Genomic DNA, 243,793 nt, shown 5'->3' with positions numbered 1-243,793 from the left:
ACTATTCCTTTCTTGATTTAATTAACTTTACATTGTTTCTCCCACTAAATATGCAAGTAAGAAGGGAATACATTTTGAAGTGAATTTTTCAAGCAGCACAAAAGTATGCAGTGCTTTTAAATTTAAAGTGCTGTGCTTTAAAGTTAATATCAAAAAAGAATTTCGAAATGTTTTACTCTTTTAAAATGTCGGAAAAGCAATTATTTTACTTAGGGGTAAATAATACAAAAATAACTATGTGGCTGCTTCTGCTTCATTATGAACAGTAATTCATACACCCTTTTAGGTATTTTAAAATAAATAATTGCAGGGCTAATTCTTGTGAAATAGGAAGAAAATAACAACAATATAATTAAATAAAACATTCTTTAAAAAAATGAACAAATAAAAAATGAAACAAACATATACTAAAATTAACCGAAAATGTTTTTAAATTTAATTAACTAAAGATATAAATACATTTTTTATTTTTCTTCCAGTTAAAGTATTACAATTTAGCAAATATGTTGCTATACCAATTTTAGTTAGAAAAAATATTAAGCTTAAGTACAGGGAAACTCGTGTGCAATCAGAGCAAAAGCGAGAAGCTGCCGGTGCACCGCCTCGCAGATACAAAAACAGCAAACACGGCGTCCCCCCGGAATTACGTACGCTCGCGCTCCACCCCCCAGTCGCCCCATTCCCCACAGGCGGCACTCCTCGGCGGCGGCGGAGGCGTCAGATCCCACGGTCATTACCATCCGTACCAGAATCGGCCACACCATTCACCATCCCAGTCGCCATCATCGCCATCGCCATCGTGCCCCACGCTGCAGCTGCAGCCACGTTTGCACCACTCGGAGCAGCAGCTGTGCCCGCGACGCCGCATCTATGCGTCCACGGGGAGTGCCGCCAACATCATGATGGATCGCGAATCCCTTAGCGAATGGGCTAAGGACAAGCCCCTCAGCATCCTGCAGCTGGATCCGGCGGATCGTGCGGTGCTGCGCATAGCAGGTGAGTGCTTCTATCATCTTCAAATATATAGTTTCAAATATTTTGCTACAGTGCTACTTGGAACTTGTTGGTTGAAGATTTTTTAACTTATGGATTTTTAAAGCTTTCTCTACAAATCTTTATGGGGTAATAGAATAAAAATTACATTTTTGACTTAATGTTTTCCCAAATAATTATGTTTGGAACTATTGGTCTTAATTTTTACCAGCTAAATAGAAATAGGTCAATTCTAAAAAATCATCGAGTAATAAAAGATCAGAAAGAACTAATTTTAGATCTCCATAATTATAATGCTTATAAATGCTACCAGTAATTGAGCAACCATAGTAATCAATGAAGTATAAACATGCAAGGCGTTTGTGTTAGACGAATAATTTTCAAAAATGAAAAGTACCTGAAAGGTAAGGTAAGGTATATACAAGATGATCACCTAAAAATAATTAAGATAATCCTCCGGCTAATACCTCTTTTCAAATGGAAACATTTGGACAACCCACTGCGCCCTACTCAGCCACCCAGCCACCCAAATATCCACTCTCGGCGGTTCATTGCACTTGCCATTTAGCAGTTTCCGCCAAACTGTGCTCGCATTTCTACTCGCTCTGCTGCTTTGCAGCGTTATTATGCGCTAATTCCACGCTAACGGTTGCAGCCTCCGCCCAGCCTATCCCCCCGACTATATACCCCGCCATATCCCCTGTAGGCCCCCGCCCTGTATAACCTGTCCCTGTGCCAGCATTCCTGTTTTGTCTGTCAGTCACTTGTAATTCTATTTCTGCTCCGCCAACGGAGTTTTTGCGGCCCACAGAACTATGTATGTACTAGATATTCCACATCCCTCCTTTGCCGTTTTTGCAATGGCAACTGAAAAATCGAAATTTATGTCGCCGTCGCAGCCAGAAGGCATTGTGAGTGCCGCACAATAAAAAGGCTAACCCACAAAATGGAAGCTGAATGCGAAGTCTATTGAATACTTTTCGCATTGTGCCCAGGCTATGTCTATTATAAAGTTCTGACGGTGAGGCGTTTAAGGGATTGTCGAAGAGTGGAAGAATGTCGGATCAGAGCACACGGAAATAAATTACATTTTAGATCAGAATTAGCATATGAAAAGAAGATTAAAGTTATCAAGTTCACTAAAAATAGAAGTTAATTTTGTCCTTGATATAGGGCAATTATTAGTTGGGTAAAGATAAATAGATTTTTTACATTAGTAGAATAATTTTACTTAAAACAGTAATTGTTTTGTACACAATTTTGGAAAGCATTGATAATAAACGTTCCTACAATTCTTAGTAATTTAATCTTCTTCACAATAAAAATATTAGTTTCCATTTTATTTAAAAGCTTGAGTAAACAAAGACATTTTTATCCTCACCCATATCCAAAATGCTTAAAATGTCGGGTTGTTTATTGGTTTAAAATTTAGAATCTTGAATCTTGTTTCAGAAATGATACTTTCATCATGCGTCAGTGTTCCGTTGTAATTAGTTTCGATTGCAATTTATTCAATAAGTGAGAAACGCCCAAGATGGTGAATGAAAATGAAAACAAAACTGGTTTTACCTTAACGAGCTTAAATATGTGTTTATATAGTGGAGATATTAATACATTCAGATTGATGTCTGTGATAAAGGCCCCCAGAGGGAAACCTCTACAAATGTTCTTCTATGTTGCCATGCCCACAACCAAATCCGAAGCCGAATTCGATTTCACATGCGAAATGAAAAGTTTTTGTGTAGTTCCCCGTATACTTCTTTGTTTGAATCTGAGTTTTAATTAGCCTTGAGCCAATAAGCCCACACACAATTTCGCCAAAGCTTGTAACGGAAAACTTTTCCACAAACAATTACAAGCTCTATAAAAAAGGAGAAAAAAAAAAAGTAAAATAGGTAATGAAAGGTAGGGCACACCCTAAAAACGCATTTCTTTGGATCATCTAGATGTGTCATATTTGCATTAAGTCTTCTGTTTACAATTGATTGCCAAATATTTTTAAATTTTTACTCACCTTTGGGCTACGCCTGCGCAGAGTGAACCAATTTGGACGTTTGCATGTGGGTATGAGATATTTATTTTTTTTTGGCCAGACAATAATACTTCGAGCCGAGTCTATTCGATTTTGGATAACTTTGACAGCATACGACAGCATTTATTTTTAGATGGGTGATAACACTCAGGCCTGTTCCATTACCGTTAATCGACAGCGTCTTAGTATAATATCGATATCGAACTTTTTGAAGCTTGTCAAAAGGCTTGGTCAAAATCGCATCGAAAAATGTAGTTGGGACGCCAATCCCCCGACTGCATCGCACAGATTTCATTAATAAATCTAGCGAGTTTTTAGGTTGTGGGTGTATTTGACGGAACAGCATTAGATATGCCAAGCACATTTAAGTACACGATCGGTTTTAATGGGCAAATAAGCCCGGCAACAGACGTCGGTTGCCACCGGAAGTACAGTGGCCTCAATAAAGTTGCAGAGTTGTATTTTAATACTATATTTTTTTACCAAAATTTTCTTTTCATGTTATAATAACTTTAATCTTTCTGTCAATTGTATTGGACTGAAGAGTTTATAAAAATTCAAGACTAAATATTTAAAAACATTCATTAGAACTTGAAATTTTGTTTTAAAAATTGGAATCTATAATGATGAACGATTTTTCAATAGTACTCCCACTATTTCTAAATAAAAACTCAATACGTTCATCATCGGTTGCAATTTTATCGCGTAAACTGTTTTTTTTCGGCATATTGTGCTTTATTTGGAAAATACTGATACGCCTACAAACAGAACACGATATTGTTAATTGAAAACTGATAACTGTTTCTCTGTTCTAGGCTGTTTTATTCTTTAATTGTTACCTGCTTCTGCTTCTGTTTACTTTTCACATTGGAAGTTATTTCGTATTCGCATTCCCTGTTTTCGGCGATTCTCCTTTGGCTTTTCGATTTTTAATTGTCTTTATGTGTTCCTCGTTCTGCTGCTATGTTTCAGTATCTCGATGGGGACTGCTTGTTTTTGTATTGATATCTCTAAATTGTTTTCTATTCAATTTGCATTTCTTAGTTCGCTATTTTTTACTATTCTTCATACCGTTGTATTCATATTGACAGTCACTGCTTTGGGTAATTATTCTTCTTAGGCTATGCATGAATGTTTTAAGTGGCCTGGAATCTATTCACTAACGTCCATTAGGTCGATGTTACCGTTTTCTAATCTTTCGTATGTTTCTGAAAGTTTTTTTTTAGTTTTTGAGTTTTTTATGAATTGTATTAGATTTAAAATGATAATTTATAGACTATTGAGATCGGTTTTTCTTTGTGACACATGACTTGTCAGGAGTTGAAAGCATCATGAGTCGAGTAGTGAGTAAAAAGTGTAATAATAAAAAAAGTTTGAAAAAAACACTACTGTAGACGGCAAACCTCGTAGTGACGAATCGCACCTAAGGCGTGTGGAGGGAGAATACTTTATACATTCGAAGAATGTCATTGGAGCTAAATATGTTTCGGTTCATTCATATTAACTGGTGCAATCCATTGCACGTACATTTTTCACCCATTCCGAAAAATGTAGAATAATTATAGTTTCATTTCTCGTTACACCTTTTAAGACAACTTTTATACCTATAAATACCGTTTAGTTTATTTAATGAAATCAGACTTAGTTCAAGCATTTATCTTTACAGCCATTAGAGGCTATCGCCGTGTCTTCATATATAATAATGTCCGCACTCCAGTTTAAGTACTAAAAGCAAATCGCACAAAAAGGTGTTCTGAGACCCGACGATTTTTTGCGGCCTTTATATGATCAACCATATGAAATCGAGCAATCAATGCTAATCGTTGCAAATAAAGGATAAACAGAAAAATCACCGAGCGAGTTAATCTTGCCATGTTTACCTAACTTAAATTTACCCAAAGGCCTATTTTCTATTACACATATCTTAAAGTTTTTTTTTTTTATAGATTGTAACAATTTTGACTAAGCTGCAAGGGTATTTACACGTTTCCTTTTCTTTCTTTTTTCAAATCTTTGAATTCGTGTACTTGGGACTGCTTAGCCCTTGGAATTTCTTAACTTGTATATCCATATAACACTTTTCCACTAAAATGTTTCCTTTTTCGTCACAAAATGTTTTTTCAGGGAAATTTGTTTATTTAAGGTGCTATCGTCACTAAGTTCTTACGTCGTTAAGAAGTCTTTTTGCTTGATAAATAATTATCAAAAAATTTTTATGACAGAATAAAACTGTAGCAAACATCTTGATTTCCTGGCTGACAGGTGATATTCGTGAAACATATTCACACGCACATGCAGTAAATATCTCGGTATCTTACTCCCCCAAGGCTACGCTCCGCCATATGGCACCTTTCCCAAACAATTGTCTCCCACTTTCGGTCCCTCATCCTCCCTACATCCACGAACATCGAAGAAACTCTGACTCATTAAGATAAGCAATTTTGTGTGTCAATTGTCAACTCCAAACGAGAAACGAAAACTTTGGATCAAAGCGAATGACCGCCAAGCACTTGAATATAAATAAAATCTATATAAAATGTACGCAGGCACACTCGTACAAATTATTTGTACACAAATATTTAATTACGCTACTAATTGCCAGTGACGATTAACAGCCATGAAATGAGACACTCGGGCTATTCGAGTTTAAGATACTTTGTAGACGGGGAAGCTACGGTATACTCCCCCTACAGCAGATGTTGTGCAATGTTATTTTATTTCGCTAGATCAAGTGGCATTATTTTGCTCTGTGGGAGTTTTATTCAAGGCGTTCCCGCTTTTGTGGCTTTCACAGAAATTGCAATGATCTCAGCTCCAGTCAAAATCACTTTATGGATATTTATGACCTGTTTTATATATCACAGCGATGTTTTTGCTGATGTCTGTGTGGGTGGAGTGACCATGACGTCACTGCTGCGAAACAAGTTGGCCTTTGTCAGCAATCGAGCAATCATTTAAATGACATTACGCAAATAAAAGTAAACAACAAGCCAGATACACTTGTAGAAATATTTTAAAATGTGTTTTATATATATTTTTAAAAATCTTTATTTAGAACATTTATACTAATTTAAAGATTAAAATATAATTTTAAATCTAAAATATTTTAAGCATTCATTTTAAAATATAAGTTTAAAAATAGTTATCAGTAAAATACAATGTAAAAAATTTAGTTATGAGTGTATGAGACGCCCACTACTTGGATTGCAAACACTTGTTTTTTTTTGTCTGACTGTCTGGCTTCAGTGGGTCACCCTTTCTCATTTTATAAAGGGAAGGGATAACGGGGATGTTCACCCTTGAAGTGAAGTAAACTTACAAGAATATTCCATTGTTTTTCTCGTTTTACCACCTTTGATTAAAAAGCCAGCAAAATGGGAATCAGTCAGTCAAATAAAACTAAAAATGAATACAGGAAAAGATTGACTTTTCAACGGTTTAGAGTTTGAGGAAGTGGGGGTATACACTAAGCCGACATTCCATCCCGCCGTGTTTACACAGTGACTGTTGACAATAAGCCTAAATGCCACATTGACACATATCTTTCTGCTTATTTCTACACACAACAAAATTTGTTACGTCAAATCGATCAATGTAACTCAAAAAATAGTTTTGTAATCATCAAAAATAGTCCATTGAGAGAATTAATCAAAAAAAAAAACGACAATCAAAAATTCTCATAATACCCTTGCAGAGGGTATTATAATTTCAGTCAAAAGTTTGCAACGCAGTGAAGGAGACATTTCCGACCCTATAAAATATATATATTCTTGATCAGCATTCCTAGGAGAGTCGATCTAGCCATGTCCGTCCGTCTGTCCGTCCGTCCGTTTCTACGCAAACTAGTCCCTCAGTTTTAAAGCTTGAAACTTTCCCAAAAGTTGTCTTTCTATTGCAGGTAGTATATAAGTCGGAACGAGCCGGATCGGGCGACCATATCATATGGCTCCCATAGGAATAATCGGAAATAAATAAATTCAAAAAAATTATAACTTTGTTGTTTTAAATTTTTTTGTTGTTCTTAGGGATTTTGTAATATTTAAATATTATGGAATTACGGTTTTAATTAAATTAAATTCATACAACAATATCATATAGCTGCCATAGAAACGATGGCCAAATGCAGCGCAAAAGGGACATAGCTTTATTGTTTTTAGTAATATAGGAATATAAATCGAAATGTAGTCGTTTTGTAATAACTGCAAGGGTATATAAACTTCAGCTTGCCGAAGTTTGCTTCCTTTCTTGTTTTTTGTTTAATTTGCTCAGCTTGAGAATAAATTTTAAAGAACGGAAGCTCTTAAATTGCGTATAGAAGTAATACTTTTATAACATTTGAGAAAAAAAACGATCTTAATTCAGGAGCAAATAATATTAATTTAAAAAAAACACATTAACTTTATATTCTTACTTTCGAACTTAAATATTAAAATTAATTAAAGCGACTGCTTCGGTTTTGTTTAAGTCGATTTTAAATTCAGTAATATCTAGAAAATCAAAATAAATAATCATTAATCTTAATTCTTCTGGCAATGTATGTTAAGAACATGACGTTGTGCGAATAAATTGTCGTTTTTCTTCGATTGCAGTTTCAATAGCCGGCATACTGCGGACAAACGGGAAATTGTCTGCTGCGACGTCTGAGTATTTAGTTGAGTTTTTTCGTAAAGTTGTCTGGCTTTTGCTGGTTGCCTTGGGACGGATGTTGGTTGTGACAGGCGGAATTCCGAAGAGTTTGGGCGTAAGCGTGGGCAGAGGTTTAGTAATAGCAGTAGTTATGGGCGGCAGCTGGCAAGCAACTCGTTTATTAAGTGGGTGACTCTATTCAATAAATACTAAATCAAAATCCGATTCCCCTATATAAAAATCCTTGCTTAATTGGCACGCAAATTGACAGCTCCTCCCTCCCACTTTGTTAGTCCATTTGTATGTTTTAAACTCATTGGCGTGCCAGAAGGCAATTCAAAATGCCATAACAATCAGTTGGCAATTAAACGGCGCCTTTCCCAAAACCTCCACCTCCTTGCTCCCCAAGTGCCAATGGGCGTGGTAATTCAAAATCTGCTCAATGATGTGGACGATCGGCAATTACTAATCAAAACCACCACAGCAAGTGCATGAAAAAACAGTTGCGTTTAATACGGTGGATATACCATATACATATCAATTGTCTGGGGGTGTCCACTTGAGAAAGCTAGGTTTCAAAGAGGAAAACTAGATGACTGCCCAGTGTTGGAGTGGATGAATTGGATAATCTAGAGGCAGGGAATCACTCAACTCAGACTGAGACTCAGGCGGAAACCAGACTGAGACTCCGGCTGAGAGTCATGAATGAACGAAGGTGGGCTAACAGACAATATCTGCACTAGCCGAAAGAAAGGCAGATTTGAAAAATTAAATCAAAAATGAAACCAAAAATTAACTAAAAAGTAAAAAACCATAAAAAAATATATATATTTTCAATGAACAACAACATATAATATAATAACATTTACATATGCTGACCAACATGTTCAGCATATGTTAATGTTATTATATTATATGTTGTTGTTCATCATGAATTATAGTTAATTTTTTAAAAGTGGAGAATTAAAAAATGACTTAATTATAAAAAATTTATAATTATAAAGAAAATTTATTTTGTAATGTTTATCCGGAAAAAAATATCTTCCTTACAGAAAGTATTAAATGACAAATTTAAGCTATTCCCTTTAAGATCACCATTGTCTATTTGATACCATTATTGAACGCAATTAACTTTTGTTTTTTGTTGATACAAATTGTTAATGCCAAACCAACTTTTTATTTTTTAGTCTGAACTTATTTTTCTTGGTGTGTTACCTTTTTGGTGTCTGTGTGATATTTTTTTTTAAGAAGCGAAAAAAGGCCAACTTGGTCGCATTAAGCCTACGCCAAAAATCCGATACTTATTTATGGACAGAGGCTTAGTCACATTTTCGACCTGACTCACTGTGATGATCGAATACTAGTGATTACTACTCACACCTGCATAGCTTTTCCGCTGAAAGCGAAACAGCTGTTTTCGATAGCTGCTTTTCAGATCCGATCGGCTTACTTATATTTTGTAGCAGTACAAAACTCCACTTTCCATTTTTATAACGCGTTTATCTAAAAGCTATGGTAATTTCAAGTAATGCATCTCAGCTGTTCGGGGAACTCTCTTAGCATTCACTCTTGAGTGGATAAATCGAAATACATTCGACTCTCTCTCCTCTAATATATTGCATCTTACATTTTTATGGATTCTTCTACTATTTTTACACATAATATTTTATTTTTGTCCGCTGTTTGGTTTGTTTATGGCAAGTTGAAAAGTTCTTTCAACTGCAGTTTCCAAATTTGTTTACAAGTGCGTGTCGATCTAAGGTCTCCCTCTAGTTCCACGACTTTTTCTTTGCGGCTTGGTTTATAAACCACAAAAAAGACGAGAGCCAAATTAGGGCTTTTTGTTTATTAACGGCTATGACCATTAGCGGCTTATATTATTTTCTTTTTATTCTCTCTTCTCGGCGAGCCCACATGTTTAAGCGGCTTCCTCTGGCCCGCATAAAAAATAGCCAACGCACTGACCAAATATGAGGAATTTCTTTATATTTCGCATACACTGAAAGAAATTAAAAAAATATATATCCTTTACAAAAAGTAACACAAAACAAACAGACTTTTACTTGATGCATTTAATTTATGTAGTGCCTTTTAATTATAGTACTTTCCAATATCCAATTTTGCCATTTGGAAAATAAAATTAAAGTTATTGAAAATTTGTTGAAATCAAAAATTAAATAAAAAAAATCAACCAACAATAATGTAGTTTAATGATGTAAATTGACTGGAAAATAACGTAATAATCATAATTATTTTTTTTCTCAGTGCACTTACTCATACTCAAAGGCAATTTTGGGCATTAATGTGGTGGCTTAAGCTGCGAAGAGCGCTTAAAGAGCGGCATTCGCTCTGCTCTCCTGGTTTACAGGTAGATTCTACCAAGGTGATCACAAATTATGGTCAGATGTTCTCTTGCTCAGTTGTTCTGCGCTAACTGACTTGGTTAGTTTTTTCTAGATCAAAGATCAATAGTTTCCTAACTCTTTTGCTGAATAAGTAATTTGATGCCTTTCTCTGTTATTTTAATTTTTGTATCTTTGGGTGTTCTTTTGCTCTTTTTTCTGGCAACTTGTCTTGGTTTCAATCAACTGGGAAAAGGGATGAACTAAGCGGAAAAGAAATGAACTGGTGAACAACTGAACAAGCGAAAGAGCAAAGCTGAAGAAGTTTAATCACTCAATTCAAACTAAGCAACTGATCTCCAGAATTGAGCACTGTTTACTCTGCACAACCACGCAGTCAGTTGGGCGAATACACCTGCTCCGCTCACTTACACTCTGTCGCCCCCGCTCACTCTCTGAGCTCTCTTCGCTCTTGTATCTTCTCTCTCGGCTCTTGTATCTCAACTTTTGTTTCTCAGCACCCAAGTGAGTTCGCTTAACTCAACGGCGCTCAGTCAAATTTGGACCGCGATTCCGAGCGGTTGGGCGTTTCTCTGCTAGAACTTCGTACTCTTACCAGTGACTGTGTGTGTGCGTGCGTTGCGGGCATATATATGTGTGTGGTGTGGAAACAACAATTTGTTAACGCATACACTCACTAAAAAAGTGAGAAAAACCTAAAACAAAGTGCAAAAATTAATATTAATTCCCTAAAATTCAACATTCAAATCTTACATAAAAATTCCGCGTTTATCTTTAGTGCAAAATTGTTGTTGAAGCCACAACGACGCCAAAACAGTATAATAATAAATAAATGATTAAATTGAGTGACTGAACGAATGACCGACGTTGCTATCGTCCTAAATAAACTAAACCGATAAATGATCATACTTGAAAACCAAAAACTCAGATCTTTAATATTCCCGAAAAACCAGCAGCTGTGTTGCATTTTTTAAATATTTGCCTGTCGCAAACAAGAAATTTTCAATATCTCCCAACTTCGTTTTAGTTGTGCGTTGTTGTTTTTGCCATTTTTTTTTATTGTTCATGTTGTTGTCTGTCGTCTGCTAGCTTTTCATTCAATAACCAGTTTTTGTCAGATTTTTTCTTTAGATTTTGGTGAGCTTGAATTGCTCTTTAGGGGCGATCTGGTCTCGGATTTGTGATCGTTGCACACGCACTAAAATCCACAAAGTCGCACTGTAGTCTGTATTTCATTTGGGTTTTTCTTTATAAAGACAAATTAGTCATGCCAAACGCAGGCACAGCTCACTACACCCAGAAAAAAACCAGGTGAAAGGTGAAATTATAAATTTTTCTTAGTGATAAAATAGTAGTGATTAGTTTAATCATAAATTTGCTATTTTTGTTACGCAGGTAGTTTTAAGTTATGATAAAATCAAAATTTCTATTAACAAAGAAAATTGGTAAAGTTTCAAAATTGTGATAAGAGAAAAGTGAATTATTTTTATATAGAACCAAAAAGTGGTGCAATACATTCAGTAAAATTTTAAATAAATGTATCATATTATTCATTTTTAAACAATTTCTTTTTGTTTAGGAATTAAAAATTAAATTTTTAAATTTAAGTCAAATCTTTTAAAACACAAATACGTTAAAACCAGTTAAACTTAAAATTTTAAAATTAATTAATAATGTTTCTGTATGTGTACACTCCATTCTCCCTCCGTCTCTTTTATGCGATCTCTCTTTTATTTTACCTGAAGTTCTGAACATACAGTTTTCTTGACATGCCAGGAATACTTAATTCCGGCTCTCCTGATTACATTTGGCTTAGAAAAGTAAGAGAAAATGCAGAAATCGCATAACTGTGCCACAAAGTGTCAGGTGAGGCGAAGAAGGAGGAAAAAGGGGGAAGAAAGAGAGAGGCTAAAATCCAAGTTCAGACAGTCGCAGTGGGGAAATACTTTCCGTGTACTTATTTGTGTGAGATTTTACATGTGAATGGAAAAAATGCATAAAAAACAAGAAGCCAGCAAATAACAACAATAAAACCGTAACGATAAGAAACAAACAAAATATGAGTGAAAATTGTTAAAAGGCACTTGCAGCAAAACGAAAGATGCAAATAGCAAAAAATACACAAAATAGTGATGACGATGAGAAATAAATAAAATCGTTAAAAAACCAATGGACCAAAACTGAAACCTAAACCAAAATTAAAGCAAAAGTTCACAAAAAACCAAGAAAAATGTTTGTTTGTCATTTAGCTTCTTTACGCTCAGCGTTGGCATACAAAAATGAATACTTAAAGCATACAATGCAAACAAATTGAAAAAAGAGAGGGTTAGCTGAAGTTTAAATACCCTAGCACGTTTTGCGAAGATCGATTCTTTATAGCTTACCAATCCAGGATATTGGTATACCGATTTTAATAATTCCTTAAATAACAATGTTTTCATTTTTTAATTCTTTATTATAAAAAACGACGAAAGTTTAAAAGTTTATTACGATCGTTTCTAGAATTTTATCGTTAGGATCAAATTTAAAAAAATTAGGCATAATAAAACATTTAGAAAGCTTTAATGCAGGGCAAAAATTGAAATAGCCTTTTGTAACTACACCTACTTTAAATAAAAAATGAGTTGAGAGAGCAAAAAAGAAATTTGTCCGTCCATATCTACATACGCCTATGGGTATATATAATTGTATTCGTATCTAATCAGAGCGACAACTCGTCTCCTGGGCGCGTCGCTGGTTGCGTTACTAGTCGTTTATTTATTGTGCTTACGGGTCCGATCCAGAAATACAGCTCCAACTTGACCTCGTAAATTGAATGAAATCACCCACAAAAAAAGTAACTCCAAAATCGGGCAGATTTTTTTGTTTAGTTTTGCAAATGAAAGTACACGAAAAAATTGGATCGCATTTTTGTCATTGTCAAGATTGCAAAAATGGAGGAAGAAATGTGGACAAGAAATGAAATGATTTAAGTGTACGGTTTTATTTGAGCATTGTGTGTGCAGCTGCGTCTGATTTCAGTTTCAATTTATCTTTATAAATTTCAATTTGGCTGCTGGGTAAAAGTGAAACGATCGGGATCGCGCCCTTTCCCCATTGTATCTCAGTATCCGTATCTGTAGCCGTATCTGATGGATACATGGCGTCGCCAGTTCGTTCGCCCCTGGCGACAAATGCATCATGTACACTAGTGTAACTGCTAGATACATTTCGCGCAGCACGTTTTTCATTTGGACCAGGGCCAATTGGCACAAAATGCCGGCAAAGCGCAAAAACAAAAAGTAAGATTCTCAGATACAGAGAAACGCAACACAGAAAAAAATGCTTGGAAAATTATTATTGGGTCTACCATATATATGAGTGATCCCAAAAACAATTAGGATCAAAGAAATTAAACTCTCATAAAGTATGAAAAAAAACTTTCAAGAACAAGTTTTTTTTGGAAAAAAAATATTAGTTTAAAATATAAATTTTTTTATGTGTGATGGCTAACTTCCCCACCGAGAACTTTTACTTAAATGTAGTTTAGTGCTTAGTACTTTTCTTTTTGGTATCTCACTAATTGCAACTCATTTGCAATTGCTGATTCTGATGATTTCACGTTCAAGTACGCGAATCGCGGCGCCTCAGTCTGAATCATCGCAGCTTAAGTTATTCAAATATATTTAAATTTGCCAGCACCAACTTCAGGTTCAGCCAACGGAGAGCAAAAACAAAATAAAAATCGCAAAGTGCCATCGCAAAACAAACATAAACTCCAAAACGTGCTAAGAATCGAAAAAAAATTAACGAGTTTTCGGCGAAAGTTGAGTGTGTCCGAAGAGTTTTAAGTGTATCTGAGTCTTTTAATGTGCCACCCGCAAGATGACATCGCATTCCTACTATAAAGACCGTTTGGGCTTTGATCCCAATGAGCAGCAGCCCGGAAGCAGCAGCTCGATGAAGCGAAGCAGCTCGCGACAGACGACGCACCACCACCAGAGCTACCACCATGCCACCACCAGTAGCGGTCAGTCGCCGGCAAGAGTTTCCGTTTCTCCGGGTGGTGCTGGAGTGGGACCATCTGGCAAAAATGGATCTCTGGAGTACCAGCAGGTTCAGCGGGAGCAGCGAGATCGGGACGTGTACAGCAATAATACCAGTCATCAACACCATCAACAGCACCACCATCGCCACTCGGCGGGCAGTGGATCCTCGCCGCTCTATGAGACCAGCAGTCCAGCTGCACCCAAAAAGGCCAAGCAGTCATCCACCCAGGCACAGCCTCAAGGTGGCTACGAGGATGCCCTTACCCAGTTCAAAGGTACCATGTCCATTTGGGATCATTTTATAGAAGATTGGGATATAATGCGTAAGTGGGAAATAGGATTTCAATTCCTTCGTGGCATGTGTTGTTCCAGTTCTATGATGTTTCCTCTTTTTAAAACCAACCAAGATTTATTAATTGCCCCAGCGGAAATCATTTGCATTTCAAGTTTGCTTCGTTTATAGCTTGTTTGTATGAATTTTAATTATGAATCCGTCGCGGGTTCATATATATTTCTAAGCTTAACTAATCTGAAAACATGTTTTCCAACGTCCACATATGACGGAAGCCAAGCTTGTGAGCAAATTATATGGGGTCAAGGTAAAAACCCTCCTTAAGTGATATCTCAGGGCTCACAGAAGTTTTAAGCAAATATTCAGTGTTCCTGACTGGTTCAAAGATTTTGGTCGGAATTTACAAAAAAAACCGGAGGAATGTGGAATACAATTGCGGTCAAAATAATAGTAGTGGCACAAGGAAAATATCAATAACGATTCTTTAATGATAAAAGAGGTGAAGAATAAATAAGTTTATATTATGCAGAGCTAAGACAATAAAATGACTTAATTTTATGGCAGTGAATTTCATATCTTTGATGGTTTTTTAAGTGTTATAAATATTTTACCAATTCCGACAATCACCAAATATAAAGTGGTGACACTTCTTGGTCAAATACAAACAAATTCTCAGACCGTTGGTCGCACCTTTCTTGGCACATCAAATGCTGATCAAATAAAAGGGTGCCAAATTGACCTTGAGTTAAATAGGGGTTTAAAATAGGGATCGGATAAGTATTGGTCATTCCTACACCCCAAAACCTCAGAATTCCAAGTATTTCCTAGTGAAGTCATTTGTATACGTTTTAGAAAGCCTGACACATATTTTCAGGCGCTAGCTAGTGATTTTGGTTAACTGACAGATTAGAAAAATAAATATTTTGAATTCCATTTGAAGTGCATTTTTATACACATGCTTATAATATAGTGTGAGCTCATAATTTATATCGGGCAAAGGCGTAAATTTCTTATCGTTGATTGCAAATGGTCAAAACACAAAGCAAACGACCTTCATAAAAAATAACAACAAATAGAAAGTGGCATTTCATTAACCCGCAATGTACTTTATTAAAAATAAAAATTATTTAATTAACTTAAAATAATAATAAATAAATAAATAGAAATACATAGATATTTTTTTTTGTACAAAAATTGGAATACTTCTACGTAATTTTTTTTAGTTTACCGAAATCTAAATGTGTTATTAAACGTCTCTCTAAGGTTAAGTGTGCTAATCAATGACAATGACTAAATACTAAAATAAACATTAACAAATAACAAATAAGCTCCTCCAAACTCTTCTACAACAACTTAACGAACGTTTAATCGTTGAAAACAAATTCAACTTAGAACGTGACATCATCACGCGCTCTTCAAAATACCGCATACAGACACATTTTCAGATAGTGCTACCCTGTATCTGTATTTGTGCCGGCGGAACCCGTACACATTTGCACAATCATTATTTGTTTGAATATTTATGAACTCTTTGTGTGTTGTTCTTGGCTTAGAGGAAGATAAAAATAAGCCCGATTACGAATCGGCTTGTGATGCATGCAATCGTGCAGAAAGATTTGTGCAAAAATTCGGGTCCCTTAATGAATGAGAGAGTTCTTGAGAGTTGGATCCTAAGCTTGAATGAAAAATTGCTAGCGGATGAGTCAGCAGCCATTGGAACAAGTTCACGGTCTTTTCGTTTCTCCATTTCCTACTCTCTCTGTGTTAACTTTTCTGTAGAGAGAGGTGAGGTATTGACGGTTTATAAGTTCTATTAAATCAGGGATGTGTGCTCAGACAATTCCGACTTTGGATCGGTTCAGGGCTCGAACCTTAATTACGATAGAATTACGGGTTACAAACCGGGTTTTTAACATGATAGTTCTGCGTTCGTGTTTATATAGTTTTTGATTTTAATTATTAAGTTCAGTTAACTTAGTAACTGTTTAATGGTTGTACATTTAATGTTACATGTTTTATAAAATTCATTTATATTTTTTTATATTTTTAAAGACATAAACTGCTCCGGAGTTATTGTCAGCCAAGTTCTATGAAATACTAATCAAAGATAACTGACAGTAAGAACACGGTCCGATGTAATAAATCCTTTATGTTATATCTTTGCGCCCAAGATTTCTATTCGCCTAACAAATATGTGAGCTCCAGGTGTAGTTTACTGTATTTGGACTTTAAACTCACCAGATCAAATTTATCATTTATCGTTGAGGAGAATAAATGATTCATTATGTATTTGACAAAAAGTTTTGGCCTGACTCTTCTACAAATTGTTTATCAATAAACATGGGTCTTATGTTGATTATTCAACTAGGTTAATAGTTGATTTTCGGCTCGTTAGACAAATTGTCGCCTGAACAGATTCAGTATATATTTATTATCAGTGGCGTAGGCAGCCGTAAATAAGCTTTCAGTAATACATATCCAAGGGCTTCGTTACTAAAATGTTACTGAGTTAAAGAGAATATGTAATGTTTCTATCTACATGACTTATTCTCTTTATTTAAAATGGTTGGGATCGCTTCACTTTAACTATTCTCGTTCTCTTCGAAACTTTATACTTTATCTTTTAGCGCTTTTGTTTTGCTTTGTAGCTTCTGCTTTGTTGTTCGTTATATGACTTGGTTATTTTCTGTTCTACTACTTTTATTGCTCAATGCACTTGAATTTATCGGGCTTATCAGTCGATTTAATTCTTTTACAATTGACTCGACACGTTGCTTCGTTGACGTTAAATTTTCTATAGGGTTTGATTTTGTAATGTATCTGGCAGAACGTTTTTTTGTTTTTTGCTGATTAGATGTGATAAAAAAGAGTGGTTAACTTCAATTAGTGCCTAGTCTTGACCCTGCATGGAGTTATCAGTCAAAAACCCAAGTTTACTAATTGCCTCAATAACGTTTAACAACTTGCAAATGCTTAATTTTTGTGCCGAAAGTTTAGCCAACATGACCATTAGCCTTTCTGTAAACGAGTTATTCCCGCAAAGAAACACACACACGTCATTCGTCAGACCAACAAATCAAAGCTGAAGTTAGCTAGCTTCAGCCCTCGCACTTCTTATCGGTTTTTTTTTTTATCAGGCCAAACATTGACTAAAGTTTACCGAGGCCCTGAACCGCAATACATATAGGGTAAATAAAAGGGGTAAATGGGGAAATCACACACCCACAGTTCAAACTCTAATAAAACCTTAATTAGCAACAGTTGGAATATTTTCCCTAAAAAGTGAATTAAAGCTCTACGAAAATTATTCTATTTCCCTACTTAAGTTATCGTTAAGATAAGTTCCCCTACTTAAAATATCGAAAATAAATCAAAATAAATATTGTTCTATGCCATAAATTAATAACTTTAAATGTGGGCGTTAAAAATTTGAGCACTTTACATAAGTAAAAAATTCCCTAGTCAGCAATGACTCCATTTAAGATGGGTCTTCTTTCGGCACAAACTTTTTAAGCATTGCACGATTTTCAACTACTAATCAAATTCAGGTTTATCAAGAAAAACTAATATGCGATTTTTTTTTAATAACTCCTCTGTTTAGACGAACGCGATGCCATTCAAAAGAAGACTTTCACAAAATGGGTTAACAAACATCTAAAAAAGGTGAGTAGATGAGCGCTAAAGCTTATAAGGAGTGCCCTCAAACACAAAACACTTTTAAATTGTTCCTATTTTTTCCTCACGCAGCATTGGAAGTATGCTAAGGTATTCCCCAGTAATCATTAAAAATATGTAACTTTTTATGAACTTCAAAACTGATTTTCCTACGATTTTCAGACCTATACTATGCTTCATGTTTGTGTAACCACAAATGGCATACCCTGTTGTTCTCAGTCTGTAAGTCGAGTATTAAAGGCTTACCCAAATTTAAAGCTTAATATTTCTATTTAAAAAGGAGACTGTTGTAATTTTATTTAGTTTGTATAACTCTGCAAATAAAATTTAATTTTGGACAATCAATTTTTATTAATTTTGCTTTCTTTAGTTTTTATTGCGCTGCTTATCCAACATGTTCAGTTTACCTTGCAGTTTGTTTTGCTGTTCAGTCCCAGCAATTTCGAGTGGTTTTGTTTGCATGTATTTTTCTTTGGGCCACTCTCTAATTTATTTAAATTCACCTTTTCTTGTATTTTCCAACCGCCTCCCTCACCTGCAGGCGAATCGTCGTGTGGTGGACTTGTTCGAAGATCTGCGCGATGGTCACAATTTACTTTCACTCCTGGAGGTGCTATCTGGCGAACACCTGGTATGTTTTGTTCAATTGATTTCTTAGCAGTTTTGTCACGCTCTCGCCAACGTTTTTCACTCGTGTTCTTTTTTTTAGCCACGCGAGAAGGGTAAAATGCGTTTCCATATGCTGCAGAATGCACAAATGGCTCTCGACTTTCTGCGTTACAAGAAAATCAAATTGGTCAACATACGCGCGGAAGATATTGTGGATGGCAATCCCAAGCTGACCCTGGGCCTGATCTGGACCATTATATTGCACTTCCAGGTGAGTTGTTGGACAAATATATATATTTTCATTGATTGAGCAATTGGAGCAAAACTGTGGGCGCTGCTTTGGTGGGCAGTGATTCAAAGTCAGCGAGACAGCTCCGCCCACGTACCACTCTTGCGACTGAAGGTGACCCCCGGTCTAGAGTTTGTTTTCATCTGGGCGTTTGAATCGATTCATTGAGCCGAATTGGCAGCGAGCAGCCTACACAACAACCCAGCCACAGTCTTGACACGCTACAAGCAACGCGCGATCTACCTAAAACTATTTTTGGCGAACGCGGCCCTCCCTTTTAAGGCAACCCGATTGCCTTCTCTTTGCCATCGCTGCTGACTGACACACATAACAATGCTGCTGCTGCTACAGTTTCTCGTCAACAGCAAGGCCGTGAGTAGGCTTTAAAGCCGGGGGTAGGGGGAGTGGTTTCGGCCACCTACACAACAACTGGCGGCGACAAGGCAAGCCAGAGAAACGCAGCGTTGTGATGCAGTTTAAAACAAAGCAATATAATACAGAAAAATAAGTTACAACACTCATTCAATAACTGCATAAAAAATCTCTAAAAAATAAATTCATTGTTTATTGCTTTCGATAAAGACGGATAAAGTTTATCTTTATTAAAGTAGAGATGTTTGGTAAAATATATTTTCAAATTCATATATGAGGCACATCAGAATGAATAAATTCAAAATAATTTTTAGAATTTTTTTTGAGTTTGTTTTGAAATATTACGAATTCTTATTACAGATTTATACATAAATATAAACAATATATTACTTATCCTATTAATGTAAAGTAGTCATATTTTGTTTATATTAATGTATGACTTTTTAAATAATCTTTAATAGGAATTCGTAATATTTAAAAAAACCAAAGTTTTTATTTTTTTACACTGACACATCGTCGCAATGCATTTCCGCAGTATGTGTGTCAACTGGCTGCAGTACAAATCTTGTATATTTCGTAACTTGCTACGAACGCAGATGCATTTTCAAGTCGTCGCTGGATGTCGATGAGGCTGCGGATTGACTTTGACTTGATCGATGGCGCGCATAAATGCTCCATGATGCTGTCAGTTCAGCGACTATGAGGCAACAGCAACTAGCAACGGCAGCAGCCGCAGCCGCAGCAGAAACATTAACGACAGCAGCAACACGCAACTGAGCCTGCCAAATGGCGCTTATTCAATTGAGGCGAACGAATTGCAAATCACTTGACAATGTGAAACTTAACCGCTTAACCGTCATTTACTGTTTTCTGTCTTATTCATTATTTTTTGCCTGCCTGCCGCCAAGGATTTATGTATATTGCCACTGCCGTTGCGGGTGTCTGATGTCATCCAATCTTGCTTTGAAAAAATATGCAAATTCACACTGATCGACTTAAAAGGATATTTCTTGTTTTGCATACCAAATTATTTGCCTTACAGCGTTCTCAGTCTAATTTAATTTGTAGTTATCCAAATCTTAAGTCAAATCGCAATCGACATCTTGCAATTATGACATAATTTCTATTTCCATTTGGCTAACAAAGCGAAGCTGTTTTTTGTGTATAATTTATAATCGGCGTTTTATGGGTCAACGCTGAGAAAATATATTGTTAAAGGTGAACAAAATAATAATAAGCAGCGGAGCAATTTTCTAAACAGCAGCCGCTGGCAGTTTGTAACGCTGCTCAGCTTGTAATTAAGTTATTAATTGTGCAAGCGAATCGTTTTGATCTATGCACCACCCACAAAAACAGCAAAAATAAAGCAATCAATCGGAGACTTTACATGTACTTGAGACATAAAACCTGTTGAGCTTTATAGCATTTTCTAGTACTTTACACGTGGTTTCAATGATCCTCGTATATTTTAGTACTTATTTATGACAGCTTTTAGCTTAATTTGTACAGGTTTAGCACGCTCTAGTTAGTTAAAAGTTAAAATCATCTTCAATGATGATCTGCTAACAACGAAAATTAAATTTTAGAACTTCATCAACGGGTATCTAGATAAAAAAATTTGTTTTTCATAAAAAATACCAGTCCTGAATTTCGTTGATTCTGGGACTCCCAAACTATCTTGGGTTAATTCATTTGTATTCATATACCTAATACTTTATGTTATCCAGTTAACGTAAAACGTATTTACTGTTTCAGTATCGTTTAGTGAACCTCAAGCGTCAAATTGAAACCAATAACTTTTCGGCTGCCAGGTAATCGTCCTAAGGCGCTCACTTAAGTTAAGTTATAAATTGCTCCGAGCCTCAAGGCGACGGTGTGTGCCAAATCGCCGAGATCTGTGTCGAATTGTTCTGACAAACGTTTTCATTATGAGCATCTGATAATTTTCTTAGCAATTTGCCATTTTTCATTGCTCGTTAGTTGGGGAGGAGTGCGGATATGAATGCCAGGCGTTTGTTTTATAAAACTCCCAAGACCAATGCAAATGTTCAGAATAAAAAAATAACGTCTCGAAAGAAAGCTAAAAAACAAATGCCAGATATTAAAAAAAAAACCCAGACATTCTCACGTCATCTTTCGAACTTGAAAAGATTAATTTTTTTGGATATCTCTTTGTGACATTTGATTTATTATAATACGCCACGGTATGTGTTACAATAAAGTCAATGCCAGTTGGGGTACAGCAACAGTCAATAACGAGAATTACTAGGGAATAAATAAGGTGGAGTAAAGGTGTTTTTTTACAGCCCTGCCCATGACATCAGCAATCCTCGGTTCTTGACAATCGAAAGACTTAAACGCTGACAGCAAAAGCGAACTTTAGGACTAACTGGCTGAGAAGCATATCGAATGTCCAAAGTGGAGTGCTTACAAAACAACAACAACATATGCACTTATTCGTCTTAATTTATGATATTAATGACTGAAATTTTGAATAGCTTTGGTGTGTGGGTTCGATCTCAAAATCTATCTATAGTCATCGAAGATAAAAACAAAGAAATTTTTATTAACAAATCGATAGCTGGCTTATGGTCAAATAAGGCAACAATCTGTCTCTCCGCCTCTCTCTCTCTCTCTGATTATGTTTCGCCATCTCTTTCTGTTTGATATGCAAATTTCAAGAGCTGCCTAGAATAATTGTTGGCACTCAAGCCGCCTTTACCAGTGTAAGCGTGTTTCTAATGACTTGTTATTAATATGAATACTCAACGCTGGATATATTTCAAGTGTGTAGATGGAATTACAAGCGACTTGGGTAAATCACTTGAGCTAGCTGCCGATGTTGATGAGCCCACACGATAATAATCCTAGGAATGTTCGACGTATTTGGTGAAACACCTACACCTCACCACTTACCCACAAGATGCGTTCCGGGCTTAGGTTAATACCATAAAACAAAAATGTTTATACCGATACAACATAATTATAATATTAAATAACGTTCCATATCGATGCTGTATTAATAGGTTTTAGCTCAGTTTTTTTTTGCCATGATAGGATATTTATGGTTTATTATGTTTATGTGTAAAACTAACTTTGATCTATTGTAAAGATTGCATTTATATATTTTACATCTTGCCAATAAAAAGTATATATGGGCAAAATAATACGAATAACCAGTGAAATAATATTTAAAACTGATAAAATATTGTTTTATGATCATTATTAAAGTTTTTTCTATGTGTGAAAATTCCTGAGGGGGGTAAAAATTAGAAGAGGGGTCAAACAATATTAGCAGCTACTGATTCCGCTTTGTTTTTTCACCACAAACAACACATTTCAAGTGCAAAACACTGCTCAAATTACGAATAGTGGCAAAATAATGCCGCATTTACTTATTGGGTTGCATCATATCAGTATTAATAAGCACATTCCCAATACGTGTACTTAGCCGTAATACCACCCCACATCCAGCACCGGCTAATTAGATTTGAAATTCAGTTGCACAGTTTCAGAGACTCGCGATCCCTAGCTGTGGGGTCTACGTCTACCTGTGTTGACCATAGCTATTCGAGAATGTGTGTGAATCCAAAAACAACTGACAGCAGTTAAGAGTATTTATTACCCACACATAAATATGGCAAGCAAATATGCCGGTCCAACCAACAGCTGTAGTCGCAGTCACTGCCTTTTACTCCATATAGGGCATCGCCATCGGGGTTTAAGGCATGTAACATGATAATTAACCAATGTTGGCGGTGCCGGAGCGAGTGCTTGTATCGTGAACGCACACGAATGAAAGCTACTTCCGCACATATATTTATAAACCCACTTAAATCCGATGGACTTCCTAATTGCAAGATAATTGCAATACTTCTGAGTTATCATATTGGGCCGCTAATTTAAATTATTTGTTATTATTTAAAAAAATGTACGATTTTCTAGGTCTTCAAAAAATGTATACTTTGAATAGCACATACTCTTCCGCAAAAAGTTATAACTGTTATGTTATACTTTTATTTTATTATACTATACTATTAACTTTATACATTTTTGCAGGTATTAAGGGCTGTCAAAATGTTAGTATTTATTTTATTTCCTTTTACATTCTTACAACACAAATATATGAATACATTACGTTGTATTTCGGATATTAATCAAGGTTTAACGTATATATATCTTAAAAACTATATAACTACGTTTTTGCATTTTCGCATTTTCTTCAAGTGCTTTTTCCCCTGCCTTTTTTTTTTTTTTTTGTTTTTGCCATTTTTCCACTCTTTCCGGTTACCCTTTATCATCTGCTCTGAGGTAAACCTGTTAACATAATTGATCATTTATGTTTTTGCCGTGTTTTTAGGTCACTCTGCAATGAGTTGATCGTGATATGTTATGAGATTTAAATTCAAATTGCGAAGACCCAAAAATACCGTGGGGTCATAGCAAATCGCTGTTTTCGTCGTTCTTTTTACTATTTTCGGTTTGTTAAGTTTTTAATCAAATCTCATTGTCCACATTCCACTACCATTTTTGTTTCCTTTGTTCTTTTCCATCATCAACTTCCCCGTCTTGTTTGCATTATTACTCTTTGCCTTGGTATTCTTGTAGTTTTGAGTATCTGGGATGACGTATTCAGTACCCACCTTGGTTGGAGCTAAAGAACCACAGAACGAGTGGCGGCTACCACAACAAAATTACAAATGAGCGAGGGAACTTCTTAACTGGTAATTGTTCACCCCTGTGGGTATATAAAGTCTAAAATGAATGTATATGTGAAGTATAAAATAAACTTATCAACAGATTTGTATAAGTTTTAACAAAAGTGACACAATTAAGCTGCTGAAAACAATTTACTAGAGATATTTAAAGAAATTTGTTAAAGCTTACATTTATCGAACAATAGGTTATCTCACTTCATCCAATAATTTTTTGGAATTGAGAATTAAGCTTAACTCCTCTACTTCCCACAAAAAGTTTTCTATAAATCAATATAGATGGGAATTAAACCCCTGTAGGTTGTTTTAAAACATTAATTAATCAAGTAAGATTCCGAATTGGATATTTATTTTATAAAGAGACTATCATAAGGGCTAGTAAAAGGGTATTCCCAAAATAATATGGCTAGCTACTATCGGAATAATGGTCTTGTGAGAGTATTTTAAGCACAGCAGAATTAAAAATCTTTATTAAAAACTAACTTAAAAAACTATGGTAAATTAATTTATGTAACTTTAACTATTCGGATTAGACTGACAAGCTAAAAAGTTGGATTGTGCGATGGAATTTAAGGCTTTGTGAGGGTATTCCAGGCATCGTTGCCCTTGTTATTGTTGTTATTATTGCTGCTGCTGACTTCTAAATGCGTTGGCGTGTGCGTCGCTGCTAGCTTTGGCGTTAACGTTGTCATGGCAGCGGCAAAAACACAAGTGTTGGTTGCAAATACGTCATCAAAGGGGTCCAGATCGGCGGCAGAATCAGGTGGAACGGCGGCAGAGGCAGCAAAACCAGCAAGCCATAACGGGGATGGCAGAGACAGGGGCAGAGGCAGGGGCAGAAGCAGAGGGAGAGCCACCAACACAACCATACACGCACAGCTGTCAGCACGATCGCGACTCCATATACTCTATATTAAAAAGCCCGACTTCTGACGTCCAAGTTGACGGCAACGCCAACGCCAACGCAGGCAGCGCTCACCATGTACAAATTCCACTGTTTCAGTGCTTCTATTCTCGCCTGTAAATAAAAATACAAGGCAGCGCAGCGACGTTGACGCCGGCAGAGGCGTCAACACCTGGTCAGAGCCACACTTGAAGCGTTTTAACTTGGCCCGTTCGCTTTTAGTTGTTTTTGAGACGCCGCCGCACACATTTCACGATCCCTCTTTTTTAATATTCGCTAAAAATCGCATGCGTTCTAAACCAAAGGGAACGCGACATAAAAACTCTGGAAAATCTTTTTAAAAATAAGTGTGTACTTTTGAAAAGCCCCAAAACAGTGCCAAAGTCTTAGCTACCCAAAGTGATCAAATCAATTAATTTTACTTCGTATGATGTCAGAATCTAAATTCATGACCGCTCTGGTTTCTGATTTATTAAATGCCGCCAATTTCAATTGATTTCAATCTCTCGCAATTGAGTTCCATTTCAATTATTTTTTATGACGAGTTTATTACCAAAGAGCGGTTTGTTACAATTCATTCGTTTGTTTGCAAACAAAATGCCCCCCTAATGGAGTCAAGTAGCTGTAAAATGATGACGTACACCCCTTGCTGATCTCGCGGCCCCCCGGTTCCATCTCGTTTCAGTCTCGGTTTATTCGCCGCTGTTCCAGTTCGTAGTTTTGAAAAACACTGTTTTCTGAGTGTGTGTGCCTTGTATTTTATTTTGCAATTTTTAACGCTCTCTTCAAATGGTTTATTGTTTTTCTCGTTGTTTGGGGATGTCTTATTAATTGTTATAAAAAATCCCCGAAATTGTGATTCAGACTATTTATCGTAATTTGGTGTTTTAAAGATGGTTTTATTTTTGTTTTGTTTTCCTTTTGTTTTTCTTATCTTATTTGTTGATACTTCATTACTTACATTAATATTCAACACTTAATCTGAACAATAAAAGACTTTACCAAGAGATTTAGTATTATTATACCCTTGCAGAGGGTATTATAATTTTGTCTGTCTGTTTCAACGCGAACTACTCTCTCAGTTTTAAAGAAATCGAATTGAAACACACCCTTCGTTCCTTTGCACGCAGAATATAAGTCGGAACGGCCGGGATCGGTCGACTATATCCAATAGCTGACATATCGTTCAGTTGATCGGAAATGCCATAACTTTGGTGTTTTTAAAGTTAGGAAGTTGAAATTTTTTATGGGTTTTATTTTTGGCCAACCGATCCGATTTTGGATAATATAATTTACAGAATATTCTGCAAGGGTGTAGCCGAAGTTGATAGCTCCGCCCGAAGTTAGCTTTCCTTTCTTGTTTTTAGCTGTGTTTTTAGTTATACATATTTGTTCCCAAGTTCCCAAAACCAAATAAGAGAAGTCCTATAAATATCAAGAAAATTTTTTGATTATAATTTTTTGTCCACATATAATTATACAGAGGGATAAATAAAAGGAAGAAGGGATCGACCAAAAGAAAAGAAGGATACGAGTGATATAGCCAGCCGCGCCGGTCCGCGTCCGTCGTCGTCCGTCGCGTCTACGGAAAGTCTCTAGTTTTAAAGAACGAATTGAAACTCACACACCTTACGCAGTATATAAGTCGGAACGGCCGGGATGGACATACCAAGCGCCATATAAATTGATCGGAAATGCCATAACTCGCGTTGTTAGGTTAGGAAGTTGGGACTTCAGGGTTTATATTGGCCAATCAATCCGACGTACCAAATTCAAAGGATCGGCCGACATATCTTATAGCCCATATAACGATTGATCGGAAATGCCAAACTTGTGTTTGTAAAGTTAGGAAGTTGGGATTTTCTATGGGTTTATATTTGGCCAATCAATCCGACGTACCAAATTTATAAGGATCGGCCGACTATATCTTATAGCTGCCATATAACTGATTGATCGAAATGCCAAACTTGGTGTTTGTAAAGTTAGGAAGTTGGGATTTTCTATGGGTTTTATATTTGGCCAATCAATCAGACGTACCAAATTTCATAAGGATCGGCCGACTATATCTTATAGCTGCCATATAACTGATTGATCGGAAATGCCATAACTTTGGTGTTTGTTAAGTTAGGAAGTTGGGATTTTCTATGGGTTTTATTTTTGCCTAATCAATCCGACATATCAAATTTCATAAGGATCGGCCGACTATATTCTATAACTGCCATATAACTGAACGATTGAAATGCCATAACTTTGGTGTTTTTAAAGTTAGGAAGTTGGGATTTTTATGAGTATTAAGAATGCATTATGAATATTTTGAAATAATTTGCAGAATATTCTGCAGTATTTCAACTTCGGCTCCGCCCGAAGTTAGCTTTCCTTTCTTTTTTAAATTTGTAATTATTATTTTTGTCTTATGACTTTGAGATCCGAAAATTATTTTAATTCATGCTCCTTGTCGTTGAGCAATGCAAGTTGGCAAGCAACTTTGAAAATCATCCATTTTCAAAACATAAAACGGTAGCCAGCCAAAAAGCCCAAATAGGCAAAGACCAGTAGAGCTTTGCCACCTTTCAAAATACTCATTGAGAATGTCAAGCCATTGACGCCTCTGTGAGACGCCTCCACAGACACTTTTTTGAGCTGTTCGGGCCCCAGGTATTTTCTTATTTCTCTGTTTTTTGGCCTAATCACATAAAAACAACGCAGATCGTTTATAGTGTGCTTAAAACGCTGCAATTAGCATTTTGTGGGGATGTGAATGGTGATATGTGTATTTGTTGGTCACGGTGCTGCGCAGGCGTAAAACGCAGCAACAACCTCCAGTTAAAGTCAGAGCTCCATTACCAATGAAATATAAACATTTGTGTCGTGCTTTTTGGTGGGTGGGCGATCTTTTTGGACTGAACAGCTTTTTATTGATCTTCAGCCATTTATATTAATCTAGAGATTTCTTTTTCGCTTTTATTTCAATAAATAAAGTAATAATATTTGTATTATATAAATATTACCGGTTTACCCTCGCTCTGCACAATAGCAACCCTTAAGAGGTTAAGTTTTTTTTGAGGGTTTTCGTCATTTTTGCATATGTGGAAAACAAGCCGCTCTTTAGCTGTCATTTTAAGCCATCATCAATTAGATATCCGCGGAACACTGCAGAGAGGTGCAATTATAGTGGGCGTGACGACCTATTATTGGTACAAATACACATATTTAAGTCCCGAGATCTCGACGTTGCTACAGACAGACAGAAGGACAGAAATGGCTAGATCGACTAGATGATCCTGATGAAGAATAATCTATCAGTAAGGGGAAATAAAAAAATATTCTTTTATTTTGTCTTATTTTATTCCTAGTTATCTTTTCACACTGTTCCTCCGTCAATTTGTAACACTTGCGAATACTTTGCCCCTTACAAAATTAGAAAAGTTTATTTTGATTACATAAACCTTAAATATTTGCTCAAATTTGGTTTGTTTGTTTAAAATGTGAGTTGCGAAAGTTATATTGCCGTATAAATAAAATAATTTAATTTTTAATTTTAGCAATACTATTATATAATTGATCGTAAGGATATATCTTATTTATTATATTACTGTTCTTTAATTATTATTGCTTTTTAACCCTAAATATACCCTAAATACACCCCAAAATATTTTTGAGCTTTCGTAATGCAAAATAAATTCATATACATTATGTATTTTTTTTTACGAGTCATTATTCTAACTATATTAAACATTTTTGTCCGCCTGCGATAACATAATTGGTCAACTATAAGTTCTACAAATTAGTCAATTTTAAGCAATTTAAGATAACAAAACTTTAAACACGAAGCCCCAAAACTTCTTGCAATCTTTATTACGTAGTGGCCCTCTAAACAATCTGTCATCAATTTGAATGATGTATGTATATGGATAAATTACCCATAGACGTAGTTTTTCGGTTTACTTTCTATAGTAAAAATGTAAGCCCTAAAACAATAGATAAATATACTTGTACTCCCTGTTTCATTACCATACCGTTCCTCTCTCAATTTTTCTATGCAAAATAGCTTTGCGTGTTCCGAAACTAATGAATCTCTGCCTATGAATCAGCGGTAAGCATTAACTTTTTGCTGTGAATATGTTTTAAAAAAAACACGGGTGCAAAAGAAGCAACGAATAGCTCCAAGAGCAAGACAGACAGGCAGCTGAGATAATTATGTGTACCTACAACACAATAATAAATTTGCAACAACAATGGTGCTCCTCCACGTACCCCATACACCCTTACTTGTAAAACTTGACTCCAGCTCGGCTCTGTTCAGTTAATTTAACTCTGCTTCAGTTCACGGTGGGGTTTCTGAAAAAAGTCTAGGGCAATGCTACGGTAGAACCAGACATCCGGTGCCGGTTTGGGATTTGACTTTGGCTTTAGTTTTTTCTTAATTAAACTCAAATTGTGCGGATCGGCAAATAATTCTGCTTATTTTGAAAGTCACTCAGAATTACGAAAATCGGTGCAAAAGCAACGCGACAAAACGATTTTCTAACGAACCCAACAACGAAACGAAACGAAATAAAGTGAAACAAACGAAACCGTCGATAGCGCGGCGATAACTGCGATAGCAGTGCGTGTACTGCTATAACAGTCCGATTACTGCAACAACATGCACTCCAGCTCGCAATCGACGATGAAACGCACACAGCAACTGGTGCGGCAGACGAATGGCGACGCAGGCGATGTCCTGAGCAGCGGATCTGAGGTGGTCCACTTGTCGCGGGGTCCAGCGATAACCACCAATATCGATGACTCTAGCCTGCAGTATCGACATGAGACGAAGAGGGAGCGAACTGTGGAAGCGGTGATCACGGACTATCCTGGTATATCTCCCCTGGGAAGCGTTCCACACGATCGAACCAACTTCGAGCGAACTGTGACCTTCCAAGATCCCGCAGGCAACTCCCGTCGCATTTCGGAAAGTCGAGCCTTGGTCCCGAAAAGTGGAAGTGATTCATCCTCCGCCCATTATCAACAGGTGACGAGGAATAAACGCATCTCCACAGAGGTTCTGGGCTCCAGCGTGGAGAGCACTAAAACCTCGCAACGGGCACCGAATGGCCATCGACGTGTGACCACGCATATTGTCCGGAAAGTGACTACTTTAAGTCGGGCGGAGGAGAACGCTCAACCCGCCGAGGATCTGCTGCCCCCAGCTAAAATGATTCGGAGTTCGGAGCTGGAGTACCGCCGTGCTCTGCCACCGGCCATTGAGTCGTCCACTCAGCGCAGAGAGGTAAAAAGCGGACTTCGCAATGGGTACTACAGACCGCAGTCTTGCCTAATTTTTAGCTTTGGAAAACTGAAGTTTTGCTCCATTTCAAGATCTATCCAATTAATGACTTATTTTCTTAATATAACATAACCCTTACATACTTACTAATAATTCTTACGCCGCTCTCCCAAAGATCTCCGATATTGTTGTGGGCAAGGAGGACAACGTATCCGCTCGGGAGGCACTGCTGCGCTGGGCGCGTCGTTCGACTGCGCGGTATCCGGGCGTGCGTGTCAACGACTTCACGTCCTCGTGGCGGGATGGATTGGCCTTTTCGGCGTTGGTGCACCGCAACCGACCGGACTTGCTTGACTGGCGAAAGGCAAGGAACGATCGGCCGCGCGAGCGCCTTGAGACGGCCTTCCACATTGTGGAGAAGGAGTACGGAGTGACGCGACTGCTGGATCCCGAGGGTAAGTTAACCCCTTAATCCATACTCTGTGATGTTTCTAATGATCAATACTCGCTCCTAGATGTCGACACCAACGAGCCGGATGAAAAGTCCCTAATCACGTACATCTCATCGCTGTACGATGTTTTCCCGGAGCCACCCTCTATTCATCCACTATTCGACATGGAGTCACAACGTCGCGTCCATGAATACCGCGACCTGGCACAGCAGTTCATCTACTGGTGCCGCGAGAAGACTGCCTATCTGCAGGAGCGCTCCTTCCCGCCCACCCTCATAGAGATGAAGCGTCTACTAAGCGATTTGCAACGGTTTCGCACCGAGGAGGTGAGCGCCCGCAAGCGCGAGAAATCCAAACTTATCCAGATCTACAAGGAGCTTGAGCGCTATTTCGAAACGGTGGGTGAAGTGGATGTGGAGGCCGAACTGCGGCCGGATGCCATTGAAAAGGCCTGGTATCGCATGAACACGGCGCTCCAGGATCGAGAGGTCATTCTGCAGCAGGAGATCGAACGGTTGGAACGGCTACAGCGACTGGCCGACAAGGTGCAGCGCGAGATCAAGCATGTGGATCAGAAGCTGACCGATCTAGAGACGCGCATAAGCGAAGAGGGGCGGCGTATCGATCGACTGCATCCTGTGGACGCCAAGAGCATCGTCGAGGCACTCGAAACCGAGATCCGGCACCTGGAGGAGCCCATCCAAGACATGAACCAGGACTGCCACGTTCTCAACGAGGGACGATATCCCCATGTTAGCGAGCTGCACAAGAAGGTCAACAAACTGCACCAGCGCTGGGCTCAACTGCGCACCAATTTCCACACAAACCTGGTACAGAAGCTGTCCGGTTTGAAGTATCCCGTCCACGAGACCACGGTGACGCGTCAAACGCGCATGGTGGTCGAGTCCCGTCAGATCGACACGAATCCCCATTTCCGTGATCTGCAAGAGCACATTGAATGGTGCCAGAACAAGTTGGTAAGTACCGCGAGCTGAGATCCAATGTTGGGTTTCATTTAATTGTCTATTTTCTTTTTAGAAACAATTGCTTGCCGCTGACTATGGCAGTGACCTGCCATCAGTCAAGGAAGAACTGGATCGTCAACAGCACGAGCACAAAATTATCGACCAGTTCCACACAAAAATACTCAATGATGAACGCCAGCAGACCAAGTTCTCCGGCGACGAGCTGGCCCTCTACCAACAGCGTCTCAACCAGCTGCAAAAGGTTTACGCTGAGCTACTCAGCACCTCAACGAAACGTCTCTCCGATCTGGATTCACTGCAGCACTTCCTGGGACAGGCGTCGGCGGAACTGCAGTGGCTAAATGAGAAGGAACAGGTGGAAATCACACGTGACTGGGCGGACAAACAACTCGATCTTCCCTCCGTGCACAGATACTACGAGGTAAGTTATGACGGTCGCGGTTGAGATACTCTTAGAGCTAGTTTTATATATGTGTTGTGCTTCTATTTTACAAGCGTGCATTTGGTAATGGCGACGAGGTAAGATTCCGATTGGTTGATAAATACCAAAAGAAATTGTATATTACAAAAAAGAGCAACCAACCAAGTGCACTACTCGAATTCTTTTGATACAACTGTCTGATTAATTTTCTGTTGATTCCCCCAGAACCTTATGTCCGAACTGGAGAAGCGTGAGATGCACTTTGCCACCATACTGGATCGCGGAGAGGCCTTGTTAAACCAACAGCATCCGGCCTCCAAGTGCATCGAAGCCCATCTGACCGCTCTGCAACAACAGTGGGCTTGGCTGCTGCAGCTTACTCTCTGCCTAGAGGTTCACTTAAAACACGCAACCGAGTACCATCAGTTCTTTGGCGAGATCAAGGATGCAGAGCAGTGGTTGGCTAAGCGCGACGAAATACTCAATAGCAAGTTTTCGCAATCAGACTTTGGCTTGGATCAGGGTGAAACTCTGTTGAGGGGAATGCAGGATTTGCGCGAGGAGCTAAATGCCTTCGGCGAAACAGTGGCCACACTGCAGAGAAGGGCTCAGACGGTGGTGCCTCTAAACAAGCGCCGCCAGCCGGTAAATCGTCAGGGACCCGTTCAGGCCATCTGTGCCTACAAACAGCAGGGTCAGCTGCAGATCGAAAAGGGTGAGACGGTTACCCTGCTGGACAACTCGGGACGTGTCAAATGGCGCGTGCGCACGGCCAAGGGCCAGGAGGGTCCAATCCCCGGTGCCTGCCTGCTGCTGCCGCCTCCAGACCAGGAGGCCATTGATGCCGCCGAACGTCTGAAGCGACTTTTCGATCGGTCCGTGGCTCTCTGGCAGAAAAAACATCTTCGCCTGCGCCAAAACATGATCTTCGCCACCATTCGCGTGGTTAAGGGCTGGGACTTTGACCAGTTCCTGGCCATGGGACCCGAGCAGCGTACGGCCATTCGACGTGCCCTCAACGACGATGCCGACAAATTACTAAGCGAGGGCGATCCCAACGATCCGCAGCTGCGACGCCTGCGCCGCGAAATGGACGAGGTCAATCGCTTGTTTGATGAGTTCGAGAAGCGAGCTCGCGCTGAAGGTGAGTGTGGGAGTATTCGTATTTCCATGGGATCTTGAAGGGTAGGATATAGTTTTCGCCTCGCTTTCAATTAACGGCGCTCGCCAGCTGTCCAAAACAGTTAATTGATGGAGGCTAATTGGATTTAATGCTGGGGCAAGTTTGCTTTGGTGCAAGTGGCAAGCCAGGAAGCGACTTAGTCTTGTCAAACCTAGGCAACTATGAAGAAGCTCTTTGCGAGTGTCAAAACAAGGGGTAATCTTGGCAGTTTTAAGGATATCTAACCTTAACGAGCTCTTTACTTTTTATTTATATTAATCGTCCCTTTAACATTCACAGAGGAAAGCAAGCAGGCAAGTCGCATTTTCACCGAGGAATGCATTGCCATTAAGGGCAAACTAGAAGACATGGCCCGTGAGCTGGATCAGATTATACTGGCTCCGTTACCACGGGATCTGGACTCTCTGGAGCATGTGCTCGAGATTCATGCGGATTACGAGCGCAGGCTGCAACTTTTGGAGCCGGAATTGAAGCATCTGCAAGAGACCTTCCGCACGATTGCCCTGAAGACACCTGTGCTAAAAAAGAGTCTGGACAACCTGTTGGAGCTGTGGAAAGAGCTTAACACCCAGAGCGGCCTGCACAAGGATCGCCTGAAGCTGCTCGAAGCCTCGCTGGCTGGCCTGGAGGACAATGAGCATGTGATTTCCGAGCTGGAGAACGAGCTGGCCAGGCACCAGGATCTGCCATCGACTGCTGATGGCCTGCAGCAGGTGTTCAAGAAGCTGAACCACATGCAGGATATCATCACACAGCAGCAGCCGCAGATGGACAAAATGAACGATGCTGCTGATCAGCTGGGACGCATGGGTGTGCCCACCAAGGTGTTGGGTGACCTCAAGCGCCTGCACTCGAACGTGGAGCGCCTGAATACGCGCTGGAGTGCGGTGTGCAACCAACTGGGCGAAAGGTTAGTACACTGGCGCCACCTGCTTTCCATTTGTGTGTCGCCTCATTGGCGGACACAAATGGATGTAAACCTGTCTCGCTAACACCGTGTCACTCTACTTTTTAAGAATGCGCTCATGTGAAACGGCTATCGGACTACTAAAGAATCTCCAGTCGAGCGTGCAAGTGGAGGAGTCATGGGTGGATGGCACCACGGAACGACTGTCTGCTATGCCCACCGCCACTTCGGCGTACGAACTAGACGTGAGTACAGAGACGCTGCCCCTGTAATAACTTAATTGCCTTTCCGATCAGCGATAGTTTCTAGCCCTAGATCCTTGTACAGTTTTGCACAGATTAAGCAGTCTTAGCGACCTCGCTCCGTGAGCGAGTATATATACATAGTTAATAATTGGAAACTGAAGTAGTTATTGATTTACGTCCAAAGTAGTTTGCTCCCACAGTCGTTCTTCCTACAGTTGTTCCTCCTACTTTTTGTTGCGAAAAAACCCGCCGGTGTTGGACATGTCTTAGTATTTCTATATATATATTTTTTATGTGTATTTCTGTTTTGTTTTTCGTCTTTATTCACTTTTCATTCGTTAACTGTCCCCAAAAGCTAAGAAAAAAATGTCCAGTCTGTTGAGCTTATTTTTGCAGTAGTTCTTGTCTAATCCAACAGCAATATTTGACATGTAGTTCTGGCCACCACCCACACAAGCATACCATATGTACATATATATACACAGCCCACAGACCTCCAAAAGTGGCCAAGTCGACCACCTACACAAAAATACCCATATACGTAGTCCGTAGCGATATCGCCCTGTCCCACCACACTGTTAATTAATATCAAATTTGTGTAGTAGTCTTGAAACATAACTTTTGCTATGTTTGTAGCATTGTTAGATTTGTAAGCTTCACCTATACATAGGCCGATATCAACTGATATGGGCCACCATATTTATATTTATTCACCCAGTATTCGTATTTGTAGTTGAAAACTAATTGTATATGTATTTTTGTCTAATTTTTTGTATTTTTACCGAAAAAAACTAAACTTTTTCACACAACAATCACACTATAAACCAAAAAATTATATAAAAAAAAACAATTATGTTCTAAAAATATCAAAAACCAAACAACACCGCTCGAAACCTATAGAAACTGCTCGGAGCTGCAATCGAACGAAAACCAAAAATCGAAAATGTCAACGTAACTGGAGGACGACTAATACGCGAAGCCAAGGTAAAAATTTGTATGCCTGTAGTTGTGTGATTGATCTTATGAGGGCTGGCCCATCGTAACCGTTGGCTTCATTTAAAGGGACTCCGATCGTTTATCGTACGATTCGAAGCCTAGGGCTACCCAATGTTCGGTTACGATAGGTCAGTTGGTGACTGAGTGCATCTACTGTGTCGGCCGATTGTGAATATTTCGACAACACAGCGAATTCCAACTATTTCGAAAAGAAAACACTATTTAGCATAATATACATCTTAGCTTTTTCTCTATCGACTCTTGAATATATATTTAATGCTTTTTAAACCATTTACTGGACTCAGAGCTCCAAATCTAAGTTATCTTCCGGGTAAAGGTGCGTCAATAACATTCCGGTTAAACAGAAACAGCCTGACAAACAAACTCAAACACAATCAACAAACCAATAAAACTAAACTTACAAAATAAATCAATTAAAACCATTTTTTTTCTTAAAAGTTATTTGGTATTTATTAATCAATAAAATAAAAAGCACTAAATATATCAACAAACCTTCCCTTACCTCCTGAAAAACAAACCGAATTTGTTTAACTCACAATCTTACTAACATTTAACCGAAATTAACCAACAAAACATCAATGTCAACGTGGGACCATTAAATTCGGGAGTAGATCTACGATAGTAAATGTCTACGCTTCGTGGACTGGGTGCTCGAAGCCCGTCCGTCGTTTTCGCCGCCTCGCCGGGATCTCCGGCCGCCGGACAGCGATCCGGGTACAACACAGGTTTACAGCCAACGACTGGACAACCTTAATACGAAATACGACAGATTGCTGGAACAACTGTCACAGAGGCTAAAAACTGCAATCGAAGTCAATGGCAGCGATGGTCTGGTGAGTAATCCAGGTGACCCCAAAACCCTTTGAAAGGATCTTTGCGAGGTGACGTCAGCGCCTAATTTGTATTTCCCTCGTTGGCTGGGGTTAGGCTCAGAGTATTCAATTGTGTCGTAATCTTTAAGCGGGGTTCAAGTTCAGCAAACGAGTTTTATGCGTTTCGTTATCTACAGACAAGTCAAGTCAAGCTTTTAAATGCAAATACTATGCGATCATCAAGACCGCCGTTTGTTTGCTCTGTCAATTGATGCAGTAACTTGATAGATGCTTCAAATATATTTATTTATATAAATATTGCATTATTTCAGGAGTTTGAACGATGAACAATTTTATAAGCCTGACCAATTAGGCAAATTGAATACAGAGACTCGAAATTAAAAATGACGAATTCTATGAATGTTAATAAGGTCGGATTTGTTCCTATATACTTGAATTCATTGCCAGGGGACATCATTAAAGTCTTTGTCGCCACTCTGTTTATTTTTGTTTTTCGTCTCCTCTTTGTTAAGCAATTTTTGTTTAACTGGTTTAAGATTTATTTATTTTCCATTTGGAAGAAATTCAATTAAACATTTTATAACCGACCAAATTTTTGAAAGCTGTTTAAATACGTTCTTTTAAATATTTAGCTGATTAGTGATTGCCTATATTTCACATAAATAAACGTTCGCTTCCTTGATATCTACTAGATTTGTTTGTATTTGATGAGATCTAATATTTTAAGTAATATCTCCATTACTACTAAACTGAGAAAATATAATTCAAATAAACAAATTAGTTTTTCAAAATATTAAAAACAACATATTTTTTTCCAAAAGTTAAAAAAAAGTACCGTATTTGCCAATAGGAGGTGTATTAAAATCAAAAAAACACGTCATGTAATTTTGTAGTAAAATGTCTCTTCTGTAAAATTTTCTTTAATTTAGCTTAAAGTATATATTTTTTGTGTAGTTATTTAATTCAAAGCCGAAATTGTTGCTTAGATAGATCCCAATCGAGGCTTTTCGAAGGTGTTGCCTTCGCCTCGAGTGTTGAAGTGACATCATAACTGCTCCATTACCACTTCGCCTTCAACCTAACTTGATATGCATAGCAGGGGCGGACGTACGATCTCTGCTGGCTTAACTAGACTGAAAAGCGAAAAAAATTTTTTTACTTAGAAGATTAGATGGCGGCACAAACTGGTTTTCTCTTTTCTTCTAATACTTGGTTCACTACTTCCATGTATTGTTTTCAACATTAATTGGAGCCAACTCCGCTATTCCCTTCCCATGCCCATATTTTTATTTTTCAGGTTATTGTAAATAGATTGTTTTTTTGGCGCAACAGCTGGGGCATGCTCTTTAAAAACTATTCGGCATTTGGAAGCTCTCTCCCTGGCACTTGTTTCTCTGCATCTTTAAAAGCTCGCTCTTTACTTGCTAAACTGATTTACTCGGTGGCACTGTCTCATTCAGTTCCGAAAGCGACTTGATTGTGTAACGTCGCATAGCGCTTTGTGTGCCGTCTTGCTGCCGGTGAACGAAATTCAACAAAGGCCAAAACCTTTGAAACTTCTGGTTTTGTTGGCAACCAAAGTCTATGGAATTTGAATTCGAATCGAGCGTGTAATTATGAGTGAATAGATGTGATAAATAAATAGGCAAACAACTTCTCAAAGACAGAATGTTGCTAATATGCCGCATGGGCAGACATGATGTCACTTATACGGTCAAATAGAAAGTGTTTCCGTCGCAGTCCCGATGCCTTAAATTTCAATTAAATGCGAACCGCGTCGCATTGGTCAACTTTTTTTGTTGATAGGAATTTAAATTCGCCGCCGCCTCACCACGTTCCAATTAGTGCCGCAGAAAGTTATATTTATTATAGCCCGAAATGAAGTCACGCGAGTGCTTTGCAACCAATAAAATATAACATCATCGCAAACAAAAGAGTATAAAAACAAAAATACAAAACATACATTATTGCAAGAATCGGAATGTTGATATTTTCGGCAGTCTGTTTTGTGTCATTGAAAGGGCCCACACAAAAAGCAAGAAAACAATCTAAGACTTAAATTTGGAAGTGAGTCAGCGAGCTTGGAACATTACGAATTGCAAAAATGCATTAAAAACTACAACTGAAAAAATGTGGAAACTCTGTTGCTTCATTATTTCAGTGACTAGCTAGAATTTTGAAGTCCTATTAATAACCGTGATCGCGGAAGTGTCAGAGCTGACGCTAATCTTATCTATGAGGTGCAATCCATTAGATTCGATTTGATGCGACTTGATTCTCAGGAAACACAACAGTGATTTATCGATTAAACTAGCTCCTGTCTGCCTGCTTTAAATTTTTATATATATATTTTTAGCAGCATTTTAATGAAAGCGAACGTTTCGGGGTCTTTGCCTCCACTAAAGCAAAATAAAGGTGCCTATTTTTGTGATGCCGCATAGGCGAGGTCCAATTGCAGGCTGCATGCAGTTCGCTCTCTTTAAAGCTCTTTCTCTCTACTTTGTGCTTTCTTACCCCTATTTAAAGCCGGCATAACGTAGCGTATTACTCTTGTTATCAGTGTCAAGTGCATCACAGTCGATTAAGGCCAATAATCGGTTTAATCTTATAAAAACTTGAACAAGAAATCATTGAGAAATATATTTTGTTTTAGCTTAGCTTTAATTTTTGTTGTACGGGCTCTCGACAAACTTGTTCCATTTATAATCAAATATTCGCCCCTCTGATGACATCATTGTTCTCGTACTCGTATATAATGTCTAAATGTGTGTCTGTGTATGTTTTTTTGTTTCGTTATTTATAATTTTTTTTTTTTGCTTTTACCAACTCTAGGGCAACCTTGAAAAGCCGCAGCAGCAAAAAGAGATTAGTTGTTTATTTTAAAAATTCAAATCAAAAAACTTGATTACTTTTGTGGAGTCGCTATTTAATGACTTCATCTGCAGCCCTCTTATAATTGTTTAGATGACGTCAATGCAATTTAAAGTTAAGTCTACGACCTGCAGCAATATATCAGACATTTGCAATTACTGCCTCTACCAGATGCCCGATAAAATTCACTCCGGATACCAATGCAACCAAAGAACTCTTTCCGGGAAATTATCCGTTTTATATATGATTATTGTTGCCTCTTGAAAGAGTTTGAACTACATATTTGCAGAGCGATTGAGGCCTTCTCCCTGTATAGCGTCATTTCTATTTTTATAAAGGCTTTGGATTTGCTTTTTGTGTTTTTGTTTTTTTCCGTTTGCCTTTACTATATGTGTTTATTGTGCTTCGGTTCGGGGCTGATAATAATGAATCCCTGTGTGTGGGGCGGAGGACCTGTGAACCGATTAAGTGAAAAAAAAAGAAAAGTATAGAAAAGACCGGTTGACAACTTAAGTCCAATGACGACTATCGTGAACCGTTGTTTCATAGCTTCAGATACTCTTCAACTTTTTTTAGTGGCGTTATTACCGTCTTTTATCTCGCGGCCATATTAAATTACTCCCACACCTGACATAAACATTCCCGGGCAATATCAAAGAGACGCGTCTATCTAAAAACCGTAGCTCGTAAATCTCTTTTTAATTTAATTTATAAATCACAATTAAATTTCGCGCAGTGCATTCAAGAAGCCCCTAGTCCAACGAAACAAATCCCAATTGCTGACTATGACTTTGTTGAACTGAACCAAACGAAAGCCTTAGACATGCCTCAGCATAGATCAGGTCTCAAGGCGACCAAATCCAAAGCCCAAACCACGACTGTCCAAGTGGCAGAGGAAAGTGACTACGACTTTGCATTCGAGTTTCAGGTAATACTCCATCTATCCTCCCTCCTTCCTGCTGCCCGCCTCGCAAAGTCTCCAACGGCTCAAATATACCATCACATTTGTAGACTTTTACTAACCGAAATCGCTTTCGTTTGCCATTTAGCAATACGCTGAGAGTCTACAGAAACCGCTCAAGACCTTTAGGGTTGACTTCAGTGCGGGCAGTGTGCCAACTGGCGATGGCTACACTGCGCGCCAAGAGGATCTCTACACCACTACCTACAGCACCACACAGTGAGTAAATCTAAAATCAAACTTCACTTATGAAAAATGCATCAAAACCATAAATATTTTCCAAATGCAGATGAAGATGATTTTTTATTTGGAAAAGTTTTTTAAAAGTTTGAAATTCACATATTTCTTTAAGTTATTTGTTTATTAAACTTACTGTTATGAAGAGTTAAATTATTTTTTAAAACTTAACACTTCATGTGTTATTTCGAGTGTAGATTAAAATATTTCATATCGAAACTAAAATAAATTCTAAGGAATTCATGACTAGAGTGATGTTTGACTACCATTAATTTAAAAAATTTTATGAATTCCCGAATGACTAATTGGCTACAAATGGTTTTTGCAGATTCAGCTCAACGAAGACAACGAAAAGCTCTACAAAGAGCGTCTACAATAGCGATGACTTGGATACCGCTAGTCTGGAGGGTAGCACCATTAAAGTGCCCCAGTCGCAGATCCAATTCAACGAAATCCGCACGCTCAAGCGATCCCAACAGCTGGGCGGCCAATCTGTGCTGGATATAGCCGGAATTCGTGACCCACGTACGGGTCGCGTTTTGACCATCGGCGAGGCCATTCAGTTACGCATCCTGGACGTGCGTACTGGCGAGATGTTAGTGGGTGACCGTCGCATCACACTGGATCAGGCGGCCGACCAAAGTCTGATTGATGCTCAGCTGACCAGGCAACTGCTTCAGCCCGGTGCCGGGCGAGATGAGAGCGGGCGGGAGCTGTCGCTGCTGGAGGTTATTCAGCGTGTGATTAGCGAAGCGGAATCCGGTTACGAGACGGCCGAAAAGCGGATCAAGGTAAACAATACGATATCCGTAGAACAAAGTTCTGGAGAACTCAGTTCTCCCGAGAACCCGCGAAACATTGCCGACGCCATTACTGCGGGGAGTGTGGACACCAAGACTGGCCTATATCGTGTCAAATCGGGCCAGACGATCAGCCTGGCGGAGGCCTACGAGCGGGGCTACCTTATTCGGCACGAGTCGGTGACAATCAAATCGAATGCGCTGTGCCTTAGCGATGCGATTGCGCATGGCCTGGTCGATAGTGCCGGCTGGATAGCGGATCGTAACTCCGGCGACAAGTTCCGGCTGGACTCCGCCATTGCCAATCAGCTAATTGACGCGAATGTGCGTGAAGTGGTGGACGCGAAACGCGATACGAAGATCACACTGCAGGAGGCACTGCAGTCGGGCGTCCTAAATGCCAAAACGGGTCGGTACCTGAACGAGGTGACCAAGGAAAAGCTCACTTTCGCGGAGGCGCGCAACCGTCAGTTAATCGTTAAACCGTACACGCTGAAGGATATCTGCGACCTGAACCTGCTCGACAAGCAGGCACAGATCACGAGTCCAATGCGACGCGAGAAACTTACCATCATGCAGGCCATGGAAGCCGGTGTGCTGGACGGGAATCTGCTCAAGTGCATCACCAAGCGAAAGGGTGAATTGGTCACTCTTCAAGAGGCCATTGCCGACGGTATCGTACTGCCGGCGGAGTGCAAGTACCGCGATTTTATGACCGGCGAACTAATTAACATTCCGGAGGCGGTAGAACGCGGTCTGATCAGCTCGGTCACTCAGCGTTCTATCTTCGACATTGACGGGTTCAAGGATCTGAGAAGCAATGACTATGTAAGCTTTAATGTGGCCCTTTCACGTGACCTTTTGCGTCGCAAAAGCACGGGCTTTGCCTTAGAGACAGGTAGGGATAGTCTGGTGCCACTGGAGGTGGCCGTAAGTGAGGGTTTGGTGCGCCAAGAGGTGTACGAGATGTTCAGCCGTGGTATCGGGGTTCACAATGCCAGTGGCAATGAACTTAGTGTCTTTGATTTGGTCTATCACAATCTGATTGACCCTAAGACGGGATACCTCTTGGATCCCAAGACTCAAGAGACAGTACCCCTGGATACCGCCATCGAGCGAAAGTTTATTACTCCGGAGGGTGCTCTTCTCCTGAGTAGTTTGCTTAACATTACTTTAACCACAGAGACGGTGACGAGGACGATCAATCGATATGTGACAATCAGGGCCGGTTCCCAGGAGCCAGGCAACAGTGTGCTGCTCACCTTTACGGAGGCAGTGCGTCAAGGTTTCATCGACGAGGAAAGGCAGCTTTTCAAGGATCCAAAAACAGGCAATATTTACTCAGTACAGCAGGCTCTTAACTACGGTTTGTTAGTTCCCGACAGCAACCAAACTGTGCCGGAGCCAACGAATAGGAAGAAGACAAAGTCCACGATCACCATTGTGACGAAGCAGATCATACCAGAAGCAGAGCCCATTAAGCTTAATACTCAGCACACTAAGTACGTAGAGAAATCGGTGGAGATTCCCATTTCCCAAGAACTAGTTAAACCCCAGCGTGTGGTCTCCGACTTTATAAACATGGAAAAGAGCAGGTATATCGAACAGAATGTGACGGAGCGTCAAATCATGGAACTACCTCCAGGAGGTTGGCGATTAAAGGACGCCATCGAGCAGCGGCTGTTTAACCCGGATACGGGAGTGTTCCATGTGCAAGGCTCGGATCGTTTAGTCAACTTTGAGGAATGCATCAACAAACAGATCATCAACAACCTTTCGGTTTCAGTAATTGATCCCAGCTCCGGAGATAAGATCTCAGTGCAGTCAGCCTTCGAACGTAATATTATAGACAGTTATGGAAACTATACCAATAGCAGAAAACAAGTGCAGGGCATGCGCAATGCTATTGACGAGAGCAAGATTATCCTGGAGACGGTGCCGGCTACGAGAGGTTCCAGTCAAAAGACAATTCTTCGCATCACTAGGGTAAACAACATGCCGGATGTGTTGGAGGTTTCTACACCTCTAAAGGATGCCCCACCCAAGTTTCTAGAGGTACTTACCTGCCAGCGAGAGCTCGCCTCTCCAGAGCCACTGCAAATTGCCCCCGGCGCCATTTACGATCCGTCCACAGCTCTGGTTATCTTCACACAAACCGGAGAGACTGAGAACATTTTTGATGCCGCTCGCCAGGGTCTGATAGACGAACAGTTAATCAAGATCGTGGATCCCACAACTAAGAAATCCATTTCCATAACTGAGGCGATAGCGCGTTCTATTTACGATCCCAAAACCGCTACAATTCTCGATTCCGAGGGTCAGCCTGTTGACCTAATCACAGCCACCAAACTGGGTCTACTTAGTGTAGTGGGTGCCCCATTGGTTGCCGCCGAAGGAGCCCTGAGAACAGTGCGCTTCGTGACCGATCCACGGACCGGTGAACAAATCCCAGTGGAAGTGGCCTACGAGCGAGGAATTGTATCACGCGATCAGCTGCAACGCGGACACTCCTTTGACAGTGAACCAATAACGGTCGAGGAAAAGGTGGTGGTGCTGCAGAGGATGCGCAAGATCATTCTCAAGCCGAAGGATGCCGTGCGCAAAAGAATCATTGATGAAGATACCTGTGAGATTCTCGAAAACACTGAAAATTTTACCAATAACGGCGAGGTGGTCAATATCAGCGAGGCCCTAAACATAGGTCTTATTGATGGACGTCGTGGTCATATCATTGACCCCCAAAGCAATCAAGTGCTGAATTTCGAGCAAGCTGTCAAACAGAATATTCTCGATCCTGAACAGACCAACCATATTCTCATGCCACTGGCCAAGAGCTTATCTGTGCCACGGCTGGCAGCTCAAGGATTAATTGATCCGCAAGGCCAGACTATTATTCATCCAGAGAGTGGATATCCTTTGAGCATCCATGAGGCAATCGTATGCGAGGTTTTAGATCCGCATTCGAAACTGCATAGGCCAGAGAAGTGTACGCTAGAAGAGGCGATCACAAAGGGTATCGTCAACGCTGATGATTCCACATTTAGCTACAAGAATAAGATCATTAACATCACCGAAGCCATAGAGGCAAATCTATTCGATCCAACTTACGATCAGAAAAAGTCTAAGGTAGAAATTCCGCCGGTGGGCATGATATTTCCAGTAGCTGTCGAGAAGAGCCTTGTGGAGCCGTCAAAGCGTGTAATCCTGCATCCAAGTTCGCAAAAAGCACTGCCCATTAAGCAAGCTATCGATGAGAACTTTATCATGTCCATTCCCTATTCACCCAAGCCAGATGCTATAGACGTAGTAACTGCAATGGAGCGAGATCTCATCGATGTGGCTGCCCAAACTATAACGGTCCCAAACACAGGGGAACGTGTGCCCCTGCGGCAAGCCATGGAGATGGGTGTTCTGGTGGTTAAGAATCTCGCCGAATTTGTTGTGACCCAGCGACCTACCCCCAACACAGAGATCATGGAGACACTCCGTGCCGTTCACACGGTGACCACCAAGACTATTGAACTTATGCAAGGCTATGTTCTAATCTCTAATAACGAGGTTCAGAACGTTAGCACCGGCGAAGTATGCAGCTTGGAAGAGGCTAAAGAACTGGGAATCCTTCGAGAAGAATCCACAACTCGAGAGACCAAGGCGGCGGCGGGAGATAGTCCAGAATCGATTGCCACTCTGGCTAGTGATCAAACTTTGGTAGTGGAGGAGCGCACACAGACTGTGGTGGTCAGTTCGGACACCCGCAAGCAAGAGATGCAAGTAGTCAGTACCACACAATCTACGAAGGAAATACCCATTGCAAATTTAAATGAAGCCGAAATAAAGGGCAGCAAAGAGCCTTCAAAGGCGTTGCAGAATGTAAAAGATGCCGCTAAATTGGGGGCACTAGGAGTAATAGGAGCTCCTGTACTGGCCGGAAGTGCTATTGTGAGTGGCGTCAAAAGTCTCATTAAGTCTGTAAAAAGCTCCTCGGAAGATGCCAAGATCACTGTACAACCAGGACAACCTCAAATAAGCTCCATTAACCAGGAGAGTCCAAATGTGCCACAGCCGAAACAAGTGCCAAGAGATGTTGATAATCTCTTTAACAAAACGGAAAACTTTATAAGCTCAACAACTGCCAACTTTATAGCCAACGAAAATCAGCAGCAGGAGCCCAAACAGCTGTCACGAGAGGAAGTGCAAGCTTCTGTAGATGAATCAACAAGGCCTTTGCACACTTCAACAGTCACAACAATAACTACCTCAAAGACGGTAACAGAGTCTGGTAATATAGAGCCAGTTGTGATGGAGGTCATCACGACCAGCACCACTGATGAGAAAAATCCAGTTTTTGAACAAGTCACTGAGAAGTCCAATAACGTGTCAGAAGATAAAACAGAAGATTTCAAAGAAACAGAGACTATTAACACAGATTCATCTAAGGAGATTGATTCTATGCTTGAAAGGAAGGAACTAACTTCTGAAGAGCCAGCTAAGAACGAGTCGTCGTCACAAGACAGTAACATTGAGACCATCCCCATACCCGCTGAAAAAGAAGCAACTTTCAAGCCAGTTGAAAAGGACTCGACGGCGGCTAAGGAAGAGAAAAATTCGGAGCCATCACAGAGCGCACAACCAACCACTCAAAAGGAAGCCACCACACATTTTGAACCCACTACAAAACCAGAACCGACACCAAGAGCCGGTAAGGAAAAACATATTCTAGAAATCGAACCTCCCTTTACAGCACCATTGGCTCCTTTTGTGAATCCAGTATCCGAGACCACGAGCACAAACATTATAACTGAAATTGAGAAACCTATTTCAAATTCGCAATCTATTACAACCATTACAACTTTAAAAACAATAGAAGAACCACCATCGATCGAGGAAGTGACTGTGATTAGCAAATCTGAGCCTGAGAAGATTATTAATGCGCAAGTTACGGAATCTAACGTTCAAGAACCTACTGAAGTGAATAAACCAAGTGAGAACACTGATGATTCTCGTAAGCAAAGCAGTACAATATCACTGAATGAAATGGTTGATACTGCCGAAGAGCCCACTATAACTGTATCTACAGTCACAACAACTACTATCACCACAACAACAACAACCAGTGAGGAATGCCAGCCACAGAAGATTATAGTCACAGAACAGGAAACGCTGGCGGAGGAGCCTACTGAACCTACTGAGTCAATACATACAACCGACGTTGAGAAAATCTTGCCTAAAGAGATTATTGACACTGTGAAGGAAATTCTTGTGGAGGAGCAAGTGCATCCTATTCCAACTCATTCTGAAAAACAAAAAGAAGTGACCACTAACACATCTACCATCAGTGAAAAGATACCCCCAAAACCGGATGATCTCGAGCAAATTGTTCAACCACAACCTGCTTCGGACAAACATCAATCACTTGTTGATTTTATTAAGCTGGAAAAACAGCCTCAGTCAGCGGGCGGAAGTGGTAGTAAAATCTTGCAGAATGTTAAGGATGCGGCCAAGTTAGGCGCACTAGCCATAGTAGGAGCACCAGTCCTTGCTGGCAAAGCTTTGGTTGATTCCCTGACCCAAGAGAATACACTCAAACCAGAACAATACCTAACTAAAGTAAGGAGCAATACAGTGGAAGAACTGCCGACAGAGGATATCTCTACTAGCACCACCACATTAATCACTAAAACCAGCACCATAACGACATTAATTGTTGAGGGCACTCCCGAAGATGAGGACCGCGACATAATGGAAATGCCCGCTCAATCGGTAGAAACAATTATCAAACGAGAAGTGCCTAGGACCCTGCCAATTGGTGATGCCATTTCCCAGAAACTAATTAGCCCTGATGAGTGCCAGGTAATTGTGGATGGAGAACAACAACCGCATACTGTTTCTATGTTGCTCAAAGAGGAGCAATTAAGTCCATTAGACGAAGTGCAAATCATTGACGAAAAGCTGATTGTACTACAACAGGTCTCCTACTTGGTGGACGTGGACACTGAACTAACACCTGAGAATCTGAGTCAGCTTAACATTTACGATTCTGAGAATCAGTACTTTATTGACCCAAGCACTGGTCAAAAGGTCTCCTTTCATACGCTGGTATTTGACATGAACATTTTCAACCCGGAAACCATTTTAGTGAAGAATTTTAGTAACGGCAATTACGAGACTCTTACAACAGCTCTGGAGCGTCCACTGTTGGACAGGCACACAGGTCACATGGTCGATCCCAAAACTGGAAAGAAAATTTCATTCTTTGAGTGCATTGCACGCCAGTGGATTATCCGGGCCAATCCCGTGGAGCAACATCCATCGGGCATTGAGAACGTGACAATAGACACACAGACCGGACAGGTGGTGCTTGACGATGGTCGGGTTTGTTCCATTGTTGAGGCCATTAACAGTGGCAAGCTGGACATCCAGTCGATTTCGGTGCGCGACCCGGTTAGCGGTGAGGTGATTCCACTGCGTATGGCAATTGAGTTGGGAGTGGTCGATATGCAGGCGGGAACGGTAATAGACATCCAGACGCTCAAGGAGATCCCAATGGAGTTAGCCTTCCAGCTGGGCTTCCTAGTCGCCGGTGCACGAAAACCCATCTCTCTGGAGGCCGCCGTACGCAAGGGTCTTTACGATCCTGAGACGGGCAAACTCTTTGACTCCGAGAGTCAGAATCAGGTCGATGTGCAAAAGTCCATTGAGATTGGGTTAGTGGACCCCAAGATTTCCTTAATTGTAGATATGGTTACCAACAAGGAAGTCAAGCTGGATTGCGCCATCGAAGATGATTTGGTGTTGCCCGCCACGGGTCAAATTAAGGACAACAAGAACAACACTCTGGTGCCCTTCGACGTGGGTGTACAGCAACGTCTGTTGAAGACTGACAGCGTAACTTGGAGCCTGCCGGAGTTGCTGCAGCGTGAATATTACACGCCCAGCACTGGCAAGGTGCTTAATCCCGTCACCGGTGAGGAGATCCTCCTTCAGCAAGCCATCGAAATGGGTTTTGTGGAACTTGACACGACCCTGGTCAAGGACGCCGATCATGACAAAATTTTGCCGGGGAAAGAGGCGGCCAAGGTAGGTCTGCTGGACACCGTACGAGGCACGCTAAGCTCACCCAACATCAGTCTCGACGAGGCCTTCGTCAAGGGCTATCTGATTAGCACCAAGAAGCCGTTGTCCCTGGTCGATTGTCTGCTGCGTGGTCTCTACGATCCTTTGACAGCCAAGTTCACCATCGACGACAAGCAGTTGGACCTGAAGTCTGCCCTTTCCCAAAAGCTCCTAAACCCCGAAGAGCTGGTGTTGCTCGATCCGAAGACAGAGTCAATAATTTCCATTACCGAAGCGATAACCAAGGGCTATCTCGATCCGACGGCCGGATATGTCATTAATCCGTATACTTCCACTAAGTTGTCCCTCCACGAAGCTCTGGAGAATCGCATTTTCATTCCGCCAAAGCGCAAGCGTAGTCTGCCGGATGCTGTGTACCGCGGTCTTTACGATCCAAAAACGGGTCAGTTCAGCAACACAATGACCCGCGAGAAGCTCACAACTGAACGTGCCATTCGTAGGGGCATACTCGATCCCGATTCGACGGTCGTCAATGTGGGTTCTAACATCATCATTCCATTTGGGGTGGCCACCGAGACGGGAATCGTGGACAGTAGACAGGGTACGGTGAGGGATACCGACGACAATTCCATTGACTTCAAGGATGCTTTCGATCGGGGTGTTTTAATCGAAGTCAAGAAACCTCTGCGCCTTATTGAAGCTGTTGTGAAGAATGTTTACGACGAGGTGGATGGACACTTTGTAGATCCCAAGTCGGGTGAGAAACTAAACTTTACTGAGGCCTTGAACACAAACTTACTAGACGAACACAGTGTACAGATAAGGGACTTTAAGACGGGTCTATACAAGCAACTCAATTTAACACACGCCAAAGATACCGGAATCATTGATGGCCAGAACTCCAAGCTGCTATATAACAATCAGACAATGACTCTCAAGCATGCCTTTGATATTGGAATATTAATGGATGTCAATGCGCCTATCAGCATTCAGCGAGCTATACATCAGGGACTTTTTGACGACAAGACCGGCAAGCTGAGCGATCCCAGAACTGGTCGCCAGATCACCCTTCTTGAGGGCATGCGCAGTTTTGTTATCAACCCTCACCTGCCGTGCTACTTTGATGAGCAGACGGAGCAGATGTATACGTTAAGCGAGACCTGTCGCAATGGAATTATCAACAGGAGAGAGGGTGTCTTCCGGGAGCCGGGCAGCAACAGTTTTGTTCCGCTGGGTGAGGCCTTAAGTCTAGGTCTAATTGTGGATATTGAGAATGCCAGCTTTGGTCTGTATGAACTTTTATCAATGAACTTCTATGACATTCTCACACGCAAGGTTTTGCACCCGGTAACAAATCGCAAGCTTAATTTGAACGAAGCGTGCGTGGAGGATGTGGTTAGCTTATCTTCTAGTTTGGTTAAACACCACGACACTGGCAAGTATATGCGTTTGGCCAATGCTATTAAGGAGCAGGTCATCAATGACTCTCGGGGCTGTTATAATCTGGGGAGCGAACAGATAGATCTGCAGTCAGCTAGGGCCAGGGGCTTAATTGTCTCCAATCGTCGCCTTCTCAGCCTTGAACTTGTCTTGCGTCAGCAGCTTTATCGACCCGAAACGGGTAAGTTTTGTGATCCAACCACCGGAGAATATCTCGACCTGATTGAAGCTATTCACTCGGGCTTCATAGATCCCGCGACGACCGCATTTAAGAACCAGCTTACCGGTAAAGAGCTGCCGCTAGCTGAAGCTATTGAGAACGGGGATATAGATGTGAGCAAGGGTAGGGTATTCGATCCGAAGTCTAAGTCAGCTTACAACTACGACGTGGCACTCTCGCGGGGTCTTCTGGTAACTATTATTCGGCCACTGAGCGATCGCAACGATGTAGTGCGTCGGCAGGATAGCGTTGAATTATTGGGACAAACACCTGTCAGCGTTGTGATCAGCAAGCCGCGAGAAATGTCTCTCGAGGAGGCCATTCGTTACAATATAATTGATTCCAAGAGCGCGGTCGTTCGTGATTTCGATAACTTTAAGTTCCTCCCTTACTCGGTAGCCGTGGAACGCGGTCTCGTGGACACCACCAAGCGTACACTCGTGGATCCGAAAGCCCTATACTTTGCCTTCGATCCTACTTTAATCGTTTACGTTCACGAACCGGTCACCTTTGATCAGGCAGCCGAGTCCAAGTGTCTGGACTTGCAGACTGGAATGCTGACCTTTGTGCCAGCGTGTGGACCTGAATCCGCACCAGCTAGCGACGACAGCGCAACCGATTCGCTGACTGTCACCGAAACGGCCAAGGTATACACGCTTAAGGAGGCCGCCGGTGCGGGCGTTGTGGATCCCGACTCTGCGCTAGTCAAAGATCTGGCCAAAGCCAAGCTGGTACATTTGCCGGAAGCATTCCGTAAGGGATTAATGGATGCCAATAAGGCGAACGTACTGAATACCCAGACCTCAAAGCTCTGCACCCTTCAAGAGGCCTACGAGAGCGGCCTTATATGCACTCCCAAGCGCTCATTTGGCTTGCTAGAAGCCATCACTTTCAACCTTTACAACCCGACCAATGGCTGCTTAGTTGACCCCTTCCAAATGCATCCCGACATCATTCGGCGCCGAAAATTTACGCTGGCCGAGGCCATTGGCTCGGGTCTGGTGGATCCGTCATCGACGGTAGTGCGTGACCCTAGCAGTGGGGTTATTATCCCACTGACGGCTGCCATCAGCAGCGGGCTTATCGATGCCATAGAGGGCCGCCTGATCGACGCCAACGAGCCCAAGAACAACATCGACCTGGTGAAAGCGGCCGATAAGGGTCTGCTCCTGCCGGCAGAACAGAGGGTAAGTCTCAGTCCACATCAGGTGCACTTTTTTAATTTCAATCAACACCGATATCAAATCCGAAATCGCGAATGCAAGAAATTACAGAATTACTGCAAGAAATTACAGCTAAATTACTATAATTATAAATTTAAAGCTTTGTTCGTGGCATGTTTGGTATATACTCTACTATCGATATTGATTATATGATTTCGATTTTGTTAAGACGTTTTGATCAGTGCGCTCTTGTTCTATCTCTTCTCTTTATTTTTGTCTCTACTTAAATCTCAAACTCTATCTCATCAGACTAACCCAGATGTGAGCTTTCCACAAAGAAAAAAAAACTCAGCAATTTCACGTTGCAAATCATATTTATTTTTATTTTGCAAATCTCTTATATTGCAGCGCATGGCATACAGTTTTATGTTCTATATAAAGATTTTTCGCTGTGATCGCTTAAAGTTCTCAAGCGAAAGCAGCCACAATATTACAATCAAAGTCAGCGAGTGCATCACAGATCACATCCAACAAACATGCATCCATAAATATCGTACTCCATCGATCGTGCTTTGTCAGGCCGAAGAGCAATGCGTTATGTCTCATACTCCTCCGCATAAATGACGTCGGCAATAGGACACCATATTCAATACTCTATATATACTCTCGATTTGTCTATAACACTAGTATACGAAACTTTTTCTATTCGAACTCGCACACATACTCCCTCTTCTTTCTATTTCCCTATACCCTTTACTAGGCAGTATTTGAAGTAGGATCAGACCAAACTTTAACTGTCTTTTTAACGCGGTTACAGAATGGTCTGACTGGATGTGTTGGTTATTCCCAAAATAACCCACACATCACTAGTTATACCCGTTACTCGTAGAGTAAAAGGGTATATTGTATTCGTGCAAAAGTATGTAACAGCTAGAAGGAAGCGTTTCCGACCCTATAAAGTATATATATTCTTGATCAGGGTCACTAGCCGAGTCGATATAGCCATGTCCGTCTGTCCGTCTGTCCGTCTGTCCGTCTGTCCGTCTGTCTGTCCGTCTGTCTGTCTGTCTGTCTGTCTGTCCGTATGAACGCTGAGATCTCGGAAACTATAAAAGGTAGAGGATTGGCATTTTGCAAGCAGATTCTAGGAGTTCCTACGCAGCGCAAGTTTGTTTCAAAAAGGTGCCACGCCCCCTTTAACGCCCACTATCGCTTATATTCGATTTTAAAAATTTAAATATTTCGGAAAAGTAAAAATGCAGTTTTATTGTGTTTATCAATACCTATCGAAATGTAGAAGAAATTTTTCAAATCGGACCATTCGTTAAAAAGTTATGCGTGATCAAAATTTCTATCTCCATCTCCCTCGCACTCCCTTTACCTGAGTAACGGGTATCTGATAGTCGGGGCACCCGACTATAGCGTTCTCTCTTGTTTCTATTCTTTTCTCTTAGTTTTGGACTAAGGTAACATTCCCTTTTCTAGCATCAATGCAACAGCCCAGGCTTTAGTTATTATTTTTTACATCTTGTTTAAATACAAATTTTCTACCTATTTTCAGCATTTATATATAAATATTTTTTATATATTATTTCGTTTGCAGTTTTAATTTAAAAAGTAAACCCAAAAACCAAATTTAACACTAACCAAAATAAAACAACCCCACAAAACCAAACCCAAACAAAAAACCATTAAACCGTAGTTAGTGTATACTAAACGTAAAACAACTCGTAGTTGCTAGTCCCCAATAGTGTTCGTTTCCCAAAGTAGTAAACCTTGGTGTTTGTATGTCTTTTTTATTATTATTTTGGTTTATGTTAACTGCTTTTATATTTGATGCTTGCTATAAAAACACTTAGCCCTAAGTCTATGCCTCGCAATCGCTTCAACAAAAAATGTTTTCTTTTCAGCTATTTTTTATTTTATATATTATATATATTTTGTGTTCATTTATCTATCGACATTTGAACGATATTTATGGCAATATTTTTTACGACCCATATCGAGCTAGGAATGTCTCTACGTGTTTTCTAATCATTTTATTTTATTTTACCCTCCCTATCATAACTTTACTATATAGCAAGCAGTATTCGAGAAGTTCAATATGTGCGAAGAGAACGTCAATGATCTGCTAAAATGGGTCACCACTGTAGAACAAAAAATCTCGAGTGTCGGTGGACCTCGTGAAAAGATCGATGAGTTGCGCAACCAGATTAATGCCCTGAAGGTAGGTACTATGGGTTACTTAACTTTTCGTAACTTCAAATTCTTGTTTTTACAGCAAATCAAGGACGAGATCGAGTCTCAGCAGCGCCCAGTGGCCACTTGCTTGGAGCAAATCCGTCAGATCGTTCTTACTGGTGGCGATGTTTTGTCTGCCCCTGAAGTGACCACCCTAGAGAACTCTGGCCGAGAGCTGCGTTCCCGTGTGGATCGTGTCAACGATCGCACTGTCCGTCTGCTCCGACGGCTGGAAGCCGGTCGAGATGAGCTGACCAAACTGCGCAGCGAGTTGGATGTCTTTTCCGATTGGCTACAAGTTGCCCGACGGGCTCTGGAGGACAAGGAGCGTTCTCTGACAGACCTGACTCGTCTGCCCTCGCAGGCGGATGCGGTTCGGGAGTTTGTGAGCGACGTAATCGGTCACCAGGCCGATCTGCGCTTTATCACAATGGCCGCCCAGAAGTTTGTGGATGAGGGCAAGGAATTTCTGGCTATTCTCAATGACTTCCGCACTTCGCTGCCTGAACGCTTGCCTCATGTAGAGCCGCTGTCCAGTGCCGAAAGCCCAATCCGCCAGGAGGTGTCGCTGGTCTCTGCGCAGTACAAGGATCTGCTAAACCGTGTCAACGCTCTGCAGGATCGCGTGTCCGGTTTGGGTGGACGCCAGCGTGAGTACCAGGATGCCCTGGACAAGGCCAACGAATGGCTGAGAATTGTTCATCCGCGAGTGTCACGCATTATCTCCGAACCGATTGCCGGCGAACCGAAGGGAGTTCAGGATCAAATGAACGAGGCCAAGGCGCTGCACAACGAGCTGCTCTCGAATGGGCGTTTGGTGGACAATGCCCAGCAGGCCCTCGACAATCTACTCCGCAGCCTTGGTGGCCAACTGAGTCCAATGGAGGTCAATCAGTTGGAGCTGCCTATTGCCGATCTAAAGAACAACTATCAGCAGCTGTTGGACAATCTGGGTGAGCACTGCAAAACTCTGGACAAGACTTTGGTGCAATCCCAGGGCGTGCAGGATGCCTTGGACAGTCTTGTGGGCTGGGTCAACCAGGCTGAAGACAAGTACAAGTTGAACCTGCGTCCCGCCTCGCTGATTAAGGAGCGTCTGCAGGAGCAGATTCGCGAACACAAAGTCCTGCTGGCCGACCTTCAATCCCACCAAGCCAGCATTGATAGCGTTCAAATCTCGGCCAAGCATTTGCTGGGCAGCGCCTCGAATGCCCGCATTGCCAAGAAGGTGGAATCGAATCTAAACGATGTAACCGTCAAGTTTGAGAAACTCTACGAGAAGGCCAACAAGCGTGGCGAGTTCCTGGATGACGTGTACAACCGGCTGAGCAAGTATCTGGATGAAATCAGCAATGTAGAACAGCGCATGGCCAGTCTGCAGGGGGCTCTCGATAGCCGTGAAACCAGTCTGCTGTCCACCGAGGAGTTGGCTCGCCGCATGAACGATCTGTCCCGCGACAAAGATCAACTGGCACCGCAGTTTGAGGATTGTGTTCGCAATGGCAAGGATCTGATTAGTCTGCGCGATGTTACCGATACCGGAATCCTTCGCGATCGCGTCAAGGCTTTGGAATCTCAATGGAGAAACATTAACATAAGCATCGATGAACGCGCCAAGCTGTCCAAGCAGAAGGCCGAGCAGCAGCTGGCGTATGAGAGCCTGAAGGATCAGGTTCTCTCCTGGCTGGCCAGCACGGAAGCACGTGTAAATGGCCTTCCACCGGTGGCCATTGATCTGGACAGGATTAAACAACAGCATGACGAACTTAAGCCCATTTGCAAGGATTACCGCGATTATGCCCCAACTATTGACAAGATTAACGATATAGGATCACAGTACGATGCGCTAATTCGTCCGGAGAGTCCTGCCCGCAAACGCTCCACGTATAGCCCGATTAAAAGGGCCAGTCCGCTACGCCGCATGTCGGGAGACGCGAGAAGCCCTAGTCCCAACAAGGGAGGCATCCTGTCGCCACTATCGACTGGTTCCAGTGGATTCGGTAGCCGCAGATCCTCCCAGGACGGTTTCCAGTTGTCTGAGCTGACTCCGGTGCAACAGCAACTGAGCGAGATTAACAATCGCTATGGACTGATTGGTGTGCGCCTGAACGATCGCCAACATGAGCTGGACAACCTGAATGATGAGTTGCGCAAGCAGTACGAGAACCTCAAGGGACTCGCCCAGTTCCTGGAGCGCATCCAGCGCCAACTTCCCAAAGAATCTGTTTCCAACAAGGATGAAGCCGAGCGGTGCATTAAGCAGGCTCGCAAGATCCTGGAGGATATGTACGAGAAACAGAGTCTCCTGGACACCACCAAGGCCCAGGTAAAGGACATCCTGCGACGCAAATCGGATGTACCCGGTGCCGAACAGTTGCGGCAGGAGAATGATAGCATTCAGGAGAAGTGGAAGAATCTCAACGACATCTGCAAGAACCGCATTGCTTTCTCCGAAAAACTGCGTGACTTCCTGGACACCCACGGTAATTTGAAGAGCTGGCTGGACAGCAAGGAACGTATGCTGACCGTCCTGGGGCCCATTTCATCTGATCCCCGTATGGTCCAAAGTCAGGTGCAGCAGGTCCAAGTGCTTCGAGAGGAGTTCCGCACTCAACAACCCCAACTTAAGCACTTCCAAGAGCTGGGTCACGATGTGGTGGACCATCTGGCTGGCACACCCGATGCCCAGGCCGTCGAACTGAAACTGAAGGACATTCTGACCAAGTGGGAGGATCTGGTTGGAAAGCTGGACGACCGCGCAAACAGTTTGGGTGGTGCCGCTGACAGTTCCAAGGAATTTGATGCAGCTGTCAATCGTCTGCGTGAGGCTCTACAGAACATCAGTGACAATCTGGACGCTTTGCCCACAGATGGCGATCACCAAGAAAATTTACGCAAGATCGAAAACTTAGAGCGCCAGCTTGAAGGTCAACGTCCGCTGCTGGCCGATGTGGAGCAGTCCGCTGCCACCCTGTGCAACATTCTGGGTGATCCCGCCTCGCGTGCCGATGTTAATTCCCGGGTCGCTGCCTTGGAGAAGCAATATTTGACGCTGCAGAAGAAATTAGACACCAAAAAGGCCGAAACAGAGGCTTCTTTACGCGATGGTCGCCACTTTGCTGAGAACTGTTCCAAGACTCTTGGTTGGTTGGGAGGAGAGCTTTCCAACCTGACCGACAGGCTACTGGTGTCTGCCCACAAACCCACATTGCAGCACCAGATCGACACCCATGAACCGATTTACCGTGAGGTGATGGCCCGCGAGCATGAGGTAATCATGCTGATCAACAAGGGCAAGGATCTGTCCGACAAGCAGCAAGACCGTGGCGTGAAACGCGATCTCGACCGCATCCAGCAGCAGTGGGAAAAACTACGCCGTGAGGCCGTCGATCGCCACACCCGTTTGCAGACGTGCATGGAGCACTGCAAGAAGTACTCACAAACTTCGGAGACATTCCTCGCCTGGTTGCGTACGGCGGAAGATAAGTTGACCGATCTTACACCCGGCGTGCTTTCTAAGGCGAAGCTGGAGACTCGTCTACGAGATCTGCAGACCTTCCGCAGCGAGGTTTGGAAGCATTCCGGTGAGTTTGAAAACACAAAGGGATTGGGCGAGACATTCCTCACAAGCTGCGACATCGACAAGGAACCGATTAAGGCAGAGCTTCAGGACATTCGTGATCGCTGGGAGAGACTGAACAATGATTTGATTGCCCGTGCTCATGATATTGAGAATTGCTCTCGTCGTTTGGGAGACTTTAATGATGAGTTGCGAAACCTAGATCACTCGTTGGGTCGCTGCGAAGATCGTCTTGCTGCCCACGATGCCCTAGGTGGAGCAGCTAAAGATCCCAAGCTCCTGGAGCGCGTCAAGGCGATTCGTGAGGAGCTCACTAATTTGAGCAAGCCGCTACAGTCGCTTAAGGCTTTGGCCAAGGATATCAGTGCTGAGGCTAGGGCTGCTGGTGGAGATGCTGATCATTTGACCAGTGAAGTCGACGGCCTGGCCGATCGCATATCGGAACTTCAAGGACGCCTGGATGATCGCTGTGGCGAACTACAATCTGCAGCTACTGCTGTGTCCCAGTTCAATGAACAAATGAAGAGTTTGAGCATCGATCTAAACGATCTGGAGACGGAGATTGAAAAACTTTCCCCGCCAGCTCGTGAAATCAAGATTGTCAACGCTCAAATCGACGATGTTGGCAAGATTCAAAGCAAGTTAGATCATCTGCTGGGTCGTTTGGAGGATGCCGAACGTGCCGCCAACGTTTTGGTGGATGCCGGATTCGCTGCGGACACGACACAGACCCGTGAGCAAATTTCCACTTTGCGAAAGACTTTGGGTCGCTTGGAAAACCGAGTGCGGGATCATGAGGACAATCTACAAGCCACGTTAAAGGCCCTGCGGGAATTCTATGACATTCAATCTCAAACTCTGGATGACATTAAGGACGTGAGCGATGAGTTCAAGCGCATGAAGCCAGTGGGTTCAGAGTTGGATCAGATTCGTCGCCAGCAAGAGGATTTCCGGAACTTTAGGGAGCGCAAGGTGGAACCGCTAGCCATCAATGTCGACAAGGTCAATGTCACTGGAAGAGATCTGGTGCGCTCGGCTGGCAGTGGGGTTTCCACCACAACTGTGGAAAAGGATCTGGAGAAGCTTAATGACCGATGGAACGACCTGAAGGAACGCATGAACGAGCGCGATCGTCGTTTGGATGTGGCTTTGTTGCAATCTGGAAAATTCCAGGAAGCTTTGGCTGGTCTATCCAAGTGGCTTAGTGATACCGAAGAGATGGTGGCCAACCAGAAGCCGCCCAGCTCTGATTACAAAGTAGTAAAGGCCCAGTTGCAGGAGCAAAAGTTCCTGAAGAAAATGCTTTTGGATCGCCAGAACTCGATGGGTTCGCTGGCCAATCTCGGCAAGGAGGTTGGCAATCATTGTGAGCCCGCCGAGCGTGCCTCCATTGAGAAGCAGCTAAACGATCTGATGAAGAGATTTGATGCCTTGACCGATGGAGCAGAACAGCGTGAGCTGGATCTGGAGGAAGCCATGGAGGTCGCTAAGCGATTCCACGATAAGATCAGTCCTCTGGAACTCTGGCTGGACAGCACGGAGCGTTCCGTTAAAGCTTTAGAGCTAATACCCACCGATGAGGAAAAGATCCAGCAGCGCATCCGCGAACACGATCGCCTGCACAACGAGATTTTGGGCAAGAAGCCTGACTTTACGGATCTCGCAGATGTGGCCGCACAGCTGATGCACTTGGTCAGCGACGAGGAAGCCGTGAATTTGGGTGAGAAGGTGCGCGGTGTGACTGAGAGGTATACTGGATTGGTAGATGCCAGCGACAACATTGGAGCTTTGCTCGCCGAATCCCGTCAGGGATTGCGTCACTTGGTCTTGAGCTATCAGGATCTGGTGGCTTGGATGGAGAGCATGGAGGCGGAGTTGAAGCGTTTCAAGTCCGTTCCTGTGTACGCTGAAAAGTTGCTGGAGCAGATGGATCATCTTTTGGAGCTAAACGAGAATATTGCCGGTCACGCTTCAAATGTGGAATCCACTGTGGAATCCGGAGCTGAGCTGATGAGGCACATTTCCAACGATGAGGCCATTCAACTGAAGGATAAGTTGGACTCGCTGCAGCGTCGTTACGGGGACTTGACCAATCGTGGTGGAGATCTGCTGAAGAGTGCACAAAATGCTCTACCGTTGGTGCAACAATTCCATGAAGCCCACAACCGTTTGGTGGAATGGATGCAAAGTGCTGAGGCTGCTCTAGCACCCAGTGAACCCCGTCAGGCGGATGTGCTCCGGCTAGAGGGTGAATTAGCCGAAATGCGTCCCATTCTGGACAGCATCAATCAAGTTGGACCCCAACTGTGTCAACTTTCTCCCGGCGAGGGCGCCGCTACTATCGAGGGTATTGTAACCCGTGACAACCGCCGTTTTGATTCCATTGTGGAGCAAATTCAACGAAAGGCAGAGCGTCTGCATCTAAGCAATCAGCGTGCCAAGGAAGTGACCGGGGACATCGATGAGTTGCTCGAGTGGTTCCGCGAAATGGACACCACCCTTCGCGAAGCCGATCTGCCAGCCATGGAGCCCAAATTGGTGCGAGCCCAGTTGCAGGAGCATCGTTCTATCAACGACGACATTTCCAGCCAGAAGGGACGTGTACGTGATGTTACGGCGGCCTCCAAGAAGGTGCTACGTGAATCTCCGCAAAGCGAGAATACTGCAACTCTCCGTGAAAAGCTGGATGATCTCAAGGAGATCGTCGACACGGTGGCTCAATTGTGCAGCGAGCGTCTGGGCATCCTGGAACAAGCCTTGCCCCTGTCCGAGCATTTCGCCGACTCCCACCAGGGTCTCACCGCCTGGCTGGATGACATGGAGCAGCAGATCTCGCGGCTGAGCATGCCGGCTTTGCGGCCCGATCAAATCACCCTGCAGCAAGATAAGAACGAGCGCCTTCTGCAATCCATTGCTGAGCATAAGCCACTCTTGGACAAGTTGAACAAGACGGGCGAGGCTTTGGGTGCATTGGTGGCCGATGATGATAGTGCCAAGATCAACGAGATTTTGGACACGGACAATGCCCGTTATGCCGCACTACGTTTGGAACTGCGCGAACGCCAGCAGGCGCTGGAAAGTGCCCTGCAGGAATCCAGTCAGTTCTCCGACAAACTGGAGGGCATGCTACGTGCTTTAGCTAACACGGTGGATCAGGTCAACCAACTAGATCCTCTTTCCGCCCTTCCGCAAAAGATTCGTGAGCAGATCGAAGATAATGACGCTTTGATGGACGATCTGGACAAGCGGCAGGATGCCTTCAGTGCTGTGCAGCGGGCGGCAAACGATGTGATCGCAAAGGCGGGCAACAAGTCCGATCCCGCGGTGCGTGACATCAAGGCCAAACTAGAGAAGCTAAACAACCTGTGGAACGATGTGCAGAATGCCACTAAGAAGCGTGGCAGCTCGCTGGACGATATCTTGAGCGTCGCCGAGCCTTTCTGGAAGCAACTAAACAGCGTGATGAAGACCCTCAAGGATCTGGAGGAGACTCTCTCCTGCCAGGAACCACCAGCCGCCCAACCACAGGACATCAAGAAGCAACAGGTGGCGCTGCAGGAAATCCGTCATGAGATCGACCAGACCAAACCCGAGGTGGAGCAAGTGCGTCGCCACGGCAGCAACTTGATGAACATGTGCGGTGAACCCGACAAGCCAGAAGTCAAGAAGCACATCGAGGATTTGGACAATGCCTGGGACAACATTACGGCGTTATATGCCAAACGCGAGGAGAACCTTATCGACGCCATGGAGAAGGCCATGGAGTTCCACGAAACGCTGCAAAATCTCCTTAAGTTCCTGACCAAGGCCGAGGACAAGTTTGCTCATTTGGGAGCCGTGGGTTCGGACATTGATGCCGTTAAGCGACAGATTGAACAGCTCAAGTCGTTCAAGGATGAAGTCGATCCGCATATGGTTGAAGTAGAAGCATTAAACAGGTAAGGTCTTCATATTTTGTACAGATTTAATCGACTCTTTTTAAAATTATAAATCTAATATTTCAATGCTGTGGTGTCTATCTCATCTTGTGAATTGGCAGAGGTCTTAAAAGGCAAGATAGTTTCAAAAAAGTTTCGTTTGTTCTTTAGTTGTTGTTGTGAATATGGATAATTATTAAGTGCCTGCAGAGATCCGGAATCATCGGGGTTTTTAACCTGAGCTGAACTACGCATGTTTTTAGATCTCAACATTTCAACTTGTTGCATGTAATGCCAAAACAAAAAAACACTTGCCTTGTTCTCTTATTTTTGCGCTTGCTGTGGCACACAGAAGGTTGGATCACTACCATAACTAATCCCTTATTGAATCTTACAGACAAGCTGTGGAACTGACGGAACGCACTTCACCAGAGCAGGCGGCATCGATCCGCGAACCTCTTTCGGTGGTCAATCGCCGTTGGGAGGGCCTACTCCGTGGCATGGTTGAGCGCCAGAAGCAACTTGAGCACGCCCTTCTGCACTTGGGTCAATTCCAGCATGCGCTTAATGAGCTACTTGTCTGGATCAACAAGACCGATAGTACCCTGGACCAGCTGAAACCGGTAAACTAGAAAGTTAAAAAATCTGCAAATCCAAATTGTTTACTCATTGCTAAAATTTTTTTAGATCCCTGGAGACCCGCAACTGCTCGAGGTTGAACTGGCCAAGCTAAAGGTGCTTGCCAACGACATTCAGGCCCACCAGAACTCAGTGGACACATTGAACGATGCGGGCAGACAGTTGATCGAAACCGAGAAGGGATCTGTGGAGGCCTCCACTACCCAGGAGAAACTACGCAAACTTAACAACGAGTGGAAGCAGCTGCTGCAAAAGGCTAGCGACCGACAGCATGAACTGGAGGAGGCTCTGCGCGAGGCTCACGGCTACATCGCCGAGGTGCAGGATATCCTGGGCTGGCTTGGCGATGTCGACGCTGTAATTGGAGCCAGCAAGCCGGTGGGTGGACTTCCTGAAACTGCCACCGAGCAGCTTGAACGCTTCATGGAGGTGTACAACGAGTTGGACGAGAACAGGCCCAAGGTAGAGACAATTCAAGCCCAGGGTCAGGAGTACATTAAGCGCCAGAACCATATGAAAGTCTCGTCCAGCAACCTGCAGCATACACTTCGAACGCTAAAGCAACGCTGGGATGCTGTGATATCCCGTGCATCTGACAAGAAGATCAAACTAGAAATTGCTCTTAAGGAAGCAACTGAGTTCCATGACACTCTTCAAGCGTTCGTAGAATGGCTGACACAGGCCGAGAAGCTGCTGTCTAACGCCGAGCCAGTCTCTCGCGTTCTGGAAACAATTCAGGTTCAAATGGAGGAGCACAAGGTACTGCAGAAGGATGTGAGCACCCATCGCGAAGCCATGCTGCTGTTGGACAAGAAGGGAACGCACCTCAAGTACTTCAGCCAGAAGCAGGACGTCATCTTGATCAAGAACCTTCTTGTGTCCGTGCAGCATCGTTGGGAGCGGGTGGTAAGCAAGGCCGCGGAACGCACTCGTGCTCTGGATCATGGCTACAAAGAGGCCCGCGAATTCAACGACGCCTGGAGCGGAATGATGCAGTATCTTCAGGAAACCGAACAGGTGCTGGATCAGATCATCGAGGAGGCTACGGCTTCCAAGGAGCCGCAGAAGATCAAGAAGTACATTGGCAAGCTGAAGGAGACTCATCGCCAGCTGGGCGCCAAGCAGTCTGTCTATGACAGCACGATGCGCACCGGAAAGAATCTATTGGAGCGGGCTCCCAAGGGAGATCGCCCAGTGCTAGATAAGATGCTGCTGGAGCTTAAGGAACAATGGACCCGTGTTTGGTCCAAGAGCATAGATCGCCAGCGTAAGCTGGAGGAGGCTTTGCTCCTTTCCGGACAGTTCAGCGATGCTCTGGGTGAGCTGCTCGAATGGCTAAAGAAGGCCAAGAGTCGCCTGAACGAGAACGGCCCTGTCCACGGAGACTTGGAAACGGTTCAAGGGCTCTGCGAACACCACAAGCACATTGAGCAGGACCTGCAAAAGCGGGCCGCTCAAATGCAAGGCGTTCTAAAGACGGGACGCGACCTAGAACGATCTGGCAACAATCCCGAAGTTGGACGGCAGCTCGACGAGATGCAGTCCATTTGGGAAGAGGTAAAGAGTGCCGTTGCAAAGCGCGGTGAACGTCTCCAGGTGGCCCTTGTTGATGCTGAAAAGCTTAATGCCCGTGTCCAAACACTCTTCGATTGGCTGGATCATGCGGAGCACAAGCTACGATATGCCAAGAATGCGCCTGATGACGAGAAGGTGTCGCGTGACATGATGGACATTCACATGGAGTTCATGAAAGATCTGCGACTACGGGAACGCGAGAAGACTGAGACTTTCGAGTACGCGGAGGACATTATCAACAAGGCCTATCCTGATGCCATCCCGATCATCAAGAACTGGCTGTCGATCATTCAACAGCGTTGGGAGGAGGTCCGCCAGTGGGCTCTCAACCGTGAGTCGAAGCTGGAGCAGCATTTACAGTCGCTCAAGGACTTGGACGACACCATTGAGGAGTTGCTGGCCTGGCTCAGCGGACTTGAGGGCACACTGTTGAGTAAGAAATAAAATAAAAAATAACTCTCCCAAATAGATACCAATTTAAATCGTCTGCAGACCTGAAGCACGAACAACTGCCTGACGAGATTCCACCGGTAGAAAAGCTGATTGAGGACCACAAGGAATTCATGGAAAATACGGCCCGCCGCCAGAACGAGGTGGACCGCGCCTGCAAGCCAAGACAGCTGCCTCCGGGAGCCCGAAAGCCATCCCGTAGCGGAAAGACGCCGGTGTGAGTAGACTAATTCTTTGGCAAAATGCTGAAAAAGCTGTAGCTATGCTGTATTTATTCTTTGTATATATTTATTTTGTGTATTTATTTTTTCGCCTATTTCTTTTTATATACTTTCTTTGTATCCACCTTATTGCTACAAAATTCCAAACCAAACAAAAATACCCCCGCAACGTTTTGCACACCTATTTCTCTGCCTATCAAAAAACCACACCAACCACTACCGGCCAACAGTCGTGGCTCCAGTCACGATCTGCGTGAACAATCGCCCGATGGCACACTGAGGCGTCAAAGGTTTGGCCGCAAGTTTATACTCTAATGCCCGCTACTCTTTTCATCCACGTTTCCAGTGGCGAATGTGCTTACTCACCATCCACACATGAAAGGACTTAGTGATTGCCTAACATTTAAAATCCCTTCCCCATTATATACAGTATACTGATACTCCTTAAATGACCCAAAGTAGCGCTAAAATCTATAGCAGCTAACGCATTTATCATACCAATTCAGCACTCCCCAAAAAATTCACCCTGCTTAATCACTGCTTTTAATACTGTTGCTTGTTTGATTTAATCTTTAACTTTATCTTATGATTATTAATTTTGTTCACAGCTTCAAGGGATCTCGTGACCAGGGACTCAACGCTCGCAAGGGAAGGTGAGTTGTCATTGGGGTTGCACCCTCCAGAATTCAAGAATAGATAGATTCCGCATGTACTTTAAAATTCTAAAATCGAAATTTTTTTTGTTTTCAACTTTTTTTTTTACTACTTTCGGAATTGCTGCGTCTACAACTATTCGATATATTTATAAATATATCAATTTAATTTGTTATTATCCATGTATTATCTGTGTTTCTTGCCATTATTACTGTGTTTTGCTTATTTTATTTGTTACTTGACCGTTTTGTTTTGTCTCTTTTTAATTCTACTTTCATCTTGTCTACACACTACGCTACGTAAACGTTGCTCATACCGCTCGAAAATATCAATTCAATCTATGCATCTTGCCACTTTATTTGCCTATGTCTATGCTAAAAACCAAATCTCTGAGCAGTCGTATCACGCCCACACGTGACACGCCCGACAGGGATCGCCTGCCGCATTACGGCCCACGATTTTCGCCAAGGTAAGTCCTCGAAAACCAACAATATCATCCATATATCATCTCAGGTTGTGCATGTCTAGTGCTCTTGTACATATGTTTGCAAGTAAATTGGTTTATCATATTGTTATTCAAAGAGAAATTCCTATTTAAAATCTTAAATTTTTAAATTTAGCAGCTCGGGACCGGAACTGGAATTCCGTTCGCCCCGCGCCAAGCTTCTATGGACCAAGTGGCGCGATGTTTGGATGCTCTCATGGGAGCGCCAGCGACTGCTCAACGATCATCTTTTGTATTTGAAGGATGTGGAGCGTGCCCGCAACTTCAGCTGGGACGATTGGCGCAAGCGCGTGAGTATAAATATATTTAAAGATCCTAATAAACTGAATTTTTCAATTTGTTTGGTCATCTACTTAAAGTTCCTCAAGTACATGAACCACAAGAAGTCGCGCTTGACGGATCTGTTCCGCAAAATGGACAAGGACAACAACGGCATGATTCCACGCGATGTTTTTATCGATGGCATAATAAACACGAGTAAGTTTTCGAGACTTTTTTTTATCCGTTCAAACTGTTAGACTTAAAACATGGACTTCTTTAGAATTCGACACCTCAGGCTTGGAAATGAAGGCTGTGGCCGATCTTTTTGATCGCAACGGTGAAGGTCTCATCGACTGGCAGGAGTTCATTGCTGCACTGCGTCCCGATTGGCAAGAACGTAAGCCGGCTAATGATTCGGACAAAATACACGACGAGGTCAAACGTCTGGTCATGCTGTGTACCTGCCGGCAGAAATTCCGAGTGTTCCAAGTTGGCGAGGGAAAATACAGAGTAAGTACAATGAAAGAAATAATTGACTGTGTGAAACCAATATACCCATATCTACCAGTTTGGAGACTCCCAGAAGCTGCGTTTGGTTCGCATTCTTCGCAGCACTGTAATGGTACGCGTAGGCGGAGGCTGGGTAGCCCTAGACGAATTTTTGCAGAAGAACGATCCTTGTCGCGGTAAGTGGACCATATATCTGAAGCTTTATTCAAGACACCCTATTTAGTTGTGTTGCGTACACACACATTTTCAAAATTTGTTGGACTTTATCCTTTCTACATCAGTACCACACATACCATATATTACAAATACCATACATTCCATATCTACAATATAATCCTAGTGTAATCCTGTAGTCCACATTTTTAATATTTCACCCTTATCATGCATTTTGTCGATAACCAGATGCTGTGCATCGTTTGATCATTTCATTTAAACGCATTCATATCACATCTAGGTACAGTTGTGGTTAACAACTAATTATATTTTAATGCCCAATAATAATAATACCAAACGGATATGGTCATTTAACCAATCAACAACAAGCCAACAAACAATAATCTATTGCTCCTAAAATAATTCCGGTAACTAAAACAAAATAAAGCCGGAACATAGAAAAATAAACCTTTGTTTAAACCTTATCATTATTTATGATGAAATCTAAAACAAATTTAACAGTGTCGATTTTGTTTGCCAACCAGCCAGCGCCAAAAGCCACCTCATAAACACAATAACAAAGCCAAACAAAAATCAACAATCGAACCTAATGAAACCCAAAGTCCATTGTGGCGGAGGGTTTTGCCATTTACTATACTCATGCTCATTTTTGTCGCTTCGTTTATCTAACTGCGTAACAATTAGCTGCTAAAAGTCAATAAAACACACATCAACGCTCACCAAATAAATCCTGCCTACCTATTGTACCTATTTCCTATTAGTTAGCTATATTAACCAGGATTCTTCACGTATTTTTTTTGCGTTATATGTACTTGAAAAATCAGTATTCCAGAACGCTTTTTTAACGCTTATTATATTCTGCTTTACAACTAACATTTTGCTTTACTTGTGTAACAGTCTAGCATCCTCAGTTTTAACCTTAAACCGAGGGTGTTGAGACTTAATATTCCTATGGTCACGCATTTTATGTTTGAAGTTTCACCAATTTCGTTGTGCGTCCTCAAGTAAATTTAAATTTTGTGTATTAATTTGTGTTACTTGTTTTTCGTTTTTTACTAATCAAATTTTATGTTTTACGCCTTTTTCTTTTTTTCAAAATGGTTTCCTTTATTATACCGAAAATCGATTGAAACGTGATAAATCGAATCCGATAACTATACATATATGTATACTCTTCGCTTGCGCTGCCCCTTCGCCACGCCCACGTCCACGCCCGATATGCACTCGCCTGTGCCCACACCGAAATACTAAACAACAAACAATTCTAAAACAAAAAACACACAAACTGAAAAACAAACTATGACAAATATTTTGCGGTAACGAACTTTCGTTGTTATTGTTGTTGTTTATATGTTCGCCCTACAACAAAACATTGCCTATCTCTGTATATGTAATATATGTGGGTGATATGCCATTACAATGCATATAAATGCATAAATGCATCTGTCACTGCAACTGCAATCGCTACCAAAACCAATGCCACTGTTACCCGGGAGCAGCCAAGGGACGCACTAACATAGAGCTACGTGAGCAATTCATATTGGCCGATGGCGTCTCGCAGAGCATGGCCGCATTCACACCCAGACGTTCCACGCCCAATGCGGCCGCCACTGCCTCCTCCTCACCCAATGCCCAAAATGGCGGCAGCTCCAACTTGCCGCCATATATGAGTGGACAGGGTCCAATCATCAAGGTAAATCAAACAAATGAATCTGAAGCAGAAAGCAAAGGAGAACCATTTTTCTACCCATTTCATTCTCATAATATTTGTTTTTAATCGGAATTGATCCTGTTTGATCCTCTTCAGAGGAGCTAGTTTTATTTATAACTACTAAAATGTTTTTGGCCGAAAAGTCTATCTTCAAAAAAAACTGATTAGTTTTTGGCCGATTCTCAAAAGATCTATAATGTATACCTTTCCTAACTTGCTTAACTTTCTAACTTATTTAGAACTCCATCGAATAAAATCCCCTTTTTCCTATGTAATTTAATATACCATGTCTGAAATTTTATAGTATTATAAACTATAAACTAAATCCTTTCAAAAAGATAAGAAACAATTTTAAAATGTACTACCGTCATAGCTTCAAAGACTACCCATTCAAACATCTCCTCATCATGTAAGGGCACAAGGTAAGTGCTCCTTTCGTCATTTATTGGTTCGTTGTGTGTGTGTGTTGTTGACAAAGAAAAGCTCTCGCTGCTGCGCCGCCGACTCTTTATATATAATTTACAAAACTGCATGAGAACCGAATACTTTCGCAAAAATATATATGTTTGTTTTGTCGCGTTTTTTAAGTATTCAAATATATTTTTTACGTTCTTGTGACATTTTTAAGTTGATGCTACACAATTCATGATGAGGTAATTAGGTTATTAAAAAAGGTTAGGTTGTTGTCCACGGCTTAAATGATCATATACCGTTTGTCAGCTGAAATAAGTCTGTCATTGTTGGCTAAACATATCGAAATTGATTCTCTAGCCGACGAGCACTTGGCCGAGCTAATGCCAATCTTTGAAAAAATCCGCGCTCAAGACCAGGTTCCTTGTGCCTTTCCCATTCACATGGGTGCCGGCGGTACGGTATTTGTCCGTTGCAATACCAGCCGTTCGGTGCCGCTGAGTCCACATGTACTACATTGTCATCCAACAACACACTGGGTAAGTTTGCATACAGCAGGAGGAGAAAAACCAGATCCATTAAGAGTGTTCAATATCGGTTCCATACGGGTCACGGGGGTCCTGAATTTTATATAAATCTTGGTTATAATGTATGTTTATTTCCGTACAGGTACGAGAGCGTTCCGTTCGCTCCATACCCATGTCGCGACCATCGCGCTCCTCTCTCTCGGCCAGCACTCCCGACTCCTTGAGCGATAACGAGGGTAGCCACGGTGGTCCTTCGGGCCGATACACGCCCCGCAAGGTCACGTACACGAGCACGCGCACGGGTCTCACGCCAGGAGGTTCTCGTGCCGGCTCCAAGCCCAACTCGCGCCCGCTTAGCAGACAAGGATCGAAGCCACCGTCGAGACATGGCTCCACGCTGTCACTAGATAGCACGGGTTAGTAGTTATTGGATTAGTGGCGTTTTGGTCAGAGATGTTTTACTCAATATTTTAAATTTTCCGTTTTTATACCCTTGCAGATGGTATATAATTATAATTTCAGTCAAAAGTTTGCAACGCAGTGAAGGAGACATTTCCGACCCTATAAAGTATAAATATTCTTGATCAGCATCACCAGGAGAGTCGATCTTGCCTTGTCCGTCTGTCCATCTGCCCGTCCGTCCGTTTCTACGCAAACTAGTCCCTTAGTTTTAAAGCTATCTGCTTGAAACTTTCCCAAAAGTTGTCGCTTTATTGTCTTTTCTAGTATAAAATATAGCTCCCATAGGAACAATCGGAAAAAACAATTCAAAAAAATTATAACTTTGTTGTTTAATTTTTTAAATTTATTTAATCGGTCTTTTTTTCTTTAGCCGAATAGAATTTTAAATTTAAGAAAATGCTTTGGTCCTTTATTATACCCCTTTTATACCTCTTTTAAAAAACTTCAAATTTTAAAATCCTGTTTATTTTAGACGATCATACGCCCTCACGCATTCCGCAACGAAAACCCTCGACAGCCAGTACCGCCAGCGGCACCACACCGCGTCCGGCGCGACTTTCGGTAACCACTCCCACAACTCAGGGTAGCCGGCTCAACGGCACCAGCACCATCACGCGCAAGACCGCCTCCGGATCAGCCAGTCCGGCCCCCACAAGGTAGGATTCTAGGATTTAAACTGTACATTAAAGCGAGAAGAATGTCCCCGACATTGGGCAAGACCCAACACTCTTAATTATCCAAACTCTTATTAATTTATTATTTTTATTTTTACACTGTTTTCGGTTTACCGCATTAACTTTTGACCAACACCACTCACACAAACGATCAACATCATAAAACGCTAACTTACAACTCCGATTGGCATTTAACCATTTGAAATTTGCTTGAACGCAACTAAAAACCGTGCCTGAAACCCCTCCCAAAAAAACGAAAATCAAATATAAATATTAAAAACTGAAACAGCAACGGAGGCATGAGTAGATCATCCAGTATACCAGCACTAACAGGCTTCGGCTTCAAACCAATTAGGTAATTCAGCGCCGACCGGCATACACCACATAACATATTTACTTAGTCATAAGTCTAGTCCCCATGTTTAATTAGTCATAAGTCTACATGTAAGATCGCGATCATTTATCGTCGGCAGCGGTTATGGTTTACCTTTGCTAACTAATGTTGTACTTACTACCCCCAAAAACATCAAAAGCCGGCCATCGCGGATACCGATTAAGATACCCTCATTCGATTCCAAGTCAACATCGCCCAGCTCGATTACGAATCCAACCAGCTTTGGGTAAAGTTGATAAGCCTACAACAAAGACATTTAACTAGTCAATTCAGTATATAGCAAGTAATTATGATTTATACTCGTTTAATGTTATTGTTAAGTTTTCTTTTCGTTCAACCTTTTCCGAGCATGTCAATGTGCATGTCTATGCCATGAAACTACATTAAGAAGAACCTAAAATGGCCTCGAATAATGCTTAATTGCGTTTACCATATTATAATACATTTTTTTGTTATTTTTATGTGTTATAGTGTGTAAAAATAGTTGAAAAACAGAAACTAATATATATGTTTTTTATCCCAGACGGAACATCAGCGGTAGCTCAACGCCCTCCGGCATGCAGACGCCGCGAAAAAGTTCGGCGGAGCCCACTTTTAGCTCGACAATGAGACGAACTTCGCGCGGTACGACACCAACGGAGAAGCGGGAACCGTTCCGTCTATAAGAACTCAACCTTATTAATAAGGATGACAATAGACAAGCAAAGGAATGCCAATATTTACCACATACACACAACTTTACTTACTAACTACGCACTGAAGTTCTAAACTAAACCCAAACACTCCCCAAAATTTAAAGAGACTACATGAGCTATGATGTAGTAGCGACAGCACACAGTTCTAAAGAGACTTACTATGAAGTGCCCTAGCGGAGTAAAAAAGTGGAATAATTTATAGATGTTTATGCTATAAATATTTTGTAAAAGACACACAGTTAAGATGAGAAGGAATGCAGACATAAAGCTAGCACACAAAGTTGATCAGACAAGCAACCTTCTAACGAGTACTACTAACACGAATACTACCTTTTGCTACTACTAAAATATAACGCCCACTACCTTTATTTTCTAGTTATACCGTTTCTAAAATTATGATTTGTATATACTTATAAAGCAAGAGTAAATTAATGAAAAATACACTCCAAGTGCTCCAAGACAAAAAAATACAAAGAATAAAAAAATATATATCGAAAAGATATCTAGAAAAAGAGAAACCTTTCCAATGAAACGCCGGTCCCTGCTGAAAACCGTCTTTGATCTACGGGCTCCACTAGAATCGCCAGTCTGGTGGATACCTAGCTCCAAGAATGGGATGTGGTAGGGACGGAACGGTCAAAAAAATAACTAAACCCGTTAAAGAGATAAAATTTGATTTTGTTTTGTTATTAAACTAATAGGAAAGTGAAAATTGTAAGTCGCATAAAGAAAATATTTAATTATGTACTAAAAGTCATTACTATAAGTTTAATTAATATTTAACTGTTAAGCGACAAAAACACACAGATTTTGTATTGCATAATTTTGTTTTTTATATGCAATATCAGCGAATAAAACGCGATGCAGAAGGGCGAAATGAAAAAGAGCCCGCTTATATAAATATTGTAAAATACTAATACTAAATTATTTTGTTGTACGAAACGAAAGAAATACATTAAAACACGATTTTTGTAATTCTATTAAATTAAAACAATTTAAATGCGAAATAAACATTTACAAAAAATAACATCATAAACCGGTCTTTCGATTTTTGGATGATCCTTCCCACCGCAGTGAAACGCAAAGCACAGTTGATTTCCGAATTTGATTTATTCATTAAAGTTCTCAATCGTAGTATTTATTTGACACATTGAAATTGAATTTTCGATATAATACCATGGACGATCCATGTGGATCACTACAAACACTCAATTAATTGTGATATTTAAATATGTGTGCATGCATGCTAATGCAGATGCCCTGTATCGGGTTCCTTCCTCCTCCCCTCCCGCCTCCTTAACTCCACTCACTGACTAGAAATGCCGCTCCAACTTGAATCGTTAAGTTCAAGTTCGATTTTTGTGCTATAGGCCGCCAGATGGAGAATTATTTATTCTAATTTTTAAAGTGCGGTTGCAGATTATACGTAAGTGAATATCAATACCGTCGTCTCTTCGAGCTTTGCAAAGTTATGGTGTAATCTCGTCAACGCCAGCGCTGCCAGTTGATGCTGCTCAATACATGTGTTCTACGCGTTACCTATTAAAGGCCCTACTAATATCGGCTCGGCATGGTGCCGCAAGTCTTTTGTAAATCATTGCAAATATCATTATAATTAAAGTACAACTAAATATCATCGTCAATAAAATCGAAATTAGCTAACCCGGCTCGCTAAAGCTAACTAAACATAAATATATACGAACATACGAACATAAAAATTCACAGAAACGTGTGCGCCTCACAAAACTAAAGCTGGGTCGTTTGGGATGGTACTTCATTGTGTATTAGCAGCATGGCAACGCTATGGGTATCCGGATTCCCATCTCATCCGGGAGCCATCGTCACCTGGCAAGCCCGGAGCTGGCCGACTGAGCCTTTGCCTGTTTCCCGTTGCCTGTATTCGATGTTGAGCTACCGGCAGTGGCTGCAGCAGCGTTCTGCTCGCGATCCCTTTCGGCTCGATGATGGTGACCGTGCTGGTGATGATGGTGCCGTCTGCCGCCGCGATAGTGCCGCCGATTGTGGTAATAGTTATTGTTGGTCGGCTCTGGCATGATGCGCTGGGTCTCCTGCACCACTGGCACAAATGTGGTACTAGTGGTGGGCTTGAGTGCCTCCTCCTTGGCCGGTCCTTCTAGCTTCTTGGCTGCTTCTGCCTCCTCGCGACCCCGCCGACGTCTGATATCCTCCTCGGTCTCGATTGAAATCACGGCCGATCCCTCGCTCTTCACATCGATGATAGCGCCGCGGCTTTTCTGCTGCAAATACAACTCCGACATGCGCTGCTGCATCTGACGGAGCTCCTCGGTCACCTTGAAGTCTGGTGCATTGAGAAGTTCCGACGGCGGCATTGCGCACTTGAGGCTGTCTGTCTCGTCGCCGATGTGCTCTCGGCAGACGGGGCACAGGGCCTGGAAGGGATCGGCCGTCTTTTGCAACCAGGCGGGCAGTTTGTCGAACTCCTCCTGGTAGTTGCGGCGCAGGGCGTTAAGATGGCGGGCCAGGCAGTAACTGTGCAGGTAGTGAAAGCACTCGGTACGGGTGAACTCGTCGCCGTCCGCAAATCCATAAAGACAGACCACGCACTGTCCACTGGGCAGATTGCTACCAGTCAGGTGCTCCCGCACTACCTCTATTAGGTCGAAGACCACTGGGAAACCCAGCGACTCCTTGATTTTGGCATTGCAGGCGCTGCGGATGGCCTCCAAACGTGCATCGTCTAATCCACGCGGACGCAGCAGCTTGAATATGGGACTTTCCTCCGGATATCCTGGCGTCGGCTGCACCTGCAAAGTGACGCACACGTACTGCTGCTCCTCCTCATCGCCGGTCAAAGGCAGCACTGTGGTCTCAATCTGCTCCACCTCGCCGCTTTTTGGGGATTCGAGTCTTAGCATTAGTATCTTTAAAATATAGCTAGCTCACTTACCTGGGCGTGCGTTTAATATGAACATCGTCCATTAGAATGGCTTCCAGCGACTCCACCTCGTCTTGTAAACTGCAAAAATTCTTCATTCGATGAAAACAAAGCAGCTTTTATTAAGTAATTTATTAAGCTTACGCGTCCATTTTGCCAGCAGTTATTTTGGTTTTTGAGTATTTCTTGAGGTTTTGTTTAAAAAATCGATTTGAGGCACCTGAAATTTAGCGAAAACACGGCGGCCGTTTGTTGCTTTTTCTGAAAATACCAAGACCCGATATCACCTAAATATAACTGGCTAGCTGCAACGGTCACACTCGCCTGCATAACCATTTACAATTCATTATTAGTATAATCCAAAACTCCTGTTTTTAATGTTGCGCCATAGAGTTTTGTCAGGAATCCGCCCCGGCATATGGAACCGCCACTTGTCGGTGCTGGCTAAGTCCCTGAAGTACACTCAACATGGCGAACCACAGGATGTTTTGCAACTGGTGGAGGACAAACTTTCCGATCCCAAGGACAACCAGGTGCTGGTAAAGATCTTGGCGGCTCCCATTAACCCAGCGGACATAAACACAATCCAGGGTAAGCTGGGCTTATACATACATATATAAACGCACCAGTAAATACATACATATGTACATAACTGCGGCCAAAAAGCATAGTCTGTTTATTTATTCTGCAGCTCAAAAAAAATAAAATGAATTTTGAACTACAGAACCGAAAAATGGAAATACTTAAACATTTTTTTTTCGTAGGTATGTACAAAATACATATGTACATATCTAGCTTTTATTGTTCTCAACCCTAAACAATTTTTGTATTTTCTTAATTTTACAGGGAATTATAATTCAGAAGTTTATAACGTAATAAAATGTTCACAAAATTTTATTTCACTTATTAATTATTATTTCAATTAATATAGAATTATCATAATGACATTTAAAACCATTGTTTATACCGACTATCCTATAATTGCATGAAAAATATTTCCCGTCAGAAACTACCGCACTTTTGTATAAGCGTTTTAAAATGCTCCAGAATAAGACTCCTTAAAATCCTACACAGGTAAATACCCAGTGAAGCCAAAGTTTCCAGCCGTTGGAGGCAACGAGTGTGTGGCCGAGGTTATATGCGTAGGCGACAATGTGAAGGGCTTGGAGGCGGGACAGCATGTCATTCCCCTGGCCTCTGGCCTCGGCACCTGGACAACCCATGCCATCTACAAGGAGGACCAGCTACTGGCCGTGTCAAAAAAAGTGGGTTTGGCGGAGGCAGCCACATCGACGGTAAATCCCACCACCGCCTACCGCATGCTGAGGGACTTTGTCCAGCTTTCATCGGGAGACACGGTCATCCAGAATGGAGCTAACAGCGCAGTTGGCCAGGCAGTGCATCAATTGTGCCGTGCCTGGGGCCTAAATAGCGTAGGCATTGTCCGCGATCGACCGGATATTGCAGAGCTTAAGCAGATGCTGCAGTGCATGGGAGCCACCGAGATCCTGACCGAGGCCGAGATTCGCACCAGTGATATCTTTAAGTCGGGCAAGCTGAAAAAGCCCCGACTGGCCTTCAATTGTGTGGGCGGCAAGAGCGCTACTGAGGTTTCGCGTCATTTGGACAATGGCGGCGTGATGGTCACATATGGCGGCATGTCCCGCGAGCCTGTTACCGTGGCCACCGGACCCCTCATTTTCAAGGATATTGCATTTAGGGGCTTCTGGATGACACGGTGGTCCAAGGAGAACTACAGTTCCGCCGAACGATCGAAAATGTTCAAGAATATTTTTGATCTGATGGAACAGGGGAAGTTTGTGGCTCCCAACCATGAGATGGTGCCTTTGGATAAGTTTCAAGATGCGGCGGCTGCTGCCCTGAACTTCAAAGGATTCACCGGCAAGAAGTACATCTTCGACATGAGCATTTAGTTGCGGAACTTAATAATTTACATGTATTATGTATTAAAATTGAAGTCTAATGTGATACAATTCAGACCATCTCCACCTCGTTTGACTGATACTTCAGCATAAGAGTCATGGCGGAGGGCGAGGTGACATCAGTGACAGTCAGCTGCTGCCCATCCTGCAGTCCCAGTTCGCCCAGCGACAGCGTCAGGTTCTTCCGGGTGGCCTCCTCTATGCTCTTCACTGTCGACATGTACAGAGTCTTCTGTTTGCTGTCCTTCATCACAGTGGTCAGAGCCGGGTTTTTGAGCTGAAAACGCGGAGAGTCGCACAACATCTTGATGACATCCTCTAGCGTCGTGGTGTTGGGATCCTCGATGGGCAGAGACTGCGGCGTGTTGCTGCAGGCCAAGCAGTTTTCCGACTTTTCCGCTTCGTAGGTGTAGGTATAGATCCCGTCCAGATCGTTGAAGTTCAGGTAGTTTGCCATGCTATCATAGCAGCTGGTGGCCAACTTAAAAACCTCCAGGGCGCAGGCAGCGGCTATGGCTGCATTGGTACTGGCAACGGCGGGAATTATGTGCTTGACAACTCCCTGGACCAAGCGATAAGTGACACCGGTGATGTTGAACTCGTTGGCCCGCTCCAGAGCCCTTTCGTAGACCCAGCCAATATGTTGGGGATCGTCACCATCAAGTGGCACTCCAAACGGACTGTGTTTCTCCCACTGTATGATCTTCACGTATTCAATGCAGTGCTCCGGCAGCCGGGGAGTATTCGCTATGGTGCACAGGGGATAGTTGACTTGCGGCGGAAACAGGTCCAAAGTACACTCAATGCAGGCCGTAAATCCAGGCAGGATGACGCGGGCGTTACCCTTAAAGCCTTCGGTGCCGCCATCAATCATGGGCACAATTGAGCTGACATCTATTGTCCCGTCTTCCTCGTAGCGCAGCATGGAAAGCAGCATTCCATTGATCCAGCGACGGGCCACGATCGAGTCCAGGCCACAAACGACCATGTGGAACTGCTGGTAGAAGCTCTCGTCGAAGTCCTGGATTTTCTTAAAGTGCGGCGTAACCCGGCAATAGGGAACTCGTCCGTTAATAAAGCGCGCTGCGCACTCGGCCTTTGATGCTCCGATGTCCGTGCGGCGGAACAGGAACTGGCGGTTAAGGTTGGACAGCTCGATAGTGTCCATGTCGATAACGTGCAAGTTTCCAAAGCCTATTAGAGCCAGGTCCTTCAGCAGTTCGCAGCCCAGACCGCCGGCCCCGATGATCAGAACCTGGCACTTGGTCTGCAGGAACTCCAGATTGTCTGGAGAAGCCGAGAAGTCGTCCTTACAAAAGGGGCCCTCGCGCTCCAGGATGTTGCGCAGTCCATTGAATCGCTTGCTCTGCAAGATCAGGGCGGGATTGGGCGAGTGGACAGACATTTTTTCAAATCGAATTAAATGCAATTTGTAGCTCCGGCCACAGTGTTAAAAGCTCCGGTTTGTTTTTCAGCACTGGTTGACGCCGTGTATTAAAGTATCAGAGACAACAGTTTGTAATACCGTCTTCACACTGCCGCTTAAGCTATTATGACACTATATTGTAGGGCTCTTTGATTAAAGCTTTTGTTTTCTCAAAGTATAGTTTGATCTTAAAACCTAGTACTCAGATCGACGAAATCCGTTTTTCAGCTATGAGAGAAAGCGAGAGGTAAACAGCTGGCGAACTTTCCAAAATCGTCAAAAGAGCATCTCTCAAACTTTAACGTTTGTTTTGCTCGCCCCTTTTTTTATTTTTATTGCTCATCATTAAATTAAGTAACAAACTGTTGTGTTGCAAGTCCCGCAAAGTCAGACGAGAGCTGCATAACAAATAAACTAAAATTTCTTTAATTAAGTGAGAGAATATCTCAGGAACAGCGGACAGGATTTGAATAAAACGTACACTAAAATGATTAGCAGGGGAAGGGTGGTAGTGGGATAAGAACTTTATATTGTATATTAGAAAAAGCAAGAAAGGAAGCAAACTTCGGCAAGCCGAAGTTTATATACCCTTGCAGTTATTACAAATCGACTATATTTCATTTTCTATGCTTATGTCACTAAAAACAATGAAGCTGGGACGACTCTGTGCTGCATTTTGCCATCGTTTCTATGGCAGCTATATGAAATTGTTGTCCGATTTTAATTTAATTAAAACCGTAACTCCATAATATTTAAATATTACCAAATCCCAAAGACCAAAAAAAACAAAAACTAAGTAAGCATTTTTTTGAATTTTTTTTCCGATTGTTTCTATGGGAGCTATTTGATATAGTCGCCCGATCCGGCTTGGCCCGACTTATATACTACCTGCAATAGAAAGACAACTTTTGGGAACGTTTCAAGAAGATAGCTCGTAGAAACGGACGGACGGATATGGCTATATCGACTCCCCTATTGATCCTGATCCAGAATATACATATATACTTTATAGGGTCGGGAGATATCACCTTCACTGCGTTGCAAACTTTTGAGTGAAATTATAATACCCTCTGCAATTGCTTAAATATCAAATAACAATCGGTGATTCACTATGGCAAGTGTCTTACGGCAGCAAAACCATTCACTAAACAATTTTAGTTCCAAGGAAACTGAGAATAGAAATTGATGGAAACTTTTCTTTAAGTTGGTACGATAAATACGAATTTTTTAAAATATCTTTTGACACTGCACACGCTCTGTAAAGGACGTAGGAGTTTCCCAAAAGCTAGCGTCAAATTAATATTTCAAATGGCAGACAATTATTTGGTTTATGCCATGGCTAACGAACTGGTTCGAGAATTGAAGTGGGCGCCATTCCTTTAAACAGCGATTTTCTCAAAAACTGTGAATACCATTTTTAGATTTCGAGCAATATTACTTCAATTTCCGCAAATGCGCCTATAAACATACATGCCATTTTGGCACACGCCCTGTGAAGGACGTTATTTCTAATTTTTTTTTAGTCCTTTATGTTTGTATAGGCTGATTCAGACGATGGCCGAATGATGAGCGATTTTTTTTTCAAAAGCTGTGGGTATGAAATTCTTTATATAGCGTCTTTTAAGCTGATTTGCCGTCCATATTGAAACACGCTTTGTAAGTGGAGTTATATGGAAAGTCGATTTTGTTGCAAATCTCCAAAATGCTCAATTTGATTTTATACCCAAATAGCGCGAAAATAAAACCTGTTCTTCTGTTCCAAGCTCAACCGTTCCACAATTGCCGCAAATTCGACGCACATAATATTTGTATATATTTTTCTAGTATTTTTCAACCGATATTTCTGTGGAAAAAATGGCGCTGGGACGTTCCCTTCTCGGCACTATTTTCTTCCTCGAATGATAAGCAAGAGAAGGAATATCGATTAAAAGGGTAACAAGCTTGACTCTGACAATTGCAGTTAACATCTACAAAAAATCGGACATGGATATAAAATCATTTCTGTACGAATTTTGCGCCAAGTCGCGTATTGAACCGAAGTTTGACATTCGCCAAACGGGTGAGTGATTTCAAAAAACGTATTTTGCAAAAGGTTAATGCAACATACTAAATTTACAGGCCCAAAAAACCGTCAGCGCTTCCTATGCGAGGTTCGCGTGGACCAGGACAGCTACATTGGTGTGGGAAACTCCACCAACAAGAAGGACGCTGAGAAAAACGCGTGTCGTGACTTTGTCAACTATCTGGTGCGTGTGGGCAAACTGAATGCCCAGGATGTTCCGGCGGATGCTGGTGCTTCGGCGGGGGCGGGACCCAGGGTTGGTCAGCAGGTCGAGGGCGTAACAGCGGATGGCGGACATCAAAAGCGCGTGTTTGGTGGTCAGTCGGGTCCACAGGATCTGGGCGAGGCGTATCGACCACTAAACCTCGGGAGCGGACCCGATGGCGGCCGCTTCAGCATCATCGACCATGTGCAGGAGCAGAAGGACATGAACGAGGCTGAGTCCATCGATGTTAACGCCGCTATCCACGGGAACTGGACCATAGAGAACGCGAAGGATCGACTGAATATGTATAAGCAAGCCAACAATATCCGCGACGATTACAAGTATACTCCAGTGGGCCCGGACCACGCTAGGTAGGTCCTTAATTTTTTTTTGAGCTTGCATTCCGGATTTGGCCAAATTTGTTCTACGGCCAAGTCTGGAATGCAACCCGCAATCCTTGGGGGACTGTGCGCAATGCGTTGATAGTTAAGCCTGCAGAGCGACGTGGTACGATACACCTAAATACTAAAAACCACGTCCCGCTGCCTTGCATGGGGCCTGTGAGCAAAACGGACTCTAATGAAAGGCGGCGTAGGTGGCAGAAATTTAAGCGCTGGCTTGTCGGCTGCGTCCTCACATAAGCACCACATCGCTCTGTCAGCTAGCTTTTCTGTCGCTGTGCACGGTCACCCACTATAGTGGCCCTCCATAAAGCCCAAGGGTAAGTTCCGCGCCTTGGCGCACCAGCTGGTTTGAAACTACCTCTTAAAGCCTTGTCAATCTAGGAGCTTTATGGCCGAGCTGTCCATTTACGTGTCGGCTCTCAAACGCAAGGTGACGGCCCGCGAGACGGGCTCCAACAAAAAGTCGGCCAGCAAATCTTGTGCATTGTCCTTGGTGCGCCAGCTCTTCCATTTAAAGGTCATCGAGCCTTTCAGCGGAACGCTTAAAAAGAAAAAAGACGAGGAGCTAAAACCCTACCCGGTGAAGCTGCCTCCCGAGCTGATTAACAACATTGACGAAGTAATCCAAGTGCTGGATCTTCCTGTCGTAAATCCGCGCAATATCAAAATTGAAACGGACGGCGCTCCCATTCCACTAATTGTAAGTGATTCGAAACTTTTTAAGTACTATAAACAGTCTTTTGACAACTATAATTTAATTGTTTAGAGAGATAGGCTTAATTAGATCGATATAATTAGGTATTATTGTTCAGAATCAGAATGCTTATAAAGCAGCTGTATTAAGATTTAAATTAAAATTAAATTTATCAGAAGGGACCAATTAACAATTTTAATGACCGAATGACTATTCCAAATAGCTCTATGGGGCAATCGGAAAAATACATTTTCAAAAATTATAATATCATTATACCCTTGCAGAGGGTATTATAATTTTGGTCAAAAGTGTGCAACGCAGTGAAGGAGACATCTCCGACCCTATAAAGTATATATATTCTGGATCAGGATCACCTCCTGAGTTGATATAGCCATGTCCGTCTGTCCGTCTGTCTGTTTCTACGCAAACTAGTCTCTCAGTTTTAAAGCTATCGAGTTGAAACTTTGCACACACCCTTCTTTCCTTTGCACGCAGTATATATGTCGGAACGGCCGGGATCGGCCGACTATATCCTATAGCTGCCATATAGCTGATTGATCGGAAATGCCATAACTTTGGTGTTTGTAAAGTTTGGAAGTTGGAATTTTCTATGGGTTTTATATTTGGCCAATCAATCCGACCTACCAAATTTTATAAGGATCGGCCGACTATATCTTATAGCTGCCATATAACTGATTGATCGGAAATGCCATAACTTTGGTGTTTTTAAAGTTAGGAAGTTGGGACTTTTTATGAGTATTAAGAATGCATCATATGAATAATTTTGGAGAATATAATTTACAGAGTATTCTCCAAGGGTATATCAACTTCGGCTCCGCCCGAAGTTAGCTTTCCGTTCTTGTTTTACGATGTTTTTATACCCTTGCAGAGGGTATTATAATTTTGGTCAAAAGTGTGCAACGCAGTGAAGGAGGCATCTCCGACCCTATAAGGTATATATATTCTTGATCAGGATCACCTCCTGAGTTGATATAGCCATGTCCGTCTGTCTGTTTCTACGCGAACTAGTCTCTCAGTTTTAAAGATATCGAATTGAAACTTTGCATACACCCTTCTTTCCTTTGCACGCAGTATATAAGTCGGAACGGCCGGGATCGGCCGACTATATCCTATAGCTGCCATATAACTGATTGATCGGAAATGCCATAACTTTGGTGTTTTTAATGTTAGGAAGTTGGGATTTTTTATGAATATTAAGAATGCATCATATGAATAAATTTGAAGAATATAATTTACAGAGTATTCTGCAAGGGTATATCAACTTCGGCTCCGCCCGAAGTTAGCTTTCCTTTCTTGTTTTTAAATATTTGCTCCGAATCATAGATGTTTTACAAATTTAAGAATTATTTTTTTTTTTTTATAAAATAAGACCAATATAACATAAAGCTACCAATGGGGCGATCAAAACATTTATACTCCAACAAATCGAAACAAAGTCGTTATATATAAAACATTTTATTTTTGTAAAAGTGGAAAGGGTATTTATACTTAGTTCAAAGACGTTCTTGTTTTTCATTTAATTATATAGAATTCCTAAGCTTTAAACCCGTTACCACCTATTTAAAAAAAATAATACTTTTTTTAACTTGGAGGTACATTTTCTCAAAATGCACGCGTTTTATCAATTAATTTTCTGCAAACACCAGAGGTTTTATGAAAATCTAATAAGAACTCCGTCTAACACTTCTTAAATGATCTCATACTACCTTAATAATTAACTAAGTATTGTATATAATACAACATTATTACTATTTATTATTAATAATGACAATTACTTCTTATTAAAAAGTAAGTAAATTTAGTGAATTTATTCCGAATCTTGGACAGATTCTAGATAAAAATTTTAAAAAATAAATCAATATCAAATTACTTAGGTACTATTATACTGTTCCCAATTAAGACTGGCATTTTCCCCAGGTTAACGTCAACCGGATTGACTCTATACCACAAGAGGGAGAAAAGCGTCAGGAAAGCTCGGTGATTCCCTGGGCACCTCCTCAGCCAAACTGGAACACCTGGCACGCCTGCAACATCGACGAAGGAGAACTGGCAACCGCCTCTATTGATGATCTTTCGTTGGAATTCGAACGCTCGCTCCGAGAGCGTCGCCAGAATGACGCTGAGTACCGACAATTTCTCGAGTTCCGCGATAAGCTGCCTATTGCTGCCATGCGATCCGAGATCCTAACTGCCGTCAATGAGAACCCAGTTGTGATCATTCGCGGTAACACAGGCTGCGGCAAGACCACTCAGATAGCCCAGTACATTCTCGACGACTACATCTCCTCCGGCCAAGGTGGCTACGCCAACATTTACGTGACCCAGCCCCGTCGCATCTCAGCCATTTCTGTGGCAGAGCGCGTCGCCCGCGAGCGTTGCGAGCAGTTGGGGGACACCATCGGTTACTCTGTGCGATTTGAATCGGTTTTCCCTCGGCCCTATGGCGGCATTCTCTTCTGCACCGTGGGCGTGTTGCTGCGCAAATTGGAAGCGGGCTTGCGGGGAGTCTCGCACATCATTGTCGACGAAATCCACGAGAGAGATGTGAACAGCGATTTTCTGCTGGTCATTCTTCGTGACATGGTGGACACTTACCCGGATCTGCACGGTGAGCTGACATTTGTATTTTATATTATATTTTTGAGTCTAAAAACCGTACGTATTTTAAGAAGCATAATTTACAATGTAGTTCTTGGCCAGCTAAAACTATGGGCGCTGCATTTTCCATTAGAAACCAGACATGGTCAATCGAGCATATAATAGATTTTTGCAATTAATGTGTGGTTGTATCTTCATTAAGGTGGCATTCCTGCCCACAATGGTTTTAATATTTCGTGCAGCTTTTTTTTTTTACAACAAATTTTTTCTGGAATGCCTTAAATGCTCACGTGTGCAGTCATAGATCAAAATCCAATCAAGAAAGGAAGTAAACTTCGGCAAGCCGAAGTTTATATACACTTTATTACAAAACGACTACATTTCGATTTCTTTGCCTATATTACTAAAAACAATGAAGCTACATATGTCGATTTTGCGCTGCATTTTGCCATCGTTTCTATGGCAGTTATATGATAGTGTTGTCCGATTTTAACAAAACTAAAAGCGTAATTTTGATATTGTCAATAATTACTATATCTCAAAGGAATATTTCAATAAAAAAAAAAAAAACAAAATAAACTTTTTTTTACATTTTTATTTTTTTTAATTTTTTTATGGCAACTATATGATATAGATGTCCGATTTTATTTTAATTAAAACCGTATTTTCATATTAAAATATTACCAACACCCAAAGAACAAACCCTTTCAGAGGGTATTATAATTTTGGTCGTCTGTCTGTTTCTCAGTTTTAAAGATATCGAATTTTAACTTTGCACACAACCTTCGTTCCTTTTCATGCAGTATATAAGACGGAACGGCCGGGATCGGCCGACTATATCCTATAGCCGCCATATAACTGATTGATCGGAAATGCCATAACTTAACGAGTATTAAGAAAATATAATTTACAGAATATTCTGCAAGGGTATATCAACTTCGGCTCCCCCGAAGTTAGCTTTCCTTTCTTGTTATACATACATTCCTCCTGAACTAGATCAGTCAACTTACTGGAAATTTGATTTTCTTTCCCAGTTATTCTTATGTCGGCCACCATTGACACTACACTCTTTTCCAAGTACTTTGGAGGCTGTCCCGTACTGGAGGTTCCAGGCAGGGCCTTCCCCGTGCAACAGTTCTTCTTGGAGGACATTCTCCAGATGACAGAATTTGTACCCTCGGTGGAGTCGCGTCGGAAGCGCAAGGAGGCAGAGGACGAGGAGCAGCTACAGCTCTCGGAGAACAAGGAAGAGGCGGAGACCAACTGTAATAAGGTGTGCGAGGACAAGTACTCACAGAAGACGCGCAACGCTATGGCCATGCTCTCCGAATCGGACGTCAGCTTCGAGCTGCTGGAGTCGTTGCTGGTGCACATTAAGTCAAAAAACATTCCCGGCGCCATATTGGTATTTCTGCCCGGCTGGAACCTGATATTTGCACTCATGAAGTATCTGCAAAGTACAAATACTTTTGGCAATTCTGCCCAGTATCGAATTCTGCCGTGCCACTCGCAGATTCCGCGAGACGACCAACGCAAGGTGTTCGAGCCAGTGCCGGAAGGCGTCACCAAGATCATTCTCTCCACTAATATCGCAGAGACTTCAATAACCATTGACGATATTGTCTTTGTGGTGGACGTCTGCAAGGCGCGCATGAAGCTCTTTACTTCTCACAACAACCTAACAAGCTACGCCACCGTGTGGGCCAGCAAGACCAACCTGGAGCAGCGCAAGGGCCGCGCCGGAAGAGTCCGTCCCGGCTTCTGCTTTACGCTGTGTTCGCGTGCCCGCTTCGAATTGCTTGAGGATAACCTCACGCCCGAGATGTTCCGCACGCCTTTGCACGAGATGGCTCTCACCATTAAATTGCTCCGGCTCGGCGCCATTCACCACTTCCTATCGAAGGCACTGGAACCGCCGCCAGTAGACGCTGTTATCGAGGCGGAGGTGCTGTTGCGCGAGATGCGCTGCCTTGACGTCAACGATGAACTAACGCCACTGGGTCGCCTGCTGGCACGCCTCCCAATCGAGCCGAGACTGGGGAAAATGATGGTGCTAGGGGCGGTGTTTGGCTGTGCCGACCTTGTCGCCAGCATGGCCTCTTACTCTAGCACGTTCTCCGAGGTTTTTCAGTTAGATATAGGGCAACGTAGACTGGCTAATCATCAGAAGGCATTAAGCGGCAGCAAATGTTCTGACCATGTAGCCATGATTGTGGCCTCGCAACTATGGCAACGCGCCAAACAACGTGGTGAGCAGCAGGAGGCTAGCTTCTGCGAATGGAAGGGTCTGCAAATGTCGACTATGAACGTAATGTGGGATGCGAAGCAGCAGTTGTTGGATCTGCTTCTGCAGGCTGGGTTCCCTGAGGAGTGCATGATACCGCACGAGGTGGACGCAGAGACTAATCGCGACGACCCAGTGTTGGACGTGTCGCTAGCTCTTTTGTGCCTGGGCCTGTACCCCAACATTTGCGTGCACAAGGAGAAGCGCAAGGTGCTGACTACCGAGTCCAAGGCGGCCCTGCTGCACAAGACTTCTGTGAACTGTAGTAACTTGGCCGTCACCTTTCCGTATCCGTTTTTCGTCTTCGGCGAGAAGATTCGCACGCGTGCTGTTTCATGCAAGCAACTATCGATGGTAGCGCCTCTACAAGTGATGCTGTTCGGATCGCGAAAGATCGACTTGACCGCCAACAACATGGTGCGCGTGGACAACTGGGTTAACTTTGAAATGGAACCAGAACATGCGGCGAAAGTCGGGGCCCTGAAACCGGCGCTGGAAGATCTCATCACGGTTGCTTGCGACAACCCGGCCGACGTGCTTCAGCTGGAGGAGCCCTACGCCAAGCTGGTCAGGGTAGTTAAGGACCTTTGTGTCAAGAGCTCCGGGGATTTCGAACTGCAACGGGACGTGGGAATTTTGCCGCATCAATCACGACAGGTTAGTTCCGGCGGTGGTCCAGCAAAACGTGGTCGCTTTGATAGCGGTGGAGGAGGGCGCTTTGGAAACAGAGGTTATAGCCACCGGGGAATGACCAGCTTCGGCAATGGAGGAAGTCGAGGCTTTGGAGGGGGATATGGAAGAAACGGAGGCTATGGGAACGGCCGAGGTTATGGAAATTATGGAGGAAGTTACGGAAATAATGTAGGAGGTTACGGAAACAATCGAGGCTTTGAAAATATCAGTGGATTTGGGCCTTCAGAAGGCGGCGTCGGCGGCGGTTTTGGAAGCAATAGAGGTTCGGGGGGTGGCTTCGAAAACACTGGCGGAAAGGGTAACGGAGGCGCTAACCAAACTGGCAACTGGGGACGCTTTTAAGGAATAAACACATTTTCAATTAATTTGTATGTTTTAAGCCCTAACGGAGAACGCGTGACTTTATTTTCTAATCACATTTAGAATTTGGTATATTAATAAAAGACTTTAAGCCATCCGGAAGCGTTTTACGGGTCTATGTGCGCCAACTGGCAGTCCATACCGCAGAAGTACGTGGCGGTCAGTCCGTCTAAATCCCATATTAGCGCAGGCTTCAGACAAACGCAGCACCATCGCTTTCGTTTAATCTCCGCCAGCAGTGCGTCCTTCGTTCCAGTCTTTTTTCCCCGAACAGCGGCGACGATTTGGTCGTGCTGGGAGCGTAAGGACAGGATGCCGGAATCCCAGCGCTTGTAGATATCGCTCATGTTGCTCATGCTTGTCTGGGCCGATGCGTTGACGAAAGTTAGGAGCTGAGTGTTCGTCTTTATCAAGCGGTGCAACTTTTCTGACGCCTTTCTGAGGGTCAAAAAATTGCTCATGAATTTTGTCTTCACTCTGCTGAGTTGTCGTCGGTCATAGAGCGAAGGCTCGATTTTGGCAGCTGAATCTGTATAGCTTGGAAGCGTTTCGTCGTGCTCAACGCTTGGTTTGATCCTTTGTTCCTTGGCATCAAATACGACAGTGCGGTCAGAGTCTGTATCGGAGTCGATGTAGATAAATTGAGAGTCATCCATGTCTTTTTATTCAGCTATTTAACTAAACAAGAAACTTTCGGTTGCCCGCGCCATTCGCCGTTACGTTTTTAATTAGGAATGTGAATTTCGTAAGATATCGATTAGCGATAACCCATCACATAAGAATCCGGTAAGCTTGCCTTCGATAAAAACACATAATATATAGCCTAGTATCCAGATCGACAAACGATTACGCTAGCGTAAAAACTTTAATCTTTCCAGTGTGACCAAAATTTCGAGAGTATTAATGTTTTTTTGTCCTCACATGTAAACTCCTGCAATCGACTTTTGCAGGTTTTTTGATTTTTTCCCTGCAAGTTCCCAAAAGTTTTCGTCGATCTGAGTACTAGGCTTTAAAATAAAAAAAAACCAAACATATGTTATCCATTAATAAGTCAAATTTTACAATGAAGCTATAAAACGCAAAAAATAGGTAAGAATTGTTGGAGACTCAGTTGGCAACCTTTTTGATCTCAGCAAGGACAAATAATAATAGAAATAAAATTTATTATTCGGTACATTGCTTATTTTATGTTTCCTGTGTTTGTTGCGGCGTAAGTGTAAACAAGTTTAGTATCGGTATATCGATACTTTGTACGGCGTGTCGATCTCTGCCATCATCTTTAGCATTTCCTTCGGCGCGAACCGTCGAACAGTTATTTAGTTTAATTGTTTAAGCAAAAAAATATAAGTTTTTAAGATATTTGTGCGGGAACGGGCACCGAGATGGACTTTGACAACGCGAAGGAAAACATCCAGCCGCTGGCCAGCGGTCGCAACGTGAGCCTGCTGCAGGCGTCACTCAGTCAGGACTCCGCCCACGGCCAGGAGCTCCTGGCGCATCGCAAGCAAATGGAGGAGGAGGTTCGCACATATGTAGGTGAGGACCCGCTGGAACCATGGTACAAGTACATCTGCTGGATCGAGCAGAGCTATCCGGCAGGGGGCAGTGGCTCCGGTCTCCACGCGGCGTTGCACCAGTGCCTGACGAAATTCGAAGAGGACGAGCGCTACCGGCAGGACAAACGCCTTATCAGGCTCTTTATTAAATTCGTAAGTGCTAAGAAATATTTTTAGGGGGAGTCCACTTACCCTCCTTACCTAATTGCTTGGTAGATGGAAAAGCAGAAGGATCAGATCGAGTTCTACCAGCAGATGTACAACAACGGGATCGGAACCATGCTGGCCGACTTTTACATTGCCTGGGCTTACAGCTACGACCTGAGCGGCAACATGCGCAAGGCCGACGAGATCTTCCGCCTGGGCCTCGACTGCCGCGCAGAGCCGCTAGAGGAGCTAAGGGAGGCGCACCAGCACTTCGGTTACACGGTAGGCCAGCGCTTGCTCTACACTACCGGCGAGGAGGCCAACGCGGTTAACCAAGAGCTAAACGAGAGGCGACTGGCGCTGCAGTCGCTGCATGGTCGCCGTCAGCGGAGCACCAACGTCATTACCGTGGGAAGTGTACGCACCGGAGCCGCGGTCAAAAGCGGCTTGCCAGGCGTGGTCCAGGTGCGTTTTGATCCTTCGATCCGTCTCGTAATCGTATTTTCTTCACTTGAGCGTTTTAGGTACCTAATTATACAGATATACAGAAATCATTTGTCTTTGGAGAAATAGTGAGAGTAAACATATAGACTTTGTATATATAAGCCTAAGGATGCTTATTTATTTATCACGCCCCACAAGGTTATACCTTAAAAATTTCGAAAATGGAAGTTGTGTTTGGTGGCTCAAAATGTTCCAGTTAGGCCTTCTTTCAATCTTGTTGAAAATGCGCATCGAATGACACCCCACTTGGTATAAATCCGATGCTTTGTTCTATAAGTATTAAGACAAAATACATTTTTGGGCCCTTTCAAAATTTAAACATTTGGTTGCACCTTTAGGTTCCTGTTCTATGTTTTCTTAAAAAACCTGCTAGTTTAGCGGGAAGTGCATTTGATCACAATAAAAAAGTTTTTTTTATCCAATGCCTGTGCGATGTAAGGTGGCGTTGAGCTAAGTTCAGTCATAAGAACTGTGGGAACGCCTTGCGCTTATGGTATTGGGATAATTTAACATTTCTGATATTACATTTTGTGAGAAAAGCACTCGATCAAATAAATGCACTTTTTAAATATTATTTTTCGACACCATGCAATACAAAATGCCTGTGCAGACAAAAAGCTTAAATTCTATGTTTATTTTATTAAGTCTGACTGAATATTTTTTTTCTTTTTAACCAATAATTTGCTTATAGGGTTCATAATCAATTTAACACAATTTAAATTTTTTTTGTATATTTACTGATTTTACCGATTTTCTGATTTTACGGCTTACGAATTCTTATTTTTGATTCTAAAACAACTTTTCATCTATGCATTAGACAGATGCTTCAAGCACCAGTGGTGTGCGCAATGCCGGTCGTAATGTGCAGGTGTTTAACGACGAAAACGCTGAAGCGAATATACCACTGCCTGTATCCGAGACGGAGGGGAAGTCGAGCCTGCGTTCAATCATAGATGCAGCTCGCGGGCAGGAGAATGTTAAGGAACCGGTGGCCTGGAACACGGCGCATGCCAAGCGCCACAAGCACGGAAAGATCTTTGGTAATAACACCACTGCGGACCTGGGTTTTGACATACACGTAGATGATCATGCGCATCCACCCATCACTAACTATGAGCGCCGCCTAGATCAGCCCTTTAGATTTCCGCCTAACTTTGTTGTTAAGAACAAGCCTCAGCAGGCATGGGTGACGCCAGTTACCATTGAGGACGAGCCGAACGCAAATGGACTGCCTTGCTACAATAAGTGCCTGCTTTATCCGCGTCCAAACCTCGAATTCTCGCCTGAGGAATACCGTGCCTTTGTCCATCTGAAACGCCACGACCCACATCGTCCATTTGTACAGCGCAACGACGAGTGGTGGGGAACTGGTGGAGTGGTAAGAGGAGTGCGCTGCTATCCGAACTTCGCCAAATCTTCCAAGCCGCAGCCGAGAGACGAACTTGACAAGTTTTGGAAGCCCCCGCTCGTGCAAGGTCTTCAGGTCGTTTTCGACAAGATCTACAACGACGAGGAGCAGCAGGAGTACCAATCAGAGGAGCTGCTGGCAGCCAAGTGGCTGGAGAAGCGGAATGTCACTGTTCATGGCGACTTCGATATGGAAGAAACGGTCTGCTTGCCTGGTAACAAGATGCCACGCCGTAAAAGTTTTTTCCCCTCTTCCTCCAGAAAATCCATGATGCAGCGCAGGGTTTCCTCGGTGCAGGAGGAGTATGAAAAGGAGGAGGAAGAAGCTGCTGTGGTCGAAGAGGAAGCAGCTTCGCAACCACTTGCGAAACCACAGACATCAGTTTCAGCCCAGTTGCCGGTTGTATCCGAGCAAAAAGTGATGCAGCAAATTGAAATATTTAAGGATTCTGTCGCATCTTCAGATGACCACTTTGCGGTCCCGGCTCCCCCTGTCCGCAAGATAGAGATCTTTGAAGATTCAGAAGACTCGCAGCCAACGCCCAAAACGAAACCCTCATCCGCCGGACCTTTTTTCGATGGGGATGAGACATGCTCAACGCAAATGTTCAACATGTTCATAAAATCGCAGGCCGTTAGCACGCCGAAGGGCACACAGAAGCAAGCACCTTCACGTCAATTCGGAACCGTGCTCAGAGAACTGCCACCAGCGGAGGAACCAGCTCCTGTTCCTGCCGTCGAGTCCACCCCATGTTCTCCCATGTTGCGAAAGCAGCTTTCCACCATACTGGAGACCTCTGAGCATGGCACTCAAAGCTTGGCGACCAGCTGCGCCACCACCAAGTCTACCATTACCTCTTCGTCTTCGCCCGGATCCCACACTGTTTTCAAAGTAATAAGCAAGAATGAAGAGAGCACTCCTGGCCAAATGCGCCTGCAGCGCATGGTTGGTTTATCCGCAGTCGTCGCGGAGACGGAGAATCATGGTGGTGACAACTTTTCCCGCCGCGAGTTATGGGAACCCAATGCCCCTAGCCTGCCGATGCTTAAGTCCCTGCGCTTCCAGGAGGATAAGACAGAAACGATTCCCAGGCCTCTAGCCTGCTTCCAGGAAGACAAAACTGAAACGATGCCACGTATGCCCACCCTTCTGTTGGAGGATTCTTTGTCTCACGGCTCGGTGGTTAATGACAAACCTTCACCCCTTCCAAAGCTTTCTATTTCGGAAGACGAAAACGATTTGTGTGGATTGTTTGGGAAGACACCGCCGAAGATAACGATATTTGGCTCTCCAAAGCGCATATGCGAACGGACCACCCCCGATCTTTTTACGTCGATGAAATGCACCCAGGACGCAATGAACTCTTTTGCGTTGGACACAAGGAAACCGGGAACTGCACTCAGCACCAGCAAGCTTGAGGATTCCATCATGACCGACCTTTCCTTTGTGCCAGAAACTCAGCTTGGTACAGTGCCCAAGCCAAAACCGGAAGTTATGCAAAAGAAATTCGAAATCTTTCTCGACGACTCACAGCCAGAGGTAGCCGCTTCTAAAACAGTAGCTTCGGTGGCCTCAAGCTTTGCCTTGGACTACACGCTCCCAGAAACGCAGCCGCCAGTACAGTCAGCGGGCAAGCAAGAAACTGATGGGCAATCCCATATGATTGCCTCGTTCATGAAGGATTGCATTGAAATAAGCAGATGCCCTTCACAAACACCACCGCCTATTGTCGCAACTAATCTTACAAGCACTGCCACGGTGCCCAAGTTCTCTAGAGATTCCATGTCAGGAAATCCCGCTAATGACAAATCAAGTTGTGGTAAGCAAGCCGACCAATTTTTTGAGCTAAACGCTGTCACTGAGATGTTTGCCACCAATATTAGTATGATCAAAAATTCTACGCTGCTACAACCGCCTGCAGAGTTAATTCTTCCTTTAGAAGAAGCTGAGTCCGCGGAGCTAAGCATATACTACAAGACAACACCAGTGACACCAAAGCAGTCGCACCATTCCTGGTCGCAGTCTGATTTTAAAACTCCTTCGCGGGAGCAGTTTGTCCACCCCAAAAACAGCGTGGATCAGTCGGTGTTGAACGAAACGCTGGCCGACCCCAACAAAAACCCTTTCAACGTAGATCTCATTAGGTCGCTACTGGAATCCATCGACTTTTCCCTGTACATCGAAAAGCTGCCCCACTGTCACCTGGTGGGTCACGTTAAACGTCTGCATCCTAATTCCCAGCTGGAGGTGCACAACGAGAAGTTCGAGGTGGGCAAGATGATAGGCAAAGGAGCCTACGGATCGGTTTACGTAGGACAGCATATCAAATCCGGCAAGAAGGTGGCCCTGAAGCAGGAACGGCCAACCAACTACTGGGAGTTTTATATATGTCTGGAGGTTCACAGCCGTTTAACCAGTGAGCAAATGGTGAGCTTAAAAATAATATTTAAATATAAGTAGTTTCTCTAGGATTTGGCCGAGAATTTGTTCCTAAAAACAAGGAAAACCAATTTTTTAGAAATTATTGGCGTTCGTCCAAAACTATCGTTTTTACAACGCTGACACCTGCATTTCTTAGCTGACTCTAGTGCACTCCTCGAACCACCGGCTTGCTTGCAACAGTTTATACTTAAGGGATAGCATGGGTTTTACGGTCCAAAAAAAATCATTTTTTCAATTCTTCTACATTGAAATTTATATTTTAATCAATTGATATATATACATATTTATGAATTTCATGAGTTCTTAAATGACTAACAATAAACCAGTGCAACGAGATGAAGAAAGTGCAATTATTTCATTAAAATCGGCAAATGTGCAGGAATAACGAACGACTTTAATTTTTGATGTTGTTGAGTGAAGGGGCATAATCTGTGGTGGGTTTATTAAAGACAAATTTTAGTTCGGGGCTGCTACACCATTGCATGAAACGATTATGGACATAGTCAACTTTCGTGGGTAAGCGGTTACAAGAAATGGTGGTCTGTCACCCTTTTTTTTAAATGATTGAATGAAAAGGCTAACACAGTTGCTTAGTATTTTAAATAAATTTGTTTGAAAAGTTTTGTTTTTCTGCGTAATCAAATGCCATCTTAAATTTTTGTAAAAAAAAATCCCATGAAATGTTTTAAAATCCAAATTTAAATTTTAGTTGAAATTATTTTTCCAAAGTAAGATTAAAAAAAGATCGTAAGCATTGATAGACATTTAATTAATAACCAGGTAAACATAAATTCAAAACATAATTTTTTTCACAGATTCCAGCCTACCAACATATTGATTATGCGCTGGTAGGGAACAATTCCAGCGTATACATCTCCGAGTTTTCAGACTACGGTTCACTGATCGGTGTTTGCAACAAGATAAAGAGTGTCACCAACAGGAATCTGGACGAGTATGTGGTAATGCATCTGAGCTGCCAGATGCTCGATATTGTGGATCATTTACACGCTATGGGAATTATTCATGCCGACATCAAGCCGGATAATTTCCTGCTTATGAGACCGTAAGCACATTATGCAAAGTAATCCACTATTGTACGGCGAAATTGAATTATTCTTTTATTTCAGGTTATGTGCGGATCCAAACGAATTAAGCCTGCAGCTGATTGACTTTGGTGTGTCTATTGACACCAAGCTCTTTCCAAACAATCAGACATTCAATTATGTTCACCACGATGATCTGTTTAAGTGTATTGAGATGCGAACACAGCGCCCGTGGACTTATCAGCTTGATTTATATGGCTTGGTTAGCGTTATGCATGTGCTGCTTTTCGGTCGTTACATGGAGGTTGCGCCAAGAACTGGGAGCACCGTTTGGATGCCGAAAACAACCGTGCCACGTTACTTTCAGCGACAAATGTGGGAGAACATCTTCCGAACACTGCTTAATGTTCGAGACTGTCGCACAATGCCCAATCTACAACAATTGCGTACGCAGCTTAAATATGAACTTGCGGAGAAGGAAAAATATGTTGGCGAGGCCATAAGCAAGTTCAATACGATACTACAGCCGTAGCCTTCGATTTTTTTATATTTTTATTTAAAACGCCACACAAGGATGGACCTGGTTTTCGATTCTGTATTTTGTCTGCAATCGTCCCTTCTATTTTTAATTATTAACTTTAGCAATATATAATAAAAATAACCATAAATAATAGCTATTTATATTATCTTGTTTCCCCATAAACTACTATGAACAGATAATTAGTTTAACTAACAAAGGAGTGGTGGGTGGAAGATTATTTCATGTTCCCGACTGAAATTAAACGCCTTTCTTCATTCGTAACACTTTTACTGTATTGAGCTAGCGGGTTGGAAGAAACTGGCAACCACTAAGACTAAAAGACCAAGCGGGAATAAATAGCACCGCACATTCAGCATGTAACTGCGCCGTAGTCTTCCTTCCCCACATAATACCTTTCGCCTATCCCCCCATCTCAGTCTGGAGGGGGACCCAAAACTAACCAAGAGTCCGACACTATTAAAGAGAAGATTACCAATACCTTAGGTACACCACAGCGCCCAGTAGACCCAGAAGGGGGACATCGATTAGGCAATGACATCCACCAGTGCTGGGACGGCTAACCAAACAACCCCGAATGGTGGTCACCCAAATGACAACCTCGTGGACCATTGGGGCTCACCAACCCCATTGAGACAGACCACACTACAAACGAGGATTTTGGGCACACCCGACTTCGATATCGCTAGCATATCATGAGATATCAACTAGCGTGAAAGTCTATAGAAGCTAATCCTGCCAACAAAAAGCAAGACAATCAACCGAGGCACCCGGTCAGGTTCCAAAGGTCGAAGGATCGTTGGCGTCAACGACAATAGTGAGAAAGGCATAAGTGCCACGAAAAAACGGGCTTTCGCACAAGTTGCAGTAAATAAACGTCTTTTATTTTACCAACCAACGGATTACAGAAATGCAGGAAGCATTAAGTTGCTTGCCTGGGAGGCTAAGCGATCTACAGCATTATACGACGAGGGTAAAAAAGCTTAGGTCGACGAAGTCTGTTCTAAAGCCATCTTATACGTTCGGGAAGCTGCAGAAACAGGCACAAAAGACGTCATCCTCGTGTATAAAAAAATCTGTGGCCTACAACCCCAAACAATATTCTTAGGGTTTTGGAGGGTAACTTTTTTTTGATTTCAGTTTTAATGGTTTGGTTATATAACTTAAGATTTGTAATGATTTGAAGAAATATTTCTTCAATATTCTTAAAGGAATAGACATAGGGAAATAATATGTAAAGCCAACTTTTCTAAAAAATAGTGTATTTGCGTATTCCAGGGATTCCGACTCGATATCCTTACAACTTTATATATCCTTGCAGCTTTTACAAAAATTGAATATTCAATATTTGGATTTTTGTGTAAATGCTTTCAAACAATAAAGCTATTTTGGGTTTCCAACAAATCGATCGTTTCTATGGCACCTATATAATAAAAATAAACAAGAAAGGAAGCAAACTTCGGCAAGCCGATGTTTATATACCCTTGCAGTTATTACAAAACGACAACATTTCGATTTGTATGCCTATATTACTAAAAACAATTACGTCGATTTTGCGCTGAATTTTGCCACCGTGTCTATGGCAGCTATATGATATTGTTGTCTGATTTTGACAAAACTAAACTAACTATAACAGAAATGTAAAACTTTTATAACAGAGACGGTACTACACTATTGTCTGAAGACGCGGGTTTGATGACGTCCTCGGGCCCAAAGATCGCCAGGGTGCCGACGCTTCACTCTTCTTCTGGTATTTGGATTTGCCAAGGATTCTGCTAGTTGGCTAGTAGACGGCCATTGTAGCGGCATGCATGTTGATCTGCTCTCTCACCGTGGGGATGTGGAGATCGCTAGCTAGGACCTCGTTTCTTACATAGCTGATAAATAGAAACTCAGTTAAATAATTTTTTTTTTGTATTTTCTTATGGGAATTTAATTAGAATCGTAATTCCAAAGTATTTAAATATTACCAAATCCCAAAGAACAACAAAAATCAAAAAACAACAAAGTTATACTTTTTAAATTTTTTTCCGATTGTTTCAATGGGAGCTATATGATATAGTCGCCCGATCCGGCTCGTTCCGACTTATAAACTACCTGCAATAAAAAGACAACTTTTGGGAAAGTTTCAAGCAGATAGCTTTAGAACTGACGGACTAATTTGCGTAGAAACGGATGGACGGACGGACGGACAGACGGACGAATAGACGAACGGACGGACAGACGGACGAACGGACAGACCATGTCCGACTCTCCTGGTGATGCTGATCAAGAATATATATACTTTATAGGATCGGAAATCTCTCCTTCACTGCGTTGCAAAGTTTTGACTGAAATTATTATACCCTCTGCAAGGGTATAAAAACAACGAAGTTACTTTTCATACCCTTGTAGAGGGTATTATAATTTTGGTCTGAAATTATAATACGCTCTGCAAGGGTAAAACAACAACGAAGTTACTTTTTATACCCTTGCAGAGGGTATTATAATGTTGGTCAAAAGTGTGCAACGCAGTGAAGGAGACATCTCCGACCCTATAAAGTATATATATTCTGGATCAGGATCACCTCCTGAGTTGATATAGCCATGTCCGTCTGTCCGTCTGTCTGTTTCTACGCAAACTAGTCTCTCAGTTTTAAAGCTATCGAATTGAAACTTTGCACACACCCTTCTTTCCTTTGCACGCAATATATATGTCGGAACGGCCGGGATCGACCGACTATATCCTATAGCTGCCATATAACTGATTGATCGGAAATGCCATAACTTTGATGTATGTAAAGTAAGGAAGCTGGGATTTTCTATGGGTTTTATATTTGGTTAATCAATCCGACCTACCAAATTTCATAGGGATCGGCCAACTATATCCTATAGTTGCCATAAAACTGATTGATCGGAAATGCAATAACTTTGGTCTTTGTAGAGTTAGGAAGTTGGGATTATCTATTTAACTCAATATTGAAATGGGGCTACTTTCCTGACCAATGGAAAAAGTCTGTCATTACAATGATCCCGAAGCCAGGAAAAGACAAATCCCAGCCTTCCTCGTACCGGCCCATCAGTCTGCTCCCATGTCTATCAAAGCTATTTGAAAAACTGCTTCTTGTTCATCTAGTAACACATCTTCAAAACAACAGAACGATCCCTCTGCACCAATTCGGATTTAGGGAAAAGCATGGAACTATCGAACAGGTAAACCGCTTAACATCTGAAATTCGCACGGCTTTCGAACACAAGCAATATTGCAGTGCCTTATTTCTGGACGTATCACAGGCATTTGATCGCGTCTGGATCGACGGTCTGGTATACAAAATCAAAACCCTCCTACCGGAAAACACTCACAAGTTGCTTGAGTCATACCTCAGAAACAGAGTTTTCACCGTGAGATGTAAAACCTTTACTTCAACCATCCGTAACATCGAAGCTGGAGTACCCCAAGGAAGTGTGCTTGGACCAATCTTGGACATCCTTTACACGGCAGACATTCCAACAAGCCGCCAGACCCTCATCTCAACCTTTGCTGACGACACTGCCATTGTCAGCCGCTCGAAATGCACTAAAACAGCTACAGCCCATTTAAAAGAACACCTGGTAGCTGTAGAAAAATGGCTCGCAGACTGGCGTATCAAAGTCAATGAGCAAAAGTGTAAGCACATTACATTTACACTAAACTTGTCGAAATGCCCACCACTGACGCTAAACAACAAGCCGGTTCCACAAGCAGACGAAGTCACCTATCTCGGCATACACCTAGACAGGAGGCTTACCTGGAGAAAGCATATAGAAGCAAAGAAGGCCCATTTAAAACTAAAGGCCAGCAGCCTTCACTGGCTCATGAACTACCGCTCCCCCTTCCACTCGAATATAAAGTACTACTGTATAACTCGTGCTTAAAGCCGATCTGGACCTACGGTTCCGAGCTCTGGGGAAACGCAAGCAGCAGCAATATAGAAATTATTCAAAGAGTACAATCAAAGACCCTACGAACAATAACTGGAGCCCCCTGGTACATCCGCAATGCAAACATCCAGAGAGACCTGGATATAAATCCCGTAAAAGAAGAAATTGTTTCCAGAAAAATTAAATATGAAGCCAGATTATCAAATCACCCAAACCTGCTTGCCAGACAACTCAACCGGCTAAGCTATCATTCCCGTCTACAGCGGAATGATTTCCCATCCCTTTTTTAATAACATAAGTTAACGTAACATCATTAAGATTTGAAAACTTATTGTTAGTCTCTTAAGTAATAGAGAAGATCCAATAAATAAGAATAAAGTATAAAAAAAAAAAAAAAAAATCTATGGGTTTTATATTTGGCCAATCAATCCAACCTATCAAATTTCATAAGGATCGGCCGACTATATCCTATAGCTGCCATATAACTGATTGATCGGAAATGCAATAACTTTGGTGTTTGTAAAGTTAGGAAGTTGGGATTTTCTATGGGTTTTATATTTGGCCAATCAATCCGACCTATCAAATTTCATAAGGATCGGCCGACTATATCCTATAGCTGCCATATAACTGATTGATCGGAAATGCAATAACTTTGGTGTTTGTAAAGTTAGGAAGTTGATATTTTCTATGGGTTTTATATTTGGCCAATCAATCCGACTTATCAAATTTCATAAGGATCGGCCGACTATATCCTATAGCTGCCATATAACTGAACGATTGGAAATGCCATAAAGTGAGGAAGTTGGGACTTTGTATGAGTATTAAGAATGCATCATATGAATAATTTTGGAGAATATAATGTACATTATATTCTGCAAGGGTATATTTCCTTTCTTGTTAAATTAACAATTTGAATAGTCCAGAGAGCCCTGCTTGAAAAGAAAGTAGCTTTTGTGTCGTTGCCTCAGTTTCCTCAAAACCGGTGTTTATACCCTTGCAGAGGGTAGTGAAGGAGACATTTCCGACCCTATGAAGTTTATATATTCTTGATCATCACCAGGAGAGTCGAACTAGCCATGTCCGTCTGTCAGCCCGTTTCTACGCAAACTAGTCCCACTGTTTTAAAACTTTTCCAAAAGTTTTCTATATAAGTATATCATAAAGCTTCCATAGGAACAATAGGAAAAAAACAATTAAAACAAGAAAGAAAGCAAGCCGAAGCTTGTTTACTGGTGATTTTGCTTCTGGTTCATCTAAACAATGCATATAAAGTTGGAAAACTTAAATATAGCTTTCTTTTTCGTTTTTTAAATAAAGCTGAAATAGTTTCGGTATTTAATGAGTGGTTTATTAATTGATAGACTTGAGATTTACGTTACATCCGCTTAGCCTGTGTTTTTTCCTTCCCTTACCAACATGGTCTCGCATGATTTATGCAAGTTGAAAATGACCTTAGATACCGCCACAAGGACGAACCCGCACCACCCCATTTACCACGTTATTCGTGTGGGTAAATTTTTGGCCTCTTGTTGACTTGATTGTGGCAGCAGCTCGACGCTTAGCTGCTGGTACTCCTTTATACATTCCACTTCCTCCTGCTCAGCACTTACCACCCATTTTCCACATGTTTACCCTCATCCTCATCTATGTAGTTGCACTCTTTGTAGTTGGGGCTGCTTTTGTTGTTGGCGCCATACATATATTTTGCATCATAAAGTATTTTAGCGCCATTATTTTACGAAATGCACATTTATTTTGCAGCTGCTCGTAGCAAAAAGCAGTTTGCCCTTGGCTCCCCGTCTCTTCACATTTCCTTACCAGCTTGTCCTAAGCATTATATACATTTTCCTATTCCATACATTTTTATACCCTTGCAGAGGGTATTATAATTTCAGTCAAAAGTTTTCAACGCAGTGAAGGAGACATTTCCGACCCTATAAAGTATATACAATCTTGATCAGCATCACCAGGAGATTCGATCTAGCCAAGTCCGTTTCTACGCAAACCAGTCCCTCAGTTCTAAAGCTATCTGCTTGAAACTTTCCCAAAAGTTGTCTTTCTATTGCAGGTAGTATCGGAAACGAGCCGGATCGGGCCACTATATCATATAGCTGCAAAGGAACAATCGGAAAAAAATTTTTTTTTGTCATTTGGATTTGGTCATAATTAAATACTATAGAATTATGGTTTAAGTTAAAGTCGTTTTGTAATAACTGCAAGGGTATATAAACTTCGGCTTGCCGAAGTTTGCTTCCTTTCTTGTTTCTATTGTAATTTATGTAGTTGTGTGTGTTCCCACACACATCTCTCTCTTATCGTTAGCGTGCCAATGTGAAAAAAAACCATCATGATCATCAAGCTACGAGCCACTTTGCCCTAGGAAATTGTTCAAAAAATTATATTTTGGTTTAACTGAAATAAAGTTGAAAGTAGCATTTAAACAAACTTGTTATGAATAATACATTCATACGTTTATAGAACTTCTCGGCTAAGATGAATAGATCACAACTCTTTTCTTGTACAAAGAAATTAGTTTTTGGAAAGTTCAATTTCGGTGTGCCTTTCCGTTTGAGCACTGAGATACATTTATATTATAAATTTGTATGTACATTATATGTACATTTCAATCGAACTTTAACTGAAGAGATTTTTGTGTCACCCCCAAATAAATAACTAGCAATAGGTTTTTGTTGACTACTTTTGGGCTTATGTAATGTTTAGTTTATCTGTAAACCGATTTTGGTCATTGAATGACTATTTTATTAGAAATAAAAATTTATAAAAGCTTTGATTTTAAAATAAAAGATACAGTTTCTGAAGTGCAATATTCAACCATGCACATTTTACGAACAGAGGAGAAATAATTTTATTTGTTTTGGTGCCTGATTTCAGTTTTCAAATCGACAGACTTACAAGACATTTATTTAAATAAAATATAAATTTTACTTTAAGGTGTAACAAACAATTTTTGTTGTACATTTTATGGTTTGAAAAAACCCGCCTCGAGGATACCGTTTGAAAATAACGCTTGATTGGTATTCAGATCAGGGTTCAAAACTGACACATCCGGTTTTTTCAATAAATTAAAATTATCAAAGTAATGATATCTAAATCTTGACATAAAAGATGTAGGAATCAGGAATAAACCAGAAGAGAAAGTAGGAAGAGAGAGACGGAGCGGTTGTCGCTTCTAATAAAGTATACCGAAAACGGGAGAGAATTGATAGAGTAGAAATCAAGAAGAGTCAGTCGGTGCCAAGACGTCAAGCGTTACGCATGCACAGAACTTTAAATTTGTTTGTTAACTCATTAAAGTTAAAACCTAAATAATTTGTTAATCGGATACCAAATAATAATAATCAATAAACATTATAATAAAACATCACTTCGTCGTCTTAAGAGTTGTTTGCATCACTGTGGAATTCCTGGGGCCACATAGATGTACAAAATTTGAAGTCAGTATTACGAAAAAATGTTTGGAAATGTACAATTTCAAAACAATATCACATAGAAGAATCATTTCAAAAAGTAATCAAAAAGTTTTTTAAATAAAACTATTTATTTCATTTTTTAACAAGAAAGGAAGCAAACTGTCGCAAGCCGAAGTTTATATACCCTTGCAGTTATTACAAATGGACTACATTTCGATTTCTATGCCTATATTACTAAAAACAATGTAGATTTTGCGCTGCATTTTGCAATCGTTTCTATGAAAGCTATATGATATTGTTGTTCGATTTTAATTTAATTCAAACCGTAATTCCATAATATTTAAATATCCAAATCCGAAAAACAAAAAAAAAAATTAAAAACGACAAAGTTATAAATTTTTTGAATTTTTATTCCGATTGTTTCTATGGGACATAGAGTTATAATCGCCCGATCTAGCTGGTTCCGATAGAAAGACAACTTTTGGGAAAGCTTTAGAAACGGACGGACGAACGGACGGCATCAAGAGGGAAACCAGATTCGATCATTCATAAAGTTTATTTTTTAATTGCATAAATTTTGAGTCTAACTATTCTAGAATGTGTCGTTCTAATTAGTTCCGATGCTATGAGCATGTCACGGTTGTTTTCCAATTCGTTTTTCTCGAAACTACCTTTTTCAACTTGCGGGCTTCCTAGCTAGAATAGTTGTTGACAAATCAAGCTGAAAATTCCTGCGAGTATTCTTTAATTAGTTATGAAGAATATTATTCGAAGTTATATTAATAAGTAAAAAACGTGGACAGAAGCTAACTTCGGCAAGCCGCAGTTTTAATACCCTTGCAGACTTAGCCGAAATTGCTAAAATTAAAAAATAGCAAAGGAGGTATACATAAATAAACTAGATTTTTATACTTTCATGTCAATAGCTTTAATACTGCAAAAATGTCATATAAAAATATAAAAAAGGGATATTTTCTCCGCCTTAACATTTTTTCCTACGGAAGCTTGAAGATATAGACGTTTGATCGGCAAGCGCTTTTACCCTGATCAAGATATGCTTAAATAAATAAGACTTGGAAAAATTTATGTCAATAGCTGAAAAACATTAAATTTGGACCGATTTCACCTTATTTTTCCTATTGGAGCTAGAGGATATAGACGTCCGATCGCCACGCGCTTTTACCCTGATCAAGGTATGCATAAAAAAATAAGATTTGGAAAGACTTTTGTCAATAGCTTTTACACTGCGCGAAATATCTTTCATTCTTGCAAGTTATATCCGATTGTTTCTATAGGAGCTATAGGATATAGACATCCGATCAAACTTGATCTGCGTACAAATGTTTTAGGATGATTGTGAAAGTTCCAGATCGCTAGCTATTAAACTGAGCTCGCAAACGGTATTGAAACAGACGGACAGACGGACGGACGGACGGACGGACGGACGGACAGACGGACAGACCAAAGACCAATATAATCTCTAAGATGCGTAACGCCCACACATTGGATTTGCCAAAGACCAATTATATTGGTTGGCCAAAAATAAAACCCTTAAAAAATCCCAACTTCCTAACTTTAAAAACACCAAAGTTATGGCATTTCCAATCGTTCAGTTATATGGCAGCCAACTTCGGCAAGCCGTAGTTTATATACCCTTGCAGTTATTACAAACCGACTACATTTTCCGTCTGTCCTTCTGTCTGTTAATACGCGAACTAGTCTCACAGTTTTAAAGATATCGAATTGAAAGGAAGATGGGATTTTTTACGACTATTAAGAATGCATCATGTGAATAATTTTGAATAATATAATTTACAGAATATTCTGCAAGGGTATATCAACTTCGGCTCCGCCCGAAGTTAGCTTTCCTTTCTTGTTAAATTGAAGTTTAGTTCAGATATCAGGAGGAAACTATGACTTTCATCGAGGAAGACATCGACAACAGGCACAAAAATGGTAGAAATATAAGCGGAATAGTGTTGCATTGCAAGCTCGGCCCAATTATTTGAGGTCCCGTTTTAAAATTTAGTGCCTAAAAACTTGTTTGATAAATGTCTTTTTTTGGGATATAATAACAAAAAATACAAGAGTAACTGTTCTTTTTCCAAAAAACGTTGACCTAGTTTGTAATCAGGTCCCTGAAATACCTGAATTCTAAAAATTAAAACTATGTTATCGGAGGTCTATGCTTTTTGTAAGCTTTTTCAAATTATAATAATTCTCTTTCAGTTAAACACACTCGAATTTCGGCCTCTTTAACTGGTTTCCCCTCTGCATTTAAAACATTTTGATAACCTGTTCGGTAATGTTTTTATAGGCTGTTGAATAGTAAGTGGCTGAAAAAATCTGACTGTTCATGAATATTGTGAGAGAGCGGCGAACAGCTACAGAGTTGGAACGTAACGCCGATATTAGGCACTTCAAATGGGTATACACATAAACAGAAAATATGATACATTGTGAGCGTAATAAAATTTAAGTTCAACAACGATGTTCAACTAATTAGAACAAATTTCATCTTCTCTTCATCTAAGAGGTACAGTAATACCGTTTGCCGATCCAATTGATATACATATGTTTTTGAATTTAGTCCAGTTTTACGTGGAGTATCTTAAAAATTGGATAACATTTTTAACATTTGTTGGTGAGCAAGTGCGTTATACACAAATTGACATAATTTGATCTTAAATCAATCTTACAGGTACATCAAATCATTGAAACTAATAATTAAATCATAAAGAGATTGAAAACGATTTTGAATGTTTAAAATTACAATGAAAAGGAAAACGGAAGCACTTTTAGAGAGTTTGGATCCAGAGAAGAGTTTAATATTGGCATTTTCCAAAGACGTATCTGAATACCAGTCTTTAACAAGAAAGGAAGCAAATAAAAGTTTTAAACACAAGCTAATCTATCACTTGATCGTAACACCAATACTCGATGAATAATTAGTCTGATACACTTTGTCAAAATGATAATGCCTTCTCTACCATCAACAATAAAGTTGTAATTAGAACCATTAACAGCAACAGTTACACATAGTTAAGAGATCTCAAAAGCTTATTTCTCAGATCATAAATTCGAATTCCCAGTCAAGGGGGATGTTACTTTTTCTGTTTAGTTCTCAACTTTTCCGTTTAATGAATCCGAACTTTTTGATAGTCTAGAAAATCTTCAAGTTGTAATATTCTAAATTTGCTTGAAATACATAGGTTGGCAAAAGTATTACCAATTCCAATTTTTAAATGGACAGTAAAACTCATAAGTATGCAAGAAAAAGTTCTTCCTTAGCAAAAAGAATCATGTTGGTCGGCTGAGCCTCGCTAAGAAACACATTTCCAAGCCCTCTGACTTCTGAAACTAGATTCTTTTCACAAAGGAGTCGACACTTAAAATATTTGGATCTGTACTTATATTAAATTGAAAAATGGTATTTTTATACCCTTGCAGAGGGTATTATAATTTTGGTCAAAAGTGTGCAACGCAGTGAAGGAGACATCTCCGACCCTATAAAGTATATATATTCTTGATCAGGATCACCTCCTGAGTTGATATAGCCATGTCCGTCTGTCCGTCTGTCCGTCTGTCTGTTTCTACGCAAACTAGTCTCTCAGTTTTAAAGCTATCGAGTTCAAACTTTGCACACACCCTTCTTTTCTTTGCACGCAGTATATATGTCGGGGCGGGGGGGTCGGCCGACTATATTCTATAGCTGCCATATAACTGATTGATCGGAAATGCCATAACTTTGGTGTTTGTAAAGTTAGGAAGTTGGAATTTTCTATGGGTTTTACATTTGGCCAATAAATCCGACCTACCAAATTTCATAAGGATCGGCCGACTATATCCTATAGCTGCCATATAACTGATTGATCGGAAATGCCATAACTTTGGTGTTTGTTAAGTTAGGAAGTTGGGATTTTCTATGGGTTTTATATTTGGCCAATAAATCCGACCTACCAAATTTCATAAGGATCAGCCGACTATATCCTATAGCCGCCATATAACTGATTGATCGGAATAACTTTGGTGTTTGTTAAGTTAGGAAGTTGGGATTTTTTATGAGTATTAAGAATGCATCATATGAATAATTTTGGAGAATATAATTTACAGAGTATTCTGCAAGGGTATATCAACTTCGGCTCCGCCCGAAGTTAGCTTTCCTTTCTTGTTTTTGTAGCTTTTAAAATTTCTTATGATGGAAACCGGAAATTATAGTTTCGTTTCCAAGAATTTTTTTTATCCTATAATCAGACGGCGAAATCTCTCGGCAGAATTGTTAGCAAGATAAATCCCATTCGATTTATTTTAAAAAACAATATAAATAAAAAACTTAAATGTGACTACTTGTCCTAAAGCTGCGAGGGTATAACCAGTTCGTCGTGCTGCAGTTTTCTTCTTTTCTCGTTAATTACAAAATCGTTGTAACTTATAGAGTACATTTTAGTTATACGAGGCATGATGGAAAAAGTGTAAGGTGGTCTCGTCAGCTGCCGACTCGTTCGTTTTAAGTCCGTTAACGCTCAGTTTGTGCTTACTACGTTTTGCTGACGACACCTTATAATTATATCATCATGATTCGGGGTGTGATCCGCTATTTCTTCCCACAAGTGCGGCTAAATCGCTTATATGACTGGCACAAAATTAATGGTGTCACTGTTGGTGTCTGGGTTATATTACCGATGTTTGTTTATAGTGGCAGCTAGTCGAGAATGTCAAGTTTGAAAACGGCAGGTAGCATCCAGCTATCGCTTTGAGTAATCGGTACTTTGATAAAACTTATTAAAGAACGCAGCCCCAATCTTGATGTACTATATAATGGCAGTCATATACGGTTTATGATGGGCAGAGCTTTAAGTGACGCTCTCAGACGTATTTTAGCTATTGGCGCGGGTGGAAGTTTCTGCCGGGCTTAACCGATTATTGAAATTTGACGAGGCGCGGTTTTTCTTCTTCCAGGTGGAAAAGAAATTGTTTTACATATCAAGTACGCGAACACGACAAGATGAGCGCCGAGCAAAAAGGTGAATGAATTAACAATCCCAAAACCGTGACTAATCCAATAAAAATATTAATATACATAAACAAAATATTTTAATAAGAGAACAGAAAATATGGCACAAAAGAAACAACAACGCAACAAACCTAATTGTTATCAAAGAAATAATAAAGTCAGTGTTTTATAATTTTTGAAAAAATTGGAATTAAAGTATTTAAAATTATTAGAGTGGAATTTTATTTTATTTCATCTAGTTTATAAAAAATAAATAAATGTACAAGAAGGTGTTCAGTTAAAACAAGAGAGAACGCTATAGTCTTATACCCTTGCAGAGGGTATTATAATTTTGGTCAAAAGTGTGGAACGTAGTGAAGGAGAAATCTCCGACCCTATAAAGTATATATATTCTTGATCAGGATCACCTCCTGAGTTGATATAGCCATGTCCGTCTGTCCGTCTGTCCGTCTGTCTGTCCGTCTGTCTGTCCGTCTGTCTGTTTCTACGCGAACTAGTCTCTCAGTTTTAAAGATATCGAATTGAAACTTTGCATACACCCTTCTTTCCTTTGCACGCAGTATATAAGTCGGAACGGCCGGGATCGGCCGACTATATTCTATAGCTGCCATATAACTGATTGATCGGAAATGCAATATCTTTGGTGTTTGTAAAGTTAGGAAGTTGGGATTTTCTATGGGTTTTATATTTGGCCAAACAATCTGACCTACCAAATTTCATAAGGATCGGCCGACTATATCCTATAGCTGCCATATAACTGATTGATCGGAAATGCCATAACTTTGGTGTTTGTAAAGTTAGAAAGTTGGGATTTTCTATGGGCTTTATTTTTGGCCAATCAATCCGACCTACCAAATTTCATAAGGATCGGCCGACTATATCTTATAGCTGCCATATAACTGAACGATTGGAAATGCTATAACTTTGGTGTTTTTAAAGTTAGGAAGTTGGGACTTTTTATGAGTATTAAGAATGCATCATATGAATAATTTTGGAGAATATAATTTACAGAATATTCTGCAAGGGTATATCAACTTCGGCTCCGCCCGAAGTTAGCTTTCCTTTCTTGTTTAATAATAAACTAGAAAGGAAGCAAACTTTGGCTTGCCGAAGTTTATAACCTTGAAGTTATTACAAAATTACAAGACTAAGACTACATTTCGATTTCTTTGCCTATATTACTAAAAACAATGAAGCTACATACATATGTCGACTTCGAGTTGCGTTTTGCCATCGTTTCTATGGCAGCTATAAGATATTGTTGTCCGATTTTGACAAAACTAAAAGCGTAATTCTGATATAGTAAGTAATTAATATATCTCATATTAATATTTATTTATTTAAATAAAAAAAAATAAAAATGCAACCAACCCAGTAGAAGGTACTAAAGCATAGTACTCAGATCGAAAAACAAAGTAACTATTGGAAAAAATCGAAAAACAAAGTAACTATTGGAAAAAATATAAATTGTGTTGTTTTATTTGTTTGTACACCGGCAGAATAGTCAAGGTACTTGAGAATATACTTTTAGGGTCCTTCTGCAAATAAGTTTTTTGAGTTTCAACAGTTTGTCAAAAATTTAAGGGGTAAAATTTTTTCGCTGGGGAACTTGTTTTTCGATCTGAGTACTAGGTTTTAGCTTCGAGAAAGTCTCTCAGTAGAGCTTTGGCAGAGGCATGGGCAGAACAAATGAAACCTCGGTATAGATTCTTACTTTATAAATACATGCATATGCTACCGTCCTTGAGAGTTCTTTGGATTTGTCAAATAAACTGGTCAATGTTGTCGCTGAAGGTATATTAGTAGTATGAACAACATTCGAAGCCGTCAATTATAATCATATATAAATGCACAAATAGGAAATTCGAAAATACATAATACATACACATTTGCTATTTCAATGTTGGTATTGTAGGTTTGGATGCCGAAAATCGGCATATCGCTATCTCTCGTGGCATATTTTCAGATGCATTTTTTGAACTTTACTTAATTCCAATACCCAACGTTGCAATAGGTCTTAAAAGTGTTGCAAAATGGCAAATATGAAACAATTGAACTGTTCACGACTAAATCATCAAGGGTTTGACGCCGATACAGTGGATTACCATTGTTGCCAGGTGTCCGCCGTTATTTTCTGTGAATATAGTTTGAATAGAATGCCGTCGACAATACAAGGTGATAGGGGATTTATGACTCCACACAGTCCATGAATCGTATTTGTAAATGCAACATTTTATAGGTCTAGCTCGGTAATCGAGAAGCAGCAATTAAACAATTTCTATCCATTTTGAAGTACAGGTAAAAATAAAAAAGATAACATATGTCACTACTTTTGCGCAAATGCATATGACGCGGATTACCTTTGTATGTAGGTAACCGGCAGAATAGTTAATCGATCAATATTAGCTGCATTTTCTTCACTACTTATATCCAATTATAAGCAGTTTGGCTTGGTCCAACCAAACGTAGCTTTAGTTCTCTATTTTAATACTTAAACTATAATACCCTCTGCAAGGGTATAATAAGAAGCTTTTTTATTTGGGCAATTAAGCCAAAATTAGCCGCACAATCTTAGTGAACTATATAAATTAGCTGACATTGTGCGAGCATTTAGGGATTTTTCAGGAAACAACAGGGAATGTTCATCTTGCTAGAAAAGCAGATAGAAATGACAATTTCTAAACGAATTTAGCAAAGTAAAAACGGGGAACGAAAAGTTATACCATTTTTTATTGGCACATTCTCGAATTCGAATCAGATTCAAACACATTAAGGGTACAATAATATAACAGATCAAAATAATGCACCAATGAAATTGGTCTTACACACACTCAAAATTGTTCGCGCCTAAAAGCAACAATACAATAAAAAATATTAGGAGCAATTATAGATGTCAAAAATAATACATTAGTTCCAATTGGCCACATAAATGCAAATGGACCAGTAACATGACCGAATCAAAAAAAAATGATTATAAAAACCTTGTCCACTAATTGGCACACACAACGAAAGTAGTATTATCCAATATTATTCCAGTTTACGAAAAACACTACCCATGCCCAGCTACACTGGGCATGAGGTAGAAAAAGCAACAAACTAAATGTTAGAAGATGGTTCACATATAATGCGGCAGTCTGGGAAGTACCGAAACAGACCGGTCAGTCCGAAGAAAAAAATTATTCATTATATAACTTAACGTCGCCACTATTTTCGGTTAATTATTGCACATCTAGGAAAAACCAAGTATTATATTATAGTTTTTTAAAAAGCGAAGTAGACCACGGTCAAGACCAAGAGAATGTTTTTCCAAACCTACAAAATGAAAAATTACACTTTTTCCAAAAACGAAGTAAATATTCGGTGGAGTCAAGTAAAACAGCAACAAAATAAAGGCAAGATTGACCATAAAATTAGACAAAGAAGCATCAAATGCGATCAATGTTTTCTATAGATGCGGTTTTGGAACGAAACCATTTTTATGGTGTATACTGTCAAAAACAGAGGTCTATAACGCCACAAATGAGAGAAATGCTAGTCATTGTATCTTTATCTTTCAAGAGTAGTTATATACACAGATCATCAGACCCTGAGTTTTTAAATAATGTCAATAATTATACCGCAAAACTAAAATGTTGGAGAGACTTAATTGGCGAATTAATCACGAAATTAATCCCCAAATAGCTACCGTGAAAGTACTCACTCAGTTCCACAGCGACTATTTATATCGACGAAAGCTCATCGCACAACCTCTTATATTTCGTAGAAGCTCCAATTAATGTTTAATGTAATGGGAAATATACAAAATATTTATCCCACTTATCCCTCCAAATCCAAATTGACGACGTATCTTCGGAATTGCTACAGAACAAAAAAATCACCCTTGACAAAGCGCATAGACATGCAAAAAAATGTAAAATACGAATTACAAAAAAAATGTATTTTTTTTTCACATGCCCAAAAAATTCAACTAACTTTTATCCCTAAACATCCACGTGAAATAATTTATATCGACATCTATATCTCTGAAAAACGCAGGGCTAGACAAGCTTTTAAAATACCCCCAAGTTGAAAATGTAGAGGGAAAACTGAATGCGCCCTACTGCACTGTATGCACAATTCATAACATGCCAGAAAACATAAAAAATAAACGAGAGGAAATCAAACAAAAATCAAACAAATAAAAAACTAGCTGACCTAGAATACAATAGCCAGGACGGAAAGCAACCGAAACATTTCGAACTTGTAAAGTTTAAGAATATTTTTAAGAAAGACGAAGTAGCAGAAAGAAAATACTACTATTAAAACACAAACCGGAAAAGTAAAATGCATAAAAATAATATAAGATTTTTGTATACTATTTCTACCAACCTGGGGATAACCACGGTCCTTGACCGTTCACAACTCATTTCACTTTTAGATACCTAAAAAAAATCATTTAAATTGTTCCATCTAACCCCCTACACCTCTTGTACAATGTAAAACCATTTGAAGCCGAACACAAAAAGGACCAAAAAGAGAAAAGTTTAGAAACTAAGAATAATGAGCAACTAGAGAATAACAACAGAAAAGTGGTAAAATAAATTAATTTAGTAATGTTACAATATTAAACGGTAACGAAAGCTCAGAAAAAAAAGAAAACATAAAGGCAATATTTTATGAAATACAAAATAAAACCATTGAACTAGACAACCTCCGAATATTTTATACTCAACTGCCAGCATAAAAAACGAATATGTACTAGACCTCTTACCTTTACAGACGCGTTTAAGGCAGAAAAAGCGCATATGTACGATCTTACCTTAACAGTCGCAAAAAGGAAAGCTATTACATAAAATACAATTCGGGCGGAGCCGAAGTTGATATACCCTTGCTTTTCCGATCGTTCAGTTATATGGCAGCCATAGGATATAGTAGCCCGATCCTTATTTGATAGGTCGGATTTATTGGCTAAAAATAAAACCCATAGAAAATTCCAACTTCCTAACTAAGTTAGGATGGCATTTCCAATCGTTATATGGCAGCTATAGGATATAGTCGGCCGATCCCGGCCGTTCCGACTTCCATATATACTGCGTGCAAAGGAACGAAGGGTGTGGGCAAAGTTTCAATTCGATATTTTAAAACTGAGAGACTAGTTTGCGTAGAAACAGACAGACGGACATGCTTATATCAACTCAGGACGCGATCCTGATCAAGAATATATATTTACTTTATAGAGATGTCTCCTTCACTGCGTTGCACACTTTTGATCAAAATTATAATACCCTCTGCTAGGGTATAAAGATAGAGTATCGCCACACGCGCAGAAATCTTTACAACAATATATCAGCACCGTGATTGCACAACCAAACGAAGTAACTGACCCTAAGCAAAAAGTCAGAGCCATGAGCTTAACAAACGCGGGAAAAAGCTATACTCAATTATTATGTGGCAAAATAAAATATTCTTACATCAAACTCAACAAGAAAGGAAGCAAACTTCGGCAAGCCGGAGTTTATATACCCTTGCAGTTGTTACAAATTGACTACATTTCGATTTCTATGCCTATATTACTAAAAACAATGAAGCTATCTCGATTTTCCGCTTTTCCGCATTTTGCCATCATTTCCATGGCAGCTATATGATATTGTTGTCCGATTGTAATTTAATTAAAACCGTAATTCCATAATATTTAAATATTACCAAATCCCAAAGAACAAAAAAATAATTAAAAGCAACAAAGTTATATTTTTTTGAATTCTTCTTTTCCGATTGTTCCTATGGGATCTATATGATATATTCGCCCGATCCGTCTCGTTCCGACTTATATATTGTACTACCTGCAATAGAAAGTCAACTTTTGGAAAAGGTTCAAGCAGGTAGCTTCAAAACTGAGGGACTAGTTTGCGTAGAAACGGACGGACGGACAGATGGACGGACATACGGACGGACAGATGGACGGACGGACAGACGGAGGGACGGAAAGACGGTCATTGCTAGATCGACTCTCCTGGTGATGCTGATCAAGAATATATATACTTTATAGGGTCGGAAATTCAATGCCTCCTTCGCTGCATTCTTGACTATAAGTATATATTATATAATCTTGACTAACATCACCTACAGAGTCTATAAACTATAATACCTTCTGCAAGGTTATACAAATTATAGCTTCGTTGTTTTTTTAACTTATACGGACATAGTCAGTTAAATTGTTTAATTTAAAGAAATAGTAAATATATGGCATCTGAATGGAAAAATGGCGTGAGCAGAATTCTAATTCTAATCAGATTACTAATCCGAAACCAAAAACTTTCCACTAGTTAGAGAAAATCGTGCTAAAGGTCTGAAATATTTTGCTTTTATATCCTTCTAAGGCTTAATAACAACGAAGCAAATCATACATTCAACAATTGACTTTTGTAATGAACAAATAATCCTTGACCGGACTTCCTTGTTCAACATTAAATTCAAAGTATCATTTAAGCTGACTAAAGTAGGATAACGTAGGGATTCGTTGTTAGAACCCTAAAATTGAAACGTGATACTGTTACTCTTTCTACTCTTAGGACCTGTAATCGGCATCCGCCACCTGCAGGCCCTACTGCTGTTCCTGGCCATCGTCGTGAACTACACAGCCCGGCTCAGCGTGAGTGTGGCCGTGGTGGCCATGACGGATGCAGAAACTACCAATCCGGACTTTCCGGTGAGTGCGATTCGCTAGGCGCCTGCCACGCTCAGAACTCACCGAAATCCCGCCTGCAGGAGTACGAGTGGACCAATGGGCAGAAGTCGTACGTCCTCTCCAGCTTCTACTGGGGCTACATCGTCACCCAGTTCCCGGCCGGCTTTCTAGTTCGTCTCTTCGGAGTCAAGGCCATGTTGCTGATCCCGACGCTAGCCACGGCCATCCTCAGCGGTCTCACGCCCTACTGTGTGTCCTGGGGCGGCTGGCAGGCCTTCTGCACCATCCGCATCGTGGAGGGCCTCTTCCAGGGCCTGATATTTCCGAGCATACACGAGCACCTGGCAAAGTGGTCTCCGCCTGAGGATCGCAACCGGCTGGGCGCCTTCGCGTACTCGGGAGCCGACTGCGGGTCGGTGCTGGCCATGGCCAGTAGCGGTCTGATTGCGAACGGGTCCATGGGCTGGCCGGGAATCTTCTATGTGTCGGCGGGCACCTGCGGGCTGTGGTGCCTTCTCTGGGTGGCACTTGGCGCGAACAATGCGCCCAGCTCGCGGCTGATCGGGACTCGGGAAAGGGAGCACATCGAGCGCTCGATGAAGCGGGCCGATGGCTTCCACGCCCAAAACATACCCGTCCCGTGGCGGGCCATCTGGACATCGGTGCCCTTCTACGCACTGCTGATCGTGCGAAGCGCCCAGGGATGGGCCAACTCCACAATGCAGCTGCAGACACCCTCCTACATGCACGGCGTTCTGGAGATGGACATCAAAAGTAACGCGCTCTACTCGGCCCTGCCCTTCCTAGCCATGTGGGGCATGACCTATGTGTACCTGGTCTTCGCGGATGTGGCCATGTCGCGGCATTGGATGTCCCTGACCACGCTGCGCAAGTCAATTAACACCGTTTCCTACTGGGGACCGGCGGCAGCGCTGATCGGGATAGGGTTCCTGGATAAGAGCCAGGCCAGTCTGGCCATCGCCCTGATGACAATCAACGCTGGATTAAACGCCGGCTCCGGCATCGGCAGCATCCTGACCATTATAGACATGTCGCCCAACCACTCAGGCATGCTGATGGCCATTGCGAACGGCATTGGCAATATCTTTCCGCTTCTAACGCCGCTGTTAGTGGGCGTTATTGTCACCGACCAAGTAAGTACCAAGTATAAACGACTTCATTTTGATTTATATGCATCTGCCCGGGAATAAAAACGAAAAAATAAAGAACAAGAAAGGAAGCAAACTTCGGCAAGCCGAAGCTTATACACCCTTTCAGTTATCACAAAACGACAAAACAATGAAGCTATGTCGATTTTGCGCTACAATTTGCCAATGTTTATATGACAGCTATATGATATTGTTGTCCGATTTTGACTATAAAAAAACTATTTTGAAAAAAGCGATAGTTTTAATTCCATAGTTTAAATAATAATATATATAATTTAATATATATAATATATATATAATAATATAATAATAATTACTATATATCGCAAAGGAATATTTTGATAAATAGAAAAACTGCAAAATACATTTTTTTTTAATTTTTTGATTTTCTTATGGGAGCTTTATAATATAGATGTCCGATTTTAATTTAATTAAACCCGTAATTCCATAATATTTAAATATCCCCAAATCCCAATTTAAAACAAAATACCTTGACGAAAGCAAAAAGTTACCAAAACATATTAAAAAGCTTAGTTATTGAGTGCAAAATAGTGTCTAAGCGTTTAATGTTAATGACGGTGTCCGAGACCTATAAGTATTCAAAAAATATTTTCCAAGCAAAGAGGTAGGCTTATTAGGCTTTTGTCCAGTTGGCCAATAAAATGCTGCAAAATATGTGTGTTTGCATGTTGCATGCAATGTTGGCTCGAAAATGATTCCATCTTTTCCAGAGAATACATTCTGAAAGAAGTTTGCTGCGATTATCGGAATTAATATTGCATGACATGCAATTGTAAGAAGTGTTAAACATATTTAAAAGATGAATTAGTTTTCTCAAATACAACTTTAGCTGTATCTGATTTAATAATTGATATGGAAGCTAAGCTATAATAGTTTAGGGGACCCACGTTTGTGTAAAAAGTGCCCAGCAAAAATGTTTTGGGGAAACAAAATTTTAATTAGAGCCATTTGAGAATATTCGGTTTGCAATTATAGTAAACATAAAGTCTGCTGAGCTCTATTGAAATTAAAAAAAAATTTATTGTAATAAATATAAATATGTATATATAAATATAAACAAGAAAAAGGCGAAGTAACCCAAAGAAATTATATTCCCAAAATATTAGTGAATACTTAAAAAACCCAACTCCAGCTTAAAACCACAAAGTAGGCATTTCCAATCGTCAGTTAAGGCAGCATAGGAATAGTCGGCCTTAAAATTTTGTAGGTGGGATTGATTCGCCAAATAAAAACCCATAGAAAACCCAACTTCCTAGTTGGTATGGCATTCCGATCCCGTCCGTTCCGACTTAAGAGAAGGTTCAATTGATATCTTAAAAACTGAGAACTAGTTCGCGTATAAAAAACAAAAAACATGGCTATATCAACTCAGGAGGTGATCCTGATCAAGAATATATATACTTTATAGGTCGGAGATGTCTCCTTCACTGCGTTGCACACATTTGACCAAAATTATAATACCCTCTGCAAGGGTATACAAAAAATATTTCTTTGTTCGGATGGCAGCACAATTGAAAAATAAATATATATTCACAAATATTTTGAAACCAATTGAATGTGTAAATGCTGAATGGATGGTTTTGCCTGTTGTCTCACGGAAAGGGCACTGTTGACCGAGTTGGAGCCGTAATTAAAACAAATGTGTGACAAATAACAACATCAAAAAACCTTGTGTTACCAGATGCACTTTCTTTTTTATCAATGTTCAGAAATCCTAAATGGAGTTACAATTTATTTAAGTCACCTGCACTAATTGAAAGTTTGTCATTATAAGTTAGATGCGAAATAGGAGGATGGGAAAAGCTACCTGTATGTGCCAGATTGGATTGGTTACAATGGCTAACAAACGGACTCGGCTAGGATTAGTATATAGTCTGAGACCAGCGAGGGAACCCCTGTCGCGGACGGTGAAAGACCAATGGACCAGGCAAACCCCTTCGCAAAAAGCACAGCGATGGCCAGATCGCCAACGGTGCAGGCGCAGCATAAGGTTGAACAGCAGCCAAAACAAGCGGAGGCAATCACGTCCCTGGAGGACATTATTGCGAAAATAGGCCTCGCCGTGAATGGCCTCTCCCTTCTGTTTAAGGACCACAGGGTCGTCAAACAGCCGATGCGCGATCTCCTAACAGAGCTGGTAGAGCTGCATAAAACGGCAGTGGCCTCCATCAAGCAGGAGGAAGCCACAGGATAGGAGTGCAGGGAAAGTGCCACGCAAACCACACCGAGAGCCGAACAGCGAGACAAGCTGTGTGGAAAAGAAAGGATAGTAGCGACACCAAAAAGGGCAAGAGAGCCAGCAGCAGGCCAAAAAAGTACGCCACCAATGAAGAGGGTACATCGGGAACGGATACATGAGAAGCGACACGAAGATTTCCAGCAAGTAGCCGACAGAAACCCTAAGGGAAATTCCAAAAGGCAGCTCAGGGCCAGACCAGACGCCATCGTGGTTGCAAGAGTCGGGGAGATTACCTACGCGGAACTTCTCAAGGCCATTAAAGGAGACTCCAGGTTAAAACACGTCAGTGGGGACGTACAGACCATCCGTAAGACGGCCAAGGGAGATCTTTTGCTGCAGCTGAAGAAGTCTCCAGACCACAGCGCGGAGGAGGTTAAAAAGGCAGTCGGAAACGCTCTCGGGGTTAAAGCAGTTGTAAGGGCCCTGACCGAGCAAACCAGACTTGAGGTCATGGACTTAGACGAAGTCACAACCAAGGAGGAGATAGTGGAGGCTCTAAACAGTAAGCTAGGCGATACCCCTCTTTCGGAGGAGGCCGTAAAGTCGCTGAGAGCCACCAGAAACGGCCTGCAGATAGCCACACTAATGTTGCCAACACCCACAGCGAACAAGCTGGTAAACTTGGGGAAAATAAGGATTGGATGGGTGATCTGCCGGATTAAACCCATTTTTTCGCCAAAACGCTGCTATAAGTGTCTCGCGTTCGGCCATATCTCGTCGAACTGCACGGAAAAAACGGATTTGCGCGGAGCATGTTTCAAGTGTGGTGGAAAAGACCACGAGGCCAGAAGCTGCAATAGGGACCCACATTGCCTACTCTGCGCGCAGAAAAGAGATCTTCCAACAAACCACGCGTCTGGGAGCTTTAAATGCCCAGCGTATGTCGAGGCGGTAAAATCTCAACAAAGATGCTAAGGGTCATGCAGCTAAACCTCAACCACTGCAGGGTGGCCCAGGACCTTCTCACCCAAACAATTTCCGAGCTCAAAATAGACCTGGCAATTCTGAGCGAACCCTTTAAAGCAATTAGATCCAACACGTGGGTCACGGATCAATTGGGAAAAGCAGCAATCTGGACATGTGGGCAACCGGCCCAACATCTAGCATGCGTGAAAGCATCAAAAGGCTACGTAAGGGCGAAGCTAAAAGACCTTTGGATTTTTAGCTGCTACTTTCCACCCAGCTGGACACTAGAGGAGTTTAGCGAGACGATAGACAGCCTGGCAATCGACATAAGAGCACACTCGCCTGCGATTGTTGCCGGGGACTTCAATGCGTGGTCAACGGAGTGGGAGTCAGCCTCAACAAACGCCAGAGGAAGAGTGGTCACTGAGACGTTCGCATCGCTGGACGTTCTCCTACAAAACAGGGGTTCTACCCCTACATTTAGGAGAGCGGGAGCGCAGTCCATAATCGACCTCACCTACTTAAGCGCAAGCTTGGCGGCGACGGCGACCTGGGAAATTAGCGAGACCTACACGGCGAGCGACCATAGTGCAATTATAAGCACCATCCGCATGAGAAGAACCGCCACACCGACAATTACTCGAGGACACTACAAAGAAAATACGCTCGACATACCAGCATTTAGAGCAGCCCTGGAAGGGATGGAATTAGCGGAAAACGAACGGGCATTGATGGCAAAGGTCAAGGAAGCCTGCGACGCCAGCATGCAGCGCAGTAAAAGCTTCAAGGGGCGCAAGCCAGTCTACTGGTGGAACCAAGCGATCGAGGAGGCACGCCGCGAATGCATAAGCGCTAGGAGAGCCTACCATAGGGCCCGCGGAACCGAAGCCTTCCATATACTCAGGGAAGTTTTCACCCAAAAGAGGAAGATCCTAAAGCGGAAAATAAAAAGCAGCAAAAGGCGGTGCTTCCTGCAATGAAGCAGAAAACGACTTGTGGGGAAAGGCCTACAAGGTGGTAATGAAAAAAACCAACGCCGTTAAAAACGTGACCCCAACAGGCTCCGAGAAACTGGGAGAGATTATAAGGCACCTTTTCCCAGCGCAGGAAACGAGGCAAGCGGAAGCGTTTGGTGTCCCGGACCACCAGATACCGCCGGTTACCCTACAGGAGCTGGTCAACATAGCCCAGAAGGTACCAAACAACAAGGCACCCGGGCCAGATGGGATCCCAAATCGGGCACTCAAACTTGCCATCAGCATGTACCCGAGCACCTTTGCCAGTGCATACACTAAGTGCCTGGCCCAAGCCTGCTTCCCAGAACGGTGGAAACAGCAAAAGCTGGTGCTTATTCCAAAGCCAGGAAAAGACAAGGATGAACCGTCGGCTTATAGGCCCATTTGCCTTCTAGACACGGCCGGCAAAAGGTGGCTGGGAGGAAACAAACAATACTGTTTGGTGGCAACTCTGGACATCAAAAACGGCTTCAACTCGGCATCCTGGAGCAGAATAATGGCCTCACTCGGGATGCTGAACATCCCAAAGTACTTGCAGGCGATCGTTAGCGACTACCTGAGCGACAGGTGGCTCCACTATGACACGGACGAAGGACCTCAGCGCTACAAAATCACAGGAGGAGTGCCAAAAGGGTCCGTCTTAGGCCCATTATTGTGGAACACCATGTACGATGGTATCCTGCGACTAAACTTCCAGCAGGGCGTAAACGTTGTTGGCTTCGCGGACGACGTCGCGGTCATAGTGGTCAAAAAGTCCATAGCTGAGGTAGAAAGCTCTACAAACGCAGCAATCAGTATGATAAGTGAGTGGCTACAAATCGTAGGACTTGAACTGGCTGAGCAGAAAACCGAGGCGGTACTCATCAGCAGCAGGAAAAAAGTGAAAACGGCACGAATCACTGTGGGCGGAGCCCAAGTGGAGACGAAAAGGGCTATAAAATACCTAGGTGTCATGCTGGACACCAGGCTGTCCTACAGGGAGCACCTGCAGGCGACTCATAAGAGGGCTCACGGAGTCACGATGGCAGTGTCCCGAATGATGCTTAACCATAGAGGCCCAAAATCCACGAGCAGGAAGCTACTATTTAACGTAGCAAAGTCGTCCATCATGTATGCAGCACCAATATGGGCCGAGGCGACAACAAAAAAGAGCTACATAAAGGGTATAGAGTCGGACTACAGAATAGGAGCTCTTAGGGTAGCCTCCGCCTTCCGCACGGTCGCTACAGAGGCCATTCTGGTCATCAGTGGTATAACACCAGTCGAGCTCGCAGTTGTTGAGGCCAAGGAGAACTTTGAAGCGAGAAAATTAGCTGACACACAGGCGGACCACCGCTTGGCAAAACTAAGGTCAAGAACAAAGTCCCTTGAAAACTGGCAGCAAAGATGGGATAGGGCAGAAACCGGCCGGTGGACGCACCGACTCATCCCCAATATAGCGGCTTGGGTAAACAGACCACACGGCGAACTAACGTTCCATCTGACACAGGTGCTGAGCGGACATGGATGCTTTAAGGAGTATTTACATCGCTTCGGACACGAGACAAGCCAAATCTGCGATACCTGCGGAACAGTGGAAAATGCCGAACACGCACTAACCACATGTGTCAGGTTCGGAGAAGAGCGCCGAAGAGCTGAACAAATCCTGGGGACCCCGATCACGGTGGAGGGACTTGTTCCTAGTATGCTGGAGAGTCAGGATAACTGGACAGCTGTATGCAGTCTCGCTGCGGAAGTCACGACGGAACTGAGGCGGCTGGAACGCATAAGGAACGAGAGGTCCTAAACAGGCCAGCCAGCCTTGCGAAGCAATGCTTCACGGCAGTCCCGCAAGTCTGGATATCATATGTATATTTATTTATTTTGTCTATATATGTAATTTATGAATAAAAAAAAAAAAATAGTATATTAATTTAAACAAATGGATTTTTGAACATTAATGATTTCATTAAGTTTATCACATAAAATTAATATATTTGTTGTTTATTATTGAAGATATTTTGTCTGAAAGTCTAAAATTATTGTTAAATATAAAAAATGTATCGCATATATAACAAAAAATTTAGTACATCTACATATAACTTCGAAAGTACTTTTGGTGTTTTGATAGATATTGACATATTTTCTGACATTTTGTGATTTGTGGACGTTAGAGTGGGCCAGCCAAAATTTTGAAATAAACTTGCGCTGCGTAAGAAAATTATTATTTATTTCCAATCGTAGCTGTTCGAGTGTAACCCCTTATTTGGCCTTCCGAGTCGAAAAATGTACACTCCATTTTTATTTAGAACCTTCTTGCTGAATCCCTGATCCTGATCCAGAAAATATATATACTTAAATTCAAACAGTTTGGAAAAAGGCTAATATGACTCTTCAAAAAGAGAATCTTTCTTTGTCCGTGCATATGTCAGCGAGCTGGAATTCATTAAAGGAATCATGAACAAGAAATATTATTTAGACATTATTCAAAGAAACCCAAAACAATTCCCGAAAACATGATTGACATAAATGAATACGACAATGACCCCAAACAAACGGCTCATTATGTGCGTATGTGGATCGTATATTACGTAAAACACACTTTGCGCATCCGCCCCAATCTCCAGATTAAAATTCTCATCAGACATTTATGGAATTTATAGAATTGGACAGGAGTCTTATAAAGCGCACTGTAAAAACAAAAGTTGAGTTGGAGGTGACACTAAAATATATTATTTAAAAGGCATTTTTATTATAGTTTTTTATTATTCAGGCTTCTTACCTTATATTTTAATATCAACCCACAAATGTTGCTGTTGCTGCTCATGGCCAAATATATTATATATAGTATATAATAGTACATAGAATTTCACTTCCCCTTACACACCTAAATTAAACAATTTAAATCAAAAATATTTTACACAACATTTACAAAATTTGTCACATTTTTTCGGGCTACGCTTCTTTTAGTAGTGAAGGTCGAAAAGTTGGCTAGTGTGCGCAAATCAAAAATGGGTAATCTAAACAATACAAATATTTTGTTAGGTTTTTTGTTGAAAATATTAGTATATGCACCCCTGTATATTTTATTCTTCTTTGGTTTTTTGCACGAAAGTAACTGTGCGTTCTTTTATTACTCTTCTTTAAGTAATTGTTCTGCCTGCGTGCAGCATTTTTTCGTTTAAGCCTAGTATCCTGATCGACAAACGATTACGCTAGCGTAAAAACTTTAATCTTTCCAGTGTGACCAAAAATTTGAGAGTTCATCAGATTTAAGCGTGCTACGGTCGTACTGTCAATCAGCTGGGTTTGTTGACAAGCAGTTAAAATTCAAATATCGTATTTGCGGGAAAGAGCCTTTAAAAGATATTATCAAATACCTTGGCAAGACAAGTCTGCAGGTGTACAAAGAAATTAAAAAACAATACAATTTAAATTTAACAGTTGTTTTTTTTAATTTACTGATAATTATTTGCTAATTTAAAGTTCATAGCTGCACTTTTATTGTGTTTTTTTCGTACATTCTTGACCTAAAAAACACTTTGCTCTGACAACAGGCACCTCAGATAGTATTAATGTTATTTTTCCTCACATGTAAACACCTGCAATCGACTTTTGTGAGTTTTTTGAGTTTTTCCCTCCATTTCTTATAATGTTCAGTGAGAAGCGCACGCCAAAAGATTAAATTTTTTAATCTTTTCGCTAGGGTTCACCCAAAACTCATTTCCGCAGACTGGCAACGCTATGGAATTTTCTGGTATTTTTTTCGTCGATCAGGAGACCGACGTGAAAAAAAGGCCCGACGAAAAGTGAACGCCAGCTGTTTGCCTCTCGCTCTCTCTCATGACTGGCGTACGGTTTTCGTCGATCAGGATACTAGGCTTTAGTCTCTAATAAATCGTCAAACCGAATATTTTTATACCCTTGCAGAGGGTATTATAATTTTGGTCAAAAGTGTGCAACGCAGTGAAGGAGACATCTCCGACCCTATAAAGTATATATATTCTTGATCAGGATCACCTTCTGAGTTGATATAGCCATGTCCGTCTGTCCGTCTGTCCGTCTGTCCGTCTGTCCGTCTGTCCGTCTGTCTGTCCGTCTGTCTGTTTCTACGCGAACTAGTCTCTCAGTTTTAAAGATATCGAATTCAAACTTTGCACACACCCTTCTTTCCTTTGCACGCAGTATATAAGTCGGAACGGCCGGGATCGGCCGGCTATATCCTATAGCTGCCATATAACTGATTGATCGGAAATGCCATAACTTTGGTGTTTGTCAAGTTAGGAAGTTGGGATTTTCTATGGGTTTTATATTTGGCCAATCAATCCGACATACCAAATTTCATAAGGATCGGCCGACTATATCCTATAGCTGCCATATAACTGATTGATCGGAAATGCCATAACTTTGGTGTTTGTAAAGTTAGGAAGTTGGGATTTTCTATGGGTGTTATATTTGGCCAGCCAATCCGACCTACCAAATTTCATAAGGATCGGCCGACTATATCCTATAGCTGCCATATAACTGAACGATTGGAAATGCCATAACTTTGGTGTTTTTAAAGTTAGGAAGTTGGGATTTTTTATGAGTATTAAGAATGCATAATATGAATAATTTTGGAGAATATAATTTACAGAGTATTCTGCAAGGGTATATCAACTTCGGCTCCGCCCGAAGTTAGCTTTCCTTTCTTGTTTTTTTTTTTTTTTTTTTTACATAATGTGAATTATAGTGACCACAGGAAAAAAGGACCAAAAGTTCAAATTATCAATTTGAATTCGGCGATCTCTTAGTGCTGGCAGCTTTACAGCACGAGCATCAGCACCAGCGCTGCTTTAGCGCAGGCAGCTTTTGTCCTGCACCAGCAGCTGTGTTTATGTTTATGTTTTTGAGTGCAATAAATTGACTAGAAATATTAAACATACATACTTATATTGGCTAAACACATACATTCTTAAATAGTATTATGTATTTTAAAGTCTAGATGTTTGCACAACACGAGTAACGGGTATAGCGAATAGCTTTCTTTGAAAGGTGTTATCTTTGCCGGGCAATTGCAACTGTGTACAATGTAAATACATACATATGTATATGCTTACATACATACACACATACGCCATTGCTTGACTCAGACCTCCAATTTGGCTAACTAGATTTGATTTGCATAGTTCTTGGGATATAGTTCGGTATTGACAAATGAAAGCCATCGCAATTTCCTTTAATAGAAATCCTTATCGAGAATTAACGTCGACTCTGTTGAGAACCTTGGCCAGCTGTTCCAAAGTCATCCGTTAAATGGCGCCATGAAAGGCGGAAATGTAGGCGCTAGCCAGGCTTAAGCGTTTAATGTGTTTTTGGGCGTTAGAGTGGGCATGGCAAACTTTTTATTAGGCCAATCGATATTTATTGACGAAACAAATACATATCAATTTAAATTTTCACAATATCATAAAAACTGTGGCCACAGCATGTGGCTTGTGGGCGTCAGAGGGGGCGTGGCACCATTTTGAAACAAACTTGCGCTGCGTAGGAACTCCTTAAATCTACATGCAAAATGCCAATCTTCTAGCTTTTATAGTTTCCGAGATCTCAGCGTTCATACGGACAGACAGACGGACAGACGGACATGGCTAGATCGACTCGGCTAGTGATCCTGAACAAGAATATATATAGTTATAGGGTCGGAAACGCTTCCTTCTACCTGTTACATACTTTCGCACGAATACAATATTCCCTTTTACTCTACGAGTAACAGGTATAATAAAATTAAAAAACTTTTGTTTTAAAATTTTTTCCAATTATTCATCTCGAGCCGGAAAAACTTCAAAATAAAATAATCATCAAACAAACAAAATTTAATAAAAAAAAATATATTTACAGCACAACCCATGTACATTTTTAATGCAAAGTAGTCCAGGAGATATTTCTAGATCACGTCCGTCTGTCCGTCGGTCCATCCGTCGTCCGTCCATCTATTTGTTAACTAACTAGTCTCTGAGTTTAAAAGCGTATAGATGAAACGAATTGGAAAAATAAATCATACCAAATAACGTATATTGATATACTCCAAGATATAGTCTTAAAACTTCTTTGTTTTTAGCGGATACATCAGAACTTAATCGTTTTTATACCCTCGCAGAGGGTATTATAATTTTGCTCAAACGTGTGCAACGCAGTGAAGGAGACATCTCCGACCCTATAAAGTATATATATTCTTGATCAGGATCGCCTCCTGAGTTGATATAAGCATGTCCACCTGTCCGTCCGTCCCTCCATCCGTCTGTCTGTTTCTACGCGAACTAGTCTCTCTCTTGAGATTTTCCAATCAATTTCATAAGATTCGGCCGACTATATCCTACAGCTGTCATATAATAGAACGATTGGAAATGCCAAAACTTTGGTGTTTTTAAAGATTTTTATGAGTATTAAGAATGCATCATATGAATAGTTTTGGAGAAAAGCTGCAGAAGTATATAAAGTTTTTTGATTATTTTCTAGTTTTTATTACATTGAAAAGGAATAAAATATTAATTCATTCTAATCTAAAATAAAGTTAATACAGTTTTAAATATGTCAGACTAAGAAGAATATGTATATGTTTTTAAAAATAAATAATAAGTTTAATAAAAATTAATATTTGCATTACTTAAGGGGTTATCCGGGTCTTGAAGCACGAAAAAAAGCCTATTTTGGTGAATTTTTTTAAAAGGTTTTTTTAAAGGTTTAAGGTTTTTAAGGTTTGACCAACATTGTGTAAAAATTTGAACCAAAAATTTAAAAAATTGAGCCGTTGAGGCAGACCACATAAAAAATTGTGTCCTTGCGGTAGGCAAAATATCTCTGTCAATTTTTATCTGGAATCAAAAAACCAAAGTTATTCTGATAGTGTATGTGTCTGGCTTGTCCTCTACGAGCCATTTTTTTTAAATTAAAAATTTAATTTTTTGTAGCGCTTTTCATAAAAAGTGTAATTTTTACGTAAATTACGTTTAAAGTGCCGCATCTGCTCGACGCCAGAGCCCGAATTGCCAGTTGTGACTCATTCGTACGCTGGGCTTTAAATTTCTCCCATTCCTACAGTTTTGCTTCGATCGACTTGAAATTTTCGGATAACATTCCTGACACTTTGTACTATTATATAAAAAAAGTTTGAAAAACATGAATTTTTTGAAGTGTCAAGACCCGGATAACCCCTTAAACTATTGAAATCTCTAGCTGTTCTCGCTAGGAAAACAACTGCAGCTCGCGTATGTATTACTTATATAATTGCAATATAATTGTTTTACTTAGTGCTTATAAGTGAATTATAGAGAATTATGATCATACATATATTTGTGCACTATTTCTCTATAATTCACTTATAAGCACTAAGTAAAACAATTATATTACATTACTACAAAATACATTGTGTCACAGTATTAAAATCGTTATAATTTTTATTGCGGGTAAATTAAAATATTGTATTAGCAGTGCAGCGAGAGGAGCACTTCAGGAGCAAATAGAAGCACCCCCAGACCGAACTTTGTAGTTCTGAAAAGTCGGCAACCTTTAGCTGTGCGCCCCGTTTTTATACCCTTGCAGAGGGTATTATAATTTTGGTCAAAAGTATGCAACGCAGTGAAGGAGACATCTCCGACCCTATAAAGTACATATATTCTTGATCAGGATCACGTCCTAAGTTGATATAGCCGTCAGTCCGTCTGTGCGTCTGTCTGTTTCTACGCAAACTAGTCTCTCAGTTTTAAAGCTATCGAATTGAAACTTTGCACACACCCTTCTTTCCTTTGCAAGCAGTATATGTGTCGGAACGGTCGGGATCGGCCGACTATATCCCATAGCTGACATATAACTGATTGATCGGAAATGCAATAACTTTGGTGTTTGTAAAGTTGGGAAGTTGGGATTTTCTATGGGTTTTATATTTGGCCAATCAATCCGACCAACCAAATTTCATTAGGATCGGCCGACTATATCCTATAGCTGCAATATAACTGATTGATCGGAAATGCTATAACTTTAGTGTTTGTAAAGTTAGGAAGTTGGGATTTTCTATGGGTTTTATATTTGGCCAATCAATCCGACCAACCAAATTTCATTAGGATCGGCCGACTATATCCTATAGCTGCCATATAACTGAACGATTGGAAATGCCATAACTTTGGTGTTTGTTAAGTTAGGAAGTTGGGATTTTCTATGGGTTTTTTTTGGCCAATCAATCTGACCTACCAAACTTCATAAGGATCGGCCGACTATATCCTATAGCTGCCATATAACTGAACGATTGGAAAGGCCATAACTTTGGTGTTTTTAAAGTTAGGAAGTTGGGATTTTTATGAGTATTAAGAATGCATCATATGAATAATTTTGGAGAATATAATTTACAGAGTATTCTGCAGGGTATATGAACTTCGTCGGCGCCGCCCGAAGTTAGCTTTCCTTTCTTGTTTAATATCACATTTAATATTATTTATTTCATCCTCGAAAGAGTCAAATATTCGGCGCTTCGAGTTGGAAAATATAAACTGCATTTTCATTTATATAAGAATAATAACAATAATTTTAAAAATATATGCTTCTTCTTAGATTTAATTCACTCAAACACAACTAATTTGAGAAATAAAGGAAATAATTAGGGAGTGTCACCAAAATTTAAATTCGCTTAAAAATTGTAATAACATTATCGGGATATAAATACAAATTTTAACCGATGAAATTTCCCAATCTTCATTTGTCATTGGCTAATTTATAGCTAAATAACCGACTTTCAAATTACACATACGATATTGCTACATACCTATCGAATCTTTTTTAACTATATCCCCAATAATTAAATAACCACAATTATCTTTAATTACGCAGGGTTCGCGTAGCCAGTGGCAGATTGTGTTTGGCATGACAGCCGTGGTTTTCTTCTTCGGGAACCTGGTTTACCTCATTTGGGGCACTTCTGAACAGCAGGTCTGGGATGCCGAGGACTTTCTATCGCCCCGGGACTCGGAGTGCATACCAAATGGCCCCCAAATGGATCTCAAGCCCATGGCGGGTACACAGGCCAAAGCAGATATAAAAACAACATGATTAGCGTCAGGAAACTCGGAGATTGCTGGCAACGAGTCGTATGCGAAATAAGTGCGGAATGAAAAGTTGATTTGGCCAGCGCTGATTAAACTCGTATTGGGCCAGCGTTTGCCATTTTAATTAAAAATTCTTAAAATGTCCGCAGCGCCCTTGTATTTTAATTTCTTGTTTGTACGCATTTCTTTTGCTGGCCGCGGAAATTTAATAGAAAATTCTTGCTATTTCTTTGAATGAATTCATTTTCTATTTCTGCCCGCATTTGCATGCGACCAGCACAGCAGAGTAGATGGAAGCAGTGGAGGGCAAGCCTACACTCATCGCCCACAGAACCGCCTTGGAATTTGGAAAACGCAGTGAAAAACCAACAAAAGTGTATGCTATAATTTTTTTAAATATATTTTGACACGTGAGAAATATGTTTTATAGCTAAAAATATATTATTAATTTATTGACAACTTTTTCTGTTGCAGTTAAATGATAACGATTAAACTATTCTGAACATTTTCCATTAATTAAAAAGTATAGTTGAAATTGTAAGTTTAAGCAAAATATAACGAAATATAAAATAAGAAAACTATAGGGCGTGCTCCGATTTTTATTTTCACAATTTCTTAATTTATCTGTTTTACTTTTTAAAACAAAAAAAGGGTGCCTTTTCTACATTAAATCGGATCCTTTAAGGGTCATCCCTTAATAGATGTCCCCGTGATTTATTTACTTTTATTAGACACCTCCACATGAGCGACCTTCTTTTGTAAGACAACTTTCATTAGACAACACCTCCAAGTTAGCAAATATTTGACATCCACCAAAACCAACTTGCGTTTTAGTTCAAACAGCTCTCGCTATGCCATTAGGTTTCGATAGGTCAAAATATATGCTAATTATTGTTAGCACACTGGCAACTTGCATAATTAGCGTATACTAGGGGACTCAAAAACAAGAACCCAGAGTTTTCCTAAAGACTCAAAAGTGAAGTGAGAACCGGAGCTTTTACCTTAGGAAAAGAAAACCCTCAAAAAAATATATATTTTGTAAAATACAAATCGGGCTGCCCTTGGTCCAAATTAGCGCCAATTCTCAAAATTGTTTCGCAATTCTCGTTCTCAGTGCAGTCAAGGCAACACGACTCGAGCTCCGGCTTACCAATCGTCCGAACATCCGCCCGGAGCTCCAACACCATTCCCATCTGCATGCTTATCCTTGTTCTCGTCCTGGGCAGTCAGTCAACGCTGAGCGGCGGCAGGCAAACAACAAGGAAAAAAACTTTGCACACAAATCAGAAAAATGGACACTTGGTAGAATTTATGCACGAACGCGTGCGCACAGTACGTCGCATGGCCATATTCGCATGGTCTTGCGGTGGAATTGTTTGCCACCAGGCGGCAGAAGGCAACTGGCCGAAGGGGGGTGAGGGGCGGACTCCCAGCCGAAAGAGGCTTATGGCCAGCAAGTGGCAGCGGCGCGTTTTTCAGGACCAGACAAAAACCAAAACCGAAACCAAAACGAAAATGTTTTTCAATTAAAAACGTTGCGGAGCGAGCGCAAAAATTCATTTGAATTGCCCCATCGCTGTCGTGTCCCCGCGTCCTCGACCCCCTCCATCCCCCCACCCCTCGCTGAAAACTCCCCCAAGCGCCACTGTCCCAATGAAAAGTCATAAATGGCCCTCGCACGCACATCCGGTAGCAGATATGCGTATGTGCAGTCTCACTGACAGGCACGCTAACCAAGGAGCAGATGAAGCACCTGAATCGGACTGTGGAAAGCCACTGCATCCATGCAGTGAGTGCAAATGGAGAAACAACTCTTTAAAATCATGGAAACCAATCCAATTATCAACTAAGCGGGTAAAGTGGCGATAGTTCAGTGGCAAGGCTACGTAAGCTGGTGTTTTATACCCTTGCAGAGGGTATTCTAATTTCAGTCAAACGTTTGTAACGCAGTGAAGATCGCCATTCCGACCCTATAAAGTATATTTATCTTTGACATATATACTCGTCACCAGACGAGTCGAACTAGTCTTGTCCGTCCGTTTGTCTGTCCGTTCATACGCAATCTAGATCCTCAGTTCTATAGTTATTGGAATGAAACTTCGCAAAAAGTATATATAGTCGCTCAAAGCTTATTTCGTACAAGAATAAACTGAAATTTAAAATCGAAACTGCAAGGATAGCAAGGATATTCAACGCAGTATTTTAGAGATACACTTAAATTATTAAAGGAACAAAAACCCATACTCTTAAACATTGAAGCCAACCATAATTATAAACAAAAATTGGGCTAATTTGTACCCCAAGGCCTATTTCGTACAAGGGACTTAAAATGTAATAACAATTTAATTTCTTAAATTTAATATTTTGCTGCGCCTCCCTTCTGCTTATTGACGGCTTTTAATCTGTTTCCCAGGGATTCGAACAACTTTTTGGTTGTTTCTGCGGTTTCGATTTCATTATTACTAAGATAACGACCCCAACGACTCTAATATGGAACTGCCCCCACGTAATCAATACGCCAGCACAATCACCGGATCTTAATCTTATCGAAAATGGGAAATTTTGGACCAGGTGATTGGAAAGAGAACGATTTCCAATAAAAATGAATGGAACCAAAATCCTGCAGAAAGTTCCAGGGGAACCAGATTAAAAGCCGTCAGAAGGGAGGCGCAACAAAATATTAAATTTAAGAAATTAAATTGTTATTACATTTTTATTCCCTCGTACGAAATAAGCTTTGGGGTACGAATTAGCCCATTTTTTGTTTTTATTGGAATTATTGGTTAGCTTTAATATTTAAGAATATGGTTTTTCGTTCCTTTAATAAATTAAGTGTTTCTCTAAAATACTGCGCTTAAATTTTTGGAATATCCTAGCTAGTTAAGGAGCAGTGTCGATGTTAAATGTTCTAGTACGAAATAAGCTTTGAGCGACTGAACCATGGGGTGTTGTATGATGTCGATGTTGCTGATGTTCGTGTTCCCCCTCAGCTGAAAGCCGAAGGTCCAAATTGGCTTGACAGTGAAATTGGAGGCATAGGGGTGATCAAGCGTTAATAATCCAATAAAGATGCATGGCATTAAATGAGTTAGACGCCTGTTGAGGTGGACGCCGTGAGGTAAGTGGAGGACACGATTGTCTGTGAGAGTAATGGTTTGTGATTACACTTTTGTTCGTTTATTTTTAAACGCCAGTCTACCATTAGATGATCACCTAGTTGGGCTTTTGCTCGACTTGATCATCTCGAGCGACTGTGAGTACATTTTCCAGAGCATTATCAGAGCAACCGATATAGGCCTCGATGTTGAAATGCTTAAGCCTCAATTAAGTCTCGGCTTTGAAGAAGAGTAATTCACACCGGCAAATGTGAAAGCCTTCCGAGATCTGCTGGCCAATATGTATGGCTTCCAGGGGAAACAGTATTTGTTACTCAAATAGAGTTATATAGTTGCCTTTTCTTGCTATAAAACGATCCCCGAGTCGTAGAAGTTCGTTCCTTCAGATACTAAAAAGTTGAGCGGATAGAAGAAAGTGGGCTTTATTAATTTTGAATGTTTTTGTGAATGTAGTGGTCCCTAAATTCAGATTCTGGCTCCTCCGGATTATCTGTGCAGTAGAGAGTGTAACCCTTCATTTAAAAGTTGTATTTGCTTTTCAGATGTGTTTCTGTCGGCAGCATAACATCTATGTGATTTTCATTGAAAAATTTAGTTATTTTGAGCTTATACACTAAAACGCCGTAGGCATTCCACATGGATAGTCGTAGACAAGATATGTTTTATTTTGACTGCTGAGATGCAAGCATCTGTATCAATATATTTTGATTTTGTATAAAGTTTTGCATGTTTGTTTTCATGAATGACATGAAAAGCCCATTTCATTGGCTCGGGCTAGTCAAGTATTGTTTTTAGAAATGCTGTTTGGTATTAAAAAACTACACATATTTGCGCCTTGGACATTCTTTTTCAAAAATATAATTCAAAAGTGGACCATAATCTTCTAAAGAAATTGCCTTATTTTTTTTGAAACAGATAATTTTTTGCAGCAGTGGTGCCAAGGATTCCTGAAGTTTTGTGACCTTGTGTTGGGCCACCAACCACTAAGAAAAACAAGAAAGAAATAAACATCGGCAAGCCGAAGTTTATATACCCTTGCAGTTATTACAAAACGACTACATTTCCATTTCTACACCTACATATGTATATTACTAAAAACATTACTATGTCGATTTTGGGCTGCATTTTGCCATCGTTTCTATGGCAGCTATATGATATTGTTGTCCGATTTTGATAACACTAAAAGCCTAATTCTGATATAGTATATAATTACTATATCTCAAAGGAATATTTTGGTAAATAGAAAAACAGCAAAATAAATTTGTTTTTAATTGTGAATTTTTATAATTTTTGGATTTTTCTATGGGAGTTACATGATATAGATGTCCGATTTTAATTTTATTAAAACCGGAATTCTATGGTATTTAAATATTACCAAATCCCAAAGAACAAAAAAAATTAAGTTATTAAAAAGTTATACTTTTTACATTTTTTTTCCGATTGTTCCTATGGGAGCCTGATCCGGCTCGATCCGACATATAAACTACCTGCAATAGAAAGACAATTTTTGTGAAAGTTTCAAGCAGATAGCTTTAAAACTAAACGACTAGTTTGCGTAGAAACGGACGGACAGACGGTCATGGCAAGATCGACTCTCTTAGTGATGATGATCAAGAATATATATACTTTATAGGGTCGGAAATGTCTCCTTCACTGCGTTTGACTGAAATTAAAATACCCTCTTCAAGGGTATAAAATCGTACTTTTACCTTTAATCAATTAATTTATTCTGACTGATATTACGTGTAGTACGAGTAATTTTAACGGAAACTTGGAGCCAGTAAAATTGTTTGGTTTTCGAATTATTGCACAGCAAAATCTATTGGAGATGATCTATTAAAAGATGAACGCAAGTTTTGTTTTTTAGACAAATTATTTGAATTCAACAATGTTGTTCTAAATGCTATATACGGCGTTTTGACTTCGCTTTGAGTCGATTCTTTGATACCGGCTTATTCATCAACCGTTAAGGATTGACTTTTACTAGGAAATAAATACATATATACTTCCCTTCAAATATATCATTAAGCTACTATGCACATTGAAGAAGGTGGCGCAATAATAAAACCGTCATTCGCATAAGCGTATTCCGAAAAAAGATAAATGGAGGCAGGGGATAGCCTATCCATCGACCACAATGGATCTTGAATGATGAATCAGAAATAAAATATAAAACAACAAGAAAGGAAGCAAACACCGGCAAGCCGAAGTTTATATACCCTTGCAGTTAATAATAATCGACTACATTTCGCTTTATATGCCTATATTACTAAAATCAAAGAAGCTATGTCGATTTTTATGGAAGCTATATAAGATTGTTGTCCGATTTTAATTTAATTAAAACCGTAATTCAATAATATTTAAATAATTCCAAGTCCCAAAGAGCAAAAAAAAAATTAAAAACAACAACATTATTATTTTTTGGAGTTTTTTTTCCGATTGTTTCTATGGGATCTATATGATATAGTCGCCCAATCAGGACCGTTCCGACTTATATACTACCTGCAATAGAAAGACAACTTTTGGGAAATTTTCAAGCAGATAGCTTTAAAATTTTTAACACTACAGAGGAACGACTCCGGTGATGCTGATCAAGAATTATATATTGTACACTATAGGTTGGAGACTCCTTCCTGCGTGCACATTTTACCAAATTAAAATACCCTCTGCAAGAAGATTCACTACAATCCCAATATGGCAAAATCACCCCAGGCGCTGTACTTTAGGCATCATGGGTCTGTTCCTGGACAAGCGGCTCACCTGGAAAGGGCACATTTACCGATAAAAAATTGCAGCTACATGTCCTTTTGAATCAAGTTCACTTTACGAGGAATCGGTAACAACGATCGTCCTCGCTGCCCATTACACCACTCAAAACCACACCAGCCACCTAGCAGCTTCCCTGGCCAACCCGACGTGTAGGCGAAGAACTGAAGCGAAGGCCGATCTCTGGACAAGAGGATGACATGTTCCTCAAGTCCTTAAGCATTAACCATATTCTGTTAATTTGTTTTAAAATTGGTTAATCTCTTCTCTGTTATGTTTTCACGTTATTTGTTCCTTATTACTCTCAACGTATTATAATCATTTAGTTGGTTGATCGACGATAAATTAAATCCATATGTTAAACTAAAAAAAAACAAGAAAGGAAAGCTAAAGCCGAAGTTGATACACCCTTGCAGAATACTCTGTAAATTATATTCTCCAAAATTATTCATATGATGCATTCTTAATACTCATAAAAAATCCCAACTTCCTACCTTTAAAAACACCAAAGTTATGGCATTTCCAATCGTTCAGTTATATGGCATCTTTAGGATATAGTCGGCCGATCCTTATATTAATAGGTCGGATTGATTGGCCAAAAATAAAGCCCATAGAAAATCCCAACTTCCTAACTTAACAAACACCAAAGTAATTACATTTCCGATCAATCAGTTATATGGCAGCTATAGGATATAGTCGGCCGATCCTAATGAGATTTGGTAGGTCGGATTGATTGACCAAAAATAAAGCCCATAGGAAATCCCAGCTTCCTAACTTTACAAACACCAAAGTTATGGCATTTTCCGATCAATCAGTTATATGGCAGCTATAGGAAATAGTCGGCCGATCCCGGCCGTTCCGACATATATACTGCGTGCAAAGAAAAAGAAGGGTGTGTGCAAAGTTTCAATTCGATATCTTTAAAACTGAGAGACTAGTTTGCGTAGAAACGGACGGACGGACAGTCGGACAGACAGACGGACATGGCTAGATCGACTTTCCTGGTGATGTTGGTCAAGAATATATGTATATACTTTAAGGGTCGGAAATGTCTCCCTTACTGAGTTGCAAACTTTTGACTGAAATTATAATACCCTCTGCAAGGGTATAAAAATTATAATATATTTACTTAATTAATTTTTAATCACAACATCTAAATCAAAAGATGACTTGGATACATTTTAATGTAACGATGCCTATTCCCATCGTTACATTCAAATGTATCCAAGTCATCTTCATCATCATTATATCTTTAATATAGTCTGATGGCTGAAATTTCGCTTGAAAACGTAATGCAAGAAAACTTTCTTTCTGCACCTTATACCTTGGAACTATCCGAGAGCATTTTTTTATTCCAGCATCCACATAAGCAACAAAGTTCTTAATCCTCTTTTTCAAAGGATCCTCTATGTTTTTCTTTAAGTTTCCATTTCGATGCTGCAACACAAAGTTGTAGAGGCTTTCGGTTTCGCGTCCATGTGCCAGCCAATACTCTAGCATTTCTCCATAACATAGGTCTATGTTGTCTAGCAAAAATTTTTTTTTTTTAAATGGACCAAAAACGAGCAAAAAAGGATTATGTCATCGTATTGTAAATAAATGCAAGAACAAAACTGCGTTAATAGTTTTTATTATCCGGCACAATCCCACCTACTTTTGTTCCACGAAACACGAAAAATGCTGGGTTAAAATTGTTAAACATACAACTCTACAAAAGCACATATACACAAAGACAAATCACATTAAACAAATATTTCATTAAACACTTACATTTTACTAATATTTTTCATTTTATCATGTGATCGTCGTTTTAATGCTCATTCCATTAAGCACTTGATCAATAAAATTTCCTACATTTGCATGGAATTCCATTACTACCCGGTTTTTTAAAAAAAATTGACTAAAATTATTTCTCAATCACAGTAGAGGAAGAAATTCCCTCAAGGTCATATTTATACCCTTGCAGAGGGTATTATAATTTTGGTCAAAAGTGTGCAGTGAAGGAGACACGCAGTGAAGGAGACATCTCCGACCCTATAAAGTATATATATTCTTGATCAGGATCACCTCCTGAGTTGATATAGCCATGTCCGTCTGTCCGTCTGTCCGTCTGTCCGTCTGTCCGTCTGTCCGTCTGTCCGTCTGTCTGTCCGTCTGTCTGTTTCTACGCGAACTAGTCTCTCAGTTTTAAAGATATCGAACTGAAACTTTGCACACACCCTTCTTTCCTTTGCACGCAGTATATAAGTCGGAACGGCCGGGATCGGCCGACTATATCCTATAGCTGCCATATAACTGAACGATCGGAAATGCCATAACTTTGGTGTTTGTAAAGTAAGGAAGTTGGGATTTTCTATGGGTTTTGTATTTGGCTAATCAATCCGACATGCCGAATTTCACTAAGGATCGGCCGACTATATCCTATAGCTGCCATATAACTGAACGATCGGAAATGCCATAACTTTGGTGTTTGTAAAGTTAGGAAGTTGGGATTTTCTATGGGTTTTGTATTTGGCTAATCAATCCGACATGCCGAATTTCATAAGGATCGGCCGACTATATCCTATAGCTTCCATATAACTGATTGATCGGAAATGCCATAACTTTGGTGTTTGTAAAGTTAGAATGTTGGGATTTTCTATGGGTTTTATATTTGGCTAATCAATCCGACATGCCGAATTTCATAAGGATCGGCCGACTATATCCTATAGCTGCCATATAACTGATTGATCGGAAATGCAATAACTTTGGTGTTTTTAAAGTTAGGAAGTTGGGATTTTTTTATGAGTATTAAGAATGCATCATATGAATAATTTTGGAGAATATAATTTACAGAGTATTCTGCAAGGAGATATCAACTTCGGCTCCGCCCGAAGTTAGCTTTCCTTTCTTGTTTTTAATGAATTCCACTGTCAAGCTTTTCGTGTAATTTGAATCCAATTGGTTCTCTATATATGCAGTGGAAAATATTTCCCCAAGTGAATCAAATGGACATGTATTTATACCCTTTACTCGTAGAGTAAAAGGGTATATTGTATTCGTGCAAAAGTATGTAACAGGTAGAAGGAAGCGTTTCCGACCCTATAAAGTATATATATTCTTGATCAGGGTCACTAGCCGAGTCGATATAGCCATGTCCGTCTGTCTGTCTGTCTGTCCGTCTGTCCGTCCGTATGAACGCTGAGATCTCGGAAACTATAAAAGCTAGAAGATTGGCATTTTGCATGTAGATTTTAGGAGTTCCTACGCAGCGCAAGTTTGTTTCAAAATGGTGCCACGCCCCCTCTGACGCCCACAAACACAAGCTGTGGCCACAGTTTTGATGCTATTATGAAAATTTTAATTAATATGTATTTATTTAGTCAATACCTATCGATTGGCCTAATAAAGTTTGCCACGCCCACTCTAACGCCCAAAACCCCATTAAACGCTTAGGCCTGGCTAGCGCCTCACATTTCCGCCTTTCATGGCCCGTAGCGCCATCTAACGGATGACTTTGGAACAGCTGGCCAAGGTGCTAATTCGAGCGGCGAAAAACATACAAGAAGGCATATTTATATTAAGTTGTTTAGCTGAGTAACGGGTATCTAATAGTCGAGGCACTCGACTATAGCGTTCTCTCTTGTTATACCCTTGCAGAGGGTATTATAATTTTGGTCAAAAGTGTGCAACGCAGTGAAGGAGACATCTCCGACCCTATAAAGTATATATATTCTTGATCAGGATCACCTCCTGAGTTGATATAGTCATGTCCGTCTGTCCGTCTGTCCGTCTGTCCGTCTGTCCGTCTGTCCGTCTGTCCGTCTGTCTGTCCGTCCGTCTGTCTGTTTCTACGCGAACTAGTCTCTCAGTTTTAAAGATATCGAATTGAAACTTTGCACACACCCTTCTTTCCTTTGCACGCAGTATATAAGTCGGAACGGCCGGGATCGGCCGACTATATCCTATAGCTGCCATATAACTGAACGATCGGAAATGCCATAACTTTGGTGTTTGTAAAGTTAGGAAGTTGGGATTTTCTATGGGTTTTGTATTTGGCTAATCAATCCGACATGCCGAATTTCATAAGGATCGGCCGACTATATCCTATAGCTGCCATATAACTGATTGATCGGAAATGCCATAACTTTGGTGTTTGTAAAGTTAGGAAGTCAGCATTTTCTATGGGTGTTATATTTGGCTAGCCAATCCGACCTACCAAATTTCATAAGGATCGGCCGATTATATCCTATAGCTGACATATAACTGAACGATTGGAAATGTCATAACTTTGGTGTTTTTAAAGTTAGGAAGTTGGGATTTTTATGAGTATTAAGAATGCATCATATGAATAATTTTGGAGAATATAATTTACAGAGTATTCTGCAAGGGTATATCAACTTCGGCTCCGCCCGAAGTTAGCTTTCCTTTCTTGTTTTAAATTGAATTTATTCCGTTCCAATCCATACAGATCTCATTACTCCACCATTATACAATATTTCGTCTTTTCTCCTTCGATGTGGTCGATTGTACATCAAATCTATGTTCGGACATTTCTTGTGATACGTTCCACTTGGCTTTCTGATGGATCTGCCTTCTAGCTCGATTTCTGCACTTTCGTTATTTAAGAGCTCTGGTAGAGGGAATATTTTCATTCACATAGTCTTCCTTGACATATTGGATAGGCCGTATTGTATTATTTTTAATTTCCAGTTTTCTTCTTCTAAAAAGTATTCCACATCTTGTTCACATTAGTTTTCCTCCTGAGCGTTATCCGTTATTTTTATTTCTTTAACGAAAACAGGTACCTTAAAGCATTTGCGCTTCATCGCAGCACGTTCCAGCTTGCAGACTGCATCGATACACCGAATATGCTGAACCACGAAATTATCGGCTCGCCCTGGTCGATGGAATATACTCATGTCAGAATTTTTAAATCTTTGAAATATGCTTCCACCAATCCCGAAGAACCCACATCATATTTAGAGGAGAATTTTGACTTCATTACATTTGTATCGTCCCAATTTTAAAAGAGGTTGCACCAACTAAAGCAAGAAGTATGGGTTTGGTCGATAGCTTAATGATTGTGATAAATTTGGATGTATCCCTTCATTATACCCTTGCAGAGGGTATTATAATTTTGGTCAAAAGTGTGCAACGCAGTGAAGGAGACATCTCCGACCCTATAAAGTATATATATTCTTGATCAGGATCACCTCCTGAGTTGATATAGCCATGTCCGTCTGTCCGTCTGTCCGTCTGTCTGTCCGTCTGTCTGTCCGTCTGTCTGTTTCTACGCGAACTAGTCTCTCAGTTTTAAAGATATCGAATTGAAACTTTGCACACACCCTTCTTTCCTTTGCACGCAGTATATAAGTCGGAACGGCTCGGCCGACTATATCCTATAGCTGCCATATAACTGATTGATCGGAAATGCCATAACTTTGGTGTTTGTAAAGTTAGGAAGTTGGGACGCCTCTATGAGTATTATATTTTGCCAATCAATCCGACGTACCAAATTTTATAAGGATCGGCCGACTATATCCTATAGCTGCTATATAACTGATTGATCGGAAATGCCATAACTTTGGTGTTTGTTAAGTTAGGAAGTTGGGATTTTTTATGGGTTATATATTTGGCCAATTAATCCGACCTACCAAATTTCATAAGGATCGGACGACTATATCTTATAGCTGCCATATAACTGATTGATCGGAAATGCCATAACTTTAGTGTTTGTTAAGTTAGGAAGTTGGGATTTTCTATGGGTTTTATTTTTGCCCAACCAATCCGACATATCAAATTTCATAAGGATCGGCCGACTATATTCTATAGCTGCCATATACATAACTGAACGATTGGAAATGCCATAACTTTTGGTGTTTTTAAAGTTAGGAAGTTGGGATTTTTATGAGTATTAAGAATGCATCATATGAATAATTTTGGAGAATATAATTTGCAGAATATTCTGCAGGGGTATTTCAACTTCGGCTCCGCCCGAAGTTAGCTTTCCTCTTCTTGTTTTCTTTCTGTTCTTCTGGTATGCAGTCATTTCTTCGAGTTTCAATTCAAACTTTGCCGGGATCGGCCGACTATATCCTATAGCTGCCATATAACTGATTGATCGGAAATGCCATAATTTTTGTGTTTGTAAAGTTAGGAAGCTGGGATTTTCTATGGCTTTTATATTTGACCAATCAGTCCGACCTACCAAATTTCATAAGGATCGGCCGACTATATCCTATAGCTGCCATATAACTGATTAATCGGATATGCCATAACTTTGGTGTTTGTTAAGTTAGGAAGTTGGGATTTTCTATGGGTTTTATTTTTGGCCAATCAATCCGACCTACCAAAGTTCATAAGGATCGGCCGACTATATCCTATAGCTGCCATATAACTGATTGATTGGAAATGCCATAACTTTGGTGTTTGTTAAGTTAGGAAGTTGGGATTTTCTATGGCTTTTATTGTTGGCCAATCAATCCGACCTACCAAATTTCATGAGGATCGGCCGACTATATCCTATAGCTGCCATATAACTGAACGATCGGAAATGCCATAACTTTGGTGTTCTTAAAGTTAGGAAGTTGGGATATTTTATAAGTATTAAGAATGCATCATATGAATAATTTTGGAGAATATAATATACTGAGTATTCTGCAAGGGTATATCAACTTCGGCTCCGCCCGAAGTTAGCTTTCCTTTCTTGTTATTTTTTTGGATTGACATATACTTTTTCTCAAAATTTTTCCCGGAGGATTCGCTTAACGCAAAGATCGGCATTGCCTTCATCATCCGAGCAAAACTTTGCTTGGTTTTTGCCAGTAGTTGCAACACCGATGCATCTTATGTACAAATTTGGCAGTTTTCCGTTAAGGTCGTTCTTTCGGCACAATATTTTTATAAGTTTAGCGATGTCAAGGCGGATGAAGCATCGAGGCAGTTCCACTGCTTCTTCATTACAGAGATATTTATAACACTTTGATAAATACACATTTAAGCGGTAGTCATTAAAGCTCAAGCTAATTCCATTTAAAAGAGCAAAGGAGAAGTCTCACACCACCTCCGGGGGAAAATATCCAGTTTGGAAATTAATCTGGTCTGCCAGAATTGAATGCTAGCAGTATCGTGCTTGGCCGAAAGCATTTGAAACACTGGAAATATGCTGTCGTTACCTCACGTCACAATTTGGTATAAAAACACATAACTTGTATCGCCGTTCGGTTTTAAGATTGGTAACACAACACTTCAAGTGGCGTCGACAGCAATTTTTTGAATACTTTTTGTCCGTGATATATATTTTAAGCTATAGGGATGAAATTAGATCCCCATCTTAAGTGATTCAAAGGTGCCTGTTAATAGCCTCTTCACGAAGTTTTCGAAGAGTGGGAATAAAATTGGTTTCTGGGTCGTCATCACTCATATTCCTGGTGGTGTCCTTTCTCCATAATGAAACTTCTTTCAAAAGCAGCATTCCCCTATTTCGAGTCGTCTGGATCTTGTACACCGGCGTTTTTTATTATGTGGAATGCCTTCTATATCTGGTACCGTAAAATCCATTAAGATGCCACAATACTGCTCGGGCTTATAAAGGCAATGTGCCTTTAAAATGGAACCACACTCAATCTGTAGCCACATACTATCCTCTTTGTCCGATATTTTTGCCAAGCAATAGTATAGCCAATTGTATCCGTCCAGTTAGGTTACAAATAGTTCTTTGATCGCAATTCCATTTTATTATTAATTGATCTTCTGGGGCAATTGATCTTCTTCATCGAACTGCAGGTTACGATAAAGAATAGGCTGAGGTCCATTTTTGATTGGTTCGATGATCTGGAACTGTGGGTCGTTTTCAGCTGCTGTGCAATTCAATGTGGTATTATTTAAAGTGTTATCCGGCTGGTTTATACCACATCGTTCTTGTACCTTAGTCATTACATCATTTCGGTTGATTCGGCCATACAAATTTAGAGTCTTTGCACTAATCGTTGCAAAAGGTTACTGGCTTCCATCCAAACATTATGGGTTCTTGGCTTGAGACCACCAGTTTCCGTAAAAATTTTAACGCTGCAAAGTGTATCCACTAAGGTGGGGACATTAACATAAGGCTTGGCCGGCATTGTGCCAGTTAATCCTTAATGCTTAAGCTCAGGCGCAACTTTTTATCAATTTAGGACGTTGCTAACTTCGACAAGCCGAAGTTTTAATACCCATGCAGGTATATAAAAATTAAAAAAAGGATATTTTCACAGCCTTTAACAATTATTCCTATGGAGGCTATAAGATACAGATGTCCGATCGGCAAGCGCTTTTAACCTGATCAAGGTATGCGTAAATAAATAAGACTTGGAAAAAATTGATGTCAATAGCTTATACACTGCGCGATATCCTGAAAAACATCAAATTTGGACCGATTTCACCCTATTGTTCCCATGGGAGCTATAGGATATAGACGTCGCTTTTCAAACTTTATCTGCGTACACATGTCTTAGGACGACTGTGAAAGTTTTAGATCGCTAGCTTTTAAACTGAGCCCGCAAACGGTATTGTAACACACGGACATGGCTATATCGACTCCCCTATTGATCCTGATCAAGAATATATATACTTTATGGGGTCGGAATCGTATCCTTCACTGCGTTACAAACTTCTGACCAAAATTATAACACCCTCTGCAAGGGTATAAAAACAAACACCAAAAAGATTCCTGAAGTTATTTTAACAACACAGTCAGCACTGTGCACCAAAAAATGTTTAAGGCTTTACAATTAGTTAGTTTATTTTATAAATAATATATTATTTATTTATTTAAATAATATTCTTATTTAGGAACAATATCATGACCATGATCGTTGTATTAAGCGAGAAGAGGTTCTTATTGACAAGAAGTCCTGCCTTGCTAAACATGCGCTCGGTCTCTGCCGATGTAGCAGCTTAAAAATTAATAACTAAAATAAACACCGGTATTACCTTTCAGTACTCTAATGGTACTTTCAGTACTACTCAAAGTTCTCCGATTCAAGGAACTGAATATGGCTTATCCTTAGGCAAGATTACATCAATATTCCCTAATATATCCTCTTGAAATACAATTAATTAAGCTGCTTAGTACCATATTTTGTAAATATTTAATTGTAGTCCAAATTCATAGCTAAGTAGCTTTTTCCTCGTATGTTTGTTAGTGATAGAAAAATATGAAAAACATCGAATATTGTAAAAAATCGATGTTTTTTAAATTAAAACAACATTATTATATCTCTACTGTGTATAGATTTTTACGCTACGCGTCTGTATTCTTGTTCTTTGTCTACGTAGTTGTTGAAAAAGTGATGTTTGGGCTTAGGCTTATTTTAAAAATTTTTTGTATATTGTTCTTTATGAAACGAAATTCCTTCCTTACAAAACTTTATAATTATTATGGAAATATTCGCTTAATTTAATCAAATTCTATAATTTCACCAATCTCCTAGCATCAATGGGAAATATGTTGCAAGAGAAAGAAGTTCTTTTGCAGTTGTTTTAATGTTACATATTTTAATGATTAATTTGCAAAGGTGGGAAGACATTTCGATTTCCGAAAATGAGTCTTTCGAATATTAACAACACGAAGTTGAAGTTTTTTTCTCTCAAATAATTGAGGATAATTTAACATATGTAAGTCATATGACGAAAACGTCACTTAGTAAGTCTACGAAATGTTTACCAGATTGAATATGAGCACTGAATTTATTCCACTCGATATCGGACCTAACAATACCAACTCACTTTTATAGTTACAGTGGCGGACTAAAGTCTACATACGTCCAACTTTTTTGGAATCTAACCAGCTCTATAGCGTTTGCAGTAAGAGTAATGATGGAGTCTTGTTTTAAATTTAATTGTAAAACGAAAACCGAAATATTGTCTTTATTCAACTATAACTTTCGAGGTTATTAAAAAGAAACTGGATAAGGCACTGACAAAAGTAAACATACGTTTCGTTAGAAAGCTCTTTCTGGTATTCCTTTTAGCTTACACCTAACGGTAAAGTACCGTTCTTTTTTCGATTATGTTTTACTCAGTATTTGGCTTTGATTTAATTGAATTTCATCATTTGGAAAACGCTACACTCGTGAATATGTCTCCTCGAAAGGAAATTCCTGTATCTGTGATAAAGTTGGTGATAAAGCACCGAAAAGAAAAGAAAACTTTCAGCGAAATTGATAAATTGTTAAATTTAAGCAAAGCGACGATGCAAACCGTATATAAAAACTTTGCAGTGGCCGTGCAAAGAAGCTTTCCCGAAGGGACATCTTCTTTATCCGGAATAAAGTTAGCCAAAACACTAAGGTACACATGCTGCAAATTTGGGCCAGGTACAATAACAAGGGCTCTAAGCAATGAAGGATTCCACAGCAGAACTCCTCACAAGAAACCACTCATTAGCGAGAAAAACCGTAAACTTTGTTTGGAGTTCGCAAAAGAGCATCTAAACAAGGAAGTCCTGGAAAAAGGTGTTATTTACGGATGAGATGTTATCTTTGAATATGATGGTAGAGCCAAGGCTTGGAGGAAACCCAACACTGCAATGGAACCCAAGCACCTTATTCCAACGGAAAAGTACGGCGGTGGCAGCGCTATGGTTTGGGGAGCAGTTGCAGCATCGGGAGTAGGAAACTTGGTCTTGATTGAGGGAAACATGGATTGCTTTCAGTTGTTCCCCAAGTGGACGACGGGCAATTGCTGATGTGGGTTAAAGGCTTCGAAGACGAATGGAACTTTCCAAATTGTATTGGAACAGTCGACGGAAAGCATGTGGCGATAAAAGCTTTCATTCGGTTGTGCTTATGGCAATCTGCGACGCTCACTATCGCTTCACCTACATTGATGTGGGGGCTTTTGGTAGCGAGGGAGACATAAATGCCTTCTCCCACAGCGATCTTGGCGAACAGTTGCTCTTAGACCAGCTGCCCTTTCCGGAGGATAATGTTATAAACGGGTATAACATCATGAAGCCGTATAGTGGCAAGGTTCTGCATAGGGAGGAGCGGATTCTTAACTACAAGCTAAGTCGTGCTCGTCGTTGCATTGAGAACGCATTTGGAATTCTCAGCGCTAGGTGGATGGGTGTACAACGAACTTTGTTAAGCAATCCATGTAGGAGAGTCCAGCAACTTACGCGACTCAGAAGATACCAAGCACTGTCCTGACCGACTTGCGACTTTAAACGGCAGTGCTGGATATTCTCAAGTACCTTGGCAAGACGAGTCTGCCGGTGTACACAGAAATTAAAAAACAATAAAAGTTATACTGCCATGATTAAATTTTGTTCTTTTATTAACCGATTATTTGCTGGCGTCTTTCTCATCCAACAGAAGCTTGGTCATCTTCTGCTCGACTTCAGCAGTACGTTCCGGAAAAAAAGTATTTAGTGGGAAGATGAGCGTTTTGTTGATGCTCCAGGAAATTGCCCAGCATGCCACTTATTTTTGTTGCTGGTGATTCCTCCACCTTTCGCTTCTTCGCGGTCCTTCTTTCTCCACCCTTTGAAAATATAGATATATTTTATAAAAAATTATATTAGTTAATAGAAATTGGGCAACTTACATAGGAATACAATACTTTGGGCAGCTCAGACAGCCCGACCTCCAGCTCCGCTTCCAAAATGCCAGCTTCAGTCGGCTCTAGCGATTCGTCCATAGAGTACTCCATTGCTTGCGCTCCTTCGCTTTCAGAAAAGCATGATTTGGTTGATCTGTTTAAAATATATTATATTAGTATAATGTTACTAAATTCTTGGCCAGAACCTACTGCCTCTACGTGGATAAGTCCGGCAGGAAGTCCATGCGAAATCTCACTCTGCAGCACCTGTTGGCTTCTCCAGTCGGTCTCCTCCAGCACTTCCACTGTTCGGTTGCTTGCACTTGTGGTATTTATAGCTGTCCCGCAGCGACTTCCACGCCATCTTGCAACTATTATCTAAACATAAATATTGTGTCCACGTTAATAATATTTAATAATGTACAATTAAGACTTAGTCTCTTTATCCATTTCCCAGGCTATCCTCCCACGCTCTTTTTATAAAGGTTGCACTTAAATGTTTTTTATTTGATAAAGCTTACAATTCTGGGCGCGAATGTAATGTAATCCTGCAAACGACTTTTGCGGATTTTTTAAAATTTTTTCCCTCCATTTTTTGCAATATTCAGCCAAAGCTCATTTCCTCAGACTGGCAACGCTATGCAATTTTCTGGTATTTTTCGTCGATCTGAGGACCGAGGTGAAAAAAAAGCTTGACGAAAAGTGTACGCCAGCTGTTTGCCTTATACCCTTTTATATGCCTCAAGTGTATTAAAACTTCGGCTTGTCGAAGTTAGCTTCCGTCCTTATTTAAATTGCTAAAGAGTTGTGCCTCAGCTTAAGCATTAAGGATTAACTGACACGATGTTTGGATGGAAGCCAGAAACCTTTTGCAACGATTAGTGCAAAGACACTAAATTTGAATGCCCGAATCAACCGAAATGATGTAATGACTAAGGTACAAGAACGATGTGGTATAAACCAGCCGGATAACACTTTAAATAATACCACATTGAATTGCACAGCAGCTGAAAATGGACCTCTGCCTATTCTTTATTATAACCTGCAGTTGGATGAAGAAGATCAATTGCCCCAGAGGCTAATAATAAAATGCAATTGCGATCAAAGAACTATTTGTAACCTAACTGGACGGATACAATTGGCTATACTATTGCTTGGCAAAAATATCGGGCAAAGAGGATAGAAGGTTACTACAGTGAGTGTGGTTTCATTTTAAAAGCACATTGCCTTGATAAGCCCGAGCAGTATTGTGGCATCTTAATGGATTTTACGGTACCAGATACAGAAGGCATTCCACATAATAAAAAACGCCGGTGTACAAGATCCAGACGACTCGAAATAGGGGAAAGGCTGCTTTAGAAAGAAGTTTCATTATGGAGAAAGGAAACCACCAAGAATATGAGTGATGACGACCCAGAAACCAATTTTATTCCCACTCTTCGAAAACTTCGTGAAGAGGCTATTAACAGGCACCTTTGAATCACTTAAGATGGGGATCTAATTTCATCCCTATAGCTCAAAATATATATCACGGACAAAAAGTATTCAAAAAATTGCTGTCGACGCCACTTGAAGTGTTGTGTTACCAATCTTAAAACCGAACGGCGATACAAGTTTTGTGTTTTTATACCAAATTGTGACGGTTGGTGACGACAGCATATTTCCAGTGTTTCAAATGCTTTCGGCCAAGCACGATACTGCTAGCATTCAATTCTGGCAGAGCAGATGAATTTCCAAAATGGATATTGCGTTAAGCGAATCCTCCGGGGAAAATTTTGAGAAAAAGTATATGTCAATCCAAAAAAATGAAAAGTATCTCCTTAAACGAATAGCCACTTTTACTGCTCTGGAATTAAAACTCGAACAAATGACTGCATACCAGAAGAACAGAAAGAAAATGAAGGGGATACATCCAACTTTATCACAATCATTAAGCTATCGACCAAACCCATACTTCTTGACTTAGTTGGTGCAACCTCTTTTAAAATTGGGACGATACAAATGTAATGAAGTCAAAATTCTCCTCTAAATATGATGTGGGTTCTTCGGGATTGGTGGAAGCATATTTCAAAGATTTAAAAATTCTGACACGAGTATATTCCATCGACCAGGGCGAGCCGATAATTTCGTGGTTCAGCATATTCGGTGTATCGATGCAGTCTGCAAGCTGGAACGTGCTGCGATGAAGCGCAAATGCTTTAAGGTACCTGTTTTCTTTAAAGAAATAAAAATAACGGATAACGCTCAGGAGGAAAACTAATGTGAACAAGATGTGGAATACTTTTTAGAAGAAGAAAACTGGAAATTAAAAATAATACAATACGGCCTAAAAGACGAAATATTGTATAATGGTGGAGTAATGAGATCTGTATGGATTGGAACGGAATCAATTCAATTTAAAAATACATGTCCATTGGATTCACTTGGGGAAATATTTTCCACTGCATATATAGAGAACCAATTGGATTCAAATTACACGACAAGCTTGACAGTGGAATTCGTTAAAAAATATGACCTTGAAGGAATTTCTCCCTCTACTGTGATTGAGAAATAATTTTAATCAATTTTTTTTTAAGAAACCGGGTAGTAAAATTCCATGCAAATGTAGGAACTTTTATTGATCAAGTGCTTAATGGAATGAGCATCAAAACGACGATCACATGATAAAATAAAAAATATTAGTAAAATATAAGTGTTCAATGAAATATTTGTTTAATGTGATTTGTCTTTGTGTATATGTGCTTTTGTAGAGTTGTATGTTTAACAATTTTAACCCAGCATTTTTCGTGTTTCGTGGAACAAAAGTAGTTGGGATTGTGCCGGATAATAAAAACTATTAACGCAGTTTTGTTCTTGCATTTATTTACAATACGAGAACATAAACCTTTTTTGCTCGTTTTTGCTCCATTTAAAAAAAAACAAGAAAGGAAAGCTAACTTCGGGCGGAGCCGAAGTTGATATACCCTTGCAGAATACTCTGTAAATTATATTCTCCAAAATTATTCATATGATGCATTCTTAATACTCATAAAAAATCCCAATTTCCTAACTTTAAAAACACCAAAGTTATGGCATTTCCAATCGTTCAGTTATATGGCAGCTATAGTATATAGTCGGCCGATCCTTATGAAATTGGTAGGTCGGATTGATTGGCCAAAAATAAGACCCATAGAAAATCCCAACTTCCTAACTTTACAAAGACGAAAGTTATGGCATTTCCGATCAATCAGTTATATGGCAGCTATAGGATATAGTCGGCCGATCCCGGCCGCTCCGACTTATATACTGCGTGCAAAGGAAAGAAGGGTGTGTGCAAAGTTTCAATGCGATAGCTTTAAAACTGAGAGACTAGTTTACGTAGAAACAGACAGACGGCTAGACGGACATGGCTATATCAACTCAGGAGGTGATCCTGATCAAGAATATATATACTTTATAGGGTCGGAGATGTCTCCTTCACTGCGTTGCACACTTTTGACCAAAATTATAATAAAAATGCTCTCGGATAGTTCCAAGGTATAAGGCGCAGAAAGAAAGTTTTCTTGCATTACGTTTTCAAGCGAAATTTCAGCCATCAGACTATATTAAAGATATAATGATGATGAAGATGACTTGGATACATTTAAATGTAACTATGGGAATAGGCATTTGAATGTAACGATGGGAATAGGCATCGTTACATTCAAATGTATCCAAGTCATCTTTTGATTTAGATGTTGTGATTAAAAATTAATTAAGTAAATATATTAAAATTTGTATACCCTTGCAGAGGGTATTATAATTTCAGTCAAAAGTTTGCAACGCAGTGAAGGAGACATTTCCGACCCTATAAAGTATATATATTCTTGATCAGCATCACCAGGAGAGTCGATCAAGCCATGTCCGCCTGTCCGTCTGTCCGTCCGTCTGTCCGTCCGTCCGTTTCTACGCAAACTAGTCCCTCAGTTTTAAAGCTATCTGCTTGAAACTTTCCCAAAAGTTGTATTTCTTTTGCAGGCAGTATATAAGTCGGAACGAGCCGGATCGGGCGACTATATCATATAGCTGCCATACAACTGAACGATTGGAAAAGCCATAACTTTTGTGTTTTTAAAGTTAGGAAGTTGGGATACTAAATTTTATAAGGATCGGCCGACTATATCCTATAGCCGCTACATAACTGATTGATCGGAAATGCCATAACTTTGGTGTTTTTATACCCGTTACTCGTAGAGTAAAAGGGTATATTGTATTCGTGCAAAAGTATGTAACAGGTAGAAGGAAGCGTTTCCGACCCTATAAAGTATATATATTCTTGTTCAGGATCACTAGCCGAGTCGAACTAGCCATGTCCGTCTGTCCGTCTGTCTGTCCGTCTGTCTGTCCGTATGAACGCTGCGATCTCGGAAACTATATAAGCTAGAAGATTGGCATTTTGCATGTAGATTGAAGGAGACATTTCCGACCCTATAAAGTATATATATTCTTGATCAGCATCACCAGGAGAGTGGATCAAGCCATGTCCGCCTGTCCGTCTGTCCGTCCGTCTGTCCGTCCGTCTGTCCGTCCGTCTGTCCGTCCGTCCGTCCGTCCGTCTGTCCGTCAACTAGTCCGTCCGTTTTAAAGCTCTGTCCTTGAAACTTTCCAAAAGTTTTTCTTTTGCCGTTTATAAGTCGGAACTAGTCCCGTCAGTTTTAAAGCTATCATGCAACTGAACGACTTTAAAAGCCAAAACTTTTGTGTTTCTTTTAGGAGGCCGTGATACTAAGTTTAAGGATCGGCCGACTATATAGCCGATAAGCGCATGATTGATCGGAAATGCCATAATTTGCTTTGGTGTTTTATACCCGTTACTCGTAGAGTAAAGGGTATATTGTATTCGTGCAAAAGTATGTAACAGGTAGAAGGAAGCGTTTCCGACCCTATAAAGGTATTGTTAGCGAACTAGCCATAACCGTTTGTCCGTCTGTCTGTCCGTATCCGTCTTCTTGAACGCTGCGATCTCGGAAACTATAAAAGCTAGGAAGATTGGCATTTTGCATGTAGATTTGAGGAGTTCCTACGCAGCGCAAGTTTGTTTCAAAATGGTGCCACGCCCCTCTGACGCCCATAAGCCACAAGCTGTGGCCACAGTTTTGATGATATTATGAAAATTTTAATTGATATGTATTTGTTTCGTCAATAAATATCGATTGGCCTAATAAAAGTTTGCCACGCCCACTCTAACGCCCAAAAACCCATTAAACGCTTTAGCCTGGCTAGCGCCGACATTTCCTCCTTTTATGGCGCTATCTAACGGATGACTTTGGAACAGCTGACCAAGGTGCTCAACAGAGTCATCGCTAATTTCATTTGTTTTCATTTGTCAATACCGAACTATATCCCAAGAACTATGCAAATCAAATCAAGTTAGCCAAATTGGAGGTCTGAGTCAAACAATGGCGTATGTGTGTATGCTGGTGCAGGACAAAAGCTGCCTGCGCTAAAGCAGCGCTGGTGCTGATGCTCGTGCTGTAAAGCTGCCAGCGCTAAGAGATCGCCTAATTCAAATTGATAATTTGAACTTTTTGTCCTTTTTCCTGTGGTCACTCTAATTCACATTATGTTAATGCAAAATCTAAAGTTGTTTAGCTGAGTAACGGGTATCTAATAGTCGAGGCACTCGACTATAGCGTTCTCTCTTGTTTTTCTTCGTACAGCGGCAGACTCGTCTTGCCAAAGTACTTGAGAATATCTCTTAAGGGCCCTTTTCTGCAGATAAGTTTTTAACTTTTGCCGCTTGTCAACAAACCCAGCTGATAGACAGTAAGACCGTAGCACACTCAGTTCTGATGCACTCTCAAAAATTATGATTAAAGATTCCGCTTTTCGCTCGTTTATCGATCTGAGTACTAGGCTTTAATATTTTCCCTTAAACCTGACGAACGTTCATTCAGAGTTCATTTCAGGAGGCTGGCAACTCTACGTAAATTTAACAAAAGCTAATATTTTTAAAACGAGGAAGTTTTGAAATGCAATCATTCTATTGGCAGCTAGAAAATATGCTAGTAGTTTTCAATTAAACTCTTCCTAAACATAATTTGTAAAAAAAATATTTTCATTTAAATTAACAACAAAAGTTTACGAATACTTATGTTTTATTTATTCAACTAAATTAACATTGACGTATGCTAATAGATACAGTCGTTATACCCGTTACTCGTAGAGTAAAAGGGTATATTGTATTCGTGCAAAAGTATGTAACAGCTAGAAGGAAGCGTTTCCGACCCTATAAAGTATATATATTCTTGATCAGGGTCACTAGCCGAGTCGATATAGCCATGTCCGTCTGTCCGTCTGTCTGTCCGTCCGTATGAACGCTGAGATCTCGGAAACTATAAAAGCTAGAAGATTGGCATTTTGCATGTAGATTTTAGGAGTTCCTACGCAGCGCAAGTTTGTTTCAAACTGGTGCCACGCCCCCTTTAACGCCCACAATCGCTTATATACGATTTTAAAAATTTAAATATTTCGGAAAAGTAAAAATGCAGTTTTATTGTGTTTATCAATACCTATCGAAATGTAGAAGAAATTTTTCAAATCGGACCATTCGTTAAAAAGTTATGCGTGATCAAAGTTTCTATCTCCATCTCCCTCGCACTCCCTTTACCTGAGTAACGGGTATGTGATAGTCGGGGCACCCGACTATAGCGTTCTCTCTTGTTTTATTTTGAAATCATCCGAAATATTATAATTCTGTTCTGAATGTTATTATATTCGCTTTAATTATATCAACAGAATAAAGTAGTCCCATGTTTGTAGCTTAATAATATTCGACTATTCGTTTCAATTTCAGCTACATCAAGAAATATAGTCATAGAATCGAAACGATTGTTAAATGAATTCTAAACTAAAGAGTATTTAAAATGTGTATTAAATAAATTTAATAGTTTTAATATAAAACACCTTCGATGCTATACATTTTATACTCCCGAGTATAATATAACTCACTCCGTCTACTCATTCCGATACTCCTAGATTAATTTATAAAAAGATACAATGTTAGCGTCACCCTACTCTGAGGAAATGCAGTAATTGTGGGGGAAATCATACTGCCAACTACCGGGGCTGTCCCGTCTACAAAGAACTCAAGAGCCGCCTAAATCAGAGACGCAGTAACCCACTCGCGGCTCAACACTCTGCTCAACCAAACATCTTCACCCCATCAACAACCACTCCTGGTGTCTCCTTTGCCAACGCACTCCGCTACCCTGGAATCTCACAAACATCTACCGCCCAACCTGCAGCATTGCGTCCACAGCCACCCATATCAAACCTAAATGATTTCCCGCTCTTAAGCCAAAATGGCCAAACAACAAGTCAACCTTCTACGCAGCAAAACCAAACTCTTCCCCACAAACACTTAGCGGTCTAGAATCTACACTAGCTACTCTTGCAAACGTCATGATGACGATTCAAAGTTCCCTTCAAGAACTACTGCGAAACCAGAGCCTTCTAATGGAACTGCTGATCAAACAAAAGTCTGTATAAATGGACTCCTTAAGAATATGCTTCTGGAACGCAAACGGCGTTTCCCGGCACAAAAACGAACTCCTACAGTTCCTAAACAGCCACAATATCGATATCATGCTACTTTCTGAAACCCATCTAACTAATAAAAACTACTTCCATATCATCGGATATATATTCCACGCGACCAACCACCCGGACGGTAAAGCACACGGAGGTACCGGTATACTCATAAAACAACGCATAAAACATCATCCCTTGGAGACATTCGCTACTAACTACCTGCAGGCCACATCCCTACGTATAAACCTAATTGGCGGCCCACTTACCCTATCCGCCATATATTGCCCTCCACGTTTCAGTATTGCAGAAAATGAGTTTATGAATTTCTACAACTCACTAGGACGCTGCTTTATAGCTGCCGGTGATTATAACGCAAAGCATCCCCACTGGGGATCTCGTCTTATCAACCCCAAAGGCCGCCAATTATACAACGCTATTATCACTCCTGGTAATGCGCTTGACTTTGTCTCACCAGCTAGGCCTACATACTGGCCCACAGATCCAAATAAACAACCTGACATTATCGATTTCGCTGTTATTAGAAGAGTCTCGCACAGGCTGATAAACATAAAAACCTTAGAAGAGCTTACATCGGACCATTCGCCAGTTCTCCTCTGTCTATCTGAACAGCCGCAGCTTCTGGAACGCCCCCAACATCTAACATCAAACAAAACAAACTGGCTGAAGTACAAAAAAATATGTAAGTGCACACATCGAACTTGATCCTGAAATTTCCTCTGAATCTGACATTGACAAGTCGCTTAAACACCTCACGGACGTAATGTCCTCTGCCGCCAAACATTCTACGCCAGAACCCTCATCCACAAACCCGCTAAGAACTGGACGCTCAAGTATCCAGATCGAGTCTCTCCTACTTGAAAAACGTAGACTTCGCAGAGACTGGCAGACTCATCGGTCCCCAGCTACTAAGAAAAGACTTAATGAAGCATCTCGAAAATTGTCGAAGGCCCTCTCTACCGAAAAGAACCAGGCCCAACGGGCCTACATTGCGAAACTATCCCCGACGGGTAATAAATTCCCACTATGGAGAGCGCACCCAAACATGCAGCCACCAATAGATCCCGATTGGCCAATTCGATCACAAACAGGTGCCTGGGCGCGCAGTGACGAAGAAAGGGCTAACACCTTTGCCCATCACTTGGAAAACGTCTTCAAGCCCCACCCGCCATCCAACCAATTCACTCTACCGAATGTCTCGCTAGCGTCGCCGTCCTCCCCAGTTACCCTTGAAACCAGCACAATACTTAAAGCTATTAAAGAACACATAAACCCAAAAAGGCTCCTGGTCACGATTTTATTTCTCCAAAAATGATAATTGAATTACCTGCATGCGCAGTCAGATGCATCGCATTTATATTTAACTCAATATTGAAATGGGGCTACTTTCCTGACCAATGGAAAAAGTCTGTCATTACAATGATCCCGAAGCCAGGAAAAGACAAATCCCAGCCTTCCTCGTACCGGCCCATCAGTCTGCTCCCATGTCTATCAAAGCTATTTGAAAAACTGCTTCTTGTTCATCTAGTAACACATCTTCAAAACAACAGAACGATCCCTCTGCACCAATTCGGATTTAGGGAAAAGCATGGAACTATCGAACAGGTAAACCGCTTAACATCTGAAATTCGCACGGCTTTCGAACACAAGCAATATTGCAGTGCCTTATTTCTGGACGTATCACAGGCATTTGATCGCGTCTGGATCGACGGTCTGGTATACAAAATCAAAACCCTCCTACCGGAAAACACTCACAAGTTGCTTGAGTCATACCTCAGAAACAGAGTTTTCACCGTGAGATGTAAAACCTTTACTTCAACCATCCGTAACATCGAAGCTGGAGTACCCCAAGGAAGTGTGCTTGGACCAATCTTGTACATCCTTTACACGGCAGACATTCCAACAAGCCGCCAGACCCTCATCTCAACCTTTGCTGACGACACTGCCATTGTCAGCCGCTCGAAATGCCCAAAAACAGCTACAGCCCATTTAAAAGAACACCTGGTAGCTGTAGAAAAATGGCTCGCAGACTGGCGTATCAAAGTCAATGAGCAAAAGTGTAAGCACATTACATTTACACTAAACTTGTCGATATGCCCACCACTGACGCTAAACAACAAGCCGGTTCCACAAGCAGACGAAGTCACCTATCTCGGCATACACCTAGACAGGAGGCTTACCTGGAGAAAGCATATAGAAGCAAAGAAGACCCATTTAAAACTAAAGGCCAGCAGCCTTCACTGGCTCATGAACTACCGCTCCCCCTTCCACTCGAATATAAAGTACTACTGTATAACTCGTGCTTAAAGCCGATCTGGACCTACGGTTCCGAGCTCTGGGGAAACGCAAGCAGCAGCAATATAGAAATTATTCAAAGAGTACAATCAAAGACCCTACGAACAATAACTGGAGCCCCCTGGTACATCCGCAATGCAAACATCCAGAGAGACCTGGATATAAATCCCGTAAAAGAAGAAATTGTTTCCAGAAAAATTAAATATGAAGCCAGATTATCAAATCACCCAAACCTGCTTGCCAGACAACTCAACCGGCTAAGCTATCATTCCCGTCTACAGCGGAATGATTTCCCATCCCTTTTTCAATAACATAAGTTAACGTAACATAGATTAAGATTTGAAAACTTATTGTTAGTCTCTTAAGTAATAGAGAAGATCCAATAAATAAGAATAAAGTATAAAAAAAAAAAAAAAAAAAAAAAAAGCGTCATGTAAAACCATGTTATTGGAATGTTAGTATACATTTCATACTATTTCGAAATACACTTTTAACATTTTCCGAGAGATGTGGTATAATTATGAAACTATTATAGCTTCGAAACTTATAGACTATAGTCCCAAAGAACAAAAAAAAAAAAATTAACAAGAAAGGAAAGCTAACTTCGGGCGGAGCCGAAGTTGAAATACCCTTGCAGAATATTCTGTAAATTATATTCTCCAAAATTATTCCTATGATGCATTCTTAATACTCATAAAAAATCCAAACTTCCTAACTTTAAAAACACCAAAGTTATGGCATTTCCAATCGTTCAGTTATATGGCAGCTATAGGATATAGTCGGCCGATCCTTATGAAATTTGGTAGGTCGGATTGATTGGCCAAATATAAAACCCATAGAAAATCCCAACTTTCTAACTTTACAAACACCAAAGTTATGGCATTTCCGATCAATCAGTTATATGGCAGCTATAGGATATAGTCGGCCGATCCTTATGAAATTTGGTAGGTCGGATTGATTGGCCAAATATAAAACCCATAGATAATCCCAACTTCCTAACTTTACAAAAACGAAAGTTATGGCATTTCCGATCAATCAGTTATATGGCAGCTATAGGATATAGTTGGCCGATCCCGGCCGTTCCGACTTATATACTGCGTGCAAAGGAAAGAAGGGTGTGTGCAAAGTTTCAATTCGATAGCTTTAAAACTGAGAGACTAGTTTGCGTAGAAACAGACAGACGGACAGACGGACATGGCTATATCAACTCAGGAGGTGATCCTGATCAAGAATATATATACTTTATAGGGTCGGAGATGCCTCCTTCACTCTGCAAGGGTATAAAAAGGTATGAGCTTCCCTTAATTAATTTGTTTTTGAAAGTTATTCATCAGAGTACCACATAAATGATTATTTATTTATATTAAAACAGAAACTTATTAAATTTCCTACAGTCAATTGCCTAAAATTACTTTTAATACGTAACTATTAATATAATAATATGGATTACAAATCGATAGATTTTAATCATCGCTGATTAAATTTCCACTTTATCGTTAACCGCAGATGATTGTAAAAAGTGTGAAAAGTTTGCCGCTGAAAATGCATCTAAATTTGATTAAACATTTCTCTATTTTCATCCCTAATTTTTCTATTACACCTGTGCAAAACGCCCGTTGAATTTAAAAAAAAACAAGAAAGGAAAGCTAACTTCGGGCGGAGCCGAAGTTGAAATACCCTTGCAGAATATTCTGCAAATTATATTCTCCAAAATTATTCATATGATGCGTTCTTAATACTCATTAAAATTCCAACTTCCTAACTTTAAAAACACCAAAGTTATGGCATTTCCAATCGTTCAGTTATGTATATGGCAGCTATAGAATATAGTCGGCCGATCCTTATGAAATTTGATATGTCGGATTGATTGGCCAAAAATAAAACCCATAGAAAATCCCAGCTTCCTAACTTAACAAACACCAAAGTTATGGCATTTCCGCTCAATCAGTTATATGGCAGCTATAAGATATAGTCGTCCGATCCTTATGAAATTTGGTAGGTCGGATTAATTGGCCAAATATAAAACCCATAGAAAATCCCAACTTCCTAACTTTACAAACACCAAAGTTATGGCATTTCCGATCAATCAGTTATATGACAGCTATAGGATATAGTCGGCCGATCCTTATGAAATTTGGTACGTCGGATTGATTGGCCAAATATAATACCCATAGAGAGTCCCAACTTCCTAACTTAACAAACAGCAGAGTTATGGCATTTCCGATCAATCAGTTATATGGCAGCTATAGGATATAGTCGGCCGATCCCGGCCGTTCCGACTTATATACTGCGTGCAAAGGAAAGAAGGGTGTGTGCAAAGTTTCAATTCGATATCTTTAAAACTGAGAGACTAGTTCGCGTAGAAACAGACAGACGGACAGACAGACGGACAGACGGACAGACGGACATGGCTATATCAACTCAGGAGGTGATCCTGATCAAGAATATATATACTTTATAGGGTCGGAGATGTCTCCTTCACTGCGTTGCACACTTTTGACCAAAATTATAAAACCCTCTGCAAGGGTATAAAAACAACAAAGTTATAATTTAAAAAAAAATGTTTCTTCCGATTGTTCCGATTGTTCCTATTGGAGCTATATGATATAGTCGCCCGATCCGGCTCGTTCCGACTTATACTACCTGCAATAGAAAGACAACTTTTGGAAAAGTTTCAAGCAGATAGCTTTATAACTGAGGGACTAGTTTGCGTAGAGACGGACGGACGGACAGACGGACGGACTTGGCTAGATCGACTCTCCTGGTGATGCTGATCAAGTCTTGAATTATAAAATAAATAATAATAATGTGCCCCAGCTGCTAGAAAAAAATATGTTGGTTTCCACTCGGAGTTGTTCGAAAGCATAGGAAAACGGAACAAAAGTTGAAAAGAAGAGGAATCAGATTTGAATTGCCTAGCCGACCGCAGACGACAACATCGATGTAGGAAGCATGCAGACGTGTGTACACCCTACACAGTGCCACCCGAGTCAGGCACATCAAACGCATAGGACTAGCAGGTGCATTTGCTTTCATAAGCGATTCAGCTGACCACGGATGATATGCATAGACAAAGGGGCACGACCATTTTTATAGATGGGACATAGTTTCCGGTTAATATTCGCATAAGATACACTGAGCTTTGATCTTTCAAAAGAGACACTCAGGCCACGGATAATAGCGGAAGACATATGCCCAACATAAACGGAAGAGTAGAAGTGTCAGCCGCATGGACAGCAGACAGAATTTTGTTTGACCACGGCGGACTTTTCGCGCTGCTGATTAGCGATAAGCAATGCTCGCCAATTTTTTTTCCCAATTCCCTTTTGTGCTGATCGAAACCTTTTGGTTGTATAAAAGTGCAAGCAACTAGCTATGCTTGCTGGCCAGACTTTTGATATTGATTTTCTTTATTGTTTTATCGTTTTTATATATTTATTTTTACCATTATTTATCGTATCTAGTGAACAATTTAAGATCAGAAATTATTTATTAAACTGTTGAACTTAAAAAGCATACAACCTAAAGAAAAAAATCAACATTTTTAAGTCCAAGTTTGATGCTCAAGCTACCGGTTTGATCAAACTTGTTTGAACTAAGTAGATCTGGTGGATCGGAACTTGGATAAATTTTCATATATTTATATCTAGGATTTTATATCTTTCTCATTCCTGGTATTTTGGTTCGAGTCGTTTTAAACTCTTGTAGCTGCATTTTTGGTGGATCTCGCTCGGTGTAACGCGTAAAATCACCATATTTTTACTTCGTTTTGGTAATTTAAATAAAAGGTCGCTAAGAGATAATGGATTTAGACGCTTTACGGCCGTCAAAATGTGTGATTTGCGACAAATTTTTGTCGGCGGACCAAGTAGCCCGTGCCAAATGCGGCCACGAGTTCCACAAGGATTGTTTAGAAATTTAAATAAAGGCTAAGGGCAGTTGCCCTGGTTGCCATCCCAAAGGAGAAAGCAGTAAGCAAAAAGGATCAACTAGTAAACAAGCAACCAGTGCAGCGGACTCTGAGGCTATCAGTATCATTGTGGCGCAGCAGCAGAAAGCGATGCAAAATGAACTGCTAATCCAATTAACTGATCGGATGGCACCAATAATTCAGGCAACTTTATCTGCCCATATTCAAGAGCCGTCAAGACAAGAAGCAGTCCATAATTTCAGAGCTCCGTCCGATATGTGGGAGATTGAAATGCCGGAGAGGCCCATTTGAGCTTTTACAAGCTCTGATTTGAGCAGTCGTCCCGATAAGGTCGGACAGATCATTAGTAGTTGGAAGTTGCGGTTCAATGGAGATAAAGAAGGGTTAAGTGTGGATAAGTTTCTATATCGGTTGGAGGCGTTAACACGCTAAACGCTTAATTCAAGGTTTGACTTGCTATGCGGCAACCCAGTGTACTGTTCGAGGGAAAGGCTCGCGAATTTTATTGGCGCTTTCATAAAACATCGGATAGCTCAAGGTGAGGTTTGCTTACTGAAGCTTTACACAAACAGTATCGAGATACGCGTAATGATGTGGATCTGAGAGAGTCAATCCGAGTTAGAAAGCAGAAAGATAGGGAAAGTTTCGACTCGTTCTACGATGCCATCGTGCAAATCACGGACTGCTTGGAAGTACCCATGCCAGAAAAGGACCTAATCGAAACTTACGACCGGAAATCAGGCACGAGCTTTTGAATGTAAGCATAGAATCTGTTCAGAAGCTAAGGGATATTTGTCGGCGTAGGGAAGGTTTTCTTGAGGACGTGAAGCGTACTTATGGTTATCAAAAGCCAGCTCCATATCGGACGCAAGTATCTGACTTAGTACAAGATTGTGAGGACGCTTCGGAATTTTCGGAAGCGAATCAGGTACCACAAGTAGAGGCTTTCGGGTTGGTGTGCTGGAATTGTAAGCAAGAGGGTCATCGGTATCAGCAATGCAAGATGAAAAAAAGGATATTTTGCTTTGGATGCTGATACCTACCCGGCAACAGCCGTGTGTTCTCCGAGAAAGGCCAGCGGATTCCGTTGTCAATCAGAAGTAACTTTAAGCGTACCCGAGTCAGGCAGAGAGGGGAGGTCTCAAACCTTCTGGCCACAGCTAATGAAAAATAAATCATCATCAAATTTTACAGCAAACCCAGTTAGAACTATCTCTCGGAATGCGAGAAGAATTAGAGATTTTTGGCAAGCGGCCAAAGCTATTAATGCTATTAGATACAAGAATCAGGATAGACGCCCGTACGCTGAGATTCGGATGTTAGATAGAGTTGTAATTGGTCTTTTAGATACAGGTGCATCAATGAGTGCCGTGGGAGGGAGTTTAACCCAACAAATTCTCAGACAGAGAGTACCGTTTAAGAGAGTGGCAACCACAGCAAATACAGCCGGCGGTCAAAAACAAAAAGTCATAGGACGTTTTAAGACACCAGTTCAGTATGAGGGAAAGTTAAAAGAGTTAGAATTATATATTATTCCCTCATTGAGCCAAGATTTGTATTTAGGGATAGACTTCTGGACCGTTTTTGAGCTTTTGCCACCCGAAATGAATTTCGATGAGCTTATCAGTGATGCTCATATCCTGTCTAGTACTCAACAAGCCGATTTGCAAGCATTCGTTGGTAGATTTCCTTCTTATGCGGATTTGGGACTAGGAAAAACTAGCATTCTGTCTCACTCTATCGATGTCGGAGACGCCAAGCCCGTAAAACAAAGGCACTTTCCGGTTTCGCCAGCTGTAGAGAAGTTGCTCTACGAAGAAGTTAACCGAATGATTAAGCTTGGCGTGATTGAGGAGTCTAATAGTCCCTGGTCTTCGCCGGTTGTTGGTGCAGAAGCCAGGAAAGGTGCGCCTTTGCCTCGATAGCAGAAAAGTGAACGCCGTTACAAAAGGGGACGCATATCCTTTACCACAAATAGATGCAATACTTACTTCTTCCCAAAGCTAACTTCATTTCTAGTCTCGACCTCAAAGATGCCTATTGGCAAATCTCTTTAGATCCGTCGTCGCGCGATAAAACTGCCTGTACAATCCCGGGGAAGCCACTATACCAATTTAAAGTCATGCCTTTCGGGCTTACGAACGCTTCCCAGACGATGACTAGATTAATGGACAAGGTGATACCGGCTGGACTCAGGAACGAAGTCTTTGTATATCTTGATGATTTGCTCATTGTCTCAGATAGTTTTGAGAGTCATTTAAGCGTTTTGAGTTCCGTTGCTAGCCATATAAGGGCTGCTGGGTTAACGTTGAACGTGGAGAAAAGCAAATTTTGTGTAAAAAGCGTCAGGTATTTGGGTCACATTGTAGGAGAAGGAGTAGTGCGGACGGACCCAGATAAAATATCGGCAATGACGGATTTTCCATTGCCTAGGACGCTAAAATCATTGAGAAGATTTCTTGGAAAGGTCGGGTGGTACCGAAAATTCATCAGCAATTTTGCAGCCATGTCAGCACCCTTGACGGATCTTTTAAAGCCCAGGCAGAAATTTATGATGACTCCTGAAGGTGAGGAAGCATTTAAGAAATTAAAGGAAATGCTGTGTTCGGCCCCAGTTCTGCGTAGCCCAGATTTTAGCCAGCCATTTTATATTCATTGCGATGCCAGTAATTCCGGAGTAGGAGGGATTTTAGTGCAGAAATCGGAGAGTGGCGAAGAATGTCCTATAGCATTTGTCTCGAAGAAATTGAACAAAGCGCAAAAGTCTTACACGGTCAGCAAAAAAGAGTGTTTGGCTGCAATAATATGCATAAAACGGTTTCGGGCATAAGTTGAGGGTCATGACTTCACAGTCATCACGGACCACGCGTCTCTCAAGTGGCTAATGTCGCAGACAGATCTGCATTCTAGGCTTGCTCGGTGGGCATTGAAACTCCAGGGTTTTAATTTTAAAATTGAGCATAGAAGCGGTAAGCTCAATGTAGTTCCTGACGCCTTGTCCCGGGTCAATGAAGAAGAGATAGCAGCCGTAGATGCCAGTCATGGATTATTGGTTGATCTCGAATCCAAGCACTTTAGCGATCCCGACTATGTCGATCTAGCCGAGAAAATAAGAGCCAACGCGAGCAGTCTGGCCGATTTAAAAGTAGCGGATGGATTTATATATAGAAAAACGGAACACTTGTCTGGGGATCCGATTCACGATAACTTTTGTTGGAAGCTGTGGATTCCTATGGGACTGGTGCCCGACGTCCTCAAGAATGCACATGATGATCCTTTAGCTTCACATGGGGGTGTTCATAAAACGTTGGAGAGGCTAAGAAGGTATTACTATTGGCCAGGACTGGTGAAGGACGTGAAGAAGTATATTCAGGCGTGCGATACATGTAAAATGACTAAGGCTCCAAATTGTATATTAAGACCACCAATGGGAAAAGCTCCAGAGTCTGCAAGGCCTTTTCAGAAATTATACGTCGACTTTTTGGGTCCGTATCCCCGATCAAGGAGCGAAAACATAGGAATATTTATTGTGCTAGACCACTACAGCAAGATTGTGTTTCTGAAGGCAGTGAAAAAACTAACAGCTGACGTAGTAGTTAAATATATGCAGCAAGACCTATTCCATACTTTTGGTGTCCCAGAGACTGTAATTTCAGATAATGGGTCACAATTTAAGTCGGAGGCCTTCCTTTTTTTTTTTTTAAATAATATTTTATTCACTGGAATCTGTTCAGTGCCTTCTGAACTTAACCTAGCGTAATTAACGAGAAAGAAATTTTATGCATACATAGTAGCCTTAAACACTAAGTAACAATTATAACGAGTTTCGAAGTAACAAAATAAGTGAGAATTTTATACGATCTTACGAGTAGGGAGATCGGTGGGATGTAGCTTCTTCAGCCGACGGAGAGAAATTGGCTCAGCTAGGTCACTCGCTAGGGGGTTTGGATGTGCCACAATCCTGTCAGCGTAACGACTGCTGTGTATATTAATTTGGTCCCCGATAGGTAGTAGTCGAAAGTCCCTCTCGATGGCACTGTTTGTAACGTACCAGGGGAGCCCGGATGCTCGCCGAGCTGCACGTGATTGCACGACTCTAAGCCTCTCAAGCTGATGCTTAGAGGCAGTGCCCCATGCTTGAATGGCGTACGTCCAAGTTGGCGTGATGATGGCTTTAATTAGCAGGGCCTTATTTGAAAAGTGCAATTTTTTCGAGCGCAGCAGCCAGTCAAGCTTTTGTAGCTTCTGCAAGCATTTGGCTTTGATTGCCGAGATGTGGGCCCGCCATACTAGCGCTCTGTCCAAATGTACTCCTAGGTAGCAATGGGAGGTGACACTGGTGATGGCATCTCCATTGAAGGTGAGACCAACCGAAGTACCGTGCCGGCGTGCGAAGGTCATGTGGGCGGATTTGGCGCAGTTAATAGCGATGTTCCATTTCGCAGACCAGTTCTCCATAGCATGGAGCCAGACCTGAACTGCATTTGTTGCAGTTTGCAGCGATGAGTGGGAGGCTAGCGTGCAGGTGTCGTCAGCATAAGTGGCAGGAGCAGCTTCGCAGCGGAGTAGTCATCATTGTTGCGGCCGGGGGTCGGCATGTCAGCAGTGTACAGCGTGTACAGAAAGGGTCCAAGTACACTTCCCTGTGGAACCCCAGCATTGATCTCACACACGCTGGAATGGGAGTCTCTTATTGCCACATCAAAGGTCCGATCAGTTATGAAGGATCTCAGGATGGCAAAGAAAGGCGCAGGGAGAAGATTTTTTATTTTATATAATAGACCCTCATGCCATACTTTGTCAAATGCTTGTTTGACATCTAGGAAAACGCCGATGGTGTACAGCTTGTGCTCGAAGCCGTGTGTGATCTGGTTGACCAGACGATGCGCCTGTTCGGGGCAGCCGTGGGATTTCCTGAAACCAAATTGGTGCGCCGGTATGTGATTCACTACCTGCGGTAGATCCATCAGTCGGCTAAGGAGGATGCGCTCAAAAATCTTGGAAAAGGTTGCCAGCAGGCTGATTGGGCGATAGGAATCAATATGCATGGGAGGCTTTCCAGCTTTGGGGATCATGACAATCCGTGCACGCTTCCACAGCTTAGGAAAGTACCCTAAGCTAAGCATGGCGTTAAAAATTTTTACTAGGCCGAGGACTCCTTTGCGTGGTAAAGATTTCGCCGCTCTATTATCGATGCAGTCATGTCCCGGGGTCTTTTTCTGTTGTAGGGCCCTCAGTTGCAACATGATTTCCTGTGGCGTAGTGTGTCTTATGGGGCGAGCCGATTGAACAGGAGAGCCCAAGAAGGTAGCAACTTCAGCGCGATGATGATCGGCTGTTAGCTCGAAGGGGTAAAGGTAGAGGAGAGGTGCGCAGCAAATGCGTTCGCTTTGTCATAATCCGTTTTGAGCCAGTGGCCACTGTGACTCCGGATGGGTGATTGGAATAACGGTTGTCTCTTCATACCTCTAGCGAGCTTCCAAATCGAGAAATCACTGTTATTGTCTGGGCCAGCTCCTTTCAGCAAGGTGTCAAAGTTTTTCTGCCGATTTTTGGATAACAGCCGGTGCAGTCTATTAGTGACGCTTGATAACATTTGTTTCACGGCTGGATCACCTGACGCAATGTACTGCCTTCTAAAATTGCGCTTCTGGTTGAGTAGAGTGGTTGCCTCCGGGTTCAAAATTGTCGTCCTCCTTACCGTCCTGGTACTAGCTTGAAGTGGGGCTGGGGTAGCCTGCCGCGCAGCTTCAGTGATGAGGGAAGTAAAAGACACTGTGTAATCCTCAAGCTCATTACAATTGGTAATGGGGACGTTGAGATCAATAGAGGCATCTATATGAGCTTTAAAAGCCTCTATGTTAGCATGTGGAGGCAATAATTTCGAAACGCCTTTGAAGAATTGAGCGTCTTCATTTAGCTCAAAGAGCAGAGGTAAATGGTCAGACGACAGTTCAGTAAGTACTTGTACTGAAATTTGTTGCGGTCTAAAGCCTTTGGAGATACCAAAGTCGATAGCGCTTGGGGTGGCACTAGCACGATAGGGGTAGTGAGTAGCTTCTCCAGAAGCTACAATATCAATACCCTCATCAGTTATAGCATTGCACAGGACCCTGCCTCTAGCACACATTCTGTAGTTGCCCCACAGTCTGTGTTTAGCATTCCAGTCGCCTGCTGCTAGGAACTTGGCTCCAAAATGTGGAAATAACGACGATAAGTCGGCCTCGGTCCATCTATAGGCTGGATGGCAGTAAATAGAGGCCACATTAAAGGAGCCTCTGCTTGCGGACAGCTGAATGGTGATTACCTGGATGTTGTCTTCGCATAGTGTAGAGAAAGGCTGATGGGATATGGAGGATTTTATTAAGATCGCAGCGCCTCCATGCATACTGTCATCTGTGTGGTTGGCATTGTGTATGGTGAATCCAGGTATTCTCAAGGTAGACCGAGAGGAGAAATGTGATTCAGATAGCAAGAGCATGTCTAATTAGTGTAGTTCAATAAGGGCCAGTATCTCGTTGACTTTGGAGGAGGCCCCGTTCGCGTTCCAGGTAGCTATCAGAGGAGGAGGTGCTCGTCTGCAAGAGGGTCTCGACAAGGGCCATCATCCTGTCCAGCCTTGAGAAGAGAAGCTCCAACTTGGCTTCCAAAGTACCACTTGAGCTGGCGGCGGAGGTGGGAGAAGGGTTCGCTTCCTTTTTGTGGGGCTCTTCGAACTGATCGACTGGTAAGCTGTTCCTGGCTACGCTCGCGTATGATTGCTTGCTATTGTTGTAAGGAAGTGATTTAGGGTGGTGTGTGTTGCTAGAGTTAGGGACAAAGGGATCTTTGGCCCTCGGCTGAGGCCTCATGTTGAATGCTACTTGAAGGTACTTCTTGCATCCTTTAAAGTTGGCCGCGTGGGGCATGTTGCAATGAGCGCAACACCTAGCATCGTCCTTACCAGGATTACACTCAAAGGTTGGATGGCTGTCTCCACACTCTCTGCAAACGTAGTGTCTTGTGCAGTATGCCTTGGTGTGTCCATACCCCTGGCATCTCTGACATTGCACGGGTCCAGTTTGCTTACGAGGCTTTTCCCAACATACGTTGTTCTTACAAGCAACAAGAATTTTTTTGATGAGCTTGTTGCTGTCCGCCTTTTTGAGATCAATAAATCTCATATTGAGCGGGCTTGAGGTATTCTTATTGCGAGGAGTGTATATACGAATAACTGAGTGACCTTCCTTCTGGAGGCAATTGATGATTTCCTTTAAAAGGACTCCGTGATGGATGTTGCGCATAACAGTGCGAAAAGGTCGGTCTTCAGGCAACTGATGATGGTGGAAAAGGGTTCCTTTATCAAGGAAGTGCCTAGCCACCGACCTGTAGGCATCAGAGGACTTGCATTGGACGGCAATGTCTCCCGAGTTTAGTGGCTTGACAGAATAAGAGTCTCCTATCAGAGCATCTAATTCTCTGCAAAAACCAGTGAAGGGAGGCCTTCCAGAAACTCTTAAGAGTACCAGATTTCTCATACTCGCACTGCTATTTACTCGCCCCAAGCTAATGCGTCAGAGCGGGTAAATAGATCAGTGATTGCTGCCATACGATCGTATGTGCGTAGCGACCAAAAGGATTGGGATGAGCAGCTAAGCAGCATTTGCTGTGCTCTCAGGTCAGCAGTTCACTCGAGCTTAGGGACTTCACCTTACTACATGATTTTTGGACAGCATTTCATTTCAACTGGCGCCACGTATAAGTTGCTAAGAGCTCTCAAATTGCTCGAAGATAGATCGTTGGCATTCTCAAAGGAAGATTCACTAGAACTTGTCCGCAGTAAAGCGTTAGAGGTGATAAAAAACAATTTCAAAAGAATGAGAATAGGTATAATTTGCGGTCAAGGGAAGTATCTTTTAGGGAAGGTCTAGAGGTCTATCGAAGAAACTTCAAACAGAGCAATTTCGCAGCTGGTTATAATGCGAAATTGGGTCCAGCTTTCGTGAAAGCAAGAGTAAAGAAAAGGATTGGGCAAGTTTATTATGATTTCGAGGACCTACAGGGGCATGATGTGGGCAGGTTTCATGCAAAGGATATTAAACAGTAGCCTCGCCAGCTGTGGTGTTCTCAGCCTTGGAGTATTTGCCCCAAGTCTGATCCTGATGGGGGGTATTTTTGTAGCGCTTGCTCGGAAAAAGATACTTTTCTAGCGCCATCTGTTGGATGTTGTGAGAGAGGGTATTGCGTTACCACTAGAGTTGATAAGAGAATAGTAGATATCGGTAGGATAGCCGCGATAGAGCAACAGTGGCAAGTGTCAACTGTCTCCGCTTTCACCCTGAATTCGAGCTGGGGTTACCGCCACTTTTCCGGCGGCGTGTTCGTTTTTTTCCGTTTGGCAGCAGCAGAGTGAAGTGGAAAATTAGCAGTGACCAAATTAAAGTTCGAAAATACACGAGAGTGATCTCACTTTAGTGCCAAAGGGAAGGAGTACAACAATTTGGCTTTGAGCCGCATAAAAAGGGCCACCGTTGGATGATGTTCGAAGGCCACAAAGTAGATTAAAGGCGAGTTCGATCGAGACGAACGGGCGCCCGTGCAGTCCACATAACGAGCGAGCAACCTCCACGCCAGATATTCAACTCAGAACAAGAGCGCATAAGGAAGGGCGCAACTAATTGTCTATTTATATTTCCATCTTTAATCATCCTCGTTATCCGGTGTGTCAGCCCCAAATTCAATGAGCCAGAGAAGTGAGCTAGGCGCCGACTGACCATCGAGCCGGTTAATCGAGGCGAACTAAACTCAGGTTCGATCGAACCGAAATTATCAGTTTCGCTTTGCTCGGAGTGCGCATGCGACGTCGCGGCTACGGTTGCCGTTTTTAAAAGTAATTCTCGTGGAGTTAGAAAGACCATGTTTAGGCCAAGAAGATCCTCGCCGTTTCGGCCAAATCCCGGTCTGAAGGCGTATCGGAGTACTCGCCACGGAGAAGCGGGAAGTTTAGGTTTAAAATTCGGTTTAAGTTATGTAATAAGTGCTCGTTCGTCAAAAGGAGAGAAAAAAAAGTTTGATTTTATTTTATTCGGTGAAAGTGTGGTTTGGGGATTAATTCCTATTTATATCCCAAAAGAGGCAGTGCTGAAGCCATCAGAAGGTGCTCACGGGCTGTACAAAAACAAGAAAGGAAAGCTAACTTCGGGCGGAGCTGAAGTTTATATACCCTTGCAGAATACTCTGTAAATTATATTCTTCAAAATTATTTATAAGATGCATTCTTAATACTCATAGAAAATCCCAACTTCCTAACTTTACAAACACAAAAGTTATGGAATTTCCGATCGTTCAGTTATATGGCAGCTATAAGATATAGTCGGCCGATTCTGATGAAATTCGGTAGGTCAGATTGATTGGCCAAAACTAAAACCCATAGAAAATCTTAACTTCCTAAATTTACAAACACCAAAGCTAAGGCATTTCCAATCGTTCAGTTATATGGCAGCTATAGGATATAGTCGGTCGATCCTTATGAAATTTGGTAGGTCGGACTAATTGGAAAAAAAAACAAGAAAGGAAAGCTAACTTCGGGCGGAGCCGAAGTTGATATACCCTTGCAGAATACTCTGTAAATTATATTCTCCAAAATTATTCAGATGATGCATTCTTAATACTCATAAAAAATCCCAACTTCCTAACTTTAAAAACACCAAAGCTATGGCATTTCCAATCGTTCAGTTATATGGCAGCTATAGGATATAGTCGGCCGATCCTTATGAAATTTGGTAGGTCGGATCGATTGGCCAAAAATAAAACCCATAGAAAATTCCAACTTCCTAACTTAACAAACACCAAAGTTATGGCATTTCCGATTAATCAGTTATATGGCGGCTATAGGATATAGTCGGCCGATCCTTATGAAATTTGGTAGTTCAGATTGATTGGCTAAATATAAGACCCATAGAAAATCCCAACTTCCTAACTTCACAAACACCAAAGTAATGGCATTTCCGATCAATCAGTTATATGGCAGCTATAGGATATAGTCGGCCGATCCCGGCCGTTCCGACTTATATACTGCGTGCAAAGGAAAGAAGGGTGTGTGCAAAGTTTCAATTCGATATCTTTAAAACTGAGAGACTAGTTTGCGTAGAAACAGACAGACGGACAGGCAGACGGACAGACGGACAGACGGTCAGACGGACATGGCTATATCAACTCAGGAGGTCATCCTGATCAAGAATATATATACTTTATAGGGTCGGAGATGTCTCCTTCACTGCGTTGCACACTTTTGACCAAAATTATAATATCCTCTGCAAGGGTATAAATATATATAAAATCCCTTACTTCCTAACCCTTATAAACAACCATATTTAGGCATTCGATCAATCAAAAGCGCTTTATGGTGGATGGACATAAGTTATGAGTTTTAAGATCTATAGAATATCGTCATACGAAGTTCCGACTTATATACTAAATGAACAAAGAAAAGAAGGGGTGGTGCAAAGTTTCAGAATACTCGATAAACTAGATTCGCGAAGAATTATTCAGATGATGCAGTCTTAATACTTAACAAAGATGGCATTTCGATCGGTCAGTTATATGCAGCTAGGTGATCCTGATCAAGAAATATATACTTTATAGGGTCAGAGATGTCTCCTTCACTGCGTTGCACACTTTTGACCAAAATTATAATACCCTCTGCAAGGGTATAAAAATATATGTCTGTGAGTGTGTTTCCCTTATTATACCCTTGCAGAGGGTATTATAATTTCAGTCAAAAGTTTGCAACGCAGTGAAGGAGACATTTCCGACCCTATAAAGTATATATATTCTTGATCAGCATCACCAGGAGAGTCGATCTAGCCATGTCCGTCTGTCCGTCTGTCCGTCCGTCTGTCCGTCCGTCGTCCGTCTGTCCGTCTGTCCGTCTGTCCGTCTGTCCGTCCGTTTCTACGCAAACTAGTCCCTCAGTTTTAAAGCTATCTGCTTGAAACTTTCCCAAAAGTTGTATTTCTATTGCAGGTAGTATATAAGTCGGAACGAGCCGGATCGGGCCACTATATCATATAGCTGCCATATAACTGAACGATCGGAAAAGCCATAACTTTGGTGTTTTTAAAGTTAGGAAGTTGGGATTTTCTATGGGTTTTATTTTTGGCTAATCAATCCGACCTACCAAATTTCATAAGGATCGGCCGACTATATCTTATAGCTGCCATATAACTGAACGATTGGAAATGACATAACTTTGGTGTTTTTAAAGTTAGGAAGTTGGGACATTTTATGAGTATTAAGAATACATCATATGAATAATTTTGGACAATATAATTTATAAAATATTCTGCAAGGGTATATCAACTTCGGCTCCGCCCGAAGTTAGCTTTCCTTTCTTGTTCAACCTTATTTAGCCATCGTCAACGAAGAAAGCGCTTTCGTCGGTGGATGGACATAAGTGTGGTGAGTTTTTAAAAAGAAAATCTATACAATATCTCATAAGAAAAGTCAAAAGAAAGATCTATACTGCTAACCTAAATAAAAAAAAAACGAATATGGAGAAATAAAGAAAAAAAATTGCTACAGTCAGAAAAAAAAGTAAAGTAAATTAGATTGAATTCAGATTGAACTAAAAGCTGGTTATGAATAACTTGATGCATCCTTCCGTTTAAATGGTGAAAATAAAGTTAAAGTCAAAATTTAATTAGAAACAAATTAAATAAAATATGAAGATTTTCTCTCGAATGATATAATCCCCATGCCTCAGTTAACCATGTTTGTATCAACCAAAAAGTTTTTTTAAATTGCCTAATACACCCATTATTTGTCCCATTTTAACATATATATATATATTTATTGTTTATATTTATTTATTTATTTTATGCATGTCTTTTTAGGGTTTAATTTAAGTAATGGTTTATATATCTAGCTGTTAATAAAATTTTATAATGTTTTGCTAAGTTGAAAAGTGGCCGCAGCTAGCGTTGTCTTGTAATGTAGAGTAGCACTTGTTGAAGGGGTCGCTTAGGCTGTTAAGCGCTGAGGATATGAGCGACCATTGGTAGGGTGGGCAAGACCAGGACCTCCACAACATCCAGGGAGGCGAAAAGGAGAAGTCAGCCGAAATGGAAAAGTAGGGAATATAAAGTGATGATTTAATGTGTGTGTTTCTCTAACCCGGTTTCAGTTTGGTGATGCACGCGAGTATATAGGTATTATTAGAGAGGGAATTCCGAGGTATCAGCAAGACCATCACACATAGCCGAAGAGCCAGATCCGGATATATTTTTTCGCGTGCGCTGGTATCTCGAGACAACATCTAACCTGATTTGTATTAATAAGTGTAGCGGTTCGTTACAGTCTTTCAGTTTTAAAGATATCGAATTGAAACTTTGCACATACCCTTCTTTCCTTTGCACGCAGTATATAAGTCGGAACGGCCGGGATCGGCCGACTATATCCCATAGCTGTCATATAACTGATTTCTATGGGTTTTATTTTTGGCCAATCAATCCGACCTACCAAATTTCATAAGGATCAGCCGGCTATATCTTATAGCTGGCCTATAACTGATTGATCGGAAATGCCATAACTTTGGTGTTTTTAAAGTTAGGAAGTTGGGATTTTTTATAAGTATTAAGAATGCATCAAGAATAATTTTGAAGAATATAATTTACAGAATATTCTGCAAGGGTATATCAACTTCGGCTCCGCCCGAAGTTAGCTTTCCTTTCTTGTTTTATAGTTTTTTGTTTTGAGCCAAAACGAGGACGGAAGCTAGCTTCGCCAAACCAACAGATTTTTCAAAAATAAAAACAAATTTTCGCCATCTCACTGCAAATTAGGACATAGAAAGTTTCAAGAATCTAAATTACCCTGCGCGAAATATCGAAATACCGAATTTACCGATTTATACTGATTTTTCCTATGGCACCTATTGGATAAAGACATCTGATCTCTGCAGTTTTCAAAATTAAACTCCGTACCTAAAAAAATACGATAGCGAAAGTTTCAGACATCTAGCTTAAAAAACTGAGCTCGCAAACGGTATAGAAACAGATGGACATGGCTATATTAACTCGTCTAAAATATATATACTTTATAGGGTGGAATATGTCTCCATCACTGCGTTACAAACTTCTGTAAAATTGAATAATACCCTCTCTTAAATTGATAACGGTCCCTGCATAGAATAACGGTTCTTTTAAGATTAAAATCAAATCCAATTTTGTTGGTATTAAAAAAATGAATAATTATATCCATTGGTTATTTTAATTAGTCTCTACTTTCATGTTGATTAAATTTTAGTCGATAAAGTTTTTCAATCCCATAACTGTTAATTGCAGTCCTTTTTTGTAACGCCAGAATTTTCTTTTTAAAAATGTTTAATTCACTTAAAATTTGTTGACATAACTTAACGGCATTTATAAGTTAAAAATGCTTTTAAATAATACAAATTTAATTTAAACTTTTATAAATAGTAAAGTGTTTCTTGAAGCACTGCAGATTAATCAAAAACAATTGAGAGCTTGTGATACCACTGACAAGATTTTATGTGATAAATATGTATATTAAATGATTACGCTTATAAATCAAAGTCAGATCCTATGATTCTAATGATTTGACCTCAAGGTTCTGTAAGAGTAGAGTCAGAATGAAGTGCTCTAATTATGCAGCATTTGAAGTTGCATAAATGCAATGCAGATATTGTTGCCAAGACAATTGTGCACTTCAATACTATTTACTTTTGTAAATTAATGAGCTGACGTTTTGGGAAAGTTAGGTACGGCAACGCATAAATTTCTGGTTTACGATACATGTAATCTGGTTTCTTGGCGTACATTTCCAAATTAGAATCGAGCCAGCTGGAGGCGGCAACTGCAACAATGAACAAGTGGAGGGATGAGCGGGCTCTGATGATGTATTTATTATCCAGCCCGGGGAGCTTCTGCTCGATGTGTGCGAGTAATAACAACGGGGACATCAAGTGCCGTCAAGCACAGCGATTGCTTAAAATTAAATTTATGCCCAAAGCTTTCAATTGGGGCCCAGACCGGCCAGTCGGCTAACCGAACAATAGCTGGAAATTAACAGCCATAAAAGAGACATTCGGCTTGTGGCCTACACAATATGTCCGGCTCTGGCTCCGACTCCGGCTTCATTTTCTGACCAGATCCTGCACGGACATGGGCTCAGTCGCCCTGCCTGCGGGTACAATAAGTCAATGTCAAGTTTAGTGAGTGCTGTTGCTGGCACCCGAAATTCGTTCACTTTTTCGGGCCTCTCCTTCAACGGAGTGCACGCTTAATTAATATAGCAGCAGCGCAGGCGCCGCACCCAATCCGTTTGCAGCTGTTGCTCCATAATTACGGCCCGTCTCGGGTCCGGCTCCTCTGCTGCTCCTGGCACGGTATTGTATTGTCCTGCCGACGAGCGCAGGAAATTTATGCATCGCTTTCTTTTGTGACCGACTACCGAAGCGCTTTCATGTTTATCGAGTGCATTGAGTGATGTGGTTTTTTGCCCCCTGCGCAAAGGACAAAATGCCCATCAGTGGACAAAAAGGAAAATATTGGTCAATTTACAACCCTAGCATATATGAACATACCAATATGTGGTCATATACAGAAATAACTTTTGTTCGTTGAATCAACGAATTTCTACAGTAAATTTACTGTAAGGTTTTCATACGGGATTTTGGTAGATACCTATAAGGACAAAATATTATTCCTTTCAAAACCATTTTGTTTTACTTATGTTTTTCCTCGGAACTAATTTGATCAGAATGCAGGGACCAGAGAGCGGAATAAAGCTCATTAGTAGTAATTTAACAATACATATTTTAGGGCCAATACTCTGTAGTTTAAACGTAGTTTTGATCCTTGTCCCTGTTGCAAAACTAGGACAATTCAAACACAAAACGCATTCGCGCTTATTTGAGATCATCGGGCTGGTTCATGAATTCTGGTGAAGTTCCTGCTAAGGAAAGGGGTTAGCTTAATACAATTGTTTTTAAAATAAGGGCAATAACGTTTTGTCCAAATTAGTAAATTGCGCATAAGTAATCGTAAGTACATTACTTTATAATTGTACTGTGCAAAAATCACAGTCTAATTATGTATATCTTTAAGGTGTATTTACATTTGAGAGATCACTCAAAAAATATATTTCTGTCTAGGTGTAAATGTATTCACTTATGTTCATGTACATTTTAAAGACCAACTTAATTCGTTTCAGCTAAAAAAAATTATTTAACTATGAAAAATAGATCTTCTGACGTAACATTTTCCAGCGCTCCGTGCACCAGCACCCATAAGTACGACTTTACTTTACAAAGAAAATCTTCCAAGGATGAATTTACATTTTAAAATGATTATTTTGTAATTCAATAAAGTAATGTACCTAAAATTACTCTCTTACAGTACCGTTACTATTCACAATTAATTTTCATTTTCATGGTCAAAATTATGGTTTGTTTTGTAATAAAAAACATTTTTGATAGTAGCCCTTATTACGTTGTGTTAACTTTTTCATAGTTCATTAACCAATATCCAAGGTTTGGTGAATTAATGCTTTTTATAATATAAATATTCTACTGACTTTTGACTCGACGTCACTATTATTGCCCTTTTTAAGTGTATTTAATAGAATATTCTTTGTGCTCGGCTAGCTTTAACAAGTATCGTATCTGACACCGTTTTGCTTGAACTCACATTTGCATTTACGTTTGAATTACACTCTCACTGCATCCATTTGTCTCTGTCCATTTGCCCCTTGCCGCCCGTCCACGGTCTCTGTCCTTGTTTCTGGCTCTTAGCCACCTTTGCCCATATGGCTTACAAAGATAAGGGCAGCAGATCGTAGCCAAGCGCTCTTGAAAAGAAAACACTTTTCTATTGTTAATGCTCCGGCTGCAAATTCTGTCGACTTGTCGCTATCCTTGTAGTTGTCGTTGTCGCTGGCAACCTGACCACCAGATATCTAAGGCGGCGGGGTGGTGAATTTTTAGAATTCATTGAATTTTAAAACATAACAATAAAGCACTCAAGATGTGCGATGTGCCAAAGCAAGCCAAAGGTATGCCGAGCACACACTGCAGGCCATGGAAATGGGAAAATTCGCACTCCCTTGGCTCGGGTCTGTGCGCTTGTGTTGTGTGTGGGTCCTGAATCCGGTTGCTTTTCACTGGCAACCAGCTTGAAAATTGCTAAAGTTTTCCGCGCTCTTTGCTGCTGGCGGGGAAATCACATTCGTAATGAATTGCAGCTGTTGCGTAGACACTGCAGCACCAACAGCATCAGCATCAGCAGCAAATGCGAGAACAACTTGGCCCGGATTTTCAATTCATTGGCGTGTGTATCCTGCCAGCGTGTGAGCCTGTTTCATGGCATAGCGTGGCTTGTGTCTATGGGCAATTTGTATAAATTTAATTCGTGGCTGTAAACGCATTATCAGGCGAACCGAGCTGAACCGCTTTTCCATCTTGGGGGCTGCAGCAGCTGCCATTTACTCAGTGCACCTTGGTCTCCAATCCACATTTTATACCCAGGGACTCAAACACGTTTACAGCAATAAACGTGTTGATTTATTGATTTTGCACGTCGCATAATTTACTTACCTACAAGGTGGCATCAAAAAAAGGGGCGACACCGAAACAGCAACAACATCAACATCAACGGGCGACAAGTGGATTCAGCAGCAGCGACAAATAAAAAACCAGGGCTCCTGTTTATTTCTCAGCTTGCACGAACCTGTGTTCCTTGCATTTTGTATTTTACTTTTTCCATTTTCCATTTCCCATTTCACTTTCTTTTTTTGGCTGTATATCTTGTTGTCAACTCCCGGCGTTCCCCCGCCAATCGCCTTTCGCCTGTCTGCCAGCCTGATTGTCATCTTCTCTCCCACTCGGTTGTTAAGCTGGAGTTGCTACTTTTTTGCACCTATGTATGTATGTGCTATGCATCTATCTGATGGCGGCAGCAACAACAAACAGACTAGCGGCAACAATGGCGGGCGACGCCATGCCGTGCCCCATTTTCAAGTCGTTTCTTGCAACGGAAACGAAAGCGGTTTTCATATGCATGTGCGCGCCACGAGCACAAACAAACACTCGTACTTGCATCGCGCATCTGTGTGCGTGTGCGGGACTGTGACGCCAGCCCAGCGCCACGCCCCTTCCATTCCTTCCTGCCGCCTCCGTCGTCTGCTTTTGGGTGCCGACAATATGAAATGTTTGCGCTGGCAGATTTCTTGTTCGCTCGTTTTGGCTGATTCGGGAACAGTGACTGCAGGAAGTGTGTTCACAAACGGCAAATCTGTTTCTGCTGTCCGATTACGATTAAACTAACATACATATGTAGGTATCCAAACTACCCAAATAATTCTATTAAGCTCTAGAGCTACATCATAGAGTAATCATAGTTTCTTACTCTATGGCTAAATGAGTATGAGTATTTTTGATCAGCAACTAGGGACTATGAAATGAGTTTGCATTTACTCTATCGGCGTTCCCGCGGCCGCTTATCATTCGTTTTTTGCACCTCTAAAACACAAGTAAAATCCAATATGTATAAATTTTCTAAAGCTGTCGAGAAAGTAAACAAAATATTAAAAGATTTTAAAATGTTGAAAAATCTCTATTGGTTTTTTTGTATATTATCTTGAGTACAGGAACGATATCGAACTTTGGCAGCACTTTATAACGTTCATAATAACATCATATAATTATTAATTAAAAGAAGTCGGAAAGGTAAGGTTTGAAGTTATCACTTCTGTCCTTGGCCAACGCCATCTTGGCGTGGAATGGTGAAGGCATAAGAATACTAATCAGGATGCAAAATTTTTTTTTTTTGTTTTGCCAAAAAAGGAGCGTTGATTCTTTTTCTTGAAACAAGGTGCATCATTACTGGCATACATATATCTGATATATATAAAGCAGATATTAAAAACATAATAATCTGATACAGAAAATAAAAGTTTGTTGTTTTAGAAAATATCAATTTGGTATTGCGGTCATTTTAAGTATACAAAAAACCAATTGCTCACTGATTTTAGTATTTCTTTTAGCTGGACACTTATAGCCTGTTTTATACGACTAAAATATTATGCTGATCTTTGTGTCATTCTCAAACTCAAACTCAAATCAGTCAAACTCATTGATTTTACAAAGTAAACGGTTGCAGTTGTAAAGAAACATATTTTTTGTACCCACTGTTCTGGCAAAGGACTTTATGATCCCGATGATTGTTTATGTACTTTCTGCTGCATACATTTGGTTGGAAGTTTTTAAGCCACGTGTCCTCCCTATTGCACTCTTTTCTCCACGCTCAATGAATCGGTCGATTCCGTTCTGTGCATGGGAATGTTAAATAAATTTGCATACTTTAGTTCATCGTTAGTTTGGCAAAAGCTCAATTTTCTATGCAAAAATGCAGCTCTGATGATGACAAAAAGCAAACGAATTACAATGGCAAACGAAAGAAAGACAGCAACAAGAGAATTAAACTGGAGATTCGGGCGAAAGTTCTGAAGGGATGTGTATGGGTGGGGGAGCTGGCCTGGGGGTGTGGAAACATGCTAATGAGGCATTTGTTTTGCACAATATTCGTGTGGCCCTTGTGTCATGAATGATTTTCAGGCGGCACAAAAACGGCGATTTCTCTCAGCTCGCTTAGACTTGATTTATAAGCCCGCAATGTGTGGGCATGTGTTTTTTGCCCGGTCACTCCGTTGCCCAAATCTAAGCTTTCTGCTCCATGCAGGGTAAATCTCGCCCTGTTTTTGCTGCCCGTGGCTTTAATGGCGCATTTAAGCGCAACCGCAGCCCGCAACAACATCAACGGCAACAATCCTGACTTGCATGTGTGCACTTTATGTACTGGCCATGGCCGTGTAAGGATGCGTTGCTGGGTGTGTGCGGCCTGTTCACAGGAGCACGTGTGCCATGGCTAGGCCAAAACCCCCGTTTTGGTTAAAATGCCGAGACACACGCTTGCGCGAAATTTTATGATAGTATTTTGGTGTAATGGCTTACCGCATTGTAGCTTTCAGCACAGCCGCCCCTCCCACTGCTGCTTCGGCTGCTGCCTGTTTCTGTAATCTAGTGCTGAAATATGGTTTTAAGGTAGATTCAAGGCAATTTACCATATTGGCCGCAATACAATTTCCGCCGAGCAACACCGACAGCAGCGGCTGAACAACGGCAACTGCCGCATAAGGCCACATAAATACCCAGCAGCAGTGGTAGCAGCAACAACAGCCGCAGCAGGAATAACAACTGCAATGGCAGCGACATGTGTATTTAAATTTGCCAAGGCTTATGTTATTTGTCTTTACGCTGGTTGTTGTTTTTATTATTATAACAGAGTTGCAGGACCAACAAAAACGCGAGGAGCAATTTACTTATGATAATAAGCCCCAGATATATGAGCACATATGAGCTTATAATGCCTTAATCTGTAGGGTGCAATTTTCCCAAGAAGCTTGCGATACAAATTTATATGTAGGCAGTTTATTGAAAACAGCGTGATAAAGAAACAAAATATCTTGCTTTAAGAGAATATAAATTAAAAGATATTTTAACAAGAAAGGAAAGCTAACAACCGGGCGGAGCCGAAGTTGAAATACCCTTGCAGAATATTCTGCAAATTATATTCTCCAAAATTATTCATATGATGCATTCTTAATACTCATAAAAATCCCAACTTCCTAACTTTAAAACAAGAGAGAACGCTATAGTCGGGTGCCCCGACTATCAGATACCCGTTACTCAGGTAAAGGGAGTGCGAAGGAGATGGAGATAGAAACTTTGATCACGCATAACTTTTTAACGAATGGTCCGATTTGAAAAATTTCTTCTACATTTCGATAGGTATTGATAAACACAATAAAACTGCATTTATACTTTTCCGAAATATTTAAATTTTTAAAATCGTATATAAGCGATTGTGGGCGTTAAAGGGGCGTGGCAACTTTTTGAAAACAAACTTGCGCTGCGTAGGAACTCCTAAAATCTACATGCAAAATGTCAATCTTCTAGCTTTTATAGTTTCCGAGATCTCAGCGTTCATACGGACAGACAGACGGACAGACAGACGGACAGACGGACATGGCTATATCGACTCGGCTAGTGACCCTGATCAAGAATATATATACTTTATAGGGTCGGAAACGCTTCCTTCTAGCTGTTACATACTTTTGCACGAATACAATATACCCTTTTTACTCTACGAGTAACGGGTATAAACACCAAAGCATTGGCATTTCCAATCGTTCAGTTATATGGCAGCTATAGAATATAGTCGGCCGATCCTTATGAAATTTGGTATGTCGGATTGATTGGCCAAAAATAAAACCCATAGAAAATCCCAACTTCCTAACTTTACAAACACCAAAGTTATGGCATTTCCGATCAATCAGTTATATGGCAGCTATAAAATATAGTCGGCCGATCCTTATGAAATTTGGTAGGTCGGATTAATTGGCCAAATATAAAACCCATAGAAAATCCCAACTTCCTAGCTTAACAAACAGCAGAGTTATGGCATTTCCGATCAATCAGTTATATGGCAGCTATAGGATATAGTCGGCCGATCCCGGCCGTCCCGACTTATATATTGCGTGCAAAGAAAAGAAGGGTGTGTGCAAAGTTTGAATTCGATATCTTTAAAACTGAGAGACTAGTTCGCGTAGAAACAGACAGACGGACAGACAGTCGGACAGACAGACGGACAGACAGACGGACAGACGGACATGGCTATATCAACTCAGGAGGTGATCCTGATCAAGAATATATATACTTTATAGGGTCGGAGATGTCTACTTCATGCGTTGCACACTTTTGACCAAAATTATAATATAAAATTAATAATAATAATGCAGAGGGTATTATAATTTTGGTCAAAAGTGTAGTAGAGTAGTCTCAGTTTTAAAGATATCGAATTGAAACTTTGCACACACCCTTCTTTCCTTTGCACGCAGTAAAGTCGGAACGGCCGGGATCGGCCGACTATATCCTATAGCTGCCATATAACTGATTGATCGGAAATGCCATAACTTTGGTGTTTGTAAAGTTAGGAAGTTGGGATTTTCTATGGGTTTTATATTTGGCCAATTAATCCGACCTACCAAATTTCATAAGGATCGGCCGGCTATATTCTATAGCTGCCATATACATAACTGAACGATTGGAAATGCCATAACTTTGGTGTTTTTAAAGTTAGGAAGTTGGGATTTTTTATGAGTATTAAGAATGCATCATATGAATAATTTTGGAGAATATAATTTGCAGAATATTCTGCAAGGGTATTTAAACTTCGGCTCCGCCCGAAGTTAGCTTTCCTTTCTTGTGTTTTTTTTTCTTTTTTTTTAACATAATGTGAATTATAGTGACCACAGGAAAAAAGGACAAAAAGTTCAAATTATCAATTTGAATTCGGCGATCTCTTAGTGCTGGCAGCTTTATAGCTTTCTTTAAAAGGAGTTATCTTTGCCGGGCAATTGCAACTGTGTACAATGTAAATACATACATATGTATATGCTTACATACATACACACATACGCCATTGTTTGACTCAGACCTCCAATTTGGCTAACTAGATTTGATTTACATAGTTCTTGGGATATAGTTCGGTATTGACAAATGAAAACCATCGCAATTTCCTTTAATATAAATCCTTATCGAGAATTAACGTTGACTCTATTGAGCACCTTGGCCAGCTGTTCCAAAGTCGAAAATATCAGAGTAAGTTTTAACTCTCTGAAACAAGCCGGGAATTTGAAAACAGCCGCGCTCGTGTCAAGTGCTCACAACGCGCGTGCGCGTGAGATCTTCGATCTTGTAGATCATTTAATATATTGATTGATCGATTTAATTTTTTCAACACAATTGTTCTTCTCGTTTTTCAGTTTTACGTCGCCTAAAAAATTATTTAAGGTCGACTATGTCACAAAATCGACTGAACCATGTTGCCATGGTTTCAGCCTCCCCTTGAAACCTTACTACCCACTCGGGCGGAAAGTATGACGCCGGCCCTGGATAGGGTTCAAGTCTGGAGAGCTTGATATTTTGAGCTGTATGCTTGGGATCTTTGTCTTGTTGAAAGATAAATGGGTTCTGCAGCCCAAGCTTGGTTGCGCTTTGGATCAAATCATCCTTTCACAGTTGGATATATATCTTATGGTCCATAATACCAAAGCCGACTTTCTCCCTCTTGCTGCACTTCTCGGGAAGTCAATTTCGGATTGTTTTGAACCATAAATATTACTTTCCTTTTTTCCCTTTTTGTTAATCGACATGAGCGGCCTTCTCGGAGTTTGGGAAGTATAGAACCGGTTGAAATATAATTATTTATGACTCTCTGCACTGAGGAGTGTGCGCGACCTACACTACTGGCCAAAATAATAAGTAACTTCTCGTAAAACTTCTTTAATGATCATAATGAAAAACTCAAATTTACTTAAAGCTTTTTGATATATATAAGATTATAAAAATAGTTAACATAGGCATTTTTGAATTCATTTATAAAGTTTGTGGTTGATTATATCTAAAAAACATAAAAAAGGGTTGGTCAAAATAATAAGTACACCAATTCTACAAACTCAAAACTTAACAACAATTTTTCAACATTTCCTTGATTTCCTTAATCTATAACTAGTATCCAGTATAGCCACCCTTATTTTGTACAACTTTGGCGATTCGTTTTGGCATACTAGAAATAAGCTTGCGACAAGTATCCACTGGAATGTCATACCAGGTTTGGACCAATGTCCAAAATTCTTCGGCATTTCGAAAAGTATTTGTGCCGATACGACGTTTGAAGAGTTCCCATAGGTTCTCAATCGGATTTAAGTCCGGAGACTGGCTTGACCAACTCATAAGATTTACTTCGTTTTCGGTAAACCAAGCCTTGACCAGCTTTGAGGTGTGTTTTGGGTAGTTGTAAACTTGGACTTGGAAGACATAAAGGGATCCTTTTTTGCCACACTGACGATGCGGGTGTCCGTCGTTTGGGTAGATTTCTTCTTCCTTCCTCGTTTTTCGGTAGGATCTTTCGATTTTAAGGCATTCTGAACAAAACACACCGAGCGTCCAAGACTTGTCGTAATTTCTCGTAGACTTTTTCCTTCTTGTTGAAGATTCAAGGCAATCTTCTTTTCTTCCAGGGTACAATGCTTTTTTCGGTCCATCTAAAGAATTTTTTGTAACCCGAATATACTTAAAATGCAAGAAATCATTAAAAATCAACAAACCGTAGTCCAATTCTAAACTTAATCCTTTCAAATTTGTGAATAATGGAAGTGTACTTATTATTTTGACCAGACCAAAAACGACCATCCAGAACAAATTTAGGCTTCGCACTGGATAAATGGGGTTCCCCATTTTCATTTTTGATTTAAATGTTTAACAACACTATAACCTTTCAAAATATAATCAACTAGCAGCCCTGCATTCGATAGCTTTCGAGCTACATATGTCTCAAGAAATAATACCTATACCTATGTATGTACTTATTATTTTGGCCAGTAGTGTAAGATTCCGCCAATATCTCTAAAGCTTTTCCCTTCCAAATACAATTTTAAGATGATTTTCCTTTCGGAGTCTTGTATTTGATTTTCTTTGCCGTTCATGATTAAGACTGCATTGACAAATCGTTTGACAAATGCATCATTGCCTACCTTGATAATGCAAATCAAATCGGACCACCAACTTGTCAATAAATGCAACTATCTCCAGCTGTAGGCAAACATTTGAAAGCTTGTTATTTTAAAAGGTTTTGGGGAAATACGAGTTATAAGGGTACCAAAGAAGATACTGTACCAGGATGACCTGTTAGGTTACTGTTTATAGTTGCAAATGCATATGTATAATAAATATAACATCAAGTATAATTCTAAGTTTAAGTATAAGGCCAACGATCACTGTTATAATTATGTGTACGCAGATGTTATAATTATGTATGTATACAGAGGTGTATTCAAATGCAACTCTGAAAACGACACGGAGACATAGAGTAAGAAACTATATAGAGGTTTCATTTGCTCTGCCCGCACCTCTGCCAAAGCTCTGCTGAGAGCCATGTTCGAAGCTAACTTCGGTTTGTCACCACACCCAACATTTGCGAGGCACAAGCAATAGTGTGGGGAGCTCTCGCACCAATCCTTGGGAATAAGAGCGACCAGTGCAGCAATAAGTATTCACCACGGGACTCTATTGCAGTTCGATCGAACAAATCAAAAACTCTCTTTTTTTCCGTTTTTCCCCTACGTGGCATCACTGGCAAAGTCACTCGAGAGCGCGGGCAGAGCAAATGAAACCTCTATATAGTTTCTTACTCTATGCTCGAGCAAAGCTCTGCTGAGAGCCATGTTCGAAGCTAACTTCTAACTTCGGTTTCTCACCACTTCTAACATGTGCGAAGCACAAGCAATAGTATGGGGAATTCTCGCACCAATCCTTAGGAATAAGAGCGACCAGTGCAGCAATAAGAATTCACCATGGGCTTCGATTCAAGCTCGATTCGAACAAATGAAAAACTCTCTTTTTTCCGTTTTCCCCTACGTGGCATCACTGGCAAAGTCACTCGAGAGCGCGGGTAGAGCAAATGAAACCTCTATATAGTTTCTTACTCTATGGCTCGAGAGCGTGGGCAGAGCAAATGAAACCTCTATATACATATGTACATATGTAGTTTCTTACTCTATGACACAAGAAATAAAAACTTATTACAGATTAATATACCCAACGTGTATTTTTAATAACAGCATCACTCGGACCCCTACAATTGCTGGGACTATCCATAACAAAGTAAAAATTTGTATACCCTTGCAGAGTATATTTTAATTTCAGTCAAAAGTTTGCAACGCAGTGAAGGAGACATTTCCGACCCAACATTTCCGATCTAGCCATGTCAGTCTGTCCGTCGAGACGTTTCTACGCAAACTAGTCCCTATATATCCTATAGCCGCCATATAACTGATTGATCGGAAATGCCATAACTTTGGTGTTTGTAAAGTTACGAAATTGAGATTTTATTATACCCTTGCAGAGGGTATTATAATTTTGGTCAAAAGTGTGCAACGCAGTGAAGGAGACATCTCCGACCCTATAAAGTATATATTATATATTCTTCATTGTTTGTAAAGTTAGGAAGTTAAGATTTTCTATAGGTTTTATTTTTGGACAATCAATTCGACCTACCGAATTTCATGAGAATCGGCTGACTATATCCTATAGCTGCCATATAACTGATTGCTCGGAAATGCCATAACTTTGATGTTTGTAAAGTTAGGAAGTTGGGATTTTCTATGGGTTTTATATTTGGACAATCAATCCGACCTACCAAATGTCATAAGGATCCGCCGACTATATCGTATACCCGCCATATAACTGATTGATCGGAAATGCCATAACTTTGGTGTTTTATTTTTGGCCAATCAATCCGACCTACTAAATTTCATAAGGATCGTCCGACTATATCCTATAGCTGACATATAACAGAATGATCGGAAATGCCATAACTTTGGTGTTTTTAAAGTTAGGATGTTGGGATTTTTTGTGTGTTTTATTTTTGGCCAACCGATCCGATTTTGGAGAATATAATTTACAGAATATTCTGCAAGGGTATATCAACATTGGCTCCGCCCGAAGTTAGCTTTCCTTTCTTGTTTTTAGTAATATCGAAATGTAGTAGATTTGTGACAACTGCAAGGGTATATAAACTTCGGCTTGACGAAGTTTGCTTTCTTTCTTGTTTTATATTACGTCTAACCCAAGATTTTTCCTGTCAAAGTGACAAATTAAATATTGTTTGCCCTGTACCCAGAGAAGGACTTTGACTCGATCTCATGGTTATGTTACATTTCAAATACTAAATCATTTCATATCCTTAAATACATATATGAGTTCAAGAGACTAGGAAGTACAAGATGCTATAACATAACTGGACAACGACTGCTGGAATTCTGTGACAACTAGCCCATATCATCCATTTCGTCTGGAGCTGTTTTGTATCGGTACTCCATTAGGAGGAAGTCGTCTGATCATCCCCCAACTACTATGACAGAGAGTTTTAACACTAGCATATGAGGGACATCCTGGAGAAGCAGCAATGGAAAGGCGACTTATATCAAAAGTATGGTGGCCAACAATTGACAGGGATGCAGAAAATTTTGTCAAGAATTGTCGTGATTGGTATCTTGAATATTGGTATCTTTACCAGATTATCCAGTTCCAATGAGACTTGTTGGTTCTCATCGATTACAATTCTAGATACATAGAAGTAAAATTTGTACAATCGATAGGATCAAAGGTGCTTATTGCAGAGATGTCCGAAATTTTTAGTAGATTGGGTTATCCAAAAAAGTTAAGAACAATGGCAGGCAATATGTGACTGTAGAGTTATAAAAATATTGTGAAACGAATGGAATTGACCTCATTAAAACCCCTCCATATGGGCCTCAAGCTAATGGCGAGGTAGAAAATATAAATAGTAAAACGGTTGAAAATAGCATATGAAGTACAATGTTACTTACCACGGTACTAAGGGCTAAGCACTTTTTTGAGCATATCATTCTCCGTTCTCCGACTTTATCGAATGCCTTCAGGAGGGGAATTAAATAACCAAACATCCCTTGACATTGATTCATAGGAAGCATAATTGATCCCAGAAGCACTCCCATGAAATAAGACCTTTGTAAGTAGATTCCTGGCTGGTAGGTTAAAAACATTACTTTAAAAATATTCCATAAGTGTTTGCCTCAGCATATCTTTTCCGGCTCCTCAAATCAATTGAATGCATGCATGTTGAGGAATTAAATAAGCGAACAGCTCTTGACATGGGCTCATTAAAAGAACAATTGGCCCTAGCAGCACTCTCAAGAAATAAGACCATTATACAGACATTACTCGCTGGGACGCTAAAATCAATAAAGTCCATAAAGCAAGGAATGTCAATATAACCGTTTAAGAAAAGAAAGGCCCACTCAACAAAAAAAAGACATAGAAACTAAACTTAATTATAAACTATGGACTAACAAAAAAAAAATGAGCTTATAATGTATTCGTTGAAATATACACTAAAAAAAGTCATAGATAAAAACTACTGTTACATGAATTTTACACTATTCATTGCTAAAAATTTAATAATAGGATGAGTATTAAAATAACAAAAATACTATAGCAATAACTAACGGCATTTAATTAATTTCATACTATTTTTTGTTACACTTATACTATTGGCTGAGAGCTGTAGACAGTGTTGCCAGGTTATCTTATTATGAGCTAGTTCTAGCATTTTTGAAACAGGAAAAGCCTAGTACTCAGATCGACGAAAACTGTCCGCCATCTGGCGTTCACTTTTCATCAACTTTTTTTCACTTCGGTCTCCTGATCGACGAAAAAAATACCAGAAAATTCCATAGCGTTGCCACGTCTGCGGAAATAAACTTTGGGTGAACCCTAGCGAAAAGATTAAAAATTTAATCTTTTGGCGTGGGCTTCTCACTAAACATTATAAGAAATGGAGGAAAAACTCAAAAAACTCACAAAAGTCGACTGCAGGTGTTTACATGTGAGGAAAAAATAACATTAATACTATCTGGGGTGCCTCTTGTCAGAGCAAAATGTTTTTTAGGTCCAGAATGTACGAAAAAACACAATAAAAGTGCAGCTATGAACTTTAAATTAGCAAATATTTATCAGTAAATTAAAAAAAACAACTGTTAAATTTAAATTGTATTGTTTTTTAATTTCTTTGTACAGCGGCAGATTTGTTTTGCCAAGGTAGTTGATAATATCTTTTAAAGGCTCTTTCCCGGAAATACGATATTTGAATCTTAACTGCTTGTCAACAAACCCAGCTGATTGACAGTACGACCGTAGCACGCTTAAATCTGATAAACTCTCAAACTTTTGGTCACACTGGAAAGATTAAAGTTTTTACGCTAGCGTAATCGTTTGTCGATCTGGATACTAGGCTTTAGCTATTTAAGCCTAGTATCCAGATCGACGAAACCGTACGCCAGTCATGAGAGAGAGCGAGAGGCAAACAGCTGGCGTTCACTTTTCGTCGGGCCTTTTTTCACGTCGGTCCCCTGATCGACGAAAAAATACCAGAAAATTCCATAGCGTTGCCAGTCTGCGGAAATTAACTTTGGGTGAACCCTAGCGAAAAGATTAAAAAATTTAATCTTTTGGCGTGCGCTCTCACTGAACATTATAAGAAATGGAGGGAAAAACTCAAAATACTCACAAAAGTCGATTGCAGGTGTTTACATGTGAGGAAAAAATAACATTAATACTATCTGGGGTGCCTCTTGTCAGAGCAAAATGTTTTTTAGGTCCAGAATGTACGAAAAAACACAATAAAAGTGCAGCTATGAACTTTAAATTATCAAATAATTATCAGTAAATTAAAAAAAACAACTGTTAAATTTAAATTGTATTGTTTTTTAATTTCTTTGTACAGCGGCAGACTTGTCTTGCCAAGGTATTTGATAATATCTTTTAAAGGCTCTTTGCCGCAAATACGATATTTGTATTTTAACTGCTTGTCAACAAACCCAGCTGATTGACAGTACGACCGAAGCACGCTTAAATCTGATGAACTCTCAAACTTTTGGTAACACTGGAAAGATTAAAGTTTTTACGCTAGCGTAATCGTTTGTCGATCTGGATACTAGGCTTTAGTTGCTAGATCTAGCAACTTTTAAAAATATTTGCAACTTTTTTTCGATTTGCTATTAGCAACAAATCTAGCAACTTCTCATTTTTTTTGCAATTTTAGCAACTTTATTACAAAACTAAACATATTGTTATTTTTCTTCATCATTTTGAACTTTTTATACCTATTCCAATTTAAGCCTAGTATTCAGATCGATAAAAACCGTACGCCAGTCACAGATCGACGAAAAAATACCAGAAAATTCCATAGCGTTGCCAGTCTGCGGAAATGAACTTTGGGTGAGCCCTAGCGAAAAGCCTAGTATTCAGATCGACAAACGAGTATGCTTGCGTAAAAACTTTAATCTTTCCAGTGAGACCAAAGTTTCGGTCGTACTGTCAATCAGCTGGGATTGTTGACAAGCAGTTGAAATTCAAATGTTGTATTTGCGGGAAAGAGCCTTTAAAAGATATTATCAAATACCTTGGCAAGATAAGCAGTTAAAATTAAAATATCGTATTTGCGGAAAGAGCCTTTAAAAGATATTATCAAATACCTTGGCAAGACAAGTCTGCCGCTGTACAAAAAATTAAAAAACAATACAATTAAAATTTTTTTTTTTTTTATTTACTGATAATTGTTTGCTAATTTAAAGTTCATAGCTGCACTTTTATTGTGTTTTTTCGTACATTCTTGACCTAAAAAACATTTTGCTCTGACAAGAGGCACCCCAGATAGTATTAATGTTATTTTGTCCTCACATGTAAGCACCTGCAATCGACTTTTGTGAGTTTTTTGAATTTTTCCCTCCATTTCTTATAATGTTCAGTGAGAAGCGCACGCCAAAAGATTAAATTTTTTAATCTTTTCGCTAGGGTTCACCCAAAGTTTATTTCCGCAGACTGGCAACGCTATGGAATTTTCTGTTATTTTTTCGTCGATCAGGAGACCGAAGTGAAAAAAAGGCCCGACGAAAAGTGAACGCCAGCTGTTTGCCTCTCGCTCGCTCTCATGACTGGCGTACGGTTTACGTCGAAGTGGATACTAGGCTAAAAGATTAAAAAATGTAATCTTTTGGCTTGCGCTTCTCACTGAACTTTATAAGAAATGGAGGGAAAAACTCAAAAAACTCACAAAAGTCTGTTGCAGGAGTTTACATGTGAGGAAAAAATAACATTAATACTATCTGGGGTGCCTCTTGTCAGATCCAAATGTTTATTAGGTCAAAAATGTACGAAAAACACAATAAAAGTGCAGCTATGAACTTTAAATTAGCAAACAATTATCAGTAAATAAATAAAAAAAAAAATTTTAATTGTATTGTTTTTTAATTTTTTGTACAGCGGCAGACTTGTCTTGCCAAGGTATTTGATAATATCTTTTAAAGGCTCTTTCCCGCAAATACGATATTTGAATTTTAACTGCTTATCTTGCCAAGGTATTTGATAATATCTTTTAAAGGCTCTTTCCCGCAAATACAACATTTGAATTTCAACTGCTTGTCAACAATCCCAGCTGATTGACAGTACGACCGAAACTTTGGTCTCACTGGAAAGATTAAAGTTTTTACGCAAGCATACTCGTTTGTCGATCTGAATACTAGGCTTTACTGAACCAATTACGATCGAAAATCATTCACAAAGTAATCGGAATTATTTTTCAACTCAGTGGTTCAATCATATGAACACTTTTGATCGCTTTTGTGCTGTGTTGTGTCGGTAAAGATGACAAAAATTTACAAACAACATTTTCCGGATGCCTGGCTGCGCGACGACGAGTGTAAGGAGTGGATTCGCAAGGACTGCACGGACACTAACAGGGCCTATTGTGAGTATTGCAAATCCACAATAGACGCGAAACTTTTCGAGATCCGACACCACGCCGCATCAAAAAAACACGTGGCTGCGATGGGTGCTGTTACACAAAAAAATAAGTTGCCTTTCTTTCAAAAGTCCACGAAAGCGGAGGAACAAGAAGCGGCACTATGCCTATACATTGCAAAACACAATACGATGGCAACAAGCGATCATTTATATGCATAATTAGTTTAAAAGTTAAATTTAAATGATCTAGCAATTTCTAGCAACTTTTTTTCAAAATCTAGCAATTTCTGCTTGGGAGTTTCTGGCAGCACTGCATGCGGCATCGAAGAAGCACATGTTAGCAATGGGCTCAATTGCTTAAATACTTCTTTTTAATTTCTCAGATATGGATGGCGAAGGCATGGAAAATGTTGCCATATGTACACCTTGACAGAAAAATACGTCATGCTTATAAAAAAAATTAAAATAATTTAAATGACGATCAAGATGACGAAATCGATGTATTATTAACTAATATAATTTAAGTGCAAACTTTAAGAACATACATAGAAGTAAAGCTTTAATAATAAGATATCTAATAAGATTGTTCACACATACAACAAACTATTATAAATTCAACAATCACCTTTGAATTGATGTTTTTCTTTCCGAAACTGTCGCAATGGAAATTTAAAGACCTAATCATATACCATAGACCAACACCCACATTAAAACATAATAAGGTTTCATTTAGGTAAAGCTTTTTTTTACCATTTTTTTTTTTAATTTTAGCTTTTTTAGCTTAGTATTTTCAAAAATCTAGCATATACGGGCGCTCAAAACCTGGCAACACTGGCTGTAGTATACATTTTGAACCCTCCCCATAAAAGGAAATTCGAATTTAAATTTATATATTTCTTAATTCCTTTATTAAATTAAAAGTATACAAGTATTCTTAAAATTATGTTTGAATAATTTTGTACTTACTGAGCCAGCAAAATGAGTATTGTATTTAAAAAGCTTTAAAAATTAAATTTGTCGTTAAAATGTACATATAAATTTAGAAATAATTCCTAGAAATGTTGTGGATAAACAAACGTATGTATATATCTTAACGATAAACCTAACGGCACTATTTCCCTGGTAAGAATTGTTATCAATTATGTGATTTACGCACAAACATGTAAATATGTATATCTACATACATATGTACATCTGTTGGCGAAGCACATACAAACATACATATGTACATACAGTGACAAACTTAATTATTGGCACAGCAAGCATGTTAAACTTTGAGGCTATTTTTCTTCTTATAATATGCTGATATTAAAATAAAACAAAATATTTTTAGATAGAATCATTAATTTTATGTTAAATACAAGTGACTTCATTAATTTATCTTTTATAAATAATTTATTAAAAATAAAAAACCAAAGAATGGACCAAATTTGCCTGAACAAAATTATTGGCACACTTGGGTTTTAATTAACTATTTTATTAAAACTTTATCGATTTGCCCACTTTTTTTTAATTATCACATTTGCCTCTATAATCTTAATGGTATAATGATTAATTTTATAGCAAACATTGTTTTAGTGCCTTAAAATAAAGGAAAAGTTGTTTGACTTTACAAGGTAAAAATAAAATCAACCGCATGTGTCCAAAAATTAAAATTTAATAAGCAGGATCAATGCAAATCGAAAGTAAACATTGGGGAAAGGATGCCCAGAAGCCATTTTTCCCATTCGGAGTCCTTTGCCGCATTTAAAGGACCCACGCAGTTGCAAAATGCAGGGCACACTGGCTAATCCATGGCTTTGAGAGGCCAGGAAAGCGTAAGGATCGTATAAAAGGACAATGTCAACCCCCAGATCTCCTCAACACGTATCGAAGTTGATGATAAGAAGGACTTTGGTAAGGATATTCACCCAACAGCCTTTTTCAGGCCCTGCATGATGGTTTCTACAAATGAATTGCTCCTAGAAAAAATCCATCGGCTTGAAAAGGGTTCTAACATAAGCTCTTTGCTTGGGGAAAGGATTATTAAATCATACGAGAAGGTTGAAAGGACCCAAAAGTCGATTGGCATACTCAGATATAAATTTCGCTGCACTAAAAGGTTGTTTTTGACTTTTTAAAATCTATTGATTTTTCTAGGTTCAATTCGTTTGTAGAAACCATCATGCAGGGCCTGAAAAAGGCTGTTGGGTGAATATCCTTACCAAAGTCCTTCTTATCATCAACTTCGATACGTGTTGAGGAGATCTGGGGGTTGACATTGTCCTTTTATACGATCCTTACGCTTTCCTGGCCTCTCAAAGCCATGGATTAGCCAGTGTGCCCTGCATTTTGCAACTGCGTGGGTCCTTTAAATGCGGCAAAGGACTCCGAATGGGAAAAATGGCTTCTGGGCATCCTTTCCCCAATGTTTACTTTCGATTTGCATTGATCCTGCTTATTAAATTTTAATTTTTGGACACATGCGGTTGATTTTATTTTTACCTTGTAAAGTCAAACAACTTTTCCTTTATTTTAAGGCACTAAAACAATGTTTGCTATAAAATTAATCATTATACCATTAAGATTATAGAGGCAAATGTGATAATTAAAAAAAAGTGGGCAAATCGATAAAGTTTTAATAAAATAGTTAATTAAAACCCAAGTGTGCCAATAATTTTGTTCAGGCAAATTTGGTCCATTCTTTGGTTTTTTATTTTTAATAAATTATTTATAAAAGATAAATTAATGAAGTCACTTGTATTTAACATAAAATTAATGATTCTATCTAAAAATATTTTGTTTTATTTTAATATCAGCATATTATAAGAAGAAAAATAGCCTCAAAGTTTAACATGCTTGCTGTGCCAATAATTAAGTTTGTCACTGTACATGTCGGAGATATGTAGAGTCTCCTAGTCGCATCGCAAAGTCACTTGGGTTTTCTTACTAAGATGCGTGAGTGAGTCGCAATTGTTCGTGCTGCCTGTTCGACGGTTCTCGAAAGAATGAATCCTGAACACTACTACTCTGCACAACTCTATCGTGTTCTTGTCATTCTGTAGTCACATGTCATTTTAGTTTATTCTTTACTAGCTTTTATTTCACTCTCCTTATTGCAACAACAATTGCGCCACACTCGGCGAAGGTGAGTTCCCACCTAGCCACGGTCTTGAAACCCTTAAACCGTCTTAGAAGGTCACACTTCTTTCTCTCAACTTTTAATTTCTAATGACAGCTAAATTGATTTTATTTTACATTAAGTATAATTCTTATTAAGGGGGTATTTTAAAGAACAACAACATTTCCCCAAATTATCATAGAGATTTGAGCAGTAAAAAAAAAGTTGCAGCGCTCCAAGCCGCGCGCCTCGTCCCCGCCCAAAACCAAACTTGAAACTTTAAGCGCGAATATCTCGAAAAGGTTTTTTTTTTTAAAATGACTGCAATGATATGGATTGGCGAAAAACTACTGAGCCGATTTTCTTCAAATTTAAATGTTCGTAATGTATTTTATGAGTACTTGAACGATCGATTTTTCATGTAAAAATTTTTATTTCGCCGAAATAGATACTTTTGTAAGAATTCTGGCGTCCAAAAACTTCATCTTTTGCACAAAACGTTCCCGTATGCACAAAAAAACAAAAATTTTAAAAATTGTTCAAGTATAGGATATTACTCTAAACTAATGAAATATTTTTATTTTTACGGTTTAAGTTGACTTGTTCGTCCTGGGGAATTATCACCGCAAGGCTCTTCCAAAAATGGTACAAAATAAGAGTCTAGTAATTATAGAGGTATGTATACCTAAATTGTCAGCTAACCCTAAGCTTTTGAAAAAATGGTTCTCCTTACTTGCAACACCTTACCCTATCAACAAGGATTCATGAAACGTAGATAAACAACCACTAACCTTTTAGACCTCACGTCAAATTAAAAAATTAAATATCTTAATCGTTTGTCCAATTTTTGCCCATGTTTGCCCACGTTTTAATTTTTTTGCCCACCTTTAGTTTCGAAAATATGGAATCTTCGAAAATTGTCAAACACTTTCGAAAACATAAAAGTTGAGTTTTTCGAAATTTGGCGATTCGGATAGTCTCAGCTCAGTTTTTGCATGTGATAGGGCAACATTTAAATAACATGTGTGAATTTTTTCATCCAAAAATATTAAAAATTGAGTGTGATACAGGCAATCTCCGGCGGCGCCTTGATCAAAACACGTTTTGCGGTGTACACGATAAGTCGGAACGGCCGGGATCGGCCGACTATATCCTATAGCTGGGTTTTATATTTGGCCAATCAATCAAGCTAGGTTGATTTTCCGATAAATCGATCGTTCTTATGGTAGCTATACACTAGAGTCGTTTGACTTTTATAAATAACCATATCTCGAAGTATATGGGTATACATAAAAAAACACCGAAGTTATAATTTATTTCCCTTTTCCCGATCGTTCCTACCCCAGCAATATGATATAGTCGTCCGACTTTTATAAAACTAAAACTTTAATTGATCGATCTAGCTATGTCCGTCCGTCCGTTTCCACGCAAACTAGTCCCTCAGTTTTAAAGCTATCTGCTTGAAACTTTCCCAAAAGTTTTCTTTCTATTGCAGGTAGAGCCGGATCGGGCGACTATACCATATAGCTCCAATAGGAACAATCGGAAAAATAATTGTTTAAAAAGTATAACTTTGTTGTTTTTAAGTTTTTTGTTGTCCTTTGGGACTTTGTAATATTTTAAATATTATGGAATTACGGTTTTAATTAAATTAAAATCGGGCAACAATATCATAAAGCTGTCATAGAAACGATGGCCAAATGCAGCGCAAAAATTTGTATTTAGTAAAATAGGAATATACTATAGTCTCTCAGTTTTAAAGATATCGAATTGAAACTTTGCACACACCCTTCGTTTCTTTTATGGGTTTTATTTTTGGCCAACCGATCCGATTTTGGAGAATATAATTTACAGAATATTCTAGGAATTACCCCGGGCCCCCCCAAGTTACTTTCCTTTCTTGTTTTAAGTAATATAGGCATAGAAATCGAAATGTAGTCGTTTTATAATAACTGCATGGGTATATAAGCTTCGGCTTGCCGAAGTTTGCTTTCTTTCTTGTTTTTAGTAATATAGGCATAGAAATCGAAATGTGGTCGACTTGTAATAACTGCAAGGGTATATAAACTTCGGCTTCCTTTTTTTCCGGATTGTTAATATGGGAGCTATATGATATGGTAATCCTAAAGTTCATTCTTTGTCGAGTTGATCATATTGAATAATCTTTAACTCTTAATATCATTGTTTAGAAGTTGGTTAAACGGTGTACCGTTTATTATAATGTTTAACTGCACAGTTATATATATATAGAAGAGGATAATCATCCATTGAACCATTTCCAGTCTATTAAAAAGCCGTTAGTTAATTGATACATTCTAGGTACTAGGATCACAGTAAGTTTATTTTCCAAGCCTTAATAATACGGAAATATTACCGAGTCGGATTACAAAATTAGAACTTAGCTTTTTACTTATTTCCAACAAATACATAATTAATTTTTGAACAATCTTATTAGTGATTCAATCAGAAGGAATACAATTTAAAGGTAACCGAAAAATAAAACCTCTTCCAATTTGCAATTACCAAAACGCCTATAAATTCAAATATACAGCTAAAAATCGATTGATTCCGTTTCACGACTAAGAGGCTTTTGAGTGTTCCTGGGTTACATCCACTTCAGTCTGCGCCCCCATCCCATTCATTTTCCTTATCTGCTCTTTCCGACATAGCATTCCTGGCTTTTAAAAATCACACTTTCCCAGCTAATTCCTTTCAAGTTTTTGGCAAATAGCCTCATACAATTGGCACTTTTAGCGCTGACAACGGACGTGAGCTGCCGCCAGTGGCAGTGCCAGTGCCGGATCTGGGTTTTTCTGCGCGGTGGTTAGCAGTGGAGTTGCGGTGCTTCATTTCGTGTCCTGTTCGTACGGCAACGCAACTCATTTGGTCGCCCAGCCACTCACTCCATGCACACCCGTAACCCATCACGAAACCAGAGTGGGCCGCCAGCCGCAACTAGATTTTTGGTTGGTTCGTAGCTGCTTCAGCTGCTGCTGTGGCATTAGGCAATTTGTTTGTCATTGCAATGCGTGTGTGGGGGGTGTGTGGATTGGAGCACTGACAGAAATTCCAATATTATCCATCCGATTTTGAAGGTAATTCCCGATCTTATGCCGTAAAGATGACAGAATTAAAAAACTATTTAAATTTAAAATCAACGTTGATTTAAAAGTTTTCTATTCATTCAAATTTTAAAAATCGTTACCTAAAAAAAAATACTGATGAACCCTTCCTCCGAAAAGCCCTCTCATTGAACAACAACGAAATTTATGGAACTAATATATATTTTGAGTGAACGTATTAAAATATTAAAAAACTGATGATTTAAGGGGGTACCATTGGATTCTGAGTAATTACGGCTTATACAGCCACTTTAAAGAGTTGTAGCAAAAAAGTTGATGGGATCCAAAGCAGCTTATCGGGAAACGAGAACTAAAAAATTAAAAAAAAAAAATTAACTTCAAAATTTAGTTTTCCCGCCAATAAAATAGGTAATAACGTCAAACTAAATATAAATGTTGTATTACCAAGTGGGATTGTCTTCCGCAGCTTATGATTTATCCACTGCCGTTGTCGAATTGGTAAATGAGAAGAATTCTACTAAGAACTAGACTATTCAGAAAATTGTCTCAACTAACAAGATTAGTGTGGATCCAAGGACTCCATCGTCCCTTTGATTTCATAATTAATATGAGCCCTTTTTTGTTCTCCTCGTAGGTCGTCAAGCTATCCACTCATATGTCATTAACATTTTTAATAGTGTTCTCCATATTTTATTAAATTCGATAAAATCCAATTGGAATTTGGTATTTTATCAAAATTATTCGATTAGCCGTTAAAACCGCTGACTAAATCGCTGTGGCATAAGCGGCTCTTTCGTTAATTTGCTTTTACTTTTGAAGAAATTGCTTAGGTCTGTTTCGAGAAAAAACTCAATGGAAGCATTGCATTTGTTTAGCGGATTCAAATCTAAGAGCTGTCACTTAGGCAGGAACAGGGCTAACCCTAAATGTTAGTATCTCAATTTATCTTTAATAAAAAAACTATTAATTTCAGGTTAATTTCAAAATTATACGAAACGTTTTGGCTATACCTCGTCAATCCTTTTCACCAGCATTTTGTGATACTTATTGTGTACTGCCTCTCAAAAAATTATGAACAATTTGTAATTGTGGCCACTAATGATTGCGGCTTTTATTTACACATTAAATGTATACACGACTAATCCAATAGTAGGCCGAAATTCGGTCAGCCGATCACAAAAAGCTGTCGGTTGGCAGAAGCTGTTTTATTGGGAAGCAATATCAAAATTCGATTAAAAAAAATTAGCCATTAATTACTAGGAAAATTGAGTTCTCTTAAACGGAAATAAGGAAAAGTATTTATAAGTTAGCTTGCTACCAGCAAATGGAAACTTTTACCACAGTGTGCACATATGTGGGGGTTTGGGGCCGGCTCCGTTTTCTTTCGGCTGATACGTTTTGCGCAGTTGCCATCCTCCCCTGGAGGCAGTCGTCAGCAATGGCTGAAGCCCAGACAAGAGATTTATGCGCTTGCCAAGCTGCAAGCAAGCAAACGGACAGCAATTAATTTGCATTCTGGTAATTAATTTTGCATTTTTCCAGTCATTCTTTTTTTGCACTACTGTGTGTTTCGTTTCACAACTAGCTTCCGTTTCTTTGGTTCCTTGCAGAACGTCATTTACCAAATTACTGTTTGTGTTTAAAGTCCTTAAAGCTAATCAACCGTGCATTGACTGTGCTGCTAATAGTACCTGTTGCTAAAGTTGCAGGTAAGTCAATCAGCAGGCACTCAACTGCTCCTCCTGTTTGCAAAGTCCATTAATTATGCAGCTGGTTGATCAACTTTGGGACTGCAAGCAATAGCAATCGTCTCCGAAACAAGGCTGTAGAATAATTGAGCTACCATCATATAATACCGAACACTAGGGGATCTGAGGCACCAAGCTTAACAGTGACAAACCAAACGAGAAAGAAAGCAAGCCGTTATATGTAAATTTGAAATATTAATAAAACAAAGGCGTTTTTATACCCTTGCAGAGGGTATTATAAGTTTTTGGCGAATTTTTTCCGATCCTATATATATATTCTTAATTAGCATCACCAGGCGAGTCTAGCCATATCCGTCCGTCTATCCGTTTCTACGCAAACTAGTCCAGTTTTTAAGCGATTTGGATGAAAATTGGCAAAAAATCTTCTTTCTTTAGAAGCAATCGGAAAAAATGGACATAAAATTATAACTTCGTTGTTTCTTTTCTTATACCCATATACTCAAAAATACAGTCATTTTAAACATTTTTATAAAAATCGGACGACTTTATAATACAGCCTCCATTTATAAACCAAAATAGACCAAGCTTCGATATCGAAATATAGAATATTTAATTTTTGTAAAAGCTTCAAGCGTATATAAAATTCGGCTTGCGAAGTTTGCTTTCTTAAAATATGGAAAATTGTTTTACCTCGTAATATATCATGTACGCATATTCTGCAAGATAAAATAAGTATCATTAGTTTCTCTATGTAACAGCCCTTCGCATTTTCTGCATCTTGCTTGGAGAGTATCTGTGTAGCTAGTATTAACTAAAATAGAAGTCCATGATTTGTCATTCAAATTAGTAGTTTGTATTCCGACTCTTCAGTTGTAGATTATAGGCTTGCACTTTGTAGTTTCCAGGATGGTTTCTTTCCTTTTTTCAGCAGGGTAGGAATGAGAGTTAACAGAAGGGCTCGGTTGTTTTCCAATATGTCCATTTGCAGCTCATCCCCGGTTATCCTGTGGGGCATCAAAAATAGCAGATTGTAGATCTAGAAGGGTGTGCTGTCTACACCTCGAACTTGAAAAGTGGTTGCAACTTTTTATACCCTTGCAGAGGGTATTATAATTTCAGTCAAAAGTTTGCAACGCAGTGAAGGAGACATTTCTGACCCTATAAAGTATATATATTCTTGATCAGCATCACCACGAGAGTCGATCTAGCCATGTCTGTCTGTCCGTCCGTCTGTCCGTCCGTCTGTCCGTCCGTCTGTCCGTCCGTCCGTTTCTCGCAAACTAGTCCCTCCGTTTAAAAAGTCCAGTTTTAAAGCTATCTGCTTGAAACTTTCCCAAAAGTTGTCTTTTTATTGCAGGTAGTATTTAAGTCGGAACGAGCCGGATCGGGCAACTATATCATATAGCTGCCATATAACTGAACGATCGGAAAAGCCATAACTTTGGTGTTTTTAAAATTAGGAAATTGGGACTTTTTATGAGTATTAAGAATGCATCAAATTAATAATTTTAAAGAATATAATTTACAGAATATTCTGCAAGGGTATATCAACTTCGGCTCCGTCCGAAGTTAGCTTTCCTTTCTTGTTATTTTTGTTGATGATATTATTAACATTTTTGGGCTTTCTTTCTTCGCTATTGGTTTCCCAGATCTTTTGCAGAGCATGACCACTCTCTCCAGTGGTTTGGTTTTCTGATCTTTTCGAGACGAACATTTGTGTGATCTTGTTTTTTTGATTTACTCGCGTATTTGTCCATACTCTTTTATACACTGTGATCATTCAATCATTTTATAAAAAGTGTGTAAATAACCATGAATATCGTTAATAGTCCCACCAAAAGGTTATGCCTACACACAATTATAGCTGAAACTAATTACCATTTCTTACCATATCTTTTGCTGAACTCGCAGTTGACCAAATCCATCTAGCTTCACTATATGGAAATTCTTCGAACACAGAAATTTCTGCTTTGGCCAGGTGAAAGGACACAGTTCCGCTGTTCTGCCAAGTCAGAACTCTTAATGGACAAGCTCTGCGCCATTAATCCTAACCAGTAGTAGGCCAAGAAGTCCTGACAATGATCTCTCAGTTAAGGCTCTTCTTTGGCCCTAATGTTGCTGTGCGTCCAGTAGACGGGTTACCACTTAAGCTCGTGACAAAGTAGCAAAGCCCTTGCCTAGCTCAATCATTGCACAGCTCCGTCTGCTTTTTAATGCTTTCCTAGACATTGGCCATTTGGTATCCCTTTGGAAACATACTCAAGTCAACACTATGTCAAAAAAGGATAAGACCCGTGGACCTGTAATCCGTTGTTACCATTGTGCTATCGATGAAATGCAAAGTGTAGTTATCTACAATATGTTCTGTATGCGTTCGAAGATCTCAAATACGATCCGCCGTTTTTATTGACGCTCGACAGGCCTTTAACAGGCTTTAACTCTGGAAGCTCATTGTGTCATTCATGGATAACAGGGATTTACTTAGATTTGTCCACATACGGACATCGTTTTGGACTACATCCAATTCGTGCTGGTGTCCTGCAGGAAAGAGACCTTGGTCCGATCCTGCTCCTAGTTTACATTTCGGATCTTCTTAGCCAAAATGCTTATGGTACAGAATACAGCTCATTTCTTGCCGCCTACCGACCTGTTCAGACTTCTTAAATTGAATTTGGATGTTGGGCTTCTTGGTGAAATATTGCGCTAAACGTTGACAAAACGCAGCATCCCACACTCACTCTTCCTCTGGCCGTTCGCAAAGACTCTACCTTAATGGCACGAAGCTCGGCGAAAAGGTGACGTAGCTCGGGGCTAAAATAGACCGTCGCCTTTGTTAAAAGACAGCCGGCGCACCTATCGATTCACGGCTTTGATAGACACACATAACATACCCACAGCACCTAATTAACTTCCTAGGATCACATTTAAATTGCCCGGGAATGGAGGACCCACTGCCCGCATTTGTACAATACACGAAAACAAACCCATTCCTGGGGCGGCGTGTTAAAAAATGATTACAACAAGAAAGGAAAGCTAACTTCGGACGGAGCCGAAGTTGATATACCCTTGCAGAATATTCTGTAAATTATATTCTTCAAAATTATTCATATGATGCATTCTTAATACTTATAAAAAGACCCAACTTCCTAACTTTAAAACATTTCCAATCGTTCAGTTATATGGCAGCTATATGATATAGTCGCCCGATCCGGCTCGTTCCGACTTATATACTACCTGCAATACAAATACAACTTTTACGAAAGTTTTTAGCAGATAGCTTTAAAACTGAGAGACGGACGGACAGACGGACATGGCTAGATCGACTCTCCTGGTGATGCTGATCACCCTATATACTTTATAGGGTCGGAAATGTCTCCTTCACTGCGTTGCAAACTTTTGACTGAAATTATAATACCCTCTGCAAGGGTATAAAAATATACATAAATTGCACTTTTTTCATCTAATATGCGCTTTCTAGCAGTTTTACTATTATCATTTCATACAATCGTCTGTATCGCGAAACAGGGAGAATTTATTTTATTCTATTTATTCATGAAATTCATAGCACAATCATAATAACAGTGCCTTCGTTAAACTATTTGACAAATAGACTAGTAGAGTATACTAGTTTTTTGACTCCTTTTTGATGGCACAAGAAGGCACTGCGAGAATTTCGATCTCAAGGGGCGCAATGCACTTACGCCGCTGTTCGTTATTGCCATTGTCGAAGTTGTCGCGGCAGTTCATAAAGCTTGCGCCAGCTGTAAGCGACTTGTGGATGCTTGTCGGGAAAACAAGACATTCTGGGCTAGGGGCGAAATGGCGTGGGACAAGGGGCGTGGTGCGGTGCAGTGCTTCGTCTGCACTTCATTATTTTGCTCATTTCCTGTTAACGACAATATCAATGGCTATTTTACGCCATTGTCCTGCATTGCATTGTCTTTTGTCCCAACTAATTAATTAAGTGTAAAATCGTTGACTCACCCGTCCTCGCAGAGGGACGCACAGAGGCGGTGCGGGTAACTGAGAACCAATGTGGAAAATGGTGCGTAAAGGAATTGTTCGATGTTTTGTGAGCGTCAGCATATCAAACCATTTAAGTCAAATGAGGCATCTCATTTCATACCCACACTTGTGAAATACATGTGATGTTAACTGAAAGAATATTAAAAGAAGAATAAGTCGAGTTTTCTGAACTGCTTCTCAAACCTCAAGTCGCTACCGGCAAACGGCACGTTGGTCCAATGATGTCTATTTTAAAATCATCAAAAGTGTACTGTAGTTTTTTGCTCAGATTCTAGTAACGCAAATAACAAATAAAGTATGTACAGGTAATTAAAAAGCCGCAACATAAGTTGTCTAAAAAAAACCACATTGTCGTTACTTCCAATAATAGAAATTCCTTTCGTCAATTATAATAATTTCCTGGGATGCACACTATGCATCTGGATTGCATCAAGCCGTTTATATCGCAAATATCAAACAGAATAATCAAATAACAAATTTAGAGAGTACGGCAACAAAAGTATATTAAAAAGTTTTATTTTCATTTCAGTAAATTAAAAGAACAACTGTTGAATTTATATTGCTTGTACACCGGCGGACTCGTCTTGCCAAATTACTTAAGAATATAATTTAAAAGCCTTTCCGAAAGAAAAAGTTTTTTCAATTTTAACTGTTTGTTAACAAACTCATTTCCAATCGTTCAGTTATATGGCAGCTATAGGATATAGTCGGCGATCCTTATGAAATTTCGTAGGTCGTAAAATCAATAAAAAATCCCAACTTCCTAACTGTAAAAGCACTAAAGTTATGGCATTTCCGATCGTTTAGTTATAAGGCAGCTATATGATATAGTCGCCCGATCCGGCTCGTTCCGACTAATATACTACCTGCAATAGAAAGACAACTTTTGGGAAAGTTTCAAGCAGATAGCTTTAAAACTGAGAGACTAGTTTGCGTAGAAACGGACAGACGGACGGACAGACGGACATTGCTGATCAAGAATATATATACTTTATAGGGTCGGAAATGTCTTCTTCACTGATTTGCAAACTTTTGACTGAAATTATAATACCCTCTGCAAGGGTAAAATTAGCTTCGAAGTGCATGTTGCATTCAAGGCAAATCACCCTTAAATGGTAAAAAAAAAATTTCCCTGCACATAAGAAAATTGTATTTTAACGGCAAACTACTTTAAAACAAATAAAAATTTGTTTCAGTTTTAGAAAAATATTTAAGTTCCTAATGGTCTCTTTTTTTTGGCCATTTTCTAAATATACAAGTGTTTTCTACGGCGACTTTAGGTTAATATTTTATGAGTGTACTACAAATTTTTAAAATAAAAATATTGTTTTTATTTTATTTTTTGCCTAATCGCAAATTTTGTCGGAAATTTTTTAGAGTGATACTAATGTCCTATTCTGAGATGGAAAAGGCTTATACATATGTGGGTCTGCGCATTATACTGGGGTAGTGCAAGCTAATTTAAGTTTATTTCTAACAGTTTTTTCCGTTTCGTTTTATGCATAACCCTGGCTGCATGCCGCTGTAATAAATTCATTACGAAATTGTCGCTCTATAAAAAGATAAACAAATGCAAACGAAGAGTTTTTCGGGGCAAGCTGGAAGGAAAGGCGGGCGGAAACGCAGACTGAACAAAACACAAAACAACAAGAAAACATTTTTATGAGCTTGAAAACGGAACTCAAAACTTTGGTCCAACGGGAAAATGCACTCGAAAATAAAACAGCAGCATGGAGACAAAAAGGGGAACAGAGAGAACCAGTGAAGAAATTTGTTGAAAATTTTCGGAAAATGCGCACAAAATGAGTGTGCACAAATAATTTCAAAAGTTTTGCTGTTTGTATTGCCAACCGTCATTGAAGTCGTCACTGGAGAATTTTCCATGAAGTTTGTACATACATACATATGTATATTATATAAATCATTTTCCATTCCCGACCTGTAATTTATAGGGACAACACAGCGAAAAAGGGAAACTAATGAGGAAAGTTATGACTTGAGCCCCCTTTGGGCAACGTAAGCATTGATTCATACTAATGGTGAGTTTACCACTTAGACTGCATATGTGGACAACGAACACAATCTCTCCTGAGCCACCACTTAGCCTCAAATCCCCAGAGCAGACTGGGGTAACAGCCCAAAATCTAAAAAAAAAATATGATAGAAATGTACAAAAAATCCCTGAATTGTGCAGAATTAATAGGAAAGGAATTTGTCTTTGACTAACCCAGCATGAACTCAAACACGTTTGGCTTAACATGTTAGGGCGCGTTTTGAGTTCCGTTCGTTTCAACTGCTCAGCAAAGGGATAAATCTGCATATGTACATATGTACAGACACATGAACTCTGCCCGGAGAGAGTTGGCAGACAAAAAGCAGGGTATAGAGTTTCTGTAATGTAATCTATAAAAACGCGGAGTTGGCGGAGTGGGTTCGGCGATGCCGACTCTGAGTTGCACTACTCCGGAAAATGTGTGAGCCTGGCCATATGGCGGAGCCACCTAATGACGGGCCTTACACTTACTCTTGACTTACCCAATGGCGTAAATTGTGGGTGTGGCAGGAGTAGTCAACCAGCCAAGTTGCGTTAGCCAGTCATTCAGGCAGCTAACCAACCAAGCAACTGTCTTTTAATTACACGGCTTAACTTCAAGCTCATGAAAGCGCATAAAATGGTGAGTATGTGGGAACCTCTTCTCTGATTTCCCGCAGTGACGTAGGCAGTTACGATTTTGGGGACTAGATAACGTAGATTTTATTATGATACCTTCAAAAATTAAGGTCCCAAAACCAATACTTACATTACATCGAATAATATAACAATTTATATTCCCATTTTTTTTAGAAATGCTTAACAAAATCTTAACGTCCCTGCCTTGTTAGGTCCTTTGCTGCAGTGTTGTCTGCACACCCAGACGTGTACTTCATGTTGTTTATGGATGGCCACAATTCGTTTATAGAAAATATGCCAACGGCTCTATTACGACTTCTTGAAAAATTTACAGTCTGTTGCTTGGCGCAAAATGGAGAAGCGCTTTTTCTCTGCTGCCTTTCTTATTTCTGTGTTGTGCACTCTTATTCTCTGTTTGGTTTCCCGCCTGCTTTTTTCACCCAAGTCCTGTATTCGTGGCCAAGCCAAGTTTGGCTGCAATTATGACTGCTCCCACTCCCTGAAGTCCTGCTCCTTTCCCGGGTCTCCTCTTTGTGGCCGTTTATATGCCTTCTTTCGTCCATTTAATGTATTTCGCAAGTTTTTGCTTTTAGTCTTGCATCTGCCGTTTTTTTGTGTGCTGCCTCGCCTTTGCTGATGCTGCTGCCGAGCTTTTGTTTTTTAGCCGGAAGTTGCTCAAGTGTTAATAATTTCATTATTTCCGTGACGCTGCACACACACACTGACGCCCACGCCCACACATGTGTGTATGTATACGTACCCATATGTGCCCATTATAGCTGCGGCTGGCAGCTCCTCTGACTTCGGACCTGGACTTACTCTACTTGGCCGGATCGGGGTGCTTTCACTACAAAATATCCGACTAAATGGTTTTTAGAAGGCACGGAATGCACCGAAAACTCAGCACATCGGCTAAGCACTCAAGTGTGTGGCGTACTCTATAATTACATTTATTAGGAAATCTATCTGGAAAACCATTGCCAAAGCCAAAGGAGACATTTTAGATCATTCAAAGTAGCCATTTTCTTGATCAGCATAACCCGTAGAGTCGAAGTCCATATGCTTGTCTGTCTGTTTTGGTGCCCTTTTTTTGATCGGTTTGAAATCTAGGTACTTGAAACATTCCTGAATCCTGGAATATAAACATTAGTATAAAAAAACTATTATTCCGATTTTTAGCGTATAAGGGTACGTTCCATCTGAATTGCCTTATAAAAAGTATCTTTGAAGCTTTATTATGAATAATAGCATTACAATTGGGATAATAGCTTTTGTAGAAAGAAACGGACGGAAAGGTAAAAACAACCTTGTACCCAAATATTTACTTTTAGGGTAAATTGCCCTGAAAACTGGTTCTAATAATTAATTTATTAAAATTCGTTTCTAAATTTCAGGATGATTTTTTATAAGTCCGTTTTGGTTAAATTCATTGTATTTTTTTAAAATTGTTGGCGTTATTTCTTACATTTTTTTGTTATTGTGTTTGGACATTTCTGTTTGGACCATTTTTAGAAATTACGGAAAATTTTAACTATATTGATTTTTATTTAATTTATTTAGCTTTTAACATAGATACGAATGTACATAGGTGCATAAGAGAAGGCGGCCGTCCCCAGGTTTAGTTTTTAACAGCAGATATTTATTTCTCAGTTGTATTTCTGGGTACCAACGGCCTCTTAGATGGGAGTCGAATACATTACAACTATACACTGCAAAACCGACACCTAAGCGAAGATCAAAAACTATACATATCTCATTTTTTTTGAAGTTCTAATCTAAGCTAATTTAAATCTAAAACTTAAAATAACCTTTAAAATTTTATTTATGTTCAGTATATGACCTTTTGACTTTACAATTCCCAACTTGTTTAAGTCAGTCCCGACAAACTTCCACACTAGCTGGATGCACCCACACCTCCAAACGAAAGATAAAATAAATTTTTGGAGAACAACGGTAATTGAGGTTTTTACCGTTTTTGTGGTACGATATGGTACAGATTTATATTATAGACTATTTTTGTCAGAAGGAATATTAAACTGAAAATTGTATTTTTTGGTTTTATTACTTTACTGTATAAATAATTGACGATTTAAGCATCGAATTGTTTTCTGTGTAGTTTCGTTTACAGAGAGGGTATAGCGATAAGACCTGCTTTTTATTTTTTAATATTTCAGAGTATGAAGACTAAGAAAATTGCTGCATGTGTAATTTTAACTTTTTTTCTGAATGAGGCCGCGTAGTTTTTTTGCGTAGTGTCTTTTTTTTCTGATTTTCTTGCTTTCAAATTTGAGTGTGTTTGAGTGCGCGGACGGGGTAAAAATGTAATTACATACGCCAAAAGTAGCAGGTTGTGGGCGTGGATGGCTAAGCATAACCGACTCACAAAAAAGAGAAGCGGGATGTGGAGGGTGGCAAGGCTGGGCAACGAAATGTATGCTTCACATCAAAGGATATAATTTAAGGGTCTTAAATAAATTAATACGCCGCCCGGTTTAAATTCGAAACTTTTTAATCTGCTTTAGTTGTACCATAGAGAGAGGATGCCTGCGTTAGTCCTGGCGGCAGATAAAAACCTACCGCTTGGCTTAAGGCTAAAGGACTTCACCAAAACGTATTGCGGGCACATGTCAAAGTTGCCGGCGGAAAGTTTTTCCCCTTAGCACAGTTGCTACAAATTAGTTTTACTTGTTGGTTTCTATTTTTGGTCATTTAAAGCTAGGACTATTGCAAGCCCTGCTATGATGAATCAAGGGTGACGGTGTGCTTAACTATTGGGTCGGTTGGAATTTCAATTATTCAGGCGATATTACTCGAACTTAATCTCAAAGTTTTTTTGTTTATTAAAAATATATTTTTATTTAAAAATTTAACAAGTTTTCCGCTACCACCTTGACCAGGTCGTAAATATAATATTGCTAACAATGGTACAACATAATATACATTAGTTCACATTTCTAGTTCAAGAGTCTATAATTATATTACTTTGGAAATTTCAATTTATATTTATATATATCTCGATTGTGGAATCTTTTCAGTCTTCTTTTTCTTGATCTACGAGTAAGTCTTTTGGACAGCGAGTTGGGATAAGAGCCAAGACGTCAGATGTAATTTTCGCGTGCGTCCTACAAACATCGCCTATTTTTGGAATTTAGAGATCTCTTTCGATGTCTCTAGTTCTCATGTACCAGGGGGCATTGTAAAGTAATCTAACGATTTTATTTTGTGAAACTCGAATTTTGTTGAGGTTCGATTTAGCCGTTATGCCGTAGACTTGCAGCGCGTACTTCCAAATTGGGCTCAAGATGGATTTGTAAATGCAGACTTTGTTTGACTGTGAGAGTTTATTTCTATCCAAGATCACACCAAGGACAATTTTTCACCGTAGACAACCACACTAAATTCCCTTTTTTATAGATTGTTGAACACGCCATACAAGAATGGACCATGTTTTCGTGTATTGACGAATTATTTCTAAAGATCCCAAAAAAAGCGGTTAGCGGGTGCTCCATTCTTGAGCAAATCAGGTGTGGTCATAGCCGGTCAAAAGTTAATCAAGATGTGTTATTACAGAAGACGACCGTGTCTGTCACGGCCGAGAATCCATAAGTCTGCCGGGTGTCGTCTGCGGAGACGCTGTCGACCCAGTGGTGTTGCAAACGTATGTTCTTGCTGATCCACAAACTCGATTAATTTGTCCCTTCCAACATAGGCGACGGTCTAAGGTAACTCCGAGGTACGTCACCTTATCTTCGTGCTTAAGCCTATTCCCATCAATGTAAGGGCTACGCGAACGGCCAGGGCGGAGAGCAAAAGTGGCATGCTGCGTTTTGTCAACATTAAGCGCAATGTTCCATCGAGAGGCCCAGCACTCAAATTCGTCTAAGAATGTCTGAACATGTCGGGACGCAGACGTAGTGGTGCTACCAGCTGCAAGAAATGCAGTGTCATCTGCATATGTGGCCAGGAGTGTACCACGAGCAACTGGGTTTGGAAGATCGGAAGTGTAAATTGTATACAGGACCGGACCAAGGACGCTTCCTTGCGGGACACCAGCACGAATTGGGCGAAGTCCAGAACGGTGTCCACCAATATCTACAGCAAACTCCCTATTATCTAAGAACGATACAATGAGATTCCAGAGCCTTTCAGGCAAAAGCGGCATTGTAGAACAGTCCTTCGTGCCCTGTCAAAGGCCTATCGAACGTCTAGAAAAACGGCTGAGCAGTATTTGTGGTCTTCGAAAGCCCCCAGAACATGGTTAATTACTCTGTGCACTTGCTCGATAGCACTATGGCGACTATGGAAACCAAACTGGTGGTTCGGAAGTGCGTCTTCAAAGGCGTTAATAGCTAGAAGTCTACCAAGCATGATCCGCTCAAAAATCTTGGAGAAAGTGGACAGCAAACTAATCGTCCTATAAGATTCCGGGCAACATGGGTCTTTTCCTTTTTTTGTCACCATTGTGACTAATGCTCTTTTCCAAGGTGATGGAAAATAACCAAGGTCCAGGCAAGCATTAAAGAGGAGACAGAGCTGTGGAATGACAAAACTAGGCAGAGTTTTTGCTACTTTGCCATCAATCGCTAACCAGTCGCTTTATATGACCACGTACCTCATCTTCGTCTACTGGACGGACAGTAACAGGAGGGCCAAATGAAAGCCCTAACCTAGAGATTGTTGTCTGGACTTCTTCGCTTGTTGCAAATTCAAATGGAGTAAAGCGATTTTCAAGATCATCAGCAAATACTTCAGCAATCTCGGAATCACTGTGGGGCCAAGTCCCATCACCACGTTTAAGGGAAAACCTCTGAAGCGGCTGTCTTTTAAGGTTGCGGGTGCATTTCCAGAGCGCAAATCCGTGATTCTGGTTAGGATCAATTGCACTGAGCTTGTCTATAAAAAATTCTGACTTGGCCGAACGGAGGATTTTCCTTAGCTCTGACACAGTAGCCTTCCACCTTGCCATATCGATGGTATGCCTCGTCCTCATCCAGACACGGCGAAGTGCATGACCTTTTCTGGCCAAGGCAGCAATTTCTGGCTTTGAATAATCCCAAGATGGAGGAAGAATAGGTATACTTCTAGGAGGAGGGGCAGCTTGATGGATTTGTTCAACTAAGACCTCAGCAAAGGAATCTACGTCGTCCACAGAAAGAAGAGAAGATTGCTCCTGAGTCAGAGCAGTAAGTTGCGCACTGAATCTTTTAAGATCCGAACCCCGAGGAAGAAGTCTGGATTTGGTGACGATCGTATAGGCAGCCACGCAAAAATATATCAGGAGCGTAATATGATCAGAGGAAAGTCCCGGGCACTCTGAGATTGTAAGGTGGTTGCACGGGATGCCTTTGTACACTGCAAAATCAATAGGCGTCGGGAGGTTGTCATTAATCCAAGGAAAATGAGTGGGTCCGCCAGTAGCCAAAATCTGCATATTTGAGTCAGCAATAACTGACATCAGGGTGTTTCCCCGAGGGCATGATCGCCTGCACCCCCAGAAACTGTGGTGCGCATTCCAATCCCCTCCAATGAGAAAGCGGCTACCTACAGAGCCAAACAGACGCAGATATTCCTCAGTCGTCCAAGAAAGGCGGTGACCAGGTGGACAGTAGACAGCACCAAATGAAATTCTGCCAAACCCAGTGACCAAACTTATGGCGACTGCTTGCAGGTGAGGCTCCGATATTGTGGCCCTTAGGTGATAATCTAAACAGGAATTGATGATGACAGCAGCACCACCGCGATGTCGATCATCAGGGTGGTTGGCAGAGTGAACAGCATATCCATTAATGTGGAAGAATGAACGGCTGGTAAAATGTGTCTCTGAGATCAATAAAATGTCAATGTTGCGTTCCTGGAGGAGGTACTCAATCTCGAGTGATTTGCCAACTAAGTTGTTGGCGTTCCAAATAACGATATTTATACCGTAATTAGTCATCGCATTGCGTTGACCCTGATAGATTGGCGTGCTTAGAAATTACACTCTGTAACATTTGTAGTGTGGTCGTCATTACTTAACAACAACTTATCAATTGCAGCCGCTTGGGTTTTCGCAGCAGCTTCTTGTTGCTTCCTTAATCCATTAATAAATTCCAGAAGCCTGTCCTGAGTAGGTTGTTCAATCAAGGAGGTCTTTTCACTTGGATGTGAATTAGCCGTTGGCGAAGTCTGACTTGAGAATGTAGAAAGACGCGTAGAAAACCAAGCATTTTGTACTGGGGGCATGGCAGGCTTAAAAGTACGTTTTTGAGTGGGTCTACGCTCTACAGAACCAGTGGACTTACGTCTTTCAATAGCCTCTAAATAGGCAGGACATCGACGGGAAGACGCACTATGATTATAACCATAGTTAATGCTCTTGAGTTGTTCCTCATTTGTGGCCAAGCACCACATCTGGCACACTTTGGCAAGAGTGAGCAAATATTTTTAGAATGTCCAAATTCTTGACATCGGAAACACCTTAAAGGATCCTTTCTCTGAAGCTGCGGTTCCACTTTAACCACATGGTAGTCAATTATCTGGATATCGTTTACATTTTTATTGTTTCTAGCTGGTTTCAGCTCAACAAAGAATATATCCCGGTTCGCCTTTCTATTTTCACCAGGGGGGTTGAATACATTCCGAGGGTTGCTTTAAGTTTTGCAGTAATTTCGGCTATTTCAGTGGAAGCGTGAAGTCCCTTGATGACGACTCGAAAGGTTCGTTCATTTTTAAACTTAAAGTGCTGCCAGGAATTCCATTATCCTTGAAAAGCTTCTGGACTACATCGTAAACATTGCCGTCATCCACAGTAACCCTACAGGAAGATTTACCAGTTGTCTTGAGGCGAAAACCATTGGTCACAGAAGATAGTAAGGAAATTAGTTGCCTAAAATCAGTGATTCCCCTCAAAAGGAAGGGTGGAGGACAGGGATCACGTTTCTTGGTTTTAGCTTGAGAAGAGGCATTGCGTGGGGACACCGAATGCAAGATAGCTTCAACAGGCTCAGACAATCCATGACCAAGTTTAGAGGTCCTGATTGATTCATTAATATGAGTGGAAGTCATTGTATCATCATCATCATCGTCAGACAAAATAACTAAGCTATTGTTCTTTCCTAAGTAGGTAGAATCTTCTTGACTTGAAGAATGTGATTGTATGGTCATGCCTGAGGCTGGAGCTTGAGGACGTTTATGGTCGCCAACAGGGTTTGGCAGCGATGATTTGTTGATATTACTACCTCCGAGTATGTCAAGATTTCGAATTTTCCTTAGTTTATTTACCTGAGTAAAGAGTTCTTCATCGGCAGCATTCTTACTTACACAACCGGTTAGCCTGACACATAAGTCGAGACAAATTCCTATTTGGTAATAAGCTTTTGATAAGGATAAAAAGCTGGGGCGTTAATAGAGTCTTTAGCTTGCTCAGAGGACCATTATTCCATACCCTGTTAAAGGCTTGTTGTATATCCATGAATTCAGCAACTGTATACATTTTGTGTTCCATAGCTTCCAAGTCAAAGTTTACCACTCGGTGGACCTGTTCGGGTGTACCATGGCTATTAAGGAAACCAAACTGCCACTTTGTAATAGCAGTACCACCCTTTCCATTATTTTTTTCAAATGTAGGTAAAAGACTAATTGGCATATTTGCATCAACTTCAGTGGGTTGCTTTCCAGGTTTGGGATCATCGCAATAATCGCCGATTTCTATAAGGCAGGATAATCCCTCAGCCTCAAAACGCAGTTTAACAGCAATACTATGAAGAGCACAGCCTTTAGGGGATAAAGAATTATAGTCCTATTGTTAATAAGATCCTCACCTGAAGTTATTTGGCTTTCAGATTTTTAAGTCTTGGTGCATTTGAACATTTCTGTCTGCTGTTTGCAAGGATATGGGCTTTCTGTTGACTTGAGCTGCACCATCCACAAGCCGGATTTCTGATAGGAGCCTTCTGAATGACCTGTCGTTTATATCGATTCCTGAGCTTCCATATAGAGTAGTTTGTAGATGCGTATGGAATTGCATTTTCCAGCATATTGTCAATCTGGTCTTTGATTGACCGGGAAAATGTAGGAATCAAGTAACATAAACTTTTTGCTTAGGAAAAAGATTATAATATCGAACGAGAAGGTTGAAAGGACACTAAAATCGATTGGCGTACTCAGATATATATTTCGCTACACTAAATGGTTGTTTTTGACTTTTCAAATCGATCATATCAGCATATTAGAAAAATAAAACAAGAGAGAACGCTATAGTCGAGTGCCTCGACTATTAGATACCCGTTACTCAGCTAAACAACTTAATATAAATATGCCTTCTTGTATGTTTTTCGCCGCTCGAATTAGCACCTTGGCCAGCTGTTCCAAAGTCATCCGTTAGATGGCGCTACCGTGGTACCACAGGCCATGAAAGGCGAAAAAGTAGGCGCTAGCCAGGTTTAAGCGTTTAATGGGGTTTTGGGTGTTAGAGTGGGCGTGGCAAACTTTTATTAGGCCAATCGATAGGTATTGACGAAATAAATACATATCAATTAAAATTTTCATAATAGCATCAAAACTGTGGCCACTGCTTGTGGTTTGTGGGCGTCAGAGGGGGCGTGGCACCTTTTTGAAACAAACTTGCGCTGCGTAGGAACTCCTAAAATCTACATGCAAAATACCAATCTTCTAGCTTTTATAGTTTTCGAGATCTCAGCGTTCATACGGACGGACAGACGGACAGACAGACGGACATGGCTATATCGACTCGGCTAGTGATCCTGATCAAGAATATATATACTTTATAGGGTCGGAAACGCTTCCTTCTAGCTGTTACATACTTTTGCACGAATACAATATACCCTTTTTCTCTACGAGTATAAAAAGAAGTTGGCCAGCTTTCAAATGTTCATATTAGAGAGTTCCCTCAAACCGAGTGATTAATCAGTTGGGTTTGTTGATAAACAGAAACAATTTAAAAAAAATGTAGAAATAAATTAAATACCAATATAATTTTATTTAACCATTTTGTTCCCAGCTTCACAAAATTCTTGTAGGTGATTTTTTCTGGTATTTTATGAGGTTCCCGATTGTTTTAATCCAAGAAACACTTTTCGGCAATCTGAGTACCTGAGTGAGAAAAGGGCCCACGCAAACAGCGATCTTACCAATATCAAAATAAACAATTAATGATAAAATTAATGATAACACCGGAGAGAAAATAAGTATCTGGCAGAAGTAAGTTATTTGAAACAGTTTAAGCCCCAATTAAACAATAAATAATATATATTTTTATACCCTTGCAGAGGGTATTATAATTTTGGTCAGAAGTTTGTAACGCAGCGAAGGAGACGTTTCCGACCCTATAAAGTATATATATTCTTGATCAGGATCAATAGGGGAGTCGATATAGCCATGTCCGTCTGTCCGTCTGTTTCAATACCGTTTGCGAGCTCAGTTTAAAAGCTAGCGATCTGAAACTTTCACAGTCGTCCTAAAACAAGTGTACGCAGATCAAGTTTGAAAACCGCCCCCATCGGATGTCTATATCCTATAGCTCCCATAGGAATAATCGGATATAACTTGCAAGATTGGAAGATATTTCGCGCAGTGTAAGAGCTATTGACATAAATCTTTCCAAATCTTATTTTTTTATGCGTACCTTGATCAGGGTAAAAGCGCGTGACGATCGAACGTCTATATCCTATAGCTCCCATAGGAACAAAAGGGTAAAATCGGTTAAAATTGAATGATTTTTAGGATATTTCGCGCAGTATACAAGCTATTGACATGAATCTTTTCAAATCGTATTTTTTATGCATACATTGATCAAGGTGAAAGAGCGTGCCGATCGGACGTCTACATCATATAGCTCCCATTAGAACAAAGGGTGAAATCGGTCCAAATTTGACGATTATCAGAATATTTCGCGCAGTGTGTAAGCTACTAACATAAATTTTTCCAATTCTTATTTATTTACGCATATCTTGATTAGGGTAAAAGCGCGTATCTTAAAGGAGATAGGAAAAATTGTTAAAGGCTGCGAAAGTATCCCTGTTTTTCTATTTGTATATGACATTTTTGCAGTATAAAAGCAATTGACTTGAAACGATGCAAATCTAGTTTACTTATGTATACCCTATTCCTTTCGCTACTTTTTCACTTTTAGCAATTTCGGCAAAGTCTGCAAGGGTATTAAAACTTCGGCTTGCCGAAGTTAGCCTGCGTTCTCGTTTAAAATTAAATTTGTGAAAAATTGTATCATTTGCTTACATTCAGAACTCTCTCTCTCTCTCAATAAATAATGAAGAAAATATTTTAATAAGCTTTAATTTTAATTTTGTTAAAAACGCATTATTCTTAGATATATAAAAGTATCCTTATGCTCGAGAGATCATAAGAATGCAAATTTTGAAAAAATAATAAGTTAATTTTTTTTTGGGGCAAATCGCTTGAAGAAATTTAGCAATTAAGAGAGGTGTCTGGAGATTTGTTTGTCTTCGTGGGACTGTTATCTCTTCGGCGGCACTTCTGCTGGGATTTGCAGGTTCCCAAGGAAGCGTGTCTTACCTTCCTTGAAGTACGTGGTAGTCACAAGGAAGGTCTTAGACGGTCTCCCTCTCCTCCCTGCTCCAGAAATCATGGTTCGGAACACCCATTTGGCCTGTGGCACAATGTCCCGTGTTTCCCGTCAGTTGCTGAGTACTGTGCTTGCTCTTGTAAATGCGTTCATCCGTTTTTTTTGGGTTCTAGCTAGTCCAAAAGGATTAAGCAATCGACATACCGATTTTGTGTCCACTTTTTATAAGTCGTCTTAAACACAGTGAGAACGCCTTGGGGTTTTGTTTTCTATTTTGGTCGCCGTATAATCAATCTCCATTGCTTATCCTGATTTCATGGGTACCTTAGTGTCCCGGAACCCAGATGAGTTTGATGGAGCGCTTCAAATGTGTGGCGGATGAGCCAACTCTTGGTCATGTTCGAGAACTGAGCTTTGATCGCCTCCTGGCTATCTATGACTGTTCCTCCGGGTTTTCCCCCAAAAGTTATTAGTCTTTGCCTCCTTGACAGTGTTTCTTCCTTCGGGATCTTTATTTAAGGCTTCTAGTGTAGATCCCTGGATCCCTTGTCTTGCCCTTGCCCTTGCCCTTCAATTGTTTGCAGATGGCAGGTAGGAATTTTGCGTCTTGTCAGTACCACAATATCATCAAGCTAACTGCGATGCCAATATCTGGAGAAGTCTTCCAAGGTTTCTTAATGGGAGATTTATCATCTCATCTTACTTTGCATTAAATACCAATATATAAATAATGAGTTTTAACAGTTAAGTCATATTTTATGTTCCATTAGCTTGCAGCAAACAAAGTTTCGCGATAAAGCTGGTATAGCTTTAAAAATATTTTATAGAAGCGTTCTGAAGATAAAGGCAGTGCAAATAGATATAAGTGAATATTTTTCTTTAAGTAAGTTAATATTATCCCCAAATTACGATGCCAAAATTCTGTAGGGCTTACTTAGTGCGAGCCTCTGCATTCATAATATTGATTATTATACCCTTGCGGAGGGTATTTCCATCAAAAGTACATATATTATTGATCAGCGTTGCAGAACAAGCCACGCCCATGTCTAAAAAAAGATCAACAAAATTATAGGACTTCGACATAACTTCGTTGTTTTCAAAATTGACTATCGACAATATTAACTTGCCTGCTAAAAATAATCAAATACATATAATATATACTTTATAGGGTCGAAAATGTCTTAGTTACATTACGCATACATAATAATTTTACAATAAATTCAACCGATATTTACTCTAGCCGACAGTGCAAAGTCCAAATTATTATTCATGATTCCAGTAACCGAATATTGGGCTCATACATTTTGGAATTTTATATGCACAAGTAGAAGAAAACTAAAAAGTTAAAACTTTTTATAAGTACATATATTACAGAATCTTACAAACTTCAAATATAGACCAAAAATTTGTTTAATACAATTTACCTTTTGGTCAAAAAAAAAACATAACTGCCAATTGACACAACTGTTTCAATCGTGCCTTTTACTTTACTAACTTAATAACGGAATTTCAATATGGCTTTTCTTAATCTAAGAACACAATGTTCCGAAATTTGATAAACAAACGGTAATTAGTTCTTATTTTAAAAACCAAATGACTTTATTTATTCATAAAATATGTTGGCTAGACTTTTGGAACCACCAAAACAGTATTATTTGTGGAATTTTCTATTTTCTATTTGTAATTAAAGTTAAGTGTTTTTCAAATATAAACTAACAGGCTCAACAAGGAAATGATCTAAAAATAACAGAAAGAAAAATCTTGCCATATTCAACTAATTTAAATAAAACCTTAAGCATATACCATTATGATTGGGACCAATATGCGGATTTATATACTGACATTTCCGACTTGAACGCAATTATTGAAATCACACACCATAGCCCCAAGCAAATTAGACCAAAAAAGCGCAGAGCAATTTCCATTCCGAGCATTTGTGCATACAACTTGGGAACGATAATTTGCGAACGAAGGCAGCAGATACAGTAACAAAAGCAGCCAAAGCGAAATCAACCGACCAGGGATTAATTTAAGCGCGAAAAGTGAAAGCTCAGCTCCTGTTTCCCCAGCAGCACACCAGTACGGCTTTTAAAGACAAGAAATGAATGTTATACATTTCGAGAACTATGCTTTGGTACCGGAGAACACGACCTTAACGAAAATTACTTGATAAAGTGTGATAAAGTTGGCTCCATAATCTGACCGAGAGAGCCAAAACGGAACAGACAGGACAAGCAACGTTTGCCTAGTGACTATGGTACCTATTTACTTACAAGGACTCTTAGTTACCGAAACAGGCATTGCTAAGGCAATTCGCCAGCATCCAGTATCCAAACTTAGCTGCTAGTTCGTGTGTTCACTCTGATCAGATGCCTTTTTACCAGCTGGAACCGTATTTTAAAACCCTGCCCTTAATGGGAATATTTAAACGCAGCTAATAACAATTGGAAAGATTTGTTGCTCTTAACTACTTCAACTTTTAAAAACTTAATTAGCTAGACCAAAAAGGAATTACCCATAGATTACATTAATAGAGGTTGTGTTAAGTATACGTCCACATGCTAATCCTCTGTGCATTACCATTTTTAATAACAAACAAGAAAGGAAAGCTAACTTCGGGCGGAGCCGAAGTTGATATACCCTTGCAGAATTCTCTATAATAATATTCTCCAAAATTATTCCTATGATGCATTCTTAATACTCATAAAAAATCCAAACTTCCTAACTTTAAAAACACCAAAGTTATGCCATTTCGAATCGTTCAGTTATATGGCAGCTATAGGATATAGTCGGCCGATCCTTATGAAATTTGGTAGGTCGGATTGATTGGCCAAATATAAAACCTGTAGAAAATCTTAACTTTCTAACTTTACAAACACCAAAGTTATGGCATTTCCAATCGTTCAGTTATATGGCAGCTATAGGATATAGCCGATCCTTATGAAATTTGGTACGTCGGATTGATTGGCCAAATATAATACCCATAGAGAGTCCCAACTTCCTAACTTAACAAACAGCAGAGTTATGGCATTTCCGATCAATCCGATCCTAGCCGTTCCGACTTATATACTGCGTGCAAAGGAAAGAAGGGTGTGTGCAAAGTTTCAATTCGATAGCTTTAAAACTGAGAGACTAGTTTGCGTAGAAACAGACAGACGGACAGACGGACAGACAGACGGACAGACGGACAGACGGACAGACGGACATGGCTATATCAACTCAGGAGGTGATCCTGATCAAGAATATATATACTTTATAGGGTCGGAGATGCCTCCTTCACTGCGTTGCACACTTTTGACCAAAATTATAATACCCTCTGCAAGGGTATAAAAATATTATATTTATAGTTCATTTAAACAAAGTAGTATGGGCTCTATGTCAAAGTTAACATATACAAGAAAGGAAGCAAAATTCGACAAGCCGATGTTTATATGCCCTTGCAGTTATGTCCCCAGAATTTCCACAATTTTTGTTGGCGGCATCTGCCACAAGTCCCGCTAACAGTTTTCTCGCTCTTTTCCGTACTCTTGAATATGTGAAATCCGTTTTCAAGTGAAGTCAATTGATTGACCGAATAAGTTATTTTAAGTGCGGTTTTTACATATTCCGCCTAATAACTGGCCACTACCAGGTCTACCAATCTAAGGGCGTGGCAAAATTTTGAAACCAACTTGCGCTTTGTAAAAAAAAACATAGAATCTTTCCAGTCGTATGTAGCTCTTTAAAGTTCAGAGATCTCGACGTTCATACGGACGGCTATACAGACACGGCTTAATCCAGTTGGCCTCCACAAGAACATATATTCCTTATGGGGTCGGAAACATACTTTCATACTTTTTTTTTCACCACCCACCAACCACCGGAAATAAATTCGGGGTGAACGTGAACGTTCGTCAGGTCCTAGCGAAAAGATTAAAAAATGTTATCTTTTTAAGTGCCTGTTGACAGAGCAGAGTGTATCTTACATCGAAAATGGACGGTGAAACCTAACAAAAAACTCAAATAATTAGTGCAGCTTTGAACTTCAAATTACCAAATAAATATCAGTAAATTAAAATACAACTTTTAAATCTAAATGGTATTGTTTCTTAATTTCTTTGTACACCGGCATACTCGTCCTGCATAAGTACTTGAGAATATCCTTTAAGGGCCCTTTCCTCCAAATAATTTTTTTGAATTTTAGCCGCTTGCAAACTCGTGTTTCTATCTGTTTAAAAGCTTTAAGCTTTAAGCTATTAAACTGAGCTCGAAAACGTTATACAAATAGACGGATATGGCTTACCAACCCCGCCTATTGATGCTGATATTTATACTTTATAAAAAAATTATAATACCATTAAAACAAAAAAATGTGAAATGCACATATAAAATGTATTTAAAAACACGAGCACATGCTTTACGATTTCTACCTCACCATCAAAGAATAAAAAATATATTGATTTTAAGAAACACCCCAAAAGGCAAAAGGTGTCGCAATAAAAATCAAACAAGATGCCGATAATAATTTTAACAAGAAAGGAAAGCTAACTTCGGGCGGAGCCGAAGTTGATATACCCTTGCTGAATACTCTGTAAATTATATTCTCCAAAATTATTCATATGATGCATTCTTAATACTCATAAAAAATCCCAACTTCCTAACTTTAAAAACACCAAAGTTATGGCATTTCCAATCGTTCAGTTATATGGCAGCTATAGGATATAGTCGGCCGATCCATATGAAAATTGGTAGGTCGGATTAATTGGCCAAAAATAAAACCCATAGGAAATCCAAACTTTCTAACTTTACAAACACCAAAGTTATGGCATTTCCGATCAATCAATTATATGGCAGCTATAGAATATAGTCGGCCGATCCTTATGAAATTTGGTAGGTTTGATTGATTGGCCAAATATAAAACCCATAGAAAACCCCAACTGCCTAGCTTTACAAACACCAAAGTTATGGCATTTTCGATCAATCAGTTATATGGCAGCTATAGGATATAGTTGGCCGATCCTTATGAAATTTGGTAGGTCGGATTTATTGGCCAAATATAAAACCCATAGTAAATCCTAGCTTCCTAACTTTATAAACACCAAAGTTATGGCATTTCCGATCAATCAGTTATATGGCAGCTATAGGATATAGTCGGCCGATCCCGGCCGTTCCGACATATATACTGCGTGCAAAGGAAAGAAGGGTGTGTGCAAAGTTTCAATTCGATATCTTTAAAACTGAGAGACTAGTTCGCGTAGAAACAGACAGACGGACAGACAGACGGACAGACAGACGGACAGACGGACATGGCTACATCAACTCAGGAGGTGATCCTGATCAAGAATATATATACTTTATATGGTCGGAGATGTCTCCTTCACTGCGTTGCACACTTTTGACCAAAATTATAATACCCTCTGCAAGGGTATAAAAAGAATTAAGAATTCTAACAATATTTTTAGAAATACTAATAATATTTTTTATGGCTTTGTTTCAGTGTATTTGTGTTTGAATTTTTTGGTGTCCAGAGGTACAAGGATTGACTAGATTGGATCCTTATACTATCAAAACCGCCTTATTCTGCCTGTTTCATGACTGCCAACGAAACTAATGTAACAATCTACCCTAAGAAACCATGCCTTAACAACAGGAACAACAACAAGGACAAGGACAAGTACCGACCGCACTCCCCAAAAATGGTTGCTAAACAAGTTTCGTTATCTGCGCTGCGAAGGGAGGGCCCTTTACATTCCGCCACTCCCTTGCACCGCATATCATGGTTTTTGTATCGAGTGTTTATAAACGTTTTTCTACGTCCGTGGAAGCCATATGTCTTGATATGGGTATGGTGTGGGAGGATGCCGATTGGTAGCCGGTGAGGATGTGGATGTGGGTGGCGTGAGTGTGTTGCTGAATCTTCATGTTTTGCCCAGGACCACAAACTCTGATTTAATTTTTCCAAAATTGTAAAATGCTTCTTTTTCTGTTCCGTGTCCAGTGCCTGCATTCAAAATTAGTCGCTTGTAGTCGGTGTGGTTGTTTTCTGTGTTGTTGCTCCGGCTGTTATCCTTGTTTGCCAACCAACTGTTCTTAGTTTGCAACTATTTGGCCGCTTTTTCCGTAGTTAAAAGTATTTCTAAAATTTATTTTCCTTTCTAAAATGTATAGTTTATAACCCTGCTCAGAGTTAAACAATTTTGGTCAAATGTTTGTACCGGAGGAAAAGAGACATTTCCAAACCAATAAAGAAGATATCTTGATTAATATCTCCAGGCTCGTGATAATCCGAAAATCGGTTAATTAGTTTCCGTGTTATTTATATAGATGAGGTTTGAAAACACAATCGGGATGAGTTATCTAAATTTCGCAGTTTCTTAAAAAAATTTGCCTATATGTCGCTGCCTTTAACCTTTAGTACCTTTTTGAACCAAACCCTTACACTCATAGCAAAATTAACCCTAAGTTTTAGAAATTCGCCCTAAAACTTTATTTTTTCTAAATCCAAGAAAAGATATCTATTTTCAAGGAATTTTTTCTCAAAACTAGAAAACTTTTCTTAAATCATGAAAGTGTTTCTCAAATGTAGAAATTGTCGCCATAAACTAAACACACCCTAAATACAAGAAAGAATTTCTATATTTTAGTAAAAATGGTACTTGTTTTTAGAAATGTTTTTCTTCAAATTAGAAATTCTGCCCAAAAAAATTATTTACCCTAAAAAATAGAAAAATTTTCTCAAATGAACCTTAAAAATTCGATAACCCTAAAAAATAGAAACGCTTTCTTAAATATAGAAATATTTTCTTAAATATAAAAATATTTTCTTAAATATAGAAATATTTTCTAAAAAATAGAAATTAATCCCAATAAATAGAAATATTTTCTGTAACATAGGAAAAATTTTCTAAAATGACCATAAAATTGTTCTAACCCTGTCCGAGTAGCCTAGGGGTTAGAACGTCTGACCAGAAATCTAAGCACCGCAAGTTCAATTTCAGCAGCTGACATCTTTCTTTTTCTTTTTTTTTACTTGTGTTATAAACACAGATGAGAAGAAATGCTTAGAACGATTAAAGGTTTTACCCTTTATTGAAAAAAAATTAAAATATTTTTTGTCATTTGAAATATCATCTTAGAAAATTTATTTTAAATATTTCGACTTTCACAGTTGCGACTTAACGAGTTCTAAAAATTGTTTATACCCTTTGTAGCATATCACGAATGATTCTAACAGCAACGAAAGATGGTGGGTGTAGCTTCAAGTGGGGCACGCGCTGGTTCCGGCTCTTGTTTTCGTCGGTAAAGGGAGTGAGTTTCCAATTTGATCCACAGTGCTACTTGCTCGCATATTACAATACAAAATCCTATTTAAACTGACTTTGAGGTCAATTGAAGGGGAACATAACTAAGATTGGGGTAAAGAGGAAGGGAATACCTGAAAAGAAGGGTGCTGCCTAGATGGAATGGCAGCAGCTGATGTGTGTGTGTCGCTGTCAGCAGCGAGGATGTTATTTGCCGCTGACATTGCCCACCTCAACAATGATCACCACGGCCGCATAACCTGACACAGGTTGGTGATCCCTTCGACACACGCCTAACTCCTAATCATCGTCATCGATGCAAGCTTCCATTGGAAAACAATTTAGCAATTCATGTTTATATTATGTTTAATACAAGAAAAGTAATACTAACAAAGGTGATCATTAAGGTTACAAAGTTGGGTATCATATAAAGTTTATGCTAAGCTCATATTGATAAAGTAAATTTAAATCGAAGCAAAGGTATTTAGAATTTAAGCATTAATTTGGAATATGAACTTTAATTTAATTCACTGAGCAAGTATTTATCGAGTGGGAATTTGTTTTATAATATCAAAATCAGTAGAATATTATAGTACACAGTCAATCAAAATACGTAGCATTACGACCGGAGCCGATCACTTACCCAAAATATCCAACGTTAAAAGCGCTTTCAAAATGTTGTATTATTGGCTGTAAATTGTTTTAGATTTTTTGAAAACTGCATTTCAATTGACTGTAGGTTAAGATAAATTTGAAAAAAAAACACTTCCAGAGGCTTAAACACTTGCTCTCATAACGAAATTTGCTTACGGCATATCGAATTATTTGATTAAACTAGGATTTGAGTAATTTACGTTAACTGCTTATTAAATATTTATGTTTTAATTAATTTAGCGATATAAAAATTTAATTTAAATTAAATATAGGAATATAGTTTAAATTAATTATAAATTTAATTTGACTTGAGTTTATAGGGATTGAATGATTTTAAGTTTAAATTGTGTTGTGTTAATTAGACTGAGTCACGAAGCGGGTGTTGCCGGCTTGGGCCTGCCCACTTGTGCACTTTCAGCAGAGGGCTGCACTGTATGTATGTAGGTGAGACACAGGGTGTACTCAGAACAGAATTAACAAACTGTTACTAAGTTGCACGGACGCACATGAACTTGTACAAATTGGTTTGGATCGGAATTCACAAGAATTTTTAGCGTGGACTCTGGGTGGCAACACTGGTTGAAATTTTCACAGTTTATGTTCACTTTCTATATTGTATTTTAGATTGATTTTTTGTTTTTTTTTGTTGAAATATCACACTCATAGTTGATATGATGTATTTCTGATATTGAAGTATTGCATAAGTTGAAACGGAGTATTTCAATGTAGCAAAAATGATATATACACATGAAATAGTAATCGATTGTTTTGGCGTATACAGCCTTACTACAAAAGCTTACTTCCTCTTCCTCTTTTGTTCTGGACCTCTGAAGAATATAAAAGTCTCTCTGCAAATTGAAATCGACAAATGTGTTATTATTTATTTAACCTTACAAAATATTCATTGGAACGTGGACTTGGAATTATCAAGGGACTTTACTGGGAAACGCTGCCAGCTTTATTTAGTTGGAAACTCCACTAATAAATCGGATTGATTTATATTTTTCAATAGGTTATGGGCCCAGCTCCCATCGAAGATAAGTACACGTTGTAATTAAAATAAACATATTAACATGGAAAAAGCAAATAGAAATATTAAGCCGTTTGACGGTGAAAGATATGTATTCTGGAAATACCGAATAAGAGCACTTTTAACTGAAAATGATTTAATTAAAGTGATTGATGAAATTTGTGATGAAAATACTGAGGAGTGGAAAAAGAAAGATCAGATGGCCAAAAATACCATTATTGAATATTTGAGTGATTCCTTTTTGAGTTATGCCCCACAAAAGTGTAGTGCTAAAGAGATTTTTAGTAATTTAGCTAAAACATATGAACGAAAAAGCATAGCTACACAGTTGTCCGTCCGAAAACAATTATTATCACTTAAATTAAAAGGTGATATGGAGTTAAAGAATCATTTTAAAATATTTGATGATCTTATAATAGAACTAACTGCATCTGGTGCAAAAATGGAAGAGTTAGACAAAGTTAGTCATCTTTTACTTTCCCTGCCTGTCTCTTATGACGGCGTCATTACTGCTATTGAAACACTAGGAGAAGATCATATGGATTTGGATTTTGTTAAAAGCAGACTGCTTGATCATGAAACTAAACTTAAACAAAATTCAAAGGATACAAGCTTCAAAGTATTGCAAGCAACGAATAAAATAAATAATTTTCAAAATAAAAATAATAATGTTCAACATAAATATAATAAGTTTCAGGATAAAATCCAATTTAAGTCAAAGTTTAAATTTAACAAACCAAAATGTTTTTACTGTGGTAAGATAGGGCATTTTAAGAAGGATTGCTTTAAATACAAGAAAGAAAAAGAAAATGAGAATAATAAAGAAAAACAAGCACAGTTGGCTCAAGGGCAAAAAGATACAGAGAGATCTGGTTTTGCGTTTATGCTTAAACGTCATTATAATATTAGTGACAAGCATACTTCTTTCTTATTGGATTCGGGTGCATCTGATCACCTGACAAACAATGAAAATCTACTCTGAGATATTTGTCATCTTGAATCACCAATAAAAATCGCAGTTGCAAAATCAGATGAATTTATATTTGCAACTAAAAAGGGTAAAATGGAATTGCTTACTGATACCTTTGCTAAGGTTACCCTAAAAGACGTATTATTTTGTCCTGATGTATCACAAAACCTAATTTCGGTCAAAAAGATGCAAGATGCTGGTTTTACAATTGTATTTCATCCAGGAGGTGTGCTAGTGAGTAAAGAAAATATAAATATAATGAATGCACATTTTAATAATAATGTTCCTTCTGTAAGATTTACAATACCAAGAGGAGCATATGTATCAAATAAAACAAATTATAATATATGGCATGAGAGGTTAGGGCATATTAGGGAAAATTTCTTGAAATTAAAAAGAATAATTTATTTGAAGATACTGACAAGTTAACTAATATTAATCCAGTTAATGAAATATGCGAAGCATGCATAAAAGGAAAACAAACAAGGCTACGTTTTGAAAAGATTAAAAATAAAGATCATATAGATAGACCATTATTTGTAGTACATTCAGATGTCTGTGGTCCGATAACACCTCCAACAATAGATAAAAAGAATTACTATGTTATTTTTGTAGACCAATATACACATTACTGTGTAACATATTTGTTAACTTATAAGTCAGATGTATTTACTGCCTTTAAGGATTTTATTTCAAAAAGTGAAGTACATTTTAATCTGAAAGTAGTCAATCTATACATAGATAATGGGAGGGAATATTTATCAAATGAAATGCGAGAATTTTGTGTAGAAAAAGGCATCAGTTACCATCTTACTGTTCCACACACACTTCAGCAAAATGGTGTATCCGAAAGGATGATAAGGTCTATAACGGAAAAAGCTCGTGCTTTAGTTATAGGAGCCGACCTACAGAAAAGTTTCTGGGGTGAAGCTGTATTAACAGCTACATATTTAATAAATAGAAGTCCAAGTATTGCACTTAAAGACTTAATGAAAACACCTTATGAAATGTGGCATAACAGAAAGCCAGTTTTAAAATATTTAAAAGTTTTTGGTTCCACAGTATATGTTCATATTAAACAGCGAAAAAGAAAGTTTGACGAAAAGTCATGGAAAGGTATACTTGTGGGGTATGAACCAAATGGTTACAGAGTGTGGAATGTTGAAAAAGAAATATTTGTAACAGCAAGAGATGTTGTTGTTGATGAAACAAATATGGTAAAATCTAGAGCTGTGGTTGAAAAGGACATGCAAGTTATCCAACCCGTGAAACGGTTCCACTTATGGAACTAATAAACAAATTTTTAAATTCAATTATCCAACGGTTCCACTTATGGGATTAATAAACAAATTTTTAAATTCAATCTGAGCTACATTGCCTTTGCCTTTATTTATGATTCTGCCTTCGCCTTTTTCATTAACTTCGAAGACCGCGCTTGACCGTTCTGCTTAGATAAATAAACCTATAGTAAAGTAAACAACAGCTTCCGTTCGAAGCCAAACTCTCACGTTCAAAGACAAAAGTATTGCGTTCCAATTTTTAATCAAAATTGCATCGGTCAGCATAATTGAATTTCACAACGAGATGCGACAATTTCAGCATAAGCTTTTATTTTAAACAAAAATCAAAGTTCTAGAAGCTTAAAAAAGAAAAGCTTCTGGCCGAGGTTCGTTGGAGAAGATTTTAGAATTAAGGAGTCAGTCTTATTCGGATTGAAACCGGGATCGGTCATAAGAAATAAAAATAAGTGAAAGTGTCTTGATGTAATAAAGAATTAGTGAATTAAGGTCTGCACCAATAAAGTGAAATTAAAAAATAAAATTTATATTTTTTTTAATCAACCAATACGATCAAATTTAATTGGCGCCCAACGTGGGGCCGTGTCATTAAAAAGTTCCAAAAATAAAAATTTAATGAAAAACAAAGTTAAATTAAGAACGGAACTCGCGCAGCCAAGAACTCAAATTTTTATTGGAAAAATTAAAACATCCAACACCAAACAGTGATCGTGTAATGGAAATCAATAAATGAAATAATCCATTAAGTTGATTAGTTGGTGGACTGAAGATCTAAATCTTAAACATCAAGAACACTATAAAAATAAAATAAATCCGAAAACCGCTAAAACAAATAAAACTACAAAACCAACCAAAAACAACAAGCAAATAATCAGACAACATATAACCAACCAAAGACAAATTGAAGGAAGGGCTGTAGGGCAATCCCTCGCCAACACTGGAAAAAATTTTTTAATCTCTGTCGACAACAAGAAGAACATCGCATAAATTGAAGGAAGACCCCATCGGACAGTATCGTGAGGATAAATATAATTTTACTTTAATTAAGGAGTTTGAAAAGAAAATTAATTTAAGACAAGCAAATTTTTTATGAAATAACAGTGAGAATAAAAAAGAACAATCTGGAAAATTTAATAGATAGTTTCGGTGAATTAAATTTAAAAATGGCAACTGGAAGTTCAACTAATTTTTCTGCAGGTGGTTTAGCCACAGCCAGTAACCTAACTGTGGAACTAATTAACAGATTAATTAATGTTCAATTGAGCGAAGTAAGCAAAAAAATAGATGGTTTGGAAGAAAAGTTAGCAACAGACACAAACATAGTAGAGGACTAAAAAATTCAAGAAGTTGACCCAAATATAAAATGTGAAACCACTCTTGAAGTAATCAAATCATTACCGAAGTTCACCGGGGAACCAACTCAATACGTAGGTTGGAGAGAAGCTGCAGAAACTGCAATGAGCCTTTATAAAATTCAGAGTCAGCAGTATTTTATCGCGTTAACAATTTTACGAAATAAAATCATGGGATCAGCCCATGACGCTCTTACCAATCATGGCACTGTTCTAAATTTTCAAGGAATTTTATCTAGATTGGATTTTATATATAGTGATAAACGACCAATCCATATTCTTGAGTCCGAATTAAGTATCCTTAGACAAGGTAGAATGACAGTTACTGAATACTATAATGAAGTTAATAAAAAAATGACTTTACTTATAAACAAAACTATAATGACATACGGAAAAGATAACGTAATTACCAAAGAAACAAACAAAACAATAAGGAGCAATGCTCTACGAATTTTTATCTCTGGATTAAATGGTCCGATAGCAGAAACCCTTTTCTCATTAAATCCACCGGACTTGCCCAATGCGTTGGCAAAGGTCCAGGAATTAGAGTCAAACAATTTCCGAGCTCAATTTGCAAACAGATACTATGGTTTTAAAAATGAAAATAAAAATCAGGGAAATAATTTAAGATTTAATTCTAAACAAAACACTAATACTAAAGGGAACGGAAATAATTGGAATTATAATCAAAATAATAATTGGCCACAGAATAAGAATTTTTGGCAAAATAATAATCAGAATACCAATCAAAAAGAACAACCTGTCGAGCCAATGGATGTAGATTCATCGCTCCAATTTCAAAATAAGCCCAGAAATAATTGGCAGTCAAATAATAATCGAGGTAGATATAATAATAATTATTATCAAAACAATAATCGCACAAACTATTATCGTCCAAATCAAACCAAAGAGCAAACTCAACAAGCTAAAAAAGGGAACTAGAAGGAACAGTTAATCAGCCTGCTAATAAGGTAACAAGATTAAATAATATCAATGAAGATCATTTTTTAGATCAGACCCCTACAGGGGAATGCCTTATCTAAAAAGAGTGGACAGAAAAACTAAGAAAGAGTTAAATGTGTTAATAGACACGGGAGCTACGGCTTGCTATATAAAGAAGGGAATTTTTGAGAATAAAAATGAATTATCTATTTACAAAAAAGTATCTACAGTTCATGGGTATTCAATTATTAAATATTACCATTATATAAATATATTTGGAACAAGACATTTGTTCTATGAAATAGAAGGATTGGAATCTGACCTATTAATTGGGTTTAATTTATTAAGAAAAATCGGAGCAATTATAAATATTGAAAAGAGAGTGTTGGAGTATAAAGGGAATACAGAAAAGTTATTATATTACGATAGTGAGGAAAAAAATGAAACAAGTTTAATGGAAGTCAATAATACTCTTCCATTAAAAGAATTTATTTTAAAAAAATATTTTGATTATATATGTTTCGAAAACACAGATTCTATATTTGTGGAAAGAAGCGAGAAAAGTTTGGGATCAACAAATCCTGAACCCGCCGACGATGAAATTTCCGTCAACAAAAAATTAAATAGTTTGGGATCAACAAATCCTGAACACGCCGACGATGTAGTTTCCGTCAACAAAAAAATTATTGGTTTAGGATCTAAAAATCCTAAACACCCCGACGTCGATTTTTCCGTCAACAAAAGAATAAAAAAGCGAAATAAAATTAACAATATTAATATGACCAGTACAAATCGAATAGAAGTACTGGAAAAGAAAATAATTGACATAATCGAGGAGGAACACTCAAAAATAAATTTACAAATTCCATTTCGTACCGATATTCGGAGTGAAATAAACACCGAAAATGACAGGGCAATTTATAGTAAACAATATCCTTATGCCTTATCAGTATCAGATTTCGTTAATACGGAAATCAATAGAATGCTTAAGGAAAATATTATAAGACCTAGTAGAAGTCCTTATAATTCTCCAGTGTTAGTGGTACCCAAAAAAGGTCAAAATGAAGATGGCAGTCTCAAACATAGATTAGTAATAGATTACAAAAAACTGAACGAAAACACTATACCGGACAGATACCCGATGCAAGACCTGTCTGTAATATTAGCTAATTTAGGAAAGGCTAAATACTTCTCAACAATTGATTTGGAATCTGGATTCCACCAAATTTTAATGAAAGATTCAGATATTGAAAAAACAGCATTTAGATTTTCCAATAGGTTGTGGGCCCACCTCCCATCGAAGATAAGTACACGTTGTAATTAAAATAAACATATTAACATGGAAAAAGCAAAGAGAAATATTAAGCCGTTTGACGGTGAAAGATATGTATTCTGGAAATACCGAATAAGAGCACCTTTAACTGAAAATGATTTAATTAAAGTGATTGATGAAATTTGTGATGAAAATACTGAGGAGTGGAAAAAGAAAGATCAGATGGCCAAAAATACCATTATTGAATATTTGAGTGATTCCTTTTTGAGTTATGCCCCACAAAAGTGTAGTGCTAAAGAGATTTTTAGTAATTTAGCTAAAACATATGAACGAAAAAGCATAGCTACACAGTTGTCCGTCCGAAAACAATTATTATCACTTAAATTAAAAGGTGATATGGAGTTAAAGAATCATTTTAAAATATTTGATGATCTTATAATAGAACTAACTGCATCTGGTGCAAAAATGGAAGAGTTAGACAAAGTTAGTCATCTTTTACTTTCCCTGCCTGTCTCTTATGACGGCGTCATTACTGCTATTGAAACACTAGGAGAAGATCATATGGATTTGGATTTTGTTAAAAGCAGACTGCTTGATCATGAAACTAAACTTAAACAAAATTCAAAGGATACAAGCTTCAAAGTATTGCAAGCAACGAATAAAATAAATAATTTTCAAAATAAAAATAATAATGTTCAACATAAATATAATAAGTTTCAGGATAAAATCCAATTTAAGTCAAAGTTTAAATTTAACAAACCAAAATGTTTTTACTGTGGTAAGATAGGGCATTTTAAGAAGGATTGCTTTAAATACAAGAAAGAAAAAGAAAATGAGAATAATAAAGAAAAACAAGCACAGTTGGCTCAAGGGCAAAAAGATACAGAGAGATCTGGTTTTGCGTTTATGCTTAAACGTCATTATAATATTAGTGACAAGCATACTTCTTTCTTATTGGATTCGGGTGCATCTGATCACCTGACAAACAATGAAAATCTACTCTCAGATATTTGTCATCTTAAATCACCAATAAAAATCGCAGTTGCAAAATCAGATGAATTTATATTTGCAACTAAAAAGGGTAAAATGGAATTGCTTACTGATACCTTTGCTAAGGTTACCCTAAAAGACGTATTATTTTGTCCTGATGTATCACAAAACCTAATTTCGGTCAAAAAGATGCAAGATGCTGGTTTTACAATTGTATTTCATCCAGGAGGTGTGCTAGTGAGTAAAGAAAATATAAATATAATGAATGCACATTTTAATAATAATGTTCCTTCTGTAAGATTTACAATACCAAGAGGAGCATATGTATCAAATAAAACAAATTATAATATATGGCATGAGAGGTTAGGGCATATTAGGGAAAATTTCTTGAAATTAAAAAGAATAATTTATTTGAAGATACTGACAAGTTAACTAATATTAATCCAGTTAATGAAATATGCGAAGCATGCATAAAAGGAAAACAACCAAGGCTACGTTTTGAAAAGATTAAAAATAAAGATCATATAGATAGACCATTATTTGTAGTACATTCAGATGTCTGTGGTCCGATAACACCTCCAACAATAGATAAAAAGAATTACTATGTTATTTTTGTAGACCAATATACACATTACTGTGTAACATATTTGTTAACTTATAAGTCAGATGTATTTACTGCCTTTAAGGATTTTATTTCAAAAAGTGAAGTACATTTTAATCTGAAAGTAGTCAATCTATACATAGATAATGGGAGGGAATATTTATCAAATGAAATGCGAGAATTTTGTGTAGAAAAAGGCATCAGTTACCATCTTACTGTTCCACACACACTTCAGCAAAATGGTGTATCCGAAAGGATGATAAGGTCTATAACGGAAAAAGCTCGTGCTTTAGTTATAGGAGCCGACCTACAGAAAAGTTTCTGGGGTGAAGCTGTATTAACAGCTACATATTTAATAAATAGAAGTCCAAGTATTGCACTTAAAGACTTAATGAAAACACCTTATGAAATGTGGCATAACAGAAAGCCAGTTTTAAAATATTTAAAAGTTTTTGGTTCCACAGTATATGTTCATATTAAACAGCGAAAAAGAAAGTTTGACGAAAAGTCATGGAAAGGTATACTTGTGGGGTATGAACCAAATGGTTACAGAGTGTGGAATGTTGAAAAAGAAATATTTGTAACAGCAAGAGATGTTGTTGTTGATGAAACAAATATGGTAAAATCTAGAGCTGTGGTTGAAAAGGACATGCAAGTTATCCAACCCGTGAAACGGTTCCACTTATGGAACTAATAAACAAATTTTTAAATTCAATTATCCAACGGTTCCACTTATGGGATTAATAAACAAATTTTTAAATTCAATCTGAGCTACATTGCCTTTGCCTTTATTTATGATTCTGCCTTCGCCTTTTTCATTAACTTCGAAGACCGCGCTTGACCGTTCTGCTTAGATAAATAAACCTATAGTAAAGTAAACAACAGCTTCCGTTCGAAGCCAAACTCTCACGTTCAAAGACAAAAGTATTGCGTTCCAATTTTTAATCAAAATTGCATCGGTCAGCATAATTGAATTTCACAACGAGATGCGACAATTTCAGCATAAGCTTTTATTTTAAACAAAAATCAAAGTTCTAGAAGCTTAAAAAAGAAAAGCTTCTGGCCGAGGTTCGTTGGAGAAGATTTTAGAATTAAGGAGTCAGTCTTATTCGGATTGAAACCGGGATCGGTCATAAGAAATAAAAATAAGTGAAAGTGTCTTGATGTAATAAAGAATTAGTGAATTAAGGTCTGCACCAATAAAGTGAAATTAAAAAATAAAATTTATATTTTTTTTAATCAACCAATACGATCAAATTTAATTGGCGCCCAACGTGGGGCCGTGTCATTAAAAAGTTCCAAAAATAAAAATTTAATGAAAAACAAAGTTAAATTAAGAACGGAACTCGCGCAGCCAAGAACTCAAATTTTTATTGGAAAAATTAAAACATCCAACACCAAACAGTGATCGTGTAATGGAAATCAATAAATGAAATAATCCATTAAGTTGATTAGTTGGTGGACTGAAGATCTAAATCTTAAACATCAAGAACACTATAAAAATAAAATAAATCCGAAAACCGCTAAAACAAATAAAACTACAAAACCAACCAAAAACAACAAGCAAATAATCAGACAACATATAACCAACCAAAGACAAATTGAAGGAAGGGCTGTAGGGCAATCCCTCGCCAACACTGGAAAAAATTGTTTAATCTCTGTCGACAACAAGAAGAACATCGCATAAATTGAAGGAAGACCCCATCGGACAGTATCGTGAGGATAAATATAATTTTACTTTAATTAAGGAGTTCGAAAAGAAAATTAATTTAAGACAAGCAAATTTTTTATGAAATAACAGTGAGAATAAAAAAAGAACAATCTGGAAAATTTAATAGATAGTTTCGGTGAATTAAATTTAAAAATGGCAACTGGAAGTTCAACTAATTTTTCTGCAGGTGGTTTAGCCACAGCCAGTAACCTAACTGTGGAACTAATTAACAGATTAATTAATGTTCAATTGAGCGAAGTAAGCAAAAAAATAGATGGTTTGGAAGAAAAGTTAGCAACAGACACAAACATAGTAGAGGACTAAAAAATTCAAGAAGTTGACCCAAATATAAAATGTGAAACCACTCTTGAAGTAATCAAATCATTACCGAAGTTCACCGGGGAACCAACTCAATACGTAGGTTGGAGAGAAGCTGCAGAAACTGCAATGAGCCTTTATAAAATTCAGAGTCAGCAGTATTTTATCGCGTTAACAATTTTACGAAATAAAATCATGGGATCAGCCCATGACGCTCTTACCAATCATGGCACTGTTCTAAATTTTCAAGGAATTTTATCTAGATTGGATTTTATATATAGTGATAAACGACCAATCCATATTCTTGAGTCCGAATTAAGTATCCTTAGACAAGGTAGAATGACAGTTACTGAATACTATAATGAAGTTAATAAAAAAATGACTTTACTTATAAACAAAACTATAATGACATACGGAAAAGATAACGTAATTACCAAAGAAACAAACAAAACAATAAGGAGCAATGCTCTACGAATTTTTATCTCTGGATTAAATGGTCCGATAGCAGAAACCCTTTTCTCATTAAATCCACCGGACTTGCCCAATGCGTTGGCAAAGGTCCAGGAATTAGAGTCAAACAATTTCCGAGCTCAATTTGCAAACAGATACTATGGTTTTAAAAATGAAAATAAAAATCAGGGAAATAATTTAAGATTTAATTCTAAACAAAACACTAATACTAAAGGGAACGGAAATAATTGGAATTATAATCAAAATAATAATTGGCCACAGAATAAGAATTTTTGGCAAAATAATAATCAGAATACCAATCAAAAAGAACAACCTGTCGAGCCAATGGATGTAGATTCATCGCTCCAATTTCAAAATAAGCCCAGAAATAATTGGCAGTCAAATAATAATCGAGGTAGATATAATAATAATTATTATCAAAACAATAATCGCACAAACTATTATCGTCCAAATCAAACCAAAGAGCAAACTCAAGCTCAAAAAAGGGAACTAGAAGGAACAGTTAATCAGCCTGCTAATAAGGTAACAAGATTAAATAATATCAATGAAGATCATTTTTTAGATCAGACCCCTACAGGGGAATGCCTTATCTAAAAAGAGTGGACAGAAAAACTAAGAAAGAGTTAAATGTGTTAATAGACACGGGAGCTACGGCTTGCTATATAAAGAAGGGAATTTTTGAGAATAAAAATGAATTATCTATTTACAAAAAAGTATCTACAGTTCATGGGTATTCAATTATTAAATATTACCATTATATAAATATATTTGGAACAAGACATTTGTTCTATGAAATAGAAGGATTGGAATCTGACCTATTAATTGGGTTTAATTTATTAAGAAAAATCGGAGCAATTATAAATATTGAAAAGAGAGTGTTGGAGTATAAAGGGAATACAGAAAAGTTATTATATTACGATAGTGAGGAAAAAAATGAAACAAGTTTAATGGAAGTCAATAATACTCTTCCATTAAAAGAATTTATTTTAAAAAAATATTTTGATTATATATGTTTCGAAAACACAGATTCTATATTTGTGGAAAGAAGCGAGAAAAGTTTGGGATCAACAAATCCTGAACCCGCCGACGATGAAATTTCCGTCAACAAAAAATTAAATAGTTTGGGATCAACAAATCCTGAACACGCCGACGATGTAGTTTCCGTCAACAAAAAAATTATTGGTTTAGGATCTAAAAATCCTAAACACCCCGACGTCGATTTTTCCGTCAACAAAAGAATAAAAAAGCGAAATAAAATTAACAATATTAATATGACCAGTACAAATCGAATAGAAGTACTGGAAAAGAAAATAATTGACATAATCGAGGAGGAACACTCAAAAATAAATTTACAAATTCCATTTCGTACCGATATTCGGAGTGAAATAAACACCGAAAATGACAGGGCAATTTATAGTAAACAATATCCTTATGCCTTATCAGTATCAGATTTCGTTAATACGGAAATCAATAGAATGCTTAAGGAAAATATTATAAGACCTAGTAGAAGTCGTTATAATTCTCCAGTGTTAGTGGTACCCAAAAAAGGTCAAAATGAAGATGGCAATCTCAAACATAGATTAGTAATAGATTACAAAAAACTGAACGAAAACACTATACCGGACAGATACCCGATGCAAGACCTGTCTGTAATATTAGCTAATTTAGGAAAGGCTAAATACTTCTCAACAATTGATTTGGAATCTGGATTCCACCAAATTTTAATGAAAGATTCAGATATTGAAAAAACAGCATTTTCTATTAATAACGGAAAATTTGAATTTTTACGAATGCCTTTCGGGTTAACAAACGCACCCAGAATTTTTCAAAGAGCTATGGATGATATCTTAAGAGAACAAGTAGGAAAAACTTGCCATGTTTATATGGACGATATAATTATTTTTTCAAACACTATTGAACAACACTATGCTGACTTAATTAAAATAATTAATATTTTACAAAGAGCAAATATGAAAATTTCTCTCGAAAAATCTAAATTCTTTAAATTAGAAACCACATTTCTAGGGTACATTGTTTCTCATAATGTAATTAAAACGGATCCCGAAAAAATTGCCACAATTAAAAAATATCCGATTCCACGTAATATTAGAGAACTCCGAAGTTTTCTAGGTTTAACAGGGTATTACAGAAAATTTGTCCGTAACTATGCAAAAATTGCTAAACCATTAACAAAATATCTAGGAGGGGAAAATGGAAAGGTTTCTAAAAGAATGTCTACTAAAGTTTCAATACAGTTTGACGAATCAGCTGTACAAGCTTTCAACGAGCTAAAAGAGAATCTACACTAGTCGGCATAATTATTTTGACGAAAAAATATGGTGCAAATTTGTATTTAACTTTTTAACGGTTTGATACAACTCAATAATTTTTTTTCCTATTTTACTTAGTGCTAATACAAACTTAAAAATAATGAATTCAACATTTTGCCATATGAACTTGAAAAAATATAAGCTAAAGTAATTTTCATGTGGTGGCATAAGTATTTTGACAAGTATCTTTTGATATGAATAAAAAAGTTTAAACTTAAAAAGGTAATGGGAAAACAAAAGAGTTTAGTAAAATATATAATTTCCTTTGGTTTCAATAACTTTTTGCAGGCGTCAGGGTACCGAATCGATTAAATTTTGGATGATCTCTGGAGATATCTCTTCCCGAAGGGAAGTGATCTCAGAAATTGTCTCCTCTCTGGTTTTATTCAACGATACTGTTCTCTTACGTTTTATAAGAGACCAGACGTTTTCAATTATATTTAAATCTGGACTTTGAGGTGGCCAGTCCAAGGTGGTAACACCAACATCCTTCAAAAACGTTGTGATCATCTTAGCTTTGTGACATGGGGCGTTATCCTGTTGCAGGATAAAGTCTTGTCCAATAAGCCTGTCTCCGGAAGTAAATGCATTATCATTTAGAACACGCAAATATTGGCCTTGGTTCATCGAGCCAGTGACAGGAACGAAGTCACCCAGTCCATTATACGCCACACACCCCCAGAACATCACAGAGCCTCCACCATGGCTTACTTTTTGGCAAACGGGACGACTTTTCTGCCTTTGTACCATTGGTAATCTTACAAAGAATTTATTTTTTGATGCATTATACTCAAAGGAGCTTTCATCTGTCCATAGAACGCTTCTCCAGAACTCTTTTGGCTTATGGAGATGCTCCTTTGCGAAAGACAGTCTTTTGAGCTTGTTTGCTTTCGTTATGTATGGTACGTCCTTGGCCTTGTAAGTCTTAAAATCATTTTCTTTTAATCGTCGGCGGACTGTGCGCTCACTAATTGGATTCTCAGCTGTCAAATTAAATTGATCTGCTGCAGATTGAGGCTTCAGAAAAACATTTTTTTTAAATTCCCGTACAAGGACTCTGTCTTCACTGAGATCTGTTTTGCGCTTAGCACCTGATCTTCTTAAATTACGCAAGTCGTTATGTTTTTGAAACTTTTTAATTTGGTAGTGCACAGTTTGACGCGACACATTAAATTCATTGGCAATGTCTTTGACTGCTATTCCAGCGTTAAACTTTGCTACCATTGAAGATCTGGTAACCAAACTTAGCTCAGCCGTTTTACCCATGTTATTTAATAATTTTAGTAACTTTCTATTTTAATAACAAAGTTTAATATTAATCAAAAATAAACACAGAAGTTGTTTGATTCTCGCGTGCTTAAAAGTGCGAAAATATTTTTATAAAGATGCTGTCAAAATACTTGTGCCACGCAAAAACCGTTGTCTGCATGCATTCTTATCAGCAGAAAGAGAATGCAAAAGGTAAACGGACTAAAATTTAACATGCACATAGCTAAAAATAGATTCTTTGTTTTGCGCCTCATTTTCGCACCGTTATTTGACGATTTCAAGAACCGCTAAGCTCAATAGTCAAAAAAAATTTTGTCAAAATAATTATGCCGACTAGTGTAATAGCACAAGTCGAATTAATTCAGCCAGATTATAGTAAGAAATTCGTTTTAACTACAGACGCATCAGACGTAGCTATCGGGGCAGTACTTACACAAGATAATAAACCAATTACGTTTATTTCAAAAACATTAAACAAAACAGAACAACTTTATGCCACAAATAAAAAAGAATTGTTAGCTATAGTATGGGCTTTAAAAAATCTTCGGAATTATTTATATGGAGTAATTGGCATAGAAATACAAACGGATCATCAATCCTTATCGTTCACAATTTCGGATAAAAATCCAAACGTAGAGATGAAAAGATGGTATTCTTTCATTGAAAGTTTTACCCCAAAAATTATATACAAACCCGGAACAACAAATGTTGTAGCCGATGCATTATCACGAATACAAATAAATAATATTACAAACAGCGACATAGAAGTTTCTGAACAGTCAAACTCAGACCAAGACACACAGCATTCAGCTGAAAGTAGTTTTGAAAATGTAATACAAGAGACCCGTAAACCGTTAAATCAATTTAAACAACAATTGTTATTAACAACGGGGAGGTATACAATACATGAGTCACTGGACATTTTTGACAAGACAAGACACATAATCGAATATGATACAGTTGAGAATTTAATAAGCATATTAAGAGAGTATCTTCCACCTAACATAACGGTTGGAATTCATTGTAGTTTAGAAGATTTATATCATATTCAAGTTTCTTTAAGAAATAGTTTTACTAACAAATTTCTTTTTACGCGATTATTTTTACAAGACGTAGAAAACGCCGAAGATAGAGCTATAATAATAGAGGAAACACACAATCGAGCTCATAGGGGACTCGACGAAAATCATAAACAAATCAGTAGATTATATTATTGGCCCAATCTATTTGTAAAACTAAAAGAATATATAAAAAATTGTAAAATTTGCAATGAGAACAAATATAACAGACACCCTATTAAAATTCCAATTGGGGAAGCCCCAGTCCCAACTAAAGAAGGCGAAAATTTACACATTGATATATATTATGCGCAAAGTTTAACTTTTTTAACTTGTATTGACGCGTACTCTAAATTCCTAGTAGTTAAAGAAATTCAGAATAAATTAAATATCGAAAATAAAGTAATGGAACTACTTCAACATTTTCCCCTAGCCAAAGTAATTATGATCGATAACGAACCGAGCTTTACCTCAGCTCAATTTAAATCTTTTGCACAAAGATGCGGAGTAACTCTACATTACGCAGACCCGAGGCACAGTACCTCAAACGGACAAGTGGAAAGGGCACATTCGACATTAACAGAATTAGCTCGCTGCATAAAAGAACAATTTAATTTAACTGACTATTCCGAAATCGTAATAAGAGCCGCTCAGGATTATAATCAGAGTATTCATTCCACAACAAACCAAAAACCTATTGACATTCTTTATAATAAAATCGAACACGATAATATTCCACAATTATTAAAAAATACACAGGAAAAAATGTTAGAAACACATAATGAAAACAGAAAAGAAAAACAATATCACGTAGGACAAGTTGTTTATGAGAAGAAATATGGAGAAAGAAATAAACTTAAACCAAGATATAAGAAGCAAATAGTTAAAGATGTTATGCCTAATAAAATAATAATCAACAGTAGAAACAGAATTATTCACAAAGATAATATTAAGCATTAATAAATTATTTTTTTTTAACTTACAGAAAATGTATTCTTTAATACATATTTTATCAATTATAATATTGGCCAGTTCAGAAATAATTGATTACTCGAACCATGAATTTTTCTGTTCAAAGACAACAAGGATGTACTTACGTATGAATCTTACAACGATTTATTCCACGTAACTAATTTAAGTTTTTATAAGGAAATAATTAATATAGAATCAGATAATATAAAAAAGGATTTAAATAAAAGGTCACAATGGGAAATAAAGTACGACTTAGAAGTAATCGAATTAATCTTATCCCAGTTAATATCAGCTAGAATAAAAAGAGGAATAAATGAGTTAGGCACCGTGTGGAAATGGTTAGCTGGAACTCCGGACCATGATGATTTCATTAAAGTACAAAATAAAATCAATGACCTAATTGAAAATAATAATAAACAGTCTATTATTAATTCCAAATTGTTCAAAGAAATAGAATCTCTCTCTGAAGATTTTAAAAATGTTTTTATTGATCAAGATTTACCACTAAGAAAACATCGCTTACGATTGATAACATTTGATCTACAAAATTTAATTGATACTATCACCCTTGCAAAAATTGACGTTTTCAACACCAAAATTTTAAATAATGAAGATATAAATGAAATATTAAAACACGAGCAAAAGCCAGTAATTATCGCTGACTTAATGGACATCTCTGTGTTCAAAATCGCATTACATAAAGAACTTTTAATAATTTATATAAAATACCCAATAATAAATAATAGATGCGAATTATATTACACTCGACCCATTTCCCAAATCGATGGAAAATTATTAATAAGTAATCAAATAGCAAAATGCGAAAATACATATTATGAAATGTCTACATTTAAGAAAGAACTCTTTAATAACTATTGCACTCTAAGTTTAGAAAAAACATGTTTTACCCGACTATTAAACGGCGAACAATCAATTTGTAAAAAAATAAGAGAAAAAAATAAAAAATAGACATTATCCAAGATGGTGCCATTTTAATAAATGGTAACAACATCGTCAACAACTCCGAATTAGGTGGTTCATTCTTAATAACATTTAACGGTACAACCACAATAAATAACGTTTCATATACCAATTAAGACAACAAAATTCTAAACTATATTACTACAAACCACTTCAAAAATTATGAAATATCCGATTATATATTTTCAAATAACTCGGAACTCTCTTTAGATAGTATAAATATTTTAAACCCATTCATTAAAATTAATAATACCAAAATATTTATATCCTTTATATTATTAATTTTAATCATTATATATTTGATTTCTCTACCTATTATTAAATATAGACATATATTTGTAACCAAAAAACAACGGCCAGAATTAGAAAAACCTATTAACGAAGAAATATTTTTAACAGAATTAAGAGATCGTTTAAACGAAATCCATAATGAATCGGGACGATCCATTTTAGAAGGGGGAGAGTTATCCAACCCGTGAAACGGTTCCACTTATGGAACTAATAAACAAATTTTTAAATTCAATTATCCAACGGTTCCACTTATGGGATTAATAAACAAATTTTTAAATTCAATCTGAGCTACATTGCCTTTGCCTTTATTTATGATTCTGCCTTCGCCTTTTTCATTAACTTCGAAGACCGCGCTTGACCGTTCTGCTTAGATAAATAAACCTATAGTAAAGTAAACAACAGCTTCCGTTCGAAGCCAAACTCTCACGTTCAAAGACAAAAGTATTGCGTTCCAATTTTTAATCAAAATTGCATCGGTCAGCATAATTGAATTTCACAACGAGATGCGACAATTTCAGCATAAGCTTTTATTTTAAACAAAAATCAAAGTTCTAGAAGCTTAAAAAAGAAAAGCTTCTGGCCGAGGTTCGTTGGAGAAGATTTTAGAATTTAGGAGTCAGTCTTATTCGGATTGAAACCGGGATCGGTCATAAGAAATAAAAATAAGTGAAAGTGTCTTGATGTAATAGAGAATTAGTGAATTAAGGTCTGCACCAATAAAGTGAAATTAAAAAATAAAATTTATATTTTTTTTAATCAACCAATACGATCAAATTTAATTTGCATCTTAATGATGAAGATAATGAAAGTGTTCAGTCAAATATTGACTATGAAGATGTCTTAGATAATAATGAGAAATCTGATCAAACAGATGTACAGCCTAGTGATATGGTAGAATTTGAGAATGCCGATCCAGAAATGTCTGGTGAGAAGTCTTATAACGAAGAAGACTTGGAATCGCAGATAAATATTAGAAAAAGTGATAGAATAAATAATAAACCGAAAATATCTTATCAAGACTTAATAAATAATTGTGTAATGAATACTCAATCTTTAATCTATTCTATACCAAACAAATTTGCAGAAGTTAAATATAGTAGATATAGATATAGATTCACATTTAATAAATAAAACTTGGTCAATTGTACAAAAACCCATTAATAAAAATATTGTAGATTGTAAATGGGTTTTTACAATCAAACAAAATGAATTAGGTGAACCAATGAAATATAAAGCCAGACTTGTTGCTCGGGGATTTACACAAGAATACTTAGTTGATTATAATGAAACTTTTGCGCCTGTAGCAAGAATCTCAAGTTTTAGATCAATTATATCTATAGCAAATCAATATGACCTTTTGGTACATCATATGGATGTTAAAACAGCCTTTTTAAATGGAATATTAAAAGAAGAAATATATATGCAAATACCCGAAGGTTTAATGAGAAGAGAAAATGAAGTTTGTAGACTGCATAAGGCAATTTATGGCCTCAAGCAAGCTGCAAGGTGTTGGTTTGAAATATTTGAGAAAGCATTGATTAAAAAAGGCTTTGTAAATTCACCAGTAGACCGTTGATTATATATTCTAGATAAAGGGGATATATTATCAAATATATTTGTTCTTTTATATGTAGAAGACTTAGTAATATCTACTAAAAATGAAAAGGTGATGAAGGATTTTAAATTATATTTAATGAACAAATTTAGAATGACTGATTTAAAAGAAATTAAATTCTTCTTAGGTATAAAAGTTGATAGAAGTGATGGTCAAATCAGTCTTAGCCAATCTGCTTACATAAAATCAATAATTTTAAAATATAATATGGAAAATTGCAATCCGGTAAACTGCCCTCTTCCGACTAAACTTAATCATATTGCTCTAAGCTCAGATGATAAGTGTGATGCCCCATGTAGAAATTTAATAGGTTGTTTAATGTACATCATGTTATGTACAAGACCTGATTTAAGTACGGCTGTAAATTTTTTGAGTCGTTATTGTGAAAAGAATAACACAGAACTTTGGCAATGCCTGAAGAAAATTTTGAGGTACCTAAAAGGTACAGTTGATTTAAAGTTATCTTTTCGAAAAAACTCCAATATTAAAGAGTTTTTGGTTGGCTATGTAGATTCAGATTGGGGTGGCAGTGAATCTGATAGAAAAAGTACTACAGGGTACATATTTAAAATGTTTGATTCTAATATAATTTGTTGGAATACAAGGAAACAAAATTCAGTAGCTGCATCATCAACAGAAGCAGAATATATGTCCTTATTTGAGGCAGTTAGAGAAGCCAAATGGCTAAGTTCATTATTAATAAGTTTAAACATAAATATAGTTAATCCAATTAAATTATTTGAAGATAATCAAGGATGTATAAGTATTGCCAATAACCCCTCATGTCATAAACGTTCAAAGCACATAGATATAAAATATCATTTTACAAGAGAACAGGTTGAAAAGAACCTAATTGAAATTGTCTATATTCCTACAGGTAAACAAATCGCAGATATGCTGACTAAGCCATTACCAGCACAACGTTTTCGTGATCTGAGAGATCAAATGAGTTTGATATGAATAAACGGAAAGAAATGGATCTTACTGAAAAACCGAGAGGCTGTCCTAATTAAATCAATTTTAATTTTGATTTGATATGAAATGGATCTCAATGAAAAACCGAGAGACTGTCCTATTTTAAGTTAATTTTTAATTTTGATTTGATATGAAATATTGTTTAACGTAAATTCAATTTCAAACAGTCTGATTGGGTTTTTGTGGGTTTTCCCCAATCCATGCAACAAATGTTGGGCTGCAATTGTAACTCCCCACACTAAAGCAGAAACTGAAATTTTCTTTATACTAAGTAACATGTAAAGTATATATATATGTATATCCCATTTTTGAGGAGGTGTGTTGAAATATCACACTCATAGTTGAGATGATGTATTTCTGATATTGAAGTATTGCATAAGTTGATATATACATATGAAATAGTAATCGATTGTTTTGGCGTATACAGCCTTACTACAAAAGCTTACTTGCTCTTCCTCTTTTGTTCTGGACCTCTGAAGAATATAAAAGTCTCTCTGCAAATTGAAATCGACAAATGTGTTATTATTTATTTAACCTTACAAAATATTTATTGGAACGTGGACTTGGAACTATCAAGGGACTTTACTAAGAAACGCTGCCAGCTTTAATTAGTTGGAAACTCCACTAATAAATCGGATTGATTTAGATTTTCCAATATTTTTTTTATGGTGAATGTTGAAAACTGATGAAAGTGCTGACGATCACGTGGGTGGCGCTTTTTACAGTTTTCCCAGAAAAACGGGAACCAAAAGAAGGAGGAACTCGACTTAAATTTTCCACGATGCTGACGAAAATCTGTGCAGAAATTTCCCCGGGCCGTAAGCCCCGTGAAGGAGTAAACTCGACTTCCAAGAATTTTCTTCCTTTAATAAACAGGAACCTACTGGTAAGAGAAAACCTTATAAAAGGCTGAGGATGTCTGATATTTTCCAAGATTTGGTTTCGGTATATCCCTGGGTTTGGTTGAAACACTGAAGAAAATATGTTCAGGAGAGAACGATTTTCACTCGGCCAAGGTCCAAAACGGAAAGACCGAATAATCGAAATGCGCCAGTCACCAAGGCTTGGTTATCGAAAAAAATGTGGGACCAGAGTTGCTCAAAAAACTTTATCAAACACGTCTTTTCAGTGTTGTAAAGACAGAAATTATTTGAATTTGGCTCTGCCATTTTAATTCCTGGCGGCAACTTCAAATCCTAGCGGGAATTTTAAATTGAAGTGGGAAATTTAAAAGTTGAAAATTTTAACGACAAGCGCCCTACAAATACCCCCCACCAAAATCACACTTTGGGGATGAAATCAACAAAGGGAGATCCGCGCTTGGAGAAGAAGTAGCAAACTGTTTACT

The 243,793-nt window shown here is 39.5% G+C and overlaps 7 protein-coding genes across 59 annotated transcripts; 5 read left to right on the top strand and 2 right to left on the bottom strand.

Moving 5' to 3' along the window:
* The first annotated feature begins 543 nt into the window (after positions 1–543).
* LOC108048432 (microtubule-actin cross-linking factor 1) lies at positions 544–71,577 on the top strand. Of its 50 annotated transcripts, none has more exons than XR_001769486.2 (37): positions 10,545–10,698; positions 13,693–14,365; positions 17,936–17,997; positions 18,082–18,099; positions 18,172–18,231; positions 18,551–18,640; positions 18,719–18,889; positions 30,343–30,622; positions 30,683–31,596; positions 31,658–32,026; positions 32,101–32,124; positions 32,252–33,170; positions 33,489–34,119; positions 34,226–34,361; positions 35,262–35,345; positions 35,990–36,211; positions 40,132–40,262; positions 40,609–51,001; positions 53,058–53,204; positions 53,259–60,736; positions 60,838–60,849; positions 61,113–61,338; positions 61,403–63,362; positions 63,422–63,596; positions 63,831–63,890; positions 64,209–64,253; positions 64,652–64,723; positions 64,875–65,049; positions 65,119–65,236; positions 65,301–65,530; positions 65,589–65,706; positions 67,204–67,397; positions 68,496–68,769; positions 69,288–69,471; positions 69,779–69,844; positions 70,023–70,166; positions 70,407–70,523. XR_001769486.2 is itself a non-coding variant. In XM_017129060.2 (37 exons), exons 2-37 carry the CDS (start codon positions 13,879–13,881, stop codon positions 70,546–70,548), a joined length of 26,706 nt encoding a protein of 8,901 aa, XP_016984549.2. In that variant the 5' UTR covers positions 10,545–10,698; positions 13,693–13,878; the 3' UTR covers positions 70,549–71,577. The 50 variants fall into 50 exon arrangements, 48 of the variants coding, with proteins under 48 accessions (XP_016984576.2, XP_016984548.2, XP_016984557.2 ...); XM_017129060.2 differs by having other exon boundaries at positions 13,693–14,317; positions 70,023–70,109; positions 70,407–71,577; XM_017129053.2 differs by having other exon boundaries at positions 64,878–65,049; positions 70,023–70,109; positions 70,407–71,577.
* Positions 71,578–71,669: 92 nt separating this feature from the next.
* LOC108048437 (E3 ubiquitin-protein ligase RNF25) lies at positions 71,670–73,763 on the bottom strand. The gene is made up of 3 exons (XM_017129105.2): positions 73,640–73,763; positions 73,508–73,576; positions 71,670–73,449 (listed from the first exon to the last, which is right to left on the bottom strand). The coding sequence occupies exons 1-3, from the start codon at positions 73,645–73,647 to the stop codon at positions 72,420–72,422; spliced, it is 1,107 nt and encodes a 368-aa protein (XP_016984594.1). The 5' UTR covers positions 73,648–73,763; the 3' UTR covers positions 71,670–72,419.
* A 41-nt stretch (positions 73,764–73,804) lies between these two features.
* LOC108048438 (enoyl-[acyl-carrier-protein] reductase, mitochondrial) lies at positions 73,805–75,493 on the top strand. The gene is made up of 2 exons (XM_017129106.2): positions 73,805–74,086; positions 74,570–75,493. Exons 1-2 carry the CDS (start codon positions 73,873–73,875, stop codon positions 75,427–75,429), a joined length of 1,074 nt encoding a protein of 357 aa, XP_016984595.1. The 5' UTR covers positions 73,805–73,872; the 3' UTR covers positions 75,430–75,493.
* On the bottom strand, positions 75,406–76,934 carry LOC108048436 (nedd8-activating enzyme E1 catalytic subunit). Its single transcript, XM_017129104.2, has one exon. The coding sequence runs from the start codon at positions 76,841–76,843 to the stop codon at positions 75,491–75,493; it is 1,353 nt and encodes a 450-aa protein (XP_016984593.1). The 5' UTR covers positions 76,844–76,934; the 3' UTR covers positions 75,406–75,490.
* A 1,785-nt stretch (positions 76,935–78,719) lies between these two features.
* LOC108048439 (dosage compensation regulator) lies at positions 78,720–86,280 on the top strand. Of its 2 annotated transcripts, XM_017129107.2 has the most exons (5): positions 78,720–78,923; positions 78,983–79,502; positions 79,917–80,235; positions 82,168–82,858; positions 83,883–86,280. In XM_017129107.2, the coding sequence occupies exons 1-5, from the start codon at positions 78,848–78,850 to the stop codon at positions 86,165–86,167; spliced, it is 3,891 nt and encodes a 1,296-aa protein (XP_016984596.1). In that variant the 5' UTR covers positions 78,720–78,847; the 3' UTR covers positions 86,168–86,280. The 2 variants fall into 2 exon arrangements, with proteins under 2 accessions (XP_016984596.1, XP_016984597.1); XM_017129108.2 differs by lacking the exons at positions 78,720–78,923; positions 78,983–79,502 and adding an exon at positions 79,524–79,852.
* A 1,144-nt stretch (positions 86,281–87,424) lies between these two features.
* LOC108048440 lies at positions 87,425–93,958 on the top strand. The gene is made up of 5 exons (XM_017129109.2): positions 87,425–87,894; positions 87,958–88,353; positions 89,210–92,227; positions 93,058–93,305; positions 93,370–93,958. The coding sequence occupies exons 1-5, from the start codon at positions 87,568–87,570 to the stop codon at positions 93,815–93,817; spliced, it is 4,437 nt and encodes a 1,478-aa protein (XP_016984598.2). The 5' UTR covers positions 87,425–87,567; the 3' UTR covers positions 93,818–93,958.
* A 7,028-nt stretch (positions 93,959–100,986) lies between these two features.
* LOC108038387 (putative inorganic phosphate cotransporter) lies at positions 100,987–127,380 on the top strand. 3 transcript variants are annotated; one of them, XM_044461777.1, is made up of 5 exons: positions 100,987–101,178; positions 106,114–106,178; positions 112,717–112,853; positions 112,913–113,986; positions 127,022–127,380. In XM_044461777.1, exons 2-5 carry the CDS (start codon positions 106,160–106,162, stop codon positions 127,238–127,240), a joined length of 1,449 nt encoding a protein of 482 aa, XP_044317712.1. In that variant the 5' UTR covers positions 100,987–101,178; positions 106,114–106,159; the 3' UTR covers positions 127,241–127,380. The 3 variants fall into 3 exon arrangements, with proteins under 3 accessions (XP_044317712.1, XP_044317713.1, XP_044317711.1); XM_044461778.1 differs by lacking the exon at positions 106,114–106,178; XM_044461776.1 differs by lacking the exon at positions 100,987–101,178 and having other exon boundaries at positions 105,827–106,178.
* The last annotated feature ends 116,413 nt before the right edge of the window (positions 127,381–243,793 follow it).

This window comes from Drosophila rhopaloa, unplaced genomic scaffold, assembly GCF_018152115.1.
Source record: "Drosophila rhopaloa isolate 14029-0021.01 unplaced genomic scaffold, ASM1815211v1 contig_69, whole genome shotgun sequence".
Taxonomy (NCBI): Eukaryota; Metazoa; Arthropoda; class Insecta; order Diptera; family Drosophilidae; genus Drosophila; species Drosophila rhopaloa.
Note: the sequence above shows the minus strand (reverse complement) of the source record. Positions and strands in the feature narration are given on the sequence as shown.

Excerpts from the sequence above, each read along its gene's own strand:
- LOC108048432 (XM_017129052.2), top strand. The coding sequence starts at position 13,879 with ATGACATCGCATTCCTACTATAAAGACCGTTTGGGCTTTGATCCCAAT. Across the intron at positions 14,366-17,935 it reads AGAAGATTGGGATATAATGC|ACGAACGCGATGCCATTCAA; the intron begins GTAAGTGGGAAA and ends TCCTCTGTTTAG. Across the intron at positions 63,363-63,421 it reads ACTTGAGGGCACACTGTTGA|ACCTGAAGCACGAACAACTG; the intron begins GTAAGAAATAAA and ends AATCGTCTGCAG.
- LOC108048437 (XM_017129105.2), bottom strand. Across the intron at positions 73,450-73,507 it reads CATATTAAACGCACGCCCAG|CGGCGAGGTGGAGCAGATTG; the intron begins GTAAGTGAGCTA and ends ATCCCCAAAAAG.
- LOC108048438 (XM_017129106.2), top strand. The coding sequence starts at position 73,873 with ATGTTGCGCCATAGAGTTTTGTCAGGAATCCGCCCCGGCATATGGAAC. Across the intron at positions 74,087-74,569 it reads GGACATAAACACAATCCAGG|GTAAATACCCAGTGAAGCCA; the intron begins GTAAGCTGGGCT and ends AATCCTACACAG.
- LOC108048436 (XM_017129104.2), bottom strand. The coding sequence starts at position 76,843 with ATGTCTGTCCACTCGCCCAATCCCGCCCTGATCTTGCAGAGCAAGCGA.
- LOC108048439 (XM_017129107.2), top strand. The coding sequence starts at position 78,848 with ATGGATATAAAATCATTTCTGTACGAATTTTGCGCCAAGTCGCGTATT. Across the intron at positions 80,236-82,167 it reads GCGCTCCCATTCCACTAATT|GTTAACGTCAACCGGATTGA; the intron begins GTAAGTGATTCG and ends CATTTTCCCCAG. Across the intron at positions 82,859-83,882 it reads CACTTACCCGGATCTGCACG|TTATTCTTATGTCGGCCACC; the intron begins GTGAGCTGACAT and ends TTTCTTTCCCAG.
- LOC108048440 (XM_017129109.2), top strand. The coding sequence starts at position 87,568 with ATGGACTTTGACAACGCGAAGGAAAACATCCAGCCGCTGGCCAGCGGT. Across the intron at positions 87,895-87,957 it reads TCAGGCTCTTTATTAAATTC|ATGGAAAAGCAGAAGGATCA; the intron begins GTAAGTGCTAAG and ends ATTGCTTGGTAG. Across the intron at positions 93,306-93,369 it reads AATTTCCTGCTTATGAGACC|GTTATGTGCGGATCCAAACG; the intron begins GTAAGCACATTA and ends CTTTTATTTCAG.
- LOC108038387 (XM_044461777.1), top strand. Across the intron at positions 112,854-112,912 it reads CTACCAATCCGGACTTTCCG|GAGTACGAGTGGACCAATGG; the intron begins GTGAGTGCGATT and ends TCCCGCCTGCAG. Across the intron at positions 113,987-127,021 it reads GCGTTATTGTCACCGACCAA|GGTTCGCGTAGCCAGTGGCA; the intron begins GTAAGTACCAAG and ends TTAATTACGCAG.